Source organism: Ceratocystis lukuohia, assembly GCF_044167205.1.
Source record: "Ceratocystis lukuohia strain C4212 chromosome Unknown Supercontig8_pilon, whole genome shotgun sequence".
In the NCBI taxonomy this organism is placed as follows: Eukaryota; Fungi; Ascomycota; class Sordariomycetes; order Microascales; family Ceratocystidaceae; genus Ceratocystis; species Ceratocystis lukuohia.
Window position 1 is genome coordinate 852,178 of NW_027263527.1, and position 244,762 is coordinate 1,096,939.

Sequence of the window (244,762 nt, forward strand, 5' to 3'; positions counted from 1 at the left end):
TCGGATCCATGGCTGACGTTGTAACACTTAGGGAAGGGGGAGAGCGGAAGTAAAAATTTTGTGGTGGTCAAAGATTAGACGATAAATTATTTGTTGGGCTTTCAAACAAATCCTCTGAGTGGGGAGGCTAGGGAGATAAGAAATGAAGAAAGAGTATGGGATGGGTAGCTGCAGCATGGTCTACATAGGTCTAGAAGGCGGCTAAGTTGTCGGATGGTTTGGCTCAGTGAGTCAGTGGCCTAGCGAGTCAATAGTAAAGGACAAGTTGTGTATGGCAGGTGGCAACAGGTGCCAGTTGATTGGGCCTAGGGGAGGGAGTGGCAGTGCAATATTGAAGGGAAGATGGTGAATTTGTAATATTATAAACAAGGCGCAGACGAACGGGATACAGACACGAATGGAGGAGATACACAGAACAAAAGAACGAGAAAAAAATCCGCACATTGTGCATCAGTTGGTTGTCAGCTAGTTCTAGGCCAGCCTAGGCCAGATTTGTTGCCACCCGAAAAAAAGAAAAAAGAAAAAAGGAAGATCAAAGCCAGTCCACCACTCACCAGCAGCCATCATCCCACGCTGCCACGCCACGCATGCAGCAACACCAAGGGCCTATCTTGGCCTAAATACGCAGGGAAAAAGAGGTAAGAAAAATAAGGAGAAGAAAAAAAGCATCGAGGGGGGTGGGGTGTGCTTTGGGAAGAGGCTCAAGCTTGAGCCAAACCTTAATTACAACACAAAGAGCGGCGAAGACGACAGCGGGGAGACGAAAAGCAAAACAGAAACAGGAGAGAGACACAGGGGACTAGAAGAAAAGACGGATAATGATGAGCAATGAATCCGGCTCTCTTGTTCTTTTCCGGCTACTAAGGAAGTTAGCCAGGTGGCCAGCGAGGCTAAAAGTGCTTTGCTACCGGCGGCTTTCCAGGCCTTGCCAGGCCTCCCTTTGGTGGGCTGTCCTCAAAATTCCACTGGCTAGGGCACAAAACAGGTATATGGTAACAAGGCTATTTTTGACCACAGCAAAGCAGCCTATAAAACACACTGAATAAAAAGGCTGCCAAATCCCTTGTTATACAATAAATGAAATAAAATTAAAGCGCACACAAAAAAACTCCTCCACCCCGGAAACGGGTCAGCTGACGCCTTTTTAATGGAGCCTCCCAAGGAGAAGCAGCAAAAAAGAAATAAAATATGGATAAAACCTGATAAAAAATATGGCAATTTTCCTGTCCTCCTTCTTTTCGCTCTCTAGTCTGCGACTCGCAAGCCAAGCCAAGCCATTGAAAAGCGATACAGCGTCCGGCTTTTCTTGTTTGGCTTTGTTTCGGCTCGTTTTTCTTTTCGACTTCTCTCGCTATTCATTCTTTTCCTGTTGTTTCTTCGCCCGCAACATCCTCGACGACGCCAACAACTATAACATACTTTATCACCAATCCTCACCATAACCCCCTTATCTCCAATCCCACTCCCGCTACTATGCCCCCCAGCGTCGCCCGCTTCGGGGCTCTTCGCATGGCTCTGGCCCATCGTCCAGCTTGGCCACTCATTCCGCACCCCCGCTATGGCAACCACACTCTTACTCCGGCCCAACCCCAAACCCGTTCCCTCATCTCTACCGCCACCACAACCCCCTCTTCTGCGGCTGCCACCGCCGCTCCAGCTGCTCTCCCTTCTGCCACAGAGTCTGCCCCTGCCCGTAACATTGGTCTGCGGCCGTATAGCGACAGCGCCCTCTACTCGGGCATTGCCTCGCAAAAGCCTGTTGAAGAAGAGCGCTACGCAGCCTACGACCCCCAGAGCTTCTACCCTGCTGAGATTGGCGAGGTCCTGGATGGCCGTTACCGTCTCGTTTCCAAGCTGGGCTGGGGCACTGGATCGACTGTCTGGATGGCTGAACATATTGGCGCTTCCAAGAACCGCTATGTCGCGCTCAAGATCACCAACTCATCGCCCGTCGTTCAGGCCACCGCTGAAAAAGAGTTTGACCTCACACGCCACATGTTCCACACCCGCACCAAACACCACGGCCAGCAGTACTTGCGCGAGATGATTGACGCTTTTACTGTTGAAGGTGCTACTGGAAACCACCTATGCATGACATTTGAGCCCCTACGCCAGCCGCTTTGGCTGCTTGGCCGCCAGAAGGAACCCGATGGTGTTATCAAGCCTGCTACTCTCAAGGCTGTTATGCCCAGCATCCTCAAGTGTCTTGATTTCCTGCACTCCGAGTGCCACATCATCCACACTGACCTTAAGGCTGACCACCTGATGATTGACTTTGAAGACCTTGCTGTTCTAGAGCGATACGTGGCCGCCAATGACGCCAGCCCCGCGCCGTTTATCAAACGCCGCGGTCGCCGCGTCTACGAATCGCGCCCTGATTTCGGCCCTGTTGAGCATGATGTAACCTACGTCAAAATCACGGACTTTGGCCTTTCGGTGCGTGGCGATATGGGCCCGCTCAACCACGCTATCCAGCCTGTTGAGTACTGTGCTCCCGAGGTCTTCCTCGAATGTGGCTGGAGCTATCCTGCCGACATTTTCAACCTTGGCCTCGTCATGTGGGAGCTGCTGGCTGAAATCAATCTGCTGGACGGCCGTCACGATGCCTCATCTCCCTTCTCACACGTTGTGCGGACTGCCCAAATGATTCGCCTTATGGGCCCGCCTCCTAGAGAGTTGGCGGCCCGCGCGTCGCCTGAGCGCCGTAAGATCATGTTCGACAAGTGGGGCGCTTTTCTCTACCCGCAGCTCGTGCCCGACGCGTCTTTCTCCTTTGAGAATCAAACCGCTATGTTTGGCATGGGCAGTGAGGAACAGAGGCTGTTTATCAACTTTGCCAAGCGCATGTTGACCTGGCTTCCCGAAGAGCGGGCAACGGCTCGGGAGTTGCTAGATGATCCGTGGCTACGGTCATAGGCGGCGGGCTAGCCCCCATAACCACATGTTTTGTTTCTATTCCATCATTTTCTTTCCTTGTCCTCTTCTTCATATCTAGACACTTCATTGTCCCTCTTTTTTCATCTCTTTTTTTTTTTTTTTCCTTTGTCTTCAACCCACAATCACCAGCAGCCCATCTATCTGCCTTGGCTCCCACTACAGATTTTGCCTTATTTATTTTGCATCCGGAACACAGAACAACCACCCGCACTCGATCGAGAAAGGCTTTGTTATTGCTTTTTTTTTTTTTTTTTTTTTGCTTTTCGTTCATTTGCTTCCACTACGCACCTTAATGTCTGGACAATATTTCCCACCTTATTTGCATACATTCAGCGTGTTCATCTTTTCCTATTTCTTCCGTCTCATTATTATTCAAAAGTTCTTAGCTAGCATAGAAATCCTAATCTACAAAGGTGTGAGAGAAAGGCCCTTTGATCATATTGGTGCTTGAAGATGCCCTCCTCCACCTGTGCTTTTATTTGCGCATCATGTCTTGCATCCCACTCTGAATGTGCGTCTTTGTGCATGCTTATCTGTCCATGTCCCAATTTGTAGCTCCCTTCGCCTTGGTTGCCCGTTCCTGGATTTGCCTTGGTCTCGCTACGCACCTGGTGAGTCTCTAGCCCTGTCCTGCGCAGCACAATGCCATCCCACGCTGAAGCAGACCGCTCAAAGCGGAGGGGCTTTTTTCTTGAAAAAAATATCTCTGTGCGCTTTTCACTCACACACACCGTTCCTTTCTTCGCTTCTGGCCCTTGTCTCTGCTCCTTGTCTCTCTCTCTCTCTGGATTATGGACTACGAATTGCGCATGCGGCCAACCAAGAGCTAAAACCCCTCTGCAGATTAGCCCTGCAGTATTTCAGAACCGTAGTATAAACAGAAAATGCAGGGCCCTCCCTCCGGCCCCGGCCACCCACATCTTTTAATCCCAGCAAAACCAAGTGCCAGTGCCACACGAACTTGTTCACATGACCTTTCCTGTTCCCTGCACTGCACCACTCCTCAATCCCAAAATCAACCCACGGTCTCTTCCCCTGTTCTTTTTAATATTCTATTATTTTATCTATCATTTTTATCAATAATTGCTGCCCCCTGGTGTTTTGGTATGCTTTCTATTTACAGAATCGTTCCGTCCTGGCGTTGTTTTCTTTGTTCTTGGCCCAGCCCCGCCAAGCCTGTGCATCACAGCTGATCATGTTCTTGTTTTCTGCGCGCATAGATTTTAGCCTCCTTGTTCTTTTTTTTTCCTTTTTTTCTTACTCTTTGTTCTCTTCTTTTCACTCTTACCTTCACTCTCATTCTCATCTGCTTCTCATCCATTGTTAAACCCCCACACCTTGTTGTGTTTCAAGCCAAGACGATACATTGCACACATCTTACATGTAGCAAACAAGCAGCCCCCCCCCTACCCATAGTAATTTTTATTCGTTTCTCCTCCAACTTCAAGATACATTGTGTGACCACCGAAACGATGCGGCTAGACTATATTTCCCCAGAAAAAAATCATTAAAGGCTTAACATATATTTTTCACGATGCTATGCTCGGAAGGATCGGTTCTCGGTAACGCCCCCTCCGTTGTCGCACAGAGATGGCCCCTTGCTACCTTTGCTGTGTATCCGAGCCAACCATAGATGTTTAGCATATGGTCGACATATGGTTAAATGCCAACCCTATCACCCCATCAACTCCACCCCACATTAACAACCTTCTGACTCTTTAACAAAGACTAGTTCATGGCAATACAAACGTGAAGCCATAACTATCAACTAAGCATCTCACCCCTGTCTTGCTTCCTTGCTTACCTTCCATACTAAGTCATACTATTTCTCTATCTCCCGTACATAAATGCCCGCTCATCTGCGGCCCGTTCTTGCCCGATCTCTGTTTCTCCGTTTTCGCCTTACCAAAATGGCTCTCCATTCAGCCCCCGCTGACAAACTAATCTGTATGTTTCCCATGTCATGTATCCATCTCTTCAAATAATCTCATTGCTTAGCTGACATGTCTCTATCTTTTGGTGTAGTTGCGCCGACAGGTGACGGTGCCCAGGGCCCTGGCCAAGCAGCGCAATTCACACTGGGCAAGCTCATCCGCTCTGACCTGCAGTCAACGCCAACAGCTCAGTTCCATGCATGGTTCAAAGCCTGCAGCCAGCCATCGCCACTGCCATCATCAGCTCAAGTTCTCTCGTCTACCAGCACATCCACGGCTGACTCCCCATCCCCCTCTGCACATGTCACTCCCGCCGTCTCACACCCCGAGGCTTGTGTGCTTTCGACAGCATCTCTGCCGTCCGGCCGCGTATCGTCACGCGTGGTATACCTCAAGGAGCTCGATTCTGCCGGGCACTTTGTAATCTACTCCAACTTTGGAACGTCGCGCAAGGCTGCTGACCTTGCTACTAATCCGCACGTCAGCCTAGTCTTCTGGTGGGAGCCCGTCCAACGCCAGGTGCGCATCGAGGGTGTAGCGCAACGTCTCAGCGCAGCCGAGAGTCAGGTATATTTTGACACCCGTGCACGAGGGAGCCGCATAGGTGCATGGGCAAGCCGGCAGAGCCAGGTGCTAGATAGGCAGGAAAGTGGCGCAGAATGCGGGGCGGAGGAGGGAGAGGGTAATCTTGACGATGGGCGTGCACAGTTGGATGGATGGGTTCGCGAGGTTGAGCAGCGTTTCGAAGGCCAGGACAAGATCCCCGTGCCTGAGTTCTGGGGCGGGCTGAGAATCATTCCCGACCATTTTGAGTTCTGGCAGGGCCGCGAGAGCCGGCTACATGACCGGTTCGTTTACGACAAGGACGAGCAGAGCGGTGAGTGGAAGGTCATGAGATTGAGCCCTTAAATTTAGAAGTATAATGAAGGAACACGGAGGCCCAAGTCTTCAAATATGGGCACACCAAGTCAAAGATTGGGAGGTCAGCAGGGTTCAGCCATGTAAAGGTATTTAGGCATTGACACATCATATATTATACTACTAGAGTGAACAAGAGAAAACATGTACTAGAACTTCAAAGCCATACGACTGAGCTATGCTGCAGCCATCATCTGAGACGTGACTGGTAAAGTCACAAACCATGCACAAAAAGTCAAAAAATAACACGACCAAACTAGCGCTACAAAGCCAAACGCGCATCTATGTCTAAAGCTCTCCAGCGCTCAGCTGGGCCTCCTTCTCTAGACTCTTAAAATCGGTAAATCCCAGTTCATACGCCAAGCCCAGCGTCATGCGCGCATGCTCCAGCATGTGGTCAAACGACAAGTACTTGATTAAATCATCGGTCGAGTGGATGTGCGGGTCTGAGACGTCAAAGTTGGATTCAATGACAAAAGCTGACGGGTATCCCGCCTTGGTGGCGGAGGCATGATCGGAGCAAGCATAGCCGCACTTGGTCTCGGTATAGGGGATGTTGCAATACTGTAAAACAGGGAGGGTTAGGAGACAGCCTACAAGATGAAAGACCAAGGCCAAGGGAAATGTTTACAACTTACCTCAGTAATCACCTCCTTGATAAAGTTTGTCAGGCCTGTATCAACAAAGTCCGTGATAACGCCAACGCTCTCGGGCTGGTTCTTGTCCAGAGTGCCTCGCACATAACCCGTCATATCCTGCTGGAGCATGGCTTTGACATCACGGCCCTGCTTCTCGTACTCAGCGAACAGCGCCTGCGAGCCAAGCAATCCGCCTTCCTCGGCGCTGTACCAGTGGAATTCAATTGTATTCTCGGCCTTGCCAGCCAGCACATCCTTATTGAGCAAAATGGCACGGAATACCTCCAGAATGGTGACAGTGCCCGAGCCATCATCGTCAGCACCTGGTGCAGCTAGAATGCTGGGCAGCCACAGATTGATGGAGTCCTGGTGCGCGCCAATGACAATGGTGCTGTTAGTTTTGCCAGGGATAGTTGCAATAATAGAGCTTTGCGGCCACGAATGCTCGAATGGCACAGCCGAAACAACCTCCTCGGCGCCAGCCTCCTTGATAATGTCATGGATTCGAGAGAGCAGCCACTCAGAAGACTGGCGGCCGTAGTCAGAGCGGAAGTAACGTGTGTGGAAGCTGGTGAACTTTTCTAGGTTGGCTTGCATATTGTCCTTATTGAGCGTAGGCAGCATGGGCGTGACTTGCTTTTGGAACGCGCACTTCTTGGGGAACACAGACTTAGCAAGTGGCTTGGCACGCAGCGTGCCGAGCGACTGCGTTTCTGTGATGTCCATAAAGTTTTTGCCCTCCTATTTGATTCAATTGTTAGTTATCGCGCTCAATCTAGGGTGTTTATAGAGAGGGGATGAGACTTATGGCATACACGGCGGAGCTCCCACTTCTGCTCTTCGGTCACGCGCCTCGTCTCGCCAGGTCCAAGCTCGATCAAGAAAGTCTCGGTCTCGGCGCCCTGGGGGAATAGCGACACATTATCAACCTCGTTCTTCTCCACGAAACGCGCATTGATTGAGGGGATGGCAGTGGCCAAGAGGGCAACCTGAGCAAAAAGCATGATGGATAGACGGGAGAGGAGATAAAATCGGACTTCGGGGTATATATATGAAAGAGTAAAGCAGACAGTCTGTAAAAAGAGAGTTGCTTAGGTTATATAAATAGAGAGTGAGATTGGGCAAGATGAGGGAGACTGGAAAACACAAGGCTGGATGTTTGAAGTGTCGTGTTAGAGGCAACTGCCAATCAATAAAACTACCGATAAATCGCTCTCCCTTACCCAAACCAGCTTGACTAGCTTATAGGAGCAGGAGCCCCACTATTTTATTCCGAGTAGGAGCGCCACAGTTACTCAGCAGCGTTGCGTCATAGCTATGTATGACAATAAAGTTAGTCAAGTTGGTGTAGCGTTTCATAATACTATATTGTTATATACACTGATATCTACTCTATTTATTTTCAACAAAGATTTCCATACACTCTCGGGCTTCTTTTCACCGCCGCCCCTAATCCTGCATCGCTCCCACTGAACCTCTATCCCCCATATCTAGCCCCTTTTCTACCCATTCTGTGCTACCCATTTGTGTAAGCCGCGAAAGTGCACGTGCAAAGGCAAAGGCTTCCTCATCATTCGAAAAAAGCGCAGAGTTCTTCATCTGAGCAACACTCTCGACCAAATCCTCAAGCCGGCCATCCGCCGCTACCACGTCAGCTGCCGACCCGCCGTGCTTCTCGACTGACTCGACCAGCTCAGCCTGTGACACAAACAGTTCGCCTAGTGGCTTCTCGGTTGTAAGCACCAGACGCGCCTGGCGCTCATAAACTGCATCTATGAAGGTAATGAAGCGGCGTGCTAGGTCGCGCTGACGATACGTCATGGCTGGGCACTCGGTAACGATGAACGAGTCGTAGCTACGCATCAGTTCTAAGTAGTCTGCCGCACTAGTCGGCTGACCAATCAACTCATCGAATGTGAACCAGGCGCAACGGCCGCTAACGCGCGGTACCTTAATAGTGCGGCCCCATACCGTTTTTTCCTCTGTGTGCGGCTCGGGGCTCTTAGGATCACCGAGAAAGCGGAACCACTTAAGTGCATGTTCATCGGCCGCCTTACCAAGTGAAGTATGGTAGACACCGCTTGGCGGGCGCGGAATCTTGCGATAGTCTGTCGGCGAGTCAAGATTTATGACGTGTAGCTCTTTTTTCAGCAGGTTTATAGCCGGGACAAAGCTTTCGCGCTGGATGCCATTCTTATACAGCTCATCGGGGTGGCGGTTCGAAGTGGTGACCAGTACAACGCCCTGGGCCATAAGCGCCTCTAGTAGACGGCGTAGAATCATGGCATCAGCGACATCGGTGCATTGAAACTCATCAAAGCATAGAACAGTTCCATTCTGCGCAATATCAGCTGCCACAAATGGGATCGCATCGACGTCGTTACCGTGCTTCTGCACAACAGAATGTATGCGCTTGTGTGTATCTTGCATAAAGTTATGGAAGTGGATGCGCATTTTGGCAGTAATGTTGGCTGGTATTGTGTCATAGAAGAGGTCCATCAACATTGTCTTACCACTGCCGACGTCGCCGTATAAGTATAGGCCCATGGGCAGGTTCTCCGGGATTGCGCCTAGAGTTGCCAGTTTAGGCTTACCGTTGCCAAAAAAAGACCCAAATAGGGACTTGGATGGTTGTAGTGACTCTATCAACGGCTGTTTGACGGGAGGGGGGACATAGTTGCGCAATTGTTGGTGTAGTGTCTCGAGGTTCTGGATAATGCCTAAGTTACGCGCATGTTGTCAGTACAAGCTCGAGACAATTGAGAGAGCAGGAAACAAGAGAGGAAAAAGTGAGAAGGGTTAAACTATAAGAGGGACAATCAGGAAACAGCGCTTAAACATACTTCGCTGGTGGGGGTCATTTCGAAGACGCCCTTGCGCCACTCGCCGGTCGTACTCTTGGATGGGACCAATGACGTCTAAGAAGGAAGACATGTTAGTGAAGGTAACACCGGAAATACATAAATCCAGCACTAAGAACTTGCCTGTTGAGACTTCCGCAGTTGCAGTTGTTGCAAACATACGACAACTATTACCTGCAAACCCGGTACTTTGACGGCAAGACAGCGAAGAATACACGATCCAAGGCCGGGCCATAGACCCAGCCAACAACGCTAATGAAGCACGCCGGCTCAATTTCCCCCGCAAGACTCGACATACCGCAGTATTACGTGAGATTGATAGTCGTGGTAGACTTTGAGCAAGCCTAGAGCAGCTTGAGACTACGGGCATCTCAGGGGGGGTACGGCTAGGAGTAACGATGAGCACAAAAAGAAAAAGGATAAAACATCAGATGCGTGGAAGGTAGCTTAAAAATAAAATAGTGCGAGACAAGAGGAAGAGAATGGTAGTTGTGTTATAAAATAGAAAGAGTGAAAGAGTAATTAATAGTGTCAAAGAGACAGGATGTAGTTAAAGTTGATCTAAGGCGGGTCTTGTCTTCTAATCTTATCAATAAACAGGACCCAATTGTTGCAACCAATCGGATCACTTTTGATCTCAGGACATGTGAATGGGGTTAGGGTTCGGCCTGTCCTTTAATCTAACGTCATTGTGCTATTCATGTGTTCGTCTACATTAAAAATAAATTGTTGTTGTTCTTTTCCTTTCCGCGTTGTAGGCAAGGTAGATTGATTTCTCAAAGATAGAAGCTTCCCATAAGCTCTATCCATGCCTAGTTGAGTGTGATGTGATGTGATGTGATTGAGGGAATTCTCAGACACACAAGCACAGGTTCTTTGAACTACGTCGTAGATTGTTTATATAAATATACAAGGTTTCCGCCTGTATTTGCGGCTTTGGTACTTCTTCTTAGCCCGAGTGCAGAAGAACCGAGTCACACAACAAGTATGTTTAAACCTCAATTAACCTTCTTTCGCTCTAGTGAGAACGATTGCCTTGGCCTTTACAAAGCTATCAACATATTTCTCTAATCTTACTCCCAGAATGGAAAACTCCAAGTTAAAGCTTGCTGAGTGGGAAAAGCGCCGGGCCCCCAACTACATCTGGACTACTGATATCGTTGATCAGGCCACCTACCAGAATGGTTACAGTCTTTTGGCTGAGGCCCTCACCAACCTCGCCAATGCCGAGGAATGCTTTAACTCCATTTACACCTTGTGGAAGCCATGGACACTGATGCACCAGCCGCATCAATATCACGGAACCTATGACGACTTGTACCACCCTCTTGATGATCTCATTGATGCTGGAATGTGCCCTGCTGCTGCCGACGGCTACGAGGCACTGGCACTGTGTCTTAAGAAAATCGATGGGGCATATAGCTTGTCTTGCGCTGCGGCCGCACATGGGCGCGAAAGTGCATTACGTAGAGACTTCGAGATTCAACTGGGCCTGGCCGTCGACTATGTGCACCAGCGTTTCTGGGCGCTCCCACCAACGCGTCGGACGCAGTTTATTACCGGTTCTAAACCTAGAGAGTTGTCTACTTCTTTGATGACGGAATGTGCAGCTACCATTACTCGCCGTCGCGATATGTGTCGCTATCTGAAGAGTGGGATCGGCGAAAACTTCTGGGCGTACAAGAAGAGAATGCACATGCCTGTTGAACACCTCTCGAGTTTGCCTGCTGCGGAGGGTCCCAAGACGCTTCCATTCTATGATTGGTGGCGCGATTCCCCCTTGAAGAACCCCAGCGCTCTACCGGTGGGTGAGCTAGACCTTCGATCTAGTAAAAAACGCAGAAACATTTTAGGATTCGACTCCATATCCGAGGAAGAAGAACCTGGAATTGAACACCAAGCAGCTAGCGGACAGACGCCATTGTCTAGACAAGTATAGATGTAGATTATCTGATGTGGCGTACTGTCATGTGAAGCGACCAAGATATCTGGGTGGGTATCGCCTGACGAACCAGCGGCACTGTTAGCTACAGAAATTATATCTGCAGACCCTGTGGATACGAAAATAGCGGACGGACTTGAAATATCTATCCTAACTGACAACGAAGATCCGTACTACCTGCTGGAAGCAGCTTTAGAAGATAGAATTTCGATGGATATTGGGGTTTGCTGATAAGGGTCTTGCAGAAGTACCAGCTGTAGCAATGGATATGGATGGTGTAGGCCGGTAATTAGTAGGGGCCAGAAAGTAGAAATGAGAGGGATGATGTTGAAGGTCGAGATATATATCATATCTGTTTTATCTGGCCGAGTTGCAGAAAAATAGCCGATACTCAAAATAAATAGAAGCCAAGATGCCCATGAATAAGAAAAACGACAAAACCCCTGGGTCAACCCTTGATACATAGTTGCCCATAGAGGAACAAAGAACGCCCCAGACTGAATAAAGTACAAGAAACAAAACGCCGTGAGAGAACTGTCAAGAAACCAGAAAGACCATTCCACGCCCCCCTTTCGCCACCCATGCACTAATTGCTAGCTCTCTCAATCATAGAAAGTACTCGGCCACGGGCTTCTTAGCCGGCATCCCACGCGAGTCTTGTGGTGCCGCATTGAAGATTTTGTACCTCCGTGCTGGCGGGACCATTGTGCTATTCTGACCCGGTCGTAAGCCAACACCACCGCTGCTTCTTCCTGCATCGCCATTGCTACGTGCAAAAATGCCTAGGCCTGATGCGTCCTCAGTAAGCTCCAGAAGTGCAGCAACGTTGCCGCAGCGATAGCAATAGTTGGGGGCCGACCAGACAGTGACAATGGTAGAGTTAAACATCTCCTTGAAGCCCTCCATCACTAACTGATGGGCACGTGCAATCAGCGACAGGTCGTTGTCGTGGTTAAATTTTCGCACGGGTGCCGCGCCAAAGAGGTATCCAGCGCCACGCGGCGACAAGCCCCACCCGTTGATGTCATCAGGGTCGCTCCAGAGAAGGTCACACATGGCGCCATCATGTGGGACTTCCTGCTTGCGATCAAGCATACGAATGGCATCGATTGAATCAGTCAGAGGGCTCAAGCCACCGTGCACGCAGAGCACCGCACCGGCGGGATTGCCTATGGTGCCGTTGCTATGACCTGACGCGCCGGAGCCAGGTGGCCCAGTTCGCACGTCATCGTCGTCACCAGACGCTGGGGTGCTTTTTGCGGGCAACGGCGAGCTGGTAAAGTCGGTATCAACGAGGTCGTTGTCTCTGTTCGCAGATCGTGGGTAGCTGCGTGAGCGTTCGTCGTGGGGGTCGTATATTTCAATCTCGGTGGTTGAATCGTCGGGGGTTAGCTGGTTGGAAGCACCCAATACAATAGCAGCCAGCGCAAGGTAGTCGAAGACGTCGCAGCAGTAACGCCATACATTGACGCTACCATATTTACGCATGCATTCATCGTAGAACCCATAAACTGTCGTAATTTGGCGCGACTCATGGTTTCCGCGGATCAGAGTCATTCTGTCGGGATAGCGCACCTTGAGACATAGCAGAAGAAGAAAAGTCTCTATGGAGTAGAAGCCGCGATCAACGAAGTCGCCTGCAGAATGGCAGAAGGTGAGTTAGCTAGGCTGAATACATGGCCTCAAAATCTGATCCTCCAGCACACTTAGTACTCACCCAAGAACAAGTAGTTCGTATCAGGGACGTCTCCACCAACACGAAACAACTCCATCAAGTCATGGAATTGACCATGAATATCACCGCAGATCTAGCACATAAGTCAGCCAAGATTTCCACAATACTGCCAGAAAATAAAAGCATCCATACCGACACTGGCGCCATGACGGTCACAACATTTTCCTCCTCGATCAAAATTTCTCGCGCTCGATGGCATAGCTCTCGTACTTGTGACTCGGGGATCGGGCGGCACGCGCGAAGCTGTTCGATGGCTCTATAGAGCATTAAGAAAGATATTAGGTTGTCAGCAATAGCCCATGTGGTACGTTATTCCGATGATCGTCTCTCGGCCTCTTCTAGCAAACCAGCGTCGATAATGACAACGGGGGTGTTTGCATAGGTATGTAAGTAAAGCAGGAGGATTGACTAGAACTCTTCCATAGCAAACCGAGAATACAAAGGAAATAAGGACAAGACGTACAAATCTAGATCCATCCTATCGAACGTGTGCGATGTCAATGTGTGGCAGAGAACAAGGAAATCTTCGCAGTGCAAGACTCTTAATATATGAAGATAGCAAGTCGGTAGCAAATATTAGGTGGGACTGAGATTAGAGCGGTAGAAAATAAAATCGCAACAGTAAAGAAAAGAAGGACCAAGGATTTATCTTATCGTCTTGTGATGTCGCAAAGTCGACGTGCCTATTGCTCAAATGAGATCCTGAAAGCTAAAGGTGGGAGCAGCCCACGTCGGCGCCTGGAACAATGGGATTTAGGCGCCACTGGCAGATAAGATAGATAAGATAAAAACGATTTGGCATGGCGCGCTGCCCTTCATTTGTGGCGTTTGGAGCGCCATTCCCTGTACTTTGCGGAGCAAATCAAACACTTCTAATTGGCTAGAAATCGTAAACTTTCCTCTCTTTTATTAGCGTTTTTTTTTTTTTCCTTTCCTGTGTAGCGACCGGTTTAATGACACCCACTCCTCCGATACAGCCCTATCATCTACACGCTCCGCCTTCTGTCCTCCGGGCTTGACCTACTTTAGTTGCATCGGAAACATGCTTGCACTTTAGGTATGCCTACTACCCATAACCTTGGCTACTTCCCGGATCCCGACTAACCCCGCCGACTAAGCGGTAGCTCCGGTGTTTTGTATTACTATCATTCTTTCATCCCACCCCTCTTCATAATTCGATCCAATTCCGCCGGCTGCATCACGGCCCCGACCCCAGCAATCATATAGCCATCCTTTCTTCATCCTTGCAAACGCATTTGTCCCAAGACAATGCCTCCTCATTTGCACCCGCGGTCCCGCACGACTTCAAGTCTCTTTGCTGCTACCATCGCTGCTAGCTTCTTTGTTGTTGGCCTCCCACATGTGCTTCCGTGCCCGCGAACAGTGACCTATGCAGACAGCAACACATCGACTCCTTCTTCCTCGCCACTTACCGAGTTTTTTTATGTCGACGAACAAGGCCGTAGGCATCGGCGCAGAAGGCGTGACCTCTCAGCAGCGGGGGCAACAACCTCCATAGTAGGGTCAGACACAAAAGCAGGGCTGAAATCAGCACCCAGCTTAAACCTAGAATCACCAAAATCTACGCGTCAGATGCATAATGGTATGGTGCAATTTCTCCCAACAGATGGCGATGCCACTCCGGTCGAAAAGGTGCGTGAGTGCCCAGTACCAAAGCCTGGTGGATTTATTGGTGGCATCCTAGGGCTCAAAAGTACAAGCTCTAAGACAGAGGCCGGGCAGGGAGAATTAGGGTCACGGTCAGATATATAAACAAACGTCAAATGTTGAGGTTTTATGTTGATGACAGCATATACGCATGCCGTTGCTGGGCTCGGGGTTCCAGTAGCATGCAGATGGGGGTTCAGGACACCATACTCTACCGAACTATACTCTACCGAATGACCGCTTTCTACTGAGTCTGGTGCCCAATGCTAAGTAGGGCTTATCAATGCTCTATGCTGCAAGCCTTTAAACTCTTTGGGGACGGTATTTGTGTTGTCCTAGTCACACACGAATCAGGCCATCTTCTTCCGCGGCAGGCTGAGGCCCCGCTGCATAGGAAAATCAACTACAGCGACTAGCCGGTATCAGAATAGGGAAGAGTGGCAAGCCGTTTGCTTTCCCACTACACTCTGTCCTCTCCTCTCTCTAGGCTGTAGCCTTAAAATTGGTGGATAGGAATCGGGATCGTGAAAATGTGGATAGGCGATGCAGAATTGCTTCCACTGACCACAAAAAACAAAAATACGGAAACACATACATATGTACACATATAGGTTTATAAACCTACTCCACTACTCGCAAAAATAGGGTCATACCGTCATAAAGATAATAAGATACTGAAGGCACGGCATTTGAAAATTATGCATACCAAAGCAAGTGTAGTTTGGTGCTCCTATCCACAGGTCGCACTGCCCGCTTACCAGGCTTTTAGGCTTTAAACTACTATCAAGAGTGCAAAACGACCGCGAGAGTTATAGGAGCAGCGTCACAGTCATGGGGCGCTGTAGCGTGCGGTCTGGATATGCATACTTGAGTCTCTCTGAGAGCCCGTGAGCGCTGTCTGACCACAATTATGTAAGACTACCCAGAGCTCTTGTTTCCTTTATCTCCAGCTAACCAGCACCCCGTATTTTGACATCAAATGCAGCATCATGTACGAACCAGGATGAATGGGGCTATCATGTCCATACATATACATATTTGGTGTGTTGTAACGGAGCCTAGAGAGCCAAGGGACTGATCCACTGCCACGTATAACAGTCGCATGCTTAAGACAAGTCTATAGTAACTTTTATACCTGGTTTAGAGACATGAGAAGGAGATAATAGAGAAGCTTTGAACTACTAAAAGAAAGAGACGCAAGGTGATGGGGTTATTACGTGATGGGACGGCTTGTTGGGTGTGGGCATAGTCTACTATGACGACATGACGAGGATTTTTATGGATCACCTTTTTTTTCTTTTGCAAATTTATGCTAGTTATACGAGCACAGAGAAAAGGAAGGAATCCGGAGAGAACATAGGAGAAGGTGTTGCTTTTGTGGTTATATAGGTATAGGTGCCTGTAACACTCGGGATAGAAGAGAAAACGGGAGTTTGCACACCAAGAACTCAAGCACAGCCCGCCCAGCTGAGATAGAGAGATATGAAGAAATATTGAATGCCCATTTTCTCTTGCCTTGCACACCGACTCATTCTTTCTTCAACGGGCCTACAAGAGTCCAGCCAGGGTTGAAGACAGCCCTGTTGCGTTGCTGTCTGGCCTTGGCTCCTGGCCATAGCTTAAACATGGCTGGCTGGCTGGCTGGGCGGGACTGGGCTGGGCTAGACCTGAATAAGGCTAGGGCTTGGCTAGGAGGCTTTTTCTTCATTTTTTTCGCAATAAGTTATTTACTGGCCTGTTAGAATAAGCGGCGGGGGGCGGAAGGAGAGGGGTGGGAAGAAGGGGAAGCCAAGTTAGGAAATATGCAATGTGATGGCTGATGTAATGCAAGTGCATGTGGCAATGTCGCAGCTTGAGCTCAGGGGAGAAGAGCGATCCGCTACTTCCATCATATCATAGGGAAAACTCAGAGCCAAAATATCAGCAATGAAGACGAAAGAAAGAGGCCGAGCACAGCAGTGAGATAAAGGGGGTCACTATTCTGTAGCAACAACTGGCGAGCTGAAAATAGCGTCATAGCGACACATAAATCAACAGTTTCCAGAGTAATCATGTATCAGCGACAGCAAGAGACAAGTAGAACGATACGAGCCAAAACAAGACCTAAAGCGCGAGAATACGAAGGGCCCGGCTGCTGCTGCTGCTGCTGTTGCTGTTGCTGTTGCACTACAAGGCTAGCCAAGGCCACGCACGCGATAGAGTACGAAGGCTGTGAGCTGGCCCCTGAAGAGGCTAGGGAGCGTGTTCTAAATATAGAAGATAAGAGCTACTAAAGTCTCCCTCCTCTGTTCTGCCCATAGCTAGCATGAACAGATTGCATCCGGCAAAATAAAAGGTACAGAGATGGCGCTGTGGCGGAGTCCTGCTTGTGTTGTTTCTAGAAGGTGAGGATGGTACAATGGGGTATGAAGCTACGGTACCTTGGAGCATGGTGCCAATTGTTCCACGGTAATAACATACAACACCCTAGTTTGTCCAGCCATCCAGCCAGCCAAATATTTCTGTTTTTCAGCTAGCCATAAACTCCCATCAGTGCTTAACAAGGAGGATTTGCACTAAGTGTGCTATTTTTCTCGTTGTGCATGATGGCGTTCCTGTCTTGTCTTGCGAGAGTGTACAAACGCATTCAGACTCGTAGACTCGGGCAGACATAGAAAAGGAAAATGGTACGACGTTGAAACGCCCTAAGCGTCCTAGGTCCGGTTGCAGGTAGGAGAAAATAGAGGTGATGTGACTAGAGCCTGACTGGGATTGGGGAACATGGACGAGAGCTGGAGATGGAATATACGGGCTGTTCAGGCCAGGAAGCCAGCTTAATTAAATGTGTCCTGCCCGTCCGAGGCTGAATGCGTGCTTTGGCTTTGTCGATGTGGAAAGTAGGCCGTCAGTGAGGCGTTGTTCGATGAACAGAAAGAAAGGTAAGAAACACCCCTCCCTTGTCATCTTTTTCTCTACAACGACCGTCTACAGAAGTTGAAAGGGAAGCCGTCTAAACTATGTTCACGACTTTCTTCCATGCGGGTCGGACGAAATACGCACGCGTGTACATGTCTATAGTTAGGGCGACGTGACCTTTTCCCCGTTCTCCCTTTAGTCTAAGGGTCCTACTGGTCTGTAATTGTGTAGACAGCGACGCCGCAAGGGAAAAGAGATAGGCAGAGGATCCTTGGGAATGACGAATTCATAAGTGTACGAATACAAGAGGAGGTACACAATGTTATTGCTAGTCGATAGAGCAGCGACTGTTCCCCCACGAGTACCACAAATCGTGCCTATGTTGCCTATATTACCCGTCAAAACATTGGAATAGCGTACGTGCTGTGGTTACAGATGGTCATATGCAACATGTGTGTATGTTGGCAGATGGAGTCTGTGTGTCCACCAAGGAAAGCTTGATTCGGGGGTCATGTTAGCTGCGTGGACTGTGTATTGCACACAGTACTTACACAGTTGCCGTGATTTTTTTTTACAATCTTCAGAAGAGGCGCAGATGTCAGTGGGCGTATGGTAATATTACATGTACTAAGGTGGTCGAGAGGGTAGCGAGTGCACAGCAAAGAGGAAGGAAGCCAGCGGAAGGGGTGGGGCTATGGGCTCACTAAAATTGGGTCTTTCAAACGGAACAAGAAGCAACAGCAGCACAAGTGAAGGCTCCACTATCAGCACACTAAGGGCAGGAGGGAGGCAGGAAGGCAAAAAGGCAAAAAGGCACACAGGGCACACAGACACTATAAGACAGAGACTTTCGGGGCTTCTTTGCCTCCTGTCTTACCAAGAGCTCTAAAATCGCTCCCACTACACCACTACACTACGGCACCAAATCATCTTTCCGGCAGTCAAGCAAGCAAAGAAAAGGAAAGCAAGCGGGCCGACAAACAGCCATTACAAAAAGCCAAGTTTCTTCCTGCCTCGTTTTCAAGGTGGTCGGCTAGAGGGTGAAAATTCGAAGGGAGAAGAAGAGAGGAGGGGTATAATAAGCCTTCCTTGGGGCTTGGTGGTACTTGGTACTTGAACTAAACATAATTTGCAATATATTTACTCGAGACAATCAACCGAGAGGTCGGGAGGAAAGAAGAGACCGAAAAGTATATATACAAGTGGCTTCTGCCTTATCTTGCTCCTTCTTCTTCTTCGACCACACTTATCTCTCTCTATGTATATGCCTCTCTCTACACTGTTTCTCTCCATCTTTCTTTCTATCTCCACCGTTCGCCCTTCTGCTTCATTTGGGCTGTAGCTCGTTGTCTTGATTTTTGACGTCGCCAATATTCCCACTTCTAGGCACTGATTTGCTCGTGCGTCTTGGCTACAACGTTGGGGTGATCCTATCTATACAGAGACTATCAACTTACACATACATGTATACATAGCATAGCTTCGCCTAGAGCTCGTATAGATATATATACAGTGCTCCTGCACCGCATATTCATTTCTTCGTCTTCGACCTCACCAATCTTCTCTCACCGACTTCACATCTCTTCTTGTTGTTGTCCCCTGCCAATCAGGGAATCCTAAACCCCTTTATCCATAGACCGTGGCAGTGACATCCCACCACCCCCCTCATTCACTGGAAAGCCGGGCTATTTTTTGACCAGGATAGCCACCCTAATAACCAACAGCGAGCAAGTCACCCCCCAAGCAAGTCTAAGCCTAACGGCCAAGAACCAGGGCCAGCCCCACGGACAAACCCAAGGGAACCAAGCCATACACACCTAGAAAGCAAAAGGAGAACAGCGGGAAACACAACAAGCCTTAGCGGCGGCGTCTTTTATTTTCGTCATTATCAACCAGCAAGATCTTCTTCCTTCCCGTTCCGTTTCTTTCATTTCTTCCTCACTCTGTCACTACCTCTGTTGCTCTCTCATCGGTACTGCGCCCTTCAAAGGCTTTTCTCCCTACTACTTCTGTCTTCCACGGTATCATGGTGAGCCGAGTGTGCTTCTACTTTACTGTTGTTGGCCGTGTCCAGCCCTGAAGCATATAAAAGGAAAATCCAGAGCAAAAACAGAAAAAAAAAAAGCCCATAGTTACTGCTGTTGTTCACGTACTATCTATCTCATTCTACTCCTCAGACATCTATTTATTCCTGTTTGTCTACCACCACCTTATTCTTTCCCTTTTGCTCACGCCCTTCATTATGCGTCGCTCTACTCGTTTTCAGGATGAGGACGACGAGTCTTACGACTCGTATGTCACCTATCGTCCTCTTTCTCGTCTTCCCACTCCGCCCCCCTGCTGGAAGGACTCTTCTGCCGATTTTTGTCACGCTGTTGAAGGCGAGCAGCTCAAGCCGTCTCTTCTTGGTGAGTTATTCTATGTCTTAGGTGCCCCCCTCTCCATACTATAGTACTAACACTCTTTTCCACAGGACCTGCTACTCATCTAGTCAACCTCATCCCTGTTGGTGCTTCATTAGCTACTCCATCTGTGCCTCTAGTTCAGGCTATCCTAACCCGGGCTTCTCTCCCCCTCGAAACAATTGCTCTGGCAGTCTGTATCCTAGACTCCCTAGACTCCAAATTCGCCCTAAACTGGCGCCTATCCTGCCCATTGCAACCACCTACCACTCCCACTTCACCCTCGCCAACAACGTTATCATACTCCAAACGCCACACACTGCCCGCCACCCCACCATCCGAGTCGTCTTCACTGCATATCGACTGCATCAACCCGATACTTATCGTTCTTGCTGCGCTCGCCATCTCTGTCAAGTTTGTTGAAGACCCTGCCCTGTCATCCACGTACTTCATTACAAAGTTTGGGAACCACATGTGGACCAGCGACCAGCTCAATGCCACTGAGCGCTGTGTCATGGAGAATCTCAACTATCGCATTATGCCACTATACTCCGAGGATCTCCTAGCCGAGGCTATGGTTGACATGCAGCTGGCTGCTCGCCCACTACCTCCACGTCGATCCCCTATGGCTCCTTCATCGGGCTTATCTCGTCAACATGAGGTGCAGGCTCAGCCCCAGACCACCCCATCGTGGGCTCGGTGCCATGGGTCATCGGCTTCAGTCTCAGTATCTTCTGGCTTGCAGTACTGATAACTGAAACCAAACGTTCCAGCTTAAGGCGTCCGCTGATGCTCGGACGTCTTATCTGGACACGAATCTGTTTAGTGTCTTGTGGTGTCATTTATTTCATGCTTAGACCTTTCTGTCTGCTCTACCTCTTCCTTGCTTGTTATCTCTTGTCACCCTCTCCCTCACATACTCACCCTTACACCCCGGGTGCAGATAGATACCCCTCCCCCACTGTACTTCTGTCTTTATTCCCTCCCATTCTGTTTTAATCATGCCACTTCGTTCAGCGTGTTGTTATTTGCTCTTTCTCATCTTGTCTCTACCTTTCTCCGGATGCATTTGCTCCTGTTGTTTCTCTGCTCGGGGTGGGAGGCACTTGTTTTCATGTTAGCTCTTTTCTCTCTGTCTTGTTTCTTTTCCGTGATTGGCGACGGACCGCTGCATGTCTCTTGTCTTTGTTTTTTTCTCAGGTTTACCCCGCATGATATCATACTTTCCCTCTTCATCTTCGGCTTCAGCGCCAGTCTCGGCTTTTTGAGACAAGCTGGGCGTATTGGTACTCGACTTGGTGTGGCCCAATCCGGATGCCTTCGAAGCTTCTTTTTTATCTATTGGTGCATTGTAGCTACCATCATACTTTTAATTCTGAATATTTATGCGCGAAATTCCGCCTGTTGCTTGATTTTTTTTTTCCACATATCCATGTATGTGTGTATATGTATCCCAAAAATTTAACTTACGCCTCAATTTATGTGCTTGCGATGCGGTTGCCAAATATAACCCTAAGATAGCACATCGCTATAACCCTATATATTACTCCCTCCTCCCCACAAAAAAACTTAGCTCTTCCAACCTATCTACCTAGTTGGTGCGTTTTCCAAGCTGTCGTTCAAACGTCCCCTATCATCAGGAATCCATTCTAAATTGTGACCTGCATAATATGGCTGTAGTTCCGCGCCGTGGTTCATATAAGGGTGTCTTGATACGGTCCACAATCTTTGAACTATACTTATAAATTGCATTCCATTCTGTACATACTTTATCTTGAGAGATTGCTACACGGCTATGCAATGGTTGATTAGCTCCTTACTAAGCTACTAACTACCTCGTTCTCTATCATCCCTGCTGCTGTTGCTTCCATCGTCAACAAACATTGAATCTTACAACATTGCTTTGTTATCATTATAGTCACTATGGACCCATTTCTACCTCATAATTCCTCATCAAATGTGCAGCAGGTAGCGCCCTACTCTCGTGGAGCACCTAGCCCACCCTACATCAATCTTTCCGGAATTCACCGGAGGCAAAAGGATGAAGAACAACTGGAGTACCCTGTACTATACTTCGCTCCGCACATGCTCCCTATCATAGGCCCAGACAGTCTGTCAGAGGACCTTGTAGCTGCCGCAATTGGAATTAAATTCACTACCGAGAAGCAAAGCAGTCAAGAGTGGCGCTGGAATATGCGTCACGAAGCGCAGCCCATCACCGACTCGCTACTAGTCGGCCCATCGCTAGTTGCACGCAGCAAGGACTTCCTAGTCGACGCTGGGATCACTATGGCCATCACAGTCATCGATCCTCGCCTGATTCCGTGGCAGGCTACCATGCGAAAGACAGTGATGGATGCGGGGATTGAAATGCACGTCATCCCAGCCGAATCGGCAACGGAAATTCTCCATTCGCTGGGTGACACCATCAATATGATTAACCAGCACCTGGTCTCGGTGTTTTGTCAACGTGTGCGCGCTGCAGGCTTCAGCGTTGATGATGTTGTGCGTGATGCAGCCGCTGCATATTCTAGTGGCGACCCCAAAGAAATTTGCGCAATGGACGCCCAGCTGGCAACACTACGTGGAAAAGTTCTGTTGACGTGCGAGTCAGGCAACAGCAGGTCTGTCACAGTAGCGGTGGCATACTTAATGGCTATCACAGGCGAGCAGATGCATGTCGTGGTGCAGTTTGTCTGCACACAACGGTTCTGTTCGATTTTTGAGGAGGAACACAAGCGCGTGCTACTGACATGGAACGATATCCTTACGGCCAAGCTAGAAGTGAATAAGGCACATAGAAGAGCGGCTGTGGGACAGACTCAAATGGCCTTGATAGCGGGGCCGGAGATGTCGCCGCGCAAAGAGAAGAGGTTAATTGCAGATGTCTACGATGATATAAAGACTGAAGCTGGGCCTGCGTCTCCAACAACCACTATAGACCAGTCAGAGCTAGTTTTGGACAAAGATCGGTACGAAGGCCGGGGATATTTCGCGCCGTTCATAGACACAAATTTGGAAGACCAGAACCGGTTGACGTGAGGCGCTGTCTTATACATGGGATAGGGTCAAGTTAGCTACTGGAAGGACGTCTGGTGCGGGTTCACTATATATATATATTCGATCGACATCTGTAATTTGCAGTCATCAGCGTGCGGTTTTCGCAGAATGCTTCATTATCGTCCTACGCCTTAACATTATACTTCATGTAGTTTTCATTTTTGATTGCAAAAGTGCCTGTTCAGCAGAAGCTCTGAATTTGACAAATCACGTGATTATGGAGCAAGCTCTGACCGCCCAGGCTGCCACGTAGCCAGACCCTTTCCCAAGCTACCTTTGATGCATTAGGTCCACCATTAGCTTCTGTTTCCTTGTTTGCTTGGACGAAGCTGGCATGTATTCTGCTGTGATGCACTTCAATTTTCACAACTTGCAGTAATTTTTGATTCTGTTTTCCAGCCAAGGCGGGCCTTTTTTGTTTTGGTCTCTTCTCCATCTTTCTCTATCTCGAGACCAGCCGACAGTTCTTTACACAACTAGTCCTCCTTGCTTGCTTCCCTCATTGGTTGTTTTGCCCCACTACTTCTCGACTAAACCACCAAACTGGCCAAGCAAACCAACGAACGTTTCCCTCATCCTCATCCCATCCTAGAATCTCAACACACACATCAAACCGCCCGTCGTCTATTCTCGATAGCGAACCCGTAATCCTGCCTCCGGACTTGACTTGCCATATTGTTGCATCCCTAATCTGCTAGGTCTTTCTCCTATCTTTCTGGCTATACCTGGCTTTTTTTTTTCCTCCATCCCCATAGTCGCATTGGTTTTTCATAATGCGTCTTGATGTAAAGGTACGAAGCCTTGATCATGCCAGTATACCAACCGCCCAATTGTCTGCCATTGGGGCTTCAGCTGCCGTGCTCTACAACCAATGACCTCTGGCCACGACAGTGCTAGATGGACCTTGATAGAATAAGCCGGATAAAACAGCTCTTCTTCACCTTCATCTACAACCTAAATCTCAATCTCCCGCATAGAATTGATGGAATTGGCTCGCTGACCATTGCCCTCTCTCAACTTGTAGCGCCAGCTCTTCGCCCGGAGTGATAGAGTAAAGGGCGTCGACTTCCACCCTACCGAACCCTGGATTCTGTGCACCCTCTACAGCGGTACGTTAAGTTATCTCACTAGCTCGCCCCCCGTGATGCTGTTGTCTTGGAAGCCCCCCATACTCCCTTCTTGTTCCATCCCCGTCCGTCTGCTGACCCAATCGCTGCCCCTTTGTGCCTTGCGCTCTCTTTAGGCCATGTATCTATTTGGTCATACGAAACCCAGCAGGTCGTCAAGACCTTCGAGCTGACGGATGTCCCCGTACGGTGCGGTCGGTTCGTTGCCCGCAAGAACTGGATTGTCTGCGGCTCCGATGACTTCCAAATCAGAGTGTACAACTACAATACTTCGGAAAAGGTTGCGCAGTTCGAAGCGCATCCCGACTATCTCCGCTCCATCGCCGTGCACCCCACTCAGCCCTTCATTCTCACTTCCTCCGATGATATGACAATCAAGCTATGGGACTGGGAGAAGGGCTGGAAATGTGTCCAAGTTTTTGAGGGCCACGCCCACTACGTCATGAGCATTGCTATAAATCCCAAAGATACCAACACCTTTGCGACTGCTTGCTTGGATCGCACGTATGCTAACTCTTGTTTGCCCTTGTTTTCTCTCTTGTTCACAAGCTAACTGTGTCTTTTACTGCCAACACAGTGTCAAAATCTGGAGCTTGGGCTCACCTCACGCCAACTTCACCCTTGAAGCCCACGAAACAAAGGGCGTCAATTACGTTGATTACTGTACGTGATTTTGCCCCCCCCCCCCCCCCCCACCCGCAAGCAAGTGTCCCTAGGACACAGTGTTCCCTTGTATTTGTTATCGCCATGTAGGCAACTAACTCTAATCTGATCATGAACAGACCCTCACTCTGATAAGCCTTACATCCTTACCACTTCTGATGACCGCACTGTCAAGATTTGGGACTACACAACTAAGTCGCTCATTGCCACCCTCGAGGGTCACACCAACAACGTTTCTTTTGCCTGCTACCACCCCGAAATCCCCATCATCGTTTCCGGTTCCGAGGATGGAACGATAAGATTATGGAACGCCAACACATATCGTTTCGAGCAGTCGCTAAGCTATGGATTGGAGCGTGCCTGGTGTGTGTCCTACCAGAAGGGCAAGCAGGGTATTGCTATTGGTTACGATGATGGTGCTGTAGTCATTAAGCTAGGCCGCGAAGAGCCTGCTGTTTCTATGGATGCCTCGGGTAAGCTGATTTGGGCCCGTCATAATGAGGTTGTCAGCGCTATGATCAAGGGCGGTGACGCCTCAATTAAGGACAACACCCCGATAACTGTCTCTACCAAGGATCTTGGAACCTGTGAAGTTTACCCCCAGACGCTACTGCACTCTCCCAATGGCCGCTTTGTTGCTGTGTGCGGTGATGGCGAGTACATCATTTACACTGCCCTGGCCTGGAGAAACAAGGCCTTCGGGTCTGCACTCGACTTTGTGTGGGGATCGAAAGAAAACAGCAATGACTTTGCTATTCGCGAATCTCCCTCGAGTATCAAGGTCTACAAGAACTTCCAGGAGAAGGCCGGTGGCTTGGATGTTGACTTTATGGCTGATGGCCTGACCGGTGGTATTCTTCTTGGTGTCCGTGGCCAAGGTGGAATCTCCTTCTTTGACTGGCAAACCGGCGGCCTGGTGCGCAGAATTGAGGTCGAGCCTAAACATGTCTACTGGTCAGAGAATGGCGAGATGGTCGCCATTGCCTGTGAGGATACTTGCTACGTCCTGCGCTTTTCTCGTGAAAACTACATGGCTGCTGTGCAGTCTGGTGAGGTTGAGGAAGACGGTGTTGAGGCCGCCTTTGAGGTGATATCAGACATCAACGAGAACGTGCAGACTGGCGAGTGGGTTGGCGAGGTGTTCATCTACACCAACCACACGAACCGTCTGAACTATCTTGTTGGTGACCAGACCTACACTATTTCGCACTTTGATCAGCCCATGTACATTCTTGGCTACATCCAGCGTGATGGTCGCATTTACGTTGCCGACAAAGATGTTGGCATTACCTCGTTTGCTCTATCACTTCCCGTGCTCGAGTATCAGACCTTGGTTCTACGCGGTGACCTGGAGTCGGCTGCTGAGCTTCTGCCCAGCATCGAGGGGGAGCAGATGAACAAGATTGCCCGTTTCTTAGAGGGCCAGGGCCACAAGGATCTAGCTTTAGAGGTTGCCACAGACCCTGAGCACAAGTTCGATTTGGCTCTATCTCTGAACCAGCTTTCAGTTGCCCTAGAACTAGCCAAGGAAGCCAAGGCTGAGCATAAATGGAAGGTTGTTGGCGACGCTGCTATGGCTGCATGGGATATCAAACTAGCTGCCGAGTGCTTCACGCTGGCCAAGGATCTAGGCTCGCTGCTGCTACTACACTCGTCAACAGGTGATCGTGCCAGCCTTCTAGCGCTAGCTGAGCAAGCCAAGAACGCCGCTGCACACAACATTGCCTTTACGTGCAGATGGCTTTTGGGAGACGTTGATGAGTGCGTTGAGCTGCTCAAGACTACCAACCGCGAGGCCGAGGCCGTTCTGTTTGCCCAGACTTACAAGCCCAGCCTGGCAACCGACGCAGCGCGCACATGGAAGCAGAGCCTCGAGAAAAACAAGAAGGCACGTGTGGCAAAGCTAATTGGCGTGCCTGGTGAGGATGAGGACTTGTTCCCCGCCTGGGACGAGTACTTGAGGCTTGAGGCCGAGGGCGGCAGCGTGAGCGAGCAGGGCGCAGAGGAGGATGTTGAGGCTAAGTCTGAGAAAGATGAAGTTGAGGGCGAGACTGATGGTGAGGCTGAGGCTGAGGCATCTAGGGAAGATGAGGAGTAAAGACAGACAGAATTATTAGGATGATAATGGCGTTTTTTTTTCCCCTTCACCCACTCTTTTACTCTGTTTCCCTTGCTCTTTAGTTCATGCTCTACTATTCCCAACTATATATCCCGCGTCGAAACTTGAATAGGCTAGTCTAAAAAAAGAGCCTATTTAACCTTGTATTGGTCATTTTCGAAATCGGTGGAGCCAATCGTATCGCAATATCTAAACTGCCGCTAATTCTAATCAAGGTCGGTGCTCGGAAAGATTTTGAGCCGAGATCTAGTTGGTGTACGACCCGGTAAATAGCAGCTCAGGGACACGAGCTAGGTTGGGACAAGTTTCACCTATGTAGTTGTATTGTAAGCTTTGGCCAAGCTGTGTTGAGCTAAGGCCTGGGTTAGGTACTTTAGGCTAGGTTTTAGAGCCTGAGGGAACCATGGTGCATTGATCAATAGGAGAGCCTGGGAGCGAAGCTTTATTTTAACGGCGGCTACGTGCACATGATTCGTAAATGGAGGGTTGGGCTCCTTTGCGGCAGTGAATTGGTTAAGGCCAGGGAAAATAATGCAATATTTCACAACAAGTACATCACGAAGTAAGCTATGAGTTTGCAAGATTGGCGTTGAATATGGATACAAGGTAGAAATAGAAAGATAAGGATATCATTAAATTCATCAAACATTGCGGGTGACGGAGATGAAAATACGGCTAATCTATAGTGTTGGTCCAAGCAAAAGAGCAACATGTAGACAAGCGCGCAGGCTCTCCAAGATGGCGTAGAGAAAAAAGAAAGAAACTAGGAGAGGGGAACTGGGGCGGCTAGAGCAACGACACAAAAATATTGACAGATACAAAGACAGAGAATGGTGTCTAGCAGCAGTGTTTGTGAAAGCGGAGCGAGCCGTCGCAGCAGTCGCACCCGCATGAAAAGCCACCACCACGAAGGCGCATGACATCGGGGCTCGAAGGGTCTGGACGAGGCTGAAGAGGCTGGACACATGGAAGGGAGCGACAGGTTAGTTTTTCTTTGCTAGTTTGTATTATAGCCTGATGCCAAGGGCGGGAGGGTAGACTGACAGGCTGCTGGGTCACAATCGGCCCGTTGGCGGCGGACGACGAGACACTGGCGGGCTTGGCGACAGCGGCCATGGGCGCGGCGCGGAGAGGCTCAGATGTGGTGGGCTGCATATCTGCGGTGGCGGGTGGGCTGACAAAGTGTGACTATCTAGATGGGGAGGGTTAGTGAGGCAGTTCTTCGCCCGGGCTCTATTGATTTGGAGATTAAGAGTTTGTAGGTGGCGGTCGGACATCCAACACCCAATATCTACGCCGCCCCCAAAACTGGGGCCATGGGCACTGGGGCCATCAGGGAGGGGAAGAAGGAGGGCCCAGGTTATCGGCAAGGTGGGAGAGGAAACGCGAGAGAGGGCGGTGGAGATGGGGCTGTGCCGAAAACAGAAGAGAAAGGAAAGGGCCTGGATGGGGAGAGGGTTTTCCTTGTTTTCAACTTGGATGAGAAAAATCAAGGACACTAAAACGAAGGGGAAATAGCTGATGAGCGGATAAGCTTACGAAGAACAAGTGCCGTGTCTGGTAGGCAAAATAAGATTGCAAGTATGCAGAAGACTGTTTACAGGAGAGGGAGGGGGGAAAGAAGATGTAAAAAAGGGTAGGTGGTCTCGCAAAGGGAGGAGGAAAAGAAGGAAATGGTCTAGTTGCTAATATTGAGCGCAAACATCAAGTCACTCTGGGTAGCGCAGCCTCTCTCCTTGTTCTTCTTCGTCTTCCTCTCCTTCTTCTTCTTCCTCCTCCTCTTCTTCTTCTTTCTCTTCTTTTCCTCCCTCTTTGTCTTCACCCCGGTTAGGCTAGCCAGAGAAAGAGTATAATCCTCTTCGCTTCTTCACTTTTTGGGCAAGATGCGACACTAAGTAGCTAGTCCTTCGTAAAGCCCAACCCAGCAGCAAATAGCCAGAGCAAATATCCAGCACCGACCCTGTCCTCTGTCGGGGTTCTCCAAGACCCCCTGCCTGGTTGTCTCGTCTAGGGGCGGTGAAATCCAGCGTGATCCACCTTTGGGGGGGGGGGGGGGCAGGTTTTGAAGTTTGAGGCTAGCTTGGCCATTGCCTGCCCTGTAGCAGCATACCAAACACAAGTACGTCACTTGTACGGCATTATGCACTTTTACAATCACAACTTTTGCGGCGCTTTGCCGTTGTGTTGGACCTTTGTCGCTGCCACCTTGTCCTCTTAGTTTTGCTTCTTTTTAACTCCCGTTTACCGTTAACTTGGCTTTGGCTGGGCATCCGATCGAGAAAAGGGATTTCTTGGCACTATGGCGGCTAAATATCATAATCCCATATCTTTGCGCGCGGGGGACAAAGACCTTTCTTGGCATTTTTAGCTGGCCGCTATTGAATAGGAAGGAGCAAATGAATTAATCAAGCGCCACACCCACAGTGCAGAAAGTGTGGCGCCACATTTGCTACCACAGAGCAGTCAAAGGAAGGAAGCAACGGAGACGAGAGGGCCTTCTATTGAGGGTCATGTACCCTAGACCTAGAACAAACAACCAAATTTTCAAGTAGATCAGGGCAGGGTAAAAAACGGCAGGCGGATGAATAGAGTAAAACCCGATCGCCTTCTCTTCTATTTCTTCTTCCTGATTTCTATCTTCTCTTATTTTTCCCGCCCATCACGACTATCGTCATTGTCGCCAATCGCCCAAGTCCTTCCCTTTTGCACTAGATGGCCAGGCCTGTTTATTTGCAGCCAAGATAAGTATCGGCCTTACGGCAAACTAACCGGAAAATATGCCTAATCAACTTTTCAACCCCCAATAAGCCGGCCGAACGTCTCTGCTCCCTCTATGACACGTGCTTGTTTAGCCATGTCAGGGAATAAGCGCCGGCTAGCTGTAAATTCATAACCTATTTACTCAATAGAGACGCTGCACAACAAAAGCTTGAGTCCTCGCTTAGACACAGACCCCTTGGCTAGACCGTGGCCAGGGTTTCAGTTGCCAACATCCCACCACCAAGATGACCAAGACACATCATGAACTTTTTTTCTTCCACCCCTAGTGGGACAATCCTCTCTCCTCCATGAACCCCCGGTTTCCGGTCACGACAACAGGGGGGTGGGTAATGGTGTGTGGCCTAGCCTAGGAAAGAAAGCTCACGGTCCGATAATTGTGCCATAACGATACGACTTCTTACGAGCGGCCATTTCTACACTCATCTTAGCTAATATTCCGCATGGGCCCTAGGCGGACGCAATTCTTCAGACGGCACTATTTATCGAAATGACCAACATAAGACTAGAGTAGCCGTAGCTCAAAGCGCACTCCCCCCCCCCCCCCCCAGTAGCGCTTCTTTTGCCTTTCCAGGAAAGAAATAAGATAGGATTCCTTCTTGTTCTATTGCCCTTCTACACATTTTCTATTACTTAGTTCTGGCTTGGCCCCAGAACACAACCACCCCATCGTTATGTGAAGAAGACGCTTTCCTCTCTAGAGTTGACGATTCTTTCTTCCACCCTTCTTGCACCCTCGCTTCCTAGTGAAGTGTGTGTTTATGTACATACATACATAGCCGGACTTTTGCAACACTCACTCTCGACTTCCTTTCGTTCACTCGTTTGCCTTCTTTTTTGCTTTCTTTACACTTTCTTTCTCTTCTTGTTTTCTTGCCAAGTTCGACTGTTATTCAACATGCTGTCTAACCCACTCATTCTGGCTGCCATCTCTGGCCTCGTTCCGGCCGCCCTGGCTATCCACAACGCCGACTTCGATATCTTGGCCGGGCAAGTTGTTCGCAACCAGATTGCTCCCACGCCCCATGCCCGTGTCGAGGACCGCGATACCAAACTATCAGACATTCTAGCCATGGCTCTGTGGATTCCCAGCTCCTGCCACGACGAACTTTCCTTCATCACAGAGGCGCCTGCAGCCGAGGGTGCTTTGGAGGCCTACGAAGATAGCGGAGTCGATCCTTGCCTTACTAAGATTCCTACCTCTTTGTCCCGCGACTACGCCAGCTATTCTTCCAAGGTTCTTTCGTGGATCTTTGCTCATAACGAAGATGTCATGTCGCTCTATTCTTGCCTTGGCACAATGACCGATCAGATTGAATCCACCACCTACTGTGATGCTGTTGTTTTGACCACTGCTGAAGTCATCGCTTCAGAGAATTCCCAGGCAACTGGTACTCAGGGTGGCTCTACAAACTCTGGCTCAGCCGCTGCCACCGCTACTTCTTCGGGCGCCTCTGCAACTTCATCCACAGAATCCGCCGCTGGACGCGTGTTTTCTGGTCTCCATGCCCTTGCTGTCGCTGGTATTTTTGCCGTTGCAATTGCCCTGTAATTCAAGGAAGAACAGGCTATCTATGGTCTGCCCAGTTCAGATTTCGATATTGCTATGGCTACACACAAGAGTTAGAGCTTGAAGCTTCCACGAAACGTTTCCCTCTTGGCTCGTTCAACATCCTCTACTTCTCATGTTTATATTTAACAACTCTTAATATACCATTTTTATTCAAATCTCCCTGTTTCAGATCTAAACAACCACAGAATTCCGCAACCATATCCGAGTTACCGATAATGCTTACGTAAGAAAGAATATATGGTAACCAAATATTTGTATTTGTAGTTTATACACTCAATATCAGCTTAGGGCCAAGCAAATTTCCGGCCAATGTATAACTTGTCATATCCCCCTAACATCCCTAACCCATGAACGCCAAAAAAAGGAAAAAAAAATATATGTACAAAGGAAATCCCAACAACAATCGATCAACAAAAGAAACTAATAACCGCCATGGTCTAGCGACTCTACGCATCTTCAAAGAACTTGATAATATTCTTGAGTTCTAGGATTCCTACACCGTGAGGCGGGTAGCAAATCCATAGGGGCTCGCCATGAATGCCGAACTTGGCCCGGAAATCGGACTTGCGACCCAGCCCAAGACCCTCCACAAGGGTAGTATAAGTCTTGCCAAGGATTGCAGCCTTGGCACCATGGATGTGAGCGCCGGGGGTCAGTCTCTTGGCAACGCCAGCTCCAAAAGTAGCGGGGCCAGAAATCACAGATAGTGCATAATCAATCAACACCTCGATGCTTCCGTTGGCAGATCCGGGGAAGTCCAAGGCCCACTTGACCTGCCAGCCGTTGCGAGGTGCCAGCTGAGCCAGGACCACCATGCCGTGGAGAACACCGTCCTTTTCAGCGGCAAAGTAGCGGCGATGTGCTGAATCAACCCACGGCCGCACTTCCGTCAGGTGAATCTGCTTGCCCTTGCGGTGTGCCAGCCACGATGCAATTGCGGGGTCTACGCGTGCGCGGAAGCCTTCATCGGGCTTAACCTCGTGCACCTTGATGCCTTCACGCAACACGCGGCGTGCCTTGCGTGCATCCACCGACTGCACCACACGCTGGTCGACGCGCTGCTCGTCCGTGCACGTAAAGCTACGCCAGTTGACGCCTGCCAGCACGTTCTGTGCTGTCTCGCCAGCCAATAGCCAGATTGGCGTCAGCTTGACTACAGTGTGGATGTACTCGATAAAGGCATGGATAACCTCGGTGTACTGCGTGCAGTCGCACAACGGATTTCCAGTAATAATAGCCAGCTTGCCCTGGCGCACAAACGCCACAGCGCCACCAGATGGATGCCGCCATAACTCAAAACGCTCGTCAAGCCACGATGTGTTGGTCGAATCACCATAGTTAGCAATGAGGTCTTCGAGCGCAGGTGGCGGCAGCGATGCATCCTGTAGTTTCGTCGTGTCTGCTGCGGGGTGAGGTAGGACCGGAGGTCGTACTGGGAGTGACTTGGGATCACGGTAGAAAAGCGTTGCATAGCGTACATCGCCCAGCTCCAGGAGAAGCATCAGGACACGTTCGAGACCTAGACCAGCACCACCGTGTGGCGGAGCGCCGGCATCGAAGCCCGAAAGGTATTCCTCCATGCCAGCCTCAGCAATGCCGCTTTCACGCATGCTTCGACGCAACTTGGCGGCATCGTGGATGCGTTGGCCACCCGATGAAATTTCCTGGCCACGCAGGAAAATATCAAAGCCGTTGGTGAAGTTGGAGTCGCCTAGGCGCTGAGCATAGAATGGCCGTGCCGACGACGGGAACTTGTCCAAGATGTAGTAGTCGGTGCCGTACTCAGCCTTGACCAACTCGCCAAGACGGATTTCGTCGCGCGTCGACAGGTCAGCTACCTCGATATCGGCGCCATCGGCACGTAGCATAGCAATTCCCGTTTCGAACGAGATGATGGGTGTCTTCTCTAGCCACACCAGATCAGTCGAGGGCCAGCGCTTACGCACTTCGGCCAGTTCGGGCATGGACTGAACAGCAGCGAAAATGTTCTTGAGCATTTCGTCAACAATGGCCAGTAACTCGTAGTGATCATGCTGCAACTCCATTTCTAAATCTAGACCAATGTACTCGGTCAAATGGCGATGGGTATTTGAATTTTCGGCACGGAAAACGGGGCCAATCTAGGAAGGTGGGGCAATACGTGTTAGTGAAAGTTCGTGTAAGTGAAGATGCAACCCTGTCTTCCTTAGGGTTGAGGAAGAGACTAGCTTATTTTTTTGCTACTTACCTCGTAGACTCGCTTGAAATCTGCTGCAATAGTCATCTGCTTAGCCAGCTGTGGACTCTGGGCCAAAAAGGCACGGCGTCCAAAGTAATTAACCTTGAATACCTCAGCACCACTTTCGGTTGCAGCCGGCTGGAGTTTGGGCGTGTTGATCTCGACAAAGCCCTGGGCATCGAGCGATTCGCGGAACTTGCGCAACACCATGGCACGGATTCGGAATAGTGCAATGTTGGCGGGGTGACGCAAATCCAGCACACGGTTGCTCATCCGTGTACGCATGGCATCGGGAGCCATGTAGTTGTCAAACGCTAGCGGTTCGCTGACGGGTGCCACTAACCGGAGAGCATCGATGCGCAACTCTAATGTAGGAATTGAGGCCGATCGTACGGGGACTGGAGGCTCAACCAGTGTGCCGGTAACTTCAACGAGCGATTCATCGCGAAGACGCTGCACCGACTTTACTAGCTGAATGGGCATATCGCGTAGGACGGCCTGCACGGATGCGAGGCCATCTCGCAGCAAGACGAAGCTGAGGGCACTACCAACGCGGCGCTGTGTAGTCACACGGGCGCGGAAGGCCACAATTGTATTGGCTAAGCTAATACCCCCGGCTGCCGCGCTGCTGATCTGGGCAATGGTAGTGGTCTGCGGCGGAGGGGTAACATGGCCCAGGGAAAACTCGACGTGCTCAGGCTCGCGCGGCGTGTTTGTGCCGGTCGATACAGTGGCGGTCGCACTCTCGCTAGATCGTGGGGTCACAGACGATACCGTCTTTCCTGGTTGTATGCTGCCGGCGCTGCCGTGGTGCTTGACTTTCTTAAGACGCCTCCGCTCCTGCTTAGATTTAGCCCGGGATTCGGAGCGGGATACACCGCCAGCGACTGCAGCATCGCCAGAAACGGCAGGGTTGTTGGTAGCTGGAGGCGGCATCGAGTGCCGGCTGGCCCGCCGCAGGCTGGTGCGGATGGCAAGCGGCAGTGGGAAATGCATGTCGGTGCTGCGGCGCAGGAAGGACTTCCCCAACGGCGATTTGCTAGGCGAGGCCTGGCGAGGAGCCGGTGATTTACTAGGTGGGGGTGGCGACTGAGCTAGAGCGGTTGTCGACTGGCCAGGTGGTGTAGATGGTTGCAGTAGCGGAGATGCGGGTTTGGTGAGTGTGGGAGCAGACTGGGTTGGAGCGGAAATGGGAATGGGAATGGGCGTAGCAACTGCATCAGCGGTAGTGGCGAGAGCAATCTTGGGTATTTCTACGGGTGCGGTGGCGCTGGACTGCACAGCTGTGGATTGCGTCGAGGTGGACGGAGCCGGGCTGGAAGCCACAGGGGCTTTGGGGCTGTTGCCGCGCGAGCGGTAGTTCAGGCTCCGAAGAGCGGAACGGTGGCTACGCGGTGTAGACGCATCCACGGAAGTGTCTTCAGAGGGAGTGCTGTGGTGGGAGAACTTGAAGAAGCGGCCCAGGGTGGACATGGATGATGGGCTAGACATTTTAGACATAGCAAGGGAGGGAGGGGAGAAAAGAGAGTGGGTTGGCGGAAACGAGTAAGACTGGGGGGGGGAGAAGGGTGGGAAGGAGGGAACAATAATAAATGGAAACGAAAATGAAAATGGTTGGCGGGGAGAGAGAGACGATAAAAGAAAGGGAGATGGTGGAGTGGAGCGGAGGCAAAATAAGGAACGGCCTGACTGTATGTATGTATGTATGTATAGCAACAGACAGTAGCAGCAGGCACCGGCTGGTTCCAGATAGATAGACTCGGTTGCTGAGGAGGTAGAAGAAAGGGGAAGAAGAGGCAAGGCAAGTCAAGAGTGAGAAGTGAGAAGTCAGAAGGGGCAACGAGAAGATGGAAGCCAGAAGACTATGAATAAAAAGTAACAAGCCCGCCAACGGGCGTGGGCGGAATCGTGCAGGTTGGTTAGGCTCAAGCAAAAGTGAGCAGACGTAAGACCTAAGACAGCAAAGAATGACGGAGGAGGAAGGGTAAGATGGGGAGCTGAGATATAAGAGTACAAGAGGAGGAAGAATGGGAGGGAGAGCAGACGAGAAGAGGAATAGAATAAAAGAACAAAAATAGGCGTGCTGTGCTGTGCTGTGTAAATGCTGTGAAGGTGGAGAGAAAAAAGAACAGCAGCATTCCCCGCGTTTGGTCACGCAAGGCGGAGACGAAAGTGTCTTTATAGCAAGGCGGACATGGCACGGAGCTGGTAGCGATGAAGTAGTGTGGACATCTCTATGGACCGATGTTATGTATAGCATGTACATGTGTATAACCCATGTTATTAATTGGTTTCTCTACTAAGCTACATGGTAAGAGGAAGACAAGCAAGCTTTGTTACAGACGGAAAGACTAAAAAGACAAGGAAGAAGAATGCCACCCAGACCGGTGACTTGTTGTCCCATGGCCGGACTTTTTGATTGTATTTTAAATATTTTATTTTCTTTCGTTCCCAGCCAAGGGAAGGCGAAGAGCCCGAGAGCCGAAGGGAACACTGCATGAAAGAATCTATAGGTGAACTTGAGTCACGAACAAGGCAGGGAGAGGACTAGTTACTAATAAATTAACCAAATATAAAAGAAGATCAAGAAAAAGACGTCGCGAGGCTTTCCATCACTGCCGGCGATGGATGCAACACCGGAAAAAGAAGACAATAAAGAGATATAAATCAATAAATAGAGCTAGCGGGCGAGTAATATAGTATAAATTTAAACTTAGTGCTGCTCCTGCTCTTCCTCGGCGTCTGTCAGCGCTTTCAGCGCGCCGTGGCATGCTAGTCCTCGGGAGAGACCTGCCTATATTGCAGTGCTGCTGCTCCAGCGCTTAGTGAGTAGACGGCCCCCAAGCCCACCGTTCTTCCCTCTACAGCGCCTGGCATGTCGCCATATCCACTGTAACATTCCTAATACAGCGCTTAAAGCCCTGTGCAGCCCTCTGTAGCCTTCTGTAGAGCGCGCCCTTCCCTAGCACCTTCCAGCGCTTTCCAGACAGCCTAAGCGACACACACCCACCACTGCTAGCCCGAATCACTAGCAAACCAAGTAAACCCACGACCTTTCAAGATTCCGCCTGCATGGGGGGAGGGGAGACCCCAGCTCGCTTGATCAGGTGCCACTTTTCTTTGTTTCCGGTTCTGCTTGGGCTTGGCTGGAGCAACAAGGACAAACCCAATCTTGGGACCTACTGACTCTTGTGAACTAGCTCTAATGGCTGGACTTCCGACGGTCCCGGGAGGGAAGAGAAAGGATTTTCTGCTTAAAAACTAAAAACAAGAAGAAAAAAACCAAAAATCCTTTTGTGTTCTTCCTCTTTTGCTCTTCCACTAGCCCTGATTTGCTCCTTGACTTGCTGCTTACACAGGCCTGCCGCAGGTTTTCACGGTCAGCCCCATTACTACAAGCACGTAGCCGCATCCAAGTCCTCCTCTCCCTCTCTCTTTCCTCGGGGAGGAATGAAATAATGCAGTAGTATGTATGCATTACTCGCCAGAAAAGCCTGACAGCCCCCAACAAGCGCTCTCCTCACATCCAGAGTATGCCAAAGCTGTTTTTCTTTTCTTTTCCGTCCTCTCCTCACCCCCTGATCCGAGGCCTGTCGAAAACTGCCCAGCCTCAGCTTTTCCCTATTTTTCCTTAGTTTTTGTCGCAGCTCTGTTGTCCCTGGACCGTAGGCGGGCTGCTTCTAGAGTCCGGATGACGTCATATGATGTCTGACCTGCTGACTAAACAAGAAAGCACCGAGTGTTCTGGAACCTGTTTTTCTCTTGTCTGCGCCTTTTACCTTGCGTCTGTGCCTTTTTCGTCTGCACCTCTCTGTCTGTGTTTTCTTGTGTCTCTTGCGCTGGCTGATCCTGTGGCTGCCTCTGTTCAGGCCGTCCTTGGAAATAATTAAAAATCAAAAACCTCGGCCGCCATCGCTTTCCAGTTCTGCTTTCATCCCTCTGCTATGTGGCATACAAATTATGCATAAACGATTCCTTGTATTGGCCATGGCGCTACAAAGCGTTTATGCGTCAACACCTAGGCGATGTGCTTGCATATGACGCTATAGGCCTGGCGAGTGAAATACCTTCCTGGGCCTTTGATTTGCTGACATACCTAGTCTGTATGTCTCTCGCTCTTTTCTTTTGCTCCGTGTCAGCGCCCCCCATTCTATCATTTTGTCAGGTGAGAAAAGACAGCCCAGTCCAATCAATCAAGACTAGCCGGGAAAATCACACGACTTGACGAGATCAAACAGCCAGGCCTCCAGACCTCCAGGCCCCAGCCCTCCAGGCCCCAACCCTCCAAGGCCCTCTAGACTAGAGTAAAATGTACACATCGGTCAAGCTCGGGACTTTCACTTCAGAAGCGATCCACCGAGACATGCTGGACTTGGCCCAGACACAGACAAAAACCAGACGGAGACGAAACAGGGGGGAGGGGTGACTTCCACAAGGTCTTGGTTGGCTCTCCTTCGTTCCAGGTTCTTACAGGCCGATCCCTATCGTTATGCTACACCAACGACACCCGAAAACGAGACAACACAAAATGCTAAATATCACCGGCAGCGGCGGCGGCGGCGGCAGCAGCGGAAAGTGGGATAGGAGAGGAAGAGGGGGAAGGGGGTAAAAATGAGCGTCGGGGGTCTTTTGTACTCCAAATTACTCTGTCCATGAGAAACCTGTAACTTTCCTTGTTCCGAACACATATCCAATACAATCAACAGATGACAGCGGCAAAGCAGGTATACTGGGAGGGCCAATCCAATCCACAGCCAATCCCCCATATAGTTACTGATTGATTCTATTAGCGCCTACTTGAGCGTGTCTCGTGAGAGCGGAATTCGCTGGTGCCACCTTTCCTCTCCTCCCCCCTGCTCTGCTCCTTGAAGCTATATGGGTTATTAACCCTAATTGGTGCTAAAAACCCGAGCTGTGCGAGTCGCAACATGGGAAAAGAGACGAAATACGAGTACGGCGGGGAAACATGGCATGATATCAGACTAGAGCACGGAGTAGCGCGGAACCGTTCTCGATTTGGTTGGCTCGTCAGCACTGGGCCAACAAACCAGCCCAGCCCAGCCCAGCCCAGCTAGGCAACAGGACTTCTGTCTTGCCGCTCTACTCGGTTTTGCTTCGCGCTGGTGTCGGCTGAATTTTGGCCCCCTCCTTTCTCTTATTCTGGGTTGGGTGTAAGCTGGGGCGAAAAAAAAAAGTCTGTAAGGGGGAGGAAAGTTTGATCTTGGCTCTGGCACTGGTGAGTGAAGGCAATTCAGGGGTTACGAGCAGAGCGACAGAAGGGCGGAGGACGGAGCACGGAGCACAACAACACAGTAGGGCATACAGTATGTACATTATCGAGGCCGGAAGCTGCGGAAGCTAGCAAATACAGATAACTTAAAAGGCGGAATGTTTCAAAACAATCAAGCACTGAAAAGGCTGTTTTGTGGTCTGTCTTCCCCTGCTCCTCGTACAAAGACCATCCACACACGGACAGGGGTCAAAGAGGAGCGACGATCCAATCCTGTTGGTTGTTTCAAAGCGCCGTTCGTCTTGTTCATTCCAGGAGTTTGGCAGAGCCAGAGCAGCGAGTCGACACGTGAGAAAGAAGCTGCTGGCGGCGGCCATGACGGTATGTATCGTGAAAGTCAGAGATGTAGCTAAAGGGGGGCCTTTTACTGATCATTGGCTGGCTGTCTGGATCTTTCTGTGTCTGGAAATTGCATCATCGGCAAGACCGCATAAATGAATTTTTTTTAGATTATGTGCATAATCTTCTTCCTGTTCTTTTTCTTTTCCTTCAGCCTTGTGCAGCCTCAGCCTTGGCCATTTGGTCTCTTCCTCTTTGTCCTCTCCTCTCCTTTCCCGTCTCATTTGTTCTCCTCTCCCTGCAGTATCCTCTCTATCTTTGCTGTCACTCATTCGTTGCCCCTGCCTGAGAACAACAAAAAGTCGTCGTAGGCAAAGGAGGCTCAGCTCACGTCAAATAGCCAAATAGCCAAATAACCACGTTCTTTTTTTGGCCTAGTATTTGGCTTTTTCTCTTTTGCCTATAGAGGCAGAAAAGGGACGGGCGCTCTTATTATAAATTTTTTTTTTCAATTTTTAAATTTCCCTTCTCTTTTTTCTTTATTACACAACTACGTCCAATTCTTGCTATGGTCCTGTTCTTGTCTCGTTTCTATCTCTCTTTGTCCTTGTTTTGAGCCTCGATTCTCACGATACTCTGCATAGTCTTTCTTCACACGCCTTCTAGATCGCGCTTTTCCTGTTTTGTCAAAATCGCTGCTGATGCCCTTCTCTCGTTCTTGCTGGCCAATGCTTTCCTGCATCACTTCGTCTCTATAATCACACCATCGCCATTTCGTTTCTCTCTTTAATCATCCTGCTTTCTTAATTGCCAGCGAGCATTAAACCGCGCCCTTTCGGCCCCTTGTTTATTCACTCACCTACTTGCTCGCTATACTGTGATTCTACCCAAGCCCCTTTCTAGTCTTGAACTGGCCACTGCTTTTCGTGTCTGTTTAGTCTCAGCCTCAAGAGAGGAGACACTGCCACCCCCATCGTCTTCAATCTTCAACTTCCCCTGTTCTCGGCTCCGCCCCGCTTCCCCCCCCTCTCCCCCACCCCGCATCCTCCGCCTCTCTATCGCTTCCCCAGGCTCGCCCCGAAATGTCTTCCTGGTTCGATCTCGGGTCCTATTTCCAGGCAAGTACCGACTCCAGTCCCGGCGCTTCCCGTCGCCAACCCGCTGGAAATAGACCCGCCCGCAATAGCTACAGCACCATGTCCACCTCCGATTCGCCGTCAAAAACCCCTGAGATCTCTATTGAACACCAGCCCGACTGTTCCGAGTTCGCCACCTCCATCGATGGCTGGCCCCGATGGCTCCTAGCTGCCCGTGTCTATGCTTTGCGCTCAGCTGCCAGTTGCGCCTTTTCTTGCATCACACCATTCCCCTGCGAAATGCCACAGACTGTCTCTACATTTTACCTTGACTCCACTATTAGCCGCGACTGCGCCCCGCAAGCCATCGCCGTAGATATGTGGATGCCAACCCCAAGCCCCGCCCTCCATTCTGCTCGCCCTGCTATAATCAACTTCCACGGCGGTGGCTTCGTGATTGGCCAGGGCACTGACGACCGCATTTGGACTTCTTATGCCCAGCAGGAACTGGGTGCCGTTGTCTTTAGCGTCAACTACCGTCTTGCCCCCGGCTATCCCTTCCCCACACCCATGGAAGATTGCATCGATGCCATCTTGCAAATTGCCGCCCGCGCAGAGGAATTTGGCATCTCCCGAGACCAAATTTTCCTCTCAGGCTTCTCTGCGGGAGGCTCGCTTGCTCTCTCTAGCTGGATCGTCCTTCAAGACCCTACCCGCTGGGACTACCACTTTGAACTTCCTATCCCGTCGATCAAGGGATTAGCTCTCTTCTACCCGGGTCTTGACTGGTCTATTAGTCGCGAAGAAAAACGTCGTGGCTGTGCTCAGCCAGACCTGACATTACCAGCCTCTATGACCGATATGTTCGACTGTAGCTATATATACCCCAACCGCCCGCGTGAGGGACGACGCGATCCTCGTCTCTCACCAGGTCTCATGGAGGATGCTCTTCTAAAGAAGATGCCGCCTACCCATTTCTGTCTATGCGAGCATGACATGCTGCTAGCCGAAGAGTTCCGCTTTATCTCGCGACTCAAGGCTGCCAATAGAGACGTCACGCACCGTATCGTTCTTGATGAGCAGCATGCTTGGGACAAGCCTATGCCCTTTGCACCCAAACCTAGTGTTATGGAAGAGTACACGGTTACGATCAATGAGATTCGTCGTTGGATAGATCCAAGCTGGATGGACAGGGGTTATGCGCCCATGGAAAGCATGGAGACACTATCACATGTCAAATCAGACTCGATAAGTAACTCGTCAAAGCGCATGCTGCCAATTGTAGTGGAAAGATCGATTTCTTCAACGTCATTTTAGTTTTGTTTTTTCTTTCTTGATTTTAGCAAGGCGGGCGTAAAAGGCGGAGTTTTTGTTCTTATCGTTCTTGTGTTGCTGCTTGTCTTCCATGGCTTGCTTCTTTTTGTTCTCTGTGGGCTTCTCATTCCTCCTTGCCGCCATTCCTGGCGTCCCCCCCCTATCTCTAAGTTTCGTATTTCCCTAATGGAATTAGAAACCACAGTGAGATTGCTATAGACGGTTTTCCTACTTCTTGGATATCGATAATCCGGGTATTGATCCCTGGTATTGTTGTAGATAGGCCATTTGCTGCTCTTATATATGCACATGTATTATTTTGTATTATATACCCACCCATATAGGGCTCCTCGCCTACTCTCTTTCTGTGATTCACCAGTATCATTAGACGTCTACCCATCTCATTCACTCTCTGTCACCGCTCGTTAAACCTATACTGCGAACATCAATATGATCGCTACTACACGCAGCCCACCTACCGCCATGAACGGCAACCCATACTACTCTTAGCCGCATCCTAGTCAACTATTAAAACTAATCTCTATTATTATATTCAACACCATGCCGACTGCCTACAGTGTAGACATCAGTACGAGTATCACGACCAACTAGAGCCCTTTCTAGCGAATGCCACGAGCAAAAACGCCTGTATTGTTCCTATCAAGGATAGCCACTGGCTCAGGAGAACATATATGTTAAAATGAGCAATCAATCGCATTGACGATAGCAAACCCTTTCTAGAATAGTACGTTAGTGATAAAGTGAGCAGTTATTAGGCTAAGACGTCCTGTTTTGGTAAACACTATGAAGTCTGCTGCACGGCATGTCTTCATTTCTTTTTCCAGGCTCAGGGTTGTTCCGTTTGGGAGTCACAGCCCTGTCTTCATGCTCTTGAGCTTACGACCTGTGTACAGATGCATGACGTTTGTCTTGCTCCAGCCAATCAACAGCTCGCTTTTCCTGGACCACTCGGCCGCTTGTGTCATGTAGGTTTTTAGGGTGAGAACGCTAGTTCAGACTGATGTTGACGATTTGTACATTAAGCCGTCATCTGCGTATCCTAGGCTAGGCAGCTTCTTAAAGAGCTCCGCCACGTACAGCATGTCGAGGCTTCATAGTGCCTTGGGACCCAGTACGCCCTGCCCGTCAGTTTTCCTAGTGCAGAGATTTCTGGTCCACCTTTCCACCTTGTGAGAATGTACCGGATCTCATCGATTTCGAGCTGAGAAATACCTGGTTTCCTGATTCGCTTGCTGATTCGCTTTTCTATCCCTAGGTTGCCTACCGTTGGTTTATACCCTTTGCTTGTGGTAGGGTAACTTTAGATGCGATCTTGATTATTATGAGGGCTGCGATTGCTTCCGGATCTGCCACTTCTCTGTGCCTCCCACATACCCCGTAGCCTTGTGCCAAGATCTTATCTCCATGGTACGGGACCTAGTTAGCTCCGGTGCCCCCATTGCTGTTGCGCGGGCCATATGAGCACACCTACATTGTATCCTGTGATTCCTTGCCGAGCAGGCTTAGGTGGGCCTTGGCCGCCTCCTTGCTCAGTTTCTCTGCGAGCGGGTCGGTCGGCGGTCTTTCCATCCCTAGCAGGAGTTTGCCAGAATCTCTGATTGGAAAAGGGTCTTGTCTATAGTGCCATCTATTGTCGTTATGCATAGGAGGCGGTCTGCGTTGCATGTGTATGCTCATTTTCCACCCGCCTATATCATTCCTTGACAGGCTATTTTGAGTCTTAGCAAGACCGCAAACCTGTATAGGCTCTGTTTGGTTGTCATTTCATAGACTAGCAGGGCTGTCCGAATTCCGTCTCAAAGCACAACCTCCAGTTTGTCCATCGCTGTCTTGTTCGTCGCGGGTACCATGTGGCGACCACATATGTCAGCTGCGGCACTGCACAGGCTCTCATACATTGCAATGCAGACTTTGGGGGAGTTCTGTAGTAGACTCTGTTGAGGCGTCAGAGCACGTCGATGGTCCTTCGGGTCTTTGCCATTGCTGCTTCACATCATTTCTTGAAGCTCGGGCTAGGGTCCCACCAGGCCCTCCACCAGCCACTTCATTCCCTTCATTGGGGTCGGGGTCAGCCAAGTTCAATCTGACATTTGGAGTATCGCATCCATGCCCGCAACTTTGCGTCCCATGTGTAGGTGCATAAATCCCATTTTTCTCTTGTCAATCTATAGACCGTTCTCGCTGTACCATCTCGTCGCCATCCTTAGCCAGTCCCCAATCGATCAGAGGTTAGACTTTACTAACTTCGATGATGCGTAGACTAAGCCGTTGTCACCGTACCCAAAACTCTGCAGCTTCTTGAAGAGGTCTGTCATGAAGAGCATGCAAAGGATTGAGGATGCTGGCGAGCCTTGAGGTAGACTAACCCCTCCTTTCTACTGGGAGTCGTCCCTCTACAGATAGGCCCACCTGCTTGTCTATCAGGAAAGAGAGAAGTCACCCACTTACAGAGTGACTCTGGCCATCGTTGGCTTCTCAGCCTAGCTATCAGCCTTTTCTTTTTGACACCATCAAAGGTGCCCTTAACAACAAAGGTGACTATTGATGTGATCTTGCGCACCTTGGAGTCTCCCGCAACGACATCTGCCGATTTCCAGGTGAGGTCTGTAGCGGCTCTTCTGAGCACTGCTGATGCATATTTCGCTGGGATGATGCGTAGCTTGACTGCCTGTGTCGGCAGTCTTCTTGCTGCTACCCTCTCCAGGCCTTTCCCGCGAGTTGGCAGGAGCGAGATCGGCCGGTAGCTCTTTGGGAGTGCCTTATCGCACTGTGGTTTCAGGATCGGTATCATCGTTGCTAACTTGAAAATCCTTGGGTGGCATCCAGTTTCTAAGCAGCAGCTGAAGAGCTTAACTTTACACTGTCTAAATATCGGCCATTCCACCTTCCAGGCTATATCCGGTGCTGCATCTTCTCAGAGCACCGTGTTTCCGGCGTGGGAAACTGCGTCCTTGACTTCCGCCCAGGTTAGCTTCTCCTAGAGTCTTGCTCTCGGATTGGCTTCCTCCTCCACTCCCGCCCAATCTTCCACTAGTTGGGTATGGGTGTCTAGGAGAGCTTCGGCCTTTTCCCGTGATGTTCCTTTTTCGTATCGCCATCTTGAGTTATCGGGTGGAGTCCTCCGGCTATTATTATTGTTATTGTATTATTTTACGTCTACCTACTGTTATTTCGCAGTAATACAGCAGCGTGCTGCGGGGTTCCTGAAGTTTGTTACCTGGCATCTTTGGTCTGCGACGACCGCGTGGAAACTAGTCTAAAAGGCCGCCGGCTTTCGGCACGGGGGAAGACCCCGGTGGGATTTGATTTGATTTGAATATATTTAACGTCTACTGGAATCACTAAGATCAAACGACGCCGGATTGGTTACCGGACAGAATTAACCCTCTGCAGGGCTGACCACAGGTTTTGGACGAGAGAAGCTCGTATGCTCCCAAGCAAGCTTGTTACTCGTCTTCCATCTGTAGTCGTCAGAAACAAAAAGAAAAAAAAAAGAAAAAAAAAAAAGGAAATCCCCAGATATACCCTAAGCCCAGAAGTAGTGGGGCTAACCCCCAACTTCCCCACAAACATTCGTTCCTCTGAAAAACCTGCCACGCTTCCTGAAGTCGTGAAAATCACGAGAGCAAGACGGCAGCGTCCAGTGCAGCCTGGGAAAACCCCCCAAAGACGAGAAAAAACCAGACTGTGTGAGCATCCGAGGGCTCGTGATATATCCTTCCGCTTTTCTGGTGGCCGCTGCCTTGCGCGTGTGGATGAGGCGCGAGACAGCCCCCTTTCTAGTGACATGCCACAGTCACCAGTCTATCCGAGGACAGAGGAGCGCAAGAAAGAAAACAAAACAAAAGAAAAAGGTGCGGACTGTGTGAACTCCCAAAATTCAGTCCTGAGCATGAAGGTGAACTCCTTGAGTTGGAGTGGTGTTGCGGCGATGAGGAGTTGGCGATCGCAAAAGTTGTCGTGAAAAAGGGGGCGAGTCGACGACGAGGTTATCCTCAAAGTTGGGTAAGTGCGGCCTCAAGGCTCCACAGCTCATTGTCAAGATCCATGACAGAGTCAAAGAAGAAGAAAAGAATGAAAGACGCTTATCAGTGTCATAGACGTCGTCCTCCAGCAGCCCGGAAGAAGGGGAGGCACCAGACCTCAAAGGTACCCCCCGAGGGTTGTAAGAGGGAGAGTTGGACCCCGGTGGGAGTCCTCCGGCCCGCCGTGTAGAAAGAAGATGAGCCCCAATTTCCCCGAACTCCTCAGGAACAACCGGATCGATGGTGTAGTTGGTTATCACGTTTGTCTAACACCTCAGTTCTTCGGATGTGTGGACACAAAAGGTCGGCGGTTCAAGTCCGCCTCGATTCATCTTTTTACTAGTTCTACTCTCCATCTTGACATTCAGACTACCTACGACGTCACATCTCTTTTTTTTTAACCACTGCACGCACATAAAGGGATAACGGTGTCATATCATGTTCATTGTTTCGTTCAAAACTTCCTTAATTCCACCATGGGCGCCAAATAGTCCGGACTTGAAAAAGCATCGACCCCGCTCAGATAACGCCTGGTATAATATAAAACAACGAAAAGTAAACACAAGAAAAATACAGAAAGAATCATGAAACTGAAAAAACCCCCAATAAACAAATACGCAAGCTGAAAAGAAAGAGGAAAACGGAGGACGAAAGGGAAGAATCGGGGATAAAAAAAAGAACATGATAAAAGAATGAGCAAAGACATACGCTTCTAACGCAATATATCAGGAGAGCCTCAAACATACCCATGTAACTAGTATCATGGGTATTTATGTTAAGCAGGGGAAAGAAGAAAAGCAAGTAACTTTCATAAAAAAGCTAAATTCGGTAGGTGTATAGACAATTCTCAACGGCGTCTGGCATTATCAAAGCAAGTTAGCAGCATACCCTCCTATCTAGGGAGTAAGGTTTGAGTTTACATACCCATATACGTTATCTTCACGTCTCCGACTTTCAACTGTCGCTCGACAACGCTTCGGAATCTTGAAGCCTGATTTTGTGGCACTGGTACTCCTACCATGCGGTTTAGCTTTGGGGCTTATCTCACGACCTAAGATAGCCGACTCGAATTCGCTCAACTCCTCATCCTCATCTGAAGCAGCATCAATATCAAGGTTACGACGTTTATAATCTCCCCGTGGTGTTATTGGGCTACGGCTACGGTAGCGCGACTCTTCTGTATGGCGGCTATTACTGTCGGAAAAGCTGTCTCTACGCCAGGCATTTCGGGACTGGGTAGAAACCTGGGACGATTCTCGACAGCTATCCCTAGAGTCGCGAGGAGATTGATGGCTATGATACGTCTTTTGTGTTGAGGAAACAGTTGTGCTTGTTGGTTGGCGCATGTCATTGGAAGTTCTTTGGCCAAAGCTTTGCTTGTGTAGCCGGGATCGTGAGACAGGAGATCGAGATCTACCTCTACCCCGATCGCCAGGAATGCGGGACGGCAGATGTTGCTGACGTCTGTCTGACAAAATGCTGCTTGGTGTAGTTGAGCTGTTGTCTTGACTGCGCTCATGGGAATCGCTCTCCCTTCGGCCATCTGGCCCCGCTGTAATAGACTTCCTCCAAGGGAGCCCGTGAGCGATGTTTTTGATCTGTGACACATCTTCCTCGTCAATTTCGCCTTCGCTCTTGTCGCAATCATCGACAGCAGTCTTGGACATTGTCAAATTCGAAGTAACAGGACTAGATTCCATTGAGATCTCGCCCTCCTCAATGTCGCTAGTATTAGCATCTGTTATTGGAGTTGCTGTCACAGTTGGGATGATAGCAGCCTCAACGTTAATTTCAGGCTTTGGTTGCTTCTGAAAAGAATCTTTTTTCTTCCTACCACCATGCTTTTTCCATGGTCTATCGTTTGATCCGTTGTTGTGGCCAGCAAAGCTCTGGCTCTCACGATGGCCATTTCCGTTCCATGCTCCCTTGTGGTTCAAAATTGCAGCCATGGGAGGCTTGAAGCCACCTGGGCTAGGCGATGAATGGTGGATGCTAGAAGACGCAGCCGGAGGGGGCTTTGCAGGCAGACCTGGGGGCTTTGCAGGTAAGCTTGACGGAGCAGGGGGCAATGGCTTGGACGATTTGTTTATATGAGAACGAGAAGAGGCCGGTGAACCATGCTTGTGCGATTGCACTTGAGAGACATGATAAGGTACTATAGAATGGCCCTGGGGCATGGCCATGGGAGGAGGGTGCGAAGGCAGTGGCATTTGGGGGCCATATGACGAGAATTGAAAGGAGGGGGGGGCATGGTGAGGATACTGTGAAGAGTAGGGTGTATGTTGAGCAGAGCCGTAAGCACCAGCGAGGTTTTCTTGGCCGGCTACGATGTGGTGAGGAGCCATGAAGGATGACTGAGATGGAGATGCAGGCAATAGCGGGGGGGTAGAAACAAGGCCGTTATGGTAAGGCTGGACGACGGAATGGCCGGCCGACGAATGATGAACGTGTTTCGGGTGACTTGCCGGTGGGTTAGCTCATGTTAGTTACCGTAATAGGCAGTGGGGGAGGGAATAAGGATAAGGGTGGATAGAGACTGTGGCGTGCAGCAGTGAAGTGCAGCAGTACAGAGTGTGCAGTGCAAGTGGCAGGTCTCGAGTTGGGTAGGATGAGGGACAGGGCTTTCTAGCTTTCTTAGTTAGGGGAATATGCGGATAAGGGTAGGCTAAACCACTAACCAATCAATCTATAGATAGTATGTAGATAGCGCGATTCATTAGAGGCAAGAGGAAGAATATCAGAAAACAGAGAATAAAGAATAGAAACAAGCCTACCGATATCTCGTTGGCGTAGAGCACTGTTCGTCCCAGTGGCTGGAAGTCTGGCAGTTGGAGCACCAAGGGGAATTAGGCGAATAATGACGGTCGCGCTGAGGGGACATAGACATCTATGAAGATGCCCTGTTCGTGGAGGAATATAAACAAGGGATTCTAGTGTGTGGAGATTGATGACTAAGGAGATCAGGAGTGTGAAGGGGGATAAAAAGGTGAAGATGGAGATAGTAGAGGGCTGGGCAAGATGACGAGAGACGTAGATGTTGGAGTATAGTAGTAGTAGTGGTGGTGGTGGTAGTAGCAGTAGTAGCAGTAGCACCGTAAAAGGTTTATTAAATTAAGGTTCAACCGTTCGGTAGATAGAAATAAAATAGGCTTCCAGCCAGGCTTGTCCCGGATTCTTCTTTCCCAAGGCTTGAAGGAGAAACAAAGCGAGAGAAAGAGCAGAAACGCGACCGTGTCAGGCGAGGCAATTATTCAGGCTGGGCGGAAGAGAAAGCCACAGGCAAGGCAGAGCACGGTAATAGAGAAGCGAGAGGCGCAGGGATCAACGAATGAATAGAAGAGAATCAAAAGTCGGGCAATGAATCATCAAATCGACGAATCAACACAGTTCAATCAATCGATCAATGAAATCGATCAAATGGGAGGGGAGTGAACAAACAACGAAGCGATTCCTGGAAAGAAGAACAAAGTAGATCAAAGGGCTTGGGTTAGGCATAAGAAATTAGGGTCGCTCGCAAGGGAATCAAAGGCAGTAAATAATTAATAAATAATTAAAAGATGGACAAAGTCAAATGAACACCTAATTGATCGATTTATGGATGATGGATGATGGATGGATCAATTTGATGGGATCGATTCGCTGTTGGTGGACAAGGTTTGCAAGAGAAGAGAGCATCAGAAAGGCCAGGAGAGAAAAAGAGAGGGGAGAGAGACAAAGAGAATGCGGGCAGGGGATGGGGGGTCGAGGGTGGGAATGTGGCTGATACTGTATGTAGAAAGTGCTGCTATACCGGCTAAACCCCGTTTGTGTAGCTGGCTTAGGGTTATCATATACCCTATGGCCTTTTTTTTTTCTTCAAGATCTCGAGGCTGACAAGCTTGCAGGCTTCTAATATAGTCATGAGCTTTGAACAAGCTCTGTCGTGCTTGTGTTGTGTGGCACAATAATGTACGTCTTCTAGAATTGTTCTGCCGACAATTTCGTCGTTTCTTTTCTGTTTTGATTCTTTGTTGATTGGGATTTTGGCTCTCTTTATCTCTCTTCCTTTCTTCCTCTTCTATTGCCGTTTAGGCTTTGTCATTCCCTTCTAGTGACCATGTCGCTTCCTGTTCCTCTCCAAAACTACGACCACACCTGCAACCACAACCACAACTACTATCACCATTACCGCCGTTGTCCCGGCGAGATCTCCTTAGTTGCGCCCATAGCTCCCGGTGTAACCCCATAGAGAATCCCTGACTCCTCGTCTATTGCCTCTTCCTTTCCCTTTGCCTAATCGACCAATTCCTACTATTGTGAGCATAAGACTACTAAACCGCCAATACTTACTCGACTTGACTTGGCTGGCCCATATCAACCGCGACTCTGGCTATCACAATCCTTTCCTGCGGTTTGCTGCTGCTTGTCTATTGTCGCCTACTGTTTGCTGGAGCCATTCCACACCCCTCTCGCTATTATATCTACCAATAAAGCCAATCTGATATTTGGTATCTTTCCTCTTTACTCTCTTTGCCTTCTCTACCCTCTCTGGTACTCTACTCCAGCCTCCCCCTTACGGGAGTGAGCCCTTCCCCCCTCCCCCCCCATACAGCCATAATGCCTGGTCTTCCTAGTGAGTACCAACAAACACTCCCAACTGACCTAGTCTAGTCTCGCTTGTTCTGTTACAACATTGGCCACCAAAACTACCCTGCTGCTGTTGGCCCAATAGGCCAGCCTGACTTGGTATAACATAATATGACATGCCATCCATCATTCATATGTAACTAACATATTGCTCTCTCCCTCTCTTCGCTCCCACCTAGCTTCCATCGACCTCGACGAGTGCATAGCCCGCCTCTACAAAAAGGAGCTACTCGCTGAGTCCGTAGTCGAAGCAGTATGCTCAAAAACAAAAGAACTGCTTATGCGCGAGAGTAACGTCGTGCACGTCAAAGCTCCCATCACTGTAGTTGGAGATATTCATGGCCAGTTCTACGACCTGATTGAGATATTCAAAATTGGTGGTTACTGCCCGGATACCAACTACCTATTTCTCGGTATGGCCGTCTGATTAACCTCAATATCCTCACTCCATTCCCCGTCTCAATGCGAGGTCCATCTCCCCTTCCCCTTTCATGTCCTTTTACCAAGCCCTCTCATATCCTCGTCCCTCACATGTAAAATAACTGACCATTTGCCCTCTCTCCTTTCACAGGCGATTATGTCGACCGTGGCATGTTTAGTGTCGAGACCATTTCACTCCTTGTATGTCTCAAGCTCCGATATCCCAACCGAGTACATTTAATTCGCGGTAATCACGAATCTCGCGGTGTTACCCAATCCTACGGCTTTTACACTGAGTGCGCACGGAAATATGGTAGTGCCAACGTATGGAACTATTTCACCGATATGTTTGACTACCTGACGCTCAGCGTGGTCATTGACAATCAAATATTTTGCGTACATGGTGGCCTGTCTCCGTCCATCCATTCTATCGATCAAATCAAAGTCATCGACCGCTTCCGCGAGATTCCCCATGAGGGTCCCATGGCCGACCTTGTGTGGTCCGACCCCGATGCAGAAAAGGACGAGTTTTCGCTGTCACCTCGGGGAGCCGGCTACACGTTTGGTGGCCAAGTCGTACGCAAGTTCCTCGCTGTCAACGGCATGTCTCACATTTTACGCGCTCATCAGCTATGTCAGGAGGGCTATCAAGTTCTTTACGAGGACCGTCTGAGCACTGTTTGGAGCGCGCCAAATTACTGCTATCGCTGTGGAAATATGGCCAGTGTGCTCGAGGTCAAGGACAATGGCGAGCGTTTCTTCAATGTCTTTGAGGCAGCACCCGAGAACGATATGCACCGTGATCTGCAAAGTGTCAACATGGGGGGGAATAAAGGCTCTGAGGCACTACCGGACTATTTTCTATGATACACATTGACATCATTGCTTTTTCCCTCCCGTGTGTTGTTTTATTCCGTTTTTTTATGTTTGACGGATTTTATTTGGTGGCCATCGTTGATGGTTCGTAGCACATATATACATTAGTAGAATTTGTGGCAAGGCGATCCTTAAACTCAAGACAGGGTTTGGGCAACACAGAGAGTGTTGCAAAGACCAAGCTTTGCTTTGCAGTGACCAGCTAAGCTTTTGATTGTACTTTGCAGTGCGGGGTTCGTTTCAAGGACAGGGGAGACAAGAGCTTCCAAGTTTCACGCATGTTTAAAGTCTCATTGTTAGAGGAGAACAGAAGAGAGAGAGGAGAAAAAAAAGAAGACCCGGCAAGCGAACTGAGCAAAATATATATGGCCCATATGTATTGGCAAGATATGCGAGAGAGAAAAAAGCGAAGAGAGGGGGCAAAGCGAAAGCAAGAATAACTTGAAAAATGAGGGGGTATTAAAGGCGTGAAAGAATTTCAGGAAAATAGCATATAAGACGTGAGAAAGAGAGAAGAGCAGAAAGGCCAGGGCTAGGAAGACTTGAAAGCACACAAAGCTTCCTCTTTTGTAAGGGGGCTTGGCGCTTTCCTTGTTTCCCTTGTGTCTATTGCCTTGTCATCTCTGTATTTTTGGTGTTCCTTCTTCTCATCTCTTGGTTTACCAATCCTTAGCTATGTCAAAGCTCCACTCGAACTCGAGGTGCTTCTTTTTGTCATCATCAACAAAGGACGAGATAGCGTTGTAGTGGCCACGTGCAATCATGCCGCTAGGGGCCTCCTCACTCTGGACTATAGATGTTGTTAGACTTTTGTGTATTGCATATCATATATATGAATATATTGATACTGGAGGTGTGGAGGGACAAGACGGGGGTACGTACAGCGCTTAGTGTAAACGGGTTGTTTGTCGGTGTTGGGAGCATAGGAGCCCTAGAATAGAGAATTCGTAGATTGTTAGCAAAAAGCAGTTCTTCTGTCCATGTGCATGTATACATAGCAGTGGAGTGCGGCGCAAGGCATAGCTTGGCAGTGCTTGTACTATATGCCATTGTAGCTTTTTGGCGGGCTGATTAAAGAGGCAACGTACGATCATCTCCGAGTCTTTAGACACACGAATTCCCTTGCGCTTGACAACCTGAACATAGTGCAGACCGCTAAGAATCTCGTGCTGCACCTTAAAGGTGGCCACCATGGTGAACTTGACACCTTCCTTGATCTTGAATGGCTTGTCTTTCAGGGTAGCCTCACTACCTGGGGCCGACAGATCGATGGTAACGGGTGGCTGACCCTCGGACTCCATAGATAGAGACAAGATGATGCAGACACGCGGGTCCTTGGGATCAGACAGGTCGGTACCGCCACCGAGGCCGAGGGATTCCTTGTAGCGCTGGAGAGACTCATCATTGGCATCTGGATAGGGCGGAGGGGAGGAGAGAGAGCTGATTAGCATGTGACTTCATAGGTTTAGGGGCAATAAGAGTAGGGGAATAGGAAAGGTCCATAAGGCTGGCGGGGAGCCTTATGAATGGGCAAGCCTCATAACAGCAGTCAAGAGGATCATGGGGAGATTAAATAGCTTACCCATCTTCTGGTAGGCAGCCAGAGACTGCTTGGGCTGGGAGAGCTTGTAGCCCTGAGTCTCCTCGGGCATGGTATCGTCGTCGTGGGAAGCCATTGCGGATTGTCAGGTTGGTGAGGGGTTGGATAGAAAAGGGATGGTGATGGTGATGATGATGATGGCGGAGAGGGGAATTAGGAAAGGGAAAAGCCGAAATATAAGCTAGGGGGAAAAGACAATAGTAAGGCCTAGGTTGTTATAAGAGAGGAAGCAAGGAGAAAAGGAAAAATAGGGGAAAGAAAAAGGCAAATTCCGAAAATATAAGGAATTGGAAACGAAGAAATTCGAATTTGGGTCGCCGCAAAAGAGAAAAAGAAGGCCAACCTGGTGGAAAGCAGACAGGAGGCTCAGGGGAGCAGAAAGAGCGGGATGGATGGCACCGGGGAGCTTGCTTAGCTTCAGCGTGGGATTGTGGTTATTTAGCGGTTTAGTGCGCTGTAACTTCACTAGGACTCGAGGCGAATCAAGGCTTCAACCAGTAAACTAGTTAATAGTCGGTACTAACAACAAGATACTAGACTGCCCTTTTCTACCAATTGTTTTCTTTCTGCCTCGCGCGCATCATCTTGTCCTTTCTGACACCTTGCTTGCCCCAATCGAATCGGCTGCTACAGCTAGACTGGGGGGAGGGGTAAAGGTGAAGAAGCTTGGATACGGCGTAACAAACAAAGAAGCTCGTATAGCCCTAAGCTTCCTCTTGTTTTATGTAGTAATAATGTATGTGCCATAGCCAATATCACAGCGAGTGCTAAGAGAACAAACAGCGTGCTACAAAACCGCGAGCCGCGAGCCGCCAGCTATGAATCAGACAGACCAATGTCATCACGCGGATGTCTTGTTTGTTTGTTTCTTTTTTTTCCTTTTTCTCTTTTTCCCTTCCCCTCTCTTCTTCTCTCCAGTCCACTTCTTTCTCTCCCTCGTTAGGCTGTCTTGTTTGACGTTTGATGTCTGTTACCCTGGGCCAATAAAAGGTCCAAGTCGGGTAGGTTTCCTTTTTGAAGCGACCCTCGACAGGCGTCTATAGAAGTTCTGAGGCTAAGTTCACGAGAATATTGAAGGGATAGCACTAGATCAAAATATAGCAATAAAGATGAGGACTTGGGCTGCCAGACTGAACGTGGACTAAATTCGACCAGGCCAGGCCAGGCCCAAGTCGAGATGCAGCCCGACAAGAACAGAAGCTTCACATGGCTTGCATGTGCATACATGTGTTCTTGGCTTACATGAGAATAGCAATTGGCTGTTACAAAGCCTAGATTATACTATGTGGCATTTTATCATCCCAGCCAAAATGCCATCTTGATAATGACAGGTGGAGGGAAGAAAGGGTTGATAGGGTCAATCCTCAAAGTTCAGCCTTGTAGCTTATCTTGATTGTCTTGTTTGGGTCCAGCCTTATCCAATGGCTTCTCACGGCTAAAGCTCGGCCCTTATGAATGCATGTCTTATGCAAATCCAGGTATACGACCGAGTGGATTGTGCACAGCGATGTTGATTGCACAAAACACAATTGGCTCAAGAAGATAAATGTATCGATAATATAGATAATATACTAAGAATATATTGATTGATTGTACTATTTAACGTCTACCTACAGCTATTTCACCGTAATACGACGGAAGAATATATTAAATAACATAAAAGAGCTAGGCTTGTTGTCCTCAGCAACGGTCTCTGTTTTAAAATGGCTTCCTACTGGGAGCTTGTTCTATTTTGCCGTGGGGATAGAAATTCTCATGGTTTAAAGTGTGCCCTTTTCTCTCCCCTCCCCAACCAAATAGCAAAAATCTCAGAGCAGGCAAAAAGAGGGACCGGTGTCATTTCTTAATTCCGGGATTTGGTGTTGGGATGAGATGTTGAAGAGTCAGTCTGTTTAGCCAAGTTCTTGGGTTTTCAGTTCTGGACCTTTGAGAATTAGAGCCAAAGAGCTTGCAGCAAACAGGCGTGTAGTGGCACAGCACCCCTCCAAGGTTACTGTAAGACACACTTCGGCAAACTATAGAAAGGGTAAGAGCGAAGTTGCTGCTGCGGGCTGGCTACTGTTTATAGTACCATGCCTTTATAGACGACGTCACTTTACATGCATGATAGGATAGGATGACGAAGATAACAGGACAGAGAGAGGGGGTTGCCAGCGAAGAAGAAAATGAGAGGTTATCTGTTTGACGCGCCAACTTTGCTCAGCAGTGCGCGCTGCTCAAGAAAGGAGAAGAAACACTGTGGGCTGGCTGAAGTACTGTCCCTAACATATCCCAAAATCAGCTGGGTCCTTGCGATTGGTTGAGGAAACGCGAGCAGACGGATACGACCAATAGGAGGCGATCAAGACACTTTAAAATTAGCGCGTTGGAGAAAGAAGAGCTGGAAGCCTGTTAGCGTGGTACCTAGATATATTGGTGCTTATTTTTGTATTTTTTTGCATTTTCGTATGCGGCACTTGCTGTTTCCTGTGGGCGGGTCCAGGTATACGGAGCCCGTTGTAAAAGGCAGCAGCCTTGAAGAATTGAAACTTGAATTCTGCACCGTGAGACTGTCACTCGCAACACTTTATCATCACGAATATTTCAATTCACTTTGATTGAATTCCTTGCTAGAAATTGCTCGCCTTCCCCATTGTTCCTGAGGCCCGTTTTATTTCCCCATTGTACCCCTGGCACGTTCCCGCAAGCAACCTGTTCTAAATCCCGAAAAGCCAGGCCATATTGGCGGCGACAGCAGCGTGTCAGAACAAACGAAAAAGACGCGGCGGCCCTGAACTGGCACAGAGGATAGGAGCCTTATCCCATCGTCAACAGAAAGAATAGTTCCAAGTTGTGTTTTCGTCGTCCAATTTAGGAACTCCAGTTCTTAGTTGGTCTTTGCTATTTGGTATTTGGTTATTAATTGGGGCCTGTGTCCAAACCCTGGATGACCCTTGTTTGGCCAGTCGTTGCCCTTATTTTCCTATTTTCTCTCGTGTAATCTAATCTATAGGCGAGTTTATTTTTTTTTTCTTCTGACTTCTTCCCTTCCCCTCGCATTGCCCATCCTCTCTTCCTTTTCTTCCCTTTCTTCTATTTCTTTTTATCTTCCTGGTACAATACCTCTTATTCCCTTACTTGTCCCTCGTTGCCCAGGAGTAAAAAACAAGCCGCCTTTCTACTGTCCTTTTTTTCTTTATTTTTCTTTTAATCCCCTAACCTGACTTTCTTTTTTTCTCCATTTCCAGCAATATCTGCGACTCGGATTATTGCTCAGTGTCCTACCCTATACGAATATATTTTTTTGCTTTTCGCAAAAAGACTATCGTCAAGAACCGGCATCTGCTTGTGCTGGTTGTTTGGCCCATTCACGCGAATACAAACAAACACGCCGCGATTTTGCACGCCGCTGCATTCTGTATATCGCCAGCCTGACGCTCTATCATTCGCATATTGTACTCGGCTCGTAGCATCTCATTCGCTCACTGCCAAAATGGAATCACCGGCTTCTTCTATTATCACCTCTCCGGCTCCGACAACTCGCCGCCATCTCCCTAACCGCATCAACCCACTGATGATTGGTGATGTTCCTTTCCGTACGTGTTTCGACTGTGATTCGTCTCCCGAAAACTGCGGCTGTCATGGCGTCGCGTCGGCTTCCTACCAGTTGGGGGGTGCGAATCCCGCGCGTTTCAACTGCCCTTTTTTCTTCACGGTTTCGCGACGGCGTACCTGATTTCACTAACACGTTTTATATTCTCTAGATGCCGAACTTGTTAGCCGTCGACGTTTGGGACAGACTAAGCTGACTCCTAAGATGGTCGGCACTGCCCAAAACGCCCCGCTTGGCTACTTCGACTACGTTCATCTTCGTGCGCCACTACCTAAGGGCATCGTTTCTGGTATTTTCAAGTCGTCGCCTAGTAGCTACTTCTTAATGCGCCGCAGCCATGATGGCTACATTTCTGCCACCGGGATGTTCAAGGCTGCTTTCCCCTGGGCCGAGGCGCTTGAGGAGGAGGATGAGCGCAATTGGATCAAGAGTCAGCCTACGACAAGCCCCGAAGAAACTGCTGGAAACATCTGGATTCCCCCTACGCAGGCCATGGAACTAGCCGCCGAGTACAAGATCGAGGCTTGGATTTCTGCTCTTTTGGATCCTACCCCCATCTCTGTTTCCATCCCTAGCGATGGCTCCCCTATCAAGAAGATTGCTGCTCCTCCTAAGTTTGATACTGCGCCTGTTTTCGTCCCGCCTACGCCTACGGGGATTGCACGCACACGTGGTCGCCGCTCTTGCAGTCCCGTAAAGACTATGGCTACTCCTGCAAAGCGCACCATTGCCTCGCCAAGAAAGAGATCTACTCGCAAGGTGTCTGTAGAGCCTACTGCTGAGGAAGAGCCCGCACCCGTCAAGGAGACAAAGACCCGCAGAAGAGTCACTCGTAAGAGTACCAAGGAGCCCTCTGTTGCACCCGAGGAGACAATTCATGAGGAGCCGGCCAAGCTTGAGGCGCCCATTCCCGAAGCTAAGGAAGAGCAGCAGCTTCCCACCCCATCTATTTCCTTCGCTACCGCGGAGCCGCCGTCAGCTGAAGATACCCGTCGTATGATTGAAGAGGCCAAGCAAATGGTTGAAACCTCTAAGGCGGCTATCGCACCATCCACAGGCGCTGCTGAGACCACTCAAACTGTTCAGGCTGAAGTTGAGGAGCAAGCTGAAGCCACCGAGACTTCGAGCACTATGACGCGTAGAAGCAAGCGCAAGGCTAATGAGATCTCTGTCGAGGAGGCCTCATCTAGCAAGGGCAGTGAGATGGCTGGTGCAGCTGAGACACAGGCTAATGCCGATGAAGAGCAAGAGCGCACTGCGAAAAAGGTCAAGACTGAGATTGCGGAGCGGAAAAAGGTTGTGCGCCGCCGTGCGCTATGGGGCATATCTGCCACCATGGCAGTTGGGTATGTATCCTGGAGTAAAAGAAGACTGCCTTGTTTGGATTTCCGTCAGCTAACCAGAATGATTAATAGTGCTATTGTGCCGTGGCTCATGGGTGCCCTATAAGCGTTGCGTTTCAACTTTAATTACCCATTATTACCCTCATGTTTTTTTTTCTTTTGCTGTACCTTTGTTTTTCTTTTCGTTTTCGATCTTTTAGGTCTGCTTTTCCTCTTTGCGTCTTTCGCGTCCGAAAGCTTTGCGGTGGGTACTTTTGGTGTTTTTGTACGGTTATTATATCTTTTTTGTTCTTTTCTTCCTTGTCCTTGGCATCCTGTTTCTTTTCCTTCGGATCTGCAGGAGGCTGACGTTCTCTCTGCTTTTGGTAGTGTGGGCTTTAGCCTTCTGTTATGCCTGATACCTTGCGTCCTTGTACTCTCTTTTCATATTCACTTCGTTGCCTTGGTCTTTGCTTCCTAACCAGGTCGCTTCGTTTATTCAACCTTCATGTTTGTCTTTAATTCTCATTCCCTTCATGTCCCCATGTCCTGCTTTGCGTCGTCACATCATCTGGTTGCTTGCGTTTTGCTCTTGTTTTTGATTCTTCACATACCACATACCCCCTTCCTAGTCTTTATACTTCCATGCGGGCCTTGGCAGACTTTTCTCCGGGTCTGCTTTATTTCATGTCTTGCCTTATTTATCTCATAACGACGGCAGATTTGAAACTCGACTGTTCAGAACGCCTGGCCCAGGGTTACCTTGTCTGTATTGCCATATAAAGCGCCGTGTGGCATCGGTGACGACGGCCTGCTGTCGAGAATCCCGAAAAGCCACACTTCCGCTTCCGTATCCATCTTCGATATCTCTCTTCAATATCCAAACATGCCTTTCAAATCCTCCCTCTCCTTGTACCACTTTTTCCTTGCCTTTTAGATATTTTCAGTCTTTTTTTTCTAAGTGGGATATTCTTTGAACTGGATTACAGAACAGTTAGTATTTATTGCAGCACTCTATTTGCGTTTCTTCACACTGTTGAGAGTAGTTTTGGAGCTGTCGTGCATTTTAAAAAACATATTACAAACCCTAACGGACCCTAGTACTGTCGACGACGAAGAAGATATTTGGAGTAAAGTGCAACTTCCGAAGCTAATCAACCATTAGACTGACTCCCCAGCGTCACATGAACGAGAAGGTTGTCAGATGGAAATTTGGAGATAAAAACCTAAATGGGGGCCTCAACTGGCCCTTTGCCCACGTTAGATCAACTGATTCGGCTTTAAATGAACAATAACAACAAAATATATCTACAATATGCTTACACGACAGGTTGTGAGAATGGGCAGCGTCCCATCTATTACTCTGCCTCAAAAACGCTTCTTTTCAAGGACTGGAGGGCGTCTGGCAAGCTATGGCTTCATAGGCCTCGGGCAAATGGTATAGTACCACTCTCGACTACCACAAAAAGCCCTATTCACTGCCACTGACAACCGGTTTCAGGGCTATCAGATGGCGGGCAACCTGCAAGCAAAGCTATCTTCGAGCGACCAGCTATGCGTATTTGATATCGACTTGAAAACCACGCAGAAATTCGCGGCTGAGTGTAAGAAAAGTTCATCGATTTCGGCTGGCGCTCGGGTGGGTGTTGCGGAGAACGCACCGGGTGCTGTACGGGACGCAGTAAGCATCTGCAACTTTAGTAAACTCCTTCCCCCTAGTTTGTTGTTAACGCCGAATCAATAACCGGTAGGACTTTGTTATTACTGTGCTGCCTGAGCCCGCACATGTGAAGGCCGTCTATGATGAAATTGTCTCCGCTGACCTGCCGGTGCGTGGCCGAACATTTATTGATTGCTCAACTATCGATCCCACAACCTCTCGTGCTGTTGGTGCCCTCATTGAATCACACAACCGACCGTCTCCGCCCCCTTCTAAATCTAGCTCATCCGAACTTGGTGAGACTGGTTCTATTAAGTCTATTTTTGTTGATGCTCCAATGTCTGGTGGTGTTGTTGGTGCTGCCGCTGGAGCCCTCACGTTCATGCTGGGGGCGACGCCTGACAGCGCTGCCATTGTCACGCCGATTCTCCAAACTATGGGAAAGCGCGTGACCCATTGCGGTCCTCCAGGCTCGGGGCTTGTCGCTAAGCTGGCTAACAATTACGTGCTCGGTGTCGCCAACATTGCGACCGCCGAAGCCATGAACTTTGGCATGCGCTGGGGTCTGGATGCGAATGTGCTGGCCAGCGTGTTGGCTACGAGTACTGGGCGCTGTTGGCCTGTTGAGGTAAATAACCCGGTGCCAGGAGTGGTGCCTACAGCACCAGCCAGCCGCGATTACAAAGGCGGTTTTGGGCTTCGACTTATGGCGAAGGATTTGCGGCTGGCAGCTACGGCAGCAAAAGATCGTGAGGCAAGACTGGAGCTGGTCGAACGCGTGCGCCAAGTGTATGCCGATGCGATTGCAGATGAGAAGTGTGCGGATAGGGACTTTTCGGTATTGTATAGGTGGTTAGGCGGGAAAGAGTAAATAGAGGACTGTCTAGTAGAGAGGCTAAGACTATAGCTGTGTCACTGAGGAAATGAGTGTTTTTATCAGAAAGGCTATGAGAGGTCGTACACGGATGTATGTAGATAAGGAGGTAATAAAGCATGTGGTGCCATGCCAGGAATTAATGCATCAGTCGCGCGTTTTCAGAGTCTGCATCACTGCTTTCCTCATCTTCTCCATCGTCATCGTCATCATCTTCATCATCATCGTCTTCTTCGCTCTCCTCATCGTCCGACTCCTCGTCTTCATCTTCATCTTCGTCTTCATCTTCTTCCTCGCTCTCGCTTTCTGCTAGCCAATCATCTAACGACTTCTCGCCCGTGCCGGAAGCTGACCCTCTCTCGCCTCCGTTCGAAAATGCGCCTGGCTCAGATCCCGCCATCTTGTTAACTGGCACTCCTAGGCTAGTACTCCGCGAAGCCTCGCTTAGTCTCTCAGCAGCGGTTAGCACCCTCTTTTCTGTGTCGGCACTGTAAGCCATCGCCGAGGGAACTGAAGAAGTTTCCTCTGAGTCACGCAGACTCGGGCTTGGTTCAGCACCGTCAGAGACCCAGTCCGGCATAGCTTCGTAGCCGCGAATACCGTGGATACCGCCTACTCCACCGAGAACAAGCGTAGATGATCCAAGGCGCAGGCCTTTGCGACTGTCGGACGGGCTGGGGGCTTGTGGGGCAGGTTTAGGTGCGAGGAGTAGGAGAGTTGCGAGTTGTGGCACGCCAATAAGCGACCGGCACATGCGTGCTCGATCGCGCAAGTCGTAAGACGTGTCATAGCGGACGAGTGCAGCGACATATCTCCATAGCTGGGCGATAGGATGGTCATCTTCGGAGTCTGTATCATTCCGTGTAGTAAGTGACGATAGTGGCTCTTTTTGCATGTCATTCTTAGAATTGATATAATGCAGGTACACCTTTGCAGCTAAAAGCACAATCTGTCGTTTGGCATCCTCAGACTCCGTGGCAAAACTCTTGAGCAGAATCCGCAAAACATCCGGGGCAATATTGTCTTCGCCGCCAAGCCCCGAGAACTCGCCAACTAGCCAGATAATGGTGGCCCTAGCTTGAGGTTCGGTTGCCGAGTCCAGGTTCTTGGCTAGACGAATGACAGTATTCGTATGGCTCTCGGGATCTTGCTGGATTAAATGTCTAATGACGGTTAGTGATTCTGAGGCTAGAGTACCGTCTAGACTAGTAATTTGACTAAGTAATAGACGCAAACAGCGTGCCGCAGTCTGAGGATGAGACTGCGCGCAGCGGCCAATAGCACGCACAGCTTCGCGCTGAAGAATCTTGTTGCAAGTCCTGCGAGCAAAATGCTCTAGCTCGTTGAGAATAAGGCCTTTGGTATGGGCTGGGCTATGTGGGAATATGAGAGTAAGAACTTCAAGTTTTAGCTCCCAAACTGGTACAGGATCCGTAGCCCGTACTAGGAAGTGGGACGAATAGCGGACAAAGTCCTGGGGCCGAGACAAGCACACAGTAACAATGTTGTACATTGCGACCTGCTGGATATCAGCAGAGCTACGTAAAAGAGATACCAGAGGTCCAATGGCCTGCGAGACATACTCTGATGTTCCAATATCAACAAAACAGCGAGTTACGGCAAGTATAACACCAGAGCTGCGGCTATGGAGCAGCGGCGTGATGCTGCTAAGAAGAAGTTCTAGGTCTTTGTCAAGGATAACCTCTTCGGTATCGCCGTCCTGGCTTGGCGTGGTTTCTCCATAGTCGGGTTCACCATAGAAATCTTGGAGATCATTGGGAGACGTCGTATAGGACGAAGTTTTGGCTCCTTTCCTTTGCACCCGGCGCGTTCGTCTGGGGAAACATTTCCGGGCATAAAATGTCAGCATGCGGATCGTGGCAATCTGGCTCCAGTCGTCCATATCGATAATTTTGCGGACCAGCGACCGGTAGTGCTTGTGTATGAGGTCGATCCGTTCTGGGCAGATTTCTAGAAATGCCATGACGGCTGCACCAGCTACGTAGTACTTGTCTGCTAGCAAGGTCGACATGTACTCGAGGAGAGATGGCAGCTGACTGGGGTTCAGTCGGTAGCACTTGGGGATGGCAAGAGCGGCAGCCCGACGCACAAACGGACTCATGTCGGCCACGCCTTTTTTTATAGCCAGGGTGACGATCTGACTAATAACCGGAACCCGTATGCCCGACATAGTCTTGAGAGCTAGAGCACGTACTTGTGGATTTGAATCCGAAAGTGACTTTTGAATGGTGTTAATGGAGAGAAGAGCAACATCGGGATCCTGCTCAGCATGATGAACGGTATAGATGTAGACGAGCTTTTTGATTTCAAGATTCGGTGAGGCAACATTTTTCACAATGGACGAGAAGAACGAAAGCGTCTGTTGATTGCGGTACATCATCTATATGTGAGAGAGGAAGAAAGCATGTGTTAGGTGCGGTTTGCCAAAGGAGGAGGGTAGCTGTTCTATGATACGTACCTCTAAAACTCGTCGCAGGCCATCGAGGACATCGCGATCGCTGCGACTGTCAAGTAGTTTCTTGATCTGGTTATGGTCTAACGGCCGCGAAAAGCGCGGGTTCAACCTCGATGATTGGGCTGCATCAAGGGTCAAGTCTCGAGCTATATAACGGGTTGGAAGACGGTTGATTAGCTGCCCATGTCCATCGTGTAGGCAAGGTAGCAAGCATTAGCGGGGTTATAGCTTGTGATAGTGGTAGTGGTCTTGTAATGGGCTTACCACTCTCGAGAAGTGATGAGATGCGCGCAATTGATTCCATGTCTTTTTGTAGAGAGAAGAGCGCAAAGGTTTTGGTGGGCGTTTGCGTAATGGCGTAGTCTTGGGCCAAATTATCAATCATCGTGAAACTAAAGCCTGTGATGGAGGCAGTAAAGGCGGTGAACCTAGAATGGGCAGTAAAGCTTGTGTGGGGCCACTGAGTGTGGCAACAGGGTACATGCAATGCAAATGCATCTAACGTAGTGTATATGAATCTAACGGTGCGCTAACGCACACATCAATTACTTGAATATTTTTTGCCATCGACTTGTCCTACATCACCAATTTGATTTGAAAATTTTCAACATCTACTGCCCTGCATCACTACTGTCCTAAATTCCCAAAAAGACTCTTCACCACCAAAATCAACCCCAAAATATGCACTAAAAATGGAATGGTCGCCTTCCTAAGCGACTGCCTCCCTCCTGGGGCCTTTTCGAGTCACGCAATGCCTTATTTGAGTCAATTAACTCGTATGCAAAGCCTCGAGGCTATGCCTTTACAACACAAAGACTGGTCTGCGAAAACAAATGGCTTGTTAAAAGTCTACTACGCATGCGACCGTAGCCGCCAACCACCTTCTCTAGACAATTTTTGTCAGGGAAAGAGAAGAACGACTACTCGTATCACGAATTGCCCCTTTTCAGTCCTGGCTAAGGAGTCCAGTGAAGGCTGGACTCTAAAACACCGCCCTGACATACGCTTCGCTGTCCATAACCACGAACCAAGCCTACACCCGTCTGCGCATCCTATCCACCGGCAACTCGCGCACACCAGACCTAGAAAAACTCACGAACTCTGGCCTCGCACCAAAGGAGATACAGAAGATTGTACGACTGGGTGGCTCTCTAGCTACACGTCAAGACATATAACCGTATTACTGACATACGCTTCGCTGTCCATAACCACGAACCAAGCCTACACCCATCTGCGCATCCTATCCACCGGTAACTCGCGCGCACACCAGACCTAGAAAAACTCACAAACTCTGGCCTCGCACCAAAGGAGATACAGAAGATTGTACGACTGGGTGACTCTCTAGCTACACGTCAAGACATATATAACCGTATGGCTGACATACGCCGAGACTCTCGTCAGGGTGAAAGCCCAATTCATGCACTTGCCAATCAACTTGAGAAAGAAGGCTTCTGGAGTCGTGTACAGTACGGGCCAGACAGCCATGTGACAGCAATTTTTTTCGCACACCGCGATTCTCTTGCTTATCTCCGAGCATACCCTGAAGTCATCCTCCTCGACTGTACGTATAAGACAAACAAATACAACATGCCACTTCTCGATATGATTGGCGTTGATGCAACTAGCCGCTCCTTCTGTATCGCCTTTGCATTTTTGAGTGGCGAGACTGAAGAGGACTATACGTGGGCCCTTCAACAGTTGAAGGAATTGTATGAGCAGTGCAATGGAGTCTTTCCTTCAGTTATCTTGACCGATCGGTGCCTTGCCGCCATCAATCAGTCTCGTCTCTTTTCCCATCAGCAACATCTCTCTGTGCCTGGCATGCAAACAAGGCAGTCCTTGCACGGTGCCAACCAGCGTTCCCGATAACCGAAGAATGGAACGAATTCTACAAGTTTTGGTTTTTGATCCTCAATTCACCAACTGAGGAGATGTACGAAGAACGCCTCAAAGAATTCGAGAGGAAATACGGGTCAACGAACCTCCAGCATGCTGGGTACATCAAGGAGACATGGCTTCTGCCATTCAAGGAGAAACGTGTTGCTGCATAGGTTGATAAACAGGCACATTTTGGGAATACATCTACTTCCCGTGTCGAAGGAATCCATGCGCTGTTGAAATCGTACCTCCGGAGGTCAACATATGACCTATTTGAAGCATGGAAGGCAATTCGGCTTGCATTATGCAACCAACTTTCTGGGTTAGAATCTAACCAAGTGAGACAGCATCTTCGTACACCTATTGAGCTTGACGAGGCTATATATAGGGCTGTACAAGGCTGGGTCTCATATGAAGCACTGCGAAAGGTCGAAGAGCAGCGACAGCTACAGTGGAAGGACCCCCCTCCATCGCCTACCTGTACAGGTACTTTTACACTTGTCTACGGGCTCCCCTGTGTACATGTACTGGCTGAACGCCAAGGCGAGCCTCTTCTTCTACAAGACTTTCACTCGCATTGGCACTTGATGCGTAAGGGGGATCCAATTCACCTTCTGGAGCCTCATCGTATAGAGTCCAAAGCGATGAAAAGCAGTCTTCCACTATCAAGTACAAAACGTGAGCCGAGTGAATTCGAGGTTGTGACAATGAGACGGACTAAACGCCCAAGTCAATGTACAGCATGTGGTACAATTGGTCACATAAGGACCTCTAGATCATGCCCACAACGTTATACAGATATAGTAAATTGATTAAATTCTACTGATTTTGGTGTTAATTTTGGCAATTTTTTTTCTAGTGATGTAATGTGGGGCAGTGAACTGTTAGATAGAGGTATGTTAAAAAATACATACATACATACTAGATAGTTAGATGTAAATAATGTAGTAGAAATTATGTATTGCAAAGCTCTAAATATTTAAGGGGGCATGCCTTCGAAGCCATTGTATGGCCAACCTGATGACACTTGCTACATTTTGATGCTTTCCTTTTCGTAGGCTCAACTGTAAGGCTTCACGAAAGACAAGAAGATTCATTTGCGTAACGGCTCTACATTAAAGAACAACTCGACCGTTGGAAAGAAGCAGGTGCTCCACTTAAGCCGAACGGAGTCACTAGCCATTCAAAGGAGCCGAGGTGGGTGCGGAAAACAGTCCGTGATTCATGGCCTTCTTTGACTCGCAGGCGGTGGAAAGCAGAGATGACGTCGACCTTGGAGACGTATTTGGCTGAAGCAATGTCACGGAGAGTGTCATGGATGAGTGGCAGTGGGTATCCATCCTTCTCTGTGGCGTTGTTCAGGGCGCGGTAGTCAATGCAGAAGCGAATGCCTCCGCTGGGTTTCTTGACAAAGATCACTGGGGCTCCTCCTTCGGCACTACTAGCCCGAATGAAGCCAGAGTCGAGGAGCTCGTACAGGGTTTGTCGTAGGGCTAGCAGCTCCTCTCTGCTCATGGAATACAGGGGACATGCGGGGGTCGATTCATCTGGCTTTAGTCGAATCTCAGTGTCCAGGCCTGGTCGTGACGGCGGCAGAGTAGCGGCCTTCTTTCTGTCAAATGCGCTGATGACTGGGAGTAGCCAGCTGGGGCAAGACGTTCGGGGGTCAGTGTAGATCTTGGTTTGCAAGGCTTTCTCGATATCGTGGAGGGAGGCTGAAAAGACGCGGACGCCTTTGGTCTTAGTAACTTGGGCCCGGAATGCCCGTACCGTACACTGGGAAATGGCTGTGGTGTCTGGGTCAAGGGGGGTAGTCGTGAGGCAGAGTCTGAAGGGTTTTCGTAAGATGACTTCATTCTGGGATGGGCGTACAGAGGCATCGTGGTCTGTTAGCCAACGTTGGCCTAGGATTAGGTCTTCTGTCTGGTCAGGGACAATGTATGCATAGAGTTTTTCGTCATGACCCCCAAGGCCCAAATTAATAACAGCAATCTGAGTTATTATTGGGGGGTTGGGGTCGCCGATGACTTGTTCAACTGGACGGGGTACAATGGGGAGGGTGGTGGCTTTACACCTGAGGACAGTGCGCGGGGAAATAGTTGCTAGGCAGAGGCATCCGGAGTCAACGAAAGCAGCGGTCAAGATATTTTTATTCAACGTGACATCTATATAAGTACCGGTGGCTCCCTTTTCCTCCTTAGCAATCGTTTCCCCTTCAGGCACTGGATGGCGACAGTCATCCAGGCCTACTAGTTTTCCTGATGTTCACTAGGGGGGACTGAAGTGTTGTCCGGTTGCTGGGGTTCCATGGCCCGGGTTACCACTGGCTGCCCCTGGTTAAGGGGACAGTTCCGCCGCACATGACCTGGTTTGCGGCAGCGGAAACACGAGTTCGATTGCTTGAGGCTTTCCCTCTCGCCTGGGGTTATGGGCTTGAGTGGGACGTTGGATGGTTGCCAATCCATTTTGTCCGGCGAGGGAGCGGCCTGGGTCGGAGGTGCTGGGGCAGGGGTCCAATGGCCAAATCTAGGGTGCGTGTTCATCTGGGTCTGGCGCCCTCTCAGTGCTTCCAGGTCAGAGGCCAGGCCAAAGACCTCAGAGACAAAGGCGGGGTAGGTTTTAGCTTTGACGCCTGTGCAGACGGCCCTGATGAGCTCGTCGTTGAGGCATCGTTTGAGGATTGAGATGCAAGCGCGGTCGCCAACAATCCCAGCCTCAAGAAGCAGGTTCTCAAACTTTGGCATGAACACTGAAAACGGTTCGTTATTTCCCTGGCTCAGGCGGTACAGCTCAGCCTCGGCACGTTCCTCTGCATGGGGATCCAGAAATATGGCGTCCAGTGCTTTGAGGAATTGGGCAGCAGTGTGGTTCTTCGATTTGGCCTGTCTGTACAGCGGCGACACCTTGGTTTGAGCTGCAGTGGATATCCGCATCCACAGGTAGGTGAACTGGTTACTGTCATTCCCAATGGCGTCACCATCTTGCTCCACATTGGCCTCTGCTGTCTGGGACCATACTTGGTATTCCGACCCCTTTCCTGAGAAGAGGTGGATGTCAGGGAGCCGTGGCTTGGGGCGCCTGGCCGGTTGTGGCTCTGGGATCGCTGAGACTGCGAAGGCATTAGGTGCCACTAGGGCCAGTAGAGGTTCTGAGGTGACAAAGGCCTGGGTGATCTGCAACAGACTGGCTGTCATCTGTTGCTGGAGGTTTTTGATTTCCTCCTCGAACTGTTGGAATATTTGTTCCTGAGCTTGCTCAGAGCGTTCTAGCTTCTGGTTTATCTCCTTCTGGGTATGTTGAGAGTGCTCCAGCTGGCTGTGCATCTCCTCCAGTGCATCCTTCATTTCGGCAGGGGTAGGGAGCGCTGTAGACACAGGAGTGGGCGGGACAGGGTTCGAGGGATTCATACTGGTGAGGTTTGGAATGGGGACAGAGGACAGAGGACAGACAGGAGAACAAAAGGGACAAAGGGAAAATTGTCAATTGACAGAAGGAAAAGGGGACTAGGAAAAGGGGCTTCTGGCACATCATATGGCATCTTGGGTGAGGGCAGGGCCTGAGCCATACATGATCCATAGATCATTACATCAACAGTCTCAAATCCAGACGGCTCACGCTTCGTACTTTTAACCGGCTAAGTGGGTGTTCTGAAAGTCGGGCACCTCCATGGCTCTAAAACAGGCTGTTGCTGAAGTTGATTTCGTTTTAGATGCCAATGAGGATGAAAGTATTGAAGGGAAAGATTCTGGTTTGTCTCTTGAAGTAACTGAAGAGTGTGGGCACATGGTAGACCAAGAGAAGAAGTGAAAGAACGGGTGCAAGCTTTCAAGGGCTTTCCAAGAAGCTGCTGCTGCTCTTGGACTTTGCGTAAAGCCTGATGTGAGACCCAGCCATGGACAGCTTCAAATAGTGCCACAGGGATATCTAGAGGCACACGCATTTTCTGTGAGGCTTGCATTTGGCGAAGCTCTTTAATCTGAGCCAGGATTGTACGCTTGATAGCTTGACAAGCATCAAAAAGATCAAATCTTGACGACATTCCCAAGTGTGATTTGATCAGCCAGTGAATTCCTTCAACCCTTGAGGTAGCGGTATTACCAAAATGTAAACACTTGTCCACCCATGCTTTTACAAGCCGCTCCTTGTGTGAGTTGAGCCAGTATGTCAAGACATACCCAACTTCTTGAAAGTGTTGTGAGGCGTACTGACGCCGAAAGTCTTCAACACGGGTCTTGTACGTCTCTTCGTCTGGCGATGCGATTATGGAGTGCCAGCATCCATAAAACTCCCCCCATGCCTTGGTCTCCGGACTGTCGGGTGACTCATTGCGCATGAGGCCAAAAGCTGGTTGGCAGTGTTGGAGAACTGCCTTATTGGCATGCCAAAGGCAAAGCAAGGCAGCAGCAGAAGGGAAATGAATTGGAACAGCATTCAGAATTGCTTGACATCGATCCGTGAGAACAACAGAAGGAAGTTCTTGTTGGTATAGAGACTTCAGGTGTTGTAATGCCCATAGATAGTCATCCTCCGTCTCTCCTGAAAGGAATGCGAAGGCGATGTAAAACGATTTTTGTGAGGAATTGACTCCAATCATCTCCAGTAGCGGCATAGCATACCTATTTGTCTTATATGTACAATCAAGTAACAAGACATCTGGGTTTTCTTGTAGATATGCTATAGAATCGGGATGTGCAAAGAAAAGAGCTGTTAAATGGTTTCCTGAATCAACCCGAACCTGGCACCTAAAGCCTTCTATGTTGAGCTGGTCGATGAGGGCTTGTATGCTGCTCTGCCCATGGCGTGAATCTCGCCTCACAAGTGCAATCTGGTTTCTAATATCTTGTGCCGTTGCAAGCGTATCCGACGTATTATAGAGATACGACCTGATATTTCGAGGGGCAACTCCAGCTGCTACTAGGCCCGAAATCACGGACACGTCCTTCGTTTGGAGAGCGCGATGTATGGGATGTGCAGATGGGTCGTCGCTTGGCGGATGATTATGTTGGGCGTATTCTTGGTCTGGCCGGTGAACTAAAGCCCAGGTATTCTTATCGGCAGATTCTTTGGCTAATACTGAAAACTTGCAGCCAGTTCCTCGACTTGAAGTTCGGCGTCTTCGTACAGTTGAAGGGTTTGGCGGCGCTTGAGTACGATCGCAAGCAACAACAACTTTTGTGCGACCATTGTTAGTCTTTTTAGATTTTCCAGTTGTGAATGCATAGCCTCGAGGTTTCGCCCAGGCATTTGCAGCAGCAAAGAGAGCTTCACGAGACTCGTAAATCCCTTCAGGGGGAAGGATATCGTCTGGAAATCGACTGATTTGTAGCGCCTCTGCGGTGTCTGCTGTGTTGTTTGCATTTACAGCATTTAAAACGTTTGATACAGCGTCTGACTCCATCTCTAACTGATGAATCTGGTGTGTCTGGTGTATCTGGTGTGTCTGGTAAATTTAGAGTGGTGTATCTCCTTGCTCCATTTGCTGCATCTAATCTAGGCAATTACTACGTGGACATCACGTTTTGCTACACGGGCATCAGCCTTATGTGGGCATCGGGTTTTACGGACTCTAATTGGCTGGAACTATTTCTGTTAGTGCATTCCATGCTCCGGAATTCTGCCAATGAACCTCTCTCACTGGCCAATTCTATGGCTGATCCTTACACAAAGAAATGTAAAAAAGAAGGGATACTCATCGTGTTGAAGACTTCACTCATTACCCTGACATATGATTTCTTTATCCTATGTTATTACTCTTAAGTACTATGATGCACCTGCCCCTACTCAGGAAAACGACCTCATGACAGCCGGTTTGAGAGAGTGAATCAAGGAGGAGATAATGGCATATTTGGACTAGAGTAAGGCGGAGGCTAGATTTGAGCACAAAGACAGCTAAAATAAACAGTATAGAGATAAATGCTGTGAAATGGCCCTTCCAGAAGAAGAAATTCACAGCAGCTGTAGTGTTGCTACTTGTAAATAATCCTTGATATTTGGCCCACTGTTAGTGCACTTGCTTCACCGCCTTTGTGGGGCTTGTACCTGTAAGCTAAAGCCAATCATAATGCGTAAAACCTGATGCCCACGTAGTAATTGCCCTAATCTACATTCAAAACATTTCTTACATAAGCTAAAAATTGCGTAGGTAATCAAAAAACAGGGGGAGCGCGTGTAGGCGTCGCCGTAGTGTGCACCTATGGGCCCGGGCAGCTAACCCTTGACTGGTTTCTAACGTCATACTTACTTTTACTATTCATCTTCGCAAAGTCTCATACGCTTTACACCTGCCTGTAATATGAACTTGTGTTTCTCGCTATGAAACTATGTTGCAACCTTCGCCAGGCTTTAAACTGCCCCATAACAGACTTTAAAGAGCTTTGTAGCCTACTACATGATGGCCGATCCGTCTTCGCCGATGGCGAATGCTTTACGGCAAGACGATGGTCCACAAGTCCTTGAGCCTGTGGTTCTGCCACCGGCGTCTCCCACACAGCTTCTCGATTACATAGTTTCTAACCACGCGTACCCGTTAACGCTTATTGTGGGATCAACCAGGGAAGAGTTTCTGCAGGCGTTAGTCGATGATGTTGCGGCTTCGCAAAGCCAGCAGCCGGCTGACACACAGGCTAGACATACACACCCGCTACTGGCTGCCAGCTTGTTTCAGATAGCAGTGACCAAGCATATTCGACTCCTCTTCACGCCGACTGTTTCACATCTCCGTGCCTACTTATCCGTATTCTCGCCGCTTGATTCCGCCGTGCCCCCTCCACCAGGCTATGAGACTAATGCTAGGTCAGATAACCGATGGCTCGTTGTCTACGGCATGCTTAATATACATCGTAATACAAGCGAATGGAATGCCCAAGGCATGATGAACAGCTTGTCGATGTTTATAGACGCTGCCTCACATACCGAATTCAAACCTGTAATTATCGAGCCTTTGCCAATAAAAAACGAAGAAACCACTGAGACTTCTATGCAATCCGAATATGGTGTCGAAAACCAATACGACTGGCAGAGGATACGGACCGAGCAGGTTCCGCTGTTAGGCTATAAACAAAGCAGCGACGTGCGTCTGTCTAATCGAACGGTAGAGCTAGGGAAGATAGTTGAAAGATGGTTCCGCTACTTTTCGGAGGGTCAAGGACAATAATGAGGCAAGACATTGCCGATGATGAAAAACGAAGACAAGTAAAAGGGGGCATACTGCAGTGTAAACCAACAATTAAAGAGACATGATGCTGTGTTAAATTCCAATATCTCAAAGAAACTCCTCAGCTAAGCACCAAACGCCCGTTAAGCAAGCAGAAAAGAAAGCATAGAAAAGAATAACGAACACACCGTGGTATCTAATTCTGCATCTCCCATATAGCCCAGCAAAAACAATAATAGAAATCAACCCTCGAAGTAGAGCCTTGGCTAGATAGCCTGCTCCATCTCCGTCATATACAACTTTATGTGTGCCTCCATCTTGAGATACTCATCATAAGCTGCATGAACTTCGTTTTCAATGTTCTCTTTGAGGTCCAGCATCTGCATAGCAAAATTGAGTTAGAAAAAACAATACATCACAGTATAATGGAGAAAACTCACCTTCTTTTCCGTCTGCTCGATGCGCACGCGACGTCTCTCCATTTCTTTTGCTTTCTCGGTTCGCTCTTCTGTCAGCTTTTTATGTAGAGCACGCAGCTCTTCCATTTTTTCTTTTGCTTCCATGGCCTTCATCGTGCTCTGTTCGCGTAATTTCTCCGTGCGCTCCATCCACTTCTGTAGCTGTCTCTGTAGCATAGCCTCTGCCCGTTCAACCTCGCGCACGTTATTGCCACGCTCAGAAAGCGCATCGCGTTGACGCGAGTTCTTGGCGTTTTCTTCCTCCTCCTTGCTCAACTCGGTTGCAATCTCGTCCAGCATTTTGATACACGATGCCACATCAGCCGAGACAACCGTGAACGAGTCGGCACTAGTCTGTAATGCACGTGCACGTCGGTCTAATGCGTCAATATGCGAACGATCACTACTCAGTGTGTTTCCCAAATCAGATAAACTAGCCTGCAGTGCTGATGGGCTTTGTGATGCGTACGGCCGCAGCTTGGCACTGTCTTGCTTGAGCATCAATTTGGTGGCCGTCTTAGCCTCTAGCTCTGTAGCTAGTTCGCCCTTCTTAACCTTAGCCTCCTCGAGATGCATAGCCACCTTCTCTTGGTTTCGACGCAGCTCCAACAAAGTCTTTTTCAGCTCCTCATTGCGCATTTGCTTTTCGCGCACCTGCACCTCCATAGCCTGGCGATTGATGCGCATCTCATCCAATAGCGCCTCCTTGTCCTGGTTCTCAATATACAACGTCTCAATGCGCGACTTGATTTTCTGAGAGCGGTTGAAGTGTTCGTCGATAACATTGGTTTGGCTTTCGCGGAAGCGGATAAAGTTGATAACATAGCTGAAAATTTTCACTAGCCGCTCGTGCGAGGGCTTGTATAGGTCGTTAAATGAAAAGTCGTTGATGCCACACTCAGTCAGTAGTCTGCGCAAAGAGACATAGAAGCCCATGAGATTCCGTGTATCGGCCGGGATAATGTCTGAATACTCGCCACATACGTCCTCAGCAGCAGCACGCATGGCCGGCTCGACAGTCTCGCGGGTGGCATTGAGCAGCAACTCGGCAAACCACTCGAAAATCTGCTGCACCTGCACGGGGTTGGGCTTCTGGAGATTTGCTATGGTAAAGGTAATGCCGATGTCTGTAATACAGCCTACAATCTCTTTATCCGATAGCATGAACGCGTCGGGCTCAGGCTCCTTTTTGCGATTACGGCCCTGCTGTTGCTGAGGCAAAATGCTCATGCGGTGGTTGTATGCCATGGCTTTTGTTGGTTATTGGCTAATGAGGATGTTGATTTTGATGTTCTTTGTTGACTTGTTGTTTTATTCGCTATCGTGAAGGTGGTGAGGACCGATCCTACCGAAATCACTGTAAATAAGTGTTGTTATTACGTCCACTTTCGAAATCGATCAAGGCGGCATGCGGGGAGTGCCAATATCTATTAGAGAGGTTGAGAAGAGTTAGAAGATGTTCATTTGAGGGGTACGTCTTGTGATGGCCTAAATTCTAAAGATGCTCGACGTTGCCAGAGAAACCCCTTTGTATAATGCATAATCTTTTAGGGTTGATATTGTCTTACATTAGGGTTATCTTCAAAGGGTGCTTTGCTTCCAAGGTTACATGTACCAATCGCCTGCACGAAACAAAATAGTCTAGCATAATAGTATACAGTTATATAAAACTACAAGTCCAATACCCTTATTGATTTACATTTCCGGCATCATCTCCTCAGGACCCAGCTTCTCCACAGGCAATGGCTCAACATGACCCAGCAGCTCAGCTTCTACCATTTTCCAAAGCTCCTTTTGAGCATCAACATCACCGCCATCACGCTTAGTCTTGGATATGCTAGCAGTCTTGGCTTCAGTCAGATCCGATGACAAAGCCTTCTTCCTGTGGCGCACTGTCTTCTCCAGGAATTTGGCTACCTCGGAAGGTGTTTCCCAAGTGCAGATTCCTTGTGAAGCCTCGGCTAGACGACGACCTTGGCCGATTTGGCCAGCTCGACCAAGAACACCGGTCAGGAGGGTGGCAGCTCGGAGACTAAGGCGAATAAATGGGTTGGTTAGAACATGGACTCAACCCCGCCGTGGGGGACTTTACAGTCGTTCAAAAGGGCAAAAAAAAGAGTGGAAAGCAGCTTACCTGTCGTCATTGGCCGGGATAGGGTAAGTCACCCATGATGCATCTGCATCGGTGTCAATATATCCAATAGTAGGAATCTTAGCGAGACCGCATTCGTAGAGAAGAGTGTAGTTCTCAATCGGGTTCAAGCACACTACCAGATCTGGCGTCAGTGGTCTGCTATCATCGACATGCTTCTCAAAGCCTGCCAGAAGCTCGTCACGCTCATTGACAGCATACACCTTCAAGCCCTCTAGTAGCCTGTCTCTGTTGGTAATAGAGCCCGGCGTCCATCGCGTGAACAAGTAACAGGCCTTGGCCTTGGTGGCTGCACGCGAAACAATCTCCATGTGACCCTTGCGTGTGCCAACAAACAAGATGGTACCACCCCGATACGCCACCTCTTCGACCACGCGGGCTGCACGACGCAGATGTGCCAATGTTTGCTCGAGCGAAATGATGTGAATACCGTGACGAATACCGTAAATATAGCGCGAGTTCGCCGGGTTCCACACTTTGGCATTGTGGCCCATGTGTGTCTGCGCCGCCATGAGCATTTCTAGCGTCACTTGCTGAGCTGTTGGCGGTGATTTGAGCATCTGCGTCGCCGAGTACGCAACCGTTAGGTCTGAGCCCAATTTGCCTAACTGGGCTTCAGCATTCTGGTTACGGGCATGATTCTTGCGAAAGGCCTGGTTATTCTCCGTGTTTGCCAATTTCATCAACTCCTTAACTAGCGAGTTCTCGTATGATGCAACGGGCTTGCCGGGGATCTTCGGCCCCTTGTCCTCTTCTTCCTCAACGGCCTCAATGGCCTCGCGAGGGATAGGGATCTGTGTAGCGGGTGTATCAGAAGTGGGAGTAGAGGCGGGGAGACTCGGCCTAGTCGTTAAAGCACGGTAGTAGCAAGTGTTCGAGCCTACGGCTAGGCGGTAGCCTATGAGGAAATATAGCTAGCTTGTCAGTTCTGTCACTATCCCACACATTGATCTGCAGCCATTCATTGACATGAACGGATTCACAAGAGAGTTCGTACCTTGCCGGAGAAGAGCTTTCCTTGTTATCATCATGAAGAATATGACGAAAGAGAATCGCAGAGTTGTCGTCGTCTTCCACACTTGAATCTAACCCACTATTTCTAATTATTGTCACAAGTGAAGCTATTTAGAATTTGGTGATGCGACTAAGCACAGAGATCCAGAATTTGCGGGTCACGTGACTGTATAAATATTTCATGGCCCAGGCCTGAGCTATCTATGGCCACGACACATGGCGGCAATGATGGTTTAACATATGGACGCTGACTAAATTCTTCAATACATTTTGCAATATCATTTATAAGATTTTTAAGACGAGCCCAGTCCTCAAAGTTGGTTTGGCGGAATTTCAAGGAGAGTTGGAACAGTAGGCCTGCTTGATGAATGTTGACACACCTCACATAAGCCTGTCGAAAAATTACTGGAACACTAAAGCCAAATTATGGATAGCCTATATATCGCTAACAACGAAAAAGGTCTCACGTGTTTAAGGAAAAAATAAATGCAAATCATTACATCCACCGGGTATGAAGAAGAGACGAGGAACATTTTGTCAAGGGAGAGAGGTATAGTGAAGACAAAGCTAAAGATAGGAGAGGGTAGTACGAGAAGAGAGGTACAATTTGAGATTAGGCATCGTCTAAAGTGCCTGGATATCAGGAGAGTGGCATGAATCAAAGCAAAGGAGGGAGGAGGGAAAAGATCATTGTTAAAACAGAGAATAAGAGAACAGAAAAAAAGGACAAGGAGAAGTACAAATGAGCGCGCATACAAGAGTGAAAGAAACTCTGGGGAGGGGGGCATGAAAGAAAAATATAAAAAGCAAAATTTTGACTTCGTGACAGAAAAAAGGTAAAAAAAGAGAAAAATACAGCCATGTTTAGAGGGCTGTCGTTTTTCTACCGTGCTTCTCTACCGGCTCGTCAGGCGAGAGATCGTAAACACGCCGACGATGACAACTGAGAGTGCCACAATAGCGCCAGGAAGTAGTAGCTCATTAGGGACACCGGCAATTACTTGGTCCTGGACAGCAGCATGGTGGTGACGATGATGGCCACGCGAGCGACGCGATCTACGCCCATGTTCTTCATCTTCCGTTTCCGTTTCCGAGGTATCATAGTGCTTACGGCGTTCGCGCACCGAGTGAGCCGGGGCCGGGGCAGGAGCCGGAGCTGACTCGTGAATTGGGCTTGGTGCATGATCGGGATCATGCACAAATAAGTCCACCTTGTCCTGGCGACGGGAGCGGGCCATAATGATAGCCTCCAGCAAATCATTATCGGTGGTGATAGAAATAGTATCACCCTCATCATCCAGATAACTCAAGGCATAACCAGTGCCGTCAACCTTGCCATCCTCAACCATGGGGATACCACCGATCATATCAACATCAGCACCTAGCTTACCAGAGACGTTGGCAATAAATGTCTCAATGCCCTGCGATGCAATTACTTGTAGGCGATGCACGCGGCCAGATGGAGCCTTGAACTTGAAAGGGAATGGGATATCGGCAGGAGACATCTGGGCAGCAGGAGTATCGCCAAGCATGGAATGAGGAGGAGAGTCTATACCAACATGGGAGGCTGAATCGTTAGGGGCAAGGCTGTCGTTAATGCGGTCACGGGTCATATCAGGAGACATGATACGAGAGCCCAGGTTAGTGCCATGGTGCATCGCACTACCTTCAGCAGACACCATAGACTCTGTTTCGTGGTCAAGGGACATCCAGAACTTGTTCCATGCAGGGCCTTCACTATCGCCACTGGACATGGTGTTTATCTGCTCCAAGGTGGCATAAGTCAACTTCAAAACGTCAACCATGCCAACAATCTCGCCAGAATCGTTCATAACAGGAAGATTAAGGTAATGGCCATCTAGTTCTCAAAGTTAGCAGGTCTTTTATTCTCTCATATTACAAGGGAAGCGGGTTTCCATGTACCGTGCATCTTGCGTAGAGCAGCCTGGATGGTCATTTCCATGGGCGCAAAGTCAGGGTGGGGAGTCATAACACGCACGACACTGCAAGTGTTGGGATCCAAACCCGGAGCAATGACACGAAGCACGACGTCCTTGCTGGTGAAGATACCAGTGATTTGACCCTGGTCCTGCACCAGAACAGCAGTGGTACGGTTTTCCTTCATCATGGCAGCAGCCTCCTTGACTGAAGTCCGGACGCTGACGGTCACAGGTGGCATTCCGGTGAGCACCGACTCCAGGGTAGGGCCAGACATTTTGGTACGCAGAGCCTCAACGTACTGGATGATTTGCTGAGGCTGACTAGAGCCAAGCTCTGATTGTACGCCCTCCAAAGCATCATACAGCTTGCGCGAAGAAGCATAAGCGCGCTCCAGCTTTTCCATAGCATCGTAAAAACATTTAGTAATGTCAAGAATACCAGAGATATCCTGATTCTCGTCCATAACAGGCAGGTGGCGGAAGCCCTTGCGCACCATCAGATCAAGGGCATCAGTGGCGCTGGTATCGGTACGAGCACACAGAGGGTTCTTCGTCATAATCTCGGCAATGGTGACACTATTAGCCTTGAAGCCAGCACCGACGACACGGAAGGCTAAGTCCTTGGCAGTAAAGATACCTGCAATGCGATCATCGTCGTCTGTAACAAGCACGCAGTCTTCTCTCTTGGCAGCCATCAGCTGAGCGGCCTCGGCAACCGTGGTAGCGGGCTTGATCTGCAGCGCAGGACTAGGCTTCAGAGCCAGGACAGTGCCGGGAGGTGCCTTCCGGGAGTGGCGGGCGCGGGTAGTGAGGTGCTTCTTTTTAGAGAGGTCGCTCTCGAGCTTGCGGCGAATAGCCTATATGCGAACGGACCAGAAGTTAGCATGTTGTTACGTATCAATGAAGGCAGAATGGGTGCGGTCAACCATGGCCATGCAAACATAGTCTAAAGTAACAGAAATATTTGATAGTAGCCCCTCCTTTTATTTCGTCATAGAACTAGCAAAAAGGAGTTGGCATTGCAAGGCTTTGTGTCAGGCATATAAAAAAAGCATTGGGTACACACCTCATCGCGCTTGGTCTGCTTCTGGCGACTGGCACTGACTGAGGCACCGGAGCTGGGCTCGGCCGGCGGTGGGTGAACCTCAATCGGTCTAGGGATATTCGAATTAGGCGCCGGGCTTCCGGGGTGGTTACTACCAGCAGCAGAAGGCGAATTGGTGTTGTTGAGAATAGAGGCCCGGTCCCGAGCTCGGCTTGGGGTATTGCGCATTGTGCCAGACATTTCCTAAATAAACGGTTCGGGGCTTGTCGGGAGGTTCTCGAAAAGAAACAAGACTGGTGCGGCTGTTAAGGAAAGGTGGCAGAAAAAGAAACGGCTCACTAAGACGACGGCGTCCTAATCTAAGCTCAGACCGACAGAGCAACGATGATACGTATGACTGAATGATAAAAAGCTGAGGGGCCAACACAGCAAGAATTCAAGCTGCAGAAAAAAGTCCTACACAAGAAACCCTAAATGCACAGCTGCAAGAAAAGATAAATGCGAGGCGAAGAATTATTGACCGCCAACCCCAAATCATGTAATTCAGGTGCAGAGGAAAGGCAGAAAACGGAAAAGGGAGAAGAAAAATCTAAAGCATGGGGTAACAAGTTCGTAGGAGGGGCCTTTTCGGAGAGGGGAAGCAAAAAAAAAAGATGGCGGGATTAGGGTTTGGAGATATTTACTGTTTGGCACCTGACCTAAGCTCTACAAGAGGAAGAGGCGAGGATTTGCTAAATAACGGCAGTTGCTAATAGGCACTCTCTCCTACCCACCTTCTCAAGTTTTAATGGATTTCTCAAAGAAGCAATCCTCGTGGCTGATGAGCTTGGTGGGAGGATGGAGGGCAAGGACGAGAAATCCGCAGACAGCTTACTGCATGCTCAGTTGATGCTCAGGGTGCACAATTTGCGTTGCCATATGCAGCTAAGTGGATGATCAAGGCAAAGGCAAGCGAGAAAAAACGTGCAGTAAAAGGAGCAGATGAGAAAAAATTAAAGGGAGGAACAAGACAGTATAGAGCTATTGCGGTAGGAAGGAGTTGAAAAAGGAGGGTCTCCTCTCGTGTCATGCTTTACTCTTGTACAGATGTCGTTTGTATACTGTACTGTAGTATTGGTATTTTCATCGCTACGTTTCTACCCTATCCGCATAGCTAACGACACTTCTAAAGGCACATAGACTCCATTACACTTGCCAATAGCAATGACGTCTGTATAACTGGCTGTCGCATGTTTGCAGCTTGAGATATAGCATAGTAAGTCCTTGGACAAAACTGGCCATATCGGCCCATTTCCTTGTTGTGCTTTCTTGTTCTTGTTCCCTCTCTTTGCTTCTATCACACCAGCTTCAGGCTTTCAGCCACCGTGACAACCAACCAAGGGAAATTAGGCTTAGACAACACGAGTCTGAGATTGTCTTGCAGACGCGGACCCCGAACCGATACAAAGGCCCAGCGCTAAAGGGTTATCAGCACCGAGGAGTTAATCCTGATTTGACGAGAACAAAAAAGACAATAAATAGGCGTGGGCCTTTGTGACACATTGAGTACATCGTGCAGCACCTGGCAGACAGCTGGCGTGCCAAATAACTCATTGTTAACCCTAAATACAACCCTATGGATATATATAGCATCAATTGCCGGTCGCGTACCAAACAAACTTGGTAAGCGCCTTATACTACTAAATAAAGAGCTAGGTAATAAAGTATAGATAAGTTATTCGCAGCTTTAAAAAGGCACTTGCCTTGCACAACAACAACCTCGTAATAATATAAGCATAGGACTCACCCCCACCACCGTAAGGTACAGTCCTCCCTTAGAGGCGCAGCCTCGTGACGCTCGTGGCTAATTTCCAAGTCGAGGGGTACAGCCTAGAAGCCTTGCTTGTGCCTAAGGGGGGTTGCCGTGGCACGCGCTAAATCAGCCCGGGGCACATGGCTAGGAGGGAGAAGAAAAGGGAGCAACTTGTCTATCAGATCAGCAGGGATTGGGTGCGACTGGAAATATGCGAACTACGTGATCAAGCCTGCTTTTATGCTATAGGCGACATCATTTTGTTTTTGGATGGCACGTTATACGGGCTTTAATGTTCTCGGCCACAATGGCTAAGGAAAATAAACGGAGTATTGAACTTCAAGGTCTGAATTGTGTATATGCCAAGGTGAAGTAATGAAAGAAAGGGATTGCTAAGACTAAGGCTCGCGACTTTCTTCCTATGATGCAACTGCTAGGCTTGGGCTTGTTGAAGCTAAATGTACATGTTGCTCGCCAGTGGTCGACATGGAGTACCTTTGTCTAATAGAATAAATATAGAGAAAAACAGGTAGAGTGGGAAAGACGCTAGAAACAACAAAGGGAATGCATGAGGAATAGCCAGTGTTATCTAGGATTACGATCGGTTCCTCTTAGACCCAAGCTTGTGCTTATGCAGGTGCAGGCATTCCGATCAGACGAAAAGCAACCCAAAGCTACAGTGCATGCATCTGATGATATACAAGGTAAGGGAATGGGAAGTGCAAGGCACAAACAGCAAGGCCTCATTAGTGAATACGCCGGAAATATCGATTCATGGTAGAGCGGAAAAAGTCGAAATAAGTGGTAAGAAAAGACTCCCGAGTCAAATTGTGCTGGCAAACTGAGGGGGAGGAGAGATGAAAAAAAAGGCCTGTGTTGTGTATATGTCACGAATAGACTGACAAAGTGCTGATCAGGTTTTCGGTTTGCCATCGTTGTTGGGTGAACGGAGCTTGGATCATGAGAGAAAAGGTACAAAAATAAGTCAATGGGGGTAGAGGCAGTAAGCATAAGGTCAGAGAGAATAGAAAAGTTTAGAGGTTAGAAGAGGGGTGGCATTGTAGGGTCGCTATCAAATCATAATATAAATGTGCATGTATAATTGCATGTTTGTAGGTAGCTTGATGCTACATACACACTATGCCTGTCATGACCATGCTCATCATGCTCACGTCAAAAAACTGCTATGCACAAGGCGCATTGAGCCTCTCAACGTACGTCTAACACAACTCACACAGTAGACAAGTTCTCTCCACCATGAAGATTTAGATTATGTGGCCCTGGCCCGGTGTCTAGTAGCATCTCGTGAAGTTGTCTGTGCCTAAGGGCAGGCAGTCAGTAGCATGAAGCACACAGCACGTACAGTGATAAACCCCCAAGCGTCGGGTCGGCTGTTGTTCTTGCAGCTGCATGTGCAATATGCAGGTTTAAGAGGCTTTTTGGGGCCCGTGCTTACCAGTCGATGGGGTGCAAGGGAAGGGAATGTTGGTTCGAGTTAAATTTTTGACTGCTAGATTTAGACAAAGATTTGTAGATTTCGTTAGGACACATTACGAAAGGGAATCAAGAAAACAGACAGGGCTGAGGAAGGGGGAGCGAAAGAAACGGTTCAGGATACCGATGATAAGTAGTCAGGGGATGCTGTTTTGAGCCAGTCAAGAATATTGCCAGGAAATTATTATATATTGTAAGGAAGAGAGTGAACCGTATTCTGAGAAATGGTGATGGTAAGGCGACGAATTTTTGAAACAGCCATGAATAAGGAGAGCATGGGATGGAAATTAGAGCCACATGTTCTGGAACAATGGCCTATTGTGCTGCGGACAAATAAGAGGAAAAAAGGGTGAAGGGGTGATTGTTGTGTGGAGCGTTTGTGGCTTGAAATGGATGACAGTCAGCCGAGATGTATAAGAGCCTAGCTAAGGGAAATACAAAAAGGGCAAGAAGGGGATCAGCCAAGTGGCGGCGGTTTATAATTACTGGGGAAAGGGGCAACGATAATTCATATGTAAAGAAGTGCGTAGCGAGGTGGAGCGTAAGAACAACAAAATTGATGGGGGAAGAAGTTTGAAAGACTCTGTTGATCTGAAATGCATATAGACTCAGACAAACATGTTTGCTGCTTAGTCATCTGAGAGGGTCTGGTTTGGGATTTATGCAACATTGCATGTACAACGTATACACAATAAGAGCAATCAGTAAATAAGACACAATAATGCACATACGCGGCATATGTGGTGAAGAGTGGATTCGTCAAACAGAGGGTAGGCAAGTTCAGTTGGGCAGCAGCCCAATTCAGGGTGTGATCAAAATAGGCAATCACGAAGTAATAAAAACAGCAATTGCCTGGTAACAGATAAATAACAGGGGAAAAAATACCAACAAGTGCCAACGGCGCCAACGAATGAGTGATGACCAGCAGCCACTTTATCAACGACAAGGAAAATAAGTTGTAAAAAAGTCCCTGGTCTGGCAAGGTTTGGGATGTTTAAGCAACCACTTTGAATCCTAAGAGCGGATGAAAAAAGAGGGTGCAAAGTGGATGTGTTCCAAGATCTCTGGGACTAACACGCCTAGCCCATACTAGGCACACCCCAGGCTAGTCGCCATAGCAACACAAGGCCCATGGTAAACAATCGCGACTGCTGGTCTCGTAAATGACCTCTTTTTGGGTTGTCTGCAATTATACACCTAGGAAAAGGAAAAGAGAGAAAGCCACGGGTCGACTGCCTGGGAGAGCGAGAAAGGTTTCCGGTACGATGCCGCTTTTTCTCTTTCTTTTTTTCCTTGATTTTCTGTATTTCCTTTTCTCACTTTCTCTCCCTATCCTCTCCCTTCTTTCGAACGGTCCCCTCTTCTCTTCTACTGCTCGCAACAGGACAGACAGGCTAGAAACTTGGCTCCCAGTGTCACTCGCTGCTCTCTTTTTCTTTTCCTTTTTTTCGTCCGTAACATCACCCTTCCTCTGTTTACTCAGTCGCACCTTCAAGTTTTCGAACTCACTCCTGCATTTTTCTTTCTCTTCCACTCCAAACTTCTTATTCCCTCTGCGCCGACCGTGGAACTTGCCTTGATCTCGACTTCTCGGTCTCTCAATTTCGGTCTTGACCTTCAGGTCTCTCCTGGCCTTGTCTTGCAACTGCATCTTGTAATTCCTTCTCAAACCTTGGACCTGCAGCTTGCATCTGTGGCGGCTTTTTTTTTTCCCTTACTCTTTTTTTTCTCTTTCTCTCGCTCTCCCTTTCTTTTGAATTAAACCTTCGTAAATTCTGCCTCTGCTGCATGCACTTGGTCTCTTGCTGTTTTTCCTCTTGCCTCGTTCGCTATTGCCTTCTCCTTTACTTTCGTTTGCTTTTCGCGATAAGCCTGCGCACAAATCTACGCTCTTTCCTTTCTCGCTGCAACGCTACAAACGAAGAGATTTTTCTCCCCCAATCAAACATTACGACTGCTTCTGCATCTCTTTCTTTCTCTCTCTCATATTTTCTTGTTTAACATTGCCTACCAGTACCTTTGCCCACTGTGGCCTGCTTTGGGTACTCGTCTCGTTTTGATCCACAACTTACGACGCCTTCCTCGGCCTCAACTTGTCCGTATCTTATACTTTAGCCAATCAATTGCGGCCTTTTTGCATTGTGTTTGCTGGGCTCGAGGATCGCCGCTAGGGGAGATCGCAGCGGCAAGTTGTCAGCGTCAGTTCCCAGTGTGCTGTGCGTCAACACTAGAACAGACAGGTCTCCGGTTCGTTGTGAGAAAGACCGACATAGAATTGCAACGTTTGTAGGATACGAGGCCGGTTTGGTCTGTGCTGAACCTTGAGAAGACTCAGTCTTTGTGTGCTTGCAGGCCTCCAAAGCGGCAGCTCATCAACGAGTCTTTGTCGTACGGCGAATATCACCACACCTAATCCCAACTTATTCACGCCACATCACTCGACATGATCTCGTCAAGCCACACGCCGGCGAGCGCCATCCACCAAAATCGCCAGCAGCTTCTGCAAGAACGCCGACATAAACGTCAGCAGTCGACGCCAAATGCCAACTTTGATACCATCAGGATTGCTCCGCCGCACCATCAACAGCCGATGGCTGCCCCTTCTTCTGCCAATCTGCAACACCACCGGCAGTCTTTAGGTCACCGCCGAGGCCTGAGCTTAGACACCCGCCGCCAGGTGTTGTCCAATCGTCAGAGCGTAGCCTCTGCGACAGCAGCTGCTGCCGCCGCTGCCGCGGCAGGATCGGTGGGAATGGGTCATCCTACATCCTCTCCTGTGACAACCTCTGCCCACGAACATCGCATCATGATGAGTCGGTCGTACATCAACTTGTCCATGGAGCAAGAAAATTACCTTATTTCACCTCATTCGACTCCTCATTCGCAACGCTTTGATCCTGCTAGTTACGACACAACACCCATTCATTTCGATAGTAGCTTCGGCCCAGACATGGGTTTGCAAAGTGCCCCTATCGCAGGCAAGGGGTTTGAATTTTTCACGACGGATAGCCCATTGACAACCCCGTCGTTTGTATACGCCGAGAGCCCCACCACGGCTGGCAATTGGATGTCCGAAGGCGACGCCCAGTCTCAGTCCCAGCCCCAGCCACAGTCCCAAGAAGAATCGCAGTCTCAGTCTCAGGCCCAATCTCAAATCGAGACGCAGGCCCATATTCAGACCCAAAACCAGGCTGAAGCTCAGGGGGGATTCCAGCGACACTCACGCCGAATCAGCAACGGCATTATGGACCGTGTCACCAAGTTTGAGACCTTGGGCATGGAGCCTCCCCAAGCTCAGGTGCAAAACCAAGGCCAGGGCCAGAGCCAAGGGCAACACCAGAGACAAACCCAGGACAGTACAAGGCCAACCACACCTACCAATCAGAATGTAGCTTGTAAGTCGAAGACTTTTGATTCCCCTGTATTCTGCGCATTCGGCCCCAGTCGTCGCGGCATTATTGTCTGTACACGTAGCTAGCTGTACGCCTGGCTTATGCTGCATTTTGAATTCCACCAGCTAACCAAAGATAGCACATACACAAGCAGCATACATGCCCCCTACACCCATGGAGACACCACAAGAACGCCAGGATCAGGATCCTCAGCAACAGCAGCAGCAATCCTCACAACAGAAGACTAGTGGTAGCGATGGATCCCAACAGCAACAACATGATAGCGAGTCGCTGCAGGACCAAGTCCAGACTCAGCAGCAGCAGCAGCAGCAAGTATTCCAGCAACAACCACAGCAGTCTTTTCCCGCTCGCTTCGAAGATGGTTATGACGAGTCCATGGAAGAGACCGTCAAGCCTCTTCGCAAACAGACCGCTCGACCTTTGACGTCGTTTGATGAAATGCGTCAACAGGCAGAACATGTATCTTCGCACTCCCGATCTCAATCTCAGTCTCAACCCCATCCTCAACCACATGCTCGTGGGCATGGCCACTCGCACTCTATACACTCAGTGCATTCGGTCTCTCATCCCACAATGCCCAATACTCCTGTGAAGCAAATCACATATACCGACCCTGCAAACATGTCGCAACCTCCTTCTGCTGGTTACCTCAACATGAACAACGTCAACGCTGAGTTTCTTAAGCTGCAGGACCAATATGTAGGCGTTGTAAATGCCGACGTGACACATTACCATCATGCCATGATGGCTGGTATGATGCCTCCTGCTGCTATTCCAGGAATGATGTATCACTCCAAGTCTGGCATGAATCCAGTTCAGGGCCTCTCTCTTCCCGATTCACCATTGCATTCTCGCCGAACATCTCCTCACCGCCGTACCGATTCCATGGCGAGTATGGCAAGTGCCGCCAGTGCCGCCAGCATTGCCAGCATCAACATTGAGGAGACCAAGACTGAGACTGGCGTAACTCTGGAGGATATCGCACAGTACATACAGGGCCCAGAGGGAGATAACAAATATAGTTGTCTCTTTGAGGGTTGTGGCAAGCGTTTTGGCCGCAAGGAAAATATCAAGTCGCATGTACAGACTCATCTAAACGATCGACAATACCAGTGCCCCACATGTCAGAAATGCTTTGTGCGCCAGCACGACCTCAAGCGTCATGCCAAGATCCATACTGGCATCAAACCGTATCCATGTGAATGCGGTAACAGTTTTGCTCGTCATGACGCTTTGACAAGACACCGACAGCGTGGTATGTGCATTGGCGCATTTGATGGCATTGTCCGCAAGGTTGTTAAGCGCGGCCGTCCGCGTAAGAAGCGCCCAGACATGGAAACTCGCACCGAAAAGTCGGCACGTACACGGAGAAAGAATAATCTGTCGATTAGTTCCACCTCTTCGTTTTCATCAGAATCATCAGGACCTGAGTCTCCACACAATGACTTTGACATTGACGATGACCAGGGCTTTGACCTCATGGATGTTGCTCTCCCTGCCGACTGCGTCATTCCTGGTGTTGGCGTGCCCATGCCGGTTTCTAGCAGGTCTACAACCAGCGTTACGAACCCTGCTATGCTCACAATGACACATAACATCTCGTTGTCTGGAGACTACTCCGGGACACATACTGTCGTCGCTACTCCGCACTCGTATGTATCCCCTGATGCCATTCTCGATAGTGTTGTCGCACGCTCATCGCCGCATGTTAAGAGCGAGTACAACACACCCCCTGAATTATCCAAATCCAAGTCTCCGACACCTTGTAGTCGGCTCTTTGAATCCGAGAGCACACCATCGGCTACCGGTTCTTCAGCATCTGCCTCAACCTCTACCAGTGTCCCTGCCTCTTCTGAGCCCTCCCTCCCTGCACTTACCAGTGCCGGAACTGATGTTCCAACGTCTACGGCCTTGATGGACGATTCGCTTATGTCTACTATCAGCGCTTCAGGCGGGAGTAGCAGCGTGTCGGCTGCTGCAATGACACAGGCTCCGCCACTATCGGATGATGATATGCTTATAAGTAGCTTTGGTAATGACGTGTTAGTGCTTGACCGTGATACGAGTGTAATGATGATGGATGGGTTTGAAGCAGTCAGCATGTTTCCGGCTACGGACGACATGTTCTTTAGCAGTACATGATAAGGGCGGAGAGGATCGTTGTAACGCTTCCTTCTGGCCTGTCCCTTGTCTGTTTTGTTGTGTTCCTCAAAATCGGCCGTCATGTTTTCTTGCGTGGTCATGGATATGTCCATACTAAGTTTTCCTTGTTTCTTGTTTGCGCCCATTGCTTGGTGGTTTTGGTTATAAGCGGGTTCTTTCATTTTCCTCTTTTCCCATTTTCTTTTTACAATTGTTCTTCACTGAAGGGGTTTATTCTAGGAGTTGCTCAGGCTTTCTTTTATCTTTCTTCTCCCCTTATTTTTCCATCAATCCTCTTCTCCGCTTTAATGCCTTCTTTTTGCTCCCGAATTGTTATTACCCTTCCCTTATCTTTTTTATTACTTCTAGACTCGCTGTCTACATGTCTTCCTTGTCACCGTTTCTGTCTTTCTACCCATATTACCCTTGGCTCTCCTTTGGCCCACCAGCGGCTTGAGGCGTACCATACCTCTTATTTTCTCTTGGTGTTGCTTTTCAGGTTTTACTTTCTGCTTTTCTATCTCGGCTGGTTAAATACGCGGAGGGTCGGTTCAACGCGTCGCTTAGGAGGGGGAGGGGAAGTTTCTTTTTATCTCTTGTTGTATCTCTCTTTTTTTACTGTTTGTTTTTCGAGTTTCCTGGGGTCCTCTCTTTCATATCGTCTCGTCTCGTGCTTTCTCTTGCTTTTCTTAATTGTTTGACTTGTTTTCTTTCCCTGGTTTATTCAATGATTCTTGCTATTCCCCGTACTTTTCCCCCTCATTTCTTCCTAACTAGCACATACTCCGTTGCACACTCTACACTCGATATCTCTCATTTAACTGTACTTTTTTTTCCTCCCCATTTTATCCACCCACTACCCTAACTACACCTTTGGCAGTTGCCTTTTGCTTTTGCTTTCTTTCCGTTATCAATGTAGTTGTTGCAAGATAGTCTATAGAGTAGTTCATACACATATGTCAATTTCTTCAGGCTGCCTCTGTATGTGATGGAGATGGCAATTTATACTTAGCCTAGTAGATAGGGTTTTTAACCCCATATATTTCTGATGTGATAATTGATCCTTGTGTAGAGGTTTAGGGAAATATTTGTTCGATTTTTTAAACTTGTTTCTCTTGCTCCTCTGCGTCTCCTTTTCTTTGCTTTACCGCAGCCCTTTCTAAGCAATTTTGCGTCTTTTTGACAATGGGCCGCCGCAGCAAAGAACTATCGTCTTAGTTAAGGTCTGGAATCTGTGAACTGAAATGCCCTGGCATACAGGCTTTCAATTGGACTAAGTGTACAATCTTTGTCTATACGGAATTTGACGTTAGATAAAGGCTATCAACTGTGGTGATTGTTCATTGTCACCTTACCTGTGTTGTATATACTTGGCTTGGAGACCTAGGATTAGAACTAAGTATTCCATATTATACAAATGTTCAATGGCCCCAAATGAGTATGAATTGGCATCTAGGAGTTCTTGAGTTGGACACGAAAGTCTATATTACAAAAGAACACCACTGGATAGTAGTACACTGGCCTCATTTGACTTCTGTATTCTAAAATCTTTCAAATAATCCTCCTAGTACCCTGAACTGCTGTATACGACACAAACCAAACATCTTATCCTAGCCATTCTGTCCATTTTATTCACCTAGAGCACTCAGCTCGGTCATGACCGCTTCCTTGGTGCCAATCTTTTTCATCTGCGTGTCCTCCAGCTTTTCACCGCGCGCAAGACGCATTTCCAGCTCTTCAATGGCACGCAGCTTCTTCCGGAGACTTCTAATGTTCTTGGTAGCAGGATTCTGCGCATCCCCTTCGGCAGTAGCTCCGTTAACTGCTGTAGGCATGTCTGGAACAGTACTGCCGTTCATCGCTGCACTTGCGCCATGACTGCGGGCGGTGTTACTACGTGCCCGACCTCCATTAGGATTACGCGACCGGCTTCGGGCCGTGTTCTGACCCTGGCCGTTGCGGCGTTCGGGACTGCGGCTCTCGTTACCATAAGCTCCTCCATTGGCGTTGGGGGGCGCAAGGCTGACGCCGCCATTAGGCTCGGGAAATTTGCTTTCGTTTTCCTTGGCCTTCTTGCTGCGCTTCTTTTTATTCTTGAGGGCAGTCTTGGATAAATTCTCATCAACCGGCTCAGAACCAGGAACGGTGCGGGGAGCGGGCTCGGCAAATTCAGCTCCAGGAACAGCACGGCGGGAACGACCAAAGCCATTCAAAGCGGTGCCTCCAGAAGTTTGACTGATGCCTGCGTTGATAACATGTGACGAGCCGCCCTCGTCTTCGCGTTTGAAATGTAGCGGTGCGGCCATTCCACGGGCTCCAGGAGGGCGATAAGCACCAGCAGGCTTACTAGGGGTCTTGCGAGTGCTTAGGAACGAGGTAGCCGAGGCATGAGGTACAGGCACCGGATTGGTAGGGTCACCTCCGGGTAGATCCTGAGGAGCAACGGGCTTCCAGGCAATTTGGAGCAGCTCGGTCATGTCCTCGTTGTACATCAGGGGTCCAGTAACGTGCCACAGCTTAACACCGTTGTCAACACGCAGACGGGGAGACAGCGTGGCAGTCATGATATAACGGCTGTCAGGACTCCACTCAAGAACACTGGGGTTACCACTCTCGATTGTGCACAACTTGCGATAGTCCTTTCCAAGATCATAAACGTCGACTTGGCCAGCTAAGTTACCAAGACCAGCAACAATGGCGAAGCGGCCGTTAGGGGAGAAAAAGATCTCGTTACGCGGGCATGTAGGGAACTCATGCGTAGCAACAGCCCGGCTGTTGAAGATTTTGGCTTTAGCGGGCATGAAGCCATAGACTACACCGAATTCCTTGGAGTTGGGTGACCAATCAAAGTGATGTATGGGGCCCTCCTTGTCAAGTGAAACGCGGCCTTCGTAGCCGCCAGTGCTACTGAGGAGGTAAAGGGTAGACTCTCCATAGTAACTCTTGTTTGTCTTGTCAACTTCGGTCTGGGCAAGAACAAGAATGCCGCTGCCATTTTTATTCCATGACAGCTTAACTTTGTCGCTCTTGAAGAAAGTCTTTTGGGAGACGGGCGAGCTAAACATCGGGATGTTGTAGACCTTGACGGCGGCGGGTTGGCCCTAGGAAATAGAAAAAAAAAGGAGACGTTAGTTTTGTTCTATGCTACAGAAATTTGGAAAATATCAGCCTTACCTTGCGCTCGGGAACAAACACGGCAATAGAGTGTGAAGCACCGGGTGATAGAGCAAACTGGGACACGCCTTCAACACGCAGCTTTTGCGAAACAGTAGACAGATCGCCGCTGAGGTAGAACTGCACCTCATTGGTCACCAAGCGAGCACAGTACTTCTCATCATCGGTGTACTGCAGATTGAATTCGGAATGAGACTTTTGCACAAAGCGGCCAATGGGCTGCTGTTTGTCATCTTCCACAGCAGTACGCCAAATTTTGAGATTCTTGGTGGCATCGCCGGCTTCGTCCTTTCCGGGACGTTCCAGAGTAATCAGGAAAGTGCCTTTCGGCGAAAATCCTAGCTCGATCACAGTGGGGATGGGCAGCACAAACACGACTTTGCCCGACGAGGTATCATGGACGCTGACGATCTCGTTGGAGGACCAGGCAAAGAAGCGGCTACAAGGAGAATAAGCACAGCACCGGGAAGTACCTTCATACTTGGCAAAGCCACCATTTTGTTGATATTTGGGGGCGGCGTCGAAGACGTTGACCGTCTTTTGGGTCCGATAAGCAAACTGAAGAGGTGCCATGACTAGTGAAAGACACAGAACCGAGTTTGAGGGGGTGGAGGGGAGGCGGGAAAAAGGGTGCCGGATTTGCTGATTGAGAGAACCGATTAAAGAGATGTAGAAGACAAGTAATGAATCGGAATCAGTAAGTCGGGTTACTTTTTTCTAAATCTCTTTTATCGTGCTATTTCTTCTTTTGACGAAAAGTTCTAGACTAAAAAGATTTCGTAGGGGTAGCTGAAGATGCTGGTAGGGAGACAAAGTATACAGGAACACAAGGCTGAAATGTTACTTTGCGATGAATGCTGAATCGATCTTTGCAGTAGGGTGGCGTAGAAGCTCACAGAGCAATTTGGGAAGAATAGAATTGGCTTTAGAGATGGTTCAACTCCAAGTAACGATGATGATTCAAGGTGATGGAGACAAGAACGTAGGCCTAGTTGTCACACACAGAAAGAGAGAGGATTGCAAGCAGAAGCAGGTTGATGATGCTAAGCAAACAAAAGAAGCCCTATCAAAAAAGAATCAAGAAAAGAAGCCAAGTTCTAGAGAAAAGAAAAAAAGACGATAAGCGGACAGAAAGAAGAAGAAAAAAGTAACGGTGTGGGAGCAAAAGAGAAGAGAAGGTCAGCGGAACCCGAAAGACGGGGGAAGGGGAGTATTGGCAGAGGGCCGGTGCTGTGGCGTGGCGTAGCAGACGGAGGGGTTGACAAGAAGCAGGAGAGAGGAAGAAGAAGAAAAGGAAAAGAAAAAAAAAGACAAAAAGGCGAGAAAAAAATAGAGCCTGAAAAATGTGTTGCTTTTTTTGCAGTAATTGCCGTAAACAGTATGTGAGAAAAAATAGCGGATACCTTCCTTTCCTAGCTTACATTAAAAGGCAGGTAGGTAGGTGTACCTTTACTACAAATGTACATTGTGAAGGTACTTCCTTGCTAGGCTTGTACTGCACTAATCTAGGTAAAATACCTGTAAAGAGGCGGCCATAGTCTCCGAATAATGAGAGAGAGAGAAAGGAAAAAATATTTGGGAGGGATAGTAAAAAGTTAATTGACACCAGATTTAGCTATGAAAATAGCTAGTATCCAGAGGGAAATGGTTTCCCTTCACCTAAGGACAAAGATGAACCACCAACTTCTGGGTTCTACTACGTATAGTAGATGGCGATATGCTTCTGAACGGACTTGATTGGGCAAGCAAGTATCATGAAACTACCACTCTATAGAGTTTATAGAACCTTAATAGCGAGTAGATAGGTTTCCCCTTCACGACCGCTTCACCCACACATTCACCACTAGCTCATCGCCTACAGCTCCCAGGTGTGCTCTGTCCCAGCCTATATCACTTAGTGTCCGCTGCATCATAGCCTGATCGCTGCCTGAAAACTCCCAGTTTTTTTGCCACCGCCCGCGATTTGAGTAGGACATTTCGACGCACTTGTTGCGTGACGGGTCCTTATTGTTGGCATTGAGCAAATCCAGCAGCTCTTCGAGTGTAGTTGAGCATCGCACCGTGTGTGATGAGTGTGTGATGAGTGTATTGGGCGGGAGCTGCCACGGTTCAATGGTGCTGTTCCAGACACGAATGTGTGCATAGCCGGATGGAATATGTGGACTGGGGTCCTGGTAGCGTGCTTGGTGTGGCTGTTGTTGATTTGGGGAGTCTTCTGGCTGTTTCTGCTCCTGCTGGTGCCAATGATGATAGCAGTGACACTGATAGTGGCATGCAGGCGAGCTAGAGGTAGGAGACTCGGTGTCACTATCGGCCTCTGTATGGCAGCGTGGGTATGGAGTTAAGGCATCTTGTGGAAATGGTGAATATGGAAACGGGTAATAAGAGTTAGAGAAGCTATCTGGCATTGGGCTTATAGGAAATGGGTAGCCGTAGCCTGGGTGCTGGTGGCCGGCGAAATAGTACGGATAGTACATGATGAATATTGAGCTACGACGCTCGTCAGCACGTCAGCAATGGGGTTGTAACGTCTCAAACGAGTATCAACTTACTAGCGATCTTTTGAACAACGATGTGGTGGGTCAGACAACAGCAACTAGAGGCCTTGACTCATCTGAAGTGCATATCGAAAGAGGTAGAAATCGAACTCTGAAGATCAAGTGGCACTAGGTGACCTTTAAGCACTTCTTGTTGTGGCCGATTTTGATCTGATGTTTGACTTGGGGCCCCAACATCAGATGAAACTCTGGCTTTGATCCAGACGTTGCCGATTAATGAGTGTACGCATAGCAGTTTGGGTTATAGACAAACACTTACTCTCTTGAAAAGGCCAAACTAAACAAACCATCATTTCTATATCGCAACAGAATATGTACATAAGTAAAAGGCAGAGTAAATAAGCACATGAAACGCCAAACACCCTGCTCATCCATTCCCAGAGCCCAAAGTTGATAAGAATTCCCATCATTATACCCAAATGCAAACCGTGAAAAGGAAAAAGAAGGCTTATACAAACCCTTCGCTTGGGCTTGAAAGCAAACAATCCCTTGCTGCCATCAGCTTCCGCCACCCATCAGCCGCATAGCCATCCCCTTTTTAATACCTTCACCCTCATCGGCGGCCTGCTGCTTCTTCTTTTTTTCCACGTCTGTGACCAAGGTCTTGAGATACACTTCTGTTTGAACCGTTGCACTGTATGACAGCGCTGTCCAGCACTGCAAATTCTGCTTATTCACGTCGGCACCAGCTGCTAGAAGGGTACGCAGAACTAGCAAGTTACCGCTACTACTTGCAAAATGCAAGGCTGTGTTCCCGTCGGCGTCCTCGTTTTGGACTATGCTAGTCGGGCCACCTGGCGCATATGTCAAGAGAATTTGTAGATCAGTGTCAAAGCCTGCTAGACTAGCCTCCATGACAGCATCACGGCCATGTTTGTCGCGCCGTAGAATACTGCTTGGTGCATACTCAGCCAACAAGTGCACGACGTCAGTGTGGCCCTTGGAGGCCGCAAGCATCAGCGCTGTCTGGTGATCTTCATTGAGTGCGGGGCTCGGGGTTTCGTGGCCCGCGGCCAGAAGTGCTTCACAGATGGCCAAGTAGCCCAGGCTGGCGGCCAGGTGCAGATTGGTATTGGAGCGGCCTTCAATACTAGGGTCTGGATTGTGTAGCAGATGCGGATGGGAGCGGAGGATGCGACTGACGAGACAGGCGTCGTTCAAGTGAATGGCACGGCGTAGACGAACGGAGGGCGTGAGGCTAGTAGAGAGAGTAAGGAAGTCAGTTTAGCGGATCGGAGCAGGAGACAAGGCTTGGGGTAGACGCAGAAAAGGCAAAAGGGGCAGATTGACAGACATTGTAGGTGCCTGGCGCGGCAGCATTTTGGGCGGCGGAGCATGGAGCATCGTGGGCAAGATAAAGATATATCAATATTATGCTTGAGAAAAAGAGGAGAGACCCTGGCTGCTTTCTTTAGTACCATGAGAAAGCCGATCACGATAAGCGAGCGGCTGACGACAAATAAACACAGCAAAAAAGACAAAAAGAAGACAATCGTGCTGGTTAGTGGTAGAAAGTCAAAGGATACCAAGGGCACAGTCGTAGATAGTTGTTTGATCGGTTTCGTAAATGAGGCGCACGCAGAAAAAGTGCGGAGAACTTTTGCTGACATTCAGGCGTTGAAGTATTAGTACTACACTATTGGTTCGCATGGGGCTTTCAGCAGCTACTAGGTTACTAGCATAGCTCTGTAACAATATACGAGCCCCCATAAAGCTTTGCTGATTCTTCAACTGAAACAAACAATTTCCGCATTTTTGTTTGGCTAGGGCTATTCATTGCAAACACATGGGCATATTGCACCTACTACTACTCTAGGTGCTAAGTTACATGACGTGCAAAGTCATGATCGGCTGCGCACTCGCTTTCCTTCAATAACTTGATTCATAGATGTAAAAAAGAAGCACAGAAAATCAAAATATCAGACTTCGTTGCGTATTAGCATTCGTCCAAAATCATGGAACTATGAAACACATTGAAAGAAATCGTTACGCCTTTTCATCTCTCTCCCTCCCCCGCTCGCTCACCACGTCTTATCGTCGCCCAGAATTTACTGGTGCTCCGCCCCATAGGCCCTTAGACGTTTCCACTACGCGGTTCGCTGATTTCCCGGGCTTCAAGATATCCGGAACATCGATACTGCCCATAGTTATCGCTGTGTCTAGATTACCACCCATCTCGACATCCTCAGGCACCGGCTGCGAGTCCGAGATCTGGCGTGCCTTGGTTGCCTTAGCCTCATTTTTGCGGGCATCCATAACCAGGCTCTGGCCTTCACGCAACTTGTTGATAGCACGGATAGTGTCGATAGCTGCGTGCAGCGTGCGGCGTGCATTGAAGTTTCTCCGTATAATGTGCAGCCGGTCATGGATCTGCATACCCTGTTGCGACTCACCCGTCACAAATGGGTGTTGCAGAGCTTCATGAGCCGTCGGCCGCTTACTCGGATCGATAGTCAAACACTGCTGGATAAAGTCCTTGGCACCTTCCGACACACCGTTCCAGTATTCAGCTGGTTCAAACTTATATTCGGCATTAAGAATAGCCTGCATTTCTTCAAAGTCAGTTTCGCGGTCAAACGGAGTGTAGCCACATAGCAAGAAATAAGTTATGACTCCGATAGCCCAGATATCCACGGGCTTGCCGTGGCCCGACTTGCGGAAAATCTCGGGCGCCATATACCCAGGCGTGCCGCAAGTGGTTGTGAGCACGTGGAATTTACGCTCATCCATGACTCGAGAAAGCCCAAAGTCAGCGATGAGTAGGTCGGAGTTGTCTTCGGGTGTGCGGAATAGCAGGTTCTCAGGCTTTAAATCGCGATGGACGATGCCGTGATCGTGGAGATAGGAAACGGCCGAGAGTGTTGATCGAATTAATTCTGAGGCATCGCTTTCATCATAATTGCCTTTGCGACAGATACGGTCGAAGAGTTCGCCACCCAAGGCTAAGTCCGTAACGAGGTAAAGGTTATTCATGCTCTCGAAGTAGTCAACAAGTGTGAGGATGTTTTGATGGCCCATGGATACGCGCGACAGGATTTCGATCTCGTTTCGAACCTAAAGAGGTAGCGAGAAGCGCTGGTCAGTAACTGGATGTCATGCGCAAATGTGCCAGCAACGTAATCTTACCATGTGCTCACGTCCAGCCATCAGACGTTTGTTGATGACTTTCACTGCATAGTTTCGGCCGGTCTCAATGTGAAAGCATTCCTTGACAACAGAATAAGAGCCAGCACCCAGAGTCTTGCCGACCTGGTATCTACATGGCTGGATATATGGGTGTTGCGGTGGCTCCTCGTCTTTTTCTGCGGACATTCTGCCGAGTCAATATTACTGTGGTGCGGGCAAGGGCGGAGATGCAGATAAGGCAAATAAAGCTTTAGTCCAACCCCGCAGTATCAAGAGCCTGCAAGGTAAAAATAAGAAGGTAAAACAAAGCCCCTGGCAGCGGAGATCAGGGAGAGACAAGATAAAGGGGTGGAGAGGCCAAGGATAACAACCAAGAAGAAATTGGGGTAATTAGAGTATGGCGAGAAAGATGAGCAAAGTTTGTGAATTTACGTGGAGGAAATGACGAGGAGAAGGATAGAAGAAAGAAGAAAGTAGTGTCCATCAAGTCAAGAGCCTAATCTTTATGTACGGTAGTGCAGGTCGTGCAGATGCAGAACCACAGATACAAGCATAGTATATAGTAGGTCGATCCAATGTAAGTAAAACGAAGCTGGCCAGGAAAGAACTAAGGGTGGGGTTAGCTTTAACCTTCCATGTGCCAGTCAGCCAATGAGACGAAGCCACCACACAAGAGATTTAATAGTCGTACGAGACTCTACGGTTTTGTTTTTTGCTTGACTGTATCTTTTTGCTCTTTATTCGGTTATCGTGGAATGACTTTTCTCTGTAGACCCAAGTTAGTTTAACTTGTCGATGGATGAAACCAAGCGTCTACCCAAAAGCAATTAGGGAAGAAAGCAAAAATACTCACACTTTGTCATACTTGTGTGTCTTGGATAAATCCGACTCGCCCGGCACTGTAGATTCGTACATGCACATCAACTCGGCCAGAAGTTTCGTTCGGTTCTCATCGACATTGGATGATCTCTGACGAGATGTCTGCGCAGAGAATGAAAGCGAATCGGTTCTCTCGGTGTAGTATTTTGATTCCCGTAGCTTCGGCCGCAGTAGCCGGGGAACCAAAGTGATGATTTCGTGGATGGGCCATGATGTAATGGCCTTGCTCTCGGTTCTTGTCTAAGCATTAGTATAGCGTCACATATCTCGTGCCTCGGTATTGTCTGAAACTAACTTGTTTACGTGTTGCCCTCCAGGCCCGCTGGAGCGTGCAAAGACTATGTTGCCCCTAGGGAGGGTCTCATGGATTACCTTGCGGGCCCATTCACGCGCTTCTTGCAAATCCGCCGGGTCAAAGTCGGCAGTAAACGCCTTGTACCGAACATAGCGGGCTTGTATAATGCCTGCCGACTGATAGTTGAAAGCAACTGTCCGAAGTGGTCTTAACATAACTATAACTAGTTAATCTTGGTCTCCTGTATGTAAAATTTCAATAGCTGCTGCAATGGATAGTCAAAAAAGAGAAACTTGGTCGGCTGATCTTAGGTTAATATTAATATGCAAAAGTCGTAAAGGTGATATTATTGGTTTAAACATACACAGAAAAAAGGTGCGATCGTTAAACGGTCAAGCCCAGAAAAGCCAGCAATGGCGAGTCCCGCCCCAACTAATGCCGATGACACCAGGAGCAACTCCCACTCTCGAAGTTTAGGTCATCAACAACAACTACACGACATGTATGTATGTATGTATGTACTATTTAGCGTCTACCTACCAGTTTTCCCGGTAATACGACGGCATGTTCTGGACGGAAGGGGAGTTGGAAGATGTCGTCTTCCGACCCCTCCTCCGGGCAGTCAGCAGTTGCAGGTACTCGTCCTCTTCGAAATACTCCTATGACTTTTGAGGGTCCAACCTTGTGGCCAGGAGATTTCTCCCAAACTACACGACAAAAAAGGAACATGCACTATTAGATAGTCGCACTTAGGGGCGGCCTATAGACAATGCAAAAAGAATAGAATCTCTCTCCGATACGGGGAATCGAACCCCGGCCTTCTCGGTGAGAGCGAGATATCCTAGCCCCTAGACCATATCGGATTTCCTAACGGCTAAAATCACGATAAAAAGTATATTTATAGTCTTGGGGCTATTTGGGCCCCACTTTCGGAGTCCGGAGCTCCGGAGAGGTCCGAGTTTTCTAGCACCTGTTTTTCCGTACCCCTGCCGCCCGTGTCTTTTTTTGGCTCCGGGTAGCAACGATGCTGAACTCATAGGGACCTGTGTGAGACGCTCCTCTGCTGTTAGGCATGTCTGCTCAGCTCCGAAACGACAATAAAAACCTATGAAGAAAGTTGTAGATGTGAGCCAGTATCACTAATGCGGGTTTGACCTAACTTGCCCTTAAGGCCGCAGTCTATTGCCCTGTGTTTGCCATTAGCTTTTCGCTAAGTGTAGCTCTGCCCTTTGATGTCCTTGTTAGCTTGGTGACTAAGTTTTCCGTTCACGGTTTCTTCTTCTTTTTGCATGTCTACATGTGCGTCTCCTTGTCCCCGCCACATATGAGGAATTGTAGGAGGGATGAGTGGTTTTGAACCCGTTGATAGTACTTTTTGAAGTCTCCATGCCCTGGCACTGCCGCCAATATGACTCCTAAGATTTTCCGAGGTGTTTTGGAACCTGTCTTTTTTAGGGAAGTCCAAGTGTTTGCTGAAGTTGTGATCTTTTATGTCCGCCCTGTCGTAGTACCTCAGGGGTTCTATAGGCATTTGCCGAGAGAATGCTCATCTTCTCTTGCCTGTTGTAGGTTTTCTTGGGTCTCTCTTGCGCTAGTTCTTTGACTTACCATCGCATTTTTCGACCGAATGCTTGCTGCCGCGCAGAAAGGGCACTCTAGGGTGCACTTGCACTTCTTGTCCTTATGTTTTACGCACTTCATTACATCCGTACGGGCTTCGGTCTTGTGCTTGGCTTTTCCGCAGTATATACACCTGGTGGCGAAGCTGCAGGTTTCGGCCTTGTACTTTCCCCAGCACCGGCCGCAGCTAGGAGGGGGAGGGGCCTGTAGCCAGCCCTCCTAACCACACGCTCGTTTCCTAGAAGTCCTACCGTCTGAGAAGATCCCTCAGATCTGAGAACTACAACCCAGAGGCCTTGCACCTGCGATTCATTCTCATATTTGCGGGATTCCAGAATCTTCAGTTCTCCGCTAAAGGCTTTCCGGACGTCGGCTTGCACATCTTTCAATGTGACCTGCCTTCTTGAGTGACATCGTGGATTCCCCGGGGGATGTTTCTCACCAGTAATTTCGGATGAGTTCTAGTGCACCCTCTTTTTCCACTTCGTGGTTTTCTGCTAGGGTGAGCGCAAAGCCTGTCTGTGTTGTCTTGGCCAGAGTCACAATTTCTTTGCCTCCAAACAGCGTGCTGTTGACCTTTGTCTCAAGCACTGCGACATTGATATCTTTCCATCTTGATCCTAGGTGGAGTCTGACCAAGAGTCTGTTCTTCTGTGGGGGTTCACGGATGGGACCAGGCTTTCTGACGGGGGCCGGGCAAATATCCACGAGTCTGTCATTTCCTCCTGTCTGTATGGCCTTCTACGCCCATGTCTTGGAGGCTCTCTCCGCTGCTGGCTTAGCCGGCTTGCTCGCTTTGGCAGCCGCTTTCACAGCCTTGGGTTCCTTAGTCATTTGTTTCGCCGCTTGCAGGCCTGTCCAGAAGACTCCAGGGAGTTCGTATCCCGCCAGAGTCTTTTGTATCTCTAGGTCTAGGTATATCCCCAGTTTCTCGAACATCATCTAGGCAAGTTGTTTGTCTTCCTCCTCGGCCGGTTTTGCCGTTACTTCGTTTGCCGCTTTTTCGATAGCTAGAGTTATTTGCCTGAGCGATGGAGTTTTCTAGCAGGAGCGTGAAGTTGCCCATTTTTTGCGCCCGCCATCTTGTAGGTCCCTCTTTCCTGCCTGTTGCAGAGCCTTCGTTGGGACGGTCTGTTTCGTGTTGTTTTCTAGGCTGGTAGGTTTGGTTTGTTGGGTTTCTTTGGTGGATAGCCCTTCAGCCTCGCGAGGCTAGCAAGCCTGGTCTGTCATCTCGATATCCAGCATCGCAAGGCAATTGTTATTTAATCTGTTCTCTTATTATTGTGTGTTGTTTTTTGGTCATATGTTCTTAATTTTACGCTTTTTGTTTGTTGATGACAGTATCGGACTTGCTTATGTTGTTATATTTATACCCTACCTAACTATCTGCGTTTGAAATGCGCCATGGATCTCTACGGATCTTATTAGCGTTGAATCAGATCAAGACCCGGTCGGCTTTCCGAGTCCAGACCCCTCGATTCGGCCCTAAGAATACTGTTTTTTCGGGCGCCATTTTTATGCCTGTAGCCATATATTCGTCCTCCAGTCCAGCTTCCTTGATTTCCAAAGTTGGCACGTGAAAGGGTTGGCACGGCGGTAGGTGTGTCAAAACTCTATAGTGAGCCTTGCAGAGGGTTAATTCTGTCTAGTAGCCAATCCAATCCAGCATCGCTTGATCTCTGTGATTCCCGTAGACGTTAAATATATTCAAGTTCAAGTTCAAGCTGGCCAATAAAATTGCATTATTCGATCTTTGTGGAGACCAGTAACAATATACGCAGTTCTCTCATCGAAATTTCTGAAGGCGAATAACAAGCTTGATTAAAAGCACACAGGCTTCTCTCATTGTAAACCTGTGGTCGGCCCTGCAGAGGTCTGATTCCGTCTAGTAGCCAACCCAGCACCGTTTGATCTTGATAGTCGCCATAAGTGTAAAATTTATTCCTGTTTAGAATACGAGTAATTGCTCTAGTTAATCTAAGATAATGTTGGGGCAGTAAGCAGCTTATCAGATCAAGAAAGCAGGCCCTGGTACCACTTATTTCTCACACTACGGGCTCTTGAAGGCCCAAAAGGACCCCCTGTATTTGTCTTCTCCACCCCCAGCCCCTGCACAATATTGCCTATCAGATCAAAACCCTGGCATATCTCCAGCACCAAAGCAACAACATAACCAGAACCTCTCTAATTGCTACCAACAACTAAAGAAGATAGAGCTTCGATTGGCTGGACAGACCAGCCCACTTTATTACTTAATAAAGGATTGAGATTCATTCCAACAAACGGTACTACAAAATGACGCACGCCTCCGGAGACTCCCCTGAGTCTTCACACTCTTCCGCGAGGCGCAGAAATCACAAGCAACCGCCAGATTTCCCAACTGCTGTCGCTAAAAGCCAAGCTTCGTTCCCATCCAACAGCGGACACGGATCGCGCCGTTCTTCCCCCCCTGCTTCCGCTAAAGCACGGGGTATTTCGGAGATACGCATCACGACAATCCCTAGACAAAAAGACACGGGAGTTTCAATAGCGTTAGCAGGAGTGTCTATGGTGCTGCCTGTTTCTATTGCAGCGTATCTTCTCACAGGTGCCACAAACACCATGGGCAGCGAGGCTACCGACTGGCCGCTTAGCTTCATGGCCTTGACGGAGGCTGATAAGAAGCTGCGGCGTGCAATTCTAGACAGATACGCAAACTATACGCTACTAGCAACACTCCTCCTTATTCTCGGCATAGGCCTAGCAAGATTTGCCGCTAGGACAGTTTGGCAGACGCAGAAGATGGTAGGCAGAAATACAAATAGTGCTTCTAGCCATCGAGAAAACTACCATCTCCTGGGCGGACCAACAAGTCCTAAGATTGAAAGCGGGAGTCTCACGGGATGGAGACTAAGGCTAAGCAAAGTCCAGTGGTGGCTTGGAGGCGACATTACTATTTCTGGTCAGAACTGGGGCCAAAGAGATATCTGGGTTGGCGGGGCTCTATGGAGTGCCATTCTTGCTTTCCTAAGTGTCTACGAGACACAGGGCGGTAAGTAGCCTAGTCAGACATTATGTGCACTTATGTTTATATTGACCATCACTTAGACTACCTTCATCTTACAAAGCGCCTCGGTGTAGTGGCTGTAGGCCAAATGCCGCTCCAATATGTTCTCACGCTCAAGTATCTCAACCCAGTAGCTCATATCCTCGGTACCTCACACGAGGAGCTCAACCGCTGGCACCGTCTCTTGGGTCGCATTGTCTACGGTTGGATGGCTCTGCATGCAGTATTCTACACCAATTTCTTCTACTGGGCTGGCACAATGAGCACCAAGCCCTTTACCTTTGTCGTGTTAATGGGTGAAATCGCCTTTTTTGCTATGTGCGCCCTGGCAAGCTCCTCGACTCTCAAGGTCCGGCGTCGTAGTTACAGGCTGTTTTTCTTGCTGCATGTAGTCGCCTCCATGGTTGTTCCGCCTATGGTCTTTCTACATGCTGATAACGCTGGCCCTGTGCGTATACACTGCATCATCTCTATTGCTATTCTCATATTGGATATCATCATTCGACGTATCTTCACAATCAAGGCCATGTGCACCATCACAACCATTTCGGATAATTCTCTTGTCAAAATTGTGGCAGATGTGGGCGCTAAAGCCCGCTATTTCTCGCAATCTCCAGCTTCGCATGTATATCTCAATGTACCTATAGGTGCTCGTGATATCAAAGCTCCCATCATGTCTCCCAAAAACCTGCAATACGAAAGCATCTTCAACCCGTTTACTGTAGCTGCCACAGACGTCAGCAGCGGTGAAATTACACTTATTGCCCGTATTATGAACGGACCCTTAACACAACGCCTTGCTAGTCTTGCTGCACCTCCACTGACAGAATCCTCAACTCAGGGTCCGGCTTTGTATAAGACGCAGGTTCCGTTGTGTTTTGACGGACCGCACGGTGCAGCATCACGGAGCTTACGCCGCTTGGTGGGCGCAGATATCGACCGCGTGTTACTTGTGGCTGGTGGTGTCGGTGCGTCGTTTATAGTGCCCGTGTACCGCGCGATTCTCACATACAAGCCTAATACCCAGATTGAATTTGTGTGGGCCGTACGCGAAGTAGGCGAGACCCAGTGGGCTATTGGTGGCCCGCAGCTCATGCTTGATAATCTGAAAATTAGAATCTACGTCACAGGTGACGATTCCGATGCTTTGCCTATCGGTACAAGAACGCCTTTGATAGCTGTATCATCGGGTTCTTCAACCGGTAACATATTACAACGGGACTCGAGCGCATCAGAGAACCATTCTATGCCAGTATACACCCGGACACGGCCCAATTTAGTCAAGACAGTAGATGACTTTTTCAAAGCGAGCCCTAACGATAGAGTAGCTATCTGGGTTTGTGGACCCGAGCAAATGGCCAAGGATTTGAGGGCGTGCGTGACACCATGGGTTATGGATGGACGATATGTAGAGTGGCATAACGAAGGCTTTGGCTGGTAGAGGGAAAGTAGATATGCAGGTCAAGAAAAGGAGAAGCTTAAGGGAAAAAAACTTTTAATGGCATTGGGTATTTGTATGCGTACATGTAAATCAGTCTTGTTTGCTTGCTGCGCCTAGCAGCTAATGTGTCCATCATGTCTCTGTCCTAGACTAAGCCTAGACGTTACTTTTTTCGCCATCACCGTGACACATAATGTGTTTCACTCGCCGAGATCCTCGTACTCGATATGTTCTTAATCGGTGCGCTTCTTAACAATAGGCTCTTCTGTTTTGGCGCCACTTACAGTTCCCAAGCCCACATCGTCCTCTTCTTCGTCGTCGTCCCAATTATCCTCTGCGTTTTCGTCCCAATTATCGACTTGCTGCTCTAAGGTAGGGACCACAGGAGCATGGGCATCGGCGTTATCAATAACGCCAGTTTCATGGTCCTCACCTAGCTCAAGATCCTCGTTATCCTCGCCGGGGACCGCATCATAATTACGGCGTTGCCGACGGCGGTCCAGCATGCGCCCGTGATACCAAGAACACAAGGCTACAGCACCACCACTGCCAATGACGTTGGCGACAATGTAGTTGATATCAAAGTTTCGGCTGGTAGAGAAAACACCCTGAACAAACTCAGCTCCGACACCGAGACTAGCGGTACAAACGACGAGGGTTAGATTAAGGGCGCGGCGTCGGTGAGTGTCGACAATCCAGTAGAAGGTCAAAGTCAAGACAAAGAAAGTGGTGAGATGGAGGAACTTGTTGTTGACATAGGAATCAAAATTGAGTGGTGTTAAGCCAGCGTAGGTTGCGATGAGGCCCAGTACGAAGAAGGCAGCTATAGAAGGAAACTTATTAGCAAGGGAGTTGTATGTCCATAGAAGCGAATACAAATACCTGCAAACTGCGGTCTTATCCTCATGATAGCAGGCTATAATCAGGCGATCCTGTCTCGATGGTGTAGCAAGGCACCGTTAGATCCGCTGGAGCAGAATTATGATTTGTTTTATACGGCAAGACAGAAAGATAAAGAGGGGCCAGAGAGAAAGTAAAGAGTCAAAGGCTTGGCTTGACAAGAGCTTGATCCTGAGCCTACGTTTTTCCCAATGCACAGGCATACATAGGACTTGGGGAGGAAGATAGAAAGCTATAATTATGAAGCTTCAATCAACAACATAGGCAGACGAAAAAAGCGGTAAATGATAGGGCAGAGATCGATCGATGCAGGTTAGGAAATAAGAAAGGGATGATCCCGTGTGCGGCGGAAAAGGCGAAAGAGCAAGTTAATCAACTAGATTGCAGCAATAGAATCGAGTAGAGAGGTTCGTCTCAGCCTTGCTGCGCTCCTTTGAATGGGATGGATTATAGCACACAGTCATACAAGCAAGTTAATTAGGTCGACAGTCGATATGATAACCGATAAGGTGGACGCGATTTAAACGTGCGTGCAGATTATACTGTGTCAGGATTCTAAGACAAACATGAAGAGAAGCATAGACAAAGCAATGGGCCAGCTAACAGGAGTGAGCAGTGAGAGGAGAGGGGGAGATATCAGCTTGCTTGTGTGTTGGTTATACTGCATTTTTAATACTCTATTGGCGAGTGTATTCTTGATCTGAAGCTTGTCTATGCCTGTATTGTTGATGCCAGTATTTAGTATTTTCCAGTTGCCATTTAGAGTTTTTCAGTCACGCGACTCTGCACGTGATATGTTCCTTGCGCGTGTTCCGAAAATCAACAGCCCTGACCAGCGAGCAAGTATTGGACGTTAGCTCCGCCCGTCAAAGTACAGGCTACCGGGCTCCCGCCACACCAGATGCCCATCTCCAGTCCATCCACACACTGCGCAGATATTTTTTGACGGCCATTCTACAGTCCTCCGTGTATAAACCCAACGTAGAAACTTTGCGCTCGCTCATTTGGCTTGACAGCCCGTGTTTGAAGCCTTTTTCTGCCTGTTGTCGCATGTACCCTGGTACCTCTTCAGTCGCCAGCCTACAGCCTACAAGCCACTCGCTATAACGCTATAACGGACAAGACAAGTCACTATCGGGGTGATGGCAGACCCAGCGTGCCAAGTTCCACTTCAACCTCCCGTCTTCTCTTCCCGCATCAACGCCGCATCTATCAGCCATCACCATCCGTCCTTAATCCCGCAAATCCGTCGCTAAATTTACACCATTCGCTTCTCTGGAATCTGCGCTTCATTCTGATGTGCTGTTAACTCTGCCTTGCTGACAATCTGCGGCGCAAACGCGATTGCTAATTGCCCCTTCTTGACATATCTCAACACTACTCAATCTTTCAAATCACCGCCTGCAGCGCAACTCTTTTATCACTTAGTTACCCTTACTACTGCTATAGCTGCTACTACTACACGCACTATTCACCTGGCCTTGGCCCGTTGGCTCTTGTCCCTATTATCCCGCCCCTTCGCGCCTTTCCCGTTGGCTCAGCAGTGTGGCCCACTGATATTCAATAATTGTTACATTTTACTATTTTTTTTTCCATTTCTTGAGACGATTGCTCATCAACCCAGGCTCCCCTCCCCCATCTATTCCTCTTCTACAATACGACACTCTTTAAAATCATACCCATCTATCCTGCCCTTTGGCCTTCCTCGCTTTCGCCTCTCTGGCCATGCCTTTTGCCAACTCAAGCCTCAATCGCCCGCCATATCTGGCTGTCGATGATGGGCCATCGCGCATGATGACTCCTGTTGACGGTTCTGGCACTCCAGCTCCTCCCGCTTCTCTGCTCCCAGAGGCTGTTGACCCCGAAGAAGAACAAAGACGCGCTCACTTCGCAAATCTCTTTCGCTCTGCCGAATCCAAAATATCACAAATATTCGGCTCTGATGGTCGCTATGACCTAGGCCTGATCACATCCTTAGCACGTCGTGCCCCGTCACCACCCCCCACAACATCGTCACATTCACAATTGCCACCTCCTGCAACCGACCATGCTCCTATAACAGAACCACCCAGGAAACGAGCCAAGCGAGCCATCAACGAAGATGACTACGATGACGATGATGATGATGACGATGACGACAATAGGAATGGTCCTAGCCATCCTACCACGATCTCCTCCCCCCAGAACGCCAAGTCTACCGCGTTATCGTCCGGCCCTGGCGCTCTGCCATCACCTTCCAAGTCTGGAAGCTCGCCTGTTCAGTCAGTGACATCGCCCAGTCGCCAAGTCGAAAAACATCGAGATCTTGTTGTCCTCCTTGCCCCTTCCTCCGACCCTTCACAATCATCTTCATCATTAGCAACGACAACCACTTCGGCAACGCAACTATCCACAAGCATGTGTGCAACACAACAAAAATCCTCATCTTCTGAGGATGCACGTAAGCAGCTTGAGGCTGCCCGCACCGCTACTGAGGAAGCTGCCCGTCGTAGTTTCCACACCATTTTCTATACTCTCGAGAATGACCGCACTGCAATGCTCGAGCAGCAGCAACTTGAAGAATCTGAAAAACAGTTACAGGCCGAGATGGATAGCCACCAATCGGGCCCCGCTGTCTCCAATGCGCAAGCACAGAATCTGGGCACTCTATCTAGCACAAACTTGGGCGCATCAAGTTTAACTCTAAAGCATCTCATTGCTCGCATCGATATGAAGCGTGACGTTGTCAACGCCACCGACTCCGAACTGCGACTACTTATGAATGAAGTACGCAAAAACAGAAGCAAATGGGCTAGTGAGGAAAACATCAACCAAGAGGAACTTTACGAAGCCCTTGAAAAGGTCTTGACTGAACTAAAGGCGCATACCGAGTACTCAACTCCCTTTCTCACTAGGGTTAACAAACGTGAGGCGCCAGACTATTATAACAGTAAGTTGCGCCCGGCTTTTCTGTCTTCTTCTTTTGACAATCGGCAAATCGCCCGCCATATTCAGCTCCATTAACATCCCCCCTCCCCCACCTCTTTAGTCATCAAACAGCCCATGGACCTAGGAACCATGACGAAAAAGCTGAAGGGCCTGGTTTTCAAGTCCAAAGCCGACTTCGTTGGCGATCTAAATCTTATTTGGGATAATTGCTTGAAGTACAATCGCGACATGAGCCATCCTCTCCGTCGCATGGCAAATGGCATGCGTAAGGAGGCCGAGAAATTGATTCCCCTGATTCCCGATCTGACTGTGCGCTCTCGCGCCGAAGTTGAAGCTGAGGAACGCCGGAAACAAAACGGCGGCGATGAGGATAACGGCGAGGATTCTGAAGACGAGCCTATCATGTCGTCTCGTGGGCGTGCTGGTGGTACCACCTCAACCAAGGGCACTAGCAAAGCCCGGAGATCAGGGGACGTAGAAAAAGAAGGCACACCAGCAGAACAAAAGCCGCATATCCAAGTCAATGGCGTACTGGCCAAGGCTCGCGAAGGCTCCGAAGCTGATGGCTCAGTCCGCGGTACACCGCCTATTGCTGGATCGCAGACACCCATTGTAGCGCCACAAGGCGATTCCATGGATGTGGACGGGCCATCACTCAGCGGCCTAGCCCTAACTCATACCATGGGTGAGACAACTCAGGCCGTATATGAGGATGAAGAGTACAAGACCTGGAAGCAGGTCACCAAAAAAGGCCGTGCCCTAATCACGCGTGAACGATATATGCTTTTCAAGGAGTCCGGTCTCAACCCTGACGCACCAGCACTCTTGCGACGAAAGGCTGATATGCGACGTTTCCTCCGCAATCAGAAAATGATCGACTGTAATTCGTCTGCTGCACGAGCCGCTGATGCCGGGCCATCCAGCGAAGAGCCAGTGAATACTGAGACTCTAGTTGATAACATGGATAATTCCGAGGAAGAAGAAAGAGTAGTTCCTGCCTACTACCAGCCCCAGAGTCTAATCCCCGATATACCATCTCATCTTCAATGGATAGAAGATGGTGAAGGCCAGGTAGTTAACCAAAACCAATGGGCTGTCAAAGTTATTGAGCCTTCAGTTTGGAAGTCCGCTGCAAGCAAGTTTGCCCAGCAAATTGATGCCAACATCCGGCAGATTCAGGAGACGCGCAAGCTTTCTACCAAGATTTCTGTAGTCAAGCAAATGCAGGTCCAAACACAAGTCTACTCGAACCAGTTCCCTAAGGCGGCTGAACCGTTTGTCGAGGCTGACGTGCCACCTCAGTTCGTCACCGATGATGGGCCCTTGATGGCGGGCAATCTGTGCGAAAAAGCCCTGCAGCGTTCCATTGGCAAAATTCTCTACCATGCTGGCTTCGAAGAGCTGCAACCATCAGCTGTCGACGCTCTCACAGACATTGCTGCCGATTATTTCCAAAAGCTGTGCCGCACATTCAACGTATACAACGAGGCAGACAAGATGCAGGTAACTCTTCCCGATGGGCCGACTATGTACAAGCCGCGATATACCCAAGAGGAAATAATACTGCATACCTTGGATGAGAACGGCTACGATATTGCTGCTCTAGAGGCCTACGTTACCGATGACACTGTGCGTCTCGGCGGCAAGCTATCGCAAATCCATGAACGCATGAAACAACACCTCACCGATATTCTACGACCAGCACTGACAGCCGAGGCTGGCGTAGATGGCGTGGGAGCCTTCAATGATGGCTCTGAGCAATTCGTCAGTGGTGACTTTGCTGAAGATCTTGGCGAAGACTTCTTTGGTTTCCGAGAGCTCGGTCTCGATAAGGACTTGGGACTTGACATGCTCTCAGTGCCATTGCACCTCCTCCAGTCACGCATGCGTAGTCAATACCAGCAAACACAAACCACTGGAACTACCGACATGGATATCTTACCTCCCTATCCACCCCATACCCCTGTTACCCGCGAGTCGCTCAACGAGGAGATTGGCCTCGTGCGAAACTTCTTCCTCGCCAAATTACACGCTACCAATGGTGAGCCGCTTGTTGAGGACGAAGATCTACCCATTAAGCAACGCCGCCCGCGTCCCCGCCTGCCTGCCACGGGTAAGATTTCAGCGCCACAGAAGAAGCCACTGCGCGAACAGATTGCCCTGGCCAAGAAGAAAAAGAAAATGGAAGCTGCCGCTGCTGCCGCTGCCGCTGCTGCTGCCGCTGGCTCTAGCTCTAGCTCGGGTCCAGGATCGCAGGAAAATGGCGCTGCCAAGCCCACCGGGGATACAACTGCCAAGGCCCCCTCTCGCCCGTCTGTCGGTATTAGCATGAAGGCTGGCTTGCCTGCCGGCACGCCCGATCAGGGCCTCAAGCCATCGCAGATGAGCATTGCAGTGGGCGGCGACATGGAATAGCGTCCCCGGCCGCCCCCGCTGCGTAAGCCGACATCTGCGACTAGAACATCACAGGCCTCTTCCAGCTTTGACGCCTCTAGGGATAATAACTCCAGTAATTCTAACGGCTCAAAACACTATTCTTCCACCCCTATCGTCCTACCCCCTCCACCAATCAAGGGCGTAGTGAAAACCAAGACCCCCGCCACCTCAGTTGCCACTGTTCCTGTGTCTGTATCTGCCGCTACTACGGCTGCCGCAGTGGTGGCTAAGTCGAGCGTAGCCAAGAAAATGCGAGCAGCGGGAATGGCCAAGGGTGTAAATGTGAGCGCCGGCAAGGCGCGGTAACAAAAAAGGAGTGCTTTTTTTTCTCTATTGGTCTTGCGTCTTCTATTCACCTGCCTGTCTGGTTTCTATTTTCTTCCTTTTTTTTTCGTTCTTATCCATGCGTGATGGCCTTTTTTTCTTCTCTTGTTTTCTGGTCTTACTTACACTTTATATTCTCTTTCATGTACATTCATCTTTCTCCTCTTCTATCAAAATGCTGCAGTCTGATGTTCCTTTATACACTTCACCGCTTGGTATCTTACCCTTGCTCTTACTTCACGTTGGTCTTTATTTTCTATCCCTCTTTGTTCCCGGTTCAATGGACTATATCTAGTCTGTACCCCCTATACCTTCTCTTTTTTCGTCTTTTATATCTACATCTGTCATCTCATGTGTGCTTGCTACTGCTTCTGCCGGCTTTTTTTCTCCTGCTATTCCCCTTTTCTCTTCCCTCTTGACATCACTTTCAATCTTTTTTTCTCATCTTGCTTTTTGCTTTACTTAACCCCGCTTGTTTACAACTTCGCCAAGGTTTCTGTTTTCTGCCATGTTTTGTTGGGGATTGTTTCCATGCCTTTTCCTCTTATTGTTATCGTCGTGATGCCGTTGTTATTGCTTCCCTGTCAAGCCCAAACACAAATAAAAATATCACCTCTATTTCTCCTCGTTTATTTCTTTATTGTCAGTTGAATGGTTGTTTTATTTTGACATTTCAGGCCGTGTTAAAGCGTGGCCCTTTCTGATCCAGTTGTACCGGATTGTTTTTGTGTACGTAGCGAACTAAAAGTGTGTATATGAACCGCAAGGTAAAGAAAAGCAACAAAGCAAAATCAAGTGAGGAGGGCAAAGAGGCAAGACAGTCATACAGCTTTCTTGATAGAGATCGCCAGAGAACCAAACTCCCCCCTCTTTCCAACCCCTCACAAAACGAAATGACCCATTTTCCAGCCCAGTAATACTATGTTGAAAGTTAAAGTTGACCCTTAATTAGGTCTTGTTGTATGTTGAAACCGCGCCGCTTAAGTGAAAAGGAAAGAAAAGAAAAAAGATGTCAGAAGCAGAATATAAACACCGCGTGGCCCAAGAAAAAAAGGCAATATTTTTTTTGTACAGAAATCAGTCGCTTCACTAGTATCTAGCCGTCAGGAACTTAGATACCAGCGTCCATACGCCAGCCCTCGACGGGGAGAGGGAAGTCGCTAGTCCAAGCAGCAATCTCAGCCTTAAGCTCGTTGATGCGGGCAACCTCGCCCGAAGCGACCTTGGCCTTGAAGTCCTTCAGCTTGTTAGCCTCCTTGGGAAGGGCGGCTTGGGTCTCCTTGCAAATCTTGATGGCATCATCAATGTACTGGCCAACACGCTCAAAGTCAGCAGTGCCAAAGCCACGAGAGGTCATGGCAGGGGTACCAATGCGAATACCACAAGGGGTCAGGGCAGACTTGTCGCCAGGGATGGAGTTTTTGTTGCAGGCAATGTTGATCTGCTCCAGGACAGCCTCGACACGGGCACCGTCTAGAGAGTGCTGGCGCAGGTCAACCAATACCATGTGAGAGTCAGTACCGTCAGAGACCAGCTTGTGGCCGAGGGACTTGAACTTGTTTTCCAGAGCCTTGGCGTTGCTGACAACCTGCTGTTGGTACTCCTTAAACTGGGGGCTAGAGGCCTGCTTTAGGGCAACAGCCAGGGCGGTTATAGTGTGGTTGTGGGGGCCACCCTGGTGACCAGGGAAAACAGAGAAGTTGATGGGGTTTTCCAAGTCATACAGAGTCTCCTTGCCCTTAGCATCGACAGAGCGAACACCCTTGCGGAAGAAGATCATAGCACCGCGGGGGCCACGCAGAGACTTGTGGGTAGTGGTGGTGACAATGTCAGCATACTCGAAGGGGGAGGGGATTACACCAGCCGAGATCAGACCGGAAATGTGAGCCATGTCAACCATCAGGTAGGCACCGACAGAGTCAGCAATCTCGCGCATGCGCTTGTAGTCAATCAAGCGGCAGTAGGCCGAAGTACCGGCAACCAGAACCTTGGGGCGGAAGAGAATAGCGTCCTTAGCCAGAGTGTCATAGTCAATAATACCGGTCTCGAGGTCAACACGGTAGGGCATAGTCTCAAAGTAGGTAGAGACAGCAGAGATCCTAAAGGAAAAGATTGGGTCATGTTAGCATTGTATAACACTCGAGTGGCTACACAAATATGAATAGAGTGGATGACCTACTTGCGCTGAGGAGTCTGATAACCGTGGGACAAATGGCCACCGTGAGGCAGGTCCAGACCCATCAGACGGCCGTGAACAGGCATGATAGCCTGGTATACCTGCAGATTGGCAGGAGAACCCGACAAGCACTGGACGTTAACACCCCACTTCTCGCCATCGACACCGAAAGCAGCTAGAGCACGCTTCTGGCACAAAAGCTCAATTTGGTCAATGTGCTGGTTACCGCCATAGTAGCGGGCACCAGGGTAGCCTTCCGAGTACTTGTTGGACATGGGCGAACCAAGAGCATCGAAGACAGCACGGGAAGTAACATTCTCGGAGGCAATCAGGATGATGGACTCGCGCTGGCGCTGGATCTCGTCCTTCTATAAAGAGGGGAGAATATATTTAGTCAGGGTCATTGCTCATAGCGAGTCGTGTCCATTCAGGTGTGAAGACTTACCATGATGGTGGCGACCTCAGGGTCAGTGTCGAGAAGAGACTTCTCGAGCATGTCCTTGTGGTCATTTGACAGAGCGTAAGCAGACATTGTAAGTTTGTGGGTGAATGGATTTGTTTGCTAAAGAAACAAAAGAAGAATTGGGGGATTAAGTGTGCCGAGGAGAGGAAAGAGAGAAGGAAAAGAAGGGAAGAAAAATCTGAGCTGTGAGCAAAGAAGGCGCTACCGGATTTATATTATGACTCTAGACTTGCTAGCTAGACAGAAACTACTCTTAACGGAAGCCTATGAAAAACAAGACTAGCCTGTCATTGGTGGAGTCAAACTTTTTTCCTTCCTTCCTTCTCTTACTACTCCTTTCTTTTTTTTCGCACCTTCTTGTCTCGGTGGGGTCATCGGAGACAGAGGGGGAGGGGTTAGCAGGCGAGTAAAAAGCTTTGGGCCTTGGTTCAGAGGGGTAATTTTTCAATGGCTGGGAAAGATTGGCTAGTTATTGTGGGATCCCGCTTTTGAATCTCAGCTTTATTTACTACTCAACATTCTCAATTCTACGCCGGGCCAGACCGGAGCATCATGCTGCCGGCTTAGAACTTTTCTACAAGACGTTGAGATTTTGGCCAGCTTCTTTGGCACTAGAATTGCGTGCTCGCTTTACTGCTGTACACTGCATACGATATAGTGGGATGCAATGCACTCCATGAGAATAATGCGTATAGTTGACTCACAGCTGGTACAGATTGCAGTCAAGCACGCAGTATTTCGCATGCGAGCTTTGATAACACCTAATGTAATCCTCGTGGTTGACATTTGATTCCCTCTGTTTCCATATCTTGTGCGTTTACAATCACTTTGATAACTCTCGTCGAGCGGGTGGTGGTCTAGCATTGCAGGCACGTGAAGCCACACGTGATACTGGCAATAATTTAGCTCTACTCGGAGCAACATCGGGTAAACACTGCGAGAAGACTTGAAACTTCTCAATCAATTAAAAAAAGCCTTCACTTCATAGCAAATCAAGTTCATAATGCCATGCATTCATATACAGAATCAACAGCAATCTAGTGCGTCAGTCAGCATTAGTTCAAGGATATTCCTCCGTCGTGTAACTTGGAGTCCATGATTTTTGTGCTTCGTCTCAAATTTCCAGGCCTGTTAGTCTTCAGCAACTTGAGAGTGAGTTTTAGGGTTGTGGATGCAAATTCATTACATCAGGATAGGGTTTTGATCAAGCTAGAAGAAATATTTCCCTCCATAATAGTGGTTTATTAAAGCTCAGACTTCTCATAATGGATGGTCTCGACGCGTTCGTTTCAAATGGAGCGGTTCTCTATGTACAAATCACGCACCATTCGTTGGTTTCGGATGTAAGTGAACTTGTATTTGTAGCTCGACGCTCAGGATATTATGCACCAAGATTTTAAGAGATCATGGAGCACTAAACACGGCTACTTGTGTAGAAACAGGGAGGGTTTGATAGCCGCTCAGGCGCTGTTTTTACAGCGCATGCAAGGGTTATTTTTCGAAACAAAGTAGAGCGTCATGCGACTTTAGCTCATACGTCAGTCAGCCAGCCTCCTTAAACCAGGCTAGAGGTGGATATAACACAACACATCAAGTGGCAGCACGGAGCAGAGATGGACAGTTGAGCTGTGCGTATTCGCTTGTCAAATGTACATTTTCGCGTGCTACTGCAGTATAAAATTTGCATAATAAGCTTTTCATCACCTACGCCTCAGCATCATATAAACCTTCCTATAATTTTTGAGTCGAGACTTGTCTATAGGAAGCTAACGTGGCGGTGGAAGTAGCAGTTTGTTGCTGGCATGCCCTGTTTTAGCTGCAACCAAACGAAACCCCTAAAAGCATTTTGTTTTTAGGAGATAGAGTAAGGCTGTAGGTACCTACCTACCTTGTGCACTATAACTAGGGTGTTTAACCTGATAGCATCGTTTATTTGAAGCCTCGTGCAGTGGCAAGCTTCCTTCCCATCGTCAGGCGGTTTTTTTTGTCTTGTTGGTTACGCCAGCCAAGCTGTTAGTGCATGGCCTTTTTCTTGGCGCGTAGAATTGCAGACAGAGTACGTGCTGTAGATGTATGCATAAATGCATACAAGGCTAGGTGTGCTACAAGGTACAACAGAGGTTTGGCCCACAGGCAGCTTATATACACCAGTACGGTATAAAGAGCAAGGAGCAAAGCACAGGACACATGCCATAGACTAACAGGCGACAGAATGGGAGTACGCGTACGTATCCTTCCTTTCATTCGCCTTTCTTCCGTCGGCTATAAAGAAAGCGGAAGTTACAGAAAGAAAGAGGGAGCTTGCACACTACAAGCAAAGTAAAATGGAATGAAGAAGGTACGGAAATGGAAGGCACAGATAGCGTAAGCTAAACAAAAGAAAGACAGTGGCTTGCTGTAAATTATAGTGGACGACAGTGGATAATCACTGGAAAATAATGCATGAGAAAACAAATATTAGTGAGCACATTAGTAGAAAGAAGCAAGGACAGAGCGCCTTCCCTTCCTTCTCCTAGCTCCCTAGCCTCTCTCCACTTGATTCTCCATTCTTACCCTAGCTTTGTTTGTCATTGCCATACCCCGTCATTTTTGCCCATAACAGTCCTCCTCTTCTTCTTCCAACTTGAATCGCCTTTCTCTCCGTAAACATCACCAACCCCCTTTCCTAGTTTGCCATATCTGCGTTCATTCGTCGGAGTTTGCGATCTCATTCATTTATTTTCTTCCACTTCTATGTTATTCCTTTTTCTACCTTCAAGTTTAAATCCTCACAATGAGAGGAACCAATGCTTTCGTGGTTGCTATGCTGGGCACAGCCAGCGCTGCTGTTCACACCATGAAGCTCAAGAAGGTCCCTCTCACTGAGCAGCTGGTAAGTTAGAGATGGATATTAGTATGATGATATTGCGTGAATCACGCGACGTTGATGATGCGGTGCACGAGAAGCTCGTATTATTTTTTCATCTTGTTCACTACAACCTTCCGCTAGATCTTCGCGATAAAAAAAAAACAACTCAAGCTAACAATAGCCCCTGTAGGCTACTGCTTCGATAGAGGAACATGTTGACGCTCTCAGCCAGAAGTATTTGGGCGAGCACCAGTTCAACCTTGCTGATGCCATGTTCAACACCAAGACCAGCAACTTTGCTATGAACTCTGGTCATCCGGTCCCCGTGAGCAACTTTATGAACGCTCAGTGTAAGTTGTTTATAAATTGTTATGATTGCGTCATAATATGCTTGCATATGTCTTCTCCCCTATTCCCTCCCCCCCCCCATATCCCAACAACACCATGATCAAAACAACAAGAGAAATAGCAATTTTCATAGCGGCATTCTGACAAAATTCTTTCCAGACTTTTCTGAAATCACCATCGGTACGCCGCCCCAAACTTTCAAGGTTGTCCTCGATACCGGCTCTTCCAACCTGTGGGTCCCCTCCAGCAAGTGTGGCAGCATCGCCTGCTACCTCCACGAGAAATACGACTCTAGTCAGTCTAATACATACGAGAAGAATGGAACTAAGTTCGAGATCCACTATGGCTCTGGCAGCATGACGGGTTTTGTGTCCCAAGACACTGTCACTATGGGTGACATCGAGATCAAGAAACAGCTATTCGCCGAGGCCACCAGCGAACCAGGTCTAGCATTTGCCTTTGGACGCTTTGATGGTATTCTGGGTCTTGGATATGACACCATCTCGGTGAACGGCATCCCCCCTCCGTTCTACAACATGGTTGACCAGGGCCTCATCGACGAGCCCGTGTTTGCCTTTTACCTAAGCAAGGAGGATAAGGGCGAGAGTGAGGCTATCTTTGGCGGTGTCAACAAGGCCCACTACACTGGTGATATTACCTACATTCCTCTGCGCCGCAAGGCGTACTGGGAGGTAGACCTGGACTCGATTGCTTTTGGTGAGGAGGTTGCCGAACTGGAGAACACTGGCGTGATTCTGGACACTGGCACTTCGCTCAACGTGCTGCCTTCATCTCTGGCTGAGCTGCTGAACAAGGAAATTGGCGCCAAGAAGGGATACGGAGGTCAGTGGAGCGTTGACTGTGCCAAGAAATCGACGCTTCCCGACATCACCTTCAACCTCGCGGGCCACAACTACAGTCTCCCTGCCGAGGATTATATCCTGGAGGTTTCGGGAAGCTGCATCTCGACATTCCAGGGAATGGATTTCCCTGCACCCACTGGTCCTCTGGCTATTCTGGGTGATGCATTCCTGCGTCGCTACTACAGCGTGTATGACCTAGGCAAGAATGCTGTTGGCCTAGCTAAGGCCAAGTAAATTAGGCAGTATTTCTTTTCTCCTCGTTATCCGTTGGCCCCTTGGTAATGATGAAGGAAACATTAGCGAGCTAGTTGTCCGTCCAGCTAAGCGGATATAATGCTGGAGCGTCTCAGTATTATTTGTTTTGGGGCACGATTAGGAAGTGACACAGCATGTCTGTCTGATGGCTTCCCCTTTTTTGTTCTTTTCTTGCTATTCTCTTATCCCACCCCATTGTCTTGTTCTTGTGGACAGGCGATTTGCTTATTCTACCTGTTCAGAAGAAGATATGGATTATTAATAATGGTACCTCTTTGTAAAGGGAGCTTCTCGTATTTACTTTGGGGTTTTAGTTTTCAAGCCCATGGATTGGGACTCAGTACCAAGACAAATCATATTTTTATCAAGAATTAAGATGAGTGCCTGTTTATGTTGACCATGCTAATAGTATCTTGCTATGTTATCTAAAGTTACTTGCCGTACGGATATAATAAATAAACAGGGGGGAGGGGTCTCAAGACTAGAACTTGCTGAATGTTGCTCCTGATGTCATGTCATGCCATGCCATGCCATGTTCGTGTAAGTGGTGTAAGTGGATGTGGGATTGTGTTCCTGGATCTGGGAGAAGAGGACAAGGAAGAAGAGGGAAAGCTGTTGATTTGGTTTACTAACCCTAACACTAGGAAGAGCAGAACAGTGTCACATGACTATAGAAGACACAATTAATACGTGATGAGGGTTAATAAGTACTGTTGATAGACAGCAAAAAAAAATGGCAAAAGAGAGGAAGCTTTGGATCCTTAGAAAAGAGAGTGTATGCGGCAAAATACATTGTCAGTTTGGGTCTGTTCAGACTGAGGGGCTTAAAGATGAAGCCAGGGCCAAGGGCGTGAATATTAACCAAGGGGAACATTGAGGTTGCGAGGGTTAGCTTCAGGGACAGGTCGCGACGGAGGATTATAAGAGCATCTAATCGCAATTGAGGACAGAACGAAAAAAACGCCATCTCAAAGCTGACGAGTTTCTTGTTGAGCAATTCATTTTGATTTTACTAGAGCTCCATCATATTATTATATTGTTGTGATTTTGGTGGTTCATCTTTTGGGCTATGCTCCACATCCCTAATTTCCAAGGGCAAACAAGGCAGCCAACCAGCCAACCAGCGGTAGTATAGCGCAACAAGCGGGCTAGAAGCAGGAAGAACAAGAGGAGAAGACAACAAGAAACTAAACAGCGCCTGGCTTGGTCTGGCCTTGGCCTAGCCTTGTCCAACCCGCTCAATTTTGGCTCATAGATTTTTTCCCTCTGGCTTTTCTCTCCCTCTTTTTTTTTGCTTCCTCGCGTGTCGCGACGCAAGAAAAAAAACGAATTTCTAGGTCTTTTTTTGTCTTTTTTTTTTTTGGCCATTTTGTAATTGAATTAACCAACGCCAATTTTAATTCTTTTTTATTTTTCGTTGCTGTGAAGAAAAGGAAAAAACTGACAACAATTTCCAAGGCTGGAGGTAACAAAGTCATATCAAGCAAGGCAAGGCTTTGTATGCGCGTTCTTTTTATTCTTTTTTTGTTGATATTTGAATCACCGAGATCTCGCATCGATCCGATCTAGACAACAAGACTGATCATTGTCCTGCGAAATAAGGGCGGCCACAGCCGGCGAGTCTCGACACCAGCTACCAACCTAGCGACGCTAGCTATACCCGTCTATCCAGCAAGCCAGCCATCGCCCACTGTCACAATAACTATTGCTGTTCCTGTGTTATCCTGTGCTGCTCCGGGGCAGGAAAAAGATACCCGTTTCCCCTCTCTTCTCTCCCTCTCTGTTGTCTTCAGTCTGCCCGTCATGGCTCAGTCTGCAATTCCCTATCCCAATGGGATGAACCCCGTGCCTGTCTCTGTCTCTCAGATCGCCCCAGACAACAACACCATGCATATCCCCATCGATTCGGCCTTGTCTGCCTCCGTCATGATACCCGGCAAGCGAAAACGTGATGATCACGATCCTGCCACCATCGATACCGCGACAGCCTCTGATGGCTCTAATGCAAACACCATGGCGGCGACAACTGGTATGGGCGCCCCTAATACAGCCGCTGCGCGCACCACCACCGACAAGGCTGAATTTATTGATGCGTGCTTCCAGTTAATCAAAAAGTATGTCTTGAACATTGAACGCGCTTTCTTCCTCTATTCATCCTTCCTTGCCCTGCATATCTCTATACGCGCTCTCCACTCATTCGTCATCCTCAATAACTAATATTTCTATCATCTCTTCCAGACACGATGCGTTGAATCTCCTTCAAAATCCAATTCACGTCGCCTCCGACTATGCTCCCTCCGACGAGCCTGCCCTTAAACGCCAAAAGTCAGAGGCTCCAGGTATCCCTAGTGCCTCGGTTTCCGACAAAATGGCCCGTCAGGAATACATGTCTCTTGAGGAATTGACCGAAGATGTCTGCACCATTGTTAATACTCGCATCAAAGACCTTGAAGCCTCCATGGCCCACGAGGCCTCATCAGAAAAGCGCAAGGCCATACATCAGGCTTATCGGCTGAGAGAAGAGACCGTGGCTATCTTGCATCGCGAATACGCTTACCCCTACGTGCCTCGCCTTGATGCCCCGAAACTTGTCGCATCTTCTAAGGCCCGCACTATTCTCTCTGTCTCCACGGATGCGCCTCAACGCCAGCTGTTCTCCAGCTTATCCAAAGATCCCGACTTCGAATTTGACGACCAGCTGTTACCCGAGAATTTCCGCAAGCTAGGCCTGCCTGATGGCCTCTCGGCTTCGCAAATCCACTATGCCAGTAGAGTCATGGAAGATCGCAGACCAGGAACCATTGGCGATGTTTTTCCGCGGTCTAAAAAGTTTATCCCATTGCCCATGCCGCAAAAGATTACACCTGCTCGCGGCAATGTTCTTGTGCCTCAAATGCCGGACGCCTTTGAGGGTGCGCCTTATGTTTCAAATTACTACTTTATCCAGAACCTTCCGACCGGCCACTTTCTCAATTACTCCAATACCGGACCATCACTGGCTGTTACGCCTGAGCTTCAAAAGAGCTCTAATCCTGAAGATCCGTCGGTGGCTGAGATGGAAACTATGTTCCGTAGTGCATTCTCTAGTTTTGCGCCGTGCAGAGATGACTCGACTGCCCTTGTGCCTTCGTCGTTTGTTGGCCGCATGTGGTGGAACCGTGTTGGCTGCGATGAGTTCAACAACATGGTCGATTCCTATCTTGAAGGGGACAAGAAGGCAGAGTCTGAGGACCATCCGATGTCTGATGACATTGACTTGTCTGTAATTGACAAGGCCCTAGAAAACTGGGACGAGAAAATGCTCGACCCGTCGCTTGAAGACATCATGAAGCCTAAGAAAAAGGACCCCAAGGAGCAGGAAGTTGAGGAACTTCTTGAGGAGGTATCCGATCTTATTCTTACCCTCGCTTCCTACCAGAGACTGCGCAACTCTGCAGCCCCCAAGAATCCTGCCGAGGCCCAGGCTCCCGACGCCCTAACTATTGCCGAATCGGCTGTGCCTACCGAAGCTGAAGCTCACACCTACGAAGCCCTTAAAGCTCAGCTCTCACTCATTATCAGTATGCTCCCCCCATATGCTGTTTCCAAGCTCAAGGGCGATCAGCTGGAGGATCTGATGATTAGCACGAAGATTGTTGTGCCTAGCGAGACGGTTAAGGGGACTATGGAAGAGGACGAGGCCGGCATTCGTCAACGACAGATTCAAGCTCAGGCCCTTGTCCAGGCACAACAAGCCCAGGCTCAAGCACAAGCTCAGGCCCAAGCTCAGGCTCAAGCACAGGCGCAAGCCCAGGCCCAGTCCATGCCCTCTCAGAGCGTGTCCACTCCGTCAAGGCCCTCCGGTCAGCGTGGAAGCGTCACCTTTCCAAGCCAGTATTCTATCCCACAGTCACAGTACTCGACTCCACGCGGTGGCTCTGTCTCTGGCCAGCAGATGCAATATTATGGTGGCCGTCCACCAACTACCCAGCAAACTCCTGTGCCCGTTCCGCGACAAGGCTCTGTTCAGCATATTCCATCGCCTGTTCCTCAGCACCGCTCGGCTACCATGTCTCCGGTGCCACCACAACAGGCTCAGCAGATGCCTCAGGCCTACCGTCAGCAGCCACAGCCCCAAGCATTTTCACCCTATGCAAACCAGCTCGCTAAGACCCAGACGCCCTACGGCCACCAGGCTATGCCACAGTTTGCCAATGCCGGGCCCCGGCCACCTCAACAACCCCCTGCCGGATACTCAGCTGACAGCCCCAATGCTCGCTTTCGCCAGCCGTCCTTTTCACAGCCTGGATTTCACCCGCAGCAACAAGTACCCCCATCGCAACAACAGCAACCGCAGCCACAGCCACAGCAACAGTATTACCCTAACGGAGTAGCTCCTCCACGCACTGCATCGCCACAGATTCCCCCTGGTCACGCACAGCCACCGCCACAGTATGCACCGAATCAGTATGCTACGCAGCAGCAACAGCAACAGCGTTTTGCCCCCACTCCCGGAGCGCCCAATATGCCTCCTGCCTCGCCTCAGACTACACGCCAGTACATGATGCAGCAGCCCTCGCAGCAGCCTCACCCCCATCCGCATCACCAGCGTCCTGGCCCTGGTCCAGGCATCAGTTCTGTTCCCTCTCCCTCGCCGGGCCCAGCCCCTAGCACGCCGAGTAGCATTGGAAGTGGACAAGGATCCAACGGCGTATACCATGGCCTTCCGCCCGACGCAGCTCAGGCGCAACAGCATCGCATGTACGATCAGACAAAGGCGCGAATGGCCATAACTGCTTCGACTGCTGGCACAAACGTGCCCACGCCACAAAGCATATCACAAATGCAACAACAACCGGCTAAGCATGCACAGACACTACCACAAACCCCCGGGTCGGGCCTGGGTCAGACACATGGTATGCCACCACGTGCAGTAGCAAACGGGTCGGCCCCGGTGATACCACACAAAGTTACGCCAGTCCCGGTCCCAATGATTCCGGGACAAGGGCCTAAGTCATGAAGAGAGAGCGGTGGGTTAAGAAGTTGAGGAGTTGGAAAACGGACGGTGGACGAGGGATGGGAGTAAGGAGCGGTGTGGTATTCCAGAAGAGGTAGTATGTGTGTTATTTGGCTTGGGTTCTTTTCCTTTCTTTTCTAGATGCACGTGGACGAGATGTGGATAGGATTTAACTGGCTGAGAGATTAGGGTGAAAGGCGTTAAGTGAGTTGAGTATACTTGGGCTTATTTTCTTTTCCTTTTCCCCTATGTTCTCCTACTCTTCTTTCTGTTTCTTGTTTTTCCTTTTGATTTTTCTTGCTTCTTGGGTGTATCGCGAGTTTTCTTCTAGATGTCTACCTTTTAGCATCTTGCGTTTCCCGTTTTTATCTTGTTTTAGTCTAGTCCTGTCGCATACTCTCTTGGTCTTGTTTTCTGTTTCACTATCAGATCAGCCAGGCTCATCCCGAGTGCGACCTGGCTTCGTGGCCGTGCCGATCGTAAGGTCTTTTCGTTCTTGATCCATGTTTATCTTTTTCGTCTGCCTCGTATTGATTTGAGTTTATTATTTATTTGTCTGACTTCTCTTCATGTGTTTTTCCTTTTCTTGGCGCCGTGCTTTTGAGTGGCAGGCCTGTATTCTATTCGCTCTACATTACCAACGGGAACGGAAAGACTGCGTTCTTGCATAAAGAAATGGACAGAGTGAGGACAAGGTATATATTAGAACAATAATCAATGCTACAATTGGTTGCAAAATATAAGTTTCGTTTACGCATTAGGATAAAATATACACAGGGCTACGATAATGTTGCCTTTTGACCTACAACTCAGCCTTTACTTTGCTTTCTCCTCCGCCGGCTCAACCGGCCGCACCGGCATCCGGGTCACGGGGTCGATCGGAATTCCCTGTGAAATGGCCAGTCGCTCAATCTTTTGCCTGCTCTCTTCACGGATCTCAGCCACAATGCGCCGCGTTTCGAAGATGACCTCGACCGTGATTAGCAAGATGATAATCCACTCCAGACGTGTGCTCTCCTGTTCAGTGCCCATGGTGCGGATGGTGCCGATAATTTCCTGGGCGTAGTCTAACCGCTGGTTGAGAATCTCGATGCGCACACTAATGTCCAACGCCTCGCTGACCTGCTCAAAATAGCGCTCTAGGCCTAGCTCGGCACGGCTGTCCCAGAAAAGGTCGGGGATGGGGTCAGTTAGCTCGGAGTGGTGGTTGAGACGTGCACGCAAGATCAACAGATCCTTGGAAAGCTGCAGGATCATGCGTTGGCTAGAGCGTAGCCGGCTTGGGCTGTCGAGCGGCAGATTGGTAAAATCATTGGTGCTCTCGCCGTATTTGCCCATTTTGTTTTCAAGCACGGCTAGGCGTGTGCTGCGCGCAAGAGCCGAAGAGAAGGCAACTTTGGCTAGCGTTATGTTTTGTGCAGCGGTTGAGGCATCAGCGACACCCTCTGGAGCGGAGGGCGGCTTAGTACCAAGAGTTATTAGGTCGCCCTTGAGCCGGCTATTCTCGCGGGCGCTGTCTTCGACAAAATCGAGGTCTTCAACTTCTCGCTCCGAGATAGGGTGAGTGCCAATTGAGGCCTTGAGTAGCTCAGCTGTTAGAGGCTTTAGGTCGACACCCCATGTGACTATGGTGCCTGAGCGAAAGACAAAAACATCGTCACCTTCAGCGGTTTGAGCATGGATGACTTCATTGGGAGAAAGTCCTGTGGCATGTGGGTCAATGGCGTAGTTTTCCTTGGCCTTCAAAAGGCGGAGGGCTGTTGGCATGGTAAAGCTTTCGCTCATGCAAATGGCAGTAATCAACTTGGAAGCTGGACGGCCATCTTTGGGACTATTATTGGTAGAAGGAACACCAGCGCGACGAAGTGCTGCAAGCTTGGCACCAACGGCAGGCAGGACATTGCGTTTCACTGCGCTTGCCTTGGGCGACTTTGAAGTTATCGGGGCCGAGGGTGGGATTGGCACATTTTGACCATGTGCAATGGTGCGGGAAAATAGACGAGCTTGGTGAGATGGAGGGAAGTAAAGGGGTATTCGAAGTCGTCTGGAGCAAGCTGTGAATGTGGAAAACATGGCCAAACTGCTCAAAGAGTTACTTGGGCGAATGCTGGAGAACAAGGATCTGTTATAGAGGAGGCGGGGGGGGAGGGCACAAGAGCCAAGAGCAGGTTTGGGTTCACGAGGTTGTATCACACCAAGAGTGATAGAAAGAGACACAGATATCCATTACTTAGAGCAAAAGGGTAATAGCCTGCCTGGAAGCAAACAAAAATGGCCTTTGGATAGACTCAACGAGTTTGTAGTTGGGTGTGCCTGGCTAGCTAAATGCTTATGATAGTAGCAAAAAAAAAGGACTGGGACTAAAAGACGGAGCGATTGATTGGTTCGTCTTATCGTATCATCACGTGATGTGGGGCATATGGAGTATAGAGCCACTTTTAAGCGGTGGTTAGCGCAGGAGCTTCAACGACATCTCTTAAATTGATGAGAGGGGCAAGGAAAAGACGCGAATTTACTGGGAATAATTGATCAACTTGGGTGATTTGTGCTGCGTGGTATTTCGCCCTTCCAGTATTTCCTTTGTTTCGCGCCTTTTCCTTTTTACTTCTGCAGCATCCGCTGGAAAATGCGCGCGAATGCTGCGGCCACTGCTTAGAGCTGGCAGCTCGAGCTTCCAAAGCCTTCCTAGGAGGTCTCTTGGAAGCCACTCATGTTTGAAGGTATGGTTGTTGAGGCTTGTAGTATGGCTGCTTCCTATTAGTTTTTGGGTTTTGACTACTGGGTATTTTACTGACATCAAATCACAGGGTCGTTTTAGCACTCCCCAATTAAGATCACATGCCTCATCATCTCCTGCCTTGGATGGCGACAATGGCCATACAAGTCGGCCAGTCGCTGGCCGCAGTCTGCCACACTTAGATTGCAACGCCGCAAATGCTATCGATCCTTTACTTCTCGAAGACAAAGATATATGGGAGTTAATACAAGGCGCCTTGAGAGCCCCAGAGTCCTCTTCCTCCCTGCCAGAGTTAGAGAACCCCCCACAGTCCTCATGCCCAGACCGGAATCAATCACCAGAAGAACCCGAGTTCGATTACGAAAAGTCGTGGTCACTCGACGATGGACTGCGTTTACTAGAGCGTGCTTTCGAGCCCGAAATTTCAAAAGATCCGCTTACAGCTGAGGAAAAGCACATACGTGAACCTACGCCTACGGCTCCTAAAGGGAAAGCCCACAAATTACGTTCCATATTCAACCCTGATAATCCAGGAGAGATCCCGGGAGGTCGGTCTGCTCTCGCACCACAGGATGCTTTAGAGTACATGAAGCGCTTTCGTCGGCACTTTGACCTCCCTGAATCGAATAGGGTCACACAGATCATTGCCACCTCCCCTGTACTTCACTATGAGCAGGCTACAGCTGTCGAGATGCTCCGATGCCTTTTCATTGAGCCTCGGTTTCCTGCGCCACATGAATACAGAACTCTTCAAAAGTCCCTTGATCGTCACGGCTACACCCTGGAAAATATTAAAGAGTGGGCGTGGATCCTTAGTGGGAATACAGAAGATGAGTGTGTTACACGCCTCTTTGACACAGGTAGAGGACATCCATTCTTTGTTCTTAATTCTCTTCTACAAACAAGTAATGATAGCTTTGTGCAACGGCAGTCTTTGTCCGGGCTAATTAAAGCAGTCGAGCGCTCATTTGTTAGGGATCCTCCGATCGCAAACACCCGCAATGCCGAGCGATACATCGCAAATGCTGCCATTCTTATGAAGTATATTTGCGCTCATTGTTGCAGAATATGGCCCTCTCTACTACCAATCTGTGCCACAATGTTTGTGGAGATGATGGAAAAAACACTACCGTCTATAATCAGCAACCCGGAAAAACTCTTCGTAGCACAGAGCGCCTTATTGAATAGTTCATTGCAGTCGTTTGCAAAGCTTTCGGATACAAGAGCTTACAAAAATTCCGTCTTTAACTGGCAAAGTCTGCGTATTCTTTTGGCATACTCTGACCGCCAACCCAAAAGCTTCATGCTTGACCGTAAGAGCTACGTTGCTGTAAGACTGGTTCTCCTGGCCTCTGAACATACGCCCCGTGAGCGTGATATTGCTGGTAGATTGCAAGATCTCTGGCCGCCGTACCCTGTACCACGTGACGGAATTGACGAGCAAGTGGCTCCTGAAGAGAACTACAGCCGCGTAGTCAAGCTGGGGATGATGGCTACCGAAGCTGGCTTTAGCAAAACTGATCTGGACCGCGAAATCGACACGCTTGGTGGTCTTGGGCCTGACATGACGCCAACTGCTCGACAGCGCGCAGTTCTCGGCAACACAAACTTTTCCAAGACTGCAAGAGAAGAGAATATTTGGGCCGCCAAGATCCGTTCAACCCGTAACGCAACTGAGGCATGGGCTGTGTTCAATGACCCGCCGACCCGCCGACTCACCCGGCCAACAGCCCGGATATATCATGCCTTATTCCGCAAGCTCGTTGCCCGCGAAAACACTGCCCCCCAAGTATCTCCCAGGCGACGGTCGTGAGCTGACACCTATCGTGATTCCTAACCTTACCCCATTTGAACGAGCACGTCTCACACCGCCGTCAGTTGAGCAACTATATGAGCAGATGAAACGAGATGGGACTGATGCCGATGAAGCGTGTCTTAGTCTGCTTGTCCAAGAAGCCGCTAGTGTTGCCGACGCTTGCAGATATCTTGAGGAAAGCACTTTGACAGATGCACAGTACGAGGCTGTAGCAGGGCCCATGCTGGCCGAAAATATTGAGACTCTACGGACTGTTCCTCGCCTGATTGTGTCGGGATTCATCAGAGTTCTGTGCAGGAAGCATGTCCGGAACCAGGTAGATGTTGAATTGTATCATCGCGCTACGTTCTACCGCATTCAGAAAGCTGTGTGGCTCGCTTGGGCCCGGTTTCCCGGCAGACATCCTTCTGGTGTCTCTGTCTGGCGCGATATCTGCACCGTCATGTCACGGTCGCCGACCCCGCGCTTGCACCCGAACATCTCAGAGGAAGCGAACATGGCAAAACTAGTACCACTGTTCTTCCGTGGCTTTTTCCACTTGGTAGATAGCTATGGCCGAGACTTGGAGAGTGCGGCTAATTTGTTTTCTATTATAGAGGCATACATGGTCCCTCATATCAACGCACATAAGAACTTCTCCCTAGAAAAGCCTCTGGCGGGTGTGATGTCGGTGTTTGCCATGGAGCAGCAGCCGCCCACACAATCCAACATCCCCTCAGCAAGAGAATATAGTCGTCTCAAATCGACTCTACTAGAGCAGCGGCAAGATTCCAGCTCTGCCGAAATGGCCTGGCTATTACGACGATTTTCTGGGTGCTTCTTTAATCGCATCCGCGATCCTGGCCCGCTTAGTCCCTCTTCACATGATAAAGTAGCTGCTAGCCAAGATGCCGATGACCACAGTATCGACGGTGAAATCCTACCTAGCATTTACACTGTACCCAGCGATGCCGTCCACCGGCTCATGCGTGCATGGGCCTTCACGGGCAACTTTGCTGGCATGGCACGACTGGTGCGTTGGATTGCGACTGAGTGGACCGAGGGGGATCTCGTGGACCATGAAAGTGCTAGTACACGCGAGCGTAACAGTATCCATAACGCACTATGTGCTTTTCGCCTTTTTGCTGAGCCCTTCCGACCAGCAAAGGAGGTACATGCTCTGCGTGACTTGATTGATAATCGTGCGGAGAAAGAGGATTGTGGCTTCAGTTGGCCCAGCGAGGTGGAGCGCGAGCTATATGGCCAGGGAGATTTACTAGGCCACGCACAACTGTTGAAGAACGTCCTAGATAGGATTCTTAAACAGCGTGGGATTGTAAGAAAGGTGCATGATTTGCCTGACTGGGAGGTGGACATGGAAGAGTGGTGGGAGAAGCCGGACTACATGTAAGGAGGGGTAGTTATATGCAATGCATACGTGCATAAAATGAGGGGAGGCCAATCATATGATTATATGTAGAACAAGGTGGATGCCTAGACACAGGTTTGTACAATAAGATGTAAGCTAGTAAAGGTGTACATATTTCAAAACGTCATTTGTATTTTTGTAGTTATCGCCGTCTATGTGTTGAACTGTTTAGAGTAGTAAGCGTCATCATAGCTAGTCAGACTAACACGAGAAGGAACGCTACGAAGCGAGCAGACAAAAGCCTGGATGAAGAGAAGAATAGATGTGATACGAAGGCTCGCACCCTCCTTAAACCACACCCCTGGTCTCTGGTTCGAGTCTGATGTGCCCTGTCAATTTCTTTGTCATGATTCCCGCAGCCCGGCTAAAGCGGATGGATGAGTTCGTACCCAGATCCCTCTGTCCGGATCTTACTATAGGAATCCTGCATATATCAGCCGGCTCGTTTCGTTCACCATGCCTATGGAGCTTCTAGCCTTGATTATTCTACGTCTACCTACTGTTATTTCGCAGAAATGCGACGACTCTGAATTTGAATTTGAATTTGAATTTATTTAACGTCTACTGGAATCACTAAGATCAAACGACGCCGGATTGGTTACCGGACAGAATTAACCCTCTGCAGGGCTGACCACAGGTTTTGGGCGAGAGAAGCTCGTATGCTCCCAAGCAAGCTTGTTACTCGTCTTCCACCTGTAGTCGTCAGAGACAAAAGAAAAAAAAAAAAAAAAAAAGGAAATCCCCAGATATACCCTAAGCGCAGAAGTAGTGGGGCTAACCCCAACTTCCCCACAAACATTCGTTCCTCTGAAAAACCTGCCACGCTTCCTGAAGTCGTGAAAATCACGAGAGCAAGACGGCGACGTCCAGTGCAGCCTGGGAAAACCCCCCAAAGAGAGAAAAAACCAAACTGTGTGAGCATCCGAGGGCTCGTGATATATCCTTCCACTTTTCTGGTGGCCGCTGCCTTGCGCGTGTGGATGAGGCGCCAGACAGCCCCCTTTCTAGTGACATGCCACAGTCACCAGTCTATCCGAGGACAGAGGAGCGCAAGAAAGAAAACAAAACAAAAGAAAAAAAAAAGGTGCGGACTGTGTGAACTCTCAAAATTCAGTCCTGAGCGTGAAGGTGAACTCCTTGAGTTGGAGTGGTGTTGCGGCGATGAGGAGTTGGCGATCGCGAAAGTTGTCGTGAAAAAGGGGGCGAGTCGACGACGAGGTTATCCTCAAAGTTGGGTAAGTGCGGCCTCAAGGCTCCACAGCTCATTGTCAAGATCCATGACAGAGTCAAAGAAGAAGAAAAGAATGAAAGACGCTTATCAGTGTCATAGACGTCGTCCTCCAGCAGCCCGGAAGAAGGGGAGGCACCAGACCTCAAAGGTACCCCCCGGAGGGTTGTAAGAGGGAGAGTTGGCCCATCTCTCTACTTCCGAACAAGTCCGAGAAACCGAGAAGAGTTTAAGTAAGCCATCTTCATCGTAATCACCGTCGCGTAATTGGTCAACTCTCCCTCCTACAACCCTCGGGGGGTACCTTTGAGGTCTGGCACCTCCCCTTTTTTCAGGTTTCTGGTGGAAAACGTTTATGACACCGATAACCGTTTTTTCATTCTTTATTATTTTATGGCAAATGAGCTGTGATGCCTTGAGGCCGCACTTACCCAACCTTGAGGTTAACCTCGTCGTCGATCCACCCCCTTTTCCACGACACCTTTTTCGCGATCGTCAACACCTCATCGCCGCAACACCAATCCACCTCAAGGAACACACCATCACACACTCAGGACTAAACTTTGAGAGTTCACACAGTCCAAAATATTTCCTATGTTTTTTCCTTTTGTTTTTGTTCTTTCTTGCGGTCCCGTCTGACGACGGACTGGTGACTTTCGGGTCAGGTCACCAGAAAGGGGACTGCCTCGAGGTCACATCCACACCAAACAGGCAGCGCATCGAAGAAGCGGAAGGACTAACCATGAGCCCCGGATGCTCACACAGTCTGGATTTTAGACAAAATTTATGGAAAAGGCTTCCCAGGCTGCACTGGAAGCTGCTGTCCTGACTTCGTGATCTTCACGATTTCCGGGCACTGCAGAATTTTCAGAGGATCGAATGATTGTGGGGAAGTTGGGACAGACTCCCCTCTTCTGGGTTTAGGGTTGGTCTGGGGTTTACCGGTGGGGTAGGGGGAAGGGAGGGAAAATACGGGAAGCCCTCTTCCCTGCCTTTTTTCCTCTCTTCTCCTTACGGGGATGGAGTCAGCAGGGGAATGTCCTGTGGAGGCCCCTATGGGTACGGCAAAGCCGTGACCCGGGACCACACAGACATGGGCGGAGGGGGTACAGAAAAAACAGGCGCCAGAAAATACGGTCCTCGAAAGAGCTCCGGACTCCCAAAGTGGGGCCGCAGATAGTCCCTAGAGTATAAACTGAATTTCATCATCATCATCGTCGCGTAATTGGTGTAGTGGTAACATTAATCGTTGCCATCCGGTAATGATTTCGATTAGCCCTGGGTTCGATTCCCAGATTACGCAGCAACTGTCGGAGCTTCCGTTATTCACGTCTTGAATCGGGGCTTCTTTTTTTTTTTTGCTTTCGTTGGGCAGCGCTGCATTATGTTTGAAATATCAAGATCAGGCATTAATTGCTGCCCAACCTTTGATATTACAGCGCTAATATGAGGCCACGTGGAAAGTCTCAGGGTCAGCCCATGATCCTTTGCCAAGACCCGCTATCCTTATAAGAGTCTTCGACTTTTCGTCTTTTCGTTCAATTGAGGGACCTTCTTGCCATGAATATGGACTTGCCCTAGATATGGACGCCGCGGCGACTCCAGTGCAGATCTTGCAACATGACTGCGGTGGATCTCATGGGGTCTAGCTGGGTGGTTAACGCTATGTTGTAACCTGGGTGGCCTACCCAAGCCCCCATTCTCCATCGGCACTTCCAACATCTCGCTCACTGTATGTTTATAGTCTTTCCTTCTACAAAATCCTCAGCTCTATGGTTGACTAATGCTGCCGCTGCTCATAGCTTTTCTCACTTTTGCCATGTCTCGGCCTTGACTGCCTCCTCGACGCATCTAATCAAGCGCGCTTAACCATCTCCAAGTCCTAAGAGACGTTGGATCTCAATCCTATACTCTGCTCATAATCGAGCTGGCATCAGTCGATAGCAATGATCATGTTGACGTCTGCCCAATCTACCCCAGACCCGGTTGAGAAGTTTAACAAGCACTCTGCCAGGGATGTCAGTTATTCCACCGTGGCCACCCTCCACGAAGGCGATAGCTCTGCCGAATAGCGAAGTTCCATATGCCTAGATTTTGCACCCAACACGAATCCACGCTTAGCTATGCCTGATATGATTTCCTCATAGGGTGGTGAGCCTGCACAGTACTGAGGATTCGGGTACCACCGTCTCTCTGACTATGCTCTCAACACCCAGGATACGCATCAAAGCTGCGTACAGACTGTGGATTGCTTCCGGCACTACGTTCTGGTCATATAACAGGCATTGAGACTGTCTATGCGCAGCTGCAAATAAATAACCACCAGCATCGGGATCTATCCCATGTCTCAGCCATACTAAGGCTCCGCAACTATGCGGCTGCCATCCTATAAACCTTAGCCGTCCCAGTATCTTTACTATCAATATACCACCTAGAGCAATACAAGCGTCCTAGACAAACATGGTTTTCCCACCTGGCAATAAAGCAGTATCTGCGGTAGCCTATGGTGCGCACAAGGGCGGTAACAATATCCAAGCACTGCGATAGCCATAATCCCTGTTTGACGTGAAGCGTACCGAGATCTGCATTCAGCTGTATATTATCATCTGGCGAAGTGCACTAGCTACCCGCTTCCATGTACGATAGGACGGCTCTCGCTACCACCGATTGAAATAAGCTAGGCCTTTGTGTCGGAGCCCTAGGCAGTAGAGGTGGCCCGCTCTGTGATGTTCTATCAACCGATCCATCTCTACAAGACGAGACAGCATTAGTACCTAAGCCATGCAAAATCATTATCGCACGCTAAAGCATCATTGATCAAGTGAACCTATAGAAGCAATTGCTAGCGCCCATATCGACACATCTAGATGTTGGCTCTGTGTTCTGGCCAACTATCTATTGGCACCATGTTTACTGTTCCCAGTATCTTTAGCTTGCCATCAAAATGTATTTATTACTCGACACAATCTATTTTGCAGTAGAGAGATGCTACATTAAAGACTGCGTCTCTGTGTTACAGTAGGCTTTTGTATATAGGAGTATGCACAAAGCTGAATGATTTTACAGGTCAACATTTATATAACCACGAGGTGACTTTAAAATGTTCAAAGCTAGACGGAACAAGATGTATCATCGAGCCGATTAGTTTGTATACGGCAAATATAATTTTGTAATAGCTAATTATAGTGATGAAGAACATCAGGGGCTGTGGTTTTAAAGATTCTAATATAAGGACAGGAAACGAAAAAAAAACAAAGGAAAAGCTATGATAAGACGTGGAGAATCCTAAGCTCTATGAGAAATAGGTGTTTCCCTAATAATATTCCAAGAGCCAACACACATATCATCTACTCATCTCTCTTCTATCTGGCCACTGGGGCTTCAGCAACGGTAGCGGTCACGTATCTAGTGCTTGTTGGAGTGTAAGTCACAGTCTCATACTCCTCCCCAGAAACTGAAGGTGCAGAAGGCTCAACTGTAGTGCCGGGGACAGTTATGAACGAAGTCAAGGTTGGGGTAACAGTGACGGTAACATATTCAGTGGCCTCTACCACGGGCTCAGTTGTAGGTCTTGGTATAGATGAAGTTGAGGAGAATGATCCAAAAGATGTACCCAGGATATGCTCGGCATAGTCCTGTTTGTAGCAGTCCATTTGTACTCCATCTGTCGTGTTCAGAGGAATCGCATAGCATTTTGTTCCAGCCCCGCACTGGGTCAAGGCGTATCTGCTGTTGTAAAGATCGCATGTCGCCATATCTCCGTCAATGCAAGCCACCGATTCTGTCGTGCATCTAGATGATGTAGTAAGGGCAGAAAACATCATGTTAAAGCCCCGAGCAAGATCCAGGTTTGCTGAATAGGTCTCCGGAGAAACAGTTCCAGTGGAAGGAGGGGCTGAATAAACTATAGAAGGGACAATGACGCTGGGCGGGGAAGCAGATGATGTTAGGCCAGGTATGGTCACAACCGCGCCTGCGGGAGCCGTCAAAGTAACGATAACATTCACAGTTGAAGATGAGGAGCTGGAAGAAGACCCGGGCACAGACACAGACGGCTTAAAATCTGCATAGGGGGTTGAGATAATGATCCCGCTAGAGCCCACATCAGCAGATGGGGCTGTTTGTGTAGGGTTCAAACTTGACCCGCTGACTGTAAAACTGGTTACGACTGGCGGAGCAGTCGATTTTGAGACCCGAGTTCGAGAAGACTTCGTGGTAGAGGCTAGCTTTGAAGAGGAGGGAGACAAAGTTGGAATTGTGGTCAAGACTGGCGTTGGCGTAGCAGAAGGTGCCACATCAGCTACTGGCAGAGATGGCTGCACTGAAGCTTTTGTGCTACTAGTCAGAGGCAGAGTCTTATGGGTAGAAGCAGCTGGCGGCGTCACTGTCACTGTAGTAGGTGCATCAGGCAAAACCGTAACCTCGACGTACCCTGGGCCCTTGATAGTTGAAAAGCCAGCGGCTTCTGTGGGAAACGAAGATGCGCCCGGCTTGCTCTTCGAGACTATCGAAGATCCTGTAGTAGTTTGCTCAATAGGGCTAAAGATCGGGCTAGGAGTGCCCGAATTGAAAAAGTTTGAGAAGTCCTCAGTATACTCTTTCACAGATATCTTGCTAGTGACCGCTTCTGATGGGGATACAACAGTACCAGCAGGAGGCACTGTAGTGGGTGTAACTGAAGAAGGGATGGCTCGAAGGCCTGTCGATAAGGAGTTAAGATCGAGGCCAGGAGTTGAGGTCGTGTTGTAGTTGTGTCTAAGGGAGAATTAGGAAAACGAAACATCTCAATATCATAACAGTAGACTTACCTGGGGCGAAAATGCAAAGGGCCGGCTTCCGCCGAGATAACCAGTATCCAGGCTAGAAAGACAAGCGAAAGAAGGGAGCCCATGGTAGTCTTAATGCAGTTGAGTAAATTATAGAGAATAAGCGAATCGAGAGCAAAGCACGAGCTATAGAGCTGATATAGAGCGGGATGGATGCTGTGTAGATTCCAAAGAGAATGACGAAGAAGGCGATAGACCGATAGGCAGAAACCAGGGACGAACCCGAACTTATACACAAGAAAGATTAAAGCAAGAAGTTGAAGCCAAATGAAAGAAAGATAGGCAGCCAGCAGCCTAGATTAGATGCAAAGAATCTGAAAGAAAGAAACGTATCAAAGACACAACAAATAGGTTGAAAGAGGAACGAAGCCCAGCTTCAAAGTGCCAAGGTAAGGAGAAAGAGAAGAGGAAGAAAGAAACAGCAGAAAAGCAGGAAAGAAAAGCAACCAACAGAACTAGTAGTATTAACAGACCAGCTGGAAAGGGAAAAGAAGGAGAAAAGCCAGAACAAAGAAAACTGATAGAAACACTAAACTAAAGGAAGAGCCGGGACAACGGACCAGGAAATGCTTGTCACGATGAGGAGCGGCTGCTCAATCTTATACCCCTAGTGTTGCTCTCTAAAGTTGCACAAGTAGGGTCTCACTCATATCCCAGGATAGCCCGTTCCAAAGTTGGGCCAGCCATGATGGTCATTGGCACCACTCGAAGAAAACGACGATCTGAGGTTAATTTCGAATCCTACAATAGCGCTGTGTAAGTCATTCTCAGCCAAACAAATTTAGACATGGAGTTAAGGGTGTCCTTTGTCGTCCAGATGCCCTTGGCCATGCTTGGGCCCACTATATGTGTTGGTATTTAGTGCTGTAAAGAGTACAGCAGGCAGTACGACTGCAAGAGAGTCTGACCCTAACCTCTTCAACCCTTGTAATAGTCACCTAAGCACAATGTCCAAGCCCTTGAAGTCGACGGCTCTCAGCCAATAGTTTGATCAGCGCTAACGGGCATGCAGTGAGCCGTACCACAGCAAAGCCAGCTTAAATGCTTTGCTTTGGACAGTGTGACCAAACTTGGCATGGTGAAAGGATAGTGCTTGACGGCTCGAAACTGATATGGACTACTTCTTAGTATCCATCAACTTTAAGGAAATGTGCTTAAAGGTAGTATCTCTATTGAATCATCGTTCTTCGACCCCAGGCCTCTATGTGAATATCATCTCTCTTTAACGGTAAGTTTTCATGACGAGGAAACTTGAAACTCCAAGTCTCGCTTCCTTTCTCCTTTCTTGAGCTCCGGGGCTGCGAGGCTGGCCGGGCGCTTAGGGCAGTGGAGCAAAAATAACTTTCATTGTGCGTTGTACGAATCTGCACATGGCACACAAAGCAAGTGCCCGTCTGAACACAAGGGTTGATGCTATTTCAAGATTGTACTTGAACTTAGGACTTCATTGTGTGAGTGAGCATTGGATCCTAGACCAGGAAGCCCGGAAGGGCAAAAAGAAATGCCTTCAAGCGGATTTGAACCGCTGACCTCGACATTACTAGTGTCGCGCTCTGCCAACTGAGCTATGAAGGCTATTTTGTTTCGGAACGTGAAAAGGTGAAAATATACTCGATTATAAACTAAGGGAAATTGCGGGCCAGTCGTATTCAGTAGGTACGACCACATCACCTTCAAAGAGACAAGACCACCCCAAGACGTGTGGCTGTACACGGATGGCTCACTGCCCCAAAATGGCTGGACGGGGGCAGGATGGGCTATTGAAAGCGAAGGACAAATCATCAGATCTGGCCTACTATCCTGCGGGAAATGGGCTGAAGTGGCTGACGCAGAGATCCGGGCAATAGAGAAAGGCCTGCGATACATACCCGACCGGACACTGAGAAGTGCAAATACGGTATGGATATGCTCGGACAACCAGGCGGCAGTTCAACGAATGAACGTTAGAGCTGAGTCAGTGACCACGTCGCAATACGTCATAGACCAAGCAAAAATGTACATACAAGGCAGGAAAACTGCCCTCCCCGGACGCTCCTTCCACTGCATCTGGATACCTGGCCACTCAGGAATTCGCGGAAATGAGACTGCGGACGAGAAGGCAAGAGAAGCAGCTACTGAAGTCACAGACCGCCACATGTCTCTGGCCAGGACCAAGAGGTGGCTGAGAGAGACGGCACACCAGAACTTCCAAGAGTGGTTCTACGACAGGACAGACATAAAGGATCACAACTTTAGGAAACACTTGGACTTCCCTAAGAAAGACAGATTAAAAAGCACCAAAGTGCCTTGGAAAGTCTTAGGGACCATATTGGCGGCAGTATCAGGACATGGAGACTTCAAGAAGTACCACCAAAGGTTTAAACACCACTCGGCCCTCCTACAATGCCCCGCATGCGGCGGGGACAAGGAGACGCACGGATGGTCGTGCAAGAAGAAGAAGAAGAACCCGTGGACGGAGAAATTCGTCACCAAGTTACTGAAGGCAACAAATGGCGGAACTACGCTTGGGAAAAAGCTAATAACAAGCACAGGACAATAGGCTGCGGCCTTGAAAGAGCAAGTTAGGTCAAGCTTGCACTAGTAACACTGACTCACATCTAAATTTCCTTCTTTTCTTTTAGGTTTTGCTTTTTTTTTGGAGCTGAGCAGACATGCGCAGCAGCAGGGGAGTGTCTCACACAGGTCCCTATGGGTGCGGCGCCGTCGCTACCCGGGGCCAGAAGGGACACGGGCGGCAGGAGACACAGACAACAGGCGTCAGGAAACACGGACCTCTCTGGAGCTCCTGACTCCCAAAGGCCCATAGATAGTCCCAAGAGTCAAAATAGAATTTTATCATCATCATCATCGTATTCAGTAGGTAGTCATGAATATGGAGAAGATACCGACTAAGTTTCGACTACGAGGGATGGTGGGAAGAACAAAAAGGATACCGTCCAGCTTGAGCCGGCGTCCTCACCGAGCCCTCTTTCCACATTTCCCTATACACGAGACTCACTAGAACAGAGCTGGGCCACATCCTCGCTATCCGAACTGGCAATGGTGACTTTGACAAATACCACGAGCGATGGGGACACAACTGTCCACTTGGATGCAGGACATGCATCCAACGCCGAGATGGGACGAAAAACAACGAGGAAGGGGACGACAAGGTTGAAGATGAGCAGGAAGGAGGGGGGGAAGGGAGGAGGGATAGGAGGAGGGAATGTTTGCAGAATCGGAAGGAGATGTCGAGGAGGGCTCCATGGGAAGGTGGTGAGGGAGCTCTACTTCCAGCCACAAGCACAACTAAAAAGGTTCACATGATGCGGCAACAGGCATGCATATGGGAGGACAAAACCGTTGTACTCCGCCGAGGCTTGCCCCCGTGTCAAAGACCGCTGGTCTTTTAGACTAGTTTACACGCCGCAGGGACGTATCCGCGAAGCTTAGCATCCCCCCGATGGAGCACATCTCGTCCCGATGCGCTCAACACGAAGGAAACACCTGACCACTTGAACTTAAGATAGTTGTCACCCTTGCTTCAGGCTTGGCTATTTCAGGAGGTCAAGAATAAATACGCCGTGTAAAAGAGTTCAACTAGTAAGACAACATCGTTGTATTCGTTATTCTAGCTAATGTCATGATTACAAGTTCATACACCACCAAACCATACACTTCATATCCCATAGTCTACGTGGGTATATATGTATCGAAAAGACCAAACCAAGATATCCGTTACTCAAAAACATAGGAAATAGGAAACAGAAAATAGGAAAAGGGAATAGAGAAAACGCACTCATCACCGGCGGCGGCGGTACTTACTGTTGAAGCTAGGCCCGCCCTTGGCGCCATAGTTGCGCAGCTTAAGCCTCTTGAAGTTTGCATGCGCTAGCTCATTAACTTTGCGCTGTGGCTTTTTAGCTTGTATGGCATCGCTTTCAGTCCCAGCAGATGTAGGACCAGAGGTTTTCTTTCTCCTCCCATGATGCGCTTTCTGCGGTGGTGGCGGGACATTCTCGTCATTGATATCAACAAACTCGCCGTCCGAGTCGGGGCCCAAAAGGGCAGGGTCTTGCGGTTGTGTTTCGGGGATAACGTCGGAGTCATCGCCAGCGGCGTCAGCGGGTCGTTGGTAAATGGTCGGCTTGATCGTAACCTTACGGGTAGTCCGCTTAGGCTTCCGCTTTTTGTACCGCGTGTATGAGGTGCGGCCCTTGGACGTTTTCTCCTGATCAGTATCGTACATGTTGACATCATCAAACCCACTAAGAAGGCGTAGGCGGGGTTGACTGTCCAGTATTGTCTCACTAGCGCTGAGATCAGCTGCATTATCAAGACTGTCTTGCACAGGATATTCGTCTTCAGGCTCCTCGCTGCCAGTTATAGGTGTTGTCAGCTGCTGGAGGGGTTTGCGCTCAAACTTAGGTGGCGATGGATGGACAGGTCTACTAGGCAAGTCCTCAAACTCGGCTGCTTCCATTGCACGCATAGCTTCCTCGTCATCTTCATAAGCCTCCTCTTCAACTTTCCGCAGGCTAGCTACGAGGGAGCTTAGACCCTTTGTAAACTGTGGTCTACCTAAACGAACAGGACGACTAGGCGAAGTAAGCTCCGTTTCCTTATCAAAGATGATAGGCGCAGTACGACGCTTGAGAAACAATGGTGTACTGAAATCTTTAGAGGCAGACTTTGGAGTGGTTCCAATAGCAGAGCCAGAAGCAGGACCGCCTAATCGCTTTGTTGGAGTGAGGAAGGAGTCCAGCATCTGGCGTTTTGAGGCAGACATGGGAGTTCGGGTTCGGGAGAATACAGAGTCGTCGTCTGTCTCATCTAGCTTGCGTTTTTGTGGAGTTGAGATGTCTGCAAAGCCTACTTTGGAGGGCGACTTGTATTCCGTATCACTCATAAGGTCGAACAATCCTAGGACCCGGCCATCCCGTTGGGGGGTCGGCCCGATAGTTGAAGGGGGTTCCGGACTAGTCAGCCGTTTCGTCGTGGGTGTGAGAAAGTCAGGTTGGGCAATACGGGTTCTAGTTGGCGTCTGAAAGTGTTGGACACGAGTCTTGGACGGTGTCACGAGAATCGCCTGTTTGTATTTCCTAGGAGAGGCGGAGTGTGGTTCGGTCGGTCGGGAGTTTGCCGCTTTAGGGGACTTCTGCTTTGGCCTCTTACCGCTGAGTACATCTCGCAGGTTGTTATATTGTTTGTATTTGGCAGCTAAGGATAGAGGCTGTGTTAGTTGGTATCAATAGCGAAGTGTAGGCTGTAGCGTACCAATATCAGGACTGGCTTTGATAGCTTCCCGTGAAGGTTTTTGGCCGTTGTGTCTCTCAGCGTACTTCGATTCCCAGGATTTGAGCTCAGCCCTAATAGCAATACATTGCTTATCTAGCTTGTCACGCTCGGCAGGATCCATATCCGTAGATAGTAGAATATAACAGTAGAACAAATAGGGAGATTTGGGTGAAGGGGAGAAGAGTAACGAAGACGGGAGCGGATGACGTATATGTAGGTTAGCTTGCACGGTAAGAGAAACAAAGAAAAACCCCAAAATTTGATATAAGGTAAGCAAATAGCAATAAAGGATCGCTATGATGAACTTCAATAAAAAAAACCCCCCAATATAACAAAGGCACAACACTTTCAGTTACTTCTCTTCAGTGGCTCTAGGCAAGAGTTTAATTGAAAAAGTCCCGAGCGCGGCTACGCGCGTTTCAAACGCGTTGGAAAGGCAGTGCTCCACTTATTTTCACTAACCGGGGCTAAGCTCGGTCGGTGTGGGTCGCTACGAGTTCTGGAGGTGTCTTTGTTAAGACATTATGAGAGCTGCAAACAATGGAGCCTATGGTCTTCTATATGCTTAGGAACAATTCATTGTTTACAGTACTGACGCCATAGACTTGATTAGAAACTTCAAAGTATTCAGTCCCTTTGCCCCTGTGACCTCCTCACCACTCGTTGTCTGTCATGGCATTCAGTCCGCCTAGATCTTTCTCCATCGCTCGTAGTCTGTTCTGTAAATCTCTCTTCTTGCGATCTAATTCTCTAACCTCCTCTTCCTCGGCTCTCAGATCCTCTTCAGTTATGACTATACTGTCATTCTCATTCTCTTCCTCCTCCTCCTCATGCTTCATCCCATCTTCATCCATCCAGTCTTTGTTCATTGCTTCAAGCTGCAGCGACTGTTCCGCCACTTTGTTCTCGTAGTATGCCATTGTGTTCGCTAAGTTCGCATGCTTGTTCCTGATCTGTGAAATACGTGCCGCCACGCCTGCTGGTGAATACACCGTACACAGCTTCTCTGCCCCACGTAGGAGAACTTCGACATCAACATCTCCACCACCGGCCCCCGATCGTGCACTTGCCGTGCCTCGCTCACCGCGTCGTAGCTGGTCATGCAGTTCGCCACCCAGCACCGCCGCAACAGCTGTATTTCGTCGTGGCGCCGCACGGGACGTCGGCGGGCCTGTCGTCACCTCACCTGAGGCGACGTTGAAGACTGTCTGACGCCGTGATTTGGACTTGCCAGGCGCATCAGACTCCGAAGCACCACTTCCCCCGTGAGTGTTGGACGTAAAAGTAGCAGTGCTAGGTGTTTTCTTAGTAGGCGGAACACTAAATAGTGCGCGCTCGTGGGGTTCGGTGTCGCGGATGAGAGAAGTGATGTCGTGGTTAGAGAGAAGGGCGTTGGTGAAAATACGTGGAGGTGGAAAGCTGCAATATAAACAACAGTCAGTAGTGCGAAGTATTGAAAGAGGGACACCTCAGCTTACGGTAGAGAGTTTATGCCTTCACAACAAAGCTGTATTTGTTCTAAATGCACAGAAAGCAAGGACATGGTGTGTATTATTTATTGATTGCTGAGATCAAGGTGTTTGCTTTGCGCACCAATCACTTGGCTGCTGATATTTGCTCTGAATGTGTTGGAGAAGTAAAAGCTGCGCTTGTTCTGAAAAGTCGAGGTCTAATAAAGAAGCGATGATTGAGGCAAAAGACTAACTGTCAAGCTGCTCTACGTCAAAAGTGCGATAAAAGACTTAGTTACGTATGTTTATGATTTTATCTCTTATCGATAAGAATAGAAGCCCCCCCCACCCATATAGCTTCTCTTCTCTAGATATTCTTTCTAGGTTCAATAAGCTTAGATAAGAACAGCTATTAAACTTCAACCAAGATATGACACTTGCTATACATGAACATCTAAGCTTCTCGCGGCCTTGCGACTTGTAAATAAACACATGGCTCGCATCAGGCCTAGTCAGGCCTGTTTTAATAGTATTGTGCGTTAACGCGATACTTAAAACTAACTTCAAAATAATGTAAGAAAGACTCAGCGAACAATATAAGGTGAAATGCTTTCAAGGCCAGACTTAAAGCAAAAAGTAGATACTCATACGCTAAAGAAATTAGAAACAGAAATATAAGCAAAAACACAGGCTTGCCTATCTATCCTATTCACAATTCCCACTAAAAAAAAGATAGGACAGGAAGGAAAATCAAAGGGGAATAGTTAATTTGTTCATGTTTTGTAATATTTTTAAAGTGGTGATATGTGTATGTGATGTGATATAACTAATGTTCGTTCGAATATGTAGTGGTGTAATGTAGTGTAGTGTGGTGTGGTGTGGTGTAGTTGGTCGTCAAGGTCATTATTGGCTTTAGGGGTACAGAAGGACGCCATTGTCGTTTTCATTCTCAAAGTCTTCATCATCAGACTGGACTTCCATGATCTCCCAGCCATGGTAAGGGAGCTCGCAGTCAAGCGAATAGTCATAATGCTTGTCTTCATCGTCTGTGTCCGGTTCCTCTAGCTCCGGAATCCGCTCGGGTTGTGGGTCTGCCGTAGATCCAGGCCGGCGCTCGCCAACCCGACGGCGGATGCGGCGATCGCCCAAGAAACCGCTTTCGCTAAAAACAGTACCCTCTCGGTATTGCGACCGTAGGTCCTCAATATCAGGGTCATCACGATCGCTAAAGGGCCGCTTGCCTATACTGCTACCGTGGCTCATGCGGGTTTGACGCTTGATCTCCCGCTGACGCTTCACAAAGTCGCGGACTTCAGGTTCTTCCAGGTCAGAATCCGACTCGTAGCTACGGCCCACGTTGAGGTTGCTCATTCCCGAAATTACATCCCTCTCCACAAATGCATGACGTGACCGCGGATGACTATAGTCTGGATCCACACATTCTTCAATACTAGAAGGTCTCAGAATAGTGATTTCACAGTTGTCCAGAACTGGGTCGAAATCACTGCCAATTTCCTCAAGCTCAATGCCACAAAATGATTCCACAACAGTAACAGTTGGCGTGGAAATTTTGAAGGGAGTGCGATTTCCTGGGTATGAGCTTCCGGTGCTAGGCGTAAAGCGGGGCTGGGACAAATTGCGGTGACGCTGTTGGGGATTGGGATGGCGCAGGTTGCGATTTCTGCTAAAACGGCCTGCATGGCCATCTTCGGGGTTTGCAGAGTTCCAGCTGTACGGTTCATCAAACTCGAAGGGTGATTGGGCAGGTCGGCGGAGAGGCTGCGGAGAGGAAGTGTCTAAACCAAGAATCGTCGAGGGAAAAATGGTATTGGGCTCAGGCAGACTACTACTAAAGGCAGTTGTGAACTGCGAGGACGAAAATTGGGGTCTTTGAAACGCAAGCTTCTGGGCCAGCCCAAATTGGGAAGCGTGCTGAGCGAAAATAGGTCGAGCTGAAGATGACTTTTCAGTGATGCCAGGCATCCGTGACTGTGGATAGATATCCGGCGTTTGCGGGGGCGAGGCAACAGGCGGAGGAACGCCCTTAGGTGGGTTGGTGGCAGGGTGAGATGATCGAGACATTGTGATTAGACGTTGGGGCGGATAGAATAGGCAGCCGAAGAAGAATGCTATTACGGATGGGCTAGAGGGTAAAATTGCGAGATGAAGACAGACTTGAAGTTAGAACAAGACGAGCGGATCTTGTATATTCGTCGAAATAACCGATTACAAGATTCCCCAGTCCCTCAAAAGGGGGTAAGCCAGGGCGAGGTTTCTGGAAGAAGAGGATAAAAATAAATCGGCCCTGACTTCTTTCTCCCTTGTCGAGATTGGCTGACTTTTGGGGTTTTTTTTTGGCTCTTCACACAGCGGCATACAGAATGCTTGGGCTGTGATCAATGGGTATGCGACGTGGGGTAAAACAAAACAAAATAAGTAAGAGACCAGAAATGGAGGGGCAAGGAAACTCGACGAAAAGAAGGGGAAGGGGAGATGAGGGAAAGACCGACGAAAAATGAGGCTGTAATTTTGCTTAGTGCAAAACAGAATCGACAGATCTCAGTTTACGAAGCTAAAAAAGAATTTTGCACGTGTAGACTTTACACAGGCTGAAACAGTGATCAAGGTTCAGTCTGTATTTGTTCTACTGAGTGTAGAGTAGGCGGACGAGAAGAAAATAACACACAATTGATAAGAGGTGTTGAGCTCTATAGGACGAATGTGCAAGAGTAAAACTGCGACGATTAGCTCTTTAGCAACAGCAATAGAGGCGACTTGAAGGGCGACTAGTGCTGGCAAGACATATGTGTCGAGAGATGAGGAGAAACGAAGACTTCACAGGCTCAATAACGTCTTGGGGGTGGAAGGGAGACAGGAAGGTTGAAGTGAGAATGAACCAACAACCAGCAAGCGAGTTTAGTGATGCAGACTGTGCGAGACCCGCAAAGGAAGGGAAAAGCAACCGTTGGATAGGGTGCAGGTGCATACACATACATATAGTTGGATTACAGACGTAGACGTACACGCTGACAAGGATTTCAACGGGCTAGGAAGCTTGGTTGTTTATATATGAATGGACAAATATCAGTCCTTCATCCCACGGAAACAGAAGCCTATGGGACACAAAAGGCGGTGTTGCTTGCCCATGGCTTGTTGGACAGAAATGCAGACTCAAAACAGAGTTGCAAAGACAGACACAGTGCAACACCGGTGCCACATGTCGAGTGCTCGCTTCTAGGGATCCGATTATGTGCATATGAAGCCTCTGCCGCCACCAATATATGACCTCCCTCAATGATATGAGCCCAGTTCAGTCTATGCACTGTCCAAAGTCGGAATGGGGGTTTGAGTCAAGTGAGAATTCGGGTCATGGTGCATGCGTATGTACGTATGTACATGCTGCCAAGGGTTCAACTCGGATTGTTGCAGCTTTCCTTGCCATGGGTTGAAAGGGAATTGGACCAAGCAGATAATAGGGCAGCATGATGCGGTAATATTCAGAGGTCCACACGATTCTAAAAGGCGATGTAAGGTCAATCTGGGTATACGACTTCTCGCAGAGTCCCCTTGAAATCTATATCAGTTGCATACCTAGAGCTATGTCAGCGAAAGGGAGGATGTTTTCATCCCACTCGGAGTCAGGCTGAGGAATAGAAACAGAGGGGCGCTGAAATACATTGATGCAGTGCCAGCTTGCACAGGCTCCAACAAAACCAAACGAGATGCGATGGCTGCATAGGGAGCTGCAGGATGCTCTGAGCGGCCTAGCATTGCAAGAAAACAAAGGCAAATTTGCAAGATTGGCCTAGTTAATAAAGCCACCTTGGTATCTACTGGTAAGGGAGGAAAGTGAAAACTCTTCATTTGCGTCACCCTCTGCCGCCTTCCCCCCTTGATAACATTGTACAGCAAACGATAGGGAAACAAATACACAGTACGTACACTAACATAGTGCTTTCCCAGTGCCAGTACATTTTATCAGGCACAGTATATTGTTATTCGTACAAAATCGATTGTGGCACTTTGGCACTTGCCCCATCAAGAAATATATAGAAAGACGTGGCCTTGGTTGAGGTAGTTCTCAATATGGAGCAAGGATAAGTGTAAATCAGACAGAGATTAGCTTTAATGGACAATGGCTTCAATGGACAATGGCTTCAATCATACCAAGACAGCCTTCGCGGGGCCCCCTTTGTTCCTTGTAGGCGGCATATTAGCTCCACCATGCTATAGCTATAGCGTATCAGGAGGCCAATTGTAAATCCACAACACATGCGCTTTGTTGCTTATGCTTCACTGAGGCTCAAGCGGAAGAAGGAAAAATGCCACGTCACGTGATTGGGCGTACTTGATAGAAGGGTCAGTGAGACAAGATAATTGGCACTGTTTTAGCAATATATAGCTATATTTTTTTAATGTGCTACTGTTTGATTATCGTCATTCAATACACCAAGAGCAAATCAGCAGCAACTTGTCTTACTTGACAACACTCAGGGACAATGTCTGTTGTTACAAAGCCCAAGAACTCTCAGCTTCAATAGCCCAAAGCATTTCGACTTCTTCGCTCGAAATTTTCACCCAACTCTCATTTCTGGCTTATGTGTAAACAAGTCTACCATTCACATGCCCTACATACATGCGCATAATTTCCAGTCTCGATTACCAGCGAAAACAGCCCTGTGGCTTTATGGGTCACAAACCTTTCCAAAGCTTAGAGATCCTCCCCCTGTTTACCTCTGCAAAAAAGGCAGATAGCAATAGGAAATGTAGGCAACGGGCAAAGATCACCTGTCGCTTCTTCATACATATGTCTATGTATGTATATACGCATGTATGGCTTGCTTCTCAGTTTCTTCACTTACATATGTCCTGACAAGACAGCCTAACTCGCACGTATAGACATAAGGCTTAAAATTACAGTACAAAATTTAAACAAGAGGACCATTACAAAAGACTGATATTGGACCAAGGGAAAAATTTGGTGTTACATTGAGCGTAGGGCGACGATGCGTACGCAACTAACTCTCCCATTAGTTAATGCCTAGAGCACATATTGTACACATGGCCCCAGTCGCCATGCTCTTATCCTCATTTCTCAGGCTCTATGAGTTGCGGTGGCAGACAAATATAGTACATTACGTTTAAAATGTAGCGTAGCTTGCATATACACACAGTACAGTATTCACATCCCATGCATAAGAACATAGGATTAGCCTAGCCTAGCCCCTCCAACTCCAACAAGCCACATAGCATGAATTACATACAGCTTATATGTCTTCAACTCGTCACTGTTTGAGCAGGTTGTCAAGGCTATCAATTCAGGTAAGAAGCGCAAAGTCATTGAGGAGTAATGTGAACACGTACCGTAGATTCATTATTATAGTGCTTTAGGGTTTATTGCTAGGTTAGTAGTAGCTAGGCCAATACTTTTCATTTGTGACGATCCATCGATGTTTGCGCTAAATCCCCAGCAGGGAATCATTAATAAGGGTTAGAATACAGACCCTGGCATGGCTTACACGTGACCGTGTTGCCTAAGGCTGCGTGGAGCCAACCCACCACGTCGCGAATCTGGCGAGGCTGTGAAAATCGGTCTATAGGGCACATCTGTTTTCCTTCCATCTTCCCAATCATCTTCTTGTCTCCCAACGGTCGCCTTGCCTACAAAATTTCATCGCCCTTGCTAACCTTCGACTCCATTTACAATTTTTCTTTGGCGTTTTGACGTTAATATTGACTAAAAAGGATCTTATCATCACTGCCATCTTTCATCGCCATTCCCAACAGCCCAAAAAAGTGTGCGACCTGAGGCGCATGCGCAATATTGCCCTTTTTTAACAGTCAAGATTTTTTGAACCATAACAGCCCAAGATGAATAATAGCACGCCTGGAACACCCGTCATGCAGACACAGGCGACGATCAATGGCCGGCAGTTTACCATATTCCGACCAGAACATATATTGCAAATGACCTGGTTACCGGAAAGTGAACGCCAACGCTATCAGTTGGGTTTGCGATCCCTATATGCCTCGTTCGAAAACAGCCCTAAAGACTCGGATGAGCAGCAAGGAGCCAAGAAGAAGATACTGGAATTTTCTATGTCTCTTAACAACAAACGTAGACAGATTCTCCAGCAACAACAACAGCAGCAGCAGCAACAGCAGCAGCAGCAGCAGCAACAGCAACAGCAACAGCAACAGCAACAGCAACAGCAACAACAGCAGCAGCAGCAGCAGCAGCAGCAGCAGCAACAGCAACAGCAACAGCAACAGCAACAGCAACAGCAACAGCAGCAACAGCAGCAGCAACAGCAGCAGCAACAGCAACAGCAACAGCAAGTAGTGGCCCAACAGGGCCAGATGCCCCAGCAACAGACACAAGCCCAAGTCGTTGGTCAGGCGCAAACTCAGGCGCAACAAGCGCAGGCTCAGGCGCAGGCGCAGGCACAGGCGCAGCAAGCACAAGTACAAGCACAGGCTCAGGCTCAGGCACAGGCTCAGGCACAGGCTCAGGCCCAGGCCCAGGCCCAGGCCCAGGCCCAATCCCAAGCTCAGGCTCAAGCTCAAGCTCAGGCTCAAGTGCAGGCTCAGGCACAGTCTCAAACCCAGGCCCAACAAGCTACCCAAAATTCTCACCCAATAGCCCCTGCTGTTTCTGTAGCTCAAGCATCTGCAGCTAACATGGCCAATCGTTCGCCGAGCATCGCCGCCACGGCACCTGTCACGACCAAAATCCCTGAAAACATTATGAAACATATTAGCTCGATGCCGTGGACCCCACCACCAACACTTCTCGACACAAAGGGTGTTGAAGCTGTCCAAAAATGGATTGGGGACGCCAAGAAGAGCTACGTCAAGGCTCTCATGACTATTGAAACTACCCGTACGCGGTTGAACATGATCGGAACGGCTTACAAAGAAAAGAGCGACAAGGGGACGGCAACGGCTGAGGAGACAACCAGATACCAGCACCAGCGAGAGCAAATCCAAAAATCTTTTACTGATGCTAATAGATACGTCGAGCAGTTTCGGAGACAGCAAGAAGCATGGAGAACATCTGCTACAAGTAAAGTTGCAGCAGCTATAGCCGGGACCAATCGATTGGTTCAGGGAACACAAGGCACCACGCCATCTGGTACACCGGTAATCGCGCCTGCTACAGCCCCATCGCAACAGGGAACCCCTCAGCCAGGGGGTACGCCAGTTCATCTTAATTCACAAACCGAGGCGGCAAAGGCTCAGCAACAGGCTACTGCTACCGCTACTACCGCCAACCGCACCCAAAAGCCACAGCAAATCCAACCCCAACCTGCTAAGCCTTCAACTCCAGTGTTGACCCGCCCTTCGAATATACCGGCCAATCAGATTCACTCCCATCCAATTCAACCACAGATGGCACTCCAAGCTCAGCAGCAACAGCAACTGCAGGCCCAGCAACAACAACAGCAAGCTCAAGTTCAAGCTCAGGCTCAGGTCCAACAGGCACAAGCCCAAGTCCAGGCTCAGGCGCAACAGGTTCAGCTTCAGCACCAAGCGCAATTGCAGCATCAAGCACGACTACACTTACAGCAGCAGCAGCAGCAGCAGTTACAACCTCAGCAACAGCCCCAGCAACAGCTTCAGAATACTAAAGCGCACCCGCCGCCTGTCAACACGGCAATTGCAACGTCCGCTATAGGCGGGCAGATTTTGACAGGCGCGCCGAGTGCAATTACTCCTAGAGTTGGGACTCCGCAGTCGGCAACATCAGGTGGCCAGGTCCGGCCTTTGAGCATGTCGGCTGCTGTCAATATGGCCAACCAAAATCAACGACAGCAATCCGTGACACCCACGCCATCGACACAAACTACGAATACGGCAAATAAGATGGCGATTCCTAAGCAGTTACCAGAGCGCGCTACTCAGATACCCCAGCCAGTTGCCATGGCTGGTGGTGCGGGTCCTGGACGGCCTACATACAATGCCGGTACTGGAACCCAGGAGGTGTTCTTGCTCAGCCTGCAATTCCCAAGGTGCAGATTCCGCAATACATTAATGAGGCTGAGGGAGATCATGTCCTTAGCAAGAAGAGACTTGATGAACTTGTCCGGCAGGTGTGTGGTGGGCAACCTGAAGGCCAGGAGGGGAATATTCTAGCACCGGATGTTGAGGAGGTAAGTTTTTCCGTTTATTTCTTTATGTTGTATATTCCGTGCTGACATGGCTTGTAAATTGCAGAGCATCATGACATTGGCGGACTCCTTCATCGACAATGTCCTTCTGACGGCCTGCAGAAATGCCAAGGAACGTGGGTCTAAGAGTTTGGAAACACGTGATATCCAGCTCGTGTTGGAGCGTGTGTATAACATCCGCATTCCCGGCTACTCTTCCGATGAATTGCGGATCGTGCGCAAGATCCAGCCGTCGGCTAGTTGGATTACGAAGTTGAGTGCTGTCCAGGCGGCTAAGGTTACGGGTAAGGGCGAGTAAGGCGAACGAACACAGGGAAAATATATGAGGAAGGAAGGGGAAGAGGAAGAATAAGGCGTCTTGGGTTGTTTTTGTTTGTCTTTTTTCCTATTTTAAATTTGCCAAGGAAGGGCGGGTGGTTAGTTAATATTGAAAGGAAACTGCAGAAAGCAGTGTGTTATTGAAGTCGGAGTTGGAAACCTCTCCTCTCCTGCCCTAGGGATATTTTGATCAGAAGGGACTAGGGCGATGGAAATTGAGCTATTTTTCTTGATTTTTTTTGTAACTGGGCATGTGTTCTAAATAAATGCCTTCTCCCTGTGAGGCTGAAGACTGATGTCAAGTGGATAAATGGAACAGGGTCGCATTATCTGTAGGTATGCTGCCGTAGCAGTTTGAAGCTGGTACTTGTTAGAGATGGCTTTGGGTTTCACTAGATGTTACTGAGATGCTTTTGCGAAAACGTTGAAGGTGTTTATACGCGCTATCTAATATTGTGACGGAGTGTAGCCGTTGAAGAAAAGAGGTCTGGCTTTGTTCATTAGTTCGGGCGTTGGGTTTAGAGACGCTATTCCATTGAAGGGCATACGTAACACAAGTGATAGGATAGACCTGATGTCATCATATTGGTTACATGGCCTGGTTCTATTTTAGCTTATAGCTAGACCGGAGTGTGTTCTTTGGGTTCTGTGATGTGTTTGCCATACTGATGGGTCTTTTGGCAGGGCCGGTGGGCTCTTAATATGGTACTGCGTTGTAGGGCGCCTTCTGGCCTTGGCGAATACGAGTTGAAGATTTCTGCGAAGTTGTTTTTGGAGGTGCGATACGCCTTGAGAATTGAGTGTGTCATGAGCTGTTAATCGCTCAACTCCCAACTTACATATGGACGGTCTCCTTATCCCATATGGTCAATAAAACCACAGACTATCTCTCGCAACTTCTATTTAAGCTATGGGATTCTGCATGTGATCCTTGAAAATGCGGGTTCTGGTGCGAGAAAAGACGCTGTATCATAGATTGCCAAGTTGTTGTAGTAGCAGACACTGCGGTGTTTACATTTGTTCTCAGGGCGATTAGGTGAGTCTTGAGTTTTTAACTGCTTTTGAGCAAGTAGCGACTGTCTTCCCTTTAGTAGCTGTGAGCTGTCAGAACTGATAGCCCGTTTAGTGGAGATATATGGTCTCAATTATCAATCTATTAGACAGTCCCTGGTATATACTGTTACGAAATGAAAATGTTGTTCGATCACATTGAGGACTGAGGTTCTGTAGCTTATACGATCACGTGGCACAGTAAGTCACGTGACCTAAAGAACCAGGGTTAGAGCTGTTGTGGGGTTTATGGTTTGTAACTTGTGTCCTAAATTTCTTAGGTTTAGCATAGCGCTAGGCTATGTACTTGGTAAAAGCTTCTCTAGCTTACTGCACACTGACTGGACGCCTTGTCAAGTTGGCCCTGGTGATGGCTGAGATGCAGTGGAGAGTTTTTAAAGTGAGGATATAATGAATGGTATGCTTGGTAGCTTCAATAAAACGTTCTTTTCTACATGTGATACTCTGAGGCTCTTATTTTAGAGGCACCTGTATGTATGTATACCGAAAGTTGCACCAGGCTTTCTTTCCCATTCTTCACTAAAAACCTTGGACTTATCTTGCTGCTCCCTGTCTTGCTGTCTTTCCCTGTACAAAACCCACTGTCGTCACCATTTCGCCGCCTGCCACCACAAATACCCCAGCCATAAACAGCTAACTAAGCTAAGCTTCCTCTGTTTTTCTCCTCACCTTCAGCCTCTTTGCCCACCCATCCATTCATCCAATAAACAATTGGCGATATTTCCAAAGCAAGTCCGATCAGACTTCTAGCCTTTGGCAGTCTATTTTATTTATCCTCAATTGAAACCCAACCTGATCGCGATCCTCGAATTACGGTTAAATCGACTTGTCGCCATCTACCATCATCGATCACATCACATACACGCATCCGTACTTGCAAAACACGCAACAACGTACAGCGCCGCTGGCTATACTTGCTGAAATCTGAAATGCCCGCCGATAACAGAAAGACTAAAAAGGACAAAGACGGTGACGAGAAAATGACTGTGATCGTGCCCCCGTCTAAGAAGCTGAATAAGAAGGCCGACGCCGATGTCGACATGACGGATGCTGCTACCGATGTGGTTGAGCCAACCGTCGATCCTGTTGCCCAGGCCATTTCAGGTACGCTTACTGGCAATAGACATGCCGTGTAGATGATGAATGGGCCGATGCTTGAATGCTGGGTGTATTGCTTGAGTACATCCTTGAATGCATCTGGCTTCTGCCCTGCGTTGGTAGTCCTGGCCCATCTGGCAGGCTTCAATGTCATCTGTACTGTTTCGTCATCATCTCTGCTATTCCCTTTCCTGTATGAAATCCCTGGCTAACTCTTTTGCTTTCACTTAGATATCAAGGCCAACTGCGCACTACTAGACCGCGGTGTTACCCTTTTTGATGCCCGTTTCTCTTTGCGAGCCCTTCGTTCCATTTCTCTACTTCGCAAGCGTCTCACGCCTGATGTAATTGCTACTGCTGTTGTCGAGACCTACCCTGCGTCATCGGCATCCATCTCTATCGCCAAGGGCATCCTGGCTACCATTGGTCGTGAAGAAATGTCCTTTGTATCAACACCTGCCGATATTGATGTCGATAGCGAACCCAAAAAATCGTCCTCAGTAGCTAAGAAGGAAAAGGAAGCTAAGGAAGTCTTTCCCGAGGTTGGCGTCTACCTAAGCATCTTGGTGCAGGTCTTCTTGCTAGATCACAAGGAGTTCGATAAGGGCGCTAAGTTTTCGACGGAGTTGGCCGAACACATCCATTCTCTCAACCGCCGCACGCTCGACTCATTGGCCGCGAAGGTCTACTATTATCTCTCTTTGTTCGTTGAGCAGCTATCGCCTAAGCCACCTTCGCCGCAGTCTCCCATTGTTTCTATCCGCCCCATCCTGCTCGCCGGTCTACGGACTGCCGTTCTACGCAGTGACACCGACACACAAGCTGCAGTTATCGTCCTGCTGCTGAGAAACTACTTGCTGACTTCCAGCATTGAACAGGCTGACCTGCTTGTTTCCCACACTCAATTCCCTGAGAATGCCTCCAACAACCAGGTTGCTCGCTTCCTATACTACCTTGGCCGTATTCGGGCCATCCAGCTGCGCTACACTGAGGCTCATGAGCACTTGACAGCTGCTTCGCGCAAGGCCCCCTCAAGTGCATGTGCCGTAGGCTTCACGCAAAGTGCCACCAAGATGCTGATAGTGGTTGAGCTTCTGATGGGTGACATCCCTGAACGGGCCACTTTCCGCCAGCCTGCGCTAGAGACATCACTACAGCCGTATTTCCAGTTAGTACAGGCTGTTCGGGTAGGCAACCTAGACCTATTCGAAAAGGCCATTGCATCCGAAGCCAGCACCTTTCGCAAAGACAACACGTACTCGCTGGTCCTGCGCTTGCGCCAGAATGTCATCAAAACCGGTATCCGTATGATGTCGCTGTCATACTCACGTATTCCGTTGCGTGACATTTGCATTCGTCTGCAGTTGGGCAGTGAGGAGTCAGCTGAGTACATTGTTGCCAAGGCCATTCGTGATGGAGTCATCGAGGCCACTCTTGACCGTGAGCACGGATTCATGAAAAGCAAGGATGTTGGCGATGTGTATGCGACGCGCGAACCAGCTGACGCGTTCCACGACCGTATTCGTGCCTGTCTAGCGCTGCATGATGAGAGCGTCAAGGTATGTACATATAGACTTAAACACACTAAGCTATGCTTGTCTGCGATACGCGGGTTTTTCAAGGTTATTCTGTTGCCCATAAAAGTCAAGGTCTTTTTACTAACAAGTACCTCCTTCATTTAGGCCATGCGTTTCCCTATGAACCAGCACCGCCTTGAACTCAAGAACGCTCAGGAAGCGCGCGAGAGAGAACGCGAAATGGCCGACGATATCCAGAATGGTGACCTGGATGATGAGGACATGAGTGGAGACTTTGATGGCATCTAGGTGCCGTAGACCCCAACGGCTAGTACTAGTACTATTGAAGCGTTAATCCAATCATGTTCATGGGGTCTGGTAAGGAATCTTTAAATTTCTCCCCATGCTCACGTTAGCATACGCAATTTTTGCACTTGGTTATCATAATAGAAGCGAGGCGTTTCCACAAGTAAATGAACACATGCAAAGATGTAGACTGTTATTGTAGCTAAACAATAAGTATATCGAGAGGTATCACGAAAAGTAGTCAAGAGAAGAAAACAAGAGAAATACGCAAGATAGACGGAAGATTGTAGCCCCAGTCAGCTACTACCCACCCGGTCCCACAAAACCTCCCTCCGTCTTCTTGATCGCATATCCCTCTACAAATCCAGCAGGGTCACACGCACGATCCATGTTAATTTTATTGTGTACTACCCAATCACGCACCGCATCGCGTGAAATGTACACATAGCGGGTCTGTTTTTGGTCCTGGCTAGACTCCTGACCCGGGACACTGTGACCTAATACGGACGTCGAAGATGCCGAAGTGCCTGATAGTGTTTCAGCAGATTGCAATGCACGAGGTCGTTGGCTTTGCGACTTGCCTGACTGCAAGCCTGCATCGTCACCCTGCACAACGTCCATTTCTCGTAGTGTCGTGAGGCAGTCCTCAGGCGTGATCCAGGTGGCTTGGCTGCAATCGTAGATATCAACCAAGACATCAGCGTTAGATCTATTGCTAGTCGAGGCAGCAGCACTAGCCGAATATTGCGCGTTTGTTGCGACCTTGGTAGTGTCTACACTGAGTAGCCAGCGCGCAATCTCACTACCCCAGAAGCGGCGATAGCCCTTAAGCCCAAGATCAGATATAGGCTTCTCCGGTCCACCGAGCAGGCCCTCACGCCGTGCAATCTCATAGGATACGCCCATTAGCAGAGCACCAAGGCCCTTGCGCTGCCAGGGCGGGAAGACGAGGATACAGGCCAGATTGTTGTTGTCCCAGGACATCTTCTCCTTGGAGAAAAAGCCGGTAATGCGCGGCATGGTGCTTTCAGTGGCTTCAGAGGGAGTAAAGGTGGCAGGGGAGTAGACTAGCAAGAAGAAATTGAAGTTATGTACATCATAGAAGACGGACTTGGTGTCGAGGAAGAGTTTGCCAAATAGTGAGAGGTTTTGACAGAAGAGCTGTTCAGGCAAGTTAAAGGTTAGTTGTGCGCGATTTCAGCCGGTACACAACACATATTAAGGGAGACATACCGAGTCCTTCTCACCGTCTACCTCCCATACACTCCATTCACCCGCCTCTCCTTCTCGCGTCGGATGGACATACACCTTCCGCCCCGGCACGCTCCCGTAGAGATGGTGCCCCATGCTACAACAGAATTTGACATGCTTTGCCCACGGGAGTACTTCTCGTGCATATTTAAAGCAATATGGACACACATACAACTTTTCCAGCAGGGGCGCTTGGCGCTTACGGCCGTGCGCTCTCGCAGGACGGCTGGATGGCTGGCCTAGCACATCTTTGCTGTATGGAGATGGATACCACGTACGGAAGCAAAGTTCACCTAGCACGACATAGTCGATGTTGCGATCTGCACAGGGCATGTTGGTGTTGGAGGATGCTGTGGCGGATGTTGGCGTAGTGGAGGAGATTGTAAATGTGGCTAGGTTGTGGGCTGACACAGTAGCAGTGGCAGCCGTTGAGGAAGAGCTGGAAGAGGCATCTTTCCGTCTGTTTGCACAGCCTGCCCGCCGTCTGGTTTGAGGGGGCGATGGTTCTGGCTCCGGGTCAAGTGTTGCGTCATGTGGAGAGTCGTTCACACGCAATTCGCTCAGCTGTTCCATCGCAGCAGCTTTGCGCGGCCTCCGACGTTTCCGAGCTGGGAGAGTTGCCGGCACCGTGTCTTTTGACGGCTGGGCTTCCGGCTCGATCTCCATGAAAATGTCCTCTGGTTCCTCCGTCCCTCCATCTCTCTTAATCGCTGTTTTTGCAACAGCATTCTCACGAGAATTCAGCAAAGAGTCAGCCTGCTGCTGCGATCGTTTAAAGGCCAAAGTAGTCTGGCGCAATGAGCGCGCTTCACTCCCATCGGGTACATCCTGAGTTTGACTAGCTGTGGAAGCTGGTTCAGCGCGTTTCCGCTTGCTTGTAGGCATGGCTTTTCAGGGTCAGACAGACTCAGTCTAGGGTTAGAAACAGAGAATTGCCAAACAAACAATAGCTCGTTAAGCAGCGATAAAAAGAAACAAATTTATTGCAGCAACACAGCACCGATTATCCAAATTGATTAGTGAGCTTGAGTATCATCTCTGAGGGTTTTGGACAAGAGGCGTTGATAACGTATTTGTAACTTCAACCAGGGCAACGCGTTTCTATAACCCTATGCAACCCTAGGTAGATAGAAAATTATACAAATATGAACTGTGAAATGCGGCTTCTTGCTGGCCGGCTCCAAAAATCAATAAAGTAGCTTTCCAAATTAAACTGATTTCATCAATAGCTTTACGGGAACGGGTACATGTACTAGAAAGAGTGTAGTTGTGTTTGGTCACGTGACCAATGAAGTCGTGATTAGAAATACGCACAGTTGAGTATTTCTAGGCATGCTCATTAATAGTGTGTAACAACGCTGTTCATATGCTGTAGTGTGATGAAAAAAAAATCGAAGGATAAAGTCAAATTACACGGTACGCCAAGGGTATCATAGAAGCGGAATATAGACAACAAGAAGGAAAACAAACGCAACGCAAATACAGAGAACCAATCACTTATAGTGCTCGGCCCACAAAGGGAGACATGGAAACTAGTCGTGTTGATCCAGCTGCCTCAAACTGCTTGTCATCTATAGACGCAGTCTCGAGGGTTTGCTGACGCTGGCTAATCATGTCAACGGCATCGACAAACCAGTAAAGCAGGGTTTTGCGGTTGATAACGATGATTGCAAGGTCCCAGACACTGGAGAACAGATGGATGGTTAGAACAAGAGAGCAGGGAATGAAAATAGCACTGGTATCTTACCTGATGATCCAGATCAAGCTGTACACGATGACGCTCGTGTAGTCGGCCTTAATTCCCCAAAATGAGTAACTCTTAGGGAATGGTCCGTCTGATGCTAAGTACACCAGGAATATCACAATGTAGCTAAAGATCAAGATGCACTTGATAAATGCTACCCACCCCGTTAGGGGCTTATCGAAATGGGCAATGGAATAGAAGTTGAGGATCATGTCGATGCTTAGAAGTATTATGAGCGTGATGGCAGGAGGGCTGTTGAATACGATATTAGCACTGGAAGAGACAGCGTAAGGTGACAGATAGACTCACCCAGAAGACCGGTTTACAGCGGCCTCATCATAGTTGAGGTAAAAGGCTAGCATTAGCATCATGAACATACACACTACTGTGTGTGCTGTCTCAGCTACTATGCCTAGAAAACAGCGCAGACCCGTGCATTTAGACAGATCTCGCGAATTAGGCCCTGCCGTGCGGGCAGCTTCAGCCTCATTAGAGTCGACTGGTGGACGAGCAGTGGTAGAAGCGGGACTGTTGGAAAGAACCAGTGGAGGAGGGCGGTGGTGCTGCTTCATTTTCGTGAGGTGGCGGTGCCCAATTCTATTGCAGACTCTTTTCCTAAACAATTTATAGTCGTGTCAAAGTAAAGGAGAGGGATTTGCGAGCGGGATCAGGACAGCGAGGATACGCGTGTGTTCTGAGTCCAGCTCAGGCCGTCGAGGCAGGTTGGACCAACAGAATGGCTTTCTAAAAGCATGAGGGGAGGAGTGGCCGGTGAGAAAGACGGCCAAAGAGAGTATGTGTGAGGGGGAAAGGGAGAGAAATAGAGGTAGAGAGCAGCAAGCAGCCAGACTAGGATAGGCCACTCGGCTTAATAAAGAAATACGGAAGAGTGTAGGTCCGGTATTTGAATGAAGATATGGAAGAGAGATCAAACAAGAGACGCGTTGGTTGGGTTCGTGTCAACTAGCAACAAGCAAGGCCAAGATGCAAAAGAACCTGATAAAGGACGGCACGAAGACGGCAGACGGGTGAGCGAGCGAACGAGCGGAGGGAACTAGCGATGCTACATATATAGCAGCAAATATGCCAACATCAAACACTCCAAGACTTCCTCTATGCCCTAAAAAACCCTGATAGCCCTAATATGCCCTGAATATCTATAGCCTGCTTGCTGGCTGACTGAGAAATCCCCCTCAAAACGCCGCATCTAACATATCGGATGGCGTCTTAGCCGGGGGTCTTTCTCCTTGCACTTAGCCTTCCCTTTGCATTTCGGGAATTTCCAGATAATCCAACCAACGGTTGACCTTGTCTGACCTGAAATTTGGTGGACTATCAGACGAAGGTAGAGGGGCGGAGAGGCGGCAGCCGAGCAAACAGAGGAGGTCTGTGTGGTTCAGGTGACATCGAATGGTGCTGTAAGCGCAAGCTCTATAGTGGCTGTTGGGCAAGTTACAGCGCTTTTGTCTGCAAGCTCCAGGCTGCACCCTCCTAGGCACAAGACCCCTGCTAAATAGCCACAGTGCTTCGTCTGTTAGTTACAGGGGATTCTATATAGTGTCGTTTTACAGGCTTACCCTCGCTTGTGCTAGCCTGTACAGGGCTTTTTTTCCTTAAGCAGCCTTTCGTCCGACTCTTGTTCTTGGACGATATCCCCCCCCCCAAAAGGAAGAGACAACGTTTGAAACAGCGATCAGATGGTTTTATCTTTGTTCTTTTCTCTTTCTGTTGCCTCTATTCCCTCCTGTCCTTTTGGAAACGTCCGTAGCATTATCGCACTGAAAATAACAAACACGGAGTTAATCCCTAGCATGTATGAGACGATTCGAGCGTGTTTCTTATTCTGCTACCTCTCTATGACTTTTATGGCTTTTATGGCTACAAGCATCGTCAAACGCGTTATTGTTCCTGATACACAAAAAGAACCCGGACAGTACAAATAATGCTTGACGAGAATATCATAAACATGTCATCTATATGTCAATACGTCAGTTCCTTTCATCACTAGCTCAGACTTGCCTTTAATCGAGGTCATAACCCAAAGAAGATAACAGCCTGCAGACAGCCCGCAGCTCACAGTTCTACCCACTAAGTAGACAAAAGAGAAGGCAAGGGTTAGTACATGCTGCGAGGCACCAACGAGCACAAGCTCTCTCTTAGGTCATCTCCTAGGACCAGATCGTTGCTGTAGGCCAATGCATAATCTACCGCTCTTCTTTGTGGTTCCCAAGTATCTGTTTGGGTCATCACTGCCAATGTAAGGATGGTCATATAAAAACCAGCCCAGAGATTGCCTATAACCCAATTTCTTGGGTCCCTGTAACCTTGCCCGTTTCCATTTTGGCCGAACGAGCACCAAATTGAATCTGTCCGCGTGTTCTCGTTGTTAGAATTGCTTTTCTTTCTGGTCTTTTGCTGCTCTCCTTCCATCTCATCCCACTATCACTTACCGCTCGTTTCTTCTCAAGCAAACATCCAAGTCCAAGCTCCTTCGCCACCAACCGCAGCACTCGCTTATCTGGTGGGATCCCGGAATAGTGCTCGTTCGACGTCGAGAAATCGCACTTCTCCAATACCGATCGTTGAATAGCCCATAGAATCACATCCTCATCCAAAAATGGCAGCCGAATCTCTCGTCCCCAATGGCTAATCACTCGGTCGTCGCGCCCGAGATTCCGCGTGTTAAGTCGCCCCACGTCTAGCTTCAACTGATCTATCACGCCCGAATACCCTTGTCGTGAGTATATAAGCGCACACCGGCTGTACCCGCCAAATAGCTCATCAGCCCCTAGACCGGAGAAGATCACACGTGCTGATGTTGTCCCGTAGCCATGTGTGCTTCCCCTTCCAGAGTTGCTGGTGACATCAGTAGCCTCCCAGGAGTTGTAAAACGAGCCCGAGCCGCGGGCTGCAAAATAGAAGGCTAAGGAGATAGAAATATCCATCTCCGTTTTATGTGGAGACATCAGTGCGGCAACTTCACCGCGATGGGCTAGAGTTTCTTTGTACGGAACGTTCACGGCGATGAAGCGCCACTTATGATTAGGACACGTCTTGCACAGGTCGTGAAAGCTAGCGCGGCCAGTAATTCGATCGGGGCATTCTTCATAAATGTCCACAATGTTCCCCTTATCTTTTCGTAACTGGGCTGCAACGCGCGGATTTTCAAACGCCACGTTAATCAAGTCGATCTCGTCGGTTGGAGGTAGATTTTCGGACAACATTCGTGCCACTATCGTGCAATCCAGGCCACCAGAAAAGAAAACGGCTGCTTTGGCCTTGCTCATAGCTATGGATGCTTTTTGCGCCTCCATAACTCGCTGGGGGAGTTTAGGAATATCCCGGGCGCGTAGTCGCACAGATTCTTGCAACACTGTAGTCAAATCGCGTGCTGCGTCGTAAATAGTGCGGCTTTGTGCGTGGGCTCCAATCTCGTCATCTGTTGGAACTGACGTGTTAAACACACCCAAACCTCCAACCTATGCCACCAGAACATCTCAGCCAATGCCAATAAGTAGCAACCAAGTTTCGACTTACCAAATTCTCACTCTGTGGCACGTCCACCAGCCATTGTTCCTTCTCAAACTTGAGACTGGAGACATCATTGGTGTTAACATCTACCCAATAAATCCCATCGGCTGGAACTTCTTCAGCGCCCTGCTGGCCGTCAGAGACGCTACAGAAGACAAGCCCCTGGGTTTCTGGATCCCGCCAACGCATCAGCGATCGCCTGCCTAGCCTATCTCGTGCTAAATAGACGCGGTAACCCCCATCGCGAACACGCAGATATGCAAAAGCAAACGGGCCTCGAATTTGTCTCAAGCACTGGATAAGTTCACCATGGCTTGAGCTAGCTGACAAGAGAGCAAATACGGCCTCGGTATCGTTGCCTTCCACGGGGAGTTTATCAATGAGCCATGCCTCGCCATTCCAGCAAAGGAGATCGCGGTCTGGATGGGCTCTATCTGGTATAGTTGCCTGTACAGCAGGCGTAGAAATGGGCTGAGCTGTAATGTGGTCGCCCCTCACAGACAGGACGGTCGACGTGAACTCAAGATGAATAGGCAACGCAGCTGCAGATTGAGACTTCCCAGGAAGATTTTCAATGCAGCATCTCTCTACAGCGAGAAAATCAGGCCCACGTGCATTGAGTCTCCGCTCTAGGTTCTCGGAGCGCGTAGCAATGGCCTGGCCAATAGAAAGGTAGATGCCGCACATTGCGACTGGTCAATGGCTGCTTGACACTAAAAATAAAATGCCCTGCTCGTCAAGTCAGCGTCGCTACTGCATGAGCTAGACCAGGCCATTTTGGAGATTGTCTAAAGTTGGCTTAGTTAGCCGACATCGAGAAGAGCCCCGCAACAAAGAGTAGTCAAAAAACCCTGAGCTGTATTGAACTTGATTAATATGCTAGCTCAAACCCTATCACGTGATAGCATAGAATATATAACAGCCCTAATAAGCTTGAGAAGACCTTGACTGTTTCAGGGCTCGCAAGGCTACCAATTTAAGGGTCGAGGAGCCACCCAGCCAAGGCTGAGATTTTGCAGCACTTTGACCTCCATCGTATTCCCCATTATCACCAACTTTCAATTATCCCCATTGAAACAGCAGCACCCATCCTTTGGTCTGCTAGGCTTGACCGGAATTAATCATATCTGCAACCTGCGACGAAACCTTTTAATTCCAATCTTCTCCTGGAAGCACGTGGTACTATCTCTTTGTACGTACGGTGCTTCGAAGAGCCTTTTCTGCTCTCTCCCACTCTCTTCTACTGTTGTCTAGTCCTCCTCAGAGCACCTATCCGTGACATCAAGCCTTGGTTTTTGCTTGCTGTCACACTGAATTATTCCCTTTTTTCTTCTAGCCTGTGCTTCTATACGTACTAGTACTTGTGATAATTGTCTTTTTTGCCGGCCTTGTTGACTCTGCAGAAGTCAGCGCATCATCTATTAAGCAGTTGTCCGTCAAGAAAGGAAGGAAAAGTTAAGGCTCTAACAATAAAGACAAGTCATAAGGCTTAGCTTTATACTTTTAGGCGTTGTTAAAAAGAATTTCTTTTTCTTCAGCTGCAAGACCACAACGGCCGGCCGAGCGAGTAACATCTATAAGCGGAGGGGGGCATTGTATTATTTCTAGGCTTGTGGTTAATAACTTATTCCTTGAAACCCATCGTACCTCTAGCCAGTACACAGCCCGGCCTTTGTTTCACCCCCTTCTTTTTCTCTTTTTCTCATTCCTCTCTCCTTCCCCGTCTATCTAATATGATTGCTGGCTACCAGCAAGACCTGTCCAACCAGGTCATGTGCCCGGACTGTCAGGAGAACCCTCCCAATTTGGTTGAGGAGTTCTCCTCGGGGGACATGGTGTGCGCCACTTGCGGCCTTGTTGTTGGCGAGAAGATTGTTGATACACGCTCCGAATGGCGTACTTTTGCCAACGATGACCAAGGCAGCGATGACCCTTCACGTGTTGGAGACGCTGCTAACCCGTTGCTCAACGGCTCGCAGCTGGAAACCAGCATCGCCATGGGAGAGACGCGTGGCCACCGTCAACTAGCGCGCATGCAGAACAACACTACTGCCCAAGATAAAGCCACCAAGAACCTATTGGCTGCGTACAAGGAAATTGGTAACCTCTGTGATGCCATCAACACTGGCAAAAACGTCTCTGATGCTGCCAAGCATATCTACAAGCTAGCTGATGACCGCAAGTTCATGAAGGGCAAGCCACAAGAAGTTGTTATTGCTGGCTGTATCTTCATTGCCTGCCGCCAGGCTAGTGTGCCACGCACCTTCCGCGAAGTCTTCAACCTAACCAACGTGTCCAAGAAGGAGATTGGCCGCACCTATAAGCAGTTGGAAGCTTTCCTGGCTAAGGTGCAGGATGAGCCGGGCAACAGCTTCCAGAAACCAACATTCGACAATGGCAACACCTCGACCGCCGCCGAGTCGCTGTGTGCTCGCTACTGCACGCCGCTGGCTTTCCGTAACAGCATGAAGATTGAAAATATCTCGCGCACTCTTGCCGCTCGCACTAGTGGTGTTTCCGATCTTGCTGGTCGCTCTCCGCTGTCTATTGCTGCCTCATGTATCTACATGGCCGCGCATTTCATGGGCGAGCCACGCACGTCACGTGCCGTGGCAGAAGTCGCAGGCGTTAGTGACGGCACGGTCAAGACTGCCTATCGTTTCCTATATGCAGCACGCAAAGAGATCATCGACCCTGAGTGGCTCAAGTCTGGCGGCAAGATGGAGAACTTGCCGACTGTCTCGTAGCGGAGTGGACGGCGTGATGTAAGCGTCCCATCTATCTGGTGGTTGATGATGTGCGTATGAGATACAGGGATGAGATTATCAAAGTTGGCTGAGTGAGTGACTGGGTGACCCCATTACTCAGAGGCTAATAGCTGGTCTATGTGCACAACCAAGACTGGTGGCGTTCTTGTACTCAGCTAGACTGAAAACAAAGGGTCTTTTTTTCCTTGTTTCCGGCAAGAAGAGTAATGAATATCCCACGACTAGGCTGAAATGTCTTGTTCCCATACTCAACTATTAAGTTTAAGAGAGTCTGAAAAAAAAAACCCCCCCAACAAGAAGATGAACTGACCTCCGCCATCCTGACCCTGAAAGATCGGGCTTCTGGGATGCTATTTGTTTTCCGCCTGGCCGTTATTAACTGCCTGCATTCTTTATTCCCTCTCTATTCTCTATACATACTCTCCGCCTTGGTACGTCCCATCTCGTCAATCACGAATGTTGTTGTACCGCTTTGATTTTCTATATTTGTTTCCTTTTCCATGCGTGTTTGTCTTCTGCTACTACTAAAACTATACCACCCTCATCAAAGTACATCTACTAAAAGATGGCCGGGCTTTTCTTTTTTCTTTCATTTTGCTTGATCCAAATATCTACCTGTTGTTGCTTGCTCTTCTAGCACTACGTTGTAGCTCTAGTGTTTGTCTAAAACGCCATCATTACAATTTGACTCTCAAATACATGAGTTTTTTGCTTCTGATTTTTCTCCCGCCAGTTTCCGTTTATGAACATGTGCTTTATTATGGTCAAGGAAAACAATTGTAGATAGCAAGACAAAACAAGACACTACAACAAAATAACGAGAATATAGAAAATATAAAAGCCAGGAAAGACTAGTAAAAAGAGAAAATGGAAAAAAAAAAAAACAATTGGCAGCAAGGAAAAGGCACAGGAAACCACTTGCCCCTGTCCTCGCCAAATCTCCAGTCACTGTGTGTTTACAGGAAGGAGAATGGGGAATGTCATGTAGGAAGATCACACAACTCAGCCCAGCTGGCAATAGCACCACAGCCTGGCATACGAGGCGTAGATAACAATCACCACCAAGAAGAAATATCAGCACGACGCCTAGCCTAGGAAAAAGAAACCAGACACAAAAACAAAAAAAACAAAAAAGAGAAAAAGAAAAACGTAAACAAAAAAGGGACTCGCTCACTAGGCGCCACACACCGGGTCAACACAAAACAAGGAAAGGAAAAATAGGATGCGCCATGTATCCTCAGCAGCCAATTTGAACAGGTGGTATGTGCTGTGGCATCTGTTCGCCGTGGTAGCTCTCCAAGAAGCGTTCTCTACGCGAAAAGTCCAATTGAAGTGCATCTGCGCGGTCCAGAGCACCCATCTGCGAGTAGATCTTGATCAACGTATCAACCATGTACATGGTGGAACTGCTCAGCTCACCCCATAGCGCTGTCGACAGTGTGACAGCCTTCTCCATGGTGTCGGCGGCAATATCAACCATACCACACTCTAGCTCGATGTTAGCCAAGAGATCGAGGTAGACAACGCGTGCTGAGCGACTGTTGTTGAGGGGAGCAGGAGGGGTCTGGAGCAAGACCGTGCGAGCTTCTTCAGGGTGGTTGTCCTTGATCAGTGAGCGGGCAATTTGGTGGCACACATTCTTTTGTAGGACAATATTGTCGTAGTCCTGCATTGGAGAGTGCCTTGCCTCCTGTAGAATCTGGCGCAAGGTTGCGCGGGTGGCTGGTGATGAGCCAAATGATAACCGCTCAATCTCACTCTGGAACATGAAGAAGTCAACATACATGGCTGACGAATTGTCTGCCCATGTCTTGATTTGGTCTGCAAGGAAACGCATGAGCACCATGCTTTGGCCAACATCATTATAGATGAAGGCGGTTGCAATGGTGCCCCAGACTCGATTAAGCGGACTGTGGGCGCCCACACAGCAAGGTGATAGTTCACGAACGTAGCGCCACAGCATCTCTCCCAGATCACGACCGTGGCCCTCTTTTTCCGTCCGCAGACCAGTGAGGAGGAGCATAGCCATCAAACGCGGGTCGTCCAACACCATAACGTTCTTCAAAGTAGCAAAAGCAATGTTGAATGACCGTGTGGCTTTTGGTATGTCCCGAGTGGTACGTAATGTCTGAAGACCTTGAAGGAAGTGGTTGTAAAAGTCACTGATAAGTGTAACGGATGCACCAGTGGGGTCTCCCTTGGTTTCTGTGGTTTCATTGAATAGGGCGTAAGACTTCATCCAATAGTTCCAAGCTCCAGATTGCACCTTTCCGTTCATCCAAACGCCAAGGTTGCAAAGAATTTGCTCAGGTACGTGTAAAGCATCGGGTGCACGCAGGGTGAATTGTGGTGATTCCCGAGCCGGAGTTGGCGTGTAAATACGCACGTACTGTGGAACGTCCTGCTCAACTGCGGGTTCTTTCTCTTGCGCTCTTCTCTTGCGCGATCGGCGCTGTGACTTGAGGATGCCCTTTTTCTTAGCATGGCGGAAAATTTGCGTGAGCTCGAACTGCTTGCCGTGGATCATAACAGCCGAAGGCTTGCCTTCCGCATCACGCCGAGTAACTTGTTGGATGATAGCTTGAACCTCATTCTCGCGCAGGTTCTTCTTGAGATTCCACTTCTTGATTTTAATCTTGTACATTTTTTCTCTAACATACAGAAAGCAAGTGTTAGCAAATGCGGCTGAGTCAAGGTACACAAATCGATCTGACAAACAAGGATTGCGACTTACGTAGCACAGAATGCATAATCTCTAGCCATTATGTCCATGACCTCCTTTAAGGGCTTATCCTCCTCGATATAGAGTCGTGTGATACAGTCTCGATATTGAATCCAGTCAGCGGGGGTGGCCCATGACTTTGTGCCTCCCGCGGCAACAGGAGACAATTCCGGCTGGTGGTTACTAGATACTCCAGAGGAGGGGCGTTCATCGTATTGTTGAGATAAGGGCTGGTCGTTCAATTCTGGTACAGGCTGGGCCTTCGAATACGAGAGTGGCACGGCTGGAAGACGGGTCTGCGACCACAAAGGTGGTGACTGAGAAGGGAAGTTTTGTTGCGATTGGGGTTGGTATTGGTGAGGTGACCCCTGGATAGAAGAAGACGGTGCAGAAAGCGGACTGTGCGAGATTCCAGTACCATTGCCGCTGCTAAGGGGGACTTCATCGTCAATGACTTCCGAGATTCTCACAAAAGGCGAGACAGTTCCAGTAGCGGGATGGATGGGAACCCAGACGGGTAGGTGGGTAGGTTGTTGTTGCTGGCTTTGCATGATATCGTTGTCGCTAGGCCACATTTTGGGGTGATTGCTCATGTTATTCATATCAGAAATGTTAGTCCACGTCTTGTCCGTGTTGGCCATCTCTAATGCAGCCGCCCAGGGCTTTGGCAGATCGTCAATCTCAGAAACCGAAATGCTAGACCACATGCGTGACCCCTCGTTGATTTCGGACGTAGGCGTCATTTGCTGCTGCTGCTGCTGGTTTGTATACGCTGGCAATGGGAGTTGCGTTTCTATGGGGATTGTGACAGTCGATTGAGGTTGCGGGATAGTAGGAAGCTGGACACTGTAAAGAGGTTGTTGCTGCTGCTGCTGCTGGGTCTGAGGAAGAGACTGGGGAAGAGACTGGGAAAGAGACTGGGGCATGGGCTGAGCCATAGTGTGAGGTAGGGCCTGAGGTAGCGGCTGCTGCTGGGTAGTGTGTTGTGTTTGGTGGTGTTGCTGCTGGTTTGCCTGGTGTTGTGATTGCGATTGCGACTGTGGCTGTGACTGCGATTGCATCAAGTATGGATCAGGTAAAACAACAGATCCGCTCGTTTGGTAATGGGTGTTTGGCGAGACCTGGTCCGGCGACTGCTGTGTAAAAGCCAGGGGATCAATCATATTGGAGAGAATCGGAAGGGTGATTGGGACAGTACGGTCCGGGGGCATAGTAGTGTTGGACATGAGGCCCCCATGGGCAGAGGCGCTAGCGGCAAGACCATAGTCGGTAGTATCCCATGGGTCGGCATCAAAAACCTCGAGATTCAGGTCGGGACCATCTGGACGGTCGGATGCATAGCGCATAGTAGAGGGGTTGTATTGTTGGTTATTTAGGTGAACGCCGTTCATGGTAGCACCAGTCAACGAGTATAGGAAAGTGTCTTGGGTTGTGGAATTCCGAGCATAACAGGTCGAGCGGAAGATCAGTTGGTCAATGCTAGGTAGCAAAGACGGGAAGGGCTTGCTCCAAGCTTACGATGGGGGGGGGGGGAGCAAACGCGGCGCAATTCGGCTCGAGCGTTGATTGACAGGCAGCGCAATTCTTTGTTATGGAGAGGAAGCAAGACGAATTATAAAGAGGTAAAATAAGCAAGGAAATTAATGAGGGAATAAGAATAGCTCGAGAGTGCAAAATATACTAACGAATCAGCTGTTGTCATGAAGGTAAAAATAAGATAATAAAAATAAGATAAGGCGGGCAAGAAAGACAGAAGGGACAAGATTCAGGAGAAAGTTAGAGTTGAAGAGAGCAAAGAAAGAACGAACAAGCTGAGTTATACGAAATCGGCTCGGCAAAGCACAAGGCGTCGCCTGTTCCTTGACAGTGTTTGAAACGGTGTTCTGCACTGTGTATTGTGTTCTGCGCTATGCTGTACAGTTTCTTGCACTGTACATCACTGTAACCGCAAGTAAAAGTGCGACTATGACTGCGGCTTGTAACTGCGGCTTTGCTGTTGATTGGACTATACTTGGCATTGGGAGAGGGGAGATGAAATCGCCGATGACAAGAGAGCAGATATTGGAAATGGCCCGTGGACAATGCAGGACAGGAAGTCAGCAGGTGGGGGGGGGGGGGGGGAGATGAGGGGAAGGGGGTAAAGGGAAGGCTGCAAAGTTGGAAGGGAAAGAGAAGCACCACAACCATACAAGAATACAAAGTTATCTGGATCTTAGTCGAGAGTCAAAAGGCCTGCCAGGGGCACTGAAGAAAATACGAAGAAAAAAAAATAAAAGAAAAAGGCAATGATTCATAGTGAGATAGTGCTTGAGAAGAAGAAGAAGAAAAGGGAGCCAAAAATAAAATAAAGAAAAAAAATTAGCCCTCCACTAACGCAGTTACTGGATTATAGCCGCTTGCCTGCCATTCATTCATTGATACTACACTGTCCCCATTATTACTTGCTCCTTTGCTACCACTTCGTCTTCCAGGGCGTAGATAAGGCGTCATGCGTTCAACACAGTAGCAGACCAGGCGGCGGGGGCAACAGGAAAAGCTCACATAAGACAAGAAGGTACGAGGCAAGAGTAGTAAGAGTAGTAAGGGTGAGTAAGATCGAGGAAGAGCAAGACAAAACCACGGGTGCGAATAGGCCAGAGGGAGCAAGTATCTAGCATGTGGGCTAGAAAGAAACCATAGCAGAAGGGAGCTACGCTACAGTTCGGAGAGTTGGGCCTCGTCCTAGAGCAGGAACAAACGGAAGAAAAGGAACAATTACTGTATGTGACAGGCTAGGCGGGCTATTGCTTTTTTCTTTCCTTATCCTACTATTGGGGCAACTGTGATGGGGGAGGGGAGTGGCCTAGTAGCTTGCTGTCTTCTCAGACGTTCTCATCGGGTTTTGCTCTTCTATTGTTCTTCTCTTCACACTAACCTTGCAGTTTCCTTCCAGTTTCTCCCTGCTTCTCTTTCTTTTCCACTCGCTTTTCCTACTTTCACTTTATCTCGCCATGTCTCCTCTCCTCTTTTTCCTTTCTGCCTGTCTACGTACCCTCCTCAAAAGGGAAGGGCATATTGCAGGGATAGGCTTAGGATCGGAGAAGATCAGAGATCAGAGAGAGTAATTGCTCTTTCTAGCGTCGACGTTAGCCTTTGATGGTGGATCCTTTTTGTGTTTTGTCTTCCTTTCCTCCTGGCAGGCCAACAAGAAATCGCAATAGACACGTGAACAAAACAGCAGGACAACTAACAAGACGCAGTCATTGGATAGAGAGTTGGCAGGCAAGCTAATCCCAACTGTTCATATATGTATGTGATTTTGTGGGAGACAGAGCCTTTGAATTTGGACCAGCATTTTTAGTCTGCGTCCAAGTGTGTTTGGATTCTTTCCTGTTTTTTTTATCTCCTTCACGTCTTCCACATCCCATTTCCGGTATTAACCCTTTTTTCCGTCTTCTTTCCCTATTTATGCTCCATTTTTTCATCGTTGCTCTTTTTTAGGCCACCAAGGGAAGTGGAAACGACTTCGGAAGGAGGGGAGTTTCCTTCCAACCTACAAAACGCAGGTCACACTATCATAAACGAAAACAGGGCATTTATGGCACAGTGTGAATTTGTGAGTGCATTAGGAGTCCCTCTTGCACTGTACAATTCCTGTCCTGTCCTGTCCGGTGCCTTATTAATATTTCTAATATACCGTCTATGTGACGAAGAGGTTTTTTGTTCGGCTTGCCGGCTCAACCAAAAACGAGCCAGAGGCAATGTCAGCCAAGCCAGGCCAAGCAAAGGCCAGTTTGGGTTGTAACCGAGAAATCAAGGAGATTCAAGAAACCGAGAAGCCACCCACCCGTCCCGCGGCGCCTAGGCTAGAAAGTAATAGAGGCAGGCAAAGCTGGAGCAAAGCATCGGATATAGGACGAACAGCAGCGAGCATGAAGGCTAAAGTCTTGGTATGAAAAGGAAAAGGAAAGAAAAAAAAAACCAACGACAATTAACGCCGCTGTAATGCCAGAAAGAAGCCATTTAACTCCTAGCATTTAGCCTCTGGCTTGACATGCTAACACTAGAAGCCAGGACCAACTCGAATTAAACCCGCCCTGACTTTAATGGGATTTGGCTTGCTTGCATGGACGGCAGGAGCCTTTTCCCATTCAGGCGCTTTAGAGAGGGCGCTTTGGCTAAAATGTAAGTATTCTTCTGCCGCCCTACAGGCCCCAATTCCTTAATACAGCGCTATTATTCATCGCCTATGCTCAGGCTTCAGTACTTTGTTATTTGCTCGAACTCTAAGGGTGCTTAAGGCCTGTAAATCTCTCAAACTGAAACGACTTGTCATAGCATGTGCAAAGACGCTGCGTTTTTCTAGACTGATTGAAACATTGCGCGGAGTGGCAGGCCCAAGTTGGATATAAGGGTCTTGAATGCCAGATCAAGCTTAGGGTTATGCTAAAATTAGGGACTCGGACTCGTAATCAGACTCGGACTCTGCATCTTGAGAAAGGAGGTTTTCTTTTATGCCCCCAAGAAGTGTGTGAGGATGGCTGTCTATTGGGTATCCATTTTTACGAATACACACCACCAACACTTTGCTTGATCCTGATTTCTCGTAATATTTTGGTTCCAACTCTCCAAGCCCTGGGCTTGAGCCTTGTTGCTCCCCTATTGGATGGATGGAACTGCCGTTTTGTGTATTTGTTCTTGTTGTCATGATTTTTTTTTTCACTCTAGGCTTACTCCTCTATGATTCGGTTATTCTGTCTCTCGACACTAATGAAATGCACATGTCCTCGTGTATTCACTTGGTCAGTCGCTAATGCTTAACAGGCCCGGATTATTAGGTTTTTCACCTGTCACGAAACAAAGGCGTGTTTCGTTGGTAGTGATAAGGAGTCTTGGCCCTGTTTTGCATGAAGGAATGCTGGCGAGCTGTTGGTTGATGTGGGTTGTTAGGTTGTTAGTGAGGAAGATTAGGGTTCGACAGGGTTAAAGATCGTAAATTCAGGGTTACTAAGGAAACAAGACGTCAAAAGTCAAGCTAGGCCCGGCACTGTGCCTTCGGAATTTCTCGTTCTGCCTTGTTCAGATTAGAGTTCACATTGGCTTGTTTATGATATATTGGCAGGTTGCCCTGGCAGAAGCAATCCAGAGGCTTTGTTGAATTGGAGATTTGGAAAGATGAGGACGGGGTTCTTTTGCTTGCCTGATTGCTGCGATGTGATGCGTTGATGCTTTGTATGAGCTTGGGGTGTCAAGTTTTTAGCTGTGTTTCTCGTTCGTCGGGGGCCGAGACTTATGGGTACGTATAAAGAGTGCAGATAAGATGCAGATAAGCCGCCGGCAGAATTGGAGTCACATAGTGATAGAGGCGGGCTGCTGTTGTGGTTGGGCTGGGCGGGGCTGAGACTGAGGCTGAGGCTGAGGCTCGTTTGTCTCTTGCCATGTAATATGCGGCTGAAATGCACGTATGTGTATGTGTGCGCGTGAGATTGATGGACGGGAAAAAAAAAATACATGCTCTGCACCGAAATGCGGATTTCTATTCATAGCCATGCATGTTCGACTGGCTTCTACGGCAGGTGAGATGATGACGACCATAGTGCAGGTCGAGCGATAGATAGGGCGGCTGGATTGTAAGCCCATTCCAAAGGGACATCCCTATGGGTCCCTTTTCTTTCTATCGCTTGTTCTTGGCGTTTATGTTGAGTGACTTGTGTGGTATACGAGTTGTGAGGCAAAGGATGGATACCTCCTGGGGAATTATGCAGTGGTACAAGCTACAGGTGTTGTTTGAGAGGGTGGTTGTCAGAACTAAGGAAACGACAAGTAGAAGAACGCCTTGAAGGAGTCGAAAGGAACAGGGGGAGGCGACAGGATGGGAGGGGTAGAAGCAGAGGAGGCCAATGGTGATACACTTCGTCTCAGAATCATATTGGTGTGAAGGATAAGGAAAGGGGCGGCAAAGACGGAGGAAAAAGAGATGCAGAGAAAGAGAAGGAGTTTTTCTTTGTTTTTGTCTTGAGTGGGTGCTTTTTTTTCATTTCTCGAGGGGACGAAAAGTTAAGAAATGAAGACTAGAGAAAGAGTCGTTGATGGGCTTCATTCTTCAAAGTGTTATAAGCTTTGGTACGGATAACAAGGCACGGCATGGCATGGCGGGTTTCTTTTTTTAGAAGCTAAGGGGAGACAAGGAAGGGGACGAGGTTTGGGTGACAAAGAAGAGGGAAAGAAAGAAGCACAGAAACGGACGACCAAGAAGAAATAAAGAAAAAAAATAGGGAAGAGGAATATATGAAAGGAAGACAAGGAAAGCCATATATCTGCTAGAAGGAAATGCCACACAAGTAATGAGGACAGGACGTGATCAAGGATGTAAAAAGATGTAAAAGAAATTGTAAAACCCCCAAAAAAAAGGTAAAAAAAAATGCTGAATAAACCAGACCCATCCATCCTCAACCTCCCACTAAACAGCCTCACCACAACACTCCCTTGCGGACGCTGTCTTTTATTCTTTTCTTCCTTTCTTTCTCCTCTTCAGTCGTTTCTCTTTCTTTATTCTCTGCAACACTCTTGCTTTATCAGCATCTTCGCCTCTTCTTTTCTTTCCTTGGTTGATCCTTGGCCTTCTTTTTTTCCTTCTTCTTTTCACAAAGAGACGCAAGATTATCAGACAAACTCGTGCTCCTGTTCCTGCTACTCTGTCTTGTCATTGTTTCGACCTTGTTCTTCCTCATATACTTGTCTCTAGCATTTCGTTTCTTTCTCTTCCTTCTCTCCTCTCTTGCTCTCCCGTTTCTTGTCCATCCGCCTCTCGAGATGCTGGTTCTTGCTATGAACTTCTAAAGACGACGCCCAAACATCGAGTGCAGTCTTGGTGATTCAGTCTTTAGCCTTCGGACTTTGGTGCTTCTTTTCTTTCTTCTCGAGCGGGATCTTATCGGCTGGCCGTCTTTCTTTTCTATCCCCCCTTCTTTTTGTGTGTTTTCACCAGTGTCGTCATCTTCATCATTCATCCATTAGTCACCGACCACCGACCATATCAGCCAGCTTCAACTACAAGACAAAACCTCACCCATACGGCCGTATACGACCATAGGAATCTCCTGGCTACCCACACCTAAACCTTTGACACTAACATGCACTTGGTTAAATCATTTTTCGCTGCGACTGCTGCAGTATTCCTCCCTACCGTGTATGCCATCAGCGAACTGCACACCGTCGGCTTTTCCACTTGCAGCGCTTCCGATGCTCCTATCACTGTTAACAATGTTGATATAAGCTTTGACAAAGACCAAGAAATCCTTGTCTACGACGTCAGCGCCACCAGTACTAAGCAGCAAAATGTTACAGCTAAACTTCTCGTTACCGTCTACGGTCGAGATGTCTACTCCAAGAGCTTCAACCCATGTGAGGAGGGCAGCTACGTCGAGCAACTGTGTCCCGTGCCCGAGGGCACTTTCACAGCTAAAGGCTCTCACAATGTCCCCCAAAACTTTGTCGATTTAATTCCAGATATTGCTTTCCAGATACCCGATATTGCTGCCGTTGCCCGTCTCGAACTTACAACTGCTGATAATAACATGGCTGCTTGCATCCAGTCTCAAGTAACCAACGGAAAAACAACTGACCTGGCTGCCGTATCTTGGGCTGCTACGGGAATCGCCGGTGCTGCGCTTATAGTATCCGGAATCTCTGCATTTGGCGCAGGTGCTGCCGTTGGCACTGCATCGCCATCTCCCTCATTTGTCCAGGTCGTTGGTTGGATGCAGGGCATGGCAATGAACGGCATGTTGTCTGTAAACTACCCGCCTATTTACCGCAGCTTCACCCAGAACTTTGCCTTTACTACCGGCCTGGTTGGCTGGGATAAATTGCAGATTGCTATTGATAATTTTCGCAGCCGTACGGGTGGCAATTTGACTGCTGATAGCCTGCAGACCCTGCGAAACACTACCCTGGTCTTTGCAGATGGGAGCCGCCAGGAAGCCCAGGGCGCTAGTCGGCGCTCGCTTGAACTGGTTGCTCGCGCTATTGTGACTCGTGATGACGAAGAAACTGGTGCGTTTGACCAGGCTGTCAGTGGCATTCGTGCTTTTGTTGAAAAGTTTAGTGTGCCCCAGTCTAATACTTTCATGACCATTTTGCTTGTTGTCGCCATTATTATTCTGTCTATTGTCGTTGGTATCCTGCTTGTCAAGGTTATTCTGGAAGTCTGGGCCTTGTACGGAAGCTTCCCCAAATCGCTGTCTGGTTTCCGGCAGCATTACTGGGGTTCAATTGCCCGTGCAGTGACGTCATTGGTTTTACTGCTTTACGGTGTTTGGGTGCTATACTGTGTTTTTCAATTTACTCAAGGCGATTCGTGGGCTGCCAAAACACTTGCTGGTGTGACCCTAGTCCTCTTTACAGCATTGCTTGCCTTTTTCACGTTCAAGATATGGCGTGTGGCCCATGTCCTGAAGAAGAACGAGGGTGATGTCAGCAACCTGTATGACAAAAAGGAGCTCTGGGTCAAGTATAGCATATTTTACGAATCGTATCGCAAGGCGTACTGGTGGGTCTTTGTGCCAACCATCATCTATGCCTTTGTCAAGGGGGTGACGTTGGCTGGCATGGATGGACAGGGCCGTTCACAGACGGCAGTGCAGTTGATCGTGGAAACAGCGATGCTGATTCTGTTGTTGTGGAGTCGCCCATATGAGCGCCGTTCAGGGAATGTCATCAACATTATCATCCAAGTCGTCCGAGTCCTGTCAGTTGGTTGTATTCTGGTGTTTGTGCAAGAATTCGGCATTTCGCAAACAACGCAAACGGTGACTGGACTGGTTCTAGTCATTGTTCAGTCGATTTTGACCGGCGTGCTGGCTATTCTGATTCTGTGGAATGGCATCAATCAGTGCGTCAAGGTGAACCCTCACCGCAAGAGAAGAAAGGACGCTGGTAAGTTTCCCTCTCTCCTGCATTCAAATGCGGTGCAAGATGTAGTAATACTCACATATAATCATAGAAAAACTCATGGCACGTGATACTCTCACGCCTCTCGGTCCACAGGAGATGTATATGGGCCAGTACTCCGACACCAAGTCAAGCAGCCAGTCGACCACCTTTGCCGTCTCATCAATAAAAATGGCCAACGATGAGAAGGCCAACCTCAGCCAGAACAACTCATACACTGGCCGCGAGGGCTTCCTTAGTGCTCCTACGCCGTCGCCTGACCACCAGCGGCCCATTAGCCCTATGACACCGCTCAATGGCGACCGTGATGGGCTGATGCGTTATGCCGCGCCCATAGGTAGCAATGGTTCATCGCGTGACGATAGCTTTGACCAGAGATGGAAGGTCAGAGTCTAATGCCGCAATTCTTGTGAGAGCTTGTTGTTCCTGCAAAACTGCGGCATCTTCTTGTGATGTCTGGGCAAGACTGGAAAAAAATGGCTGAACGATGTTGGATAAGATTTTCTTTTGGTGCGGGGTTCTTTTTTCTGGGTTTTTTTTTTACTTTATTTGTTGTAGTTTCCCTTTCCATTTTTTTTTCTTCTTTTTGCACTTCCCTTTGTCGTGTTTTGGGTAATGGTTTCCTGGACAAGGCTTGATACCAGGTTTCCTTTCTGTTGGTTGATGCTCTTTCGCTTTCACACTTGTAATTTCGCTATATCTTATGTTTCTTATTCTAGCAATGATGACTTGACGATGGCATTTTCTTCTACAACAACTTGCTCCTTTATCGTGAACGTGGATGAGGTGCGGGTGCAAGCTTGGCACTGTAAAGATACTTTGTCTACTAGTATTTCAGCCTATATTCTGATGTATCCACCACGTGCTTTGAAACCTGCCCACACTGTCCACAACCCCACTTTGGACCTCATAGCAAACCGAGTCTTCACGTGTCAAGACGCCTTTTAGAAAATCAATTGAGCTTTATCTCACAACACACAACCTGCATAGTGTATCAATACTATCCTCCACTGTATCCGTTGCCCCACCTTTTACTATTGGGTATGAGCGAGCTACAAAAGCACTGGGCAAAAGCCAAACTAGCGCAACAGGCTGGCCTAGAGCCAAACTTGCCGAGCTACGAGGAGGAGGCTGAGGACGAAGTGGCCGAACTTGGTGACGGTGAAGTTACAGAAACAGAGCAAACAACAGCAGACGATGACTCGTCCTCGGCGTCGTCAGCATCGTCAACAGGAACCGTGATTCCGTCTCCAGGCCGAGGATTATTTGCACGCACGATAGGGTGAGTTATCCTCCTACGTGGGTAAATGTGCTCTACTGGAACTCACCCGCTATGAAACAAAATTGTGCCCAATTGGATAACCGCTAACCGAGTTATACAGCCCCCCACGCGGCCGCTCTATTGACCCAATCCCATGGACAACCTACTTTGAGCGTGAGCTGACTCTCGACCTGCCCACAGCCAACATGCACGCCTACTTCAATCCACCGGGAGAGAAAGGCCCACTTTTTGTAATGCATCACGGCGCTGGCTCTTCGGGGCTGTCTTTCGCTGTGCTGTCTGCCGAGATTCAGAAGCTACTCCCTCATGCCGGTACTCTCTGCCCCGATGCACGTGGTCATGGATCAACCACCGATAAGCTGTCCCCTACAGGGCCACCTGACCTTTCTCTACCGCGGCTAGCACAGGACCTTCTTGATACTATCCACGCCACAAAGGCTGCTATGGGTTGGATGACACTACCGCCCATTATCCTCATTGGCCACTCACTTGGTGGCGCGGTCGTAACGCACGTAGCGCTCGGGACCAAAGCTGAAGGCCCGACTCCGGGAATGGGCTTGCAACAAGCCTTAGGAGCCGAGGCACTTCTTGGCTTTGCCGTCCTTGATGTCGTTGAAGGCTCGGCAATGGAGGCACTGCAGAGTATGACGGCATATCTGAGTACGCGGCCAACAGGCTTCACAACAGTTGCACAAGCGATTGATTGGCATGTTCGTAGCCGCACGCTGCGAAATTCGGTATCGGCAAGGTCGAGTGTGCCAGGACTCTTGAGGAGAGATGAGGCTGAAGATACGGCACGGCCATGGCGTTGGCGCACGGATTTGCAGGCTACACAACCATTCTGGGAGGGCTGGTACAAGGGCTTGAGCGGCAAGTTTTTGGCAGCCAAGGGGGGAAAATTGCTGTTGCTAGCGGGAACGGATCGGCTAGATACGGAGCTGACGATTGGTCAGATGCAGGGTGAGTACATGGCGTCTACCTGATAAAAGGGAGGGAAAAAAAAGAACACTATCGTCGAATGCCTATACTAAATGCTTTTTTTTTTTTTTTTTTACTTGTCTAGGAAAATACGCACTGCAGGTCTTTCCTGACGCCGGACACTTTATCCAGGAAGATGTGCCCGAGAAAACAGCCATGGTGCTCGTTGACTTTTATAAGCGCAACGACCGCTCGCTGATGGTATTGCCCCCCAAGGTGTCCAGCATGCCGAAGAAGAGCTCAAACGCATGAATCTGGGGTACATAAAACGGCTTATATAGAAGGACAAGAAGGAGTAGGGTTTCAAATATAGTTGTAACACTGTTTATTTCAAATAAAACTCTAATAACACGTCTATGGCTACTAAAAGACAAACTCGAACAGCACCAGGCTTATTCCCAGTCATCAATGCTCACATTCATTAGCTGCAACATATCCCGCAAACGGTAATCCTTGACTACTGTTTGCCAGTCATCCTCAACTAGTCCATACGACTCGTGCATATCCTCATGTGGCTTCCTCGGGTTGACAGCCCAATAGCCAAAGTCTGCATCTGTATCGCGCAGATACCGCATTAAATTCCGCCAGTAATTTGCATCTCCTCTATCCGGCTCCGTTGGGGCACCCACCTCCCCAACCCATACGGGGGCCACATTGTCTGTGATGAGATAGCCCCAGTTCGTATGCATATCGCTCGCAAACGACTCATACTTGCGCAGCGAGTAGCGGCCTTTCAGTGAACCCCAACCTGACCAGCTGTAAACATGTGCACTGTAAACGAGCCTATTTGGGACTGACAGGGTTATTGGACGCGTAGCAACACCCGTTAAATCGTTTGCCGACGATGTGCCCTCGACGACCATTAACCATTGTGGGTTAATGGCTAGCAGATTCTCAGCCACTTCTTCAGCAGCAGTAGCCCATGATGCCCAGGGCATAGTGCCCCACAAGCCACGCACCTCGTTACGCAAATCAGCACCGAGAACAAGAGACTCGTTGGCTAGTGGCCGCATGACGTCCGTCCAGTGGGTGATCCAGTCGCGGGTGGTTTGACGTACAGGGCAAATAGGTCCTAGGTGGCTGTTGGACCAGCCGGCATCGCAGGGATCTGCATCGCAGCACCAGCGGGCTTGGGTAATGTGATTGTTGATAATGACAGCGATGCCGGATCCTACAAGAGCGTGGACGGTAGCATGGAAGACGTCGAGCGCACGTAGGCCAATCAGGTCAGGGTTGGCAGCGATGTGGCGTGCGGGAATAACAGGATTGGTCCTGACGAGCTCGTCACTGTAGGGAAGCCGCACGGTGTTGAAGCCTAGGTCGCGAATCAGTGTAGCAATTTTGGAGCGGTGGCGGATATCCAGACCCCCAGGAACAAAGAGCTCATCGCTAGCACCGTACCAGTTGACTCCAGCGACTTTGAAGCGTCGGCCCTGCTGGTCAACCACATTGCGGCCAGAGGTTTGCAGAGGCAGAGAATAAGAAGTAGCTAAAAATTCAGGCTGATATGGCGGTATGGTAAAGTTGTGGCGGCCGATGTATTCGGGCATCCATGGAGATGCGATATTGGGCTCAGGCGGGAAGATTATGCGCAAAACAAGAATGCTAGACGTAAGGGCAACGAAGACGATGAAAGAGATGATTGGGTGGTGGGCAATAGATCGCATTATTACCGCGAGGGCATGTAGGACACGTCTAACGGCCCGTATAAAAATTCGGCGGACACTTGGAAATTGGAGAATATGCCCCTTGATTATGGTATTTGCACTGCTGTGATCCTCACTGGCCACACCTTCGGATAAGGCACTACTGTGGCTAAGAAGCGGAGACTGTTCGGTAAACGTCCGGCTGCTTTGTTGAATGCCCTGCCCACAAGGGTTTTGGACAGCGTTTGGGCTCAAGTCTGGCCAAGTGGCGAAGCCAGGATTGTTCTTTACTGACATCATTTTTGGCTCAATAAAAGGTCGAGATGGGATGTGGTCCGGGATGGTTGGCGATGGAGGCGGGCTTAGGTGCGCGTGCGACTCGGCATTAGGGACTCGTTCTTCGGGCTTGATTTCGCCAAAAAGCCAGTTGGCGATGAATTTGATAGCCATGGCGTGTGTGGCTGTGGTGAGAACCCTGTGGTTCACGTGTGGGAGACTATGCAATTGAGAGAGGTAGTAGTAGAATGCGGATATATTGGGCTTCAAATGGGGTTGAAGCGCAAGGAGACACGGGTATTGAAGCCTGATGCTATCATAAGTTGACAGTGATGCATACAAAGTTGCAGCACATTGATGCGTACGCTATTAGTAGAGGGAACTGCCGGACGGCGTTAAGAAGACTTTGATAACTTGTGGGCTAAGATACAGCTAGAACTGCTTAGGCTATAAAATACACAATATTGAGATGCCGCGAAGTTGAGACTTGCTTGTGATTGATGTCCAGGGCCAGATTGGAGTGTTGTTTGTTTGGCAGACTTTTGTGTCACCACAACACAACAGAGGCAGGTGCAAGTCAGCACTACATGAGTGCCCAAGAGACGCTAAATCGCAACCCCGGCTTTTAGATAGAGCAATGCGATATATTGGCCCATTTAATTTGCTAATTAAGGTACAAGGTGTGGGTGATATGCATAACACAGGCTGCATCCCCCTCCACTGTCTTTCGGTACGAGGCAAGAGCTTACATGACATGGTCAAGCAGGTTTCTACGGCGCAGTGGGCTAGCGCGATGGAGAGGCTTCCTAGGCTAAGTAGATTTCCTGGTCTTGATCGATAGACAACCCTCCGCCACTTGCTCGCCGTTTACCAAGATAGTGGCCGACTCCACTTCCCCTTCCTGAGTGGCATATCTCCTATGTTTACTTTTATCCTCTTAGTGAGGAAGACAGTGCAGCTTTCAACTAAGTAGTAACAAGGCCAAGAGCTGCCTAACCTGTTGTCCGTATACATTTGATCAAAGCATTGGAGAGGGCGGTACGAAAGCTTTCCATGCAGGTAGGCAATTAGCGGACCTCGAATTGGCATTCAGTAGTATGTGCAAATCTCGTATTACCATACTAGCTAGTGGCACTATCGACTCTGTCATGATTGTCACTAGCGAAGGATATTCTTGGCCGCCTTCCGAGGCATGTTTCCGCTTCCTTGTCCGCATTTTTCATGTCACCGAGCTTCCTTGGCCGTGGTCAATCATACAACGTCTCGTTTCCCTGCTCGACTATTGCAGGATCAACCCGAGGGTGCCATCTATCTATGAGGGGAAGCACAGCGCAAGTGTAGAGAAAACTGCCTGCCATCTCGATCGACATCAAAGGGCCGGAAAGCCAAGTCGCCTGCCTCGGTTCAGATTGAAACTAGAATTGGTCAGACGCGATGTTCATAATTTAGTGACTTGATGTGTTTGTTCAAAGACGAGCTGAAGGGGTTATATTGAAATTATACTAGGCCTTTTTCCTTTTTCATCTTCCACCCCTCCTCAACTGTCACTAACATGCAATCAAAATTGTCATACGTTGTACACATATCCTGGCTAGATAAGGCTATCATTATATTAGGCTTTTATTTGATCTATTTTACATTGTTTGAAGTACCCTTGAGCCTAGAGATGGGTCATCACGGGTTGCCTATGTGGCGGTCATCTGCTATAAGACGGGAACAAGGAAAGGAGGAGGAGGGGGAGGAGGAGGAGCGAGGAACACACACTCACACACTCACTCTCTCGCAAAGGTGAAATATATATATATGGGAATGGAAAAGACAAAGAAAATACAACGCCAACACCATGTTATATCCGGTTCATGCCTAACGGGTTGATGGCATGGTCGTCATTTTGCTGGTCTAGCCGAGCCACACCACTCTGAGCTGGCAGTGGTGGTGGTAATGACACCGAGCCTGCTCTGGGCGCGTGTGGGCTGCTAAACGATCTATTTGGTGCATAGTATCGCGCTGTAGACCCGAAATAGTCTGGTGTGCGCCGGCCGTCTTCGACAGGCGAGCCAGCGACCGATTGCACAGCCGCGATACCAACAGCCCCGTTGGAATAGTCTTCGGCTGTATTAATGGGCGGCGGGTAGCTAGCAAAGCCAGCAGAAGCGCGGAAAGTAGAGCTGCGCGCGCCGTCCGACATGGGGCTGTCAGGCAACGGGCTGATAGGGCTTTTAGAGTCCATACCAGAGTATGGGCCGCGGGAGAAGTTGACCGGAGGAGAGACAGTAGGGGCAGGGCGCATGGGGTTGGGCGAGCCAATCATGCTTGTAGCGGCGACAGAGTTGGTCTCTCGTGATAGCAGCTCATACGACTTGCTTTGTAGTGTGGCATCCTTGCTGACAAACTCGATGGGCTCAGGCTTGCGGCCTAGGAGACCGTTGGCCAGGTCGACCCAGCCCATCAACATGCCCCAGTTGCCGAGGAAGAGCAAGAGCCAGATGCCATTGATGGCAAGGAGAATCAGCACGGTAACAATGGTGGAGAGCTGGACGGCCAGACCCGAGGCTTCGTCAATGCACTGGCCTTTGTCACCACTGTTCCGGAGCAGACAGGACACCCAGGCAGTGGCCTTTTCGGGGTGTTTGCGGACGTCCTCAATGGTGCGGTCCTGATAAACAAAGACGACAGAGAAGAAGATGACGTCCATGAGAATAATGAGCACAATGGTGATTCCACGCCACTGAAGCTGGACCACACGTTTGACACGGCGGTAGGCCTGACGCGGCGAGATATTTGAACTGCCAATGACAGAATGCGTAGGCAGATTAGTAGAGTTTTCGGTAGTGCTGCTGCTATCGTTCAGAGAAGCGAGATACACCTTGATGCAGTAGACGAAGGTGGCGCCCTGCAACACCAGTGTAAAGCCAGAAAACACCAGCATGGGAATCCAAAAGTCAGCCATGCTGTTGTCGTGGTTGACATGGCAGGTTTGGCCGAAACGGAATGAGACACCGCTGTACTTGAGCGAGACAGCCACGATAAGCGTGGGAATGAGCCATCCAATGGCCTGGGCAATCAACATAAAGTTGCGGCCAACAACAACCTGCCAGCAAATTTGCAGGTGCAGGGAGAGAGCTCTTAGGAAGACCCAGGTAGCGCCAGCAAAGCCTCCTAGCATAATCATAGTGCCGGATACGGCACATACAGAGCTAGTGGACATGTCGTTTGGGGTGATCTCGTTGATGCACTGTTCGGGGTCTGCGGCGAGAGGTACGACAAAGCCGAGCTGTAGACAAGGAGGAGCAGGAGCATCAGCTTGTTAGTGGAGTCTTCAGGAGACGGGGACAGACACGCCGCAGCGCACGACTTACACTCATGACAGCCACGGCAATGGTCAAGCAGATACTGAGGTAGTGGCGATGAGTCTTTTCTACCGGTAATGCCGCCCACGATATCAACAAAAAGACACAGCATATGAAGCCAACCACGCTGATCCAGTCTGCGACCGAGGCCATAGTATGGAAGCTGTCGGGGTACACCCAATCAACAAGGGGACACGGCAAGCAGCAAGTGGAGTTGGCTGCATTGCTAGGGATACAAAGCCGGCCGGGGATGACTAGGAGTGTTAGAGAAAGGCAAGGGAAGCGATGTTGAGGGAATGTGCGGCGCCTACTTACAGCCGTCGTCATCTGAAAAAGAGGCCTGGTTGAAGAAGGGCGCTTGACAGCCGCCTCGTAGCAGGTCCAAGTCAGAAGACATGATTGATGTGAAGTTGGAATAGGATATAGTATTATGAATATAGGGGGCTATAATACAGTGATGGGGAGGGCGAGGGCAGGCCTCGGGGCGCCCCAGGAAGAAGCGATGGTGGTCCCTGGAGGGGGAGAACGGGCCTAAGAAGAGCAAGAGAGCAATTGGTGGTATGCGCAAGCCGGCTGGCGTGATAGGGAACGACCTGGGGGGGGGGGGGGGTTTCTTGTCTTGTCTGCGATTGAATTGTATACAAGTCACAGAAGGTGAGCCGAGACACCAAGTCCAGAGGCAGTCAGAATATGGGTATTGCGAGTGAGCAGGAGGTAGAAGCAGGTCCTAGTAGGTAGACGGAAGGTCAAAGTCGTCGGTATGTGCGAGTTTATGTGTAAACGAGTCAGATATGTACAAAGAGAGGGAGAGGACAGAAGGAAAGAGGTTCTAGGGCATGCGTGGCAGCGCAGTGTGCAGAATGGTGGTGGGTGGTAGAGGGCGAGACGTCGTCCGTCTGTAGTGTGTGTCGTCTGTGGTAGATCTACAAAGGCAGCCCAGATATCGGACCGAAACAGGAGCCCAGCGGGGCGTGACAGAGGTGGAAGCAGAGAAGCGGGATGGGGAAGAAGAGAAAGGAGACAGCAGACAAGCAGGACGCCGGCCTAGACAAAGGCAAGACAGGAGGGCTGCGGAGGATATATAGCAGCAGAAGAAGTCGTGCCAACTATCAAACCCCAGTTAACAGCACAATGGCAAAGGGAGAGGAGAGGGGCCGCCCTGCTCTGGCCTGCCATAGGGCTTGTTTCCTGGGGGGGGGGGGTGTGTTTCTTTCTGTGTAGCTGCATGTAGTTCTCTTTGCCTCTTCTCTTCCCCTTCTGCTTGGCCGAGTATCTTGTTTGGGTTGTGCCCTTGCCTGGTGATCCCTGCATTTTGGCCTATCCGCTTGTTTTTGTTGTAATCCTTTCCAGTGTTCTGTGATATATCTCCTTGCTTGTTTTACTGTTTTACTATTTTACCTATTTTATTGGCTTCTTGTTTCTTTTTTTTTCCTTTCTTTTCTTTTCCTCCTCGCCTCACCCTTCCTTCTTTGCGGACCCAGTGTCCTCCCTTTTTGTATGCCGTCGTCGTCGTCTACTTGCTGCTTGCATTGTTTGCTCCTCATCATTAATACACTTCGATGTGTGAGTGGCGCGGCTTGTAGTGAGTGGCCTTACAATCCAGTGCGTGTGTATGTGTATGTGTATGTGTATGTGTATGTGTAGATATTCCTCCCACGGCCAGGACTCTTGAATTGCCGGCATCATGTTATCTTTGCACCCTGTGGCCTTACTGGCTGCGCTGCTGTACATGTCGTCCAGACCTCCTGACGCCTTCCTAGATGCTGGTTGGCCAGTTGCAACTCTCCCGCCTGTCTTATAATCTCATACTTTGTCTTCTTTTCTCTGTTTTTTTTCCGATGCGTAGCTCCAATTTGCTGGCGACGACAACTGCGACAGCGCTAAGAAATTGGGGTTGATGGTAAATAACGACTGGATTAGCCGTTGGTGGACTTGACTAGACTGAGGCTAGCATATGTTTTGCGTCTCCTTGATAGGCCTAGGACAGGAGAAAGGAGACCCGAATTTGGAGCTTTCCATATTCCGCTGTTTAGGTCGTGCACTAGAGCCGTAATAGGGAAAGCCGGGTGGGTGGCTTAGCCTGTCTTGTCAACTTATAGCGTTGGCTAACACTAAGATGTTTCTTCTTTTCTCTACGCGGTTGTCTGTGCTCCCTGCTGGGCCTGGGCTTGGCCCAATCCTGTCCATCTGTCCATGCTTACAGACACGAAGATTATAGCGAGCAAACGACAACACCACAGCCGTATGTAGGCTGGGCTGGTAGACGCAGACCCAGAGGCAACGACGGCCAGACGCCATGATCGCCCCTCTGCCGGTCGCCATGTGGTGCTACGTGTGCGAGCATGGCGCAGAGGAGCATATGTTGGCGACTCCAGGATAGCAAAGAAGGCAGACAGCAAAGCGCAGTGCGGCTGCATAAACGGAATATTGGCACAGGGCTGAATCGTGTATATCGTTGTGTGCGTCTCCCTCGCCCTCCCTCGCCCTCTCGTTCTCCTTTGGCTTCTTTCTCTGTTTCTTTCGCCCTCTGCTTCTGCCCGCCCTCTCTCCCTGTCTCTCTCTCTCTCTCGCCCTCTCTCTCTCGCCCTCTCTCTCTCTCCCTCTCTCTCTCTCCCCCCCCTCTCTCTCTCTTCCTGCTCCTCCTCTTCATCTCTTTCTTTTCTTCCCTCTCCCTGCTGATAACAAACGTTCCAAATCTCGCCAATATCAGAGTTTTTCTTCGTTACCATACTTGCCGCTTTTTATGCTTTTTATGCTCTGGTATTTTCTTTTTTTTCTCATGGTCCGCTGCTCGCCTGTCTCGCCTCGGCGTTGCTATCCACATGGCTGCTTTTGGGGGGGGGGGGGGCGAGTTGTTTTCTCACTTTCTGGATTCACGAATCAGAAGCCCCACGCTCCTCTTCCTTTCCCATTATCAAGTCAATACCAGGCACGGGAAACAAGAAACAGGACAAGACAGTAGTGATGTGATGGACAAGAAATTCCCTCGTAGCGTAGTCTAGGTGCAAGGCGGGCCTTGTCTGTCCTCTCGTCCTTTCCCTGCCTCAGAAAGGGCCCGCCCTCTTTGTCTTTTCTTTCCACAGTTCAGCACGTGGGTGCCCTATAATTACAGTGCCTCTGCCCTAAGACGCTGTGCGGAGCAGCCCTCCAGGCAGGTGCTCTGCCTGCCCACTCACTTCCTTACACTGCGTCCCTCCTGCCCTCACAGCGCCTTTCCACTGCGCCCTTGAACCTGCACTCCTTTCAAACAAAGGCCTTGTTTCTCCCTTTTGCATATCCATCTCGTTCCCTTTCTCATCTCATCACGATGCATACCTTGCTTGAGCCTTTGGGCTAATCTCCGCATCGCTCGACCTGGGCGACTCTTCCGTAGACGTTACATGTCTTCAATCTCGGGCTGGGCCAATTTCTAGGCTCGCCGACAGTGGCCTGAGCCTGCCGCAACACAGCGTGCTGCTATCTCGCCAGGCTTTATTACAGGCTCTTCCCTCTAAAGTGGAGGAGGGGCGGAACCATGAGCTCGTGCGGCTGTGGTCTGTAGTTATAGTGGATCCACAGGGCCTGGCCCCTGAACGAAGAATAGCCATCGGGGTCTTGCTAAGCGAACTAATAGCAAGTGGGGCTGCCGCAGAAGAGATTTACAGTAGAGTAAGACATGCCCTGCTCTCATATGATTTCCTGCCATGGCTTTCTTCACGTCTTTGCTCATTTAGGGCCTTGGCTTGCGCTATAACTCGGCCTCTTAGCCTTCAATGCTACCTCTTTCTCCTGTCACGCCAACAGAACGGGTCTAATATTCCTCCGCTATACTTGCTCGCAGGCTAACCCAAGCTATCTCATCGTCAACTTCACTTGCCAACGACACCAGGCTTCCCTTCCCATACACGCTGCTCAGACCGTACGTACGACTTGGCTATCTCAGTCCTCCTTCCCCTTCCCCTCTCTGCCCTCCCCTGCCATTCCCTTCCCTTCTCTTCCCCCTCTTCCCTTCCCTCCATTCCCCTCTGCTGCCTCCTTCTCTTCGCCAACACCACCTTGGCCTGTTTTACTTTGCTGGAGGGCTGTAGCGAAATTATCGCCAGCCGGAACGGTGCTTCCTGAGGCCGGATTTCCTTCTTTTCCATTCTCATTGCAGGGCCAGCACGGGCTTTTTTTCACTTCCCGGCCAAGGATTCAACGGGGAACATTCAAGATGCAGGTAGGCAGGAAATGAAGGAGCAGAAACACCAACCCAGAGGCTATCTGTAGAAAGGGAGTCCAGGAGAGACGAAAGGGCTGCTAGCTCCCTTCTCGGCGTGCCATATGAAGATCTTCTCTCGACCACCTTCTCCAAGTCCCTTGCTTTTCTCTCTCCTCGCTGACTCGGCCCAACCCTTTTCCTCCATCTTCTCCAACCAGCCTGGCAGGCCGACCTGACCGGCATTTCGTATAACCCGAGATAGAAGAAACTAAGCTCCAACCTGTCCGCATCACTCCGGCCAAAAAAAGCAAAGTTCCCAGGTTCAGAAGCTGGAAGAGCAATCCGAGCGTTCACTCTCTGTTCCCCCTCCCTCCCCCCTCCCTTTGCAGGCCAGGCTGTTGCTGAGCCAGGCAAAAGATTTTCAGTAACACCGGGAGAATCAGCGGGTTCCCAGATTGGTCCGTGATGTGCGTCTATTATTCGTGTCTCCTTGCTTGTCTCGCGTCAAGGTCTGTGGTGCAGCGTCTCTGTTGACCTTTGCAAAGTTCTCTTCGTTTGAGACCCAGGGGGCTTTGTAAAAAGAAAAGCCAAGCTTCTCGTCTCGCCTGTCACAGTTGACAGCTTACAAACCCAGCGCCACACCACGCTACGCTACGCTACTCTCTCGTGTCAAAAGGGGACCTCCTATGTTTTAGCTCGTTTTCTTCTTTGGCGCGTCATGTAGACCGAGGGTGCCCTGGCGTCACTCCCAACGTGCTAGTCTTTAGTAAGATTGCTGTTTTCCTTCTTGTTTTTCCGCCGCAAATTAATCTCAGCAGGTGAGAGTTTGTGAGCCTATTCGCGCGTATATGTGCGCCATTCATCGTCATTTTGTGTTCACCTGCCTTGCATCGTTGTTCTCTCCTTTGTCCCTGCTTCGGCCATCGGCACTGCGCGTTTTCTACCCTGGATATGGAGGCCCTTTTTGGCGTCTCTAATAAGCTGCATCCACAGCTCACAGCTTCTCTCCCCTCTCTGTTGTTAGAGCTGGGCCAAGGGGGAAAGTAAGGTAGTAAGTAGCGAGACAAGACGAATAATGGCTTTGGGATGGCTGGGCCCAGCGTTTCAGTTGAGGCCAGGATATCTCTCGCTTTCACACACACACACTCTCTCTCTCTCAGTCTTCCCTTCTTTCTTCTTCCTCTACCCGTATCCATACACCTTTCCCCTAGTCTCTTCTCTTCCCTTCTCTTCTCGTCTCGTCTCATCTTCTCTGACAAGGCACCATACGTGTGGTGGTCGACTTGCTGTGCAAGGGCTATGGCACAGCAAGCAATGCAGAAACACCGATATCCGGAATTATGCTCTTTTCTCTTCCCCTCGTCTTGTCTGTATGCATGTCTGTACTTGGGGTTGCATTTGTCGTCGTTTGTTCCTCCCAACATTTTTTTCGTTCTTTTTTAAATTGCGATAGTTGAAACTTCTTTGATGTGATGTCCTTGAGGCCCCGGCCGTCGTCTCCATGGACCCAAGCCTGAGACTCGGACTCGGACTCGGACTCGGACTTGCTTCTTTAAACAGAAGAGGCTCCAGGTGATCCCACCATCACTGACACTGTTGCTACCACTACTGCTACTTAGCTTTCCCCAATGTCGTTTTTACCCACACCCTGGAGCCGACTCTCTTCCCATCCATCTCGTCGCTTCTCCCTATCCAAGTCTGTTCGTCCGCCAAGCCAAGGCTCGGAGCAAAACTTAGCGCATCATCAACCGTGCAGTAGCAAACAAGCAAGCCACTAATAAAGCTCAGCGACTGCGAAAGATAAGGCTCAAAGAGGAAACGCAAAGAACAACCAAGGAAGACCTAGAACCTAGAAACAGGGACAAGCAATAACTGTAGTCGGGCAAAAAGAAAAATCTCCTGGCAACTTAATGTCACCACTTTGGGATTCCGGCCTATCCTCCTTGGTTACTCAACATTTACACATGTGGCGCTACGTATCAAAGCTTGGACATTAGGTCTAAACAACCCGTCAAGACTGTATGTGCTTCACCACCCAAGTCTACCTGCGCACGCCTCTTCTGCCAAAGCTTGATAAAACCGCTGTCCGAACAGACGCAAAAGGTCTGAGCCCATCTGGGGGGGGAGGGAAAAACAAGCCCCAAAGAAGACACCTGAGTTGCACTGACCGCCCGTCCGCTCGCTCCTCCGTCTACCCGCCTCCCCATTGACCTGTCAAGCTCTGCTTTTGGCCCACTTCATTTTGTCTAATGCTCAAACAGGTTGAGCATCATGAAAAGGCTCAGCCTTCAGACATCGTCCCAGCCTTTCAATCTGCTGCCCTTCCCCAGGAACCGATGGCATGACAAACATGCCTAGCCAATGAGTGCTGACGCTTGCCGTAGCCAGATGACCTTGTAGCTTTGTCGACAAGTCGTCGTGACAAAAGGGCGAGTGCACACACAAACAGCCCCCATTGCCCGTATGACATCCAATCGTGACGAATAGAGCGGCGTATACGAAGGGACGACGGGCCAAACTAAAAGGCAATGGCCGCCAAGCCGCCATTATCACACATCATAGGCCGTACATGCGTACCCCCCAACACTCAATGTCACCGTATCTCCTCTTTCTTCTCATTTTATCTGCGTCCTTTTTCCCTCGTGTCTCCATCTCCCTCCTCTCCTCCAGCTATCTTCTTCTTCTTCTTTTCTCCCCTTCTAGACTTGCTTCTGTTCCACTAGCCAATAAGCTGCAAGGAACATGCTTTTCATTTCAAATTACCTACTCTATACTTCCACACACATATGCACCAGCCCTTATTCACACAAAGAAACATGCAGGCACGATTTATATGGTAAGCCCCAATTTGGACAACCTGTGTATTGTCCAAGTGTCAATGCTACCACTGATTGGCCTAGAGCCAGGCGAGCTGAGCGTCCCCCCCTGTTGTTATGATGGCCTTGCATAGATATGATGTGGAAGCTGGGGCCTTGAAGAAACCAATAGAAGCCGTATTCCAGCATCTATATGAGCTGCTCGCTTTGGTTGCTATTGCTTGTGCGCTACAGCATCGTTGAATCAGAGCTTCGCTTCTTCTTTTTTTTTTCCTCCCTTCTGTGTAACTCGTTTAACTGCCATGCCAGCCCAAATCCACCATCTCACTTCTTGCTTCCTCGTTTCGCCTTTGTTGCTTGCCTCCCTCTCCCCTGTTCAGCTTCTTCTTTTTCTTGCTTACTTCCTTCTCTCCAACTTCGTAAACGAAACTTGCCCGGCAATTCCTCCGCGTTTATCCACCCTCTCCCCTCGCCTCCCCTCCCCGTTTCCCAAACAAGCTACACGTCCGATTGTCCACCCATGAAGCTTGATGGCTACGTTGTATTTTGCATTATTCCCCTCATAAGAACACTAAATCACACAAACACGAGCACGCGAAGAGAGTGCAAATATGGGCCCTGCCATGTGAGCCCTAATAGATGCTACAGCGTTTAACTCTCTTCGAAAGCAGCCGGCCTGCCGGGGTGAGATCCTTTTTTTCTTCCTTCTCAACAACTTTTCGGGGTTTTTTATTATTATTTTGTGACTCCTTCTTCTCTTCATGTTCCTTCTTCCTGTCCCTCGTTTGCTTGCTCTAGCTGGAACATCAAACAAGGAGCCGTCTGCTTGGCTCTTCTTTTGAGGCAAATATGCACTTAGGGGGCAAAGGGAACAAGAAGCATAGAAGGAGGAGGGTCCCAAGACGTACTTGGACATGTCCATCTAGGATTCATTTCATCATCCTTCTCCCCGCGTCCAACTTCCTTCCTGTCTCCGTGCACATAATTCTCAGGCTAATCTTTGTTCTACGGAGGTTTTTTTTTTTTCTTTTGATGTCTGCATTTAACAACATTATGTGGCAGGGGTATAATGATATTACATAAAAAAAGAGCAGAAAAAAAAAAAGTTGAGAGAATAAGTCACCGAGCCTAAAATGATCCAACTCTCCAGGGTTATGGTGCCCAGCTGGCCGGTACAAAAGCCTCACGATGCTAAAATCCAGCATAGGCAAAAAGAAGAACACATTGTATGTTGACAAGAACGAGATTCGAACTCGCGCGGATTGCTCCACTGCGAAGGCTTTCTAGATGAACAACCTGAACACAGCGCCTTAGACCGCTCGGCCATCTTGCCTTACGTGTTTCACGGAATTTTATGGCCTAATCTGGAAAAAAATATTATCATGGACCCATAATTAGGGTTGTGTGTAAGTGATATCCACATGTTCGTGTATACTAGGGTTATGCGCATCTGTCAACACTTGCACCTCAAAAGCATGTCAAGTTTGCTGGCGCTGTGCTTGTTAGATAATGTGCGGGACTAGGACTCGAAGTGGTAGGGCGAATTAAAGCAGCCCCTACCTGTAGTAGGGTTGACTCGATAGGAAAATGCCTTACACATTGATAAGCCATGTTGTGGTCTACTATGGATACGGACAGAAGGCATGGCAACTATAGGAGGAGACGTGAGGCCTCTAGCGATGAGTAGATAGAAACGCCACTTTTTATCAGATATTAGGACGATCATAAAGTACTTGGAGTGGTGTCTGGCAGGTCTCCTGTTGTGATAACTTGTAGCCCTGCCCCCAGACATGAGGCACCAGGGCTCGCTTTCGTGCGATAGATACCAAGAAGCAATGAGTACCCTAGAAATGAAAGATGCTATACACTGCCTGATCAACTTGAAGAGAAGGATGATATGGGTTCTCCGAGGATGCCGTCTTGTCAAGCAAAAGTCTTGCATGTGCTTTGAAGTTACACAAGAGAAAGCATCGATAGCCAGCCTCTGTTTGTTATTTGATAATACCAAGTGTTCAAGACTCGTATATGGATGGCATGAGCACTCACTCCCATACGTTTTTTCGGCACTACGGGATGAGCACTCGCTTAGCATACGATGCGAAGGGGCTTGCTAACAATCGATGAAATCTCGCGTCCCTGTCTCGCACATACGAACGATAACTCACTCTTAGCTCGTGTACCACCAGTATTTTAAATGTCCGACATCAACACTTTCTTCCTAGACCAAAAAAGGCACGAAAGTAACGTGGCTTGGCATCACAGCTTGTCCTACAATGACCTCGTACCTCTACCAGGCAACCTACCGATCTTGTGTCGCAGCAAGAAAGCCCTCTATCTTGGCGGGCAGCACAAATTTCTACGCTCTGCATCTCCACACTCTACACAAGAAACAAAACACACAAGTGGTACCAAAACTAATATCCACAGAAAGCCAGGTATGTTACTCATTGTTCATAGCTGAGTCATGATCGTCACTGGCTTCTTTCAAGTCATCAAAAAGTGTACCTCGTGCCGGTCCTGTCCATCTACCCCGTCATCATACCAAGGTCCTATTCCGTGAAACTCGTAAAGCGTTTTTTGTTCTTTATGCTTTTTTTATTTCATTGGTGGTCGCGAGCCGCTGCTTTTTTACAGCTTCTGCATGGCAGCGATATCAGAGGACTGGACGTAGTCCTCAAATCCGGCAATGTCATCCTGGAGCTCATCCAGAGAAATCTTCTCATCCTCAACGACCAGGTTGATCTGCAGCTTCTTGATACCGAAGCCGACAGCGACCAGCTTGGAGGCACCCCAAACCAGACCATCCTTCTCAATACCACGAACAGCGGCCTCAAGGGCAACCATGTCGGTCTCATCATCTGTAGTTTATCAGTCAGTATGAGACTAGTTGGAAGACAAGAGGAAAAAAAGAATAACATACCCCAGGGTTTGACATCCATGGTCACAACGGACTTGGCAATGGTCTTGGGCTTAGCAGCCTTCTTCTCGCGGTAAGCGGCCAGGCGCTCCTCACGAACGCGGGCAGCCTCAGCATCATCCTCTTCGTCAGAGCCGAACAGGTCAACGTCATCGTCGTCGTCCTCGTCCTCGGCCTCGGCCTTAGCGGGAGCAGCAGCCTTGGCCTCCTCAGAGGGACCATAGGCGCTAGCCTCCTTGGTGGCATCACCAGGCAGAGTAGAGAACTCGGACTCATATGAGGCAATGTGCTTGTACCAGCGGGCAGCGTGGGGGTACTTGGTGGCATCGGGGGCGGAGGTCACGGCCTTGAAGACGACAACATCAGCCTGCGAAGGTGCCTGGCTGAAACCCGAAGAACGTTAGTTTCACAAACTCTCAGTTAAAGTGATCTAACACTCTAAAAAAAGAAAATCCAAAGGTGGGATGGAGCAAGTCCATAGATCTCAGGATATGTTCAGAGGTGCACAGAGTGCTTTGTGTCGTCTGCATTGGCAGGTCTTGAGTCTGCTCAGAAACACGGACCAATTTTTCTCATCATTATACCGTAGTGACCTAGGGGGGGAAGGGGTAAGGGGAAAAGAGTAGCTGGGGACAACTTGCCCTTGGGTCAGGTTGTACTAGTGCCCGCAGGCTACTTTTTCCATGTGGATGGCGCAAGCGCTCGGGAGCGATTGAAGTGTGAAGATGCAGATGAATACGACTTACCCATCGATGTAGGACCGGGTCTTGGTCCAGCTGTCAAGGCCTGGTTGAAGTTAGAACTGGGCACATTTGACAAGAGCAAAACAAAGCAAAGTAGGGACGAAAAGAAAAAAAGTTCAAATGACGCCGTTCTTGGGACTCTTGGGGCACATACTGGCCACACCAGCGTCGGAGGAGAGATCGGTGAAACCCATGTTGATGGTTGATATGTGAGGAGTGAGAATGTGATTTTCTGCTCGAGAAGAAGAAGAAAAGAAGAAAAAGAAAAGAAAGATGAAGAAGGGGGGGAGGCTCAAATATGAAGGGATCAGAAGAGATGAGTTTGAGGAGACGAGAACTTGCAGGATAGCGGGGTCGTTGGAAATTTTTTGGGCGTGGGCTGGGTGACCAGTACAACAGTGGGCCTTTGTGGATAAGTCCCACAGTATTTGATATTTGAGACCAATGGGATGCCAGCAACGCTAGCGGCCCGCCACGCTCTGAAGCTGCCAGCTGTTGACACCTGCTCAGGGGACGGTGGAGAGCTGCTGACGAGGTCTGGATACCTCGCATTACGTGTAAATTACTGTGTGGCGTCATGTACCTCTTGCTGCCTGACCCTTAAACAAAGCAAAAGCCCCATCAGCATCGAGCTGGGGCCTAGGTGAACGAAGCTCCAAGCTAGTTACAGTGTTGTTGTATCATCAAGCTACGCACTCATCATCTTTGCCCATTGAAGGCTTCTATTTTTTCTGTTACTCTAATTGTCGCTCCATCCGCCACGTCGTCGCATTATTCCTACGACTACACATCCTAAATCTCCATAATGTCTACTGAACCGCTTATCGTGTTTAGAGCAGGCCGCTGTGATATTGATGTAGGTTTATATCAGAGCTAGTATAAAGACTATCGCTTGTTTAACAGCCTTGCCAATGTATCGTGGGCGCCACGTGCTGACTAGACATTTCTAAGACCACAGTTACGCCACCTAGAGTGACTCCTAAACCCGACCCTGGTTATCTTTATCTGTACAATGGCGAAGATGGTATGATGATCCACTGGTGACCAGTTTATCATTGGTATCACGTTGATTGACGGAGGATAGAGCTGACCATTTCCCCAGAACTCATTCACCTTTGCTGGCGCAAGAGATCGTCGTCATCGAACGATCAACCCGACCTTGATCTCGTCATGATCCCCGGCGACGGCAACTTTCTGCACTATGACTCCGAAGCTCCCTCTGCGAAAACTAACGGCCGAATCTACGTCCTCAAGTTCCAGTCTTCCTCTCAGCGCTACCTCTTCTGGCTGCAATCGGCTCCCGAGCACCCTACAATCCACAGCCGACTGAGCGAGCGCGACCGCAAGATTACCGATATTGTCTTCAACCTACTCCAGGGCGAGGAAGTTGATGTGGATGCCGAGCTGGCTGCTTTGGATGAAGATGACGACGAGGAGGAAGAGGAAGAAGAATATGAAGACGAGGATGAAGACGAAGATGAGGAGATGGCGGACCAGACCACGACAGCCCGTGGTACCACGGGCGGTGCTGGCGCAGATGCTACAGGAGGCGATATTCGGGATGAAGGCGAGGATGCCAGAGAAGGCGGAGCTGATGGTGGTAGAGCGTAGGTTTCTTTCTTTTCCTGACATTGTGATTGCGATTAATGGTGCCTGGTCACTAAGAAAGCCATGACACCTGGGAAGTCAGTCTAAGTCGCGATTATGATTGAGATGGGAATCGGGTTGTTTTCTGACACCTGCATCTCCTCGATTTCTTTACTGCTACGCTACATTATGAGCCAATACAATCAAGAGAACATACATTATCTCCTCTAGCGGGGAACATGCAGATTAGTAGCTGACCGATTTTCTTCGTTGTAGCACCACTGAAACTACAGCCAACGTCGATTCTGTAGTCCGCAATCTGCTCGCTTCTCTAGAAGGCAGTCGGCAGCTTTCGGATAGTCCCCGCCGCCCAGAGCCAAACGATAAGCCGTTTCCTTTTCTAAGCCACCTATTGCCAACATCTGTTACTGTGCCCATCATTGACAGCGGTGTTTCCGAAGAAAAGATTGACCAGCTCATCAACCTATTGCCACCCACATTAGTCGTTGCTACAGCCAATAGCGGAACCAACAGCGCTGAAATATCGCAAGATCCTACGGCAGAGATGCTAGAGAGTGCAAAGGCGTCCCTGAGCCTCGCAGACAAGCGCGATCTTGTGAAAAGAGTTCTGCGAAGTCCACAGTTTGCCCAGTCTTTAGGAAGCTTGACTATGGCGATTCGTGATGGGGGCCTCCCGACAATTGCCGAAGCGTTGCAGATTGACGTCGAAAACAACGGCTACATGAGAGGCAGTGCCATGCCGCTAGGAAATGGTAAGGCGGTTGAGGCCTTTGTGGAGGGTGTTAGGAAGACAGTGTCTAAGAAAGAGTAAATGAGATGAGCGGTACGATATAGGGCCAGAGTGAACCTTCGCTGCCTTTTAAGGTACACGAAGAGTAAGACACTTTGTGTTTCTTAGTGTCTAGCCACAGAATTTCTATAATTATCATGAATATTTGTTGTTTTGGACTCTGAACTGTGGTGTGTAATGTTAGGCAGTGGACGAGGGGAGAGAGGGGCGAGGACTTCTACGTACAGTGCGAGCTATTAAGACATACTGTTACATGTTATAATGGTCAACCTTGAATTTTTGCTGTTCATGCACCTTGACTAAACTTCCCTCTCACAACCATTAACAGCGACCCCGTCTTACGTAAAAATGGCAGCTCATGTCGAGTTAAACTTCCCAACGGACAAGTCGCAGTTCGATAGCGACGACCGGATTTCCTTTTCAAAGCTCGATCAAAAATACATCGCCGTCCATGATGACGGTGACGAGTACGAATTCGATGAGGCTGCCCAACACTGGGTGCTTTGCGACGAAGGTGATGAGGGCGACGAACCCCCGCTTCCGCAGAATCTCGACCCAAGCTCGAAGGCGCTTTTACCATCGGACATGGACTCTATGAGTGATACGCGCAAGAGAAAGGAAGCTCCAACTGCGGCCGATAACGAGGTAAGCTTCGTCGCATGGAACGAGACAACATAGTGGAAAGAAAGGTATGCTTCTTCTCATAAGATGCTTCCCTGGAAAGGGTCCTTCTGCCAAGTTATGTTTTGTCTTTGCAAGGCTGAGCTGCCGGAAATAGCTAAAGAGCATTTCCAATCCTAGCAAGGTGTATTCATCGACACGCAGCTCAAGAGATGGACATCGTGGCTTCCAACGCGATACGTCTTACTGTGCACGTGTGGGCATGAGAGGCTACTTGCCTGCCACTTGTGGCTTCGGGAATAATACTGACAGTGCCAATGTGTGCTCTCTTCCGAACCATCAACAGGATTCCAATAAGCAACAAACAAAGCCCAGGGCACAGAAAAAGGCTAAAGGTCCGCTGCCTCCGCGAAAAAACACGGCTGTTTACGTGACGGGAATTCCAAACGATGCGACGCTGGACGAAATACACGACCTGTTTTCGCGCAAGGGTGGTGTGGTTGCAGAAGAAATTGACAGTGGACGTCCCCGCATAAAAATGTACACGGACGTCGATGGCAATTTCAAGGGCGACGCTCTGATAGTCTTCTTCAAGCCCCAGTCGGTCGAGATGGCCATCATGCTCTTGGACGACACTGATTTCCGCTTTACTAGCGCCGGTAAACCCGAAGGCCGTATCAGGGTCCAGGAGGCCGATTCGAGCTACAAGAAGACCAAGTATGAGGGAAAACAAGACCAACAGGGTGGGAACAAAGATGCACAAGCACCAACTACCCGCAAGAATGACCAGGACCGCCATAAGATTATCAAGAAGACTCAGAAGCTAGAGCTAAAACTAGCGGACTGGGATGATGACCAGTACCCTCCAGACAAGCCGGTCATCAAGGCTCGTTGGGAAAAGACGGTCATCTTGTCACACATGTTCACTCTTAAAGAATTGGAGGAAGACCCCACAGCCCTGCTAGACATCAAGGAGGATATTCGCGATGAGTGTTCCAAGTTGGGCACTGTCACTAACGTTATCCTATTTGACATGGAGCCTGAGGGCATTGTCTCCGTCAAGTTTAAAGAGATTGAGGCTGCGCATGCCTGTGTGCGCATGATGCACGGCCGGAATTTCGGAGGCCAAGTGGTTGAGGCTGGGCTTGCAACGGGAAAGGAAAAGTTCAAGCAGTCTTCCAAGGCCTCTTTGAGCGATTCTGACTCGGATTGAGGGGAGGACTGTTTAGAATATCTGCAGCAGACATATGGTATGGGAAGCTAGCGTTTGATAATGGGCGCAAATACGCTGTATCTGATTTGCTGTGCTTGAAATTTTGTAATACGAAGTTTCTCCTAACAACATTGATTTACATGTTGTACCGTACCATGACCCAAGGATATCTCTCGAGTGTCTGTATCCCGGGCTGCCATGTGCGTTTAGATCTTGATTCTGTTGCCAGGAACAACACAAGCAGCAAGCCTCAATGATGCTGCCAACACCTCTGAACTCGTTGTCATCTGTAGTTGAAATTAGCATGTACTATGTACATAATAGGCAGTCAACTACTGATTTAATACACGCCACGTGGTCTGTAGATCATTGCAAAACTATCAAGGGCTAGATTTCTGCGGAGCCTGTGCTTGTGGACGAGCAGATGGCGTTGGACCTAGCCTTTCTGTCAAGCGTTTCTGAGATCTTTAGGATGAAGACTCATGTGCATGGCATGGCCTGTGCTCTGGATATGGTGGATTTCCCTGTCGCAAGTGTTGTTCATGAGGTGACAGGCAAGCAAGGCTGCCTGCGTGTACTTTTCGAAACATTAGCACTGGATTGTGCGAGATACAGCGCAGCTAAACTAGGGAGAGTTTCACGTAGTCTAAAGTACTGCGCCAAAGAACCGTTTTGCCTCTGACGAGCAATGTCTGCAGCTATGGGACGCGAGTCGAGTCGATTAGGCAGTGAAGAAGCCTTCAAATCTCCCATAGATGGGACTGCATTAAAGCTTTCAATGAGAGACTAAAGAAAGTCGCGGATAGCCCATAATCTGATCTAAATAACGTGCAAGTATCCAAGGAAAGTGAACAAGGTAGGCTAAGAGAGTTTAGGTAGTCATTATAGATAAGTATAATAGCAGGGAAAGACACTGTAGCTGTAGCCATTGCAGCATACGCGGGGCAAAGGTACATAGTGACAGCTGAAATCAAAAAAAGAAAGTAGCAAGATAATAGGCATAGCAACCCTTGTAAACGGCAACCTAAACGCCTCCATAATGCTCGCCCGATTCAATTGCATTGCCACTACACTACTAGAAGAGGCTATTCGATTCTTCGTCCATCACACAAGCATCATATTTGATCATAGTTTATAGGTGTTTTCAACAGGCCGCGTGACTTGTTTTCGTCGGACCGGTGTTGAGAGTTAACTACTGGGTGAGCAGTAGAATAAGTGGATCTAGCTACGGCCGGAGGACCGATGGTAAAAGCGGGTCTTGAATCCTTGCAGAACTGATGCCCCACTTGATATTTTCACCGCCCAAACTTTTCGGGCAGAAAAAATTGGAATTTTTGCCTATCTTGTATCTCGATCTTTTTTTTTTTGCTGCGTTACAACAAGACAGTACAATTTTTGGTGGTTTGTTCTCTATATCCACTGCAATTGCGCCTACATCCTATAGCAGTCTCACGACCGCTTCTAATCCCCTTTCTTCTAGATCTGGCTGCTTTTGCTTTTTTTCTTTACTGACCTAGAAATTGCCTTTTCTAGGCCATCTCTCCTTGTCCTCCCTTTCCCAAACTTTTCCATCACTTGCCGACTGCCATGGCTGTTCAAGCTGCGGGTAGTAAGCGCAAGGCTAGTGGCCATGGAAAGCCCAGCTCCAGCTCGTCCCCCAAGAAGGCGAAACTGCAGATTCGCCCCAAGGACAAAGAGAGCGGCTCGCGCTTGAAGAAGACTCCTGCTCTACCGCCCACGATTTCCAGCCAACAGAATGACTCGGACTCGGATGAGGCCGAGGACTTTGAGGCCAAAGACACGGAAATGGTTGACTTTTCCGACTCTGAAGAGGGTGGTGTCAGCCTACACCCCGACAGAGCAAAGGTTGTTGAGGCCAGGTCTCAGCCTCCCCGCGAAAAGGGTACGTCTAGCCGAAGACTAATCTCCCAACCGATACATATCTCCATGAAGTGCACTCTATCTCTGCCTCCTCTGCCGCAATACTAACTCTCCTTCTTTTGGTATAGAAACTTCCCGCGAAAGTCACATGAAACAGAAACAGCTGGCCAAGGAACGCCGTGCTGCCAAACCCCTTGCCGACGAGATTGCACGCACAAAGAAGCTGTGGGAGCGTTTGCGGAGGAAGTCGCATGTTCCTACTGAGGAGCGCAAAAAGCTAGTTGAAGAACTCTTCCAAATCATTAGTGGCCGCATGAAGACTCTGGTGCTCAAGCACGATGCCACGCGCGCTGTACAGACTGCTATCAAGTACGCCACCCCCGAACAGCGTCAGCAGATTGCCAAAGAGCTCAAGGGCTCCTATGCCACCCTGGCATCTGGCCGTTATGCCAAGTTCCTAGTGTGCAAGTTGATTTCCTACTCGGATGACACCATTCGTGACTTGATTGTGCCCGAATTCTACGGCAAGATCCGCAAGATGATTCATCACCCTGAGGCATCATGGACGCTTGAAGATATCTACCGTGTTGCTGCCACTAAGAAACAACGTGCTATTATTCTGAGAGAATGGTACGGAGTTGAGTTCACCTTGCTGGATACCAACACTGAGGAGCCTACAGCTGTCCTAGCTGATATTCTCGCCAAGGAGCCGATGAAGCGCGGTCCCGCCATGAAGAGTTTGCTTGACCTGATCAACAGTCTGATTCAAAAGAACATGGTCGGCTTTTCTATGCTGCACGATGCAATGCTGCAGTACTTCCAAAACGTCCAGCGCGACAGCCCTGAGTTTACCGAGTTTTACGAGATGATTCGTGGCAACGAAAGTGGTGACCTGCTCAAGAACATGGCATTTACCAAGTCTGGTGCGCATCTGGTATGTCTGCTGCTCACTCAGGGCACTGCCAAGGACCGCAGGGCTATTCTCAAGACCTTCAAGGACACCTTTATCCTAATGTCTGGGGATACCAACGCTCACCGGATTCTACTCACTGCCTTTGATGTCATTGACGATACGAAAATGACATCCAAGGCTATCTTCCCTGAGCTTTTCGGTGAGACATTTGACAAGGCTGGCGAGTCGCTCCTTGCTGCCTCACAGAACATCCACGCCCGTGTAACCCTTCTGTACCTTTTGGAGGGCACTGGTCTCTCTACTATGTTCACGGGCCCCAAGGACGAGGTTCGTAGCTTAATGGAGGAGGTGCACGAGCTGCGTAAAACTACCAGTAAAAAGGATCCCGAGGTGCGTCGCAAGGAGCTGGTAGCGGCCATGTCGCCACAGCTGCTGCAGGCTATTGCCGACTGCGGGACGCAGATGGTGCACGACCACTACGGCTGCCAGCTCATGTCCGAGACCATTTTTGCTGCTGAGGGCGATAAAACGGCAGCTCTCAAGACCATTGCTAATGCCGTTGCCGGCAACCCTAATGAGATGCTAGGTGGCAACGGCGAGGATGGTGAGACTCAAGGCCTAGGGCTTATTTCGCGACCACATCCGGCTTTGACAGCACATGGCGGTCGTCTCATCAAGAGCTTGATCTCGGGCGGCAAGTTTAACAAAGCAACAGGCCAGACGATACGTGTAGAGCCAGCACTCAAATTTGCCAACGTGCTTTTCCCCGTGATTAAGCCTCATGTTCTAGAGTGGGCAACGGGTCCATCTTCTTTTGTCATTGTCAACATGCTAGATGCACCTGATTTTGATGACGTGGCTGAGCTACGCAAGATCCTGAGCAAGGGTCGCTCGCAGCTCGAGAAAGCAGCTCGCGAGGGCGGCACGCAAAAGTACACCAAGGAGCAGAGCGAGGAGCTAGCAAAGAAGAAGAAGAAGAATAACAGCAAGAGGCCGCCACGGGCAGACCCGGGCAACAAGGGTGCACAAATTATTCTGGAGCGCCTTGGTTAGAAGAGGGATTGCAAGTGGCCCTAGAAATTGCGTGTGGTGACCAATGTGGTCAACTATTAGCTAAGTAGCTTGTTTTGAGTGCTCAGCTGTTGTAACATGCCATCTCTCCTGACACCATTCGTTATTTCATGAAGGTAGTTTTCTGTCCTCAGCATCAGCTCTCTTCATGCCTTTTCTTTTTCTCTCGACCTGGAGGTTGTTTCACGTCTCATGTACACAGCAAAAAAAAACAAAAAGGAAGGGAACATGTTATATCTTTGGCCGGCGCACATTGCTCTCTATTATTGTCTTTCTCAGTGTTAAAATATGCCCGTTCTTATCTGATGTTCTTGATATGCTCATGTTCTGCATTGAATAAAATCGTTTTGTCCTATGTTAGATATCAGGTGGAGTGCACAAATATGTTCGCTATGAAATGCTTGCTATTGTCCAACACTTTACAACATTTACTAAACACATAACACAACAAAGCCAAGAAATACAGCGGCGATTTCTAGATGACATGTTACTTGTCAAAAAAAAAAAAGAAAAAAAATCAGTCTGTGCTATAAAGTCCAGAGAAACAACGCCAGTGACCGTCAGATGCCAAGCTAGAAACAAATAGGAAAACTCATCAACAAAAAGGAAGCCCCAGACAATAGAATAAGGGCAGCGCCATACTACTTTTATTCCTCTACTTGGTGCTCTGAAGCTTGTCCAACTGATCGAGAATCGTCTGTAGCTCCTCGTCACTGATCTTGTCCTGTAACGAGGGGATCAGGGTCTTAGCCTCCTCGGCGTTGAAGCAGACCAGCGAGCCTGTGACATGCAACACATAGTATTAGCAACCAAATACGCTCCCCAGTTTCAATGAGACAAGATATATCCATACCTAGCTGTGCCCTCTCAAACTTATGCAGCTGTGTACATGAGCTTAGTAGACGCTCTACAGCCTCGACGTTCTCCTTTTGTTTAAAGCGTGCAAAGTGGTCAAGATAGTCCATAGTTTGGTTTAGCATCCTGCATAGCGCGTTAGTCAATGATCCTGTTATCTGTCTATACGGGGCCTATGAGGCAAGTCCCAGTCGAGTAACACAACCCATCAGGTTACGCACTCATTATCGTGTACATTCCGATGCTCCGCACGTCGCTTTTCCACAAGTGCCTTGATGACCAGCGCTGCCTCGGAAAGCGTCAGTGTATCAACGTTCTGAAATTCGCCCAGGTTCAACTGCGAGCCGGCATCCTCAGTGCCAGGAACCGGAGGCCGGGGCCGCGATGTCATAGGGTGCTTGTTAGGAGCCATTGTGAGAGTCGGGGTAGTCGAGGAAGGTAAGAGAGCGTCTATATGTGTTTATCTATCGAGGGCGGCAAAATCAGAAGCGAGCGAGAAAGATAATGAGTGGATGATGGATCAAAACGATGACTTCAGGGTTGTCGAAACAAGATAGATCAATGGGAGATTCGAGTCAAGGCTGGCGCCTACATTGCGACAAAGTTAAACGCCCTTTGGCGCCGGCTAATCTATGGCTAATTAGCGACTAGAAGCACCAGCCTTGACGTCTAGACTTGAGGCTCGGCCTTATGCCACTAGAACGTTGCTCATAGTCTTCAGAGTATGAAATTAAATCATTGTACATGTGTTTATACCACTTGGCTGTATCCTGTTATTCTTCCGATACCTCGTTTGTCTCTGAGTAAATTTTCTAAACCAACTCTCCTAACATCTCCACTATCCCTATTCTTAGGGTTAGACACACTCGTCCACCTTAGCTCATGCTTTGTGATGCAAACTGGTGGCATCTCACAGATAATACCACCACCAGCAAGTCACTAGCTCCCTCATAGTCAAAACACACTGCTCATTTACAGGAGTACCATATACGTCTATCATGTTAGTCTCAATCTCAGCGTATCATATACTAGTTAGAAATAGCCTTACTAATCATTCTTTTACTAGGACTGTATATGCTCTTATTATCATCAACAAGGCCGGCGGTTTAGTATATCACCACCAGTTTGACGATAGCGGCCTCAACAAGCTTTCCACAAATGATTATCTAGTTCTTGCTGGCACATTCCACGGGTAGGTTGAGCCTCTTCGCCAGCACTAAACCGGACTAGACAGGCCCGACGGGCCAGATCAAGACAAGCTAACCCTCAAACTTTCCAACACCCAAAGCGTCCATGCCATCACAGCGCGGTTAAATCCTATATCCCAACCACGGCCATCAACACCACCTGGCGGCATTTCTAGCAGGCCAGATCCCCCGTCAGGTCTAGAGGTACTAGAAACTGAGAACTTTCGCATGCAATGTTTCAACACCCTGACGGGCACCAAGTTTCTGCTGTTCACAGACATCAACCAGACCAATGTCGATGTCTCCATTCGGAGGATATACGACCTGTACACTGACTTCGTCATGAAGAATCCGTTTTATCAGTTGGAAATGCCTGTGCGGTGTGAGCTGTTCGAGCGGAAGCTGCAATTGTATATCAAAGAGATCAATAATCGGTAGTGAGCAATCGGGTGGCACGTGGCAAAGTAGCGCAATATGGGCCACGGTGTTGAATATCGTCATGTCATAATCATAATCCTACAAGCAAGAATCTACAAGGTATACGTCTTTCAAGTCATTATTCCATGTTAAATAAGCCGTGACGCCATAAACTCGATTGCAAGGTGAAGCAAAGTAAAGTAACCAAACGAACATGATGCATCTAAGTAGCCTTTTTTTTAAGCTACTGAAATAACACCTCCTGCCAATAACAAATAATTTATGACGTGTCCATCTTGTCACCATCATCCTTATCGTTCTTCTTACTCGACTCGCCCAACAAGGGGGCCGACTCGCCCTCTTCTTTGACGGACTCGAGCGAAGCCTTAATGGCAGCATTGTCTTCCTTGGCTGATTCGCGGGCAATTCTGGCATTCTCCTCCTCCATGCTCATGCGTAGAGCTAGCGCCAGTTCGGGATCGGTATTAGGGTCGAAGGTAAATTCGCCGTAATCTTCGTTGGCAGCCGCTCTGCCACGATCACCCGTGGCGTTATCTCCAAGGACAATTGGGGTTGTAAGGAGCTCGTCGCTAAGAAGCTTGCCACTGGGACGGATGACAACTAGGTGCGAGCCTTCGGTGCCCTTGACCTCTTCGTTGAATTTGCGTAGGCGAGCCTCTGCCTCTTCGTCGGGCTGGCCAAACATCACAATGTCGATCGCAACGTTGTTTTTCTTCATGCGGGACGCAAGCTGCTGGAGCTTCTTGTCATCCTCCTCAAGAGGCGAGCATAGGAAGACTATTATCCGCTGACGCTGGAGCTTGTTTTGGCGGTATTTGAGGGCGAGCTGTTGAGAGAGAAAGAGACAAGTACAAGTTCAAGAGTTAGCAGACAACAATTGTCGACGGCTGTATAGCCAATGGCCCTATTAATTTTTCGACTTACGCCTGCTATTTGGATGCCAGTGGCAAGGTGTGATTCGCCCTTGATCTGTTTCTTGATACGATGCATGCCAGAGTAGATGCGGCCTGGTTCCGTAGTCAGTGTCGACAAAACCTCGGGGCCATTGCCGCCCATGCTCATAAGACCGACGGAGGACTCGGGGTTGGAAGATGTAATATTGCGGAATAGCTGATTAACAGCATCGGTCTGTGCGTCGAATCTAGAGGGAGAAAAGTCGCCATTGCGACTACTCTCGCTGTTGTCGACAACGATCATGACAGCCTCGAGACCCATGATTGCGGTTTATGTGGTTGGTAATAGCAGTAAGCGGATGGGAGTTGATGATAAGAAAAAAGGAAGAGAGGAAAATTACGGCTAACAAGAAGGAAGTTTATATTAGCGGGAGCTGTAGGCAGGCCGAAGGTTGATGGTTGACTGGCGGCTACAGAGTTCGTTTGAGATATCTTTTGATGTTCACCAAACAGATCGCCTTGAAGCTGGTGAGCTCCAAGCTTCAGAAGCAAGTTTAGAAGTCGTAAGGCAAGTTCAGCCTGGCTGTTGCATAAAAGTACTGGTACTTTATTGCCTAATTAGACACGCCTGTTGACTAGGTACAGGTACAAGACTGCCTTGAATGTATCCCTTGTCCCAAAAGAGACTAGCCCATGATTAGTCATCAGCGACTGACAGGGAATTTGTTTACTTTTGCTATCAAGCCAATCAAATCGCTTGATTGCACCGCTTTGAGAAACTGCACTGTCACCTGCATCACATTTGGCTAGGGGTCCACGAGATACTTTCAGAACGCTCTTGTACTTGGTCGCGTTCCGTCACCTTGAACATCTATCCGCACCTCTTAACCACGCTCGCTGATTGACATCTGTTTTTACAGTTGCTACATTTGCACTCTGTTCTACTCCATTGTTTCTTGTTTTCTTTTCATAACGTGATACTCTCGTTTAGCCTCGAAAATGGCCGTTGTCTACGCGGAACAGGGCGATGATGCAACGCGCTCTCCCACACGCACAGGCATTAGAAATCGCACGATGACTCCCTCACCCAGGAAGAATGCCGCCTCCCACATGCAACCTACCACCCCTCGATACAACATGAGTCCGATTCGCAAGAGGCCAGCAGGCATTACGCAGGCCCAAAAACAGGCTCTTATCGACAATCTTCAGCTAGAAAGCAAGTCGTCTTACACTACAAACGAGCTTGAGGGGAAGCCATGTTAACCTTGAACCTGAATCTGCAGTTACCGAACGCGCAAGAAGACTACGTGCTCAGTACAACTTGCAAGCACAAAGTCTGCGGACGCGTGTGGAAATCCGACTCAATCGCATCCCAATGTCCCTGCGAAAACTTACCATGGCCGAGCTTGTTCAAAGGCACGTCCAGCAGCAAGAGCGCTCAGCCCAAATCGCCGCAAAAATCGCTGCAGGCATGACCAAGTCAACAGTTGCACCCATAGCTCGCCCAGGGATGAAAGCCGTACCCTCATTAGCTGCCCCGACACAAACTACGCGCCGCTTCAAGCGAACTAGTAATGCCATGCTTGGAGGCGACAAGGAGAATGACAACGGCAGCAGCGATCCCATGGAATATCCTAAGAAGCGTGCACGTGCTGTCCCGGCCAACGCCTCAGAAACCGGACCTGTCCTCTCTCCAACTTCGTCAAACTCTCGTCTGGTTCCGCGGTCTTGGCAGCAGTCTCCTACCAAGGCCTCACCTATCAAAGTCCCAGTTTCACGCGCCGCATCGCCTGTCAAGACATCGCGTGCCAATCTTCTTTCCAACATGGTGGAAAAAGCAAAGACTACACGCGCTGCCATGACCCGCAAGGCCACCACGGCTTCAGTTACGAGCACAGCCAGCTCTACCGCATCTACTACAGCATCATCACGAACTAAGCGCACAGCTGCTTCGAAGCAAGCTGCTGCCCCAGCGACGGCTACTCGCGTCACTCGTAGAACCAGTGGCGATAGTAACAGTAGCTCTTCGACGGTGGTCAAGAAAACTTCCAGCAGGCCAGGTACCGCTATGTCCAAGTCGTCAACTACCTCTCGCGGCAAAGCCGCTTCTGGAACAGCTACAAAGAAGACAGCTGCATCAAAGGCCTCGGCAGCAAAAGACGCGCCCAAGCGCGTACTGCGGAGTCGTGCGGCTTGAGAAATGACAAGTTGCTAGGATTTCTATTTTTTTTTCATCTTTTTATTGGCTGGGCGACTCTGACTTTTCTCTTGAAACATGGCGTTCTAATACAGAAGTCTGGACTGGGCTGGTCCCTTGGGTTTAACTGAGCGGGGGACTCTTATTTTTCACTGTTGTGGTGCTTCGTTGTAAGGCCCTTTGGCGGGTTGGCAGGCGTCTTTTGGAGTTATTTGGTTCTGCATATTGCTTTTGTACACATTGATCACATCCAACCAAAGATAGCAGCAGGTTTATGGAATGTCATTTTTCCTCATCTCAACTCTATAGGCTTTTTACTGGTATCACTTGGATTTACTATGTCCGTCCCTCTCTCCTCCGAAAGCCCCGACATGGCCTCTAGCCGCTCTTCTTCTTTTTCTTATCTTCCACTAGCTCTATGTGATTTTTCGGGATATTCTTGTAATTGGCAATGAGTAGCTCCTCGATCTCAGGGCTAACATCGCCCTGCACGACAATCTCCTCAATGCCTCCAGCAGTCCGGGTGACGGACGAGCCCGTCGCAAATTTCTTGCCAAACTCCTTGGCAACCTTTTTGAGGTCTAGGCCAAAGGCCTCTAGCCCGGTGACTGAGGTCACAAACTTGTTCTTGTTGCGCATAATGCGCTTGATCACCACTGTCGAGTGGGCTACTTTCTCGGCTTCCTTGGCTTCCTGGGCCTCGGCCTTGGCTGCCTTCTTTTGTGCGTCCTTGGCTGCGCGCTTTTGCGCATCGACAGATAGAGATGCTGTGGCGGCTTCAAGGGCTTCTACATCGTGGGGGTGGAGTGTGGGTCAAAGGCCGAGTATAGTTAGTGTGGCTGGCCACGGAGAGGATCAAATGAAATGCAAACGAGGGAGGAGAAGAGAGAGGAAGGCGTACCGGGAGACCAAAGCTTGTTAAACAGCTCGGGCTCGTTGATTTCTAGCCATTCCTGGCACTTCTTGGCACGGCCACCATACTCGCAGTACTAGGGAAAGAGTGTTAGAGTCAAGACACCAGATGTGCGACACTCGGGCTTATGCAAATTCGAGTCGGTCGGGGGACTGCAGCGAAACACTTGGTTGGCGGAGGATGCTGGAGTAGGAGAAGAGGAGAACGAACCTCCGGAGGAAGAGAGCAGACTAGTAGGACAAAAGGAAAGAGTCAGTTGCTGGAAGGCCGACTAGGGATATTCGGATAGAGCAGCTCAAACATGCAAGGTTCACTTACCGCCACAGTACTTTACTGATAGCCCGCGCAGTTCGGCTGGGACTTCGTCAACGTCGGCCATTGAGATGGCGTTTTATAAGCTGAGCAAAAGAAAGAAGGAGTGGACAAAGGGCGCTGGTGCAATTTGCAGTTATCTCTGCAATAACTAAGATTCGAGAGCTGAAGGGCTACTAGTAGATGCCAAGTTGGAGCGAGGTACAAAGCCAAAATGTGTAGGCTTGCCTTGAGGTATACCTTGAAAGCGAAGAAAAAGATTCAATTAATTCACGATGGAGGGGCATTTGTGCGCAAAAGTGGGATAAGGCTGCCAAAGCTGGGGGGGTGGCTTGTTTTTTAGCGCTGCTTAGGAGCAAGGCTGTAGATAGTAGTAAACCCTATATTACAGTGGTTTATGGGCATTTTCAGGGCTGGCTTAACACCATGGCTTTCAGCCAACGCTCCCGTTACAGGATATTCCAGGCTCTACTCAGAGGCCTAGAGACCCCGCACTTTATTTATCCCGCCAACTGAGACTCAGCCCAAGCCTAAAGCAGCCAAAGACTGGATCTCCCCTTTCTAAGGTGACAGTCAGCGAGGTAGGAAATCTCGCTTTAATGTCTGTTTCATTTGCTTTAACACGATCCTAAGGCGAGCTGAAGTTGTTTATCGTCCCCCGCAAGTTAGTGCTATCCAGGCGCAGACTGCGACGATGCTTGTACGTTAAGCCCTGTTTATTATGCTCGTACCTTTCTTGAACTTGAACTTGAATATATTTAACGTCTACGGGAATCACAGAGATCAAACGACGCCGGACTGGTTACCAGACAGAATTAACCCTCTGCAAGGTTCACTGTAGAGTTTTTAGAAACAAAGCAGTGAACAGAACGTAGAACGAATGCAAAAGAAAAGTAGCAAAGAAAACCAGACTCGTACCTCCACACTCTCTCTCCCGGTAAATCGCCTTCTCCCCACGCCGTCCCCTCTCACGTCCCGATGCGGAACACCCTCCACTTAGGGTCTAGTTTCCCTGCCAGATATCTGCAGCTCTTGTCTCCTGTGAGGAGCTTTCGTACAAATCTCATGGACAGGTTCTTCTCATTGCCTCGACATTCCCATGGGTGGGTAAAGGTCTTGGCTTGGTCGCACCCTGCGACTGGACAATGTATTTCTGCATTCCTGTGGTTGAGCCGCACGTGATACTCTTTGAAGTCGCCGTGTCCGGAGCGCGCTGCCAGGATCCGGGCGACTGTACCTCTGTGTAGCCCCTTCATCCAGCCGATGTCATATGGTCTCGGTCAGTTCAGCGCTCCACCGAGGTGCTTGATCCTTGGGCAGTTTTGCTCGTACCTTTCAGACCAGCTCCTGCTGTCTTTAGCCTTAGTCTTAGCTTTAGCTCCATCTTTTGCTGTCTTCGTCTCTATCGCAGCTACCCAAAGCGTAAACAAAGATGTATATAAAGGGGGGGGAAATACATGGCGCATCTCAAAAAGGCTAACACGCTGTCTTGTACATGCGTCCCATACCATACAATAACTACACAGGCTCATCATACACTACACTGACCACACAAGCTACGATGGCGCCTGGCTTGGAAGATCAACAACAGCGCCCAAGAGAGCTGACCGTGCTGGTGACAGGCTTTGCTGTAAGTTGTCATAACCGTTAGTAATCACGGAGCATCCATTTCTCACTCTTGCTGTGTTCATTTGCTCGCAACGCCATTGCAGGATCTACTCACTTGTCTCCTCTCTATATCCTCACTCTCCAAACTGCCTAGGTCATTGCTCTGTTCTTTTTTTTTCTTTTTCTAACTCTCATCTTCCATGCCCGCCAGCCCTTTCGTGGCTTTCCCAAGAACCCGGCCTGGGAAATTGCGGACTCTCTTCCCGAGTACCTCCCTCCCCCTCGGCCAAATCCGAGCTGTGACGCCAAGGGTGACGGCGATGGTGGGAGCCTCTCAAGCATTGACTTCCCGCATGTGCGCATTGTAGTCTACCATGAGCCAATCCCCGTCAACTATAGCCAAGTGCGTTCCATCGTACCAAATCTCTGGGACACCCAAAAACGTGGAGAGCACTATGATTTTGGTATACACATCGGCATGGCTAGTAGCGAAATCATGTATAAGCTCGAGGCTTGCGCGCATCGCGACGGCTATGTGAAGGAGGATGACGACGGCCAGAGTCCCCCTAAAGAGCCCCGAGAGGACTGGGCCAATCTACCGCCTGTCTTGAACACAGATGTCGATGTGGCCGATGTAGCAGCGAAATGGAAAGCGAATTGCCCGGTATGTAACGCCCTCCCTTTTCCTGCAGTCCGGTTGTGCTGCTTCTAGGCTGACTCTCTCTTTTTTTTTTCTCGCCTATTGCGGCTTTCCAGACCCACACAAAGACGGTAGTCTCTCATGATCCGGGCCGCTTTCTCTGTGACTATATTTACTACTCCAGCCTGGCCGAGCTAGCCAACCGCAAGGAAGAAAGGAGGGTAGTCTTTATGCATGTGCCAGACAACTTCAATGACGAAGCTGTGGCCTACGGCACAACGGTATGTCTTGCGCTAATCCGGTCGCTAGTAGAGAGCAAACTAGCCAAGGAGAAAGCTGCAGTCGCACCAGAGAAAAAGACAGACGCATAAGCAAATATGGCTAGTGTTCAGCAATGCCGAGAGGCTTTTGATTCCTGGTTATGTTGGCATTGGTTTGTCGGCAGCTGGTCTATAGGAAAAACAAAAGGGATTAATTGTGTTCATCTCAATACACGCACGTACAAATAAGGCATTTATATACATAGGTACCTGTACCCGATCAGGTCCCCGTGGGCCACTAATTCATAGGCCAAAACGAAGCAAGAAAATGGGGTAATCGCCGTTTCTTATCGCCGTCTTGGGAGGGGCTCGTGTTACCTTAAATAAAGCCCGCTCTTTTTTTCTTGCAGCGAGCAAAGCCAATCTTCCTTATTCTTGATCCGTTTGGTCAACTTCCGTTTTGAATCTTCCGTTTTCTTTGACTCTCCATCTCCATTTCTACTCTTCCGCACTGATTAACTCCAGCGCTGTCGCTATCGTTGCCCCTCTCTCAGCATCTCTAATAACAACATCATCCCCCCACCGATTTTCATCATGTGCAGACCGGCTGCCTGCGGTACTTGCCGTAAGACCAACAACCCCTCTCCTGAAAATAACCATGTCATGTGTGTTTGTCGCATGCCCAGCTGTCTAGTTTTCTAACACATTTTTTATACCAATAGACAAGACCACTTGGTGGGGCTGCGGCAGTCACATCGGTCTCGTCATGGATACTATCCCTGACTCCCTCCGCTGCACCTGCACACCCACCGTGTCCTTCAACGGCAAAGAGTACCCTCCCAAGGCCCAGACGCCGTAGTCCCAAGTATTTATGACTTGAAAGGCCTCTATAATATGCATAGGTAGACTGCACTTGTGTCACCAGGTGCGGTCAGTGTTCCTCACTATGAGAGACTCCCAACTCAATATAAATGTATTATCCAGTACAATGTCATGTTCTCTAGTTATATCTCATTAGCCGCTTGTGTCTTTCGCTTTATGCCGTTTCAATAGCCATCTCTCTAGGCCTTTTGCCGGATCGCTTCACGGTACACCTTAGGCGCGACCTGCCAGTATTGATGAGGGAACTTGGCCTCAACGCCCAAGTCCCTGGCGATATTCAGCACAAATGCCGGGTCCTTCAAGAACTGGCGTGCCACAAATGCCAAATCCGCGCGCGTAGTCTGCCCATACTCTGGGGCCACTGTCTCGGTTCCGTCCTGCACCACGGCCTTGGCAATCTCAGCATCACGGATCATGCCAACACCGCCAACCAGTAGCTTCAAGCCGTCTTCATGCAGAGCTGTGCGGATCTGCCCAGCAATGTCGAGCTGGTACAGCTTCTGGTTGCGCGGGATCTGCTGGGCTGGCGAATTGGCACCTGAAGACACGTCAAGCAGATCGACGCCCAGAGCTGGCAGCTCCTTGGCAAGACGGATGCTGGAGGCTACGTCCCAGCTGGGCTGGCCAGTGTGCTCAAGCCATTCGGTGGCAGAAATGCGGACAAAGAGGGGCATGTTGGCAGGGATCACAGACCGGGTAGCTGTGATGACCTCTTTGAGGAGGCGTGTGCGGTTCTCGTAGCTGCCGCCATATTTGTCGCTTCTCTGGTTGGTCACGGGCGACAAAAACTGGCATAAGAGGTATCCGTGGGCCGAGTGAATCTCAATGATGTCTGGAGGGTGTGCGAATTAGTTACCTTGCCATAGGAAAAGTCTGTCATTTACTTTAAGACTCACCGAATCCAGCCTGGACGGCACGTACAGCGGCTGACTTGAAGTCGTCCACAAGCTGCTTCAGGTCCTCCTCCGAAGCGGCACGGGGAGTCGGGAAGCCCTCGTCCCATGGAATAGCAGACGCAGAGATAAGATCATCGGGCCAGCCGCCCTCAGACTCCAGAGCCACCTCCTTTCTCTTTGTAGCAACCCAGGTGGCCAGTGTGCTTCCCTTGCGGCCAGAGTGGGCCAACTGAATGGCAGAAACGGAGCCTTGGCTGCGGATGAAGTCAGTGATCTTCTTAAGCGGCGCAATTTGCTCGTCTTTCCAGAGACCCAGACACTCAGCCGTAATACGGCCGCGTGGCTGCACAGCAGTGGCTTCGACCATAACAAGGGAGGCACCATGCAAAGCAAACTGGCCTGCGTGGACGAGATGGAAGTCGGTGGCAGTGCCATCGTAGGCGCCTAGATGGGGGTCTGTGTTAGAGTGGCAAGAGGCGACAAGGCGGAGGGGAGGAGCCTAGGGCCAAGGGGGCTTACTATATGTGCACATGGGGCTAACAGCAATGCGGTTGTGCAAAGTGATATCCCGGATCGCGAGCGGCTTGAAGAGAGTGGGGACATTACCCTGGTCTTCAGAGGCAGAACCGGCCGGTGGGCTCTGGGCGGGTGTGTAATACGGCACCCCTTTGGCCGGAGTGTTGGGGGTCTTGGTAGGGAAAGACATGACGAATTTGGTGGCGGGGAGTAGAAATGCAATGTAGGCAGGCTGTTTCAAGACAAGGTGATGTGAGCAAGAGTTTTGTTGGCAGAATAAGCACAGGACGAGCGGCGTGTGGTTTCTTATAGCACGCAAACGAAGGCAAGACGGCACAGAAGACTTGGACTATGTATTCTTGATGATTCCATGGCGCCATCACATTGTGACGCCCTAAACTTGACAAACTTGCTTTTTGGATTTATCAGCACATTGCTACAAGGCAGCTGGAAGCGTGGAGCGGAGCAATAGCCGGATTCAGGATGAACTGCAGTGGATGTGTGTATACAAGACATGCATCATGCCAAGAGCAGGAAAGGCAGCTCTTAATAATAGGAATACAGGCAAGGGAAGGGAGGCACCTCCTTCAGTTAGGCAGGCTCCCATCGCCTGTTTTTCTTGGTTCCTGGTGTTTCGGAAGGAGCTGCCGCGATGAACTGCCGCTCCGGCGTTAGTCGTATACGCCAGCAACTTTTCCCTTGACCGCCACCAATGAGCCGGCCTGCTTTCTGTGGGGCTCTTACAAATCGAAAAAAAAGACGCAGTTTGTAGACTGTGAAAGGACACTTAGTGTGCTGCAGAGAATTCGGTAGTTTCTCCAGTTTGAGGGTGTTTGTCTGGGTTGATTACCAATGCAATCATCTAAGTCGTTAGGGTTACATGGTGTCATTAACCCAAAGTGGGCAAGATCGGATACATGCATAAAACATGACCTCATCCTCTGCTTGTCTTTATCTTTCTGGAGCGTCTGTTTGCTTCTACGTTTCCATCCATTTCCAGTGCTTTGCTACCCACGGAAGATTTGAAGGGGCAAACAATGGGAAAAGTCGCCTGGACTTGAACTTTTCGTTGGGTGGGAAGCTGCTGCGCTTAGACCCTTCATGCCTGTTGACGGGCTAAGCCAAGGAATGCAAGCGACATCACTTGGATGTCTGTTCTTCTCCCTTCCTTTATTTTGGCCTGTCTAGTTGGAGAAATACAAGACAGCTATAGCTTTGAGTTCATGATGATAATATAACCAAGGAATCGGAATTTATCCATAATGTCTGCCCTTGTGTTGGTCATTGTGCTCGGCTGGAGCTTGGGATGGGCGAACAGTAGCAGGCGGAGCCATGGGGTTTTGGGGCTCCGGAAAAGGAGAAACGCTGCTCTGTCTCACTGCTCTTTGTTTCGACCTGAAGAAAGAGAAGAGGAAAAAGAAACCAAACAGGTAGCAGCGGGAACAAAAACCGGCCGAGGAAAAAGGAAAACCAGGAAATGGGAGTGGAAAAAGGGAGGAAGGAAAAAGCAAATAGCAATGCGGAGAAATCTTGCACCCTACGTCCAACGTACTGTACTGACTGACTGACTGTTAGCCGAAAGGCAAAGCAAGCAGCTTCTCAAATTTCACCTTTCAATAGATTGCCCTTCCGAGACTAATAGATCAGCGGACAATATACCACCCTACTATGAGATCATCCGAGAGCTTGTATCAGAGCACAAGCAACTTGGCAGGCGTAGAGAAGAACAAAGAGCAATATGCAACATAGCCCACGACCACTACTTCCTGTAAGAACAATATATTTCTTTGCCCCTCGCTTCGTGAAAGCCTGGCGGAAGCTTCGAAAAACAGACGAACTCGATGGCTGTGCAAAGCGAGGAGAGGACGTTGGAAAAAGTCCCGAGACACGCCATTACAAAAATATATACACCGGCAAGAGACAAGAAAAGAAACTGGCAAAATCAAAAAAGAGCAAGCTGGCGGGCGCATCTTGGTTCTCGGACTGCAAAAGCGGTCTGAGGACGAACGGTCATCTATCGGATGCTACGGTCATCCCGCAGCTATCGCGTTTCTCCAATACCAAATATAAGGGACGGGCGGGGTCTGTTTGGGTTCGCGACGAGTGCCAGAGCGTTTTTGTTGATGTCTTGGTTGCATGCAGGTAAAGTCTGCTATGTAGCTGCATCGCAAGCCTCTCCTCCACTCGAGAAGTCGGCCAGCCTCGAAGCGCCTCGTCGATCTGCAAGTCACGCCCGTCAACAGACAGGCCTTCAAAACATGCATTCGCAGCTAGCCATCCTTAACTGTGCGTTTCGTGTTTCATGCATATGCAGGTACTTGAACAGGACTAGGCTAGGATAAGTCCGCAGGCTGGATAACTTTCTGCTCCCCTCCCATACCCATATCCATCTTCCACCGCTGACAAGTTGCATGCCTGCTACCTGCTATTCCTACAAGCTCGCTTGCATATTATACTTTCCATGCACAACTACGCTGGTATTGCAAAGCCATGATGTGCACACAACACTAGGTTGATTGATAGACATTTTCCCACCGTCCGCCATTGTCACACACATGGCCAGACTTATCCACCCTCCGTTTCAAGTTCCAGATTGAAACAAGGGGGTGTTATATGCACGCATGCCCGTTTATTCATCGATTTAGTGCAGTGCTCTTATAGTCGTGATAGCAGTGTGGCTGGTTATGTAATAGGGCGCGCTGCTGATTTGGTGTGCGTGCATACATAGACATGTATGCTTACATTCCCCTTTAGCATTTTTTTTTCCATCCCCCTTTACAGAAAGCGGAATCATTGGCCATACGTGCCCTAGAGTTAATATATCATATAGGGCCAGTGCTGTTTCCCAGCCCCAGGCGGCCCTAAGTGCAGAGGCATTTACTTGGGACAGTCTCGGAGCTTATTATAAGCCAGTTGAGAGAAGAGAACCTAGGGATTGGATGTACAAGAAGGGGGGAGGGAAGATAGGAGGAGGCCAAGTGCGTTGTCGTCTTCGTCGTCGTCCTCAGGGTCGGGAATAGACATGACTGTGTTTCCCATGGGCCTAAGGCCAGAACACTGGGAGCCGGGAAATTGACCAAACCAGACATAAGATTGGAGCAGGAGACAACGAAGAAGAAGGTGCACATTGACATGTTCCGCCAGGGTCTCGCTAATGCACAATTTACCCAGCCAGCGAGGAAATACATGGAACTGAGAAAGAAGCGAGTCCAAGGGAAGCCCCCCCCCCCTCCTCTCTTCTTCTACTGCAAGACCAGGGTTAGGGTGACGGTGTTGTAGTGTCGTGTTCAACCAGAGAAAGCAGAGATTGGGCGTGGAATGAATTCTCCGATAAACGAGATAGAAACTAAATCAGGCGGATTCTCTATTATGGTATTTTGTGCATTGCATGAAAATTTTACTAGCAAGGTGTTCCCCTTTCTTCTTGCGTCCAGGGTTGTTTTTATTTCCTCTTACACGATGTGATCATTGTGTGTATAGGGTTAGGGTTAGTTATATATATAGCAGCACACCACCCTCCTCGGCCCCCTTAAGCCAAGCCCGCTACTGAGCAGTCTTGCAAAAAGTGCGGCACGAATTTCGGCTGTGCTTGCAGCGCAGTGGTGCTATGAAGCAATAAAGCCAAGCCATGCGGAAGTGGTGAGAAACCAAGAAATAGGAGGCAAGCAAAAGTGACAAAGGCTGAAGAGGGCAGCGCGCAAGGGCAGAGCGCAGGCAGCGGGTACGGCGGCTTACAGCAGGCATTTACAGCCATAGTGACGAGCAGAGCTAGGACGCCGGGCTGGCGTGAGACGGCTGTTAGTGCGTGCTGTTGTTATTGGGTGGGCTGGGCTAAGTTGGCGTGAATCCTAAGCAGTCCTGAATTTTAAGTTGCAAGCCAGACAAGCCACTATCTGAGTTGATACACGTGGGCGAAGGAAATAAGGACAAAGACTAGAGGACGAGCAGGATGGGATGATCAGGGGAGGGAGGGCGAGAGGCGAGAGAGAAGAAAGAAAGGCAGAGAGACAGAGAGACAGAGAGACAGAGAGACAGAGAGACAGAGACAGTTGCAAGTCTCTGCCCTGCTCCGGGTCTCTCTGGATTGGCCTGGCCGTGGGCGTATTTCCGTCTTTTATCTCAGTGGCTGCTCCTTCTCTCGAGGCTTTTCCAAGATACTGTAGCTCTTTCTTTTTATCTTCTTCATTCTTCGTGTATTCCCTGCCCTTTTCGTGTTTCATCTTCCTGTCTTCGCTGCATGCTGTTTCTATTATTTTCCCCAACCCTGGACTCACACCCTATTTCTCAAACCTGATAGCGGGGTCATCCCCTGTAAAGTAGACTGCATGTTCTGTAATTAGCTGTGTTATCCGTGTTATTGGAGGGTTGGTGGCAACCTGGGCTAGGCTCGACTCTGCCGCTGCTGCTGCACCCGGGTATTTTTCCTGCTTTTTTATTTGATTTTCTTTTTAACCTTCATTTCCTTAATTTGGGTTGCTTGCATCTTCTCTTACGTCCTTCGCCATTGGCCGCTGTCCTCCTCAGCCACCTGATCTGTCTGTCCCTTGGTCTCATGCTCTCACTTACACGCCACCTGCCCTCTGCCCTCTTCCTATCCCTATTGCCCCGCTCTCCTCTCTCCTATTCATGCGCCCACAATAACCTTCTTCCAGCCGCCTCTGCAAGCTCTCTGCAGGCTCTGCAGGCCTTGCAGTCTCCGCAGTGTTGCATTTGTCTTTACTAACCGTGAGCCCAAGTCCAATCATGTGAGTTCTTGCTGAAAAGCGTAGAGGCTTGCTTGTTACTGGCCCCCAGTCCCTGTCTTTCAACCCAACCCCAGTCCCCCCCTTGTTGGCCTTGTCCCCCCTCTTCTCTATTCCGGGCTGCTAGGGTCCTAGTCCTGGGGCCCTTCTAGCTTTTCTCTGACTACCATTTACCCTTTAACCCCCCGGCTTTTTCTTTTCTTGTGCTCTCCAAAATCTCCTACATTGCTTCAAGATTATCTGCTCTAGCCTATCCACCTGTCCCTCGTCTTTTTTTGTTCTGCTCTGTTTCATGGTCCTGCTCGTACTTAATATCTCCAAGCTTCTGCCTGCGTCTTTTGCTCCAGGCTTTTCTCTTCTTTCTTCTCTTTCTCCTTTGCTGCTTGCTCGCGCTCTTTTGCAGTCTAGGCCGCCTCCCCCCCAAAAAAAAAAGATACCCTCGCCGGAACGGAGGGTCTTGTCTGCTTTCTTCTTCTTTTCTTGTTCTTTCCTTTTTCTTGCCACCCGAGCTTGACTCCCTAGAGCAAGGCTTTCTTTCTAGCTTCTGGTTTTTTTTCTTTTATTTTACTTTATTTTTCCTCCTCTTCTCTTCTTCCGTTTTTGTGTGTATTTTGTGTCCCTCCGCCTTTATAGCATCCGCCAACGAAGAGCCGCTTCATTGTCGTCTCCAGCGCGTGACCAGTGCCAACAGCACCAAAAACAGCACCAGGACCGGCTCCGAGTTCATTCCATTCTATTCCATTCCGTTCAGTCCTTTTCTGCTTTCTAGCGTTCTGCGTTTTATATATTGGGCGTATCCAGTCTCGATTGCTTGATCTACATCAACTACACAGCCCGTATCCAACGTCAAGTGCTGCCGCGTGCAAGCCAAGGCAGCCAGCAATCCCATCTTCTTTCTCTCACGGCCCCCTACTCTCGCAGCCGCCCTGCCCATGACCTCGCAGCTAGCCATTCATAATGTCTAGAGATATAGGCCGCAAAGGGTCTATTAGGTATGTAAAGCCTACCCCGATACCTGCATGTCCATCTTACACCAAGCCCCCCTAGTTGCATATTCCTTTCTCACCCAACCACTGACATCCGACTTACACCCATTTTAGCGCCTCACCCAGCCAAACCCCTACAACCCACGTCTACGACGTTTTCCCTCCCAAATCTCCGTCCGCTTTCCGAGTAACAAGCAATGCCAATGCCTCAAATACTCACCGCAGGCGCAGCAAATCGCTCGGCAGCAAAGCCGGCCCCGGTATTTCTCACATTTACACAGCCTCTACATCAGCCTTTGTGCCGACTTCCATACAACGGTCGGCCCTGCCTACCATGACACCACCGCAAAAGGCCACCACCCAAGGTCACCACCATAAAAATTCACCCTCGTCTGCCGCTACATCTTCTCCAGCACCGGCAGCATCTGCAGCCGCAGTGGAAGCAGCCGCTAAGCGTATGACCGAAAATGTCCATGTCTTCGTCGGCCCCGAGAAGCATGAGTTCATCGTTAGCCGCGCTTTGCTGTGTGCTTGTTCTCCCTTCTTTGGCGATCACTTGGCCCGTGGCACTAGTCGACTCGAGCTCCCCACCGAATCAAGCTCTATGTTTGAGTTGTTTGCCGTCTGGCTACACAACCCTGTCAGCTTCCCTAAGCATCTGCATCGTGCGCTGGAGCATGTAGAGCCCGAGCCCGGCCGCACTATAGACAGTGCTGCTGCCTCAACTCGCCTGCACTGGACACTGGTAAGATTACATTTATTTGCAGCCGTGCTGGAGCTGCTCCCGCTGCAAGATCTGGCTCTTGATGCCATCCAAGACTTGTACTTGTGTCGAGACTGGGATGTGACGCCTCGCTTTATTAGCTTCTTGTACGGCCAGTGCGACCCGTTTGCATCTCTGCGTGTTCGCCGCTGGGCCGTGGCCATGGTTGCCTTTGCGCTTGCTTCGGGCGCCAGTGATGCCCAGGGCACCGAACGCGAGGGTGGCTCGGCGACGACAGATCCTGCTTCTCACGCCCGCATGAAATCTACCAGTGCCAAGGATGCTGCGGAGTTCCAGAAGCTTTTAGCTCGATACCCAGAGTTCCTGGGCGACTACGAGATGCACATGCGCAAGATGGATGAATCAGGGCTCGACCTCGCCATGAAGAACCCCCAACTCCGCATTCCAAGCAATACCCTACGTAACGACCAGCGGCGCTTTGCCTTTCGCCAGTGTGCTTTTCATACGCATCGCGCTACTGCCGGCCAAGCAAACTGTCCCTATGGCGGCGACGATGATGTCGAGGGCCGCGTGGGCTTGATCCGCAAGAAAAGCCGCGCTATCCGACAGCAGCGACGCCAGGCGGAATTGCAGATGCAGTTGCAGGTCCAGTTGGATCGCCAGCGCGAACACCAGGCACTAGCTGCTATGCACCGAGAACAGCAGCAACAACAGAAGCAACACCGGCAACAACCAGATCGCGCTACTGGTCATAACCATCATGCTGTTGATGATGACCAAGATGGCGACTACACTGTGGCCCCGCCCAGAGACAATGCTCGCTCACGCTCGCGTTCTCAAAGCCGCACACGGCCGCACATCTCACAGCTCAGTCTTGGTAGCATCCCTGCGCCTCGTGGCTCGCCCGATACCCTGGGCCCACTGCCGCCACTGCCTCCCAAGGCCTTCTCTCCTCTTCCCCCAACACCATCGCAAAGCATCCCTCGCTCGCGTCTAGCCTCACGTGGAACTCACTTGAAGTCGTACTCGACATCTGCTGCCGTCTCTACCTTTTCCTCAAGTAATAGCCGCGCCGCAGTACGTGCCCCAAGAAGAAATATGACAGACTTTGACAAGCCCGTGCCCGAAGTCGAGACACCATCGACCTCACCAACGCCATACCTGCGACCCGCTGCCCCAATCGCAGAGTCTATTGCATTGAACATCAATCCGGGCAAGCTCACCATCGACACATCCGTAGCCGGCGGTGCCCTAACTGCCTCGCCACCCAGCGTGTCGGCGTCTCTCCAGCAGCAAATCCGCGATCAGACAGCCAAGCTAGCCCGGCACAACGCGTCATTTCAGGCGTCGTCTCGCCTGCAACAGGCAATGCCCGAGTCGCCGACTTACGCATCACCAACGCTCGGCTATGCCGCGTCAGCCATGTTTGCTGCATTCCCGTCGCCTGATAGCCCTGCGCCTGCTATGCGCAAGATGCACCAGAAAAAGCCGTCCCAACTCCACACACAATCAAATCCTCAGTCATCGCCGCCACAGATGCAGAAGCAGAACCAGCACTCCCTGTCTCATCAGAAGTCCCATCCCCCTCACAACCACAAGCACAAGATCACCCAGCCCAAGCGTGCGGCCACCACACCAGCCCGCATTGAGGATTACCTCGACCGCAAGCTGCCTGATCCTCCCAAATCGCCCGAGTACCAGCTAGCCATGCCAAGTGTCGATATTGATGCCGAGATTGCCTCGCTGTCGGCACTGATGCCTCAGCCCGGCCAGACGCCGACCAGGGCCAAGCCGTACCCAGTGACGCCACACAACAGCCAGCGCAAGCCGGCTGGCCACACCAAAGCCCCTAGTGCCAGCAGCGCTGTTTCCGGCAGTGCATACGGCATGGCCTCCAGCCACTCCAAGTCGCTGAGCCATAGCAAGAGCTTCAGTCACTCTACGGCTGCGGTTACTGCTACGGCCTTTGCTACTGCTGCGGCCAATATGCACTCAAAGGGCAAGCCGAATTATCCGGGATTCGACGCCAGTGCTGTTGATGCGCTGCTCGACGAGGTGGCCATCTCACTACACATAGCGCAGTATGCCTCCACCAAGTCCACGACCGCAGACACACCACCATCATCGTCGCATCATGGACATGGACACGGCATGCGTGTGGCTGCTGCATAAGAAGATGCAAGCCCTATCTATCATGCTCTTTATTTCTTTTTTCCCGTTGTTCCTGTCATGTCACTCTTTACGCCAACATTCGTTTAATCTTACTCCATCTTCACTTCTCTGTCTATATTTTCACCCATTTTTTATTATTTGACCAACCAGCCTTGTCACTCTTTTCTTTTTTTGTTTTTTTCTTTCCGTTTTTTCCTTTTGCACTTGTTTTCTTATATCTGGCCGTTTCTTTTTCTCTGCTTCATATATCCAAGCTTCTATGTACAACATCCTTTCCTCTATCTCTATCCTATTCCAAACCAGCTCTTTGGTCTCAATATCTCAGTGTCTCCCCCCCCCCAACCAAAATCCTCGACTGTCCCTAGAATTCTTCTACATTATCTTGAAGGCTGGTGCCAGACTATCCTCTACTGCTACTGTTAATAAGACCAACCCTGTTTATGATTTGACTACGTATTTTCGTCCTTGGTTGTATGAATGCTTGATAACTATCGTTTCACGTGAACATCACTTAATAAATCGTAACAAAAGACATGTATGGGCATGGCCTAGCTGTGGCCGTGATCTGGCTTCACATTGTGCTCGTCACGGTCAAATCATATGGGAATGTCATTTCACTGCATATACTATAATTGTGCATATTGGTAAGAATGTGTTTAATGCCCTTGGGCAGAAACGTAAGAAATATAAGTATTCATAGAAGAGTTTTCTGGAGACAAATGAAAGAAAAATTTCGAGCAATATCAATACCGCGCGGCTTCTAAGCCAGTCGGGTCAGAGTTCATAAAAAAAGAACGAAAGAAATAAAACTTGGCGTTTTCCAAGAAAGTGTTTGAAAATGTAAGAAAAAAAAAAAAAGGCTGTGGGCAAGGGACAACAGATACCCAGCAAATACAAAAATAGCCCGATCAGCAGCTTTTGATATTTCGCAGCAATATTCTGGGTATTGCCCTGTCATAATGGTCATAAGAAGAGAAAAGAAAAACAAAAGGAGGAATCCGTGTAAAGGTAACATGGCTCAAGTCTGAGAACAGTGAATATCAGGGAGAGGTCAATAAATAAACGCAAGTCTAGAGCCATACTCGACAACACCTGAAAACGTGATTCGAAGACAAAACAATGACTGCATAAGGAGAGAAATGGAAAAGAAAAAAGCAAGAAAAGAGTGTCGAGCAGTGGGTGTAAGAAAGGAAGATACAGCAATTTAGAAAAGATAAGCGATCGTGGTGTCACGCATTGCACATTGTTGCTGAGCATCACAATGCAGCCCAAGGCAATGGCGGGCGTTGGATAAGCGTCTAATGGGCTTTTGATGGAAAAAAAAAAAGAGTGACTGGTGGCAGGACGAAGTGAACCAAGACTGTCTGTTATTGGCCATCTGATCGAGAATCGATTTGGCCGGTTCGAATCGTGCTACCAATGACGAATATCGTCTGGTTGTTGATTTTGTTGGAAACGAGCGAAGAAAATGTGCAAGAGACATCATGAGAGAAGCAGAGAGCAGGGCCCGACATAAGAATAAATATAAAACGAAATTTCGCAGGCATATTGTACGAAACAGAATGGTCGTGATTTCGAGGCCGTGAAGCAGGACAACAAAAGGGACATCAATCATGGGGAAGAAGTCTGCCCGAACAGACTCGTATCGTAAAACGTTCACTTCTAAGTGCGATGGTGTTGATTAATCTCACGAAGACGGTGGTCAATATATGCCAGCTTCGATCCAAGATCATTCTTCTCGAACTGGACGTTATCAGACCCGCGGCCAGGCGCTTCCTGAACGGTGGCAAAAGGTCGGCGCACATCCTCTGCGTTTACACAAAAGCTGGACTGAGATAACCGCGCAGGAAAAGTGAAACTAGGGTTGAGAGACCCAACAAAAGGAGACCCCAGACGAGCAGGCGCGGCCAGTGCAGGAGGCTGTAGCGGAAATTCTTTGACAGAATCGCGATGGACGGCAGGCAGAGGCGGCATAGGAGGGGCGTCCTTGAGAAGTTCCTCGAGAGACGGGCGCTGAACCGAAGAAAGGTCGCGTGCGAGGTATTCGGAGGTCGACCGCGCGCGTCTACGTCCGAAATCTACGCCAAGTTTATTAGGCTCGTTGTACAAGTCGCCTCCCAAGCTAGGCCTCTTGATACGACGCGGGACTTGTGAAACCTGGCGGCTTCGGCGCCTTTGGTGTTGCGTATTAGACCGGCTTCTAGTTAGACGAACTGGTGATTGAAGTCCTTTCCGACCGCTGCTGTTTTGACGGGAAATGGGAGCACTAAATGATAGTGCCTCTCCAAAGATCGGCTGGGTAGAGCTTGAGGTGCTGACGCGGGAAATTGGAGCTGCACTCATCAAACGAGGCGCGGACCCAAAAAAGTCGAGAACAGGATGCCCCTCTTCGTTCGGGATCCCAGGGAACTCTTCGGTTTCTGTTGAGCTCGGTTCGGACAGTGCCAATTGAGCCAGAGGGCCATGTGGCTGCATAGACTCCGAAGTGCTGACAGTCAGGGAGACTTGCATATCGCGAGCCGAGAAAACAGAGCCAATAGGGGTCATACGGCGACACTGTCTGGACATGAGACGGCTATTTCTAGAGTCGGGCACTGCTAGTTGCTCAGAGCGCATCATGGATGACATATTCTTAGCGCGGCAAATCTCACGCAGTTGTTGGCGCGTAGCAGCGCAGGTATGGGGCCATTGTACAAATGCCACAGGAGTGGAAGCGCGTGCTCGGTTAGCCTGGCCATTCGACTTGGTCCCCTTCCAGCTTCTCTTTGCTGCACGAGACACCCTCATGCAAACACCCTGAGGAGGCACTCCATTCTTTCCTGTATCAAAAGGTGTGACTTTGGGGTCTTGTAAGTACGCCATATAGGTAGTCCAAAGATGGGCATTCATGGCCTTAGTCCATGGGGCCTTGCGTGACTTGGCCTTGTCCGCAGTTTCATCCATGCTAACATCGGATTCCAGCACGTCATTGCATGGGGCATCGAGCTGGAGGCTTTCGCCTAGCATATTGGGATATGCTTTCGATTCAATTTCGTTCAAGCTTGCGTCGTCTGAAAGAATAGAAGCACGGCTAAAAGCTGAAGAGCTGGTCAATGTAGAGCGCGACGTTGACGGTCTGCTAGAGTCGCACTCGGGGGATGATTCATGATCAACGGCAGAGTCCATCGACCAATCAGGATAGCGACGCGGGGAGAGAGATGGTGCGTGGCCAGGCATGGGCGTGTGAGGAGTAAAGAGCCGGCCGCGGCTCTGAGGAATAGATAGAGAAGAGCCATCATGAAGATCAGCCAGGTTGTTGATGACTGGGTATTGTGATTGTGTCGTTCCAGGCGCATCGCACACTTCTGGTTCTTCAATACTAGGAATTGGGACATCGGCAGCCTCAACAGAGGCGAGAAACTGCTTAGTCGGAGCTGAGAAAAGGGTGAGATTCCGCTTGCGCAGTCTGAAGCGCTGGCGCTGAGGAGAAGGCGCACGAGGAGCCCGGGGCTCTTCGCTACTGTTGTGAGTGTCTGGCTCCGGTGTGGAAGGAAGAATCATTGTGCAATCAGGGTCGTGCAAACGAAAGCCTCGCGGCAAAGTAGCTGCGCCAGGAAAGTTTTGCATCATCGTAGCTAGCGATGCGAATCAAGAGTGTGATAAAGGGTAGGGTTTTTTTCGGGGAGTCTTAGTCTGACAGAGATTGCAGGAAATGCGATGAGAAGTCAAGGCTTTAGTCTGAGAAACAAGAACCGAAGGCACTCTAGATGTAGTCCTCAGACTTGATGTTTTTTTCGCATTCAATGCCTGTTGTTGATGTAAACAGTGGGAATGATAGGGGGCGCGTTTTGGAATGCCGTGACCCTTGCGCCGAACAGGAAATACAAAGCAGAGAACTCAAAAAGGAGCGGCGAAAAAAGAAAGAGGAAAAAGTGAAGGCTGGACGTTCTCCAGGGTAATGGCCAGTCTTGTCGAGAGATTCCTAGTCGGAAAAAAACACATTTGTTAGAAGTCCTGGTTCATGTGAGAGTCTTACACTGGAATGAGGGAGAAGTTCTTACCGATCAAAGACAGAAGAAGCGCAAGCACCACAAAGAAAAGTGGTCTTCGCGCTCAGAACAAGGCGGCAGCTGAGGTCAAAGAAACCTAGCTGAGGGAAGGCAAGCAGGGTAGATGAGCAAAGTGAGGCCAGGCGGACAGTGATGATTTTCGAATGTACGATAATCCACGAGGCTGGCGTTCTCTAGGAAACACGACTGGTATGAGGAAAGGAAAAAAAAAGAATTCCGGCAAGGCAGTATAATAAAGAGGCGGAGAAGAGATAAAAAAGGCGAGGATTGACGAAGCGCCCAACAAACAGCGGGGGATTGTGGATTCAGTGGACCAGGAAATAAATCAAGAATTAAGAGATAAAAAGAAATGTCGCCAAAAAAACAAGGAGATCGGAAGCGTGGACGATATTAAGAAAGCGAGACAAGTCGTGATAAGGGATTAAAATCAAAGGAAAAATCAAGAAAAAAAATGCAAAATCAGATTTCGTGGGCGCGGAAACGACAGACACTCGTAAATAGAGGACAAGCCTGGATGTTTAGTGGTGTTTTCTTTTCCCCTCTGGGCTTTTGTGAGTCTTCGCGTGAAGTCAACAAAGAAATCAAAACACACACAAAAACGACCGGAATTTTTCGCAGGCGCGTTGGAAGCGGCAAAGCAAAAAGTCAATAAAATGAAGTAAATCAAGTAAATAAAACTAAAGAGCGGCCAATCCAGTCGTTAAACGAAAGGATAAAAAAAACAACAAGGACGAAAATGCAGGTGGCGGCGATGCACGAAGAACGAGCAGGTAAAAGGGTGGCCGTTCAATGTTGGATAGAAAAGGAAAAAAAAAAAAAAAGAAGAAAAAAAAAGACTTGGGAATAAAATCAAAGAGGGGGAAGACGGCCAAAAGAAATATGTGTGATCAATTGAAGCCTTGCAAGAAGAGGGAAGGAGCAAAAGGAAGAAGGTGCGAGGACCTGTGTAGAACAAGGGTTCCATGAGGAAAAGCGGGCCTTCGCGCAGACTTACCACAGCTCGACACTCAGACTTGACCACTTAATAATCTCCTAAATCTCTTATTGAGCAGCATCTAATTAGGAAGGAACGGACAAGAAAGAGCCCAACAAGGTACACAACGCGAAAATCCGGTTCTAACTATGGCTATACTTCTCGTTCTAGCACTTGCCGCTGTCTGCTAAGGGCTATAAAGAAGGCAAAAGCGGCCTATCTTCATCTAGCGTCTGCGACAAGCCCTGGTCTCAACCCGGCTGTTCTGGATGGCCTGCTAGCCATATAATTGCATGCAAATATATGTCCACGGGCACTGGCACCACTCATGTAAGTACGTACGTTACATGCATCTAATATATCGTAATATTAAGGGCAACCGGTTTTGACCTCCTGTGCTCTCTCCCATATCTTAGCAACGCTTTTTCTTTACCTCCCGCCGCCCTTATCCCTCCCTATACCAACTAACAAGGACAGGGCTATCTCGACAAAGCAACGGCAAAGTATCGAAGCATAGGACGCTCAACAAGGCAGGCACGCCACACGCTCTTTTTTTTTCATTTTGTTTTCAGTCTCCGCTCTCGTGCCGGCAATGTGTGAGAACTATGTAAGCACTGTGCTTACCGCATCATCTTAACAAACCTGTTTGCTTCTTCTACATGTTAGGTCGTGATGCATGCATGGTCCACATCTCATACTATCGCATAAGTTTACATACACAAGCTGATACGCACACCTGCAAACGCACTGCAAAAGCCTGTGTTCATTTAGCCGCAGAGTTTCCATCAGCCAAGGGCCCCTCACCTCATATGCAGCTTCCCCGGCTATCCACCCAGCTACATAACATGCCAACATCCTACGCACTTGCATGCTTTGTTTTATCTCTGGGTATACATACATAGCGACGTAACCAGCGGTCTAGACTGCAGCTTATATGAACTCTTCCCAGATCACTACTCTCAAGCGTTAGACCCATATAATAATATATTAGTTAGTCTGGCAGTCGTCCCTCAAGACAGGACTAGAAAAGAGGGGTAGTCCCTAGTCGCGAATCCAAAAGACGGTGAAAGAAAAAAAAAACGACATCTCGACAAATTTGGCACACACAAGCTAGAATCAAAAATCAAAAAAAAAAAAAAAAAAAAAAAAAAAAGAAAAAAAATACTCCCTGGGGTCTGGTCTTGTTGTGTTGTTAGAGATGCTGTCTTTTTCCATCTTTTCTGAGAACGACTCAAGTACAAAGTAAAAATAAGAACTAAAAAAGAAAAAACCTCCAATAACTAAAATCTACATAATGCTATCTTGGCAGCCTAGACACCACTACATGAAAGCCCGCTAGGCACATGATATGACCCGAGATGGCTCACAATAACTCCCGCTCCGTCCAATCATTTTTGGCTTCCTACTCCCGTGTCGTCATTTTAATCACTACGCACGCATCATGATGGCTAAAATAAGGCACCACTTATAAGTACTACCTACTCACAAGTACCTAATACTTATGGCGGGCGCAGGTACAACATGCATGCGTTTTTGGGATTTGTTTCAACATGACCTACGGAAACCCTAATAGGTGATGATCTGTGGACGGCTACTACGTGGTAAGTGAAGTGCAAAAGATGCTAGGCTATCTCCGGGCTGGGTGGAACCTTCTCTAGGTTGCATGTGTCGTCTAGGGTTTCATTTGACTTATTTTCTTTTCCTTTTTTGTTTATCTAGTCCAGAGGTGCCTCAACCTTCAGAGATGCATAAAACTCCTGGTTGTTGGATAGGTGCTTGACAAGGGCCGCCGATTTTGTCTTGGTGTTCAGGGGGGGGGAAGCAGGCAAGGAAGGGGGGCAGGAGAATGGCTCTATCTGTCTCCCTTTGAAGGCATCGGGGAGGCCTACCAAAATACGAAGCGCGATGAACACAGCATGCAGAGACAGGGCTCTTTCTGGGCCTGGTCTGGCTGGATGGGCATTGCTGAGAAAGTTGAAATCAACGAGATATCAATCAATGAACCCACTCACAGACGCACCAGCAGGACTCTGAGACAACGCGTGCTATAGTTGGCTGGCTGGCTGGCTGGCTGGCTGGCTGGCGGACCGGATGTTTGTAGCACCAAGGCCAGGCCACAAGATCGACCCAGAAGGGGGAATAGCAGAACAAGGGGCACACAGACTACCGCAGCATCTTTGCATTACACATATTACACATATTGCGCGTGGATGAAACTTGGAGGCTGCGCAAAAACGAGAGAGCGCTGCCAATGGCTCTTTAGTAGCTCCCGCACTTGCCAGAAAGCGAACGACGCTGAGGCTATCAAGAAAAAAATAGACATATTGACTTGGCTTGTGGGGTCCAGGCGTGGATGCTGGCAGGAGGCCTGTTTTGTTTTTGTTGTTATTTATTGTTGACTTCCTATTGTGGAAATCATGAGGAGCGCATGCCATTGTTTCACATTTGTTTACTATCAGATGAAAGCGGATGTTTATTTGTTTTGTTTGAGCAACTACACAACCACTTACACGCGTGCTGGGTTGGGTAGGAAGGAAAAGGAAGAGAGGGGAAAGAGTGACCGTACCCCTGCCTTCCTTCCTTTTTTTTTTTCTCTATTTGGTTTTTTTTTTTTTTCAAGTTGCGAAGAGGAGAAATCCCAGCGTTAGCCAATCATAATGCTTTGTTTCTGCTGGTGGCGACCTGAACTTTGGGCACAGCCCGAAGAACCATCAACTTGGCATTCCCCCTCGAGCTTTTGCATTGTACTCCGAACCAACATGAAACCGCCGGCTTATCGAGAGTTTGCTTCAAGCCTTTGTCCTGATAGAGGGACTCACTATAGTCATGCGTTTAAAATGCTCAAGCATATCATCGGCCCAGGGGTTAACTAAGGGTTAGCCAAGGGTAAGACAACCTAAATTTACCTTGCTTGGCTCTCAGGCGCTATACATCTGACTACCCATAATCTTTGTGACAGCTTCTCCTCCAGGCTCTGGGAAGAGGGCTGAGCCGGAGGGTAGACCGAAAAGAAGGTCTTTTTGTCAAGCCGGTCATCAAGGCCTTATTTGAGACATTTACGTGGAAATAAGCCAACAACAATCAAGTCAAGTATGGAGTGTTTTCGACTGACTCAACTTTGGCTTGGTCACTTGGTCTCAATTGTTTCAGAGCGGGCGGCGGCCTGCGGTACAAATGCTGTGTGAGGCTCTACAAAGAAAAGTATGGCGTATCACCAACTATGGACTAACCCGCTGCAAATCGCAATCGCTGGATTAGGTTCACTTACCCCCTCCCCCTCAAAGTTTTCTTCCGTTGTCCTTGTGTGGTGTCTCGACTCTTTCTTTGGGCTCTCATTTTGCTGGGTGCTTGGGTACTGGCCTCAGTATGTACTGTATACTTGTATGTATACTTATAGCTGCGTGCATCTATCTGTATATGCTGCAGGTGATGTATGTGCACTAGTGTACATAGTACTGGTGGCAAAGCTCCACTCTGACTGTGCTAAGCTAGTTCGAGCCAAAGCTTTCCATTGGACAAAATAGGCTGCTATGATGGCATGATGCTATGGTGCTACTTCCTACACACTTCGGCTAGCATTGTCTCTGGACCAGGTCTGTCGCAGGTCTTGTGTGAAGCCCCAAATCAGCGATCTCTCTCTTCGCTATTCTAAGAGATCTCACTCACCTAATCGCGATATCACCGCTACATATCTACACATTCTTCTGTATTCACGTCTGCCATGGCGCTTGAGCTTGTCACGCTCGACAACTTCCGAGACAAGCTTCCAGGATGGGACCCTCTCAACCACGATAGACAGCTATTTGCGATAGTTGACATGGGAAGGTGAGTCTGTAATAGAACGGAAACCACTACTGCCAAATGTATCCCCAATAGTCGCTGATATAGTGTCACATGCTCTCCAGCAATGGCATACGCTTCTCCATCACAGATTTGTCGCTGCCCAAGACAAGGCTGCTGAAAACTGTCTACAAGGAACGGGCCTCCATCTCTCTTTATGACGACCTTAATTCGTCCAAGAAAAGCCCGCCGACCTTTTCGAAGAGTACAATTAAGGAAGTGTCTGATGTTGTGCGCCGGTTTCAGAAAATCGCCGAAGATCTTTACAGCGTGCCTGCTGCAAATTTCACCATCATGGCTACCGAGGCCATGCGCAAGGCTGGAAATGCGAGCGCAATGATTAGGGGTATCGGCACCACTGTCTTTGTGCTCGAACCTCAGGTGGAGGCGCTGTTTGGTGCAGCAATGGGCTCGCGCAGTGCATTCCACAAGATCGATAAAGGTGGCTTGTTCTTTGACTTGGGCGGCGGCTCTGTGCAGATGAGCTGGGTTGATACCGCCAAGCCCAACTACGAAATCACGGCGGCCCAGACAGGCAAAAGTCTGCCATTTGGCGCAGCTAGACTTCGCAACATCCTTGAGAGCAAAGATGTCGATATGCGCACTACGGAAATCAAGGCTCTGCAGAGCGGCATGTCACTGGCCTTGGCCGAGTTATGCAACCAGTTCCCCGCTCTTCAGGAGGCACGAGATGGCGAAGGAGTAGACATATTCATGTGTGGGGGCGGCTTCCGCGGCTACGGCAGCATGCTGTTGCACACTGACGAGGTGTCGCCTTATCCCATAGCGAACGTTGCCAACTACAGCGTCAGCGGAAGCCGATTCAGGGACACGCAGAGCTTGCTTGACCTCAACGCAAACTACAAGGGCAAAATTTTCGGAGTCTCCAAGCGCCGTCGCAAGCAATTCCCCGCCATCAACACTGTAGTCGAGGCTCTTGTTGCGGCTGTTGGAAACATCCGTGTGGTCACCTTTTGCGCTGGGTCTAACCGCGAAGGCTCGCTGATGATGAAGTTGCCTCCCCAGATCCGAGAGTCGGACCCGAGCGAATCACTAATGTACCTCAACCCGCGCTTCTATGAGTGCCAGGCAGACGAAGAGTACTCTTTCTTTGTCAAAGCCGTTTCCGAGTCTCTTCGCTCCGCACTTCCAAGTGGGGCCGGGTTTGACCCAACTAATACCATCTTCGGTCTCGGCCTGCAGAACTACCTTGTCAGCCATCTCTGGGATAACCTTGGTAATGGTGAGGCCGAGAATGCCGCTCTAGCTTTGCACTATGCTACGTCTCAGTTCCCCGATATTCCCGGCTTGTCGCATATTGGTCGTGCTGCACTAGCCGTTACACTGGTGGCTCGATGGGACAATCAGCTAGGCCCAGCCGACAAGCAAGTCCTGGATAATCTTAAGAAAGTCTTGAACCGCGCTGACCCCAACGGCGCCTTTTGGCATGTGTATCTTGGTGCTGTGGCTAGAATTATTGCTATGGTGGCACCCAAGCGCCCGACGAAAGCTAAAGATATTGCTTATTTGTCCAGCGCCGTTCTGTAAGTCTCAATGTTCCTTCCGATACCCAGTGTCTATGAGATTCCCTAACTTCTCTATCTCCGCGTATAGATTCAAAGCCGAGTTCAAGGATGCCTTGCAGATAGCCGATGGTTTCAATCTTCAGATCAAGATCAATGACTCAGAGTCCCTCGGGCTAGATTATGATGATCTCCGGGATATTATCAGTGCTACGCAGGAAGAGAAGAATGCACACGGGTTCAAGGCGATTGAGACTACGTTCACATCTGGATGAGAGTCGAGAGAGCTGCTAGGAACGTATTGAAATGCTATCGAGGAAAGGGGCTATATCGAAGCGAGATGAACCAAATAAAGGGAAATATGCCACGCCATTTTTCATAGAAGCTATCATAATAGCGGCGAACGTACATGTGCTCGTTAAAACGTCATCGTGGAGATCATAAGTCGGCCAGTGCAAGGGGGAAATCAAAAAGAAGCAAGAGAAACAAAACAACAGAAACAACAAAAACTAAGGAATCAAGGAAAGGAAAAGAGATGACAAAGGAAACAATGTGCTAGAGAGAAAACAAGAAAGCCAAGCCGAAAAAAAAACCCGGGAAAACAAAAAAGCAAGAGAAAAAGCAAAAGCAATAAAAACAACGGAGCTAAAACTCCAAAGGAGACAGGCTGTGTCCCAATCAAATATCATACACCCCCCCCATCTTCTTTTCTTTTCTTTACCTGGACTTTGGGCCTTTTTTGAGTCACTGCATTAGTAAAACTCGGCCACATCGATATCCAGGTTCATGTGCTGCTGCAGAACTGCATGGTCGATATCGGGCAGATACACGGGCAGTGCTTGCGTAGCGTGCTTCTTGCGCGAGCGACGCTTACGGAAAGCGCAGAGCTTGGCCTGCTCATGATCGACAAGCATGTGGAAAAGATATTTGTCAAAACTATCGTCGGACTCTTCCAGATCCGCAGATGAGACTAAGAAAAGAGAAACAAGTGACGTCAGCATGCAGTTCCGTGTGTATCCAGCTGTATGGGTCTGTGTGTGCACTCATGTGTGTCTGGCTTTTGAGGCCGGCGACTTGCGCCGGAGAAAAGAAGAGGAGAGAGAATGCGAGGCAGTAGGTAGGGCGAAGGGGAAAAGAAATGGAAACTTACTGAAGGCGAGGCGCTGGTCCATCACAGCGGCAAACGACCCTTTGAGGGCATCCATATGCGACCGCGCAATGTTCATGTTGCAATCTTCCAAGCTGGGGTTCAGCGATGCAGGCTGATAGAAGTGGCCAGTGTAAAAGACAATGAGCGCCAGGTACAGGCGATACGACACATAGCGCATCTGCTCAAAGTTCTTGACCGCCGTCATGGCCCCAGACAGAATGGCCTGGTTGATCTGACGGTACATCAGGATAAGAAGCCAAAGGCAGACGAACAGGACGGGCTTCTCGTCGACTGTCTTGAAGCTTTTAGCTTTGGCCCAGCCGAGGGATTCGTCCAAGATGGCGATGACATCACGCTCAAGACTGGAAAGTGCCTTGCGCGCAATGCGGCGGATCTGGTTGTCCAAGTCCGCCTGGGGGTAGCCTCCGGTGTGCAGGAAGCTCGGAGCGCTCCAGATGCGGAACATGCAGAGCAGCTGGAAGACTTTGACGGCGAAGTCATGCTGCATTGTGGGAAGCGGGCCGAGTGTTAGCATTGAGGAAGGAGATTGAGACTGGTATCAATGCTGCCTGTGACGGCAAGAGGGTGCTCATACCTTGGGGGCCTGGGGCCGCTAATCACGTACTGCATCAAAAAGAGGTAAAGAGCAGATTGGAAGGTGCCGGGGGCCTCGTGCACAAGGGATTCACCAGCCCACATGGACAACTGATCCCAGGATGGCGAGGCAGACGGGTTTAATCCCAGGGTTACGGAACCGTCAGAGTGGTAGTATTGGATGGCGTTGATGTTGAGAGTGGAGCCAGATTCAAAGGCAATCTGGGTCACTACAGCTTGCTGCTGCGCATGGCGGCTTTCACGTACTGAAGGGACATCTAGAAAAGGGGGGTAAAGCAAGGAGAATAGGCTCACGCCCCTCCCCAACCACACGTTAGCCGAGTTTTGAGAGAAGAAGAAAAAACGAAACATGGAGAGAGGAGAAAAAAAAAAGAAAGACCAAATGTTCAAGGACAGTGAGGATGAGGGAGGGAGAGGGGGGTGGGGGTGGGGGTGGGTGTGAAAATGAAGAGAACAGGAGGGGAGAGGAGAAGAGGGAAAAGGAGAAGAGGGCGAGCAGGAGGAGAGGAGAAGAGAGGAGAGGAAAGTAGAGAGCAGAGAGCACGATCATGAATTAATCGATTTAAGCAGTATAAGCAAGAGATGAGAAAACAAAGCAAAACCGGGTCGAGATGTACTGCCACACACGGGAGACTTTACTTGGAAGGGACACTTGCAGATGGGAGGGGGTGGTGGTGACGGCGATGTACCAATCGTTTGTCTCAGTACGAAGCAAAGGGGGAGTGGATAGAAGAGCAAAGCCACAGCCTGGCCATAGCAAGGGAGGTGGTGTGGGGGGGGGGGGGGGGGGGAGGGAGGGAGAATTGGCAAATGGCTTGAGTCTGAGACATGGTCACAAACGGATAGCAGCCTGGTATAAACACGCACAGGGGCAGAAAAGGACTGGCAACATGCAAAGCATCGCATACTCAAGCCAGCAGCAACGGGCAGTGCAGCACGGACAACACACAGAATGCACAACATAGAACACAGCAAGCAACTCACCTGCAAAGTAGGGGGACACGAGGCCAATAGACCGCAGGCGGCCTTCGTGGATACACGCCTCCTGGGCCATGGCAGGGGCGAATTTGGCACACTGGGTGCATTTTCCGACTTCGCACTATAAGAGGGGGGGGGACTCGCATTAGTTTTCTGGCATTCTTTCTACTTGATTTTTGTATGACAAGCAACAGGCGGATTTTTTTTAGCTTTTTTTTTTCCCCCCGCACTGCTCAGTCACCTTGAAACCAAAAGATCGAGTCTTCTAGAGATGAGAGGGAGAGAAGAGGGCAGGGAAAAGGAGGGGGCGCCGTCTGATACTCTTCTTTTGCTTCTCGTACACCCACCCCAAGCAAAGGCCCCACTTTTATGTCTTTGTAGCGGAAACAATGACATAAGTGGGCCCTGCTGTTAAATGACTTATACCCGGAGCCAAGGTGAAGAAACGAGCCACCCCCGTGCAACGGACGAGGGGAGGATGGCCAGAAAAGGAAACCAAGCAGAAAGCGGATTTAAAACTGACAGAGAAAAAATGACAGAGGGAGGGGAGGGGTGTGGGGGGGAGAGGTGGAGGGGGAGAGGTGGAGGTGGAGGGGAGAGGGAACCCTGGTGTAAGTGGGCAATGTAACAGTTAAAAAAAAGGAAACTTACAGGAACCTTGCGCATGTGGCATCGGAGACAGGCCTTGTCATCGCGGACCTTGGCGGTCTTGATGCGGTCCTCGACCCGGCGGGCACGGGTCTTCTTAGAGGCTGAGGATGACGACGACGACGCCGAAGACGGGGACAAGTACATTGCGCCGCTGCCATTGCCTGGGCCCCACGATTCCGGCGAGTCGGCCATGTCCTGGTCCGAGCCGCTGCCGCCGTAGCCGTAGCCGTAGCCATATTCATATCTAGGGGAGGAAGATCCGCTGGTGCTGCGGAGCGAGGGGGTGCGTGGAGACGACGAGCCGCTAGTGCCGCTGCTCATAGTGTCAACGGAATAGCCCGGCGACGATCGCGGCATGGGGTTCCCGTCAGACTCCCACCGACACCAATCAAAGAACTCGTCACCTGGCTTATTGGCCGAGATTTCTCTCTGCTGGAAGCCTGAGTTGTGGGACATCTTATAGCTTTTCTAAGGAGAGGGGGGGGGCGTGTAATAGCTTTTGGCCGCTTCTTTTTCGGGCCTGGTTCTATCTGCTTAGAGGCAAGGGGGCGTCTCTGCTTGACTCCTTTTACCAGAGTGCTGGAACGGGGGGTGCGAATCTCAGGTCTGAGAAGCAGATCCAGCCTGTAGAGCGCTGGAAGGGGAGGGAGAGAAGACGGGCAAGTGCAGAAGGAGGGGGGCGTGTACAGTCGCCTGGCAACTCTAGCGCTGTGCGAGGCGAGATGTGTGGACGGAGAAAAGATCTCTACGAGGGGCGTGAGCCAGAAATTGCCGGCAGGAGGGCAAATGGACGCAATGGGTAAGGCGTGTGGTGTGTGTTGAGGCCAAGCAAGGACGCGGACGGACCAGGTCGTAGATGCTTCCGGGGGAGAGGAGGAGGGAGGGCGTGGCTCGAGGAGGAGAGAAGACAAGGTTCAAGACCAAGAAGGAGCAGCAAAGTGAAGCTGAACAAAGCTAGATTCCGATAAAGATTCTGGGTGGCGCTGCACGGGCTGTTTTCTCACGCAGTTAAGGATGAATATCTCACGAACAAGAGGGGGGTGAATACTATCGTCAAGTCTAGACAGCAGAAGAAAAGAGATCAAGCCGAAACCCGCCAATTTTTTTCCTCCTTTTTATCCTCGCCCACTCGCCGGCCGCTAGCCGCCTCCGCTTTGCCCTCGCTCTGCTCCATAGCCATTTTCTTCACCTTCTTTTGCTCCTTGTTGCTGCCCTCCTGCTCTTTGCTAACAAGTGAATAATAGTGCATATGGCCATAGTACGTAAAATGGGCTTTTGATACCAGCTCCTTTAGGTTCATAACCCCTGTCAATTCGGCGAAATCATGTAATCTGATTGGCCTGCGTTGTGGAGTCGGTGGGGCGCTCCAGCCAATCAGCGCCCAGTAGCTCGCCGAAATTCGAGCTCAGGTTGGTGGAAACGCACCTCGACAATCACGTGTGGAGCTCAATCTCAACGTCACTCCGTCCGCAAGCATATGTCGGCTGTGGTTGTTCGGCTTGGGCGGGGCGTGGGATGTTGGGGACCGTTGCATTTGGGTCTCTATGGGTAAGGCAGCATTTCGGCACGGTTTTTGCTTACGTCCTACAACTACGATGTGCACGGCCTGGCCATGGGGTTGGATGCTGGTTGGGTGCTGGCGCTGGGTGCTGGCGCTGGATGCTGGCGCTGGATGCTGGATGCTGGATGCTGGCCGTCTGGCCGTCTAGCTTCTCGCGCCCACACTCTCGCTCTTAGTGTCTCCCCTTTCCGTTTTTTGTTTTTCCCTTTCCATCCCTCTCTCTCTTTCTTCTTTGCTCTCTTTTTTTTTCATTCCTCCTCCCTTTTCCTCTCCCTTCCTCTCCCTTCCTCTCCCTTCCTCTCCCCTCCCTTTCTCGCTCCTTTTTCTTCCTCTGCTCTTAAAGCCCACTACTTGGGGCACCGTACATAGAAGATGCTGTTGGGGGGGGCCAAGTAGCATACATGATCCAAGCCCTCCACCCTATATCTGTTCCGTCTAGCCCTTAAAATAATATACCAACGCCCCTCCCCTACCCCTGCCTCCCCCAGCAGAAGACGAGAGCTTGTTTGCGAGAACACCCGCCCTTGGGCGTGCGTGTTATACCGCCTTTTGCTCCGTTCCCATTGCCTTCTGCTAAACCGCCGTCTACTGTGAATAAAAACCATGCGAATTCAAATTTTCACCACCGGGCCTGCTGGTGCTAATGCAGGTCTTTTTTGGTAAGCCTTGATCCGCCTCCAACAAGGGGTACCTCACCCTTGGTCGCCCAGCGATGTCTACAAGGGGTCTTTTCTCTTTTTTTTTTTTCTTCTTCTTCTTCTTCTTCATTCTTGCCACTTCCAATTTATCGTAAGCTTCATCTTTCTTTGTCAGTCGGGTAATCTATGCCCCAAACGGACGCTCGTAGATCTGGCATTGTATTAGCTCGCCCTCGCCCTTGGCCCTCGTCCAACACCCGCTTCTCCCCCACCCAAGGCATGCTTATGTCTCATATTGCGACCTCAAAAAAGTCCTTCGTGGCGTGATTCTAGTAAGGTCCACTGAAATCCTCGCTGTTCACCGAGAATTTGGTCGCAGGCGCACGTTCATTAACAAGTGTACATCCAGATACAAGGGAATACCCAAGTTGGGCATACGTATCTACTTTGGTTTAGTCACGTGATTTCGCAGATCATCTTCTCGGCCGTGCCCATTCTGTCGGATCCACAACTTTGTAATGTACCACTTGTCACTTTCTGCCCCCCTGCACTCCACACATCAGCAGAACTAGCGCACAATCTTCCAGGTCTGCGCCCAAGGTATCAAGGCGTATGCCACATATCGATGGGACTTGCACTGCCTTCCTTTGTCCGAACCACGAACCATCGCCACATCCGCCCCCCCCCCCTCGCCAACTTGACAGGTAACCAACTTCCAGGCCACGCGCCCGCCGGCCATCGAATAGCAAAGCCTGTTTAGGCTGGCGCCAGGGGCTACACTAGTGTCCTAATAACAGCAATCGCTTTCCGATGGGGCTGCGGTAAACAAAGGGAAGCTCCCTCTGGAAGTTGCATATGGCAGTGGCCACACGCAGTTAACTAGACCCCCAGTTGCATTTATGCCGAGACGTCCGAACTCTAAGAGAGAGCCACAGGCAAATGATGCGACGTCACCTCTTTACCCAAACCCCTAGCGCTGCTCTAGACTACTCAAATATAATATGCACTTACTCTGCATTCCATCGCATACGAACCGGACTCGAGGGTACGCCAGCATCCCAAGATAACAACTAATGAAGGTGGTTCCCTTAGGGAAGCGACGTAGCTTTCTGTTCCCTTGTGAATACATGTAGCGCTCTCTGGTCCGATAACTACCTTCTATTATCTCTGCCAGCCTAGCTCAGTCAGGTAAGATGAGGTCGGCATCGGCGTTGTGTCACATTCCGGCCCCACCCGGAGCCCGCCTCCCTCTTTTTCGCGTACCACCCGACACGGCCGACGTCACGATACTAACGGCTGCCAATACGGCTACCCAAAAGCCAAATTTCTACCTACAACCAAGGGCGCTCCCTCATGGTGTGCATGACCAGAGAGCTGTTCCAAGCCCCCTTGCCCGCTTGAAGGCAGCATACGGACAAAACTACTGCTCACGGACCACCGGTCTTGTCTTATTGCAACTCCAAGACGTCCACCCGCACCCTACACAGCAGCCCCATCTCATGCGTCTATCTACTGATCCGTGTTTCTTAACAGGCCCGTCGCATACCGACACCAGGCAGCCCACATAGCAACGGTCGTAGAGTTAGTTGTCTTGGGATATTATACCGAGTCACTGTAGCATCAACGCCACCTTTAATTATTCGTTTTGTATTAACCTTCTCATCTCCCCCTCCTTCAATATCGCAATGCCCTATGCAAATCAATACCTTGTTCGCAGCCAAATTTCATGTGCCCCAGCTGCATCAGCATCTGTGTAACACAATAAAGAACCTACGACCGCCTGAACATCCACCATGCACATTGGACAAAACCCTCCCAAAGCAGCCTCGATCCATCCAATTTCAATGGGCAGCCAGCTTAGTGTCACCGGAGCCCTCATTGCGGACTCCGGGAAATAAACCCAATATGGCATTCCATACAGTGCCACATATGCACGCCTCTCATTTCAGGCAGGGCTCTTTACGGCTTCTACTACCACGTCGCCACTCCCTCCCATTCAAACTAATGTGCGGGTGTTTACTCGGTTCGGAGAATCCGTTCCTTGACCACGTCTTGGGCCACTAAATCAGTATTAACCAGCGAGCCTTTCAAGACATTCGGGGTTATGGCGTATTTTACAACATGGCTGGCTTAGCAACCATGGCTGCAGCAGCCAAGGCAGAGAAGGATGGCTATTAGCTATACAGCCCACCATGAGCGGCAGGATTCGGGCATGCTGACATGCACTACGCCGTGGAGTTGGGGGCTCTGGAGACTCTGGTAGGCCAGTCATCCCGGCAGTTGGAGCTGCTCAAAGGAGCCGCAAACAACATCATCTTTGAGAAACCAACCCCCAACAACGTCGCATCAGCAACTTACGTAAATAGATCTTGTAATGCACCGCGGGGGAAAGCACGACGCAAAAGTTCGCTCTTACAATGAGCTCGATTCATGCAAATGAGGTTGTTGCAATAGACGGTAGTAATTCACACTTGGCCTCGAATCTCACAGTGCATTGTGGCCTGGAGCCAAGACACCTTGGTTGGGAAATTGTCGAGCGACACAACCAACCAAAGGCTCAGATGTGAGCTCAGTTGCAACTCATCATGTGTAGCAACAGAAAGAAGGTTTGGTTTGGAAAAAGCGCTGGAAAAGTCTGCGTGCCTAGACACCGGCACAACAAAGCTTTCTTTCTCTCTGCCTATGCCTCTGTCTCTGTCTGTCTCTGTCTCTGTCTCTGTTTCTGACTATCTCTCTTTCTCTCGTCTCTGTCCATCTCTCTCTCTCTCTCTCTCTCTCTCTCTCTTAACCTTGGATGTAGAACTAGAACCAACTGCGTTTTGTCTCGACTCACCGTGTGCCGAAACAGTAGACATGGTGTGTCAAGTATTCAGTACATACATATACATGTACATATGCTTAGCAAAGTAAATATCCAACCTCCCTCCGAGTCAGGCTACACAAGCAAGTTAGTTGACCGCCTTGGTTTAATCATGCAGAGCCCATAAAACTCTCAGAAACATGATCTTACTTGGGGCCCTCCTGTGTTAATTTCCTTTTCTTGTTCCTAGAAATGTCTCGTGGGTATGGAATGGCGAGTGACAGGCTCGGTCGCGCGCCATACGTAGCAGCTACTCAATGGTACACACATGAACCTGAGTCAAAAGGTCTAGCCTGTATATTGCAGGCGTTCTAAGAGGGGCGCAATTCGGGGCTTCGCCATGTGTCACCCAGTGTTTTCCTGTGTTTTGAACAGGGCTCTAGGCCCCATCCAGGAGGCTTGATTCCAACGTTACACCTATTGGCTAGGAAAGCGCTGAAGCAGCTCCAGATGTCGACACTACCGTTGAGAATACGGAAGCTGGCTTGCGTGGGGGCCGCAGGCTGTTCTAGACGTCGGACTAGGCTTGTAGCCACAGTGATGTCAAGAGCCAGAATAGGAAAGATAGTTGGCGTGTATAACAGACAGAGCTTCTATTTATTTTTTTTGTCTAGTTTTCTACACCAACCTCTCTACGCGTAGGCCCTATCGTGTGAGCATCTTCAAACATGGCACCGATATCCGCGGTGCGCGCACTAACTAGCCAATGTAAACACTACATTCATTCACTCTCTAGTATCAGGAGCAGCAGTCGCAGCAGCAGCAGCAGCAGCAGCAGCAGCAGCAACTCCAGGACCAACACTGACTGGCCCGGTCAAGACGTCCAGTGCCCTCGTGGGACTTTTCATATTGTGTTCCTGCATATTTTCCGCTCGCATGCCCTCATAATATGCATAATAAGAGTGTGGTCAGATCTCGGGTTGCACACAGCATTCTTGGCTTTGGGGGGCCGCGGACCATGACAGTAAATTCCTTCCCTCCTCTCGGGCCATGTTCACAGAGCCAGGGCACCTAACGGCAGCAAAGACCAATCAATTCGCCGAGGCCGGATAGATGAAATAACTGGTCTGTTCATAGGGGGCCAGGAGAAATTTGATCAGCCAAGTATTGGGTCTCTAGAGCAATCAAGGGCGGGTGCTCGCTCGCTGGCAGTCGGAACATACATTGGCCAAAGGCTCTTTTGCTTATGGCTCGACGGGGTTCCAAGGGCGCTTCTATTAAAAATGCCCTACTATTGATGCCCACAGGGAGGGAGGGAGGAAGGCCTTCCAATCCAATGCAGGTCCGCCTTTCCAATGAGGGGGTTCTTTCCTTCAGTCTCCTTTACATGGATGAGAGAGGTTCAGCTATTATGGATCAAGCCATTGTTTCTCCTTCATGAGACACATGTGTACGGTTGTATGCGTGAGGGTTTCTTGGAGGGCTGCTAGACAGACAAGCCTGTGCAGATTCTACAAACCTGTAGCGTGGTTGAGTTGAGAGAACGCGAGACAAAAGAAGGGAGAGGAGGATGAGGCTCAGCCAGCCAGTCTAGCCAACTTTTTTTTTTTTTGTGTGTTTTTCTATTATTTTTGTTGATTTATTTTTTCTAGCTAAGAGTTAGAACCAAGCAATGTATGGATGGTATGGACAGACAGACAGACAGACAGACAGACAGACAGACACAGACAAGCGAGCACAAATCAACCTCGCCTAGTTTTTCAAAACTGCGCCAGAGCCTCTGAATCAAAGTCTACTAACAAGAGAGAGGAAAACTTGTGGACCTAAGACGGCTTACGAATTACGATTCGTATGCATGCCTTTAGAGGTTCGTTGTGGCTGTGGATGGATGTTAGTGATGCCGCTAGTACGCGCAGCAGCATGAAAACCCTAATTCACTATTGTCCGTTTATAGCAAATAGGCCTGACCGCCCGGAGCCCGATCTATTTCCCGGCCACGAATGCTGCCACAATGTTTGCATGTGGCTGGGGCTTTTGTTGTCGTCACGCATTTGCTAATAGACATGTTAGTAGCCATTAAAAGCTCTCGTGTCGCTACAAGGATGCACATCCTCTATTCGACTATATAACCCTAGTTGTCATCATAACCCTATTAAAATACAGTATTGAATACGACAAAGAAGCCCCTTAAACACAAAGCTGACATGTAGTCTGCATATGTAATTAGCTGTTGCATAGCAAAGTTACCCAGTTTTATTGAGGTCAGAGCAAAATAGTATAAGCTGACTCCGAGCTGATGGGTGGGTGGCCCAGTAACCCTCAGCCAATTTAGGCAGCGACTTTCAACTTCATTGCATACAATATGCGAGGCTATAACAGGGTGCTGTGTGATTCCCAGTGCTGTTATGCCAAGGAACAGCGACTGCAGCAGCAGAGTTTTGCCTGTAGTTGGCTGGATTTCAGCTTGCTTGCTGTATATCTACATTTTTGACCCAGGACGACACGCCCCCCCCCCCCCGGCTTAGGTGTCTTACCAGGTGCCGTCTAGTTGCTCTCAAGGTACGCTTGCTGCCTTCCACACAGGAGGCAGAGACAAAATCAACAGTAGAAGAGGAAAAAAGACTCAATAAAAGCTCGGGCGTTTAACCCTACCTAGCGCTTCTCCAATGTTCCATCAGCAACTTAGAGACCCCTGCCTGCCCAGAGGAAATACAGAGTTGTCCTCCTCCCCCTGCGTCCTACGGAGTGGGTTATAGTCCAGGAGATGGGGATTTCCCTTACGTTGTTCCGTCCTAGGCAACGGAGGCGAATGAATAGGTTTTACCAGGTAGTGGCTGAGGAGAGGCGTTATTGGCAGATGATGGCAAGGGGCGGGCTTTCGGGCTATTGAGGAGTCTTGGATGGGGAGTTCTAGGGTCGAGACAAAGCGAAACAGTAGAGGGCAAAAGGGGAGAAGAGAAGAGAAAACAGGTTGAAGTGGACTTGGTTGACATACAGTGCTTAGAACGGTGCGTGGCCGATGCACACACACGGTGCTGCAACACATCTGGGATACAGTAATACTTCTCAACACAGCAGCACACAGCGCAAGAATCAAAGGAAGGGGCACCGACTGGGGCAGAGAGCATAGAGCATAGAGGATAGATGAGAATCTGGAAAATACCTCGCGAATGTGGATGGATGTTGGGCTTACTTGGTACACAAAAGCACAGGCCACTAGGATTTCCATGTGTATGTATAGCTATATGTGTCCGGGTATTTAGCACATTGGGCAAGGAAAGCTCCTGTGGCATGAGCATGCGTGTATGTGTGTGTGTTCAACGGAAATAGGAGCATGAGGGAGGGGGGGAGGGCTTTTGGTTGGAGCGAAGAAAGAACTCCTCCCTCCAGGAAAGAGCCGGTGCTGTCAAAAATGGAAGACGAAAACAAAATAGAAAGCATCCGTGTGGGCCTGGGTAGGAAAAGGGCTCGCCGATCGGGCGCAGCCTGCCAAAACCAGGCAGTCCTGTCCTATCCCATAGGATAGAGGAACGCGAACAAGCGAGCAGCTCCGTCTTTTTTTTTTTTCTCTTTTTTTTTTTCTTCCTTCCTCCTTGACCTTGACATGCCTGTGGAAAGAGAGAGAAACATTCCAGGTGATTGAAATGAAGCAAAGACAGGAAGGCAGAAGGCCAAAAGTGAGGCATGTATTGTCCTGTAGTGCTGTAATATATGTGGGTCTACAACCGACCAAATCTATTTTTATAACATTATGTGGGGTTGACCCAAAAAGGACCCTGGTTCCACCGCAATTACCACTGCAACTACCACTGCAACTACCATTTTTTTCTTTCCTTGGCCTTCTTCTACTTTTGGCATTGGGTTGGTGTGGTATGGGCTGGCTTTATTATTATTATTATATTATTATTATTATTTTTTATTTTTACTTGTTAATTCTTCTTTTATTTTGAAGGAATGATGGTCAGCATCACAAAGGCTAGTTAGTCGATCGATGGGGCCAAACTGACAGACAAACAAACCAGGGTTCGTCTCCCACTTTAAGGTTGAAAGGCATTCTGTTTGGATAAAGTAGCAAGATGCCCCCAATGACGTTGCCATTTGGCAAAGGTTAAAAGAAAGAAAGGAAGAAAGGACGTTGGAGCTCATTGTGCTAGCCTTTTTTATATTGGCTGTGGCGAGAGTAGGTGCTGGGCTGTGGATGACGATGTTAACTGTGCTGCGGCTCTGGGAGGCAAACATGCACAAGGAAGAGAGAGACTCCTTTTTTTGCTTTGTGCAAAGCAGCACAGGGATATGTCCTCAGTTGTGCTTGAGATTGAATCAATCGAATCCATCTTCCTTGATCAGAAAGTAAAGACGAGCTAGAGCAAAGGGTCTCAACCACCAGCTGTGTCTCCCTCTGGTTTTTCTTTTTCTTTTTCTTTCCTTTTCCTCTCCATCCATATTTCCTTTCCTTAATCTCAAGGCGCTTCCCTACAAACTTTTGTCCTCTATTTATGGGATATTTGTATAATATTGTCATATGGCGTGCTAGCGAGCGATTATTCCATCGGCCATCCATACCACTGATCAGCCATGCTATCCCTTGGCCTGACAGGGCGGGCTGCTCAGCTCCCCACTGGAAAATAACAGCTGGCGATTATGTGCGCCTCCCATCCTGGGCCCCAGTTCCCTTGCAACGTCTTGCTCTACGTGGAAATGCACGAGTGACAACGACTTTTGACGACAAAACTTTTGGTTAGTAGTCAGCCACTAAGGGCAGGGGAGGGCAGGGCGGGCAGGGCAGGGCAGGGCAGGGCAGGGCGGTGGTGGGAAACCCATATCCTGAGGGCGGCTCGTTTCGTAGATGAATTTGGACGAATCAATCCGCACGTAGTGATCCGCAACACACTGCAGTATGGACTGCCCAGTAACCTAGTAAGTAGCTCAGCAGCTCAGCAGCTCAGCAGCTCAGCAGCTCAGCAGCTCAGCGGCTCGGTAATTGTGCTGCTCTGCCGCTGCTCTGCTGCTCAGTAGCTAGTCGCTGCTTGCCGCCCTCGCTTTGCCTGGTAGCTTGCACGCTTGTCCTATGTGAAAATCTGGCTATACGAGCTGCTGTACTACCCGGTGCTATGTGTACGTATGGTTTGCCTGAGCCCTCCCCCCGTACAATCGGGTTCTTTTTATTTCTTATTTCTTATTTTTTATTCTTTATTTTCTCTTTAATCCTTCGTCTTCCGCTTCCTTGCCTT

General features: G+C 49.2%; 65 protein-coding genes across 65 annotated transcripts; 29 read left to right on the top strand and 36 right to left on the bottom strand.

Annotated features, from left to right (window-relative positions):
- Positions 1 to 1,473: 1,473 nt before the first annotated feature.
- On the top strand, positions 1,474 to 2,916 carry HOO65_080210 (kinase domain protein; the record flags this gene model as incomplete). Its single annotated transcript, XM_071001510.1, has 1 exon — positions 1,474 to 2,916. The coding sequence occupies one exon, from the start codon at positions 1,474 to 1,476 to the stop codon at positions 2,914 to 2,916; it is 1,443 nt and encodes a 480-aa protein (XP_070856440.1).
- Positions 2,917 to 4,847: 1,931 nt separating this feature from the next.
- On the top strand, positions 4,848 to 5,780 carry HOO65_080211 (Pyridoxamine 5'-phosphate oxidase; the record flags this gene model as incomplete). The annotated part of the gene is made up of 2 exons (XM_071004361.1): positions 4,848 to 4,884; positions 4,936 to 5,780. 2 exons carry the CDS (start codon positions 4,848 to 4,850, stop codon positions 5,778 to 5,780), a joined length of 882 nt encoding a protein of 293 aa, XP_070856441.1.
- A 297-nt stretch (positions 5,781 to 6,077) lies between these two features.
- On the bottom strand, positions 6,078 to 7,431 carry HOO65_080212 (peptidase family M28; the record flags this gene model as incomplete). Its single annotated transcript, XM_071004295.1, has 3 exons — positions 6,078 to 6,353; positions 6,428 to 7,168; positions 7,243 to 7,431. The coding sequence occupies 3 exons, from the start codon at positions 7,429 to 7,431 to the stop codon at positions 6,078 to 6,080; spliced, it is 1,206 nt and encodes a 401-aa protein (XP_070856442.1).
- A 445-nt stretch (positions 7,432 to 7,876) lies between these two features.
- Positions 7,877 to 9,288, bottom strand: HOO65_080213 (AFG1-like ATPase; the record flags this gene model as incomplete). Its single annotated transcript, XM_071004277.1, has 2 exons — positions 7,877 to 9,136; positions 9,271 to 9,288. 2 exons carry the CDS (start codon positions 9,286 to 9,288, stop codon positions 7,877 to 7,879), a joined length of 1,278 nt encoding a protein of 425 aa, XP_070856443.1.
- Positions 9,289 to 10,372: 1,084 nt separating this feature from the next.
- On the top strand, positions 10,373 to 11,227 carry HOO65_080214 (uncharacterized protein; the record flags this gene model as incomplete). The annotated part of the gene is made up of 1 exon (XM_071001511.1): positions 10,373 to 11,227. One exon carries the CDS (start codon positions 10,373 to 10,375, stop codon positions 11,225 to 11,227), a length of 855 nt encoding a protein of 284 aa, XP_070856444.1.
- A 609-nt stretch (positions 11,228 to 11,836) lies between these two features.
- On the bottom strand, positions 11,837 to 13,232 carry HOO65_080215 (serine/threonine-protein phosphatase PP-X isozyme 1; the record flags this gene model as incomplete). The annotated part of the gene is made up of 3 exons (XM_071004283.1): positions 11,837 to 12,867; positions 12,948 to 13,038; positions 13,098 to 13,232. 3 exons carry the CDS (start codon positions 13,230 to 13,232, stop codon positions 11,837 to 11,839), a joined length of 1,257 nt encoding a protein of 418 aa, XP_070856445.1.
- Positions 13,233 to 19,770: 6,538 nt separating this feature from the next.
- HOO65_080216 (uncharacterized protein) lies at positions 19,771 to 20,681 on the top strand (the record flags this gene model as incomplete). Its single annotated transcript, XM_071004364.1, has 2 exons — positions 19,771 to 19,936; positions 20,002 to 20,681. The coding sequence occupies 2 exons, from the start codon at positions 19,771 to 19,773 to the stop codon at positions 20,679 to 20,681; spliced, it is 846 nt and encodes a 281-aa protein (XP_070856446.1).
- Positions 20,682 to 21,853: 1,172 nt separating this feature from the next.
- Positions 21,854 to 22,972, top strand: HOO65_080217 (Serine/threonine/tyrosine-interacting protein; the record flags this gene model as incomplete). Its single annotated transcript, XM_071001512.1, has 1 exon — positions 21,854 to 22,972. One exon carries the CDS (start codon positions 21,854 to 21,856, stop codon positions 22,970 to 22,972), a length of 1,119 nt encoding a protein of 372 aa, XP_070856447.1.
- Positions 22,973 to 23,763: 791 nt separating this feature from the next.
- On the top strand, positions 23,764 to 26,878 carry HOO65_080218 (coatomer beta' subunit; the record flags this gene model as incomplete). The annotated part of the gene is made up of 5 exons (XM_071004137.1): positions 23,764 to 23,781; positions 24,015 to 24,099; positions 24,153 to 24,621; positions 24,695 to 24,780; positions 24,900 to 26,878. The coding sequence occupies 5 exons, from the start codon at positions 23,764 to 23,766 to the stop codon at positions 26,876 to 26,878; spliced, it is 2,637 nt and encodes an 878-aa protein (XP_070856448.1).
- Positions 26,879 to 30,575: 3,697 nt separating this feature from the next.
- HOO65_080219 (infection structure specific protein) lies at positions 30,576 to 31,229 on the top strand (the record flags this gene model as incomplete). Its single annotated transcript, XM_071001513.1, has 1 exon — positions 30,576 to 31,229. The coding sequence occupies one exon, from the start codon at positions 30,576 to 30,578 to the stop codon at positions 31,227 to 31,229; it is 654 nt and encodes a 217-aa protein (XP_070856449.1).
- Positions 31,230 to 31,696: 467 nt separating this feature from the next.
- Positions 31,697 to 34,959, bottom strand: HOO65_080220 (Aspartyl-tRNA synthetase; the record flags this gene model as incomplete). The annotated part of the gene is made up of 2 exons (XM_071004133.1): positions 31,697 to 33,370; positions 33,478 to 34,959. 2 exons carry the CDS (start codon positions 34,957 to 34,959, stop codon positions 31,697 to 31,699), a joined length of 3,156 nt encoding a protein of 1,051 aa, XP_070856450.1.
- Positions 34,960 to 40,233: 5,274 nt separating this feature from the next.
- HOO65_080221 (arylacetamide deacetylase) lies at positions 40,234 to 41,430 on the top strand (the record flags this gene model as incomplete). The annotated part of the gene is made up of 1 exon (XM_071001514.1): positions 40,234 to 41,430. The coding sequence occupies one exon, from the start codon at positions 40,234 to 40,236 to the stop codon at positions 41,428 to 41,430; it is 1,197 nt and encodes a 398-aa protein (XP_070856451.1).
- A 4,939-nt stretch (positions 41,431 to 46,369) lies between these two features.
- Positions 46,370 to 47,818, bottom strand: HOO65_080222 (uncharacterized protein; the record flags this gene model as incomplete). Its single annotated transcript, XM_071001515.1, has 1 exon — positions 46,370 to 47,818. One exon carries the CDS (start codon positions 47,816 to 47,818, stop codon positions 46,370 to 46,372), a length of 1,449 nt encoding a protein of 482 aa, XP_070856452.1.
- Positions 47,819 to 50,069: 2,251 nt separating this feature from the next.
- HOO65_080223 (serine/threonine-protein phosphatase) lies at positions 50,070 to 51,386 on the top strand (the record flags this gene model as incomplete). Its single annotated transcript, XM_071004302.1, has 3 exons — positions 50,070 to 50,085; positions 50,279 to 50,512; positions 50,671 to 51,386. The coding sequence occupies 3 exons, from the start codon at positions 50,070 to 50,072 to the stop codon at positions 51,384 to 51,386; spliced, it is 966 nt and encodes a 321-aa protein (XP_070856453.1).
- A 668-nt stretch (positions 51,387 to 52,054) lies between these two features.
- On the bottom strand, positions 52,055 to 53,071 carry HOO65_080224 (uncharacterized protein; the record flags this gene model as incomplete). Its single annotated transcript, XM_071004345.1, has 4 exons — positions 52,055 to 52,185; positions 52,278 to 52,326; positions 52,484 to 52,806; positions 52,978 to 53,071. The coding sequence occupies 4 exons, from the start codon at positions 53,069 to 53,071 to the stop codon at positions 52,055 to 52,057; spliced, it is 597 nt and encodes a 198-aa protein (XP_070856454.1).
- A 3,396-nt stretch (positions 53,072 to 56,467) lies between these two features.
- On the top strand, positions 56,468 to 58,036 carry HOO65_080225 (uncharacterized protein; the record flags this gene model as incomplete). Its single annotated transcript, XM_071004251.1, has 3 exons — positions 56,468 to 56,570; positions 56,739 to 57,933; positions 58,003 to 58,036. 3 exons carry the CDS (start codon positions 56,468 to 56,470, stop codon positions 58,034 to 58,036), a joined length of 1,332 nt encoding a protein of 443 aa, XP_070856455.1.
- A 1,188-nt stretch (positions 58,037 to 59,224) lies between these two features.
- HOO65_080226 (3-hydroxyisobutyrate dehydrogenase) lies at positions 59,225 to 60,440 on the top strand (the record flags this gene model as incomplete). Its single annotated transcript, XM_071004322.1, has 3 exons — positions 59,225 to 59,347; positions 59,411 to 59,590; positions 59,661 to 60,440. The coding sequence occupies 3 exons, from the start codon at positions 59,225 to 59,227 to the stop codon at positions 60,438 to 60,440; spliced, it is 1,083 nt and encodes a 360-aa protein (XP_070856456.1).
- A 142-nt stretch (positions 60,441 to 60,582) lies between these two features.
- HOO65_080227 (AP-3 complex subunit beta-2) lies at positions 60,583 to 63,304 on the bottom strand (the record flags this gene model as incomplete). Its single annotated transcript, XM_071004154.1, has 3 exons — positions 60,583 to 62,823; positions 62,923 to 63,065; positions 63,184 to 63,304. 3 exons carry the CDS (start codon positions 63,302 to 63,304, stop codon positions 60,583 to 60,585), a joined length of 2,505 nt encoding a protein of 834 aa, XP_070856457.1.
- A 2,603-nt stretch (positions 63,305 to 65,907) lies between these two features.
- On the bottom strand, positions 65,908 to 68,204 carry HOO65_080228 (Retrotransposable element Tf2 155 kDa protein type 1; the record flags this gene model as incomplete). Its single annotated transcript, XM_071004181.1, has 2 exons — positions 65,908 to 67,019; positions 67,067 to 68,204. 2 exons carry the CDS (start codon positions 68,202 to 68,204, stop codon positions 65,908 to 65,910), a joined length of 2,250 nt encoding a protein of 749 aa, XP_070856458.1.
- Positions 68,205 to 68,431: 227 nt separating this feature from the next.
- Positions 68,432 to 70,195, bottom strand: HOO65_080229 (mutator-like element transposase; the record flags this gene model as incomplete). Its single annotated transcript, XM_071001516.1, has 1 exon — positions 68,432 to 70,195. The coding sequence occupies one exon, from the start codon at positions 70,193 to 70,195 to the stop codon at positions 68,432 to 68,434; it is 1,764 nt and encodes a 587-aa protein (XP_070856459.1).
- Positions 70,196 to 72,216: 2,021 nt separating this feature from the next.
- On the bottom strand, positions 72,217 to 73,656 carry HOO65_080230 (putative kinetochore protein NUF2; the record flags this gene model as incomplete). Its single annotated transcript, XM_071004272.1, has 2 exons — positions 72,217 to 72,330; positions 72,391 to 73,656. 2 exons carry the CDS (start codon positions 73,654 to 73,656, stop codon positions 72,217 to 72,219), a joined length of 1,380 nt encoding a protein of 459 aa, XP_070856460.1.
- Positions 73,657 to 74,103: 447 nt separating this feature from the next.
- On the bottom strand, positions 74,104 to 75,588 carry HOO65_080231 (mitochondrial 37S ribosomal protein uS2m; the record flags this gene model as incomplete). The annotated part of the gene is made up of 3 exons (XM_071004263.1): positions 74,104 to 74,440; positions 74,543 to 75,458; positions 75,558 to 75,588. The coding sequence occupies 3 exons, from the start codon at positions 75,586 to 75,588 to the stop codon at positions 74,104 to 74,106; spliced, it is 1,284 nt and encodes a 427-aa protein (XP_070856461.1).
- An 882-nt stretch (positions 75,589 to 76,470) lies between these two features.
- On the bottom strand, positions 76,471 to 78,787 carry HOO65_080232 (Meiotically up-regulated gene 70 protein; the record flags this gene model as incomplete). The annotated part of the gene is made up of 3 exons (XM_071004178.1): positions 76,471 to 77,432; positions 77,498 to 78,371; positions 78,581 to 78,787. The coding sequence occupies 3 exons, from the start codon at positions 78,785 to 78,787 to the stop codon at positions 76,471 to 76,473; spliced, it is 2,043 nt and encodes a 680-aa protein (XP_070856462.1).
- Positions 78,788 to 84,288: 5,501 nt separating this feature from the next.
- On the top strand, positions 84,289 to 87,400 carry HOO65_080233 (uncharacterized protein; the record flags this gene model as incomplete). The annotated part of the gene is made up of 2 exons (XM_071004138.1): positions 84,289 to 85,240; positions 85,377 to 87,400. The coding sequence occupies 2 exons, from the start codon at positions 84,289 to 84,291 to the stop codon at positions 87,398 to 87,400; spliced, it is 2,976 nt and encodes a 991-aa protein (XP_070856463.1).
- Positions 87,401 to 89,028: 1,628 nt separating this feature from the next.
- On the bottom strand, positions 89,029 to 91,147 carry HOO65_080234 (Eukaryotic translation initiation factor 2A; the record flags this gene model as incomplete). Its single annotated transcript, XM_071004200.1, has 3 exons — positions 89,029 to 90,501; positions 90,575 to 91,013; positions 91,056 to 91,147. The coding sequence occupies 3 exons, from the start codon at positions 91,145 to 91,147 to the stop codon at positions 89,029 to 89,031; spliced, it is 2,004 nt and encodes a 667-aa protein (XP_070856464.1).
- A 2,483-nt stretch (positions 91,148 to 93,630) lies between these two features.
- HOO65_080235 (Target of rapamycin complex 2 subunit AVO2) lies at positions 93,631 to 94,452 on the bottom strand (the record flags this gene model as incomplete). Its single annotated transcript, XM_071004373.1, has 2 exons — positions 93,631 to 94,330; positions 94,427 to 94,452. The coding sequence occupies 2 exons, from the start codon at positions 94,450 to 94,452 to the stop codon at positions 93,631 to 93,633; spliced, it is 726 nt and encodes a 241-aa protein (XP_070856465.1).
- Positions 94,453 to 95,163: 711 nt separating this feature from the next.
- On the bottom strand, positions 95,164 to 97,647 carry HOO65_080236 (Calcium/calmodulin-dependent protein kinase typeI; the record flags this gene model as incomplete). Its single annotated transcript, XM_071004163.1, has 4 exons — positions 95,164 to 96,186; positions 96,259 to 96,445; positions 97,112 to 97,372; positions 97,433 to 97,647. 4 exons carry the CDS (start codon positions 97,645 to 97,647, stop codon positions 95,164 to 95,166), a joined length of 1,686 nt encoding a protein of 561 aa, XP_070856466.1.
- Positions 97,648 to 101,347: 3,700 nt separating this feature from the next.
- On the top strand, positions 101,348 to 103,539 carry HOO65_080237 (ferric reductase like transmembrane component; the record flags this gene model as incomplete). Its single annotated transcript, XM_071004190.1, has 2 exons — positions 101,348 to 102,083; positions 102,140 to 103,539. The coding sequence occupies 2 exons, from the start codon at positions 101,348 to 101,350 to the stop codon at positions 103,537 to 103,539; spliced, it is 2,136 nt and encodes a 711-aa protein (XP_070856467.1).
- A 233-nt stretch (positions 103,540 to 103,772) lies between these two features.
- Positions 103,773 to 104,446, bottom strand: HOO65_080238 (VanZ like family protein; the record flags this gene model as incomplete). The annotated part of the gene is made up of 2 exons (XM_071004387.1): positions 103,773 to 104,362; positions 104,422 to 104,446. 2 exons carry the CDS (start codon positions 104,444 to 104,446, stop codon positions 103,773 to 103,775), a joined length of 615 nt encoding a protein of 204 aa, XP_070856468.1.
- A 1,718-nt stretch (positions 104,447 to 106,164) lies between these two features.
- HOO65_080239 (Transcriptional activator spt7) lies at positions 106,165 to 110,109 on the top strand (the record flags this gene model as incomplete). The annotated part of the gene is made up of 3 exons (XM_071004119.1): positions 106,165 to 107,368; positions 107,492 to 109,761; positions 109,837 to 110,109. The coding sequence occupies 3 exons, from the start codon at positions 106,165 to 106,167 to the stop codon at positions 110,107 to 110,109; spliced, it is 3,747 nt and encodes a 1,248-aa protein (XP_070856469.1).
- A 1,129-nt stretch (positions 110,110 to 111,238) lies between these two features.
- On the bottom strand, positions 111,239 to 112,835 carry HOO65_080240 (Serine hydroxymethyltransferase, cytosolic; the record flags this gene model as incomplete). The annotated part of the gene is made up of 3 exons (XM_071004247.1): positions 111,239 to 112,226; positions 112,307 to 112,671; positions 112,749 to 112,835. The coding sequence occupies 3 exons, from the start codon at positions 112,833 to 112,835 to the stop codon at positions 111,239 to 111,241; spliced, it is 1,440 nt and encodes a 479-aa protein (XP_070856470.1).
- A 2,704-nt stretch (positions 112,836 to 115,539) lies between these two features.
- HOO65_080241 (Vacuolar protease A) lies at positions 115,540 to 117,059 on the top strand (the record flags this gene model as incomplete). Its single annotated transcript, XM_071004257.1, has 3 exons — positions 115,540 to 115,638; positions 115,805 to 115,964; positions 116,122 to 117,059. 3 exons carry the CDS (start codon positions 115,540 to 115,542, stop codon positions 117,057 to 117,059), a joined length of 1,197 nt encoding a protein of 398 aa, XP_070856471.1.
- A 1,824-nt stretch (positions 117,060 to 118,883) lies between these two features.
- HOO65_080242 (uncharacterized protein) lies at positions 118,884 to 122,079 on the top strand (the record flags this gene model as incomplete). Its single annotated transcript, XM_071004135.1, has 2 exons — positions 118,884 to 119,194; positions 119,319 to 122,079. The coding sequence occupies 2 exons, from the start codon at positions 118,884 to 118,886 to the stop codon at positions 122,077 to 122,079; spliced, it is 3,072 nt and encodes a 1,023-aa protein (XP_070856472.1).
- Positions 122,080 to 122,892: 813 nt separating this feature from the next.
- Positions 122,893 to 124,149, bottom strand: HOO65_080243 (MIOREX complex component 10; the record flags this gene model as incomplete). The annotated part of the gene is made up of 1 exon (XM_071001517.1): positions 122,893 to 124,149. The coding sequence occupies one exon, from the start codon at positions 124,147 to 124,149 to the stop codon at positions 122,893 to 122,895; it is 1,257 nt and encodes a 418-aa protein (XP_070856473.1).
- Positions 124,150 to 124,786: 637 nt separating this feature from the next.
- Positions 124,787 to 128,019, top strand: HOO65_080244 (prefoldin subunit; the record flags this gene model as incomplete). The annotated part of the gene is made up of 4 exons (XM_071004134.1): positions 124,787 to 124,796; positions 124,996 to 125,854; positions 126,071 to 126,500; positions 126,544 to 128,019. The coding sequence occupies 4 exons, from the start codon at positions 124,787 to 124,789 to the stop codon at positions 128,017 to 128,019; spliced, it is 2,775 nt and encodes a 924-aa protein (XP_070856474.1).
- A 4,608-nt stretch (positions 128,020 to 132,627) lies between these two features.
- HOO65_080245 (prefoldin subunit) lies at positions 132,628 to 134,156 on the bottom strand (the record flags this gene model as incomplete). The annotated part of the gene is made up of 2 exons (XM_071004256.1): positions 132,628 to 134,020; positions 134,074 to 134,156. 2 exons carry the CDS (start codon positions 134,154 to 134,156, stop codon positions 132,628 to 132,630), a joined length of 1,476 nt encoding a protein of 491 aa, XP_070856475.1.
- A 1,928-nt stretch (positions 134,157 to 136,084) lies between these two features.
- On the top strand, positions 136,085 to 136,630 carry HOO65_080246 (putative double-stranded RNA/RNA-DNA hybrid binding protein; the record flags this gene model as incomplete). Its single annotated transcript, XM_071001518.1, has 1 exon — positions 136,085 to 136,630. One exon carries the CDS (start codon positions 136,085 to 136,087, stop codon positions 136,628 to 136,630), a length of 546 nt encoding a protein of 181 aa, XP_070856476.1.
- A 1,242-nt stretch (positions 136,631 to 137,872) lies between these two features.
- Positions 137,873 to 140,911, bottom strand: HOO65_080247 (DASH complex subunit Spc34; the record flags this gene model as incomplete). Its single annotated transcript, XM_071004142.1, has 4 exons — positions 137,873 to 139,290; positions 139,348 to 139,439; positions 140,026 to 140,787; positions 140,847 to 140,911. 4 exons carry the CDS (start codon positions 140,909 to 140,911, stop codon positions 137,873 to 137,875), a joined length of 2,337 nt encoding a protein of 778 aa, XP_070856477.1.
- Positions 140,912 to 141,731: 820 nt separating this feature from the next.
- HOO65_080248 (uncharacterized protein) lies at positions 141,732 to 142,901 on the bottom strand (the record flags this gene model as incomplete). Its single annotated transcript, XM_071001519.1, has 1 exon — positions 141,732 to 142,901. One exon carries the CDS (start codon positions 142,899 to 142,901, stop codon positions 141,732 to 141,734), a length of 1,170 nt encoding a protein of 389 aa, XP_070856478.1.
- Positions 142,902 to 146,690: 3,789 nt separating this feature from the next.
- Positions 146,691 to 149,288, top strand: HOO65_080249 (transcription initiation factor TFIID subunit A; the record flags this gene model as incomplete). The annotated part of the gene is made up of 3 exons (XM_071004161.1): positions 146,691 to 148,752; positions 148,800 to 148,972; positions 149,037 to 149,288. 3 exons carry the CDS (start codon positions 146,691 to 146,693, stop codon positions 149,286 to 149,288), a joined length of 2,487 nt encoding a protein of 828 aa, XP_070856479.1.
- A 2,020-nt stretch (positions 149,289 to 151,308) lies between these two features.
- Positions 151,309 to 153,303, top strand: HOO65_080250 (putative 26S proteasome regulatory subunit rpn3; the record flags this gene model as incomplete). The annotated part of the gene is made up of 3 exons (XM_071004210.1): positions 151,309 to 151,483; positions 151,709 to 153,036; positions 153,160 to 153,303. The coding sequence occupies 3 exons, from the start codon at positions 151,309 to 151,311 to the stop codon at positions 153,301 to 153,303; spliced, it is 1,647 nt and encodes a 548-aa protein (XP_070856480.1).
- A 300-nt stretch (positions 153,304 to 153,603) lies between these two features.
- HOO65_080251 (uncharacterized protein) lies at positions 153,604 to 155,436 on the bottom strand (the record flags this gene model as incomplete). Its single annotated transcript, XM_071004224.1, has 3 exons — positions 153,604 to 154,461; positions 154,534 to 154,648; positions 154,724 to 155,436. The coding sequence occupies 3 exons, from the start codon at positions 155,434 to 155,436 to the stop codon at positions 153,604 to 153,606; spliced, it is 1,686 nt and encodes a 561-aa protein (XP_070856481.1).
- A 612-nt stretch (positions 155,437 to 156,048) lies between these two features.
- Positions 156,049 to 156,867, bottom strand: HOO65_080252 (uncharacterized protein; the record flags this gene model as incomplete). Its single annotated transcript, XM_071004374.1, has 3 exons — positions 156,049 to 156,235; positions 156,299 to 156,547; positions 156,605 to 156,867. 3 exons carry the CDS (start codon positions 156,865 to 156,867, stop codon positions 156,049 to 156,051), a joined length of 699 nt encoding a protein of 232 aa, XP_070856482.1.
- A 1,722-nt stretch (positions 156,868 to 158,589) lies between these two features.
- Positions 158,590 to 160,513, bottom strand: HOO65_080253 (cytoplasm protein; the record flags this gene model as incomplete). Its single annotated transcript, XM_071004216.1, has 3 exons — positions 158,590 to 158,661; positions 158,746 to 159,774; positions 159,833 to 160,513. The coding sequence occupies 3 exons, from the start codon at positions 160,511 to 160,513 to the stop codon at positions 158,590 to 158,592; spliced, it is 1,782 nt and encodes a 593-aa protein (XP_070856483.1).
- A 1,046-nt stretch (positions 160,514 to 161,559) lies between these two features.
- Positions 161,560 to 162,573, top strand: HOO65_080254 (transcription factor TFIIB; the record flags this gene model as incomplete). The annotated part of the gene is made up of 1 exon (XM_071001520.1): positions 161,560 to 162,573. The coding sequence occupies one exon, from the start codon at positions 161,560 to 161,562 to the stop codon at positions 162,571 to 162,573; it is 1,014 nt and encodes a 337-aa protein (XP_070856484.1).
- A 1,258-nt stretch (positions 162,574 to 163,831) lies between these two features.
- Positions 163,832 to 166,707, bottom strand: HOO65_080255 (uncharacterized protein; the record flags this gene model as incomplete). The annotated part of the gene is made up of 2 exons (XM_071004150.1): positions 163,832 to 165,245; positions 165,329 to 166,707. The coding sequence occupies 2 exons, from the start codon at positions 166,705 to 166,707 to the stop codon at positions 163,832 to 163,834; spliced, it is 2,793 nt and encodes a 930-aa protein (XP_070856485.1).
- Positions 166,708 to 172,428: 5,721 nt separating this feature from the next.
- On the top strand, positions 172,429 to 174,643 carry HOO65_080256 (transient receptor potential ion channel; the record flags this gene model as incomplete). Its single annotated transcript, XM_071004187.1, has 2 exons — positions 172,429 to 174,232; positions 174,300 to 174,643. The coding sequence occupies 2 exons, from the start codon at positions 172,429 to 172,431 to the stop codon at positions 174,641 to 174,643; spliced, it is 2,148 nt and encodes a 715-aa protein (XP_070856486.1).
- A 647-nt stretch (positions 174,644 to 175,290) lies between these two features.
- Positions 175,291 to 176,759, top strand: HOO65_080257 (Protein phosphatase methylesterase 1; the record flags this gene model as incomplete). Its single annotated transcript, XM_071004265.1, has 3 exons — positions 175,291 to 175,529; positions 175,630 to 176,489; positions 176,593 to 176,759. 3 exons carry the CDS (start codon positions 175,291 to 175,293, stop codon positions 176,757 to 176,759), a joined length of 1,266 nt encoding a protein of 421 aa, XP_070856487.1.
- A 140-nt stretch (positions 176,760 to 176,899) lies between these two features.
- On the bottom strand, positions 176,900 to 178,603 carry HOO65_080258 (uncharacterized protein; the record flags this gene model as incomplete). Its single annotated transcript, XM_071001521.1, has 1 exon — positions 176,900 to 178,603. One exon carries the CDS (start codon positions 178,601 to 178,603, stop codon positions 176,900 to 176,902), a length of 1,704 nt encoding a protein of 567 aa, XP_070856488.1.
- Positions 178,604 to 180,275: 1,672 nt separating this feature from the next.
- Positions 180,276 to 182,176, bottom strand: HOO65_080259 (Frizzled/smoothened-like sans CRD protein B; the record flags this gene model as incomplete). Its single annotated transcript, XM_071004219.1, has 3 exons — positions 180,276 to 181,703; positions 181,789 to 182,033; positions 182,095 to 182,176. The coding sequence occupies 3 exons, from the start codon at positions 182,174 to 182,176 to the stop codon at positions 180,276 to 180,278; spliced, it is 1,755 nt and encodes a 584-aa protein (XP_070856489.1).
- A 9,227-nt stretch (positions 182,177 to 191,403) lies between these two features.
- Positions 191,404 to 192,629, bottom strand: HOO65_080260 (Elongation factor 1-beta; the record flags this gene model as incomplete). Its single annotated transcript, XM_071004320.1, has 4 exons — positions 191,404 to 191,633; positions 191,696 to 192,075; positions 192,439 to 192,478; positions 192,590 to 192,629. 4 exons carry the CDS (start codon positions 192,627 to 192,629, stop codon positions 191,404 to 191,406), a joined length of 690 nt encoding a protein of 229 aa, XP_070856490.1.
- Positions 192,630 to 193,605: 976 nt separating this feature from the next.
- On the top strand, positions 193,606 to 196,667 carry HOO65_080261 (Splicing factor U2AF-associated protein 2; the record flags this gene model as incomplete). The annotated part of the gene is made up of 4 exons (XM_071004141.1): positions 193,606 to 194,042; positions 194,299 to 194,795; positions 195,162 to 195,478; positions 195,801 to 196,667. 4 exons carry the CDS (start codon positions 193,606 to 193,608, stop codon positions 196,665 to 196,667), a joined length of 2,118 nt encoding a protein of 705 aa, XP_070856491.1.
- A 1,587-nt stretch (positions 196,668 to 198,254) lies between these two features.
- Positions 198,255 to 200,514, top strand: HOO65_080262 (pumilio domain-containing protein; the record flags this gene model as incomplete). Its single annotated transcript, XM_071004183.1, has 2 exons — positions 198,255 to 198,570; positions 198,677 to 200,514. The coding sequence occupies 2 exons, from the start codon at positions 198,255 to 198,257 to the stop codon at positions 200,512 to 200,514; spliced, it is 2,154 nt and encodes a 717-aa protein (XP_070856492.1).
- A 673-nt stretch (positions 200,515 to 201,187) lies between these two features.
- HOO65_080263 (RNA polymerase Rpb4 family protein) lies at positions 201,188 to 201,799 on the bottom strand (the record flags this gene model as incomplete). The annotated part of the gene is made up of 3 exons (XM_071004391.1): positions 201,188 to 201,312; positions 201,386 to 201,513; positions 201,609 to 201,799. 3 exons carry the CDS (start codon positions 201,797 to 201,799, stop codon positions 201,188 to 201,190), a joined length of 444 nt encoding a protein of 147 aa, XP_070856493.1.
- Positions 201,800 to 203,271: 1,472 nt separating this feature from the next.
- On the bottom strand, positions 203,272 to 204,227 carry HOO65_080264 (von Willebrand factor type A domain-containing protein; the record flags this gene model as incomplete). The annotated part of the gene is made up of 2 exons (XM_071004357.1): positions 203,272 to 203,838; positions 203,937 to 204,227. The coding sequence occupies 2 exons, from the start codon at positions 204,225 to 204,227 to the stop codon at positions 203,272 to 203,274; spliced, it is 858 nt and encodes a 285-aa protein (XP_070856494.1).
- A 1,053-nt stretch (positions 204,228 to 205,280) lies between these two features.
- Positions 205,281 to 206,102, top strand: HOO65_080265 (nbl1 borealin; the record flags this gene model as incomplete). Its single annotated transcript, XM_071001522.1, has 1 exon — positions 205,281 to 206,102. One exon carries the CDS (start codon positions 205,281 to 205,283, stop codon positions 206,100 to 206,102), a length of 822 nt encoding a protein of 273 aa, XP_070856495.1.
- A 378-nt stretch (positions 206,103 to 206,480) lies between these two features.
- On the bottom strand, positions 206,481 to 207,394 carry HOO65_080266 (Translation machinery-associated protein 22; the record flags this gene model as incomplete). The annotated part of the gene is made up of 4 exons (XM_071004363.1): positions 206,481 to 206,890; positions 207,004 to 207,091; positions 207,226 to 207,245; positions 207,334 to 207,394. The coding sequence occupies 4 exons, from the start codon at positions 207,392 to 207,394 to the stop codon at positions 206,481 to 206,483; spliced, it is 579 nt and encodes a 192-aa protein (XP_070856496.1).
- A 1,494-nt stretch (positions 207,395 to 208,888) lies between these two features.
- Positions 208,889 to 210,694, top strand: HOO65_080267 (peptidase C15, pyroglutamyl peptidase I-like protein; the record flags this gene model as incomplete). Its single annotated transcript, XM_071004227.1, has 4 exons — positions 208,889 to 208,957; positions 209,147 to 209,599; positions 209,692 to 209,856; positions 210,563 to 210,694. The coding sequence occupies 4 exons, from the start codon at positions 208,889 to 208,891 to the stop codon at positions 210,692 to 210,694; spliced, it is 819 nt and encodes a 272-aa protein (XP_070856497.1).
- A 202-nt stretch (positions 210,695 to 210,896) lies between these two features.
- Positions 210,897 to 212,319, bottom strand: HOO65_080268 (NADPH dehydrogenase afvA; the record flags this gene model as incomplete). Its single annotated transcript, XM_071004274.1, has 3 exons — positions 210,897 to 211,549; positions 211,614 to 212,069; positions 212,133 to 212,319. The coding sequence occupies 3 exons, from the start codon at positions 212,317 to 212,319 to the stop codon at positions 210,897 to 210,899; spliced, it is 1,296 nt and encodes a 431-aa protein (XP_070856498.1).
- A 5,509-nt stretch (positions 212,320 to 217,828) lies between these two features.
- HOO65_080269 (uncharacterized protein) lies at positions 217,829 to 220,753 on the top strand (the record flags this gene model as incomplete). The annotated part of the gene is made up of 2 exons (XM_071004147.1): positions 217,829 to 217,863; positions 217,972 to 220,753. 2 exons carry the CDS (start codon positions 217,829 to 217,831, stop codon positions 220,751 to 220,753), a joined length of 2,817 nt encoding a protein of 938 aa, XP_070856499.1.
- A 1,662-nt stretch (positions 220,754 to 222,415) lies between these two features.
- HOO65_080270 (uncharacterized protein) lies at positions 222,416 to 224,293 on the bottom strand (the record flags this gene model as incomplete). The annotated part of the gene is made up of 1 exon (XM_071001523.1): positions 222,416 to 224,293. One exon carries the CDS (start codon positions 224,291 to 224,293, stop codon positions 222,416 to 222,418), a length of 1,878 nt encoding a protein of 625 aa, XP_070856500.1.
- A 5,203-nt stretch (positions 224,294 to 229,496) lies between these two features.
- Positions 229,497 to 231,413, top strand: HOO65_080271 (Retrograde regulation protein 2; the record flags this gene model as incomplete). Its single annotated transcript, XM_071004218.1, has 3 exons — positions 229,497 to 229,600; positions 229,681 to 231,159; positions 231,230 to 231,413. The coding sequence occupies 3 exons, from the start codon at positions 229,497 to 229,499 to the stop codon at positions 231,411 to 231,413; spliced, it is 1,767 nt and encodes a 588-aa protein (XP_070856501.1).
- A 477-nt stretch (positions 231,414 to 231,890) lies between these two features.
- On the bottom strand, positions 231,891 to 232,796 carry HOO65_080272 (uncharacterized protein; the record flags this gene model as incomplete). The annotated part of the gene is made up of 2 exons (XM_071004365.1): positions 231,891 to 232,108; positions 232,289 to 232,796. The coding sequence occupies 2 exons, from the start codon at positions 232,794 to 232,796 to the stop codon at positions 231,891 to 231,893; spliced, it is 726 nt and encodes a 241-aa protein (XP_070856502.1).
- A 20-nt stretch (positions 232,797 to 232,816) lies between these two features.
- On the bottom strand, positions 232,817 to 234,988 carry HOO65_080273 (uncharacterized protein; the record flags this gene model as incomplete). Its single annotated transcript, XM_071004191.1, has 3 exons — positions 232,817 to 233,160; positions 233,888 to 233,978; positions 234,533 to 234,988. The coding sequence occupies 3 exons, from the start codon at positions 234,986 to 234,988 to the stop codon at positions 232,817 to 232,819; spliced, it is 891 nt and encodes a 296-aa protein (XP_070856503.1).
- A 4,914-nt stretch (positions 234,989 to 239,902) lies between these two features.
- HOO65_080274 (uncharacterized protein) lies at positions 239,903 to 240,454 on the bottom strand (the record flags this gene model as incomplete). The annotated part of the gene is made up of 2 exons (XM_071004399.1): positions 239,903 to 240,116; positions 240,321 to 240,454. The coding sequence occupies 2 exons, from the start codon at positions 240,452 to 240,454 to the stop codon at positions 239,903 to 239,905; spliced, it is 348 nt and encodes a 115-aa protein (XP_070856504.1).
- Positions 240,455 to 244,762: the final 4,308 nt, after the last annotated feature.